Source organism: Clytia hemisphaerica, unplaced genomic scaffold (assembly GCF_902728285.1).
Source record: "Clytia hemisphaerica strain Z4C2 unplaced genomic scaffold, Clytia hemisphaerica genome assembly, whole genome shotgun sequence".
Lineage (NCBI taxonomy): Eukaryota > Metazoa > Cnidaria > Hydrozoa > Leptothecata > Clytiidae > Clytia > Clytia hemisphaerica.
Window position 1 is genome coordinate 131,641 of NW_027103890.1, and position 262,125 is coordinate 393,765.

At 35.6% G+C, this 262,125-nt stretch overlaps 16 protein-coding genes and 1 long non-coding RNA gene across 24 annotated transcripts; 9 read left to right on the plus strand and 8 right to left on the minus strand.

Moving 5' to 3' along the window:
- The first annotated feature begins 8,802 nt into the window (after positions 1-8,802).
- Positions 8,803-184,858, plus strand: LOC136808574 (all trans-polyprenyl-diphosphate synthase PDSS1-like). Of its 2 annotated transcripts, XM_067065104.1 has the most exons (11): positions 8,803-8,816; positions 167,438-167,466; positions 178,226-178,356; positions 179,110-179,173; positions 180,042-180,172; positions 180,410-180,663; positions 181,710-181,819; positions 182,276-182,356; positions 182,721-182,834; positions 183,049-183,129; positions 183,868-184,858. In XM_067065104.1, exons 3-11 carry the CDS (start codon positions 178,229-178,231, stop codon positions 184,006-184,008), a joined length of 1,104 nt encoding a protein of 367 aa, XP_066921205.1. In that variant the 5' UTR covers positions 8,803-8,816; positions 167,438-167,466; positions 178,226-178,228; the 3' UTR covers positions 184,009-184,858. The 2 variants fall into 2 exon arrangements, with proteins under 2 accessions (XP_066921205.1, XP_066921204.1); XM_067065103.1 differs by lacking the exon at positions 8,803-8,816 and having other exon boundaries at positions 167,411-167,466.
- On the plus strand, positions 27,668-29,251 carry LOC136808560 (uncharacterized). 2 transcript variants are annotated; one of them, XR_010846904.1, is made up of 4 exons: positions 27,668-28,114; positions 28,216-28,281; positions 28,464-28,565; positions 29,152-29,251. It is a non-coding gene; the product is annotated as an uncharacterized lncRNA (long non-coding RNA). The 2 variants fall into 2 exon arrangements; XR_010846903.1 differs by lacking the exon at positions 27,668-28,114 and having other exon boundaries at positions 28,123-28,281.
- On the minus strand, positions 54,569-60,626 carry LOC136808561 (heterogeneous nuclear ribonucleoprotein A1-like). Of its 4 annotated transcripts, none has more exons than XM_067065087.1 (6): positions 59,867-60,626; positions 59,390-59,482; positions 58,647-58,694; positions 57,003-57,236; positions 56,348-56,798; positions 54,569-55,864 (listed from the first exon to the last, which is right to left on the minus strand). In XM_067065087.1, exons 1-5 carry the CDS (start codon positions 60,510-60,512, stop codon positions 56,350-56,352), a joined length of 1,470 nt encoding a protein of 489 aa, XP_066921188.1. In that variant the 5' UTR covers positions 60,513-60,626; the 3' UTR covers positions 54,569-55,864; positions 56,348-56,349. The 4 variants fall into 4 exon arrangements, with proteins under 4 accessions (XP_066921188.1, XP_066921189.1, XP_066921191.1 ...); XM_067065088.1 differs by having other exon boundaries at positions 59,876-60,625; XM_067065090.1 differs by lacking the exons at positions 57,003-57,236; positions 58,647-58,694 and having other exon boundaries at positions 59,876-60,622.
- Positions 70,299-79,721, plus strand: LOC136808563 (serine/threonine-protein kinase pakA-like). Its single transcript, XM_067065091.1, has 7 exons — positions 70,299-70,451; positions 71,344-71,433; positions 75,250-75,327; positions 76,829-76,960; positions 77,516-77,605; positions 78,200-78,283; positions 78,833-79,721. The coding sequence occupies exons 1-7, from the start codon at positions 70,350-70,352 to the stop codon at positions 79,586-79,588; spliced, it is 1,332 nt and encodes a 443-aa protein (XP_066921192.1). The 5' UTR covers positions 70,299-70,349; the 3' UTR covers positions 79,589-79,721.
- Positions 96,281-97,283, plus strand: LOC136808564 (protein hook homolog). Its single transcript, XM_067065092.1, has one exon. The coding sequence runs from the start codon at positions 96,341-96,343 to the stop codon at positions 97,139-97,141; it is 801 nt and encodes a 266-aa protein (XP_066921193.1). The 5' UTR covers positions 96,281-96,340; the 3' UTR covers positions 97,142-97,283.
- LOC136808566 (transcription factor VBP-like) lies at positions 123,251-134,160 on the plus strand. Its single transcript, XM_067065093.1, has 2 exons — positions 123,251-123,494; positions 132,899-134,160. Exons 1-2 carry the CDS (start codon positions 123,374-123,376, stop codon positions 134,065-134,067), a joined length of 1,290 nt encoding a protein of 429 aa, XP_066921194.1. The 5' UTR covers positions 123,251-123,373; the 3' UTR covers positions 134,068-134,160.
- LOC136808567 (vesicular inhibitory amino acid transporter-like) lies at positions 138,206-139,824 on the minus strand. The gene has a single exon (XM_067065094.1). It carries the CDS (start codon positions 139,813-139,815, stop codon positions 138,304-138,306), a length of 1,512 nt encoding a protein of 503 aa, XP_066921195.1. The 5' UTR covers positions 139,816-139,824; the 3' UTR covers positions 138,206-138,303.
- LOC136808644 (arf-GAP with GTPase, ANK repeat and PH domain-containing protein 1-like) lies at positions 144,373-158,704 on the minus strand. The gene is made up of 18 exons (XM_067065192.1): positions 158,494-158,704; positions 157,908-157,972; positions 157,335-157,505; positions 156,670-156,817; positions 155,798-155,956; positions 155,155-155,339; positions 154,818-154,925; positions 154,254-154,355; positions 153,599-153,689; positions 151,221-151,697; positions 150,650-150,723; positions 149,533-149,625; positions 148,404-148,497; positions 147,845-147,962; positions 147,291-147,395; positions 146,565-146,643; positions 146,042-146,224; positions 144,373-145,620 (listed from the first exon to the last, which is right to left on the minus strand). The coding sequence occupies exons 1-18, from the start codon at positions 158,666-158,668 to the stop codon at positions 145,492-145,494; spliced, it is 2,556 nt and encodes an 851-aa protein (XP_066921293.1). The 5' UTR covers positions 158,669-158,704; the 3' UTR covers positions 144,373-145,491.
- LOC136808570 (potassium voltage-gated channel subfamily KQT member 2-like) lies at positions 183,980-199,022 on the plus strand. 2 transcript variants are annotated; one of them, XM_067065099.1, is made up of 2 exons: positions 183,980-184,055; positions 196,509-199,022. In XM_067065099.1, exon 2 carries the CDS (start codon positions 196,542-196,544, stop codon positions 198,453-198,455), a length of 1,914 nt encoding a protein of 637 aa, XP_066921200.1. In that variant the 5' UTR covers positions 183,980-184,055; positions 196,509-196,541; the 3' UTR covers positions 198,456-199,022. The 2 variants fall into 2 exon arrangements, with proteins under 2 accessions (XP_066921200.1, XP_066921199.1); XM_067065098.1 differs by lacking the exon at positions 183,980-184,055 and adding an exon at positions 192,655-192,906.
- A 3,492-nt stretch (positions 199,023-202,514) lies between these two features.
- Positions 202,515-205,111, plus strand: LOC136808571 (potassium voltage-gated channel subfamily KQT member 2-like). Its single transcript, XM_067065100.1, has one exon. The coding sequence runs from the start codon at positions 202,609-202,611 to the stop codon at positions 204,430-204,432; it is 1,824 nt and encodes a 607-aa protein (XP_066921201.1). The 5' UTR covers positions 202,515-202,608; the 3' UTR covers positions 204,433-205,111.
- A 1,357-nt stretch (positions 205,112-206,468) lies between these two features.
- LOC136808664 (uncharacterized) lies at positions 206,469-207,510 on the minus strand. Its single transcript, XM_067065212.1, has 2 exons — positions 207,412-207,510; positions 206,469-207,153 (listed from the first exon to the last, which is right to left on the minus strand). The coding sequence occupies exons 1-2, from the start codon at positions 207,443-207,445 to the stop codon at positions 206,666-206,668; spliced, it is 522 nt and encodes a 173-aa protein (XP_066921313.1). The 5' UTR covers positions 207,446-207,510; the 3' UTR covers positions 206,469-206,665.
- Positions 207,511-212,785: 5,275 nt separating this feature from the next.
- On the plus strand, positions 212,786-215,742 carry LOC136808572 (potassium voltage-gated channel subfamily KQT member 4-like). The gene has a single exon (XM_067065101.1). It carries the CDS (start codon positions 212,868-212,870, stop codon positions 214,635-214,637), a length of 1,770 nt encoding a protein of 589 aa, XP_066921202.1. The 5' UTR covers positions 212,786-212,867; the 3' UTR covers positions 214,638-215,742.
- Positions 215,743-219,375: 3,633 nt separating this feature from the next.
- On the minus strand, positions 219,376-221,208 carry LOC136808568 (uncharacterized). Its single transcript, XM_067065095.1, has 2 exons — positions 221,098-221,208; positions 219,376-220,898 (listed from the first exon to the last, which is right to left on the minus strand). The coding sequence occupies exons 1-2, from the start codon at positions 221,120-221,122 to the stop codon at positions 219,376-219,378; spliced, it is 1,548 nt and encodes a 515-aa protein (XP_066921196.1). The 5' UTR covers positions 221,123-221,208.
- Positions 221,209-227,684: 6,476 nt separating this feature from the next.
- On the minus strand, positions 227,685-229,969 carry LOC136808573 (PHD finger protein 24-like). The gene is made up of 2 exons (XM_067065102.1): positions 229,167-229,969; positions 227,685-228,525 (listed from the first exon to the last, which is right to left on the minus strand). Exons 1-2 carry the CDS (start codon positions 229,741-229,743, stop codon positions 227,819-227,821), a joined length of 1,284 nt encoding a protein of 427 aa, XP_066921203.1. The 5' UTR covers positions 229,744-229,969; the 3' UTR covers positions 227,685-227,818.
- Positions 229,970-233,374: 3,405 nt separating this feature from the next.
- LOC136808569 (glutamic acid-rich protein-like) lies at positions 233,375-238,281 on the plus strand. Its single transcript, XM_067065097.1, has 4 exons — positions 233,375-233,503; positions 233,894-236,266; positions 237,274-237,350; positions 237,779-238,281. The coding sequence occupies exons 1-4, from the start codon at positions 233,479-233,481 to the stop codon at positions 237,974-237,976; spliced, it is 2,673 nt and encodes an 890-aa protein (XP_066921198.1). The 5' UTR covers positions 233,375-233,478; the 3' UTR covers positions 237,977-238,281.
- Positions 238,282-241,997: 3,716 nt separating this feature from the next.
- Positions 241,998-253,908, minus strand: LOC136808576 (coiled-coil domain-containing protein 12-like). Of its 2 annotated transcripts, none has more exons than XM_067065105.1 (7): positions 253,818-253,908; positions 253,499-253,515; positions 252,937-253,031; positions 252,091-252,152; positions 251,255-251,289; positions 248,519-248,595; positions 241,998-242,209 (listed from the first exon to the last, which is right to left on the minus strand). In XM_067065105.1, exons 1-7 carry the CDS (start codon positions 253,836-253,838, stop codon positions 242,148-242,150), a joined length of 369 nt encoding a protein of 122 aa, XP_066921206.1. In that variant the 5' UTR covers positions 253,839-253,908; the 3' UTR covers positions 241,998-242,147. The 2 variants fall into 2 exon arrangements, with proteins under 2 accessions (XP_066921206.1, XP_066921207.1); XM_067065106.1 differs by having other exon boundaries at positions 253,495-253,515.
- A 1,443-nt stretch (positions 253,909-255,351) lies between these two features.
- Positions 255,352-257,902, minus strand: LOC136808577 (tetraspanin-31-like). Its single transcript, XM_067065107.1, has 5 exons — positions 257,795-257,902; positions 257,146-257,313; positions 256,566-256,769; positions 256,274-256,387; positions 255,352-255,937 (listed from the first exon to the last, which is right to left on the minus strand). The coding sequence occupies exons 1-5, from the start codon at positions 257,864-257,866 to the stop codon at positions 255,863-255,865; spliced, it is 633 nt and encodes a 210-aa protein (XP_066921208.1). The 5' UTR covers positions 257,867-257,902; the 3' UTR covers positions 255,352-255,862.
- Between the last annotated feature and the right edge of the window lie 4,223 nt (positions 257,903-262,125).

Sequence of the window (262,125 nt, forward strand, 5' to 3'; positions counted from 1 at the left end):
AATGCTACCGAGACACCATTTAAGCGGAACTAAAAGACTGAAAAATGTCCGCAAAATTATGAGATGTTTGCCCAACTTCCTTATACGTGAAGCTATGGATGCCATCCTTGGTCGCTTTAGGCTCCCTGCGGTGGCAAAAATCCGTCGAAAAAACACGTCAAAATAATGGTTTCAATAACGTCATCGACAAACACCGTTAGAATGTTAGAATGGTTATCTGCATCACCAGTCGAAATTTTGCGTGAATCGCATTAACACAAATGAAATCATCGCCGTTTTTCGTTAACGACGGTATTGAAGCCGTCTGTTTTAACGTGTTCGTGAACGATCGTGTTTTTGGACGAATTGCCGATATCTCGAATTAGGATTATTTTGAGTTTTTGGCACAGCACTTCTTGGAATCCTCTCGTCAAAACGCTTCTTCTCAGCTGTACATGACTTTCTAAAAACGATGGAAACTGGCGGGCATCGCACCTGATAAGGTTTTGGACATTCCTTAACTAACCTCAGAAAATCTCAGCAGCAACCAGAAGGAGTTAGCTTTTGATACCCTAGTGACCTTCTGTGATCTGAGTGAAAAACATTTTTAAAAATAATAAAATCTGAGGGTAAAAACCCACAAATTTTTTTTTCCCAATTATAAAATCAACAAAACATTTTTTGAAAAATCTGTATCACTCAGATCAGACTTTTCTATGAGGGGAAGCTGTGTTGATAATTTCAAGTCAATCGGACCATCCAATCCCGAGATATTTCCGCCACAAGATCAAAAACCCCCGGTTTTTCTATTTTGCGTAAACTAGCTTTAATAAAACTATTTATTGCTGTTGTTTGATTCTAAGATAAACATCCTAAAGTACCGGCCCTGACTATAAGAAACAAAGCCGACATTACGGTACTGACTATATTATAGACTAGATCCTAACATCTCCCTTAATACAATGAGTAATACCATCAATAGTTTAAACGTTCACATCATGTTTCAAACTGTTTTGGCTTAGGAACCTCGCGCCTACTTCTAGTTGTGTATTTCATCTCATCACTGTCTTTTACGCTTTCCTGTTTAAAATCACTCATCTCCATATTGTTCCGTCTAGGTACTGTTCCGTCTGACCCACCGTCAGAGTCTGTTAAATCTTATGGAATAGGGTCTGATTCAGAGCCTTCTAAAAGCTCATTTTCCTTGGGATTGGGGTTTGAGGGGCCCTGGTGGGGAGCTAGGGGCAAGGGGACCCTTTCTCTAGGTAAGTGACTAGGTGTTGGCCTGATGATTGTATACCTTTCTCAGTTGATTTATTTTCTCAATATTTTGCTGTTAACGTTTACGATCATGACGTGTATGATCTTGGGGCCACTTAATCTAGGACCGTTCCTTTTGCTGACATTGTTTTATTTTAGCGTCTTGTATTGCCACTTTACTACCTGTAACAAAAAGTTCTAGTTTTGTAATTTATAATTTCATATCGTATGGTAACTTTTCTGGGGTAATCTTTCTTTGTTAAGATTTCTCTGAGGCATCTCAGGTCTGGGCTCATGAATTTTGGGTAAGTTGTCTGTCAATTGTCGAGCCATAAGAAGTTGTTTTGGTGATAGTCTACACTGTAAGGGTCAGTTTCTAATTCTAAGGATAAGTAGCCCCATTAGAATGTTTTGGTTGGATACTAACCAAGTCAGATGTTGCGGAAGATAAGGCGTAAACCTCGGCCACAATGAATAGTAATCACCAACAATTAAATAGTTCTCTCCTCCAAAATAGAATATACCGCTACCCACTTGTTGTCATGCTCTATCCGGAATGCCTTGATGCAATGATGGACTCTTCGGCTTTGATGACAGTAATCTTGCACAAGTTCTACATTGTTTCACGATTGATTCAACGTCCCTAACCGTGCCGGGCCAAAAAACACTCTGTTTTGATCGTCGTTTTTGCTCGCACCTTTCTATCCCGTTGTGTCCAGCGTGTATTCTAGTCAGAATTTCCAGTTCCAGAAATTGCATTTTTTTCGGTATAACTATTCTATCTCTTAACATCAACAAATTGTTCAATATTGTCAAATTAGTTCTATGCTCTCAGTATGGTGAATACTGGTTGCGATTTATTAGCCAGTCATTATGAATGTGATATTGAACTTCTTCTAATAGTTTTTCTGCTTTAGTTTCTTTGGAAATTTTAGTAAGCATTTCGTTGGAGGCTGGTAAGGTAGTCATAACGTTTCACGTGAATTTTAATTTCTTGTTCATAAATAATATCACTTTCTGATAGTTTTGAGCATGGTGTTCGCGAGAACGCATCTGCATCTATAAAGGTTTTTGCCTAGTACGTATGATGCTGTAAAATTAAATTTTAACATTCTCATTCTTTGAATCCGGGGTGATAGTTCAGAAATAAGTTTAGTGTTAAAAATAGGAATGAGGGGCTTATGATCGCTTTCTAAATTGAAATGTTGTAGTCCTTGTAGGACGTTAGAATGTTATCTATTTCGTAGGATATCTATTTCGACTTTGCCAAGGCCTTCGATACAGTTCCACACCGCAGATTACTCATCATTATCAAGAAACTCGACGCATACGGTATCAAAGGATACACGTTAGACTGGATCAAATCCTTTCTGTCGGATCGTTATCAGTATGTCAAGGTAAATGGTAAACTATCCAAGGAAGGTAAAGTACTCAGCGGTGTCCCACAGGGAAGTGTTCTTGGTCTATTACTTTTTGTGTTATATATCAACGATCTACCTGAGGTTACAAGCTCTGATATGTACCTCTTTGCAGACGACACTAAGCTTGTTGAGGAAATAATTAGTGCTGAATATGGAAAGATGGTCAAAGGACTGGCTACTCGGATTCCACCCAGATAAATGCCACGTGCTAACACTGGGAAAATTTTGGAACATCAAACATGCCCATCAATACAACATAGACGAGTTAATCCTGGAGCACGTGGATCAAGAAAAAGATCACGGAGTGATTATCGTCGGGGAACTGAATTTTGAAGAACACATCTTTGGTAAAATCAAGAAAACTAACTCAATCGTTGGTCTGATCAGCAGAAGTTTTGACTTTCTTTCACCAGAAATACTCCGCACTCTTTTTATAGCGTTTGTCTGACCTCATCTTGAGTACGCTGAAGCCGTTTGGTCTCCACGACTCATCAAACACATCGATGCCATCGAGAGTGTTCAGCGAAGGGCCACGAGACTGGTTAGCGGGTACAAGAACAAATCTTACGAATACCGTCTCCGTAAGATTAACCTTCCGACACTGAAAATCAGACGTAAAATTGGCGATATGGTTGAAGTATATAAACATCTTCACGTTTATGATAAATCATCGGCCTGTCAAAAGTTCCAAAACGTCGGCACGACTACGAACTACAAAGAAACTTTGCAAATGATGGTGTCAGAGGGTATCAAACAAATTCGTTGTTCTACAGAAGTATTGACATATGGAATGGTCTTGGAGCTGATGTTGTAGCTGCAACATCTGTCGCCAACTTCAAAGAAAAATTGCTCACAGAATGGGAAAAAGATCTTTCATAGATGTCGATAGACCTGGGAAATTATTACTGTAAATAAATAAATTGTAAATATAAGTTTATTCTCGTCATTCCCCACGTAGCAACTAATATCTCTAACTCTATGGGACAGTAGTTTTTCTTACTTCTGGATAGGACTCTTGAAGCACAATCAACAGGCTTCCAATCGTCTTTATGTTTCTGGTGTAGTATTACACTTATTCCGTTGAGTAGATTCCCATATGTCCTTATTTCATTATCTTTAGTCGGATCATATAGAGCCAGGGTTTTCGGGGACGATAACACTTTTTTAACCTCGTTAAAAGTTTTTGTGTGATTTTCCGTCCATAGAAAGTCATTCTTCACACTAAGCAATCCTCGAAGTGGTTCAGCTGATTTAGACAATTTTGGACAAAAACGAGATAGTTGTTGTGCCATTCCTAGGAAGCGTCTAAGCTCTGTAACATTTTGTGGGTTGGGGAAAAGGCTTATTGATTTTACACGTTCGTTTAGTGGCTTTTCTCCTTCTGATAATATAGCAAATTCCAAAAACTCTACTCTGACCTTGCTAAATTCACATTTGTCAGCATTTAAAGTAACTCTGTTGTCCTTCATTCGTCCTAAAAGTTTTTTCAATCTACTATTATGATCATGATTTCTTCTTCTATTGGATGACACCAGTCTGTTGGTTGTTCTACTTTTTCGATAACTCCCATCTGCAGCATGCGATCAATCTCCATTCGCAATGGTTCCAGTAACGGACTTTGAACTTTTCTCGGTGCAGATAATGTGGAATGGTGTGGCTGAGTCGTCGACATCAATGTGAAATAGCCCTCCTTTCACTTGCCCTAGACCCCCAAAATCTCTTTATAATATTTTACAAAGTCATTTTCACTGTTTATAATTTTATTTTTGTTCTACTTTTGGTCTTCCACCAAGTTGATTCCTGATATGATTGTAACAAGCTCCATAGCTTCAATTCCTGGTTGTCCCAGTAGTGGAGTGGGTACTTGGTCACAGACATATATCACTTAAAACATTGACTTTTTCCCAATTCAGGCTCGTAACGAAACACCCGTGTCATTTAAATCTATGCTTATCAGGTCCAACTAACTTTCGATCAAGTTTACTCAAATTTTTCAGCTGGATTCCAAATAAAGAAAAATGTTTTTTTTTCCAATAACTGAAACTCTGCGGCAGTGTCGATCTTCATTTTGATTTTGATCAAAGTAACTCTATTTACTTTGATTTTAGAATTTGTCTTCTCTATCTTCATTGCAACTTGATATTTGTTCTGATTGCTGTTCGTTGATCTTGTCACTTCCCCCAAGAAAAAAGCTCCTATCTCGCTTTCCTCCCCTTGAATATAAAGTCTGTATTATTACTATCCCTATTCCAGGTTTTATTTGATGGCCCTTTACACACTGAACTTTTAGAGAAATGATTAGAACCTTCACATCGAAAACATTTCTTTTCCCTCGCTAGGCGATGCACTCAGTGGAAGGGTGTGGTTCTAAGGTGTTTGGGTGCGAAGCGTATCAGTGGAAGGGTGTGGTTCTAACGCGTTTTGGGTGCGAGGCGTATCAGTGAAGGGTCTAGGTTCTAACGCGTTTTGGGTGCGAAGCGTATCAGTGGAAGGGTGTGGTTCTAAGGTGTTTTGGGTGCGAAGCGTATCAGTGGAAGGGTGTGGTTCTAAGGTGTTTTGGGTGCGAAGCGTATCAGTGAAGGGTCTAGGTTCTAACGCGTTTTGGGTGCGAAGCGTATCAGTGGAAGGGTGTGGTTCTAAGGTGTTTTGGGTGCGAAGCGTATCAGTGAAGGTCTAGGTTCTAACGCGTTTTGGGGGCGCGAAGCGTATCAGTGGAAGGGTGTGGTTCTAAGGTGTTTTGGGTGCGAAGCGTATCAGTGGAAGGGTGTGGTTCTAACGCGTTTTGGGTGCGAGGCGTATCAGTGAAGGGTGTGGTTCTAAGGTGTTTTGGGTGCGAAGCGTATCAGTGGAAGGGTGTGGTTCTAAGGTGTTTTGGGTGCGAAGCGTATCAGTGGAAGGGTGTGGTTCTAAGGTGTTTTGGGTGCGAAGCGTATCAGTGGAAGGGTGTGGTTCTAACGCGTTTTGGGTGCGAGGCGTATCAGTGAAGGGTCTAGGTTCTAACGCGTTTTGGGTGCGAAGCGTATCAGTGGAAGGGTCTAGGTTCTATAACGCGTTTTGGGTGCGAAGCGTATTTGTGGAAGGGTGTGGTTCTAAGGTGTTTTGGGTGCGAAGCGTATCAGTGAAGGGTCTAGGTTCTAACGCGTTTTGGGTGAGAAGCGTATCAGTGAAAGGGTGTGGTTCTAAGATGTTTTGGGTGCGAAGCGTATCAGTGAATGGTCTAGGTTCTAACGCGTTTTGGGTGCGAAGCGTATCAGTGGAAGGGTGTGGTTCTAAGGTGTTTTGGTGCGAAGCGTATCATGAAGGGTCTAGGTTCTAACGCGTTTTGGCGCGAAGCGTATCAGTGGAAGGGTGTGGTTCTAAGGTGTTTTGGGTGCGAAAGCGTATCAGTGGAAGGGTGTGGTTCTAAGGTGTTTTTGGGTGCGAAGCGTATCAGTGAATGGTCTAGGTTCTAACGCGTTTTGGGTGCGAAGCGTATCAGTGAAGGGTCTAGGTTTAACGCGTTTTGGGTGCGAAGCGTATCAGTGAAGGGTGTGGTTCTAAGATGTTTTGGGTGCGAAGTGTATAAGTGAAGGGTCTAGGTTCTAACGCGTTTTGGGCGCGAAGCGTATCAGTGGAAGGGTGTGGTTCTAAGGTGTTTTGGGTGCGCGTATCAGTGAATGGTCTAGGTTCTAACGCTTTTGGGTGCGAAGCGTATCAGTGAAGGGTCTAGGTTCTAACGCGTTTTGGGTGCGAAGCGTATCAGTGGAAAGGGTGTGTTCTAAGATGTTTTGGGTGCGAAGCGTATCAGTGAAGGGTCTAGGTTCTAACGCGTTTTGGGCGCGAAGCGTATCAGTGGAAGGGTGTGGTTCTAAGGTGTTTTGGGTGCGAAGCGTATCAGTGGAAGGGTGTGGTTCTAACGCGTTTTGGGTGCGAGGCGTATCAGTGAAGGGTCTAGGTTCTAACGCGTTTTGGGTGCGAAGCGTATCAGTGGAAGGGTCTAGGTTCTATCACCCTCGACCCCATGGCTTATCTAACCCCCTTACGCTATTGATGATTCTGATGGACGCGTTGACGGGGGATATAAGCCCTGGTACACATAGAAAACGAAAGTGATTTCAGGGGTGTACGCGAATCGGATGTTGATTAGCAAAGTCCCATAATGACGGATAGGAAAAAAAATCTTGTCCGAACTACGGATGGTTTATATCATTTTTCAACAAAAACAAATACAAACTAGCCACAACCAGACTGTCAAAATGTTTGAGCCAAGCTGTTTCTCCAAAGCAAAACAGAATATGCAAGAGGATCACTTGTCACTTTCTTGATTTCTTTCTCATTGAATATGAAGAATGTTCTTCTGATCAAGCAAAATGCCTTTGGAATTTCATACTGCTAACGAACACTATAGAGGGAACTAAACAAATTTGATGCTGATTTTCTACTGTCTGCTGCTGAATGAATAAAAAGACATAAGGACAGAAGAACTATGTAAAAGGTCCTATGTCTACGTATAAATATATCTCTGGTACTGATGTCAGCTAGCACTCAATGGCTGAATGTCAATTGTGTTCATCGATCTGGTTGGATGAATTGGAAGTTGCCTTCTTTAGAAGTGGGAGTTTTAATGACATATCCATAAAATGAAATGGACTTATATGGATTGAATAATAAAGTATTATAAGATTATAATCTGTGTATACCTACAACTGAACTTGGCTTTACTTTTTATGTCCTTGTATAACTTTGTGTGCGTAACCTGATGCCTTACCCAAGTGGCAGTACAAATATGGATTGACGTGAAATGTATATAATGAGATATGGATTTGAATAGCGATAAATGATAATGACTGAATGATATTTGGGGAACGTCTTTTGACGCCTGAGTGAAACTACCTGATACCAATGACTGACAGTGTTGAACGTTAAATGGGAATGGTGACTACTAATTTTTATCATTTTGGCACTTGAGAATATTTTTCAACATTTTTTCAAAATACACCTGAATGATAATTATATAAACAGATATAAACACAATGCCATTATGTACATTTTGGACTGATAATAAACTTGCCAAAATTGGAAATAAATATATAATTTTTATTTTGTACAAACTTTGAATATTTCAACCTTTTGGCAATAAACAAAAAGGCAATAATCATGTTACTCAGTACAATTTTAAACTTTTATGTTTGTCAAATGTTTTGAATATTTCTAAAGATCGAACAAATTTTTCAAACAAATTCAGAAGATTGAATCAAAAATGAATTTTCAGATTAGTTCAAGCTATATTTTGATCCAAATGATTTGGAAATTTATGACAAATAACCTTTTTGTTTTGGAAAGTACAAACTTCTTGACTTTCTTCCAAGATTTCTACATTATTCTGTTTTTTTTTAAGGAAAATAAGTTTCTTCCATAGAAAATAGAAATTTGTTGACTTTTTCTTGTATTTTTAAAGGAAAATATCTCTGTGTTTTTCATCTTTGTATTAAGGATAACTGTTTATGTTTTGAAAGAAAATGATTTTTCTGCATTTTTCAAGAAAAATGTCTCTGTATTCTTATAGGAAACTCAATTTTTGTATTTTGCAAGGAAACTTACGTCTGACTAGCAGTTTGCTTTGAATTGTGGTAAAATTTGAAAAATTGAAAGACATTTTTTTTTTACTTTTAATAAAAAGTACCTACCTAAAACTACCTGATACCAATGACTGACAGTGTTGAACGTTTAAATGGGAATGGTGACTACTAATTTTTATCATTTTGGCACTTGAGAATATTTTTCAACATTTTTTCAAAATACACCTGAATGATAATTATATAAACAGATATAAACACAATGCCATTATGTACATTTTGGACTGATAATAAACTTGCCAAAATTGGAAATAAATATATAATTTTTATTTTGTACAAACTTTGAATATTTCAACCTTTTGGCAATAAACAAAAAGGCAATAATCATGTTACTCAGTACAATTTAAACTTTTATGTTTGTCAATGTTTTGAATATTTCTAAAGATCGAACAAATTTTCAAACAATTCAGAGATTGAATCAAAAATGAATTTTCAGATTAGTTCAAGCTCTTTTATTTTGATCCAAATGATTTGGAATTTATGACAATAACCTTTTTGTTTTGGAAAGTACAAACTTCTTGACTTTCTTCCAAGATTTCTACATTATTCTGTTTTTTTTTAAGGAAAATAAGTTTCTTCCATAGAAAATAGAAATTTGTTGACTTTTTCTTGTATTTTTAAAGGAAAATATCTCTGTGTTTTTCATCTTTGTATTAAGGATAACTGTTTATGTTTTGAAAGAAAATGATTTTTTCTGCATTTTTCAAGAAAAATCTCTGTATTCTTATAGGAAACTCAATTTTTGTATTTTGCAAGGAAACTTACGTCTGACTAGCAGTTTGCTTTGAATTGTGGTAAAATTTGAAAAATTGAAAGACATTTTTTTTTTACTTTTAATAAAAAGTGATCCTCTCTTAGCAAATTTTCTTACCAAACTTTTTTTCTTTCAAAGAAATAGAAATCATTTACTACACTTCCCCCCTTTTCTATTTTCAGACTGCTCAAGAAACTAATTTCTTATTTCTAAATTTCTAAAGTAAAAACTTGCTAATTTCCTACAAGGTTGGTCACCCAGAAAGTTTTACAAGAATGTGATGAGATTTGTTAAAAATCAATCAAAGTTTGCTGCCCCTTTTCCATGGTTTTCCTTAATTTCCAGTCTCCTAGGAAATTTTTTTTTCCTTTTTTCAGGATCTTGCTTGTTTCGTCCAAAAATCCTGCAACAAAAAAAAAGAATATAATATTGCCAAACAACAGCATAAAAATTTTACCTGAGGACAGGATAATTTTTTGGAATGAACAGGTTGATATCGCAGATTTGGGTTCCACTTGAAAAGCTTTATTAGGTCTTTTAAAAATCAAACCTATTAAATTATTATTATTAGTTTGTTGAAAGATAAAGATTGACATGGAAAGCTTCAAATAATAAAAGGGACACTTTACAGGGTGGCCAGCGATTTTAGTCATTGAAAATCAAGTATATTCAAGTACTTTTTGGAGCATTTTCGATAATTTTCAAGTATATCTTTGCTATTTTCAAGTATATGAAGGTGCAAAATTCAAGTACATTCAAGTATATTTTGAACTTTACGTATGGTGCTTCGTTAGAATAGGGATATCCGGATCCTCAATTTGCCAGAAATTTTATGGGCTTCCCTTTCTTAAAAATATTATGACAAAATTGTGTGCACAAAATAATGTCACTGATGCCAGAATTATTTTGACATTTTCTCAAATTAAACAACAGATCAAAATGTGCTCTAGAAACTAGTGGATTTATGACACCATGGCGTACTACAGCGGTTGTCTAATTTCTAGAATTTTATTACTAACAGCTTACGCAGCAAGGTTGTCAAATCAGAAGATTTGGTTGCGAGCGAAGTGGGTAGAATTTCTTTTGCAATTCTAAGTAGTAGGAAGAAATTTTCCGATATTTCCAGAATGTTTTCTAGAGACTATCAGAAATATTTTCTTCAAATATCAGACTTCAAGACTTTTAAGACATTTCCAGTTCGAGCAGACGAAGAAACTGTGTAATTAAGAGTTTAGTCAATTCAGTCAAATCAAAAACTTTGCTGAAAAATTGACATTTTCCCAATTTTCAACTTCTTATTTCTAGAATCATTTCCCTATGGCTCACTGCTCCCAGAAGGTTTATTTTCTAGCAAGAGTTTTTAACATAGAAAATTGGCGAGCACTTTTCATGTAGCACTTTTCATGTCACTACCTTTCAAACTTTTCAAAAATACCACCATCAATTTTAGATAGGTCAAGTGTCCTGATATTAGTGGGTTTCATGATTACTTGGAGGACCCACCATGGTTGGGTCCGACAAAGAAAATTTTGAAAAATAGGGATTCAAAGATTGGCTAAAACCATCAATTTCAAGGGACTCTAGAAAGAAATTTCCTGACTTTTCCCTGACTTTTGAAGAATTTTACAAAAATTCCCTGGCTTTTCCATGTTTTCCCTGACTTTTTCTAAAAATAGCCCTTTTTCCAGGTTTTCCAGGTTTTCCCTGACCGCTTTAGCATTAGCCTGCACAATTCATTTACCATGGGCTCCATTTTTCAGCAGTAGCTTGATTTGCAAATATCAGATATCCATTTGGCAGAAAAAGAGTGGAAATGTGCACATTGGATATATTCTTTCAATACATGCTCCAAAGGCTAGATTTTTGAAATTCTCAATGAGGGTTATATTGCAGTAAATAACTTGAGCTGAAGAATATCTAAGATTCTACTTTTACTTTTTGTATGCTCCAAAGGCTAGATTTTTGAAATTCTCAATGAGGGTTATCTTGCAGTAAATAACTTGAGCTGAAGAATATCTAAGATTCTGCTTTTACTTTTTTTCATTTTTTGTATGCCCATTAAGGTTCATCTTTTTTTAAAAAGCCATATCAAATAGGTTAAGTGAATAAGACCAACCAAGAATGTCTAACCTTACAAATAGGGTACAATACATTGTTATCAGGAGGACCCACCATGGTTGGGTCCGAATAGAAAATTTTGGAAAATTTATAATTCAAAACAGCCTGTAAGAGCCCTGGAAATAGAAGATTTGATTGAAAAAAGAAATTCAAGTATTTTCAAGTATTCCAATTTATCATTTTCAAGTATATACTGGAAAAATGGGCATTTTTTCAAAAACCCCAGTATAATCAAGTACCAATATTTTTTCCAGTATATTCAAGTATTTTCAAGTATTTCCAGTATCGCTGGCCACCCTGTTATATAAAATAAATAAAACTTTCATTCTCTAGTAAGATAATTCTTGTTAGCTGTTAGCCTTAAATGAACTACAATTTTGAAAAATTACCTTGTGCAAGGATTATTAAAACGGATTAAAATACAATTACAAACAACAATCAATATTATTATGTTGTATAAAAATTCCTTTAACACCTCTTTTACACTCAATTTTCATATTTTGGATAATTTCATAATTTTGTAAAGAGATCCTGTGAAAAGTCAATTTAAAATTTCTGTGCACTGTTACGCATACATTAAAGGAAGAAATTTTGGCCGAAAAGTTCCCGCCAAATTTAAATTTTCTCAAATCGATTTTTCACTATTTAGACGTCATAAAAGGGGGATTTCAAACATGTTCACCTTAATTTTAATCCTTGAAACCCATCATGGCCAAATTAAATTCCGCCAAAAATTCTTCTTTAATGTAATTTCAATATTACAATTTTTTCTATTCTCTGTAAAAGATTACCTGTTACCATTACGGTAGTATTATTTTTTTTGTTCAGTATTCTTGAATAGAAAAAATCTAATCTTGACAAAATCAATTCCAGCAGAAAATCTTACTATTTCACGAAATTATAATTTCCATCATGCAAAATTTTTGACTTTGATACAAGATTCTTGCAGAATCCCTCCAGTAGCGTAGACAAGAGGGGCGCGCAAAATTTGTGTAGAAGAGCAGACTTTCATGGCATAGTAATCTATTCATAACATAAAAATATAATTACTGTGTCATAAAAATCTGCTCTCCTACACAAATTTTGTGCCCCTCCTGTCTGCGGTACTGCCCTCTAGAAAATCTGGAAATAACCCAAAAACTTGAATGTGTTATTTTTGGAGAATAATTATACTTTTGGGCAAAATTAGTATTTTTAATATAATTGATGTAATTAGCATGCAAGATCTGAAGATAAACTTACCGTCAATGGCTCTAACTTGGGACAGTCTGATAAAAATGGGACAGCAATTTGGCCATCATTTTACAGAACCTCCAAGTCATTTAATTAACATAGTCGCAAATCTCATAGAAAACAAACTTTGTTGTCAAGAGAGATTTAGCAGTAAGTGAAAATACAGACCAGAAAGTCAACCATCCCATTATATGACCACTTGTCCCAAGTTAGAGCCGTTGACGGTACACAGGAAAAAATTCAGAAAAATTCCTTGTGACTTTTTGTTGAATTCACATTGAATCTAGGTGAAAAGTTGCAACCTTTCTACAATTCACAGCTTTTTTGAGTGAATTATTGAATGATTACAGCTTTTCACCATGAATTCACTATAAAATGTCATGGTGATTTTCTCGTAAATCTTATCATTTGATGTCCACAATATAATATATAAACAATGGCCATATTATTGCAAAAATCCTTTCAGTGTCTTTGGCTGCCAAATGTATAAATACTACGATCCATGTACAACTGTTTGCAGGACAAAAATGTCATTCTAAAATTTTAAACATGTACGTTAACACCAAATTATTGAGCAATGTTAATTTAGCAACCAGAAATACCAGGGCTAAAAAAACACAGTAATCTCTCAGAGTTTTTTATAACTCAATTCAACGAAAATGAAGTTCATTCCATAAATTGGTTGATGCTACGTTAAATCTCATCTGATAAATTCATTCTTCAGTTCGCCAGTGTTGCACATCTTTCACAGCGGCAAAAAAGCAGCTGCCATGATGTATGTGATTTGATAAATACCCTTTTAGGTTTACTCGGTTGACATTACTGCATGGGCTGTCTGGTGGGGCTGGTTATATAAGACATAGTAGTCAATCAGCTACTCTTCAAATTGCCATTGGAAAATAATAAGCATGAGATTTGTTTTATTCTAACAACTTCTCTAAAAATAAAGAACAAAAAGCTCATAATTAACAGCAACTAAATTCAGGGCTGAAATTAGGACCTGCTGTCTGAGTCTAAACATGACTAAAGTCAGTCAAAGGGAAATATAGGCAAAAGTCAAATCAGATAACCAAAACAACACACCATCCACATCCAGAAAAACATTAACATTTATGATGATTTTGACTGAATTAGATAATTTTGAGCCATTAAAACTAAAACTAACACAGACAGTTTAATTGATATATAGTGTAAATTTTTATTGAAAGAAAAACAGTCAAAGTCCAGGCCAGTTATTAGTCCAACACTCCAACACTTGCTTCCCATCCATCAAAAACGAGAAACCAACTTTTCAAGATATTGGTTTTCATTGCCGTGGTCGTACAGGGTAAAGCTATTCACAGTATTTTGATGAAAATTATCCTAGTAAGTGCGTTCGCAGCTCGATTTTCTGTCTTCCCGAAATCTTTCTCTCACTCACTCAGCCAGAGTCCAAAGGTCGAAAAATATCAAGATTCTTGATATTTTCTCTTCTAAAGTACCAGGGCCCTAAACGATTCCTCCAATTATACGGTACTGGCCTCTTTAAGTCGCAGAATCGTTTATCGGCCCTGGCTCGCGAGGGTGAGGTTCTATAACGCGTTTTGGGTGCGAAGCGTATTTGTGGAAGGGTGTGGTTCTAAGGTGTTTTGGGTGCGAAGCGTATCAGTGAAGGGTCTAGGTTCTAACGCGTTTTGGGTGCGAAGCGTATCAGTGAAAGGGTGTGGTTCTAAGATGTTTTGGGTGCGAAGCGTATCAGTGAATGGTCTAGGTTCTAACGCGTTTTGGGTGCGAAGCGTATCAGTGGAAGGGTGTGGTTCTAAGGTGTTTTGGGTGCGAAGCGTATCAGTGAAGGGTCTAGGTTCTAACGCGTTTTGGGCGCGAAGCGTATCAGTGGAAGGGTGTGGTTCTAAGGTGTTTTGGGTGCGAAGCGTATCAGTGGAAGGGTGTGGTTCTAAGGTGTTTTAGGTGCGAAGCGTATCAGTGAATGGTCTAGGTTCTAACGCATTTTGGGTGCGAAGCGTATCAGTGAAGGGTCTAGGTTCTAACGCGTTTTGGGTGCGAAGCGTATCAGTGGAAGGGTGTGGTTCTAAGATGTTTTGGGTGCGAAGTGTATAAGTGAAGGGTCTAGGTTCTAACGCGTTTTGGGCGCGAAGCGTATCAGTGGAAGGGTGTGGTTCTAAGGTGTTTTGGGTGCGAAGCGTATCAGTGAAGGGTCTAGGTTCTAACGCGTTTTGGGTGCGAAGCGTATCAGTGGAAGGGTGTGGTTCTAAGGTGTTTTGGGTGCGAAGCGTATCAGTGGAAGGGTGTGGTTTAAGGTGTTTGGGTGCGAAGCGTATCAGTGGAAGGGTGTGGTTCTAAGGTGTTTTGGGTGCGAAGCGTATCAGTGAATGGGTGTGGTTCTAGCGCATTTTGGGTGCGAAGCGTATCAGTGGAAGGGTGTGGTTCTAAGGTGTTTTGGGTGCGAAGCATATCAGTGAAGGGTCTAGGTTCTAACGCGTTTTGGGCGCGAAGCGTATCAGTGGAAGGGTGTGGTTCTAAGGTGTTTTGGGTGCGAAGCGTATCAGTGGAAGGGTGTGGTTCTAAGGTGTTTTGGGTGCGAAGCGTATAAGTGAAGGGTCTAGGTTCTAACGCGTTTTGGGCGCGAAGCGTATCAGTGGAAGGGTGTGGTTCTAAGGTGTTTTGGGTGCGAAGCGTATCAGTGAAGGGTCTAGGTTCTAACGCGTTTTGGGTGCGAAGCGTATCAGTGGAAGGGTGTGGTTCTAAGGTGTTTTGGGTGCGAAGCGTATCAGTGGAAGGGTGTGGTTCTAAGGTGTTTTGGGTGCGAAGCGTATCAGTGAAAGGGTGTGGTTCTAGCGCATTTTGGGTGCGAAGCGTATCAGTGGAAGGGTGTGGTTCTAAGGTGTTTTGGGTGCGAAGCGTATCAGTGAAGGGTCTAGGTTCTAACGCGTTTTGGGCGCGAAGCGTATCAGTGGAAGGGTGTGGTTCTAAGGTGTTTTGGGTGCGAAGCGTATCAGTGGAAGGGTGTGGTTCTAAGGTGTTTTGGGTGCGAAGCGTATCAGTGAATGGTCTAGGTTCTAACGCGTTTTGGGTGCGAAGCGTATCAGTGAAGGGTCTAGGTTCTAACGCGTTTTGGGTGCGAAGCGTATCAGTGGAAGGGTGTGGTTCTAAGATGTTTTGGGTGCGAAGCGTATCAGTGAAGGGTCTAGGTTCTAACGCGTTTTGGGCGCGAAGCGTATCAGTGGAAGGGTGTGGTTCTAAGGTGTTTTGGGTGCGAAGCGTATCAGTGGAAGGGTGTGGTTCTAACGCGTTTTGGGTGCGAGGCGTATCAGTGAAGGGTCTAGGTTCTAACGCGTTTTGGGTGCGAAGCGTATCAGTGGAAGGGTCTAGGTTCTATAACGCGTTTTGGGTGCGAAGCGTATCAGTGGAAGGGTGTGGTTCTAAGGTGTTTTGGGTGCGAAGCGTATCAGTGAAGGGTCTAGGTTCTAACGCGTTTTGGGTGCGAAGCGTATCAGTGAAAGGGTGTGGTTCTAAGATGTTTTGGGTGCGAAGCGTATCAGTGAATGGTCTAGGTTCTAACGTGTTTTGGGTGCGAAGCGTATCAGTGGAAGGGTGTGGTTCTAAGGTGTTTTGGGTGCGAAGCGCATCAGTGAAGGGTCTAGGTTCTAACGCGTTTTGGGTGCGAAGCGTATTAGTGAAACTGGGTGGAGAATTAGGCGGGGTCTACTTTGGGTCAGTAAATTTACCTTTGGGCGCCAAGCGTATCAGTCACTCTCACTGATAGGCTTGGTGCCCATGGGCCCTGTAATGTCAACCTGATCCAGAAATTCAGAAAAGCTGTTACGGCACTTAAAGATGATATTGACTTATAATGTATTTTTTTAGATGATTTGTTTTTACATTTTAATTTCTTTTGTGTTCTTTTGTATTTTAGACAACTTTTCTATATGTATACAATTAGTTACGAATGTTTTTTTATTTGGAAAAAAAGAGAATAAAATGACGAAGTCGATGATGAAGACTAAAAACCTAGTCCTACTCTCTCTTTCTCTCTCTCTCTCTTTGTTATATAAAGGATCCTTTTATGAATTATCTCAGAGTCATCAAGAAGGAATCGAATAAGAGGAAAATGCTGATTTTGCAGATTTTTAACTGGAAAATATTCTTAATAGAAAATTATTAAATAAGGGTTAGTGACTGAGATTTCAAGAAAACCAGATGGTAATTAGGCACAAAATAACATAAAAACATGATTGATTTTGCTCTGTTTCCCTGCTATTTAAGAAAATAAGACCTATAGTTACTTTTTGGGGAAAATAATAGGAATAGAATAAGATAAATTTTCAAAAAAAGAAGAAATCAATGTTTTCAGCATTCTATGCAAAATAGAAAATAAAGATCTGAAAAGAATTTTTTTTCATAGCAGAAGGCGCGGATTTGGAAACCTAACCGATGGTTTAATATATTTTTAGTATTTTTCCCCTTTTAATTTTAATTTTCAATTTATTGCGTATGCAAAAGTTATTTCTTCTTGGTAATTTTCCCAGTGTTATATTACTATTATATTATACACAAAATTTGATTAAAATCTATTTTTGTACAACGTGGATTAAAAACGAAACCGACGAACAAGTCTATTCAATTTTTGTAAAAAAATTATTGAAAAAATGAAATATATAGTAAAAAAAATAAAAACTCAATCATTTTCACATTTTCCTTTTTTTGTTTCACTACCCACACATAACTTTCAAATTATTAATTCTTAAGAACTTGGAAGAAAAACAAATATTTTGTTCAGCTGAAGCACGAGATTGAAAAAAATAAAACTTTATCCAGGTCATCAAATTCTGTTCATGGTGGATTGACCCACGATTTCGGTGTACGGGGGGGGGGGGTCGCAAACACCAAAATACCAATAACTTGGATCACGATCAACACCGCGGCAGTAAAAATTTGTCACCGCAGGGTACGTTTGACGTTTGACACCGAAAAACCGGCACTTTTCTCTTTAAATACCAAATACCAATAGTAAAAAAAGGCTAACACCGCCACACCGTCGAACCCGTACATCCCGTATACAACCCCTATATAACCCAATGCAACTTCCTGTTTGTTTTTTATCTAGAAAAGGAGGTGGACCTTGTGTATGGATGCGAGCACAATACACACCATATCACAGACCCACTGGGACTCCAATCCACTGGAAAAATTTGCCAAAACCAATCCTCACTGCAAAACATTATGCTATTTTTTCCCTCACCACTGAATCTTCTGATTTGAATACAAAATAATTGGAATTCCCAGCCATAAAAATATGGGAAATCAATTCCCATCTACTTTCAAGACATCATGTAATGGTACCTGTCTTTCCACTTTTATATACAATTCAAGTAATACTACTCTCGGGCACCTAATAAACGGAGGGGGGGTGGGTATGGAATAAGCTGGGTGGATCGAAAAATTCTCAAAACTTAATAAAGGTGGGGGGGGGGTACAAATTTTTTGTAAGAAGGCCGATACAGCAAAATTAGGATATAAAGAGTGAGATTTCAAAAACATTTTCCCAAAAATTGATAAGCGGAGGATGGAATAAGAATATCCTAGATGGATAATTTTTGGAGACATCAATTAACAGGGGGCGCTTATTAGGTACCCGAGAGTACCGTTATGACGGGTGATGATACATAACACTAATCAAGTATGATACCTAGATAAAATTTTGATATTGAACCTCAGTGTTCATATAAAACAATTCTAAAAAGAAAATTGTACACTTTGTATACTTTTTTTTCAAAATTTTTGAAGCCTTCGGATGTTCTTAACTTTATGAATTTTAAGACTAAAAATGTTCTTAAAATATTCTTATTTCCACCACCATTTGAGCATTTTTGTCGATTTTCCGAAGAAATTGGGTGTTTTAGAGTGCACAAAGACTTAAAATATTCTCAACTTATTCTTAAAGAAAGAAGTGTATGCTATCGAAAAAGCAAAGCATTACTCTTGTCTCCCGAATAGACGTCCCCCCCGCTAATTGTCAATCGAAAAAAAATCCACCCCCCGCCCTTATTAAGACTCCCCCTGTAATTAAATTCGAGTAATTCAATATTTTATTACAGTGTAGAAAGACCTTTAACTTGTGAAAATTTTCCTCTCCGTTAGTATTTGTTCTAATTTTACGTGTTTGTTTGTTAAGAGTTAATTTAATTTACAGTAATATATTTCTCAGGTCTATCGACCTCTATGAAATAATCATGCTTAACATTTTACAATTTTACAGTTGTAGGCGCATGGGCCTCTTAACCAGTCGTCTTTACAATATTTCATTTTCAGTAACAGGTTTGTTATAGATCTTCTTAAAGTAGAGTTTTGTCCGAGGACTTCCTCTAACCTTATATATCCAGTTGCCATCCTTTTGTAATTCTGTTTTCTCCTTTGCCTTCCTATGCCACTCTTTGATGGTTTCGCGTTCTTTCTTCGAAAAATCGTCGGATACTCTAAATTCGTCTTTCTCTAATTTGTGGACTGATGCCAGAATATGACGTTTCTCTTCTTCGTTCTTTAGCACGACTTTCAAGGGTCGCCATCTTTTTGTTTTGAACATTTCGTCCTTCCGAGCTCCTATTCTTTCTGCGCTGACGATGTTTACCTTTAATCCCATTTGGTTTTGTACAACTTCTTCAACATAACCCTTATCACCTACACGTTGTTCTTCTAGGTCTTCATCTTTGTTCTCTCCGAGGTTGTGAACAATGATATTGTTCTTTGTTAAGTTTAACCATCGTTCTTCTTCTTTCTCTTCTTTGATGAAATTCTTGATCTTTACCTCTTGTTTCTTTAGCTCATCTTTAGTAATGCTAGCGTATGTCTGTTGTTGCTTTGATTCTATATCGTGGTCTTTTTTCTTTAGCTCATCTTTAGCGATGCTAGCGTATGTCTGCTGTTGTTTGGATCCTTTAACGACATCATCTTTGTTTACAAGATCGTCGATCTTCTTCTCCAGTCTATCCAGTCTAGCGAAAACACATTGCTCATCTTGATCTTTCTCTTTACCTCCAGTATTTGTTGCCTTGTTATTGGTCGTTCTTTGTTTACTTGTTTTGAACTTCTCTAATAATATTGGCGTGACTGTGATGCATTTCGCACATTCGAATCTCCTTGCTTTGTACTGAAGGCAAATCTGTACTTGGTAGGCTGGAAGCTCCGAACAGGCATAATGAACAAATCTTTGACACTTCCTACACTGCAAGAGTTGCTTTTTTGTTGTTGAAATTGATATCAGTTAAAAAAATTACTTCTTCAAATTACCCCCCCCCCTCTTATTCCATCCCCCCGCTTATTAGAATTTAGAACATTTTCCTACCCCCATGCTTATTCGGACCCCCCGTCTATTCGGGAGACAAGAGTAATGAATCGGAAAAGGAAGCTAAAACACTTCCACCTCTTCAAACACGTATCAACCTCCCTGAAAGTAAGTGAAATGCAGAGAATCCGTTCACAATATTGTTAACACATAGTTATTTAAATGTACCCACGTTACAGGGTATAAATTTTTTTACCGGTTGAAAGATCGGGTAGGGTGACAGTGTTGATACATATTTCCTTCTTTTTTTTAATAATTTTTAAATATGAAGACGCCTACTACCTTTTTCCCTCTTTTTGTTTGATATTATATTTTGAACTACACACTTTTTTCATATAAGAACATTAACAGCTTGAAAGCTTTTGGTGTTCTTAACTTTTTGAGTTTCAAACCTAAAAATGTTCTTAACATGTTCTTATTTTCAACATTTTGTGAGTATTTTTTATTCATTTTCCTAAGAAATCGGGTGTTTTAGAGTGCACAAATCCTCAAAATGTTCTTAACTTGTTCTTAATATTGTGGCCATCGAAGTCCAAATCTTCTATCTTATATTATTTGTTCTTGTATAAACGACTGTGTCGAGTTTAAATAAGATGAGGAATAGAGGAAAATGAGAGCTCAACTAGGTGATAAAAATTGATTTCAATCTTTCGTCTTCATCATAGTGTTTTTCAAAACGATTGACGTCACTTAGATTAAGTGTGAAACAGCGTAAAAACTTTTTTTAGCTATTATCTGTTTTTATCGAGGAAACAAGTTCTTCTAAATTGCGTATTAATGAGGCTTGTCCTGTTTAAATATTAACATATAAAGCTTTAATCATAATTATAGCCCTCAAAATATATTTCTTAAAAGCTATTTTTGAACTTTTGACGTCAATCCATATATCGTGGTACAGGCCAACATCCCGAAATTGCATCATTGATGACATGCTCTTAACTTTTAAATTTGAGCAAACTCCTTTTCACACTTAGTCCCACTGAGATGAGGAAATAAGAAAATCGTTCTTTTCCTAGCTGTCTTTTTTTAGCGAATGGGTGAGGATAACGAAAAAAAAGTTTTGTCAATCTTAATAGAACGAAAAACCAACCACGCAAAAAGCATTCAAGATTTATTGGCGTTTTGACGTGTTTCAGAATTCGAAATTTTGATTTAGCCTGAGATTTTGGTGGTCTATAAAATTTGACTTTTCTGAACCCTTCGCCTCTATTGGTCTAAAGATTTTCACAAATTAATTTGAATGATTTGAATGCTAAATAGACCGACTCTAGCTCCTACACACCACTGTGTCAATAAACCGGCAGTACTCCCATAGTATAAGAAAGCCGCGGCTGGAATATGTACCACATTGTCTTCTCAGTTTATTGCTGTTCCATCTCTGTCTCCGAGCTTTATAAGAACACCAAGATGCTCAGTTTATTATTGGTAGATAGCTTTTGAAATTTTTCTCTTATTTTCCTTCACAAAGAGTTTTTTTATTGCTAGATATCTTTGAATCTGTACCCAATAGAACACTTGAATTAATTTGGACATATTTTAGGGGTATTTTGTGGAAAAAATAGTTTTTTGCCAAAATTGAAATTATAAGAACTATATTCAAGATGACAACTTTCTTGTCAGTTTGAATGATAAATTTTGAAGGTGCTTGCTTGAAACTTTCACAGTATTATCTAGATGTACTTTTTCATTGATTTCTAAAAAGATTTCAATGAAATATTGCTAAGGCATTCGAGGCACTTTGTTTATTTTTGAGTTCTTTCAGCCCAGCCATTTTGTGCTTGTTTAAATTTCTTATAGTTGATCTTTCCTTTACAATGAATTTATAATGCAAGTGTATTATCAGGTATATCATTAATGTCTAAATCACACTGAGAAGTAAGTATTAACGACAAACCAATAAAATTTACCATTAAAGGCTGCGTTTAGACCAGCCTGGCATTTTTAATTACTTGTAGTATTCTTTTGAATTCTATTGTTCCGCGCAATTGTTCGGTTTGTCAAATGCCTAATGATGCCAGCGTGTTGGCATTTCGTTGGCATTTCAAATGCCATTTTGAGCAAAGGAATCCCCTTTTCTGGCATTTCAAATCAAACAAAGGAACCAAAACAAAGAGAAAAAATGACATTTTTGATTTTTTAAAGTATTTGCACGTTTTTTATTCAGTTCTTGAATTCAGTTCAAATTTGCAAGATTTGCCATAGGCTAGCCCTACGGCAAAATGTTTCAGTCTTAATGACTGCAGTTTTTGAGAAATTCCATGCTTTTCATTTGTTTGATCTGTCAAAGTTGAACTTGAGGGAATCACCTTTTCAGTAATGACTCTAAAAAGACGATTCCTTAAATGCCATGACGGAAAATACAATGGAAAAACTATTAAAATCGAATCCCTCGTGAGCAAATGCCAAATTACAAATGTCAGTTGGTCTAAACGCAGCCAAAGATGCTACATTACTGATCTCTTGATCAAAAAATAGTCATCAAATATGACAGAGATAGAACAACAGAAGTTCAGATGTTATCATTCCAGCCGCGGCTTTCTTATACTATGGTACTTCTACCCACTGAAGAATTTTATCATCGGTGGTAGAATCACATCCCCCTTCTCACAGACCCACTGGGAACCCTTCCCACTGGAAAAATTGGCTATAATATCGTCCCCAGTGGAAAATCCTCCTCCAATTTTTGTCTCCACTGATAATTGGTCCAGCGTGCAGCAGAATGGACCTTTAAAAAGCAACTGATCGAAAAGATTTTGTCTTTGTCGGGGCCTGTGCGCGCAATAAATTAACAAGTCCAGGCTAAACCAACCGCCGATCTAGAATTTTTGCCCCGCCTACACGCACGATGTTTGACCTATGTTTTGGATTGAATTGGTAGTAGAGTCAAATTTCCCAGTTAGATTAAAGGGTTGTTTTAGGTAGGGTCAGGTAGGGTTAGGGCTAGGGTTGGGGATGGGAGTTAACCCCTGGTTAGGGTTTTAGCCCCCCGGGTAGAATTTGGAGTAAATACCATGTTTATAACCAACTTTGGACTCCTTAATGCAGTTGTGACTCGATGGCCGAGTGGTTAAGGCGCTGGCGTTCTAATCATAGGTGCTTTGTTTATAGTGGGTTCGAATCCCATCAGCGGCAAAAGTTTCGAAATTGCGGGAAATGCATCAAAAACTTTCAAAACTTAACAATACAAAGAAAGTGTCAAAGAATAGAAGCTCAGAGTGGAGGATGGGAAGGAAATTTTTTTGCGTTACTTAAGGAACCCGGTACGAACGACATTCGGTTATTGCCACGTCAGCTGGACCTTCACGCCGCTCCGGCTTCTTGTAATCAAATAAACCAATCCTCGCTGCAAAACTTTATTCTATTTTTCCCATCCCCACTGAATTTCCTGACTTGAAAACAAAACAGTGGAAATCCCCGGCCGTAAAAAATATGGGAGTATCAATCCCGATTGAGTTTCAGTCCGTTATTTTTACCCCCACTGGCTTCAAATATCCTACCGGGTCTGTGAGAAAGGGTGTAATTACCGTAAAATTTCAGTCCCACCGTGAAATTGACTTTCATTTCATCCCCCTTTGAAAATTAACGGAAAGAAATTACACTCCTAAACTGGGGTTTTTCAGCCTGAAACAAAAAAACTTCTATCAATTATGGATTTCTTTCGAGTAATTTTCATCCCCACTGGGAAAAAGTTGCACCGGGGCTGTGAGACAGAGGTGTCCCTACGTACGTAATTTTAGCTCTACCTTTGTGCTAGTTCCATGTGCCTTACGGTGGGGGACAAGGTCAAATATCAAAAGCCGTCTCCCAGATTGATGTATTTCACAGACTAACTATTATAGTAGTTCGTTGTATTATATAACTTCAGATTTGAATTTCAATTTGTGCCAGAGAGAAGGAAGAAGCCTGCTTTCAAATTTCTTCTTTCTTCTCGCATACCCGGTAGGATTTTTTCCGCTATTGAGTATAAAAATAACGGACTTAAACTCGATGGGTATAGATATTCCCATGTATTTTTTACGACTAGGGATTTGAATTCAATTGTTTTCGAGTCAGAAAATTCAGTGGAGATGGAAAAGATTTTATTTGATTTATCTACAACGGAGACGAAGATTGGAGTATAATTTCCCACTGGGACGATACCTTGGCAAATTTTTCCATTGCCTCATTTAGCAATTGTTCTTATAAGAAAACATCTAACATGGGGGGAAATGGGTGTGTCTTTTATATAAAATGAAATACGACGGGTGATAAAGAAGTTACACCAAAAATAGAAAATAGAGAGTTTAAAGTGAGATTTAAAAAAATAAAGGAGAAATTAAATCTTTATCTGACCCAACAAAGTTTGATAAGATCTTAAAAACTGAGGGGAGGGTGTAAAATTTGTTGGAGAAAAGAGTATTATGGGAGATAAATGATCTCCATTCGTCTAAAAGTTTTTTAATTCTAGGGTGGGGCCATGAATAATCAGAGAACTGAGATTAATCCGGGGGGGGACACTCAAGGTAAATCACCTACAGTACGTGTGGTCCTTTTACCAAGCTTCCCAAAATGCAAAAGGTTCAAAATGAGCAAAGATGAGAAAAAGTGCAGTCTAAGGGTGTAAAATTTGGAAAACTTATCCATATTTTGCCTCAAATTTTTCCAAAATTTTCAAGAAGAAAGAAAACTGATTAGAAAAAATTAAGTCTGTAGAGGAAGTCTGTAGAGAGATATTTCAAACCCTATCACCAATATGATACAAGAGAGAATATATTAAAAATCAAATATGGTAAAACTTTCATGACTAGAAGAAGTAATTTAAAGCAAAAACTCAGTAAAACGTAGTTTTCGCTAGGAATGACCCGCAGAGCAGACTTTCTCGATCATGAATTCTGCAATGATTTTGTCGCCTGAAGTCGTTATAGCGTTAAATCTAACTAAAGTACTTTAAATTTTCAAATTTCGGAATAAGACATTGATTAGATTTTTTTGTTTCCCCGATTAAACCCGCGAAGGGACTTGGAATACGTCTTACATGGCTTTCTTCTTACCCAGCACGCGAAAGTTCTGATGGGCTAGAGGGAAAACGAAATTATTTTTCTCCGCGCGTTGATAGAAAATACAGTAACTATATTAAAAGGAAAGCTTCAATTCAAAGATTTTCAAAACAAAAACATGCAACAAATGCGCTATATTCTGCGTCCTTTTCTTCTCGATCGGGAAAAACAACAACAAGATTTTTCTGGCGAGTATCTCCGCTTCGTGGAGCAACAAAAGCCCCTCCGAGGCAATCAGTCGACCAAGAGTTCCTTATATTCACAGGGAATGAGATTTTTCGAAGAATTTAGTTAGGTCATCCTATTCTGTTGTAAAAGTTTATCTTGAGTACTTACGAATGAGAAACCCTTCATGCGTTCCATATGTATGAATTATATGCAATTTGATTTCGATTTTGATTTTTTTTTAATTTTTCAGCTACGGGATTCTAGCGTAACAGACCCTTTGGGCCCCTCCCACTGGAAATGATTTAGTTTCAAGATAATGCATCCTTTCACTGGAAATTTTGGCCAAAGATATCATGCTAGTGGAAAATTATACTAGTGGGGTCGTTATGGATGGTTATGCCTCAGGGAAAATTCCCCTAAAATCCCACTGGTGGAACATCCCTTTTTTGGGACATTTCTTTTTTTCGAAGGCAAAACCCTAAGGGCGAAATTTTTTGAAAATTTCAAACTCATTTTCAGACATTATCAAGTATACCATTCGAAAGCTCTCGAAAAACTATATATAAGACTTTTAAACGGGTATAGCCGATGTCATTAACTAACTCAAGATAATTAACGCAGAAGATGCTATTTATGGTCAATTTTGACCAAAGTGTGGCGAAAAGTGGAATTGCACATGAAATATCTCGAGTTAGGTAAGGAAATCAGCTATAACCGTTTAAAAGTCTTCTATATAGTTTTTCGAGAGCTTTCGAACTGGAAATAAGTTTGAAATCTAAAAAAAATTTCGCCCTTATGATTTTGCCTGGGGAAAATAGAAATGTCCCAAAAAAGGGATGTTCCACCAGTGGGATTTCAGGGGAATTTTTCCTGAGGTATGAGCATCCTATAGAGAAGGTCTGGAGAAAGTTTCAGCTAGATCTTATTTTTTTCCTACAAACAGCCTGTATTTTTGTAACACGACCACACTATACCCAATTTTGTCCCCGTTGAAATTAATCAGATTAAAAAAATCCTCAGTGCAAATATTGTGCTGTTATTTTCTATGAAAATTGAATTGAAAACAATGAAATATTGAAATCCCCAGCCGTAAAATAAGATGGCAATATCCCTATCGAGTTTCTTTCCGTTATTTTTACCTATACTGGCTGAAGAACTCCTACTGGCACTGGTCAAAAAAACTTATCAAGACCTTACAAGATATCGTAAGATTCTACAAGTTCTTACAAGGTGGCAAGATCTTACGAGATCTTACTAAGATCTTATAAGAAATGCGCAAGATCTTACAAGATTTTGAAGGAAGTTAAGTTCTTACGAGATCTTATGTAATTTCTTGCAAAGATCTTGTAAGATCTTAAGGTTTGCAAGAAATGAAAATCTTGTAAGAACTTACAAGTCACTCCTAAATTTCAAAAAGAAAAATTTACAAATTTTCACCTCAATGAAGTATATAAAGCTTTAACTTACAAGTTCTTACAAAAACTTACACGATTCTTGAATTCTCGTACTTGTAAGAACTTACAAGACCTAACCTTGCAATTACTTATAAGTTATAGCTTATTAAATCTTGCAGGAACTTGTAAGATTTTAAGATCCACAAGAAACGAAAAATTTTTATATTTCAAGTTATACCAATATTTCAATTAAGTATACCAAAGCTTTAAAGTTCTTACAATTTCTTACAAAAACTTACAAGATTTTTTAATTCAAGAATCTTGTAAGATTTTAAGCAGTTTGATCTATTTTCATGCCAAACATTTTCGCCAATATAAAGTTTCCTGCAGTTTTGTGACCTAATTCTCGATAGCGTCGACCTTTTAAGGCATCTTTTACAGCTATTTGAGCTTTAATAAAGCAATTTTTTAGGTCTGCCACGCCAAAGTTACAAGGAACTACCCCTCTGGCGCAGGGTGAACTTTTGGTCTTGGATTTTCTTCCTCGCAGACCCGTAAGAAGTCTTTTTAAATTTCAAATCGAGGTTGTGCCAATCATGGTTTGAGAAGCCTTATACTTCAACACAAGCTTGAAAGAGGTGGAGCGGTAGTACAAGCAGAGGACGCAAATTCCCATATTAGACCCGTATTTCATGGAAGAAAATGTTTGGAAAAACAATAACGCGAGCGAAGCGAGCGCGAAATTTTCGAAATTTTTCGCCTTTTGTGACTGAAAAACAGCCTTAATACGCTATTGTTAGTCAAGTCTGCCTTGTTTGGTCGTACATAATTTTTTTGAAAATCTTTGATTTTATTTAACACTGACCGTTTGTTGGCAAAAATCTGGTACGGTGATCGATGTAACTGCCGTACCCGGTGCGGCGTTCCAAGAGTTTAGCCAAAGAGGAAACTTTTAAAATTTAGAATATCTAGATTTGAAAACGCATCATGTGCATTATCTATGAGAATTATTTTTCAATTGCTTGATGCTGCATGTATACAACATGTTTTAAAACTACCTGAACTATCTACTTTTGCAAATTATTGAAGGGGTAAAAATCCTCTAAGTCTCTAAGTTTAACGCGGTATCATTTTTTGTATTGTATTGTAGTAACAATATAAGTGACTACGTAGAGACGACCATTACTAAACGCTGACGGAGAAAATCTTCTCTAGACTCTTTTGTTTTGGCTAACGATGCTCTCGTTGGATGCAGTATTTGCATCACAAAAATTGTCATTAAAAATGAAAAATACGCCCTCACAAAAATAACAAAAATATTAGTTTGGATATCTTTGAGAATTTTAATGTCATAAATTCGATTATTTTGAATGACTTTTACCATGACAATAAGTTAATACAGGGATATGTTATAGCGGAGCTGGATAGCGCACATTTTAAAAAGCCTTGGTCGTGTTCACACGACAGACCTTCCTTAATAAAAATGTAGTTAGGAGAATCTTTTGTTGACTACAATACAGAACGTGTATTTAACAAAGAGTCGAACGCGTAGTATTGTAATTTTTAATCGATCTTCCTTAATTAAGAGTCGTAAGCTCTATTGTCTTAAGGGTAGGGTAGAGGCTTCCCTAAGTATTACTTCACCCATTTATATCAACAAATGAGTCTAGTTAGTGCTATTTCTATCTATCCTAAACTAAGGGTCGATCAGACAACACTCATTTAAGGATTTTTTTGTATCTTTTTGTTTCTTTAATTTGCATTTGCGATTTGTTATGTCATTCACCCAGATCAGGGGTATATTTTCTACTTTTTTTTTACTTTTTTGTAAACGTTGTTTTCCTTTGCTTTTCATTTGTTGTCAAAATGTTTGACTCTTTTGTCTTTCTACACTACAGGTCGTGATGCTGTATCATAACATAAACTCCACGAAACCATTTCTCGTCAATTAAATCAAGGGTAAGGTAAGGGAATTATCTGCTTGCTATATATGTAGGTATTTCAAGTTTTTTTTTGAGCAATGAAATGTTTTTGGCAAAGCTTTCTTCTCAATTTTTGACTATTCTGAGATATGATTAAAATGAGTATCCTTGTTTGTGAATGAATGATGGAGCAATATAAATCAGATTTGTTTATTTTTATACAGGTTAAATGACTTTATCAAGCACTGAAACTGTACAACTCTCTGCACCATAAGAAAAAATCCAGATAGCCTACACTATATGATCTTACAGACAAAACGAGAAAGGTATTTATCACAGAATTCAATTAAATGTTTTCAACTATTCCTAGTCCATTTGCTTTACAAGGCAACCTTTTCTCTCCAAACCAGAGATCAAATGTATATAAAGTGATTTTACTAAGCTGTTGTTTTATAGCCAATGTTTTGTTAATTTCCCGGAGGGGGAGGGGGCACTTGGTCAAAATTGGGTATGGGGACGTTCTGTTGGGCAGGGTCCCTTTTTTTATACTCTGAAGATATCTAACAGGGTGCAAAATTTTCTAATTTTCAAGATGAGTTTCTGATAGGGTCGATTATTTTGATTATTTTGGACAATTTTCAGGGTGGAAATGAGAAAATTTAAAAAAATTTGGGCATACTTTTATTATTTTTTGCCACTCCAGGGTGAAAATGGGAGATCTTTTAATTTTTTGTTCTGACAGGGTTCCAATTTTGCCAAAAGTTCACATCTGACAGGATCAACTTTTCAAACTCCAGTGGTACTTCCTCGTCGGCCGTCAAGGTCAGAGCCCTTGGGTTAATTTCGTGATAAGATTCATATTTACTTTTGATAGTTTGACCATATTATTATCGATTTTCAATTTTTCTTCAGGGAACACCATGAACTGACACGATTTTTGAAGAAAGCTGATTGACTTATGATCCTCAAATCGAGTTATTAGGCAAGTGACGGTTACTGATTTCTTTGATGTTTTGAGTGTTTGTTTGCTAAAAGTTGCTTGAAATAGGATACTGATCTTGGAATTTTATTAAAGAAAGTTTGACCAAAGTTTAACTTATTTGACTAATACTCTTAAGTTTTTGCCCTCATTTTGCCCTCATATATTGTATACATAGCATTTGTATTTTTTCTGTATTTTTTTTACCTTGTAATTTAGATTATTTAAATATTAAATTTACTTTATCTTATTTAATATGAATTTTTAGTTCTTCTAAAGATGAAATAGATCAGTAACATGAAATGTAAACTAAAAAGGAACCTTTGTGTCTTCCTTCCTTTTTAGTTCTATTTTGATACATCGAAACTTAACATTTGCAATTCGGAAATCTTTTAAACTTGATGTTTCATCCTTGTGTAAAGATAATAATTATGAACATATTCCTTTGGGAATTGTTTTAAACTTGACATTACATTCCATGGAAAGTTAGTAAATGTAATATTTCCCTTGTTGAAAACTTCTAAACTTGAAATTTCATCATATGTAAATCATTAGTAAATATGATAATTCCATGTGTCAGGAAATGTCTGAATAGGAATTCTCCATCTTTACATTTCGTAGGAAATGTGGTCTTTCAAAACGTATGAAATATATAGAAAATGTTAAATTTCCTATATATTTCCTACATTAGAAATCTATGATTTCGCCAAGTGATTTATAGAAGCACAAGGTCAGTGATGAAAAGTGGTATCCATCTAACGCACATCGGTATTTCTAAGTTCATTTACGTTATTTGGATGTCATAGACGTTAGATGGACGTTGTTTTGGCGTTAAGTACTGATTGGGTATTATTCTCCTATGCTATCAAATGACCAAAGTACCAATAAATTACGATTCCAGGCCATCTAGACACAGAAACTTTTTTACAACTCCAATTTCAATGTCATGTTAGAACTTATATCGCGTATTTTCACGAAAATTTAAGAAATCGGAGCATCTTCCAACTAGGGATTGCCTTTATATATATTTTTTAACTTAGCTTTTCCATTTTATGGTCTATACAAAGTGATATCGCAGTAACGGATTGGAATATTTCTGAAAGAATTTTAATTATATTTAGTATGAATTCAAAACGGTATTTTTATTGTTTAGAAAAAACGTTCACAAAGAATTAAAGCTTTTTACATTTATTTTAAACGCAATGACAAGACCACCCATCCAGCAAGCCGGAGAAGTCTATTCTGTGAACAGTCTTACCTTGAAGTCCACGGTGGACATCAGAGCAGATCAAGAATGAGATGTAACACTGATGGGGCAGATGGTTCGGTCCAGAGGCGAATATGCTAAAGATGAAAAGGGTGTTTGGCACCACTTAACAAAGAGTTCATCCTCAGCTCCACTGATGATCACATCGATTTGAAAAATAAACAGACACAACTCATGGGAAACGGATTATGACGAGGAATACAAATGCACAGCTGCCTACACCGAGACTATGTCTTTGGGACATGCCGAACGTTCTATGAACCAAAAAAAATTATTGTATGGGAGGAACCAAAGCAAAACACCACAGATATTGACAGTTTTGGGGTCCACGAGGTGAAGAGGTCGGGTGACTACATTCTCGTTGAAGACCCTTTTGATCGCAGGAGCCGTATAAAGAGAGTATGATGAGGGCCGATTAATACAACTCGACAACGGAATCGTACCAAACGTTACGGAAGGCTTATACGAGAAGTTACGTTGGGGACTCAAGTATTTTAGCAAGAAGATCTGTGATAACACCCTGGCCCCGATGCTTGAAGCTCACCTTTCTTCAACAATTATGAACAAAAAGAACGTCATGACCTCATGATGAGGGAGTGGGCACCTATCTGCTTCATACAGAACGAGATGACCAGGGTACACCAATGGATGATTTCAACTTTTCCTACTTCTTCTGGGAAGTGGATTAATCAAGAAGCAGGAGTCACCATTTCACCTGCTGGTGATGCGCTGAAAGTCGGAAGATGTATGAGAGTATCTAATTACCACATCTTCCTTAACCGAACATACAATAGCACTTGTTATTTCGATTTCCCCGTCATTACAGTACGCGAGAAAGGAATCAGTTTCTTGAGACTGGTGGACTGTCAAATTGTTTCCGTCAACGCTTGCATAAACTGCACCAAAAGGCCTCAACGCACATTTATCAAGAAGTCAGAGGGAGTCTTCTACCAAGTCGACCACGAAGGGGATGTCACACTAATCAAGCTGAAGACCGACACTACAAAGGAGCCGCATAAGTTGAAGCTAAGAAAACTGAGAGGTTTCGACGAAAAGATATTGAAAAAGATTCCCGACCATCTCGAACCTTATACCATGCTCCAAATGTTCTCCTACGTTCATGACGCCATCAAAAAAGTAAAAAATATCCAAGCTAATGTTGGAGAGGGAAGTTTCCTCCTCAGAGTAAGAAGGGCCTTAGGTGCCCTGATAAAAGAGAACACAGAAAGCACGTCATCCATCATTAGCAGCATCGGCAGTGGGATAAAAGACGTACTAAATGGAGTTGGAGACTGCGATGCAGTTGAGAAGAGCACTACAGGAATTAGAAGGATGTTCGGAGGAGTGGAGTGGGTGACATCATAAAATGGGCAATGATAATGTTATTGGTTGCTCTAGTTGCCTACATGAACAGAGCTGCGTTGATGAAAGCCATGAAAAGGTGCTACTACAACAAGAAAGAATCAATCTCCGACCCGAACGAATCACACAAAAATTCACAGGGTGCTGATAATGAGAACCGACCGCTCGCACCAACAGAACTAGTAACGCTTCATGAGGCTTCAAAGCTTTATGAAGTTCCACGCCCAGCTACCCCAACGAGAACACCAAGACCGAGAGAAACAAGAATGCACTTCACAGATGGAAGACCGACGACGTGTAGCTCACGTCGCTCCAGTAGGATTTCCATCGTTCGACATCGCTCTGGAAAGTTTATTGCTGATGACGCTACTTGTGACGTTGAAATCTTTGTCGATAAAAGACTGTTAAAATATAGTGAAAAAATCGATACAGGAACCTCGATCACGATCATGAAAGATACTCTTCTGGAAGGCTTGGACATCACCCCATCCTTAGAGCCGACAGCCAAGGATTTGAGGAGCCTCACGGACGAAAAAATTGAATGTATTGGCAGCGTTACCGTTCCCGTGTCGATAGGGGTTGACACGTGAACGCAAAAAGTCTACGTAGCGAAAGGCATCTTCCACAATTTTCTGTTAGGAACGGACTTCCTTCACCGCGTTGAAGCCATTCTGGATTTCGAACGGCAGAAAATCAACGTTAGATCCGCGATAATGGTAATGGCCTATGAAATGCCACGTGCTATTCCCATCCGTTGTAGGCCATTTGTCTACAACAAAAATGTGAAGCGATGCGTAGTTGCTATCATTAGCGTCTTGATTGCGCTAATGATTTTAGGTTACTATCTCCTAGTCATGATGTTTTCAACTCCCGTACAGGAAACCCGCAAAAACATCAAATACAGTGCAGACAACTCGAACTTTACAACCAACCCACACCCCAAGGTCGAAACAGCCTTTCGTACCCTCGAAAGCTGGGACGGAATCACAACTACGACAAAAACCTCAACTCGGCCGTCGGGGTACACTACAGATGCTCAGATGGAGGAATATTCAAACCACCCATACCTAGGTAGTTTTTGTTTGGAATTGAAAATCCGAATGGAAAAAGTACTATCTAATTGGTCCGAAAGCATCTACGTGATGGAAATGGCAATTCCAGAGCAGCTGAATGAAATTCTCCCCTTGGGGAAACTGAAAGTCTTGTGGTCGGACAAGCGGTTTGTGGACGCAACGACGCGACAACCGATAACGATGAAGTGCGGAACGCGAGTATGGAAGCCCGACGAAAAGAACTTAAATGACTAACGAAACACTTAAATTTTTTATTTTAAATGTATTTTTTTGGTAACTGGTTAACTGACGTATTAATAAAGACAATCAACGGTAAAATTTAAGCTATAATTGTTACATTCCGGTGGAAAATGCCATTTGGGGCCAAATATTTGGGGACCCCGGCTGTTGTCATGGTGAAAAAACTGTAGAACAATCTAAATTATTTAAGAGCTATCGAGCTATGAAGAGAATATTTCGATTTTGAAATCAGTTGCGCTTAAAATAAAGTCTTGGCCGGCAGTGTGGCTCGACCAAGCAGAAGAAATAGTTGATAAAGATGGCATGCCGGATTTAAACCCAGGGATGGAAAAGACTGCGGAGTTGGGGATCTCCGCAGAGCGAAATAAAACCCAACTCACAACAAACCGTGGTGAGCGGCGCCTCCGGACGCGGATTTCTTATGAACTTTTTGTATATATTTATTTGAATTTTATTGTTGGTATCGTGTTTTAATATAGATTACTTATATTGAACTAAATTCGTGTCCACTCTGTTGAACTATGACCCAGGAACTACAACGGGTACCAACCTGTTTCCTTGCCTTCTAGCGGTAAGTCAGGCCGATATCCGGGAAAAAGTTTTAAATATAAATTTTGTTGTCATTAGCTCAGGTATGATAAGCTTCGAGCAACACGACAGCATTACATATTTTATATTTGTGTGGTTAGTAAATGCACCAATAAAGTGATATGAATCTTACAATTAGAGTTGCTCATTAAACATCACTACACACAACAACAATAAATAATACAGGCAACACAGACAGGTATGATCTTCATTTTTATAAGTAGAATTATTTGTTGATATTTGATTAAGTTGTGTTGTAAGACAGATTATCATTTACTTACTATTTCACAGAAGAATTTATAGCAGGGGGTGTCAATCTATAAGTGGTAGAAGTTAATGCGAGGGAAAACGGCAAAACTGTTGTTGAAGTTTATATCAAAATCTTACTGTAAAATAAATTTGTATCAAGTTTGGTTGAATACTGTACAATGGATTTGAGTTTTGATTGATTAGATATATAACTCAAAAGACAAACTTTTTTATACAGTGCCAGACTCCCACTCAAAACAATTGATTCATTTTCAATCGATGACACATCGATAACAAATTAATTGACTGGATATCGATTGGTTCTGGTACCGTAACTTGGTCTAACGTCGACATCCCCAGGGCCCACGCCACCGGGGGGCCATGCCCCCCCCCCCCACTTTTTTGCAAAGTAAAGCAACTCCTCAGACTCTATATTTATTGGCCCCCCACTTTCAAATTCATGGCGTGGGCCCTGATCCCTCTTCTAATTCCGACACCCTTCTTTACAGATAGGAATAATAGGAAGGTTGGGTATGGTGGCCCATGAGAGCCAAGTTAAATTGTTTTGACATTTTTATAAAAAAAATTCAAAATAATTTACTTTCCACATTCACTTTTGCAATAGCTTTTAATTTAAGTTTTGAACTAAATTTTCATTTCAAATTTAAAACGGGTTTGTTTTCAAAAACGATTTCCAACTCAGCCCATCGAGGCCATGTCATTTTAAAATCAATTTTAATTTTTTTTAAATGAATTGATCTGACAGCCCATTGAGGCCATTCATAGAAATGAGTAAATTTCAACAGATAAAGTTTCTTTTGATAATGGAACGAACCAGTTGTTTGTTTAAGGGGGGGGGTCACATTGGGTTTTCCTCGGAGACAAAAAATTTGAAGCATATGGCGGCAACATGAAAGGGGTTGGAAGTAAATAAAACTTCCCTCCTATTACACTCTTTTTTTTATAAAAAACAGTAAATTTTTGCTGAGGCTCGGCTGTTCTTAATTTTTTGGCACTTTGAGCCTTGAATTGTTCTTATTTTGTTCTTATTTTTTCTAAGGTAAAAAACAAGTTTTGGCTATTTACTTTACTATTTAGAGGATTTTAGAAACCAGTGATTCTTTTTGCTATAACTCTCTAACTTCTGCCTCTCTACTGTTCTTAAATTGTTCTTATTTTTTGGCATTTTTGAGCCTCATTGTTCTTATAAAATTGTTCTTATATAAAAAAAAGTGTATTTCCTCTCTTCTCAACATTTTTCCTTTCATGCTCGCATGCTGCATATTAAGAAAAAATTCGACTCTTTATTTACACATCAAAACAAAGGCTCTTTCATGTTGCCCATTGTTTGATGAATAATTTTGTCTGCAAAAAGAAGTAAAATTTTCAAGACAATACAACCCACCAGCCAAACAATGAACAATAGAAAGGAAAAGCACTGTGACGGACAAAAAATCTCTCATTTATGGTACTTTAGAACACTGGAGTAAAGGATACCATTTTATACTCTCCTACACATTTGTAAAAAATGTTTGGGTCTAAGCACTAAGTTGTTTTGGCCTTGATGGGCCGTGAACTGTAAACAAACCAATAAGTAACCATAGTAACTTCAATCTTTTAAGCCTGTAGGGGTCTGGAGACAAAGCTGTCTTTGGCACTGATGGGCTACGTGAGAAAAGTGATTTTAAAAATAAAAAACAAAATGCTTTTTAAAATGATATCGAAAAGTAAATGAGAATTAAAACAAAATTTAAATCATTTGTGTGGCCCCCGTGTGGCCTTGCTGGGTCGTATTTTAAGTTGTTTTTAAAGTCATTTTGAAAACGAAATTACTTTTAAATTGATTTTGAAATGAAAGTTAATTTAAATTGTAAAATGAAAGTTATTTTCATTTATAAAAAAAATATTTTTTTGAGTTTTTCAATAAAAAATTACTTGGCACTTATGGGCCACCATAGTTGGGATCACCTTGGGGATCACTTATAGACAAAAGGTATTTTCTTCTCTGATTGCTAAGCAAAGAAAAATAGTTTCCATCAGCGATTCTGACCTTCCAATTATTCCTATCATTAAAGAAGGATGTTGAAATTAGAAGAGGGATGTTCAGAAGCAGCCAACGAGCCCATTTCCCCGAAATATCTGTTTCCCTTTTCCAGGAGAGAGCTTTTTTTGAGAAATGGGGAAACAGATCCGATTTTCTAGGAGAGACCTTTTCCTTAAAACTATCTGTTTCTCCGCTCCAGCTGATGACGTCATCAGAGAGAAACATATCAATATTTCTTGGAGATGACATAATAAATTGGATTGGGAAACAGATATCTGTTTCCAAAAAAGATGATATTGCATTGGAAACAGATTGAACTTTATGGAGGAAACAGATATCAATAACAAAAAGAAAGGGAAACAGATGAAAATTTCCAGGAGAGGGGAACAGATATCCTATTTGGGAAAACAGATCAAAATTTTAATTCTGAAAATTGTGGAAACAGATCAAATTTTCTAGGAAAGATACTTTGAGATTAAAAATTTAGGTTTTGCGGAGAAACAGATCTTCATTTCTAGGAATAAGATTTTTGAAATATTCGGCCAACAGATCAAATTTTCCAGGAAAGCTATGTCTGGGAAACAGATATTTAAAAAAAGGTCCTCGTTGGATGCTTTCGGATGTTGACATTAGACCAACGTACAGTAATTGATAGGTATTCGATGATGTTATGCTATCATTCAAATCCAATCAATGATCAATACTCAAAATTTTCTAATGGGCTTCATTACCTATATATCGAATATTGGAACAAATTAATTGGTTATTGATCAAAAAAAGAAATGGAAATCAATCAAATTTGATTGACCTTCTCCGATTTCCTACTATTCAATCAATAAATTCTCAAAAAATATATAACTCCACCTCTCAATGATATAGATGCAAGGCAAGTAACAGCAGTAATAAAGTAGCAGTAGCTTTAAGGTAAAACATTTTTGCAGATAAAAAATTGGCCTTAAAAATTTTAATTTAAATTTCCATAAAATTTAAAATATTTATGTAATTTTCCAAATTTGTGCTCAAAAGTATGTAGATACTTTGCCTAAAATTCTCAGCACCAAGTCATGCTAAAGTAGAAAGTTTTCTACCGTTGGAATTGGACAGATATATTAGAGGTCAACAATCTATATGAGTAAAAGTTTGTGAAATATTGTTTTCTGATTTATCTACAAGGTGTAAACATTTTAATATTTTTGTAAATAGTCAAAGATATATATTGATATGTAACTTGGCCACACTGGGACAGTTCCCATTTGGGTAACAATAAAGCTCTAGCCCCTTTCTATTTTGCATTCTTTTAATGGTGAAGGTGGGGGAGCACTTAGGTATAAATAGGTACCAGGTATGTGCTGATGTTAAGGTTCTGTTTTTGACCTTCCAAGTCTCTGAATTATTTAAGGTTATTAGAAGGTTAGAAAATTTTTTGAAAATGTGCTCTAAGAGCCACTTTTCCGCCTTGTCTCTGTAAGGGTAACTTTATTTTCTGTTAGAGCCGGTTTTTCTCAGGTCCAATTGACATTCTTCAACCCTAGTACTCTCGGGTTCCTAATAGCCACCCCCCCCCCGCTAATTAATTTTTCCAACCAGGACATTCTTATTCCAAACCCCCCGCTTATTAATTTTCGGATCAATTTTTGTGAAATGTTTTACTTTAACTTTTGAAACCTGACTGGTTGGATGAGTATTCAGTGAAGAAATTTTTTGAAAAGAGCTTTCCAACTTAAAATAATACCCATTTTTGCAGACTTTTGCCTTTTTCTTTGATTTTCTCAAAACGCGTTTCCGGGGGTTTGCATTCACCTTGTCAGAAATATCTTAGGATTGAGAGTAGCTACAGACTTGAAATTTTCAGGGAAGTTTCCTTACATGATTGTGTATTGAATGAATGGATTAAAAAGTTTTAAAATGGTTTCCTGATTTTTAATCTCAAAAAAGCGTTTTTTTCAGTTTCTTACCCCCTGGAAAAAAATTTCAATTTTTTTTTTCACTCATTCCAGACCTTTTCTAAATATTAGTCATTTAAAAAAAAAACTAACTTCATAGGTCAAGCCGACTATTCAGAAAACCTGACACAAGCAAAATAAAGTATTTTACCCCCTGGCTGATTTTACCCCCGTCTTTGGTTATTTTTAGAATTTTTTTTTATTTTTAGAAATGTTAATAGTTGATATACATTTCCTGAAAATTTCATTACGAAATGTAAAGAAGTTCTTGAGTTATTGCAAAAAATGTGATTTTTTGACTTTTGAAATCTGGCGGTAGACTACCACCTTAAAAAGAAAAAAGAGAATTTGTGAGACTTTTATTTTGTGCCACGACAGGTAAATATACGAGAAAAATTGAAAAAACAAAACTCGTTTGATCACCTTATGGAAACCGATAAGAGTTATAAAAGTTACATATATACAAACTGTCTGAATGATAACAAAAGCGATACGTAAAAAATGCTTATAGATTAAAAAAAGCTTACCAGCAAAGATTTGTTGTGCTTTCCTTAGTATCTGCTAAACGATGTACTTCTGCAATCCCGTCTGCAATGAACTCTCCGATACCCCAGATCTTATATATAGAGATATTTATGAACAATGAACCCTTTGTATGGAGTTTAAGGGGGTACAAAAGAGTGGGTGTGTATATATGTCGACGCTGCTTATCAAACTGGAATTTGTAATTGTAGGTTTTTTGTTTCGAATGGTCACGGTTACTTTCGATAAGATAATGAAAATATTGTAAAATGGATTAAAAGATTTAAGCACTTGTTTAATCTTGACAGTTGAAAATCATCCATGGAATGAAATATCATAATCGAACTCCAATTTAATTTCAAAGTCGATTAATTCTTTTTTCTCTAGTGTCGGTAAAAGAGTATAAGCGACTTTACACTGAAGCTTTCTACTGGCAAATCGATTAGCAAAAAGAAAGGCATTCATCATTTACGATGAAAGAACGTTATGAAAAGAGTACTTTGTATTTCATCAAAATCTTTTGGCTGCCCCACGTTCTAGGCTAAAACAAAATGTAAAAATAAACTTCGAAACTTAATCAATTTCCAAGATCTAATCGATGTTTCATCATAAAGTCTTTTAGACCAGACAGATTTGAGGTGAAAAGTTTCCCAGCTAGCTATACATTGCTAATACCCTATATTTTAGGAATGGAAAGGTAAATGGGTTCTAGTGGTGGTAATCGATCACCGCAAGCGACCTTCAAATAGGGGTGTTTTTTCTCAAAATTAAATTTTATAAGGGATTTTGCTTAGTATATGTAATCACATGATAACGAGTGCAATTTTCGAATTGTACCAGTTATTTTGTGATTACGAGCTAATTGCACAATGGCTTTCACTATTTTTTCCCAGTTAGGAAAGAAATTACACAGAGATTTTTATATTTTTCTCTTCTCTTTCTCTTCGAAATTTATTTTGTGAGCAAGAAAATCAATAAACAACAATAAAGGGCTACTTAGACTACACAATATATTGACGGACAATATTCGACAATATGGTTTGCGGACCGTATTGTACGAAGTAAACAACTGGTACTCTATTATACAAAGGAATTTTCTTTCTGTAAACAATCCCCCTTTATTGTTGGAATATTGCAAATCGAGCTGACAATATATTGCACACACCTTATTTCAATATATTGTCGACATTCAGCAATATATCATCAATATATTGCCTGACAATATATTGTGTAGTGTATGTAGCCCTTTATTGTTGTTTATTGATTTTCTTGCTCACAAAATAAATTTCGAATGCAATTAAAACATTCGATGCAAAATAAAATGTAAGAAAGAATAATAAAATAATTTTGTAAACATTGGCGTGGCATTGGAGAGTGTGATTAACGATTAATTGCCCTCTACAGGATGCAATTCGCGATTAATTGCTCTCTTTGAGGGAGTGCCAAACAAGAAAAAATAACCCATCGTGCGATTACAAGTAACAGCACGATGTACGCTAGGCTAAATCACCGATGCAGAGTAAATTGCATTTGCTACGGTAAATGGATCTAGGGATATTAAAAAGAATCTCCAAGAAAAATTGACAACTGTCCGATACGGGTCTAAACTTGAACTAAAAAATGTTTCAAAAGAAAAACACGTGTTATAAAAAATAAGTACACGTGACCTATTACTACAACGTGACGTAGCTTTAAAATAAAATGTTATATAATACAGATATTTCAGTCTAGATCTAGACTATTAATTCCACATAAAAACGGCATACCGGATAAGTGGGATGGGGGAACCTGGAACCTAAAGTGGGAACCTAAATGAACACCTGAAAAGTGGGATGGGGGGACCTAAGTGGGAACCTAAATGAACACCGGAAAAGTGGGATGGGGGAACCTAAGTGGGAACCTAAATGAACACCGGAAAAGTGGGATGGGGGAACCTAAGTGGGAACCTAAATGAACACCTGAAAAGTGGGATGGGGGAACCTAAGTGGGAACCTAAATGAACACCTGAAAAGTTGGATGGGGGAACCTAAGTGGGAACCTAAATGAACACCTGAAAAGTGGGATGGGGGAACCTAAGTGGGAACCTAAATGAACACCGGAAAAGTGGGATGGGGGAACCTAAAGTGGGAACCTAATTTTTTATCTTTTTTATTTATTTTTTTTATTTTTTTTTTTATAGCAATATATTTCGCACGTCTATTGACCTCCTATGGAACAGAACTTTTGATTTTACATTTTATAAAGTTTTTTCTCCCTTTCTTTTATCAAACGCTCTTTGGAGACTTGTAAGGATGGTGCTTCAACAATATCTTCTTCTAGATCATTCCAAGGTTTCACACTTCTGTAAAAAAGAGAGTTGCTTTGGTAGCCTCTCATACCGTCATTAGCAAAGCTCCTTTGAAGCTCGTAATCATGCTGACGTCGTGGTCGTGTTCGAGGAGTAAATTTCTCTGATCTTATAGACTCGTCATAAATGTGGAGGTTCTTGAAAACTTCCACCATATCACCAACTTGCCGCCTGGTCTTTAGGCTAGGTAGATTGATGAGTCGTAGCCGATCTTCGTATGAGTAGTTTCTATAGCAACTAACTAGCCTTGTAGCTCTTCGTTGGCGCCCTCGATTGCATTGATATGTTTGATTAGCCTTGGAGACCATACTACATGTGCATATTCCAAATGGGGTCTGACAAATGCAATGAAAAGCGTTCGAAACATATCTGGTGAGAGAAATTCGAAGCTCCTGCTAATCAAGCCAACGATAGAGTTAGCTTTCTTAATTTTACTGAATATATGGGCTTCAAAGGTCAGGTCACTATCGATTATCACTCCTAGATCTTTTTCTTGGTCAACATGTTCTAGAACAGATCCTGATAGGGATGGACATATTTGATGTTCCAAAATTTACCCAGTGTTAAAACATGACACTTGTTCGGATGAAATTCTAAAAGCCGGACTGGCTTTGACCAAATTTTAAACCCTTAGAGTGCACTTATTCTCATTTTTACTAATTTCCACCCTTACAGTGTACTTTGGGAAGCTTGGAAAAAAGGGCCGCACGTACGGTAGGTCGTTTACCTTGAGTGCCCCCCCCCCCCGTGGATCTATGCTTATGTGTATTGAAACGTGGCAAGCCGTGCAATATGTTCTATTTTACTATCAAACATTTTTAATTAATGAAGTGTATTCACACGCTGTACTGTTTGGTTGGTACAGAAAGAAAAACGAGCTAGAATCCGTTAAATGCTAAGCGACCCCAGCCCTGACTCGAAAATTGGAGCTGCTAATAAAAAACAATGTGTATTGCATCAAGAGTGAACAAAAACTAGATCGTAAATAATGTTTTACTAGATTCTGTATTCAAGCAAATTAGATCCGTGCAAAAGAAAGAAGAGGCTCTAAGTTATCCATCGAGCTATGAACGAACTTCTAATTCCTTCTAGATTTGAAGATATTACGGTTTAAAGTTTAAAGTCAATTAAGTCAATTTACTAAAAAGAACCTTTCAAAAAGATGCACTATAAAACTGCTGATAAATAAACATACTTTTTTGAGCTAATTGAATAAATAAATTCCCTTTGTTTTATTTTCAACATTATTGTTTGCGAACCGTAATGTAAAAAGTAAATAACTGGTGTTCTTATTATGATAAAAGGTTTTTTCTTTCCTTGCATATAATATCTTTCTTATCTTTATGTATTTGTTTTTAAAGAAAAATAATAATAATAACAAATTAGGTTCCCACTTTAGGTTCCCGGGTTCCCCCATCCCACTTTTCAGGTAAAAAATATGTGCACATGTTTTCAAAATTTTCAAAATTTGAAAAGTAAACACAAATCGCCATTTTCAATAGACCTATTTATTTAAACATAAACGAATTCTTCTTAAACTACGATAAGACTTGCTATCGAGCAAGTCTTATTTTTCGCTTATGTATTTGTTTTTAAAGAAAAATATTTCAATTCTATCAATAATTAAACAACTTAGGTTCCCACTTAGGTTCCCCCATCCCACTTTTCCGGTGTTCATTTAGGTTCCCACTTAGGTCCCCCCATCCCACTTTTCCGGTGTTCATTTAGGTTCCCACTTAGGTTCCCCCATCCCACTTTTCCGGTGTTCATTTAGGTTCCCACTTTAGGTTCCCAGGTTCCCCCATCCCACTTATCCGGTATGCCCATAAAAACCACTACAGAACATTATACAAAGAAGCGAAAAAAAAATAGAATTCTTGGGAGACAAAAAGGAATCAATAGTCTAGTGACATTCCTGAATTTCTCATTTATTATGGATAAAACATTTTTTTCTTTCTTTTATCTAAAATAAACTTTTGTACAGAACATAATGAAGAAGAAAAATTTGATATGAAAATCATGAATTAAAAGTTTTTGAACAAGCCGCAAAGAAAACTTTCTAAAAATCCGTAGCGCAGAATTCTGCGCTATTTGCCTGAGTTTTTCCAACCTCAAAATCGTCAAAAAGTGAGCAATGTTTCCAGACCATTAAACTAATTCCGTACGGCTTTTTTATTTTATTTTCTATTTTCTAATGGGGTTTTAATGCTCTGGAAATCGAGACTAGGGATATCTCCAATAATCTTATTCCTTGCTGTCATTTGTTTTCGTCCAGCATTTTATGATTTTTAGTTCCAAAATATTGTTACCATGATTACAAGAAGTCAAAAAGATTCAAGTAAACCTACCTTAAGGGAAGAAATTTTCGCGGAACAAATTTTTGCAGAATTTAATTTTGCGGTTTTTTGGCAAAAAAAATCACCCCTACAATTGGTCTTTTTAGGGCAAAATAGGGCTTTTCGTAGACATAAAATGTCCTCAACCACGAAATTAAATTCCATGAAACTTGCGAATTTTCAACCTTGAGCCGCGAAATTAAATTCCGCCAAAGATTTCTTCCCTTAAGGTAATTCAAATACATATATTCACCATGTTGCCTCGAAGAGAAATTGATCTGTTGTCGTTGAAAATTTCTGATGTTCAAAATAAAAAAAAAATTAAATTAAAAAACAAATATGATTGTAAAGTTATTAGCCATTATATGCTGCCTACAAATAGAACTCCCAAGAAGCTTTTCTCAGTTTGTGATTCGAGTAGATGTCAATTGAAGGAGAAATTTGCTATGATCGATAATTTTACCAGTTCTTGTACTATGATAGATTACGACTGTGTTGTTCCACCGGGCACTAACTAAGATCACTTGTAACAGCCCTAATGTTAAATATTTCTTCACTTGCGCAACTTGTCGTCTTCAATACGTTGGTGAGACCTGCACAACAGTTAAATGCTCGTTTCATTGGACATAGAGCTGGAATAAAAAATCCTTCAAAATTTGATAAATCATTTTAAGTCTGTTACGTTGCTCTCACTTAACTTAACTACCTGTAACTACTTTAATCGGATTAACTTTCGCGAGAAAAAGTTTCGCGAGGTTAAAAATTCGCGAAATATTGCGTATAACTTTCGCGAATACACCTATTTCCTATTAGCAGATTCATGCTAAAGTCACGAAAAAACGTCGAGTAAACAAACTTTTGATTGGCGGAGGCATGCAAAGATTACCTCATACTCTGGAAATTTTGAAAAATATGCTTGTATATGCAATATTTCAGCCAATCAGAGACTTGCTCGACGTTTTTCGTGACTTTTTTACATGAATCCGCTAATAGGAAATACGTGTATTGGAGCTATCCTAAAATTTTGCGAGATAAACTTTAGCGAATGAAGAAATTGATTAAAAAACAAACCACCAAACCACAGAACCCAGCCAACTCCCAAGGGTCTAGTTCTCACCAGGGCCATGCAATTGTGAGGATTTGACCATTTGGAAGTGGCTCAATAGCTCCAGAGGTCGAGAAATTAGGAATTGGAAATGGAATTGGAAAAGTTGCAAAATTTAGCGAGATAAACTTTCGCGAATGAGCAATTTTAGATTTTTCGCGATACAAACTTTCGCAAAAAAGAGCAAAATTCGCGAAACTCGCGAAACTTAATCCGATCAAAGTATTCGATGTATGATCTTGCCCAACACCAATTTTCATCTCTCCAGGCATCTCTAGTCCCAGTTACCCAGTTGGCATCTACACAACTTTACAATTTTACATACTATTTTGACCAGTGATAATGTCTCGATTTCCTCTACTAATTCAATATTAGTTTCATGTCATTCTAACGTTGCCAAAGAAGAGACTAGTTTATGACCTAGTATTTAATTTAATTAAATATTTCCCGTTTTTCAAAAGGGAAATATTCGTTAAAAAGGGTTTTCTTCAGGTGGATGTTCAGATGTCAAAATGCCTTCCGTCCGCCCTGATGGTTGATGATGGCAACAAATATCATGACTCACAACTTACAACACAGTCACAGACACGGATGGGTTTTTTCATTGGCATAAATTTGGCACTGTCCTAAATTACACTTGCTTGTTGGTGAGAAAGTTATTACAGTACTGTAATAGTGCCAAAGAACAAAGATATACTAATTTACAGTTCTTATACAGAATATAACAGATTCTTTCATTGTTAATTTGTGTTGCTGGAATGCTGGGAGAGTGACAAGAAGATGATACTGGAATTTATAAAATGTGCTCAAGTTCAGTTCCTGTATAAATTGTGAAAGAGACTGAAGCATTCTTTTCCCCAAAATTGACAGATTCTTTCAGTTTATAAGTTTGGACAGAAGAGAGCTGTGACAAGGAATTTACTGACTGAAATTCATTAAAGAAGGCTCCCAGCAGTGATGACCCAAAACTATATGCGATCACACTTAACTTTCCGGTTCACAATAATCACGCATCACGTAAAACTAGCTAATAGCCAAGGCTATGATGCGCCCGTTGCAATGTTTTTCTGGGAAACTGACGTCGGTTAGTGATAACCAAGGAAACAAAAAGCAGGAGGCCCAAATAATTACAGTTTCTGTAAACCATTTCAATGACATGTTAAATGAGTCAGAAAGTTGCAATAAAATTTGCTTTTTTAAGTTTTATTTATAAGAACTGAAAGGAAAATGTGTAAAAACAAAACAATATATTTTTTTCTTAAAAATCACACAAGAAGTTTTCTTTGCCACTCCTTTATGGTCCTTGTACAGGAAAAAATAAATTTAGCAGCTTCCAAGTGTAAAACACCTAAAATCAATATACAACAACAGAACAACAAAAATCAATATTTTTTTTAAACATAATTCACTCAAAGTCATCTAGAAGAAATTTAGTTCAGTAAAACATAAATAAAATATAAAAAAAAAGATAAAATCGATTATCGATTGCAATCAATGAGTAATCTATAAAATATTGATTGCATTGATACATAGTTTATTGAAACAATTGTGAGTATATATTAATTATCTATCGATTGCGTTAATGTGTCAATTAGTTATTAAGTCAGTAAAAATCAATGGGTAATCGACGTAATGTACTTAAATTGATACTGATCGACTGCAATCGATATTTAATCATAATTGATTATTTATCAATCATAATCAATAATCGCACCATCTGGATTTTTGTCCATAATTTGTTGAAAAATACTTTGGTCTTACTTAAATCAAATTCCAGTAACACTTTATCATAATAAATGATCTAAAAGTTCATCAAACCACCCATTGTCTTCAATAGCAAATCGCAGTGGTGAAAAACTCAAACCCATGCATCAATCGCAATCGCAATTAATAACCACAAGAACTGGATTTTGTCCATAATTTGTTGAAAAATACTTTGGTCTTACTTAATCAAATTCCAGTAACACTTTATCATAATAAATGATCCAAAAGTTCATCAAATCATCCATCGTCTCCAATATCAAATCGCAGTTTGGTGAAAAACTCCAAGGCGACAATCAAAAATATGTTCCGTTCGCGCCAGCCGACTGACCAACTTGGCAGACAAAGTCAGACGAGTCAGAAAATTGTCGGAATTTTTCATCAAGCGAACGAATAAATATTAATAACTATATATACTTTGAAACCATTTTCCAAAAAAACCGACTAAATTTACTACCGACCGACCGACTCAATTTTAAGAAGATTTTTGACGCGAACGGAACATATTTTCGATTGCCGCCCAACCCATGCATCAATCAATCGCAATCACAATAATTAATAATGGATTTTTGTCCATAATTTGTTGAAAAATACTTTGGTCTTACTTAATCAAATCCCAGTAACACTTTATGATAATAAATGATCTAAAAGTTCATCAAATCATCTATCGCATCATCGTCTTAAATATCAAATCGCAGCAGCGGTGAAAAAACTCCAATGCATCAATTGCAAATCGATAATCGCACCGTCTGGATTTTTGTCCATAATTTGTTGAAAGATACTTTCATCTTACTTAATGAAATTCCAGTATACGATCTATTCATACGTTCATCACATTATCGTCTTCAATCAAATTGCAGTAAAAGCCGCCATATTTGGTGAAAATTACTTCTCTCTTCTTCTTCATTACATTTACATAGGAAATGTATACGTTAGGATACTTCATCCAATAATCCATCCATAACTTTCTCCAAGCCCAACAGGAAAATATGTTTTTTATTGCAATCAACCATCGCATCATCATGGAATGTCATGGAATCATAACAACAAACCAAAACAAAGCAAAAAATAAGTCTCACTTTTGGTAAAAAATAGTTCATAAAAATCAACGAAAACTAGAGCAAATAAAGTCTTTACACGATGCAAAAAAGATGTCCCTGATGCAAGAATTAATTTGCCAAGTTAGAGCTAATTCAAAAAATGAAACTTGCAATGCCAGCATGCAAATGATCAAAAAACTATCGCTTCGGTAGCCATCTTGAATAACCTTTTAATGAATCCGATCGGAAGAAAGATAGGAAATCGGGGAAATACTACGAAAAGTAGTTTAAATCGAGCAAGGCTCTTGTCTTTGTTAACATTAACATGCGTAAAAAAAACACAAAATAAAAAATGAATGATCGAGAACAAACATGAATAATCGAGCCGGAAAACTGAATCGTGAGATTTTCCCTAGGTACTCCTCATTAAGGCGCCCTTGACGGGCGCAATGACGAACTCATGTACAAAACTCACGAAATTGACCAAAACCGAGCGTTAGACTTGAAGAAGGAGAAGGACAGGGGGGGGGCAAGCAGTTAGTACAGAACACTATGTGTACTAACTGATTTTTGGAAAAATCTGTACCCCACCACCACCCCCTGTCACTTAGTACACCGTGTACTAACTGTCTTTGACCTTGCTCAATATATATACCACCCCCCAAAATAAGGATCCGTCTCTCTACGGTGCATTCCACCTTCCAGGTGAATTTCACCAAGGACAAGTGTCCTTACATACAAGTGTCCTTGATTTCACACCCAGGGAGGTTTTATGAGGTGTATTTTTACGTTTTTACCTGTCTTTACCAGGTTTTTACCACTAACTACTTTCAAACAAATAAAAATATAACAAATTATGGAGTAGGTCAACCGCAGTGGGGGCTGGTGGGGGGGGGGGGAATTGATGAAAATAACGAGACAAAAACACACAAAAAGAGTCATTTTCCCAGTTTTTCCTTTTTTGTAAAAAGTATAATCATATCTCTCGATGAAACTGAGGAAAAAAGTAGTTTTAACCAGTTTGTAACCTAGTTAAAGTGACAATAATGACTTTCCAGAAACATTTTTTAGACAGAAAACACAGCATGTTTGTTCAGCAACTTATCCACCATCTTTAGATAATTTTCTATCTTTACCGATTATGGATCGGATGATCGGATTACCAAAACAAAACAAAAAACGTTCGAAAGTTCGAAATTTTCAAATTTGAATGTTTTATTTTGAATATTTCTAAGAGTTCTAAGAGTTCCTAGAATTGTAATGTCATGTGTCAAGCTGTTAAAAGGTATTCCTGACTGTCCTAGAAAGAAGATACATAAAAAAGATAGAACCATAAACCTCTCATAAACTAATAACAGTAAAAATCTGAGAAATCTAGTTTAAAATTCTCGTTTTGAAAACAGTTAATACACCTTTTTTCTTCCAAAATTCTGTATACACCACCCCTTTTGGCAGTTAGTACACTGGTGTACTAACTGCATTTTGAAAATTTGAAAAATGGACCCACCACGGTACTAAGTGTCATGGGTGTCGTGTACTAACTGCTTGCCCCCCCCCCCCCTGAGAAGGAGAAAAATTACCGTTTTAACAAATATTTCCTTCTGGAAAGGAAATATTTAAAAAAATCGAAAATCCTCAACCCCCAAGAATGCAGGGGGTCGCCACTGTGAACTCCATTCCCTAAAAAAAGTCTTCTTTTACTTTAATGGGATTAATTTTCGTGGTCCTGCTCATCCGCCAAATTTTAAGATTCCTCGGAGACTTAATTTCGCGGATGGGGTACACGTCTTCTTTTTTTTTAAGAAACTAGTTTTACCAAGCAGCCTCAATGTTTCTTAAGAAATTGGCCTTTTGAGCCTTAAATGTTTCTTACATGTTTCTAAACTTTTTGACATAATTAGCCTTGATTGGAAGGTTCTTATAAAAAACCGAATTAAAAAATGTTATTTTCTCATTCTCAGCCTCAGCATGTTTCTTAGTTTTTAGGCATTTTGAGCCTCATGTTTCTTAAAAGTGTGTTTCTTAAAAAAAAAAGACGTGTAATATTTTCACTGATTTGTGCCACTTTTACTGCCAAACTATGCATGTTAGTTGTGAAATACATATTTTTTAAAAAGAAAAATGAGGCTCAGAATACCTAAAAACAAGAAACATGCTGAGGCTGAGAAAATAACATTTTTTAATTCGGTTGTTTAAGAACGTTTCAATCAAAACAAATGTTCGTTTTTTTCTTTGCATGAAAATAGGTAGACTATGCTTTAGTCTAATAGTGTGGTCGTGTTACAAAAGTACAGGCTGTTTGCAGAAAAAAAATAATATATAGCTGAAACTTTCTCCAGACCTTCTCTATAGGATGCTTATGCCTCAGGAAAAAATCCCCTAAAATCCCACTGGTGAAACATCCCTTTTTTGGGCAATTTCTTTTTTCCCCAGGCAAAACCCTAAGGTCAAAAATTTAAAACTCTTTTTGAGACAACATCATGTATACCATTCGAAAACTCTCAAAAAATTATATAGAAGACTTTTAGACGGGTATAGCCGATTTCATTACCCTAACTCGAGATAATTCACGCAGAAGGTGCAATTTTTGGTCAATTTTAGACCAAAATGTGGCGAAAAGTGGAACTTGCGCATGAAACATCTCGAGTTAGGTAATGAAATCGGCCATACCCGTTTAAAAGTCTTCTGTATAGTTTTTTGAGAGCTTTCGAATGGTATACCTTATATTATCTGAAAATGAGTTTGAAATTTTCAAAACATTTCGCCCTTAGGGTTTTGCCTGGGGAAAAAAGAAATTGCCCAAATAGGAAATGTTCCACCAGCGGGATTCTAGGGGATTTTTTTCCTGAGGCATAAGCATCCTATAGAGAAGGTCTGGAGAAAGTTTCAGCTATATACTAGTCATAGCTTTCACTAAATGCCCCCACTGAAAGGTCATGTCATGCACTTATAAAGCTTTTAATGCTTTAAAGATTTATAAAGCTTTTAATGCTTAATAGATTTATAAAGCTTTTAATGCTTTAAAGATTGAAACATAAAAAATAATCAGGAATAATTAATTGATTTGATTATTGATTGATTTAATTATTGATTGATTGATTGATTGATTGATTGATTGATTGATTCTCTATTGCTACTTTGCCTAATAAACAATAGGCAAGAGGATACTGCTGATAAAATTTATCAAAAAGTTCTGCGTCATCTTAAATAGGGCGAAATAGAAACCAATCCTAGCTTAGGCCAGGACTCCACTTGCCTACGCTGTGATTGCACTTCTCAAGCAAAATCTTTTATGTTGTTGGTCAAAAGAAAAATAAAGGAATGCCATTGTGGTCCATTCAGACGTACAGTCGAGAAAAGTTGAAATGCGCCTAGTTTTTTTCAAAGTGCATAGTACTTTTACATGATGCAATCTTTTCTCCAAGCTGAAAGGTGATGATCGCAGCGCAGACAATAGACCTTTTTTCAAAGAGGCCACCCTGTTGAATAATTATGTAGTCCAGCAGAAAAACAATGATAAAACCATGCATAATTATTACAATATGCATGATACAGTAATTATGCATGGCTATATCATTGTTTTTATGGCTGGAGTACATAATTATTCAACAGGACATCCTCTTTGAAAAAAGGTCTATTACGTAGGCTATCACAACTGAAAAAGTTGAAAATGCGCCTATACAAACTTTTATCAGGTTTTCCAATTAGATTTACCACACTGAACAAACAGTGAAAACACTCTAAGTTAGTGAGGTAAATCTATCAAAGTTTGTTTTCATATACACACATACATTCTACTTTTTTGTACTTTGCCGGTATCTTGTCTTACCAAGTTAAGAAAGACATTCCTGAGTTACGACCATATAATGTTCTTTAAAGCTCAAGAAGATCTATAAACAATGAAGGTAGTTATTAATAAAATAACAGACAAAGATAAATTACAGATTGAACAAAAATATCAACAAATGTACATTTGAAAACTTGAGCAAACTTCTTCAAGGATTCCAGAAAAAGAATTGAAATCATTGCTGAAATGAACTTCTGACTAAATTACAGTATTTATTCAGTTTCAAAGACAAGAAACAAAATTAGCCATACAAAACACTTTTTCCAGTCAAAGACGAAAGAATCATAATAACCAGTGATCATCATAACCAGTCTGCCATTTTGTTTGTTTTGATTTGCAAATGTAATATTGTAACTCGTGTTATGGTGTAATTATATACTTTTTCTATAATTTGCATTTATAACACTCGCTTCAGCTTTTCAATGCTAAAATCAAAACTAATGAAATGTAATATATAATAATGGTAATAGTATATAACGTAATATGAAAATGTGTATAATATTTACCGCTGTATAATTTACCGCCATATTTTTGCGGAACATTTAATTGGCCGGAAATCAAATTACAAACAAAAACGCAAAGATTCGAGATTCCAGTCCAATATCTATGCGTGAAGCTATGAGTGCCTCCTCGTCGCTGCGCTCCTGCGGGGGCAATTATTTTTTTCCTGTAAATTATGCTAAACGACCCCACTATAAGACGAGTTTCATCTAAGAGGAACAAACGTGAAGACGGGAATTTTTTACGGGGATGGCTGTTGTCTTAAGGGCTCTGACCATAGTGAATTTTTCATAATTGCTGTGTTTAAAATGTGTTTTCTGACTGATGTAACCAACAAAACTATGGCATGTTATACATTTTCTGTTCAGACAAACTATTCTTGAATCTGAAAATTCAAAAATTGCACTGAAAAAAATTGACAAAGAAGAAAATGAAGACATTTGCGAGGAAGAGTATTTCGACTTTGAAGAGCTTAGTTTCGGCGAAGAAAAAACAATTTTAAAAAATTTTCGCAGTAGATGGTGTATCTTTTACCGAACAATAAAAATTTTTGCGGAAAATTATTGTAAATGCTTCTTTGTCTCGAAATCTTCAAAATAGTAGTTTTTCATCAATTTTTCATCTGGATTTTGCTTAAAAAAACAGTCATAACTTTTGACATATCGGTTTAGAAAAATTTTCCGCAATTTAAAATAGTTCAATTCTTTGCGGACAGTGTAAAGAAATTTTGAAACAAAAAAATTAATTACCCATTAAAACTAAGCACTTTTTGTAAAAGGGGGTGATGCAACATATTATTAACATCTTTTTAAAGTTCATAACGTCATTTTTGCAATTAAATTCTTAATTACTCTTAAGGGATTCGATTAAAAAGCAATTTATAAAGGCAATTCTTTGTTAAAAGTGTTAAGGAACCTGAAATATAACTTTTTTATTCAATTTTGGACTATGGTCAGAGCCCTTAATAAGGATTATAGCCTGGGGTCTATAAACCCGAGCCAAATTGAAATATCCGATTAAATTTGAGAGATGGTCAAAAATCGACTTTCTCGCCCGAACTCCAATCCAAATTTCGAAAAGCGAGGAAATAAGCTTAATTCTCAATAGATTTCAACCATGATTGTAGTACATAGTACCAACAGAGGGGATAAATCACTCGAAAAATTATCGTACACCTCTACAAAAAGTTTCTTGAATGGGCAGATGGGAGGAGCAAAATTTGTGGGCGGTTGGCTTTTTTGAACAGATTTGGGCGCCCGAAGGCGGTGGGCGTTTTTGTCGGGAAAAAGTCAAAACTAAAGTTTGAAAAAAGTCAAATGAAAATTCAAAAACTATCGTCCACCTTTTTTCAAGTGGTTTACCCCTCGGTACCAACTCTTTTTGGAGACCTCTTAATATTAAAAGCCAGTTACCAAGGTTTTTTAAGCATTAATTAACATTTTCAGCCCGGCGGACGAGTATAGTCGTCGAGCATACGTTCCGGCGGACGAGTATATACGTTTTTTTGACATAGTGATCTTCTAAGCTATATTTCTCCAATTGGCTTCTTTGCTAGCCGTAGAAGTAAAGAGAAACGGAAAGTAGAGGTTCTAAGGTTTCTTTTGATATATGGTGATGTAATGTTTTGATCACGTGGTGAGGCAGCAGATTTCGGAGAAAAGGTAGAGAAAAACACTGAATCAAGATGGCGACCAAGAAATGGGTTTTTCAAACTTACTGCTAAAGTTCTTGGATTTTTTGACTGGTTTAGGCCACTTTTCTTCATGGAAACATTGTTTTTATAATGGCAAAACATCCAGTAAGTATGTCTTATATTTTGTGTTTTGTTTTTAGCATAAAAATTTCATTTATTTGTCATTTTGACCACTTTTCTCGACAAACCATCGGTGTCGACCCAAACTTACAGTACTTTTTACTTTTTATTCAGGTTGGAGCATGGAAAGTGGACAAATTCAATGCAAAAGTGTTTTCTACACCTTATCTATTTCAAAGGAGCACCAAAGAATTTGAAAAGCCTGGATTTATGTTGAATTGCACTACTTCTTCCGCTCCACCAGCAACGGTCGATCGATCCCCGAAATTCTTGGCTCATAACGATGTCCTGATTACAGCTTATATGGATCAAATTGATGGCAGGAACCACATAACAGCCACATGGAATTATTATGATGACATTTAGCATTCCTTATGGGCAAAAGAGACTAGATTTGATAGCAATGAGTTTGCTTCAAAAGGCTTACGGTTTTTGGAAACTTTGCAACTGTCGCCCATTATGCCATCTAGTTTCACGGTAGCCGATACCCTTCAAAAGCTTCAGGAGCTAAGAATACTGGCTGAAAGTGTTGTTTAGATAGTTGGGGAATACTTTTACACCATTTTTGATGTTGTAGCTGCTTCTGGAAACACATTATCATCAAAATACTTCAAAATTGTATATATTAGATTTTTTTAGCCGAAAATCGTGATTTTTGGCAAAAGTGACCGGTAATTGGGAGGCTGGTGTGACACATACAGATTTTTCTGGATGCTGATTTTTGGTATATTACTTCAAAATGATGTATAGATTGATAAATAGCCAAAGACAGATTTTTTAATTAACTTCCCCCCCACTTTTTTTTGCTCTAGAAGTGAAAAATGCAAAAAAAGTGACATTACCGCAAAACGTGAAAAAAAAATGTGGTTTACGTGATGCTACCATTTTTGTTGGGATATTTTATTTGGATTGGTACTTGGTCTAAAAGTTGTAGAATTTAAGTAGCTTTTCAGGGATACCTTACTTTTTTTCTAAAGATTCCTAGTTCTTGAGTTATGATCAAATAACTGAACATGTCTATTTTCTGAAAAAATGTTGCGCGCTGACAGCGTGAAAATTTAAAAAGTTGCGCGCTGGAAAGGTTAAGGTTATTAAAGGTTTTGGCCCCAGTCCGGATTTTAAATATTTCGCGAGACTCTGAAAATACCCAAAATTTACAAAAACCGTGAACATTTATCCAAGCAGATCCAAGCGAAATTTAACGTAATTATTTGTACTTGTTGGCGGCACTTTCTTGTTTGAAACGATTCTGGAGTACAGGTAGGATAATGTTGAGAAGATAAGGGATCAAAAGAAATTTCAGACAAAAGAATATATTTTCAATTTGTTTCCATGGTAACTCTTTTGATTATTGATAAGTTTAAAAACTGGTCGAGTATAAAAAAGAAAAACCTGAAGAGAGAGCAGTGTGTGCACAAAACAAAATGCATGTAAGTAAAATCTTAGTATATAAAAAGTGCAAAATTAATTAAGGTAAATAGTAATTCGTAGGTAAAAAATATTTTTTATTACAAACACAATGAAAGGGACAAAGCTGGGACTACATAAACACAAATACTGCTAACTGCTCTGACTTCAAGATTTCTCTCAAATCTACTTCGACTAAAAAGTAAAATATCTTTTCATTATCTAAATGACTTGCACTAGCCTCTTCAACATACGACTGGTCTTGTTCCCAACATTTGTCAAAAGTCCACAGGGTTGAAAGAGTAACTTGAGAAACCTCCTGTAAAAAAAGTTTGAAATGTTACTTGAACCCCTTTCAGTTGTTTTCAAAATTTTAAACTCGTGCCACTGAAGATACTTTGTTGAGGCTTACTATTAGAGAAAACACAAAATGGGCTCTTCCTGAAAAAATTGTACATGGGGGGGGGGGGGAGTGGAGGATATGACAATTTTTAGTGATTTTTTACCCCCGAACAGGGTGACTTTTGGCCCCCGGACAAGCATCTGCTGACCCCCCGGACAAGGCAAATTTTGATGATTTTTTACTACCCCCCCCCCGGACAAAATATCCTCCACCCCCCCATGTATAATTTTTTCTGGAAGAGCCCAATATGAACTTCAAAATAGAAAACATAATACTACATATATTACAAAATACATCACAAACATAAAGGTGTAAGATAATATAAAAAATGATTACTAGTAATTACTGGCTGGATACACGACATCTATTCGTTGTGTGATTGTATGAACTTTCGGTTGTTGAACGATTGGACATGCTGTGTTGATGAAACTCACTACTGCCATCTTCTGAGTAATACTGATCGGGAGGGAAAGCTGTTTTAAACTCTCAATTCAAAAGTCTGAATATGCTTACCAGATGATCTTTAAAACCAGGATAAATCAGAATCGTTCAGACTAATAACTGTAGTTTAGCGATTATTCATGATAGACTCAAGAGTACCAAACAATATCTTGTCTTTGGGAATAATTTGTTAACAAGTCTTATTTTCATATGTTATTATTACTTTTTCTTACTTCCCACCACCAAAGTCTTCAGGAAAACTGTACGTGCTTGTGATTCAAATGTCTCCTTGAATGCTATTTTATAGTTTTTTAATAAGTCTTTCATTCTGACAAATTTTTAGCCTGACGACGATTTCTGAAATAGAAATTATGAAATGATACATTTGAGTCTAGCTCAATACCCTATTAGTCTGAAAAGAAAATTCAGGTCAAAATCTCAGACCCCTTTCTTCAGTCTATACATTTGCCCTGCCTCCCAATTATTTCTAGATAATTCAACTTGTATTAAATTTACTTTTATTTGTTAAAAAATCTTATCGGAATCTATGAAACCACTCAAGAAACCTTAGATACAGATAGCTGTGAATTTTGAAACTCGTAAAAGCTTTTATGTTATAATAAAGACTTATAACTGAATTTAGATACAGGTAACATTTTAGTAACATTAAGCTTAAGAAATGTTCTCCAACAATCTCTACTGGCATGACTCAAAAAATCTTGCCCTTAACTTGTTACCCCATATGTCTTGCTAGTTTCTCAAGCAACTCACAATGATTTTGCGATATGCATATCAAACAGCAATCTCCCTGCTTTCTACTCCATTAAACACTTCACTTACCTTTAGTATGGTCGATATCTTTTATTGTCACCATCTTCTTTTGCTGGACCATAGTTAGCATTTGGTGCGTTATTCTGGTTGTAATACATATCGTATGTTGAGGAAGCTGGATATGATGTAGAATAGCTTCCATTTTGAGCAGGTGGTTTGGCAGCACCTTGTCGGTTTTCTTCGGGTTTAATAAGTGCATTGAGAGCATTTGGATCAACGCCACCTCTACCTTGAAGTAATTGGGCAATTTGATTGGCAAGTTGATTTGTGTTTCCACCTGGCCCAGCTACAACAGGTTGTTGAACTTGAGGTTGTGGCATTGGTGGTGCAGCTTGGGCAGGAGCAGATTGTTGGTTAATGAGAGCTTGTAATAATGCTGGATTAGCTGCAGGTGCATTTTGTGCATAAGGGGAAGGATTCAATTGATTCAGAAGAGATGCAGCAGTTGGTGGTTGAATAGCTGAATAGAATAATGAAATTTTATAATTGACAGTTGATAAATTAGTATACAGATGGGTCTTTAAAAAAGAAACACCTCTTAAATAATACCACCGTTTCGAAGCAAATGAAATACAACTGTTGATCATAAATAGAACACTTCATATATCAGAAGCAAGTCTACTACGTAGAAATTTAAAAGATTTTGTTCAAAGCTTTGAAGAACCTGGTGGCATGGCACTGTAATCCTTTGACTCCAAATGCTTATCCTTCTGTTTATAATCATCACTACGACTGCTTTCATGTTTAGATCGACGCCAACTGTATCTACTTGATCTCCTGTACTCTCTTCCATCATCCCATTTTCTTGCATAATACTTTTCCTCGTATGCACGATCTTCTACTGGAGCGTAGCTACTATTACTGATGGGTTGACTACTGGTAACAATAGACTGACAAGCTGAAATAAGATAATCAAGAAATAGCTGAGGGATCGCAAGCAAACCCCATTAACCTTTGTCAAAAGGCAAATGTTGGCCAATGTTTACATTAAAATTAAGTGCTACTTCAATTGGATAGGAAGACTTATTTCCACAAGCCAAAAATGCTAAATTTTCTAGATTTACTTCTGTAAATTTGCTAATCAGCCAAAGATCAGTTAAACAGCCTTGTCTTCATAGCCTTCACAAATGACAAATTTACAGGAGTATTTAAAGTTAAAAACCCAATAAAAAATTCAACATGGATTAAATTCGAAGTTATATTTGTGTGAAAAAGGCAAAAAAAATGTGAAGCATTAAATTAAATCTAGAAAAGAAGTTAAAGGTCTATCAACACTCTTTAAATGGTTGAATAGAATGTCCTATTCTTGAAAAAAAAGCCTGACAGTCTGAAGAGACAAACAAGTGATACTTTTATGGACCTACCTGGTTATGCATTTAACACATATATAATTGATATCAACGTGAGCATGAACGTTAAACAATCATTCAGAACACAAATAGCGACGATTTATTAAAATTAGTCGTTTGTTTCTTATTAAAAAAACGTTTAGAAACCAAAATTTAAAATCTTGAAATATTCTTTCATATTTTCAAAAAAACAATATTTCACAAAGTCCAAAAAACCCTTTTTTTAGCCGTTTTTTGGCCCAAATTTGCTCAAAAACATTTTTTTTCGAAAATTGGGCTCAGTCACATTCGAGAGTTTATAGTTGTGCATCTTTGTGCAAAAAGAAAAGCTAATACCTAAGTAATTGATAATGTGCTTATAAAAAAATATTGAACTTGGCCAGTTTTTCTATAAAAACACGCCAAGCAACCCAAATTTCATGTCTAAACACACATATTCTTCAAAAGTAAGCCCTCATGAGCAAAAAAAACTTCTATCTCATAAAGAAATTGAGTAATTTGACTAAGAACATTGATGTGTGCTTATTAATAGTGATTCTTATAGATAAACATGCGTTTTTTAAGCCAAATAAATTTTTTTGCAAAAATCTGCTTGAGCCATCTTTTACCTATGATGGTACCCTACTATCATGCAGAAAATCAAATAAATTTAGTGATCCAATTTTTCACAAAGTCCAAAAAACCTGTTTTTTAGCCGCTTTTTGGCCCAAATTTGCCCCAAAATTTTTTTTTCGATAATCGGGCTCTGTCTCATTTTGGCCACCACCGTTTTGTACCTTTGTACCAAAAATCAAATGATTCCTATGATTCAATCTCGAGAAAAGCTGGTAACGAACGGACGGACGGACAGAGGTGAATTTATAGGACCTTCACCCCACCAGGGTAGGTCCACAAATCATCTCTAAACGATTTTCCTGGGAATGTAGCTATATCACTGAGGTATTAAGCTGATACTAAACCAATTAAATCTGCATTCACTGATGCACCTTCTACTTGACCAATGTATCCTGTGAGAATTAAAAATAAGGGTCACGATAAGAAACATTACTCAGTCTCAAACTTGGCAGGCTTTTAATACTAAGTTATTAAAAATAAAATTTCTTTACATTACAGTAAAATAGCGAAAATAGCACAGAATCGTGAAAATATTATCTCACAATAAGAGTCAATCATGAAATTGATTCCCTGGAAATCTTAAAATTTCACAGATGAGCTCAACTACGAAAATTTTTGTTCCCATTGAAGTATTTGAGTTTCTTATTCACTTTTCTGAATTCTGATCTTCAAGGTAGTCTGTTAATGAGGAATCAATTCAAGCTACTGCTTACTGCCTATTTACCTGAAAGGATGGCTGATTTTAACTTAATTGTTGAAGTGGTCAACACTGGAACCTTAGGTTGAGTGAACAAAGAAAACTAACTGAGGTGTAACTTGGTCTAATGTTGAAATCCTTCTTCTAATTCCGACACCCTTTTTATCAGCTGAAATCGTTAGAAAGGCTGAAACTGTTTTTCCTTGTTAATGGTCAGAGATTGATGTTTGTTTTTCAATCAGTGATTCAAGCTTTCATATTATTCCCCGTTTCTAAAGAAGGGTGTCGGGATTAGACGAGGGATGTTGATATTAGACTAACTTACGATAAGAAAGATATATATTCAGAAAATGCATGAGTTTATTTGCTACTTAAATAAGTAATACATACCCGAGTTCATGACACTTTGTTGACCCATTAAATAAGCCTGCTGAATGAGTTGGTTTAATTCATTTGATCCTAAGCCTCCTAGACCACCAGAACCTATAATTGAACAAAGTAGATTAGTTAAGCTCACACATTGAAGATGGTCTAGGACGCACTTTGATAATATTGGTTCAAGACTCAGTTGGTGGTGCTACATGGCATCATCCAGAAAATTTTATTTAGAATTAACTGAAATTATTTCTAATCATCCACCAGGTGAAAACTCAGAAAAATTGTTTTTTGAGACCTAGGTCCTAGGAACCGACTGTCTTGGAAACTAAAAAAGAATAATAATTTGAACTAGAAAGTGGGTCTCTGACTGATGCATGAAAATAATTTTATCAGAACAACTGGAGTATACTAACAAAGTATCTTATACCTTATCTTCATTATACAGTAAAAAGTTAAAAAGGTACGAGTTACTGAACTAAAATACACCACCTGACTTACTAGGTCCATGTCTATCATCACGATCTCGACCGCCACCATATCGATTACCACCCCGGAAGTCGTCATCATCATGTTTGATGTTGGATCGGGTTTGAGCTCTCTTAACTTCACAAAGTTTCTTGCAAATTTCATGTGTTCTTCTCTGGATGCATTTATCTGCTGAGTCTTCATCATCAAAAGTAACAAAAGCAAAACCACGAAGTCGGTTTGTTTCTCTGTCTCTCAATAGTTCAGTTTCAACAACTCTACCAAATCTTTCAAAGTACTTTTTCAAATCGTCATCAGTAATAACATTTGGTAAACCTCCAACAAAAATTTTTCGATACAGTCCTCCAGTTCTTGAGGAACCTGCAGTTCCTCCAGGTACTTTGGGTAGAGCCCTTTTCACCTCAATGTGATGATCATCGAGGGTAAAAACTTTGCCATCTTTTCTGATAGTAATAATTTCGTCGACAGAAGAAGAGCTATCAAATAAAACGAAGCCGAACCCACGAGATTGTTTGTCAGCATCTCTCATTATAGTACAATCGATAATACCTCCATATTTAATGAAAAATGCTCGTAAAGAATCTTCGTCAGTGAGGTTTTTATTCAAACCTCCAACAAAGAGTTTTCTTTCTTGTTCTTCTGATTCCATCGTGTTGAATGATTTAAACTATAAGAAAACGGTGTTGAAAGTTCGTTCAGCACTGCCTGCCTGCTGCTCAAGATCGATTTAGGTGGATTCTTTGTTCCACGAGCAGACGAGCGCGTGTTCTTGCTTCGAAATAGCACTAGTCAGGAGATTAAGGAGGTGACATTATCTGCTGTCACAAAATGATGGAGAATAAAATATTATAGCGGAGAGTGAAAATTTATAATGGAGAATATCTAAAAGGAACGAACAACCGAAAAAGGCCCACAATGCAACGGACGTAATTAAAGCGACGCGAAAATAAACAAAATTTTGCTGTGCTTTTTTTCTGAAAAATAATTGGTTTTTCATTTTTGTGGTATTCAGGTATTGTGTGGTATTTCTTGTTAATCATTATCATGTAGGCTGCTTTTGTTTGACAACTATGCAAACTGTCCAAATCGATTTTCCCCTAGTGTTTGCGATGTGACTTTACACTAGCTAGGACATCCACTCCTCTGAGCTCCTCTGCTGCATGCCATCAGGATAGGTTAACCATCAGGATAGTGCAGGCTAGCTCTAATTATCTAAAGCTCTAAGTAAGTCTGCAACCGCAGTCGGAGGCGACCTGAAGGCTCCTCTTTCGATAGCTATCTACCCAAAGGTAGGGGAGGGTGCCACTCTTTCTCCCTGGATTGCTCCACTTAGATTACCCTTGATCCTTCTCTTAATTGCTGAGCATCAAGCAGAGAGGCGTCAAGTACCATTTTGGAAATCTGTGGTATGACCCGGCTGGGGGTTGAAACCACAACCTTGCGAACCATAGCCGGATGCTCTACCCTGCACTACGGTCGCTCAATGCTAAAGCTCTAAAACAGCATGTAATAACATGAAAACCAGAATATGATTCTTCAATGGGAATCAAAACTATTAAGCAGTGCACTTACAAACATCAATTTGTCAGATCTAACAAAATTAATAACCGCACTGTCATCATTAACAATAAAACAAACGATTTTCTGTCAAGAACCTTGTAAACATTCCAACAACAGTGTAGCTGGAACCTCAATATTCCAGGATTAGAAAAAGCTATACCTGTTATCTTTTTTCTTTAAAGAATCAACAAGCCATCAACATCGATAAATTACACACATTTCCTCAGAAACTTTTAAAATTATCTGCCATTATGACTTTCTTGAAAGCTGTTCCTAAATTAACCAATCGTTTTATGTATTGGAATTCCTATGGGAATTCTTTTCCGAGATTTGTAAAATAGCTAAGTTAGCAAAAAAACTTTTCCCGGGGGTTTTAGGAAAAAACAGAACTGCTATCATTTGTTTTTTATTTAACCATATATTTAAATTTGCGCTCAAAAATACTTAAATAAATAAGTTAACAATATTCAATACACTATTTGTATCTCTCAGAAAATAAACACTTACAGAACGACATAGTTTATCATTTGGAATACCCCCGTATTTGGACCATTCTATCGTGGGTGCAAAATAGGGCGGAAACAAGTAGCACCCTCAGTGTAAAATTACCGCCTCGTCTTTATTCGCCCGCGCGAGAATAAGAGCTAATCATTTTTTTCTCGAGCGCTCAAGGGGAAATGAAAGTGATCAATATTCTTTGAAGGAAAAACGTCAGAAACAAACCCAAAGACCAAAAGATGCATTTTGTTGTTGACAATCGATCCTGAGAAGCAGAAAAATTTCTGCTATGCGTTTTTTTCGGAACGTTAAAAAACTCGAGGCAAAAATCGCTAAAAAGCTGATAAAATCATAATCCTCAAAAATCGAAGTTCCAACCTCACTGAACAACTTCCATCGAAATGATCTATCACAGCTCAGTCTACCATTTTTAGCGGAGTCTGAGGATTGAGCCGAGAACGTTTGCAGAACGCCCGCAAGCTCCCGCGCAGGTGAAAAACTTCAATTTGTCAATCATATTCTCAAGCGAAGAGTACGCGGAGCCATTCTCTAGCTTTACGATAGTGTAACGGATCATCAATGGATAGTATTCAATTATCATTATCCCTTGTTTTTCATTCAGACCCTAGAACTTTTGCAAAAAAAGGAAAAATAGAAAAGTTGTATTTTTTACTGCTCTATTCACATACTGAATTTGAAAGATCTCCTATGTGACGTTTTTTTGCAAACTTCAAAAAACTGACTTTTGTCCCGCTTTTGCTGGACTGTATCTTAAGTGCTTGCGTGCAGCATAGCCAGACGATCTCAATCGAACGGGATCGACGATCGAACCAGTCGAACCAAATCAAACGCAATCGACCGATTGAAATTCGATTGTCGAACGCAATCAAATCTCAATCGAATATTACCGCAATTTTTAGATTTGGTTGATATTCGATTGCGTTCGATTGATGTTCGATTGCGTTTGATTGCGTCCGATCGTCGATTCATTGACCCCCGGATTGTTCGTCGCATAATTTCCATGGGATCATCCCCCCCCCCAGGAAGATGGGGGGGGAATCAGATTTTGGTGCCAGGGGGGAAGTGAAAATTTCAAGCTTGATGGGGGGAGAAAGGCGAATAGGGGGTATATTCAGTCCTCTACCTAGTGGGGGGAGTAATAGGATAAATACAGACCTTCCTGGTGTGTTTGGGCATTCAGGCTTATGAGCCTGTCTTTCTTGGGATTTTGAGAGTCTTTTTTTTGCTATAGTAGCTTGCGAATTGAGGCGAGTCTGGATCATCACTTCGCAACCCTTATACAATACGGCTAGGGGGATTTCCCAATTAGGGGGGGGGCACGAATTTTAAAGACAGGTGGGGGGGAAAGGCCAGATGGGGGATTTTAGCTCATATTAGGGGGGACCAAAAAGCTGGAGGACGCCATGATTTCTACGGGAAATCGAAAGTAATTTCATTTGGCTTGTGATGTTTGAGAGCTTGAATGTTGGGAAGCTGCAAGAATAAAGCCAGAAGATCTCAATCGAACGGAATCGACGATCGAACCAGTCGAACAACAATCGAACCAATCAAATATTAGCCAGAATTTTGACGTTCGATTGAGATTCGATTGCGTTCGACAATCCAATTTCAATCGGTCGATTGCGTGCGATTTGGTTTGACTGGTTCGATCGTCGATTCCATTCGATTGAGATCGTCTGGGCATAGGGTACAAAGTCCAAATATGCATTTCCCGTAATTTTTGTATGAAGAGTTAGGTCTATACTGGCTAGATTGCTCTTAAAAAAACAGCATTAGGAATCAAAACTAAAAAGTGCACTCACAAACATCAATTTGTCAGATGTTACAAAATTAATAACAGCACTGTCATCATTTGACAATCAAATAAAAGGATTTTCTGTCAATTAAGAACGTAACCTTGTAATCATTCCAACAAACTCAACTTCCATTGAAGCCACAGCTAAGTTCAACCATTTTGTGCGATTTGAGGCAATTGAGCTTAGTTAAAAAAGCTACCCTGTTGAACGCCCGCAAGCTCCTGCACAGATGAACTCGTTTTCTCATGCGAAGAGTATGATGCGAAGCAATTCTAGCTCTATGATAGTTGCTGCCGATCATCAGTGGATAGTATTCGATTATCATTATATCAGTCAAGGATTATAGGTGTTTTGGAAAAAGCGACAGCCTACTGTAAGTTGGTCTAATATCGACATCCCTAGTCTAATTCCAACACCCTTCTTTAGAGACAAGAATAATATGAAAGTTTGAATCACTGATCGAAAAAGGTTTATTCCTCCCCGAAAGTTAGTCACACTAGGGTCCCGCCAAAATGTGTGTCAAAAATTAATGCTGTGAAAGCGCTATCGTTTACTAGACTCGCAAGCAAAAAAAATACGCTGCAAAACTTCCAAAGTGATTCATGACAAAATAACCCGTCGCAAAAAAAAGTATCAATATAAAATTTACTTGCATAATTGGCATTATATTAAATTGTTAACCGGTTACTTTTTCGAAGCGGGCTACATGACTTTTTGCGCAATGCAATTGGTTCTTTTTGCATGACGACGGGCCTACATTGTCCAGAGTTGCCCGTCGTTAGGAAAATTCATTGTGACGTCACTTTTTTAAAGGAAAATGAACAATGCGTTGACATCATTTCTCTCATTTTTTATTTCTGACGTCAGAAATTATAACAATTTTTTATCTCTTTTCGCTTGTTTTTTTCGCTTTATTTCGCTATTTTTCCTTGATAAAGCGCTAAAAATCAATCGAAGCTGAAGGAAACGGTTAACAAATACAATAATGACCGGTTTTTTCGGGCTGTACTGAAAATATTGCCCTCGGTCAACGCAACAACCTCGCAAGCTCGGTCGTTACTTGACCTCGGGCAATATTTCTCAGTACAGCCCTCACTAACCGGTCATTATTGTATTAGTATAATCTTGTAGATGAAAGATTAAATTTGCTTCTCTTGAAAACTAAAGATAATTAAATTTGCTCATCTCTTTGAAAAATTACTTTAAAAAACCATAACATTAGACATAAACTGAAGCTGAAAAATCACCAGCGAAGATAAAAGAATAATACTTATTCGGCTGACTATAAATTATTCTCCTGGGAATAGAACCGCCAAATGATCAAATCACTGGATAGGACCCCCTGATTTACAGCTGCTTTTACTGACATGTTGGGCTTAATCTTGTATATCAAAACGGGGGTTTTAATATTTTCTTGCACAGGAAAGAATGTGTGACATCATAATTATTGCTTTTAGTTTGCGTGTTTTGAAAGTTGATGTGTGTACTCTATCTTCGTGGAATTTTTTAATGTCTTTAAGAACAAATTTCTATCAGTCTTTTGTTGTTCTGTAAATATTTCTTTTTGGATTAAGAAATTCCATCTTTTATTGTTCTAATGATTATAATATTTTTTTATAAGATGCTTTGTTGTCTTCTTAATCTTTGTGTAAACTTGCATATGTTTTGCATCTTTTCCAACTGAATCCAACCACGGCTTTTTCGTTTCTGTTTTTTTGCATACAATTCAAGATGGCAGATGGAAAGGCAAAAAGGTTTATTAGCTCAGATAGAATAAAAACATACCTGCTCAACACAACCAAACCTTCTGTCTTGGGTTTACTCTTTCCTTCCCAACAACTTTCGTTTTTGCTTATATAGGTTTTAAAACCCATAACTAAATGAACCTCTTATATTTTTATCTGAATAAATCTTCTTGAAAACCTTCTGTCAGGTTTCACTCTATACGTTTTTTATCCACATGGTGAACCGGTTTCCCGATTTCCTGATGATTAAAAATTGGAACTTTCCTGTGGACGCGAAAATATTTTTCATGAAAATTTAAGTTATTCTAACGCTAATATAATCTAGATGCAAACAAATATTAAATTTGACTCTTTTGCTCTTATTTCAAAATGTCACGATAAAAAGAACTATTCAACTATTTTTTTTAATGGGCATTGAATCGATATTGACATATTTAATGATGTCATAATCAATGCTGTGCATATTTTGTCAACATCCTTTTCATTGGATGAATACCAGTAAAATATTCAAGATAAATAAACATAAATTTATCGCCCTCGAGCACAGCTTAGATACGCGCACCTCTCTTATTCATTATCTAAGAATTGAAGCGGGCATAGATTACCACGCAGGCTGATCGCAGACAAAGGTTTTTTGAAGATATTTTCAGTTATAATTCAAGGTAGAACAAACTAAAGATAGAAAGGGGGTATTTTTTAGTGCTCTATACAATGATTGGTATTTTTTTGAATTCTATGTTTAGATTTTTCTACCCAGCCTCGTTGTTATGAACGTGCGTTCTGTTACTAGGACCTTTGCTTGAAATTGGAAGTGAAACCAAAATATTATAGCACACAGAGGGTTTATTTGAGGCCGGCGACCAGCGATTTTTGCCGACCTCAAAGCCCAATATGAGCTCAAAGTCGCCAGCCATAAAGTCTTTTCTAGATATCCTTGATGTATGATTTTGTTTCTGAAAATTTATTTTTTGTGATCATATCTTCTTGTTAAATGAAAGACTTCATTTATATCATTCTCTTGTGTTTCTGAGTGGTTCTTCAAGTAAAATCACAGGCTTCTTATATTTAAAAGAATCATGATTATAACAAGTTGATCTATCAAGCAAGAAGTTCAGTTAACATTGCAATTCTTTCAATTAAAAAAGCAGCAAAATGAGAGAAGCAATTTTACACAACACATGAAACACATGCAAATGTTCTTGTGTCCATCATTGAAATTTACAACTTTATTAAGCTTCAAGTTACATGATGAAAATAATAGCCCTATTCATCACAAACACACGCTCCATGCTAAAAGGCCACACCCTCATACGACTCCCTATTTTTCATTTCAATCGTTGTGATGGCAAGTATGGTGGTCACATTAAATTCAATAGGAAACCGGGTTCTTTTCATTAATTTCGGTTCACGATAAAAAGGTCAACTAAAAACTGTTGTTAAAAAAATGTTGTTTTAATTTGGATATCTTTGTTGAAAGCATGCTAGATAGTTTTTTAGTGATGACTACATCGGTAAATTTTTTTTTTCAAACATATCACTTCACATTTCTCATATACTGTAATCAACAATTTGTGGCGTAATGGGGAGAGTACAATTTACTGATTGATTGATAACTTTGGTATGTATTTGTGTATGTTTGATTTTTCGTTTTAAACACCAGCGTACAGCCATGTTGAGATAACAAGATGCAAACTTTTTGCAAACTCTAAAAAACTAGTTTTTGTCCCACTTTTGCACATTGCGATATGGATTTTGTACTTTTGCATCTAGTATTGCATTTCCTGAGGTAGGCAGTAACAAAACAAGGATTTTTGAGAAAAAATAATTCAAACAAGGTTTTGTTTAGATTGAAAGGTCTGATGATGCTGATGTAGTAAAAACAAGTGCGACATGATTAGAAAAAAGTTTTGAAAAAATGAAAATACATTGAATAAAAGAACATTCCTGAAACAAAAGGACTTTTACTGGTACTCTTTCGAATGATTTTATGTTTATAATAAATAGAATGTTTTCTACCTTATAAAACATCTGATTATAAATTTGCTTGAAATCATACCAGCAAATGTTTTTCCAACTCCAGCTTTTTTCATTTAGCTTTGTTTTGCAAAAAGAAATGATCTAAATACGTTTCTTTCAATATTTGAAAATGTGTACTTGCAGCAGCTCGCAGGCAAAAACCTGTTTGTTTAAAAAAACTCCCAAAAACCTTATACACATGGTGGAGCGTGCATTTTTCAAAGCCATTTCTGAGAAGTTGAAAGAAATTTGTTTTTTTTGTTGTATATAAATAATGCCTAATGGTAGAATGTCTGGCGCTTCAACTTGAAATTGCTGATTTTGGTTTTAGTGATGGCAAAATGGTTTTTAACACTTTCTAGTGGTAGCCCACTTTACATGGAGCTTCTAAGTGTTTTAGTAGCATTACAAACTTTTCGAAAACCTTTCTGCGATATTGAAGAATTTTTTTAGATTAGAATTTTAGGTTTATTGGTTTCTCACTAGAATAGCTTTTGCTCTACCCAAGCCCTCATGAAAAAAGCCTTCCATGCAGTTTCATGAATTTCATGCTTGAAAGATGCAATGAATTGTTCCAAAGATGACCAACTTTTTGTATATCATTGATGACATAGCCAGTAAAAGTTCTGGATATGTGTACTGACACCAGATTGATGATGAACTTTCTGACTATGTTCCCAGTGACCATGTTATAGCCAGTAAAAGTTCTGGATATGTGTACTGACACCAGATTGATGATGAACTTTCTGACTATGTTCCCAGTGACCATGTTGATGACAGCTTTTACCTTCACACTGAATTAGCATGTTTAGGACTGGTATACTGCACTGATGTTCTCATTCAGATGTGGCTTTCAAGAGCCATGCAATCAGACAAATATTTTTTCGAAATTCACACATCCACACATTTTTTCTCGAGTTTCACGCAAAGCAGATTTTTCAGAAAATTGGAAAAAATTTTGGGAAAAAATTGAAAATTAGGAAATTTGCATTGACGCATTGACACTTTTTTTTTATTTTCACCCACTCAAGCAACTGAAAAAGCCCATTCATGCATTCACGCAAACCACTGGGGGCCTCAAGTTTCTGTGAGAGAGTTTATATTTTGTAGTTTATTAGAAATGAATTTATCAATATTCGTGAAAAAATCATCAACCAATCCCTTTATTTCCTTATTACCAATTTAGAGAAACTGTGAGATTGACTTGATATGTGCGATGAATCAAGTTTGCCTTGCTTTAGATGTATCATTTTTACTTTTGCATTGTGATTTACAATTTTAGATGTTAATGATCTAACTGTTAAAGGGTGTTTATAAGGAAAATATATTTTCTTAGGAAAGAATTATCAATGAATAAAATCATTCTTTGAAGTAACATCTCAACAAAAAGAGAAAATGACATCAATTCTTTGAACAAGTAGTTTTTAACATACTTAGCAAAAAATATCATATTTCAAAACTGTATTAGGAAATGTCCACAGGGTGGGTTATTAACTAATCCTGCTAATTTTGAAGAATTCAATTAAGATTCAATTTGCCAGAATATGAAAGCTGATTTTTTACTTCTTCTCTATTCCAACTCCTGCCCTCTGTTTCCTCTGTGAATGATGCACCTGAGAGTAACATCTTTATGATTATGGTGTATGTTATTATGCTACTTCGTTTTCTTTGTCCAATTTAAAAAGATTATAACCTATAACAAGAATTTAAGTGGTTTATAGTTTTCTTCAGTCCTGTTTTCTGTATCTTTGTTTTGTGGTATAGTGCTACACCACTATTCGACATATTTAAATGAGAGAGCTTCTTTCACTTTCATTTTGCAAAACACAGCTATCCAAACTCAACTCAAATCACCTGCTGTTTTTTCTAAAATATCAATTGCTTTTTTTTCCCTTTTTGCTGTTATTGGTTGCTGTACATATCAGCTCTAACTAGTCTTTGTAAGTTTTCTTATTAGACTTTTTTTATCCCTATCAGTTCCCTTATAATTTCTCGTTTTTAACAAGTCACTAAATGTTTAGAATGAAAATTGTTTTTATTCTCTTTGATATATAAGTGATAACCTCTACCTTTGCAAATAACAACTTTTGTTTACATTTTAAACTCTTCCTTTCTAACCAATTCCCTTTATTGATCTAGAGATCTAGCTATATCATTTTTTATCATTGGTTTTTTATATTTTCCTAGAGATATCATCATGTCAAACTTTGGTTAAAGTTACTTTGCACAAGGAAACATTTTTATTGTCGTATATAATATTGCATTCCTTTCACATGAAAAGTGTCTGTTATTAAATATTAAAGGAAGTTCTAAATCTGTACAATAATTACTTCTATTACTTTTTAATCTCTTCTTGGTTTTCAATAAGAGGTTTGCATAACCAAGCCCATTTATTTTGTAGAAGCAGCATTCTCTAACAAACTAGACATAATCTTTAATACTCTAACACTGTTGCAATAGCAGTGTTTTGTTGATGTGCTCTGTTCTGGAATTTGTTTTGGGTAGAATTTTAAAATGACAGTTAAATGCACTACAGGGAACTATTTTATTTTCACCTCATTATCATAATACACAGGGGTTAATTGATTTTGTTTTTAAACAAGAGTGATATCGTTTGCTTACTCGTCAATTTTAATTCACAAGCTTTTTCACATTGGATTGACACAGATGCGGGGCAAGATTGGTCAGAAAGAGGAAAAAATAAACATTTTTTGCTTATATCAGCATAATATAATAATAGGCAGACACTGTCCTGATATGAAATATGTGACTGATATGAAACGGGAACACTTATGTAAAAACAAAACCTTTAATTGAAATGTACTTTTTAGATGATATTTCAAAAGCAATATGAATGAAAGTTTTTTTGGAAAGTATTCAGTATTTTGTGTTTTTGGCTCAGTGGTGGGTTGTGTTGTTGTACCTTTGATTGCACAAGTTGTCCAGCAACAGGTAAGGACAAACTAATCAAATTTATGTTCTACGGTCAGATTGCTGGAAAGATATGTCAGAGTGCAAAAAATTAATTGCTCGCATTTTTTAAGGCTCTAAAATTAACCCTTTTCATTTATTGAGTCATTTATTTTAATCAAAAGAACTTGAAATTCATAAGTTTATACTTTAAATAAGGCTGTGGAAAACATCTAGAGCTTTTTTACGCAATACAACTTCTTCTCTAATGACCAACAGTGTGTAGCATTTTCAACAGTGGAAATTCAATGTTATTAACTTCCACTCAGTAAAAACTTGTAAAGACGTGTAGAACAGCAAATTTAATTTGTTTTGCCTAATAAGATATTTTTATTTGAAATTCCTCTGTAGAATCTATAGCATAGAAACCTGATAAATAAAGCCTGCTCACTCACTATCCTAACTTTGATATTTAACCCCAGGTAACAAAAAATGTCTGAGTTTAGTTATCACTATTTTTGTTGGAACTGATTCCAGTCCAGACAACTTGGAAGCTCTAAAATTATAACAGAAAAGTATAACTTCCTTTTTATTACCAGATAGAACATTTTACCGTATTACTTGGAATAAATACCCCCTTCTTTGAAGCGCTCCCTTCCTCGAATAAACACCCCTCCCTTACGGAATATCTTTCAATAAAGGCGCCCCTCAAATAAGCACCCCATTCGAATAAACGCCTCCCCTCTAGGTTTATTTGAAACATTAATAAACGCCCCTCATAAAATTTCATAAGAGCCCGGGGCGTTTATTCGAAGAAAATATGGTACTTTAAGCTCGTCACTTTATCTTTGATTTCAATGTACAAAGCTAGATTAAATTTCACCCTTCATAAACAAATTTGTTAATGATACTATTCCTTGTCATTTCTCAACAGTCAATGGAGTGTATGATTTTGTCAGCCATCTTTTTGACGCTCACCGCAACCCGCTTGAAGAAAGGAAATAATGAAAATCCTCACTCCAAGGTATCATCTCTGTTAAATATTTCTGAATTAGAATGAAATGCCTGTTCTCAAGCATTTCATGTGTTGATGATAACTCATCGATTTCACCTTTGTAAGTTTTTACTTGGCTCTTGTAACTTGTTTGTTTATCATCGAGCACTATTCAGTTTGATTTCATGGCAATGAAATGATGATGATTCGAATGAAGCTTTCATCGTTTTGATTCAGCAACCTGCTGTATTGATATTTAACAGATCAGAAGGTTATTAAAGGGTTAAAATGATTTGAAAATCTTATAAACTTTTTTTTTGAACTCGAAATTTTTACCAGTTGATTGATAGCGATAATGCAAATTTATTTAAAATGTTATTGTTTTGAGCTAGTCAACTAATTTTTTTTGGCATTTTACAGACCAGAATCTATTAGATTGTTTAGTTTAATGCTTAAGAGCCACATTCTCTAAGAACCAGGTGGTTTTGGACAATTTTGTTAGTATGAAATTTTGTTTGCCTTCATTTTTGGATATTTGGTAGACAATAGTGAAAAACTCAGAATCCCAAAATTTTGGGTCCCAAAAATCCATAATGGCGGCTTGAGGGCAAGTTGAAATTTTTGACTTTTTTTGCCAAGTGTAAAAGTCTGACTTTGAGAGGAAATATTTCAAGTTGCAACTAAGGTCACATGGGTTTCTTTTGATTTTCTGAAAGTACTCACAGTAAAGTGTCAAAAAGTCCAAAAAAACCCATGTGACCTTAATCGCATTTTTCATAATGGCGGCCTAGATATGGAAAAAAACTCACTTTTTAACAAATTTAAGCCTCGATTATTCAGCCTTGGAGCATTCTAGGAATTTTATTTTTGGCAAAAAGTGTTCACTAACTAACAAAGATCAAATGTTGAAAATTTGAAGTATTTCACTCAACCTGGCTGGGCTATACAGGCTCTACAAGAAGGTGCAAATCTCAAAAAGTGCGATTTTTGCCTCGATTATTCAAGAGTTGCGACTAATGTTGGGAAAAACGGTTAATTGTTCCTGGTAGAGAAAGTTGCCTAGTTTCAGGAACAAAAATAATACCCACGTGATCTATAAGCAGATTTGAGAAAAATTAAGCCAAAAATTTTTTTAAGTGTGATTTTTCTAGGCTGGCGAGACAAAAACAAGGCCCTAGTTACACCAGCAAACGTTTTAAGATTTTGAAAATCATTGAAAAGTATTATTTTCCACCCCAGGAATGAAAAAAATCCAAATTTCTTATCACTGTGTAAGCCTGGAATTGTCAGTAGCCTCTGTAAATCCCTTCTAAAGTAACTGGATTTTCGGGAATTATGGGGGGTCTGTTGTTGATATAGCAAATTTTCAGGGACTTTAATCAAATATTTGAACAAAAAGAATAGCTGGAAATGATTTTCTGAGGAACCTCACCAATATCTCTCAAGATTTCTCTTAAATGTAACAAGTCTTACAAACCAGTATCTGTTTCCTGGGTAACTGAAGGTTGTTTTAAACTTGAGATTTTGTAGATTTTTGGCTACATGAGGTTTTCTTAGTATTTGTAGATGGCAAAATGGAAATTTTGGGGTTCAGTAAATATCTGATCTTCAATTATCTGTCAGTATACCATGCAAACTTTAGAAAAAAATCAACAACATGGGTCAGACTCACTTCTAATCAGCTCACAGGACTCATCCAAATTGGACTTAACTCTATGAAATAAAGAGCCCTATAAAGACTGAGTCCTAGCAATCTAAGCCAATATTCAGATCCTACTATGAGAAGATTGTTTCAGGTTTTAGGTCTGGATCTTCGATATTTCAATACTTTTCCAGGCTATTATTGAGAAGTTTAGGAAAGACTTCAGGTGTTCAATTCTTACATTGATTTTGATTCAGGGTCTTATCATATTCAACTCATCGATTTGCAGCATTTATTTTAATGATCTTAAGTGTGTTTTGAAATGAAAATATTTGTAAAACAGAGAATAGTAGATAGGTACTTCTCAAACTTTTAAATCATAGTCTGGAATAGTATTGAAATATCAAAGATCCAGACCTAAAACCTATAACAATCTTCTCATAGTAGGATCTTAATATTGGCTTAGATTTCTAAGACTTAGTTTTTATAGGGCTCTTTGTTTCATAGAGTTAAGTTCAATTTGGATGAGTCCTGTGAGCTGATTAGAAGTGATTCCGACCCATGTTGTTGATTTTTTTCTAAAGTTTCCATGGTATACTGACATATTATTGAAAATCAGATATTTACTGAACCCCAAAATTTCCATTTTGCCATCTACAAATACTAAGAAAACCTCATGTAGCCAAAAATCTACAAAATCTCAAGTTTAAAACAACCTTCAGTTACCCAGGAAACAGATACTGGTTTGTAAGACTTGTTACATTTAAGAGAAATCTTGAGAGATATTGGTGAGGTTCCTCAGAAAATCATTTCTAGCTATTCCTTTTGTTCAAATATTTGATTAAAGTCCCTGAAAATTTGCTATATCAACAACAGACTCCCATAATTCCCAAAGATCCAGTCACTTTAGAAGGGATTTACAGAGGCTACTGACAATTCCAGGCTTACACAATGATTAGAAATTTGGATTTTTTTCATTCCTGGGGTGGAAAATAATACTTTTCAATGATTTTCAAAACCTTAAAACGTTTTCTGGTGTAACCAGGGCCTTATTTTTGTCTGGCCAGCCTAGAAAAATCACACTTAAAAAAGTTTTTGGCTTAATTTTTCTCAAATCTGCTTATAGATCACATGGGTATTATTTTTGTTCCTGAAACTAGGCAACTTTCTCTACCAGGAACAATTAACCGTTTTTCCCAACATTAGTTGCAACTCTTGAATAATCGAGGCAAATATCGCACTTTTTGAGATTTGCACCTTCTTGTAGAGCCTGTATAGCCCAGCCAGGTTGAGTGAAATACTTCAAATTTTCAACATTTGATCTTTGTTAGTTGGTGAACACTTTTTGCCAAAAATAAAATACCTAGAATGCTCCAAGGCTGAATAATTGAGGCTTAAATTTGTTAAAAAGTGAGTTTTTTCCATATCTAGGCCGCCATTATGAAAAATGCGATTAAGGTCACATGGGTTTTTTTGGATTTTTTGACACTTTACTGTGAGCACTTTCAGGAAATCAAAAGAAACCCACGTGACCTTAGTTGCAACTTGAAATATTTCCTCTCAAAGTCAGACTTTTACACTTGGCAAAAAAAGTCCAAAATTTCAACTTGCCCTCAAGCCGCCATTATGGATTTTTGGGACCTAAAATTTTGGGATTCTGAGTTTTTCACTATTGTCTACCAAATATCCAAAAATGAAGGCAAACAAAATTTCATACTAACACCACCCACCTGGTTCTTAGAGAATGTGGCTCTTAATAACAAAGACACCCTCCCTTAAAATTATATTTCATGATTGGAAAGAAATGAACTTGTTTTTTAGTCAGCATTTAGTCAGAATTTTTATTCTATTGTTATCGTTTTTTCCTATTTTCTTATTACATCAGTCTTCAGTTAGTTCCATTCAGAATGTGGCTTGTTTTTTTGTGTTGCAAGGGCCTTCTCTCTTCCTCGCAACCCTAGAAACATCGTTTTGATTATTATCTTTGTCCATGAAACTCGGCAAATCTCTCAAACAGGAAAAATTAACAATAGTCGAAATTAGTAGAAATTTTTCCTCTCTAGTCAGACTTTGACATTTGACAAAAAAGGCCAAAAATCTCAACTGGCCCTCATACTGTAATTGTGGGTTTTTGGGACCCAAAACTTTGGGTTTCTGAGTTTTTCACTATTGTGTATAATAAATTTGACTTTGTTTCTTTTAAGCTACTTTTGTCAAAAGAGTATGAGCGGAAAAGATATGCATCACAAGTAAATGCTACAAATAAAAAATACAAAACAAATGTAAGTTCAAATATATTTTTCTGTGATGAGTGTGTGTTTAATCGATTACAGGTATTTTTATAAGAACATCCAAAATTTTTGAAGCCTTCGGATGTTCTTAACTTTTTGAGTAGTAAGTCTAAAGTTCTTAACATGTTCTTAATTTCACCATTTTGTAAACATTTTTGGCCATTTTCCTAAGAAATATTATTCCAGGGATTTTTTAGGGCCTACAAAGCCTTTAAATGTTCTTAACTTGTTTTTAATATTTTGGCCATCGAAGCCTTATGTTCTTGTTGCTAACTGTACCCGTTGTTATGTAAATTTTTATGGAATTCTTTTGTCGTCGTAACGAAGAGTTTTAGTTTTTCCAGTCGAAAAAAAAACTACTTCAACATAAATATGGTCCCTCCCTCCGCTAGAAACTAACGTCATATCGCCCGAGGTATAGACTAAGTGAAAAATATCAGAAAAAAAGGTCTTGGAGAAGGAAGCTACAATTATTAGGTAAAAGCCTAAAATGAAGCACCACCAAACCTTCCAGTTTCGTTAAGAAATTCAACAACAGAACAAAGAAAAAGTTTATTTAGAATTGAAGTCAAACTTTCATCCCAATATGATAAAAGTCGACAGAAAAAAAGAAGGGAAAAACAATGCCTAGGGTCTGAAGTTTGTCAACAAAGATTGTCTCGCATGGAAATATAGAACAGTGCAGGAAAAAGTGCTGAGTATTTTCAACTGAGTTTGTCCTACAATCCCTGAAAGGATGCAAAGTGTCGCCAAAGCCATGTCTAAACTTATGCTCGTTGAGGTGGCTGAAACCAACCCGAAGTCGATTCAGAAAGATCACTCCTTTAATGTCAGGAACATCAAAAACATGAGATTTATAGTTTGCTTCTTTTTAAAGTTTTGATGGAAAGTAGATTTCGTATATTTAGAGGATAAATAGGATTTCTTGTACTAAGGCCAACCGGTGCTGTAAGTCAGGTACTTTCGTATAATACGAAGGAGCTGATTTGTTACTTCTATTTCTATATATTTATTTGCATAAATTCATTAGAATTACTTTCGCAAATATTTAGCAAAAATTTAAGAATCAAAATTTATTTTCATAGCAAAAATTGTTATGAAAATTAAAAAGGTTAAGCCTATAGATATATAATACATTGTTAAAATAAGCTGAGTAAGGGGAAAAATAAGCTTATGATCAAGACTTAGCATGATATTCTGGAATATACATAACAGATGAAATGCCCAGGCAGGGCAAGCAGAGATGCTTGGATAATAGTATGAAATGAGAGAAAAAAGTTCAAAAATTCCATAGAAGGCTATTCTGCCTGGCTTTATCCCCCTCTTGTGTAATGCAGAATTGGGAGTGGGAACTTGGAATTTTAACATTGACTTGAAGTGGTAAAATTTTCCGAAATTTTGTGAAGAGTTAAAACTTTTCTCCGTATTACTACTGGTTTTACGCTGCTTACTGCTCAGATGAGTTGCTCATATTCTGCATATTTCATTTCAGTCCAATCAGAATCACCATCACAATCAGAATCACCATGGTAACGCGACGAACCACCAGCCACAAAAACAACATCAACAACAAACAGACCAAGAATATCATCAGAAATATGAACACCTTAAGATTGTCGAAATGGTATGTATACCATGAGCCAGCTATCGGTGAAATAAAAAAGTGTCATCTGAGGTTTAACCAAAAATCAAAATAAGACATAAAACATTTTCAAAACAATAATTCGAGAACGCTTTATTTTCCCCACTGTGTCTTTGCTTTGAAATTGGCTATAAGCAATAGGATCGAACAAAAAAAATTGGAAAACTGTAAAAATGAGGGCTCTCAATTCTTCCCCAAACCTATTTGTATTTTACGGAAAAGGTAAAAATTAGAGTTTAATCTCGCTTTGAAAATTGTTCATGATGTTGGAAAACCTAGGATAGAGTTTCTGCGTTTTTTTTGTGTTGTCTTCGTTTTCCAGCCCTACTTCTACTTTTAGGTTCCAAATAAACGGGTGGTTCGAATAAACGGGAGGGGGTTGGAAAATTTTCGAGATTTTAATAAACGGGGGGGGGGGGGGGGGGGGGGTGTCTAATTGAGAATTTTTGAATTTCAAAGTGTAGATTTCTTGAAAATACCAATACAAGAATTTAGAATTGGATGAGTTTTAGTCAAGTTCTCCCTCTTCTTTTGCAGGAGAAAAAGAATGAAGAAAAACGTTTGAAGAAACAAAAGAAACGCGAGGAAAGATTAAAACGAAAAGAAGAAGAGTTGAAAAAACAGAAGGTAATTTACCGACATTAATCCGTTTTACCGTCATCTCCCTTCATTCACACGGATGAATTATTTTCAAAAGTTCTATAGACTCTAACAAAAGATACTTTTTAACCAGTTTTTGGTTTTTCCCTACTAGTCTAACTATCTAATATTAGCATCCCCTCTATCTACTTCCCCTAATAGGACTAATAGGAATGTTGGAATCGCCGAATAAAACCATTTTCGACCAAGGCTCTTAGAGGCGAATCTGCAAACTATCCCAAGCAAGAAAAAGTGTAGTCTTTGAAATTTTTTCGCATTCCACAGGATGACGGATCAAATCTAGCACTTTCTTTTTTCTTTATTTTCGTGTTTTTTTCCAGAGTTTGTATGAAAACGACGCGTAACTTATGTAGGGGCTTCAAAACCTATATATTGACAGAGTGCTCGTACATTGTTGTTGCAACTTTTCAATCTGTACATAGGAAATCCGTGCAGTTGAGATCATTCACTGAGATTTTCATCCCAATTTCATAACCCTTTTGTATAGTTTTGAACATTTGAACAGACTTACCAGAGGTGGTTGGAACATTGCTTAATATTCATTACGAATTTCGTTTTTAGGACATAGAAGAAAAACGACGTCGATATCAAACAAAAGAATACAATACATCAAACCATCATACTGCAACTAATCGTTTTGAAAAGGTAGCTCAATCTTTCTTCTCTTCTTTTTCTTCCGATATCCTTGATTGTGATGGAAACTGGATTCTCTGTTCTTTAAAACTAAAAACTGTTGTGCTTCTGGAATGAGAGAGACAGAAATATGATTTTTACTCGAGCGGTAGCAAAAAAAACCTTCTTTGTTGCCGTGGAGAGGGAAGAAAAGTTTTAAAAATTGATCTAAAGTCAAGATCTACCTCGAAATCTCATTTTTTGTTCTCAGGTACCATTTTTTTGAACAAATTTCTTGTTGGGCTAGATAAATTTGATTTAAATTTTTGCTTCTCATCAAAGTTATCAGCAGAGAGGTTATTAGGTTTTGAAGTATAAAACGCGGAAAATTCCGATAGAATCCCCGTCTTATCATGCGGTCGCAAACTAATGAGGAATCACGGGTGGTAGGGCCTTTGTCGTGATACATAAAATAGTTTGTCGGGTGTGTTATTCGATTCTACAGCTGTTATGCCTTAGGTATAGATTGTAGTTATTAAGTATGGTTGTCATTTTATCTGTAAACTTTTTACTTGTTTTCAGTACTGTTGTAATATGGATCAACGGTCCAATTCTCACTCAGTATCCAATAAATCGCAACTGCGTAGGAAAAGTCGGACTTTATCACAAGAGACTGATCACCAACCCTCCTCACACATTTATTCAACCTCTTCATCAACCTATACAACACGGCATAATATCCCACGATTTAATAATACAAGTAAACGAAATCATCAAAGTATGCATCAACCACGGTCGACATCGGAAGCTCTGTCGATCAGCTGTTCATCCAATAGCCTATCTACAAGTTGTAGTTCGCTATCAAGCATCAGCTCAAGTGGTTCTTGTTCCCCGCCTCCGCCCACTTCGCCCAAATCTGTAAATAACGCCCCGGCTTGGAATAAACCATGTCGGTTCTCGGACACTGATTCTACGAAAAGTCTTTCCCCTCGTAAACCGGATTTCACTGGGAACGACGTACAACCTGAGTTGAATCGATCTTGGTCTATGAGTGGAGGGAATCTAATTGAGGAATGTACGGGAGGCTTTAAGGGAAATACGGCCGCGAAAATGTTACCGAATAAATCGCATGTTTTGAAATCGTATAATAACGGTCGTGCGGCCGCTCGTAACAAGATCTCGACTTGCACTTTCGATAGTTCTTCGCTGTTCTGTTCAAGTCAGGAGCAAGGGAAACCGACGACCGCCTCACCAGATGAAATGTCCAAAGGAAGCGAATATTCCTTGTTTGGATCACATCAATTTGGAAACAGTTTTCTTAAATCATCCATCATTTGAGTATTGATTCCTGAAATGGTGAAGAAAGTATGAAAAACTAAAAGATTTATTTTATTATGTCATGGTACTCTAGTTTTATTTTTGCAAAACGTATATTATTATATTAAAAGGAAAATAAAGACTGTCACACACATGTAGTCTCTCTCTCTACTGTACGTATAAAGAATTGGAAATTGGAAAACTCTAGGTCTTTAGACACCACCCTAAGCAGATCTTTTGGGCTAGCCTTGGCAATTGACGCCATCAGAGGGGATCGATGACAACATTACAAAAAATTGGATTGATGACATTAACTCTACGTCACCTCTCCTCTCACTAAAATTTAATGATAGAATCCCAACTTTTCCATCGTGTAGCAGATACACTGTCGTCCCAACCACTCCATTATTACAAAGCAATTAAAGTTTATTAAGTGGGGTAAAAATAAACAAAAAACCTAACTTCAACTAGTTGCTGAGTATGATGTGCCGTTTTCTCAACTTCAGTTGAGCTATAATCTGAGAATGTATGTCCATGTATGTCTGTATGTCCGTCCGAAAACTTTAGGGCAGGCTGGACACTTCAAAAAAGGTCGGATTTGGCTGAAATTTGGCACACTTGTTCCTTGGGTGAATATCTGGGGGTGTTTTTTTCATTTTTTGAAAATTTTGATTTTTGGGGCCTGGGGACGAGTTTTTCGCCAAAACGAGGCTAAAACTTTGGGGCAGCCTGGACACTTCAAAAAAGGTCGGATTTGGCTGAAATTTGGCACACTTGTTCCTTGGGTGAATATCTGGGGGGTTGTTTTTTCATTTTTGAAAAATTTTGATTTTTGGGGCCTGGGGACGAGTTTTTCGCCAAAACGAGGCTAAAACTTTGGGGCAGCCTGGACACTTCAAAAAAGGTCGGATTTGACTGAAATTTGGCACACTTGTTCCTTGGGTGAATATCTGGGGGTGTTTTTTCCATTTTTTGAAAATTCTGATTTTTGGGGCCTGGGGACAAGTTTTTCACCAAAACGAGGCTGGCAGCCTGGACACTTCAAAAAAGGTCGGATTTGGCTGAAATTTGGCACACTTGTTCCTTGGGTGAATATCTGGGGGTGTTTTTTTCATTTTTTGAAAATTTTGATTTTTGGGGCCTGGGGACGAGTTTCAGCCAAAACGGACAAAGTATATTTGCTACCTAATACTAAATATTTGAAATGTTACAATTGGGCCTTCTAATAACGGGAAAATCTGAAGTTGAGCCCAGTGCGGTGCGCACGTTCGATTATATTTTAAAGTTACTTATTTGCAGTTATAACTAAATGATCATTTACGGCTGTTAAAATCATTCTTTTCGCTCCTTATTTTTCGCTTGATAAAAGTCATATTTTTCGCTTGTTAAAATTTATATTTTTCGGCTCTTAAAAATCTTCTTTTTTGTTGCTTCTTCTCTTTTTTTTATGAGAAATGTTTTTTGAGATCTCCATTTCTTGTTTGGAGCTGTTCCAAAAGTGTGGGCGGTTCTCGAGCTCTATCACCGACGTACGCCACCAGTTGGGTTCCCACCATTTTGGGTTCCTCCCTCTACGGTCACTAAAGGTTTCAAATTAGCTACTCATTTTCAATTCAGATTTCAATCCTACTTTGAGTCATTGCCTATAGTTTACCAATGCTTTTGATCTCCCACGCACTTAGAAAAATATGCAACTTTGGTCCAAATTTCATGTTTATACCATTAGCCAAACTGGAGTTATTCAAAAAACAAGTTTTGCTGACGTCAGCATTTTTTGGTTTTTGCAGTTTTTCGCAAAAATGGCAAAACCTAAATTTAAATAACACCGATTTTCATGATCTACATCGTAATGCGCTTCTTTAAAGGTATAATTTATTATGCTAGGAGGAGTGATGATGGGTCCGAAGAATTAACGAAAATTTGGACACGCATTAATTTACCCGAGCGGAGATGATTTACAAAATCTTGATTCAGCCATCTGTCTGATTGGTATCTTACAGACCAGAATGTAAACGTGGCTCAATTTGGCTTTTCGATTTGATTAAAATCTGTTTCTGAAGGCAAACTTCCCAAGCAAGTATTTAACGTCCTTGAAATTAACACGAGATAAAAGTTTTTTTTCTATGACACCCCGACTCGTTTTAATTGACAGGGTTATTATTAACAACACGAAAATTTTTCATTCATGTCAGTTTGGCCGGTTGCGTGGTTGGTTATCTATAGCTTTTTCAACATAACCCCCTATTGTCTACCAAACAATTTCAAGCTAACGGAGTTTTGCAATCCCTAGATACAGTAACCTAGGGCTGACCCAGGCAAAAAGGGCGATTTTGGACTGGTCTGCAGAATACACAATACCATTAGGTGGCAAAAAATTGATCTTGTGCCCAAAAAATATATATCACGTGGAGCTACCCCACAAAATTTGAGCAAAAAAAATCAAAATTTGAAAAAAAGTTAGAGTTTGTGATCCAATCTTTTGCGTTCGAAAAACAGATAATGCAGGGATATTAACTTGCGCTATCAGTAAGCATCAAAAAGCTGATAAAAATACGCAGAGAATGAGGTTGATTCTAGCTAATTCCCAGCTTATTTCAGGCTATTCCAGCCTATTCCATTGAGTTTCAAGCCTGAAGGGCTAGAGGCGAAACTTTAACCCTTCTCAGGTAAGAGAAATTGAAGCCATTTATTTCCCATCGAAAGTGCGCATAGAACGCGTCAAAATCATGACGACGGATTGTATCTAGCGGTTCCTCTGTTTACTACATTTAGGTTACTACATCAAGGTTATTCCGAAAAAGACAATAGACCTTTTCATAAATTATATCACCAACATTGCTTGCCTCGTTTTGAAATCATTGCCATGGTGATTAACTTCCAATGGACCTTATTACAACTACTTTCTATCCATAGAAAAATCATTTAGAGACAAAATCACCATGGTAATTGTTTGAATACGAGGCAAGTGATGTTCGTGAAGGGTTTTATGAAAAGGTCTAGTCTGTTTTAACCACAAGGAAATCATTTTAAAACAAACGGCACGCCATGTAGCTGAGATCTTTCTGTGTTAAGATTTTCTTTGATATTTCTAATATTTCTTATCATACGGAATTTCGATTACGATTATTGAGATATTCCAATTTAAAAATGTTTGACATCTAAAAATACTTTTGTCAGGTTGATAGTTTTTTTGAAAAGTGTCCGGGAAAGGTTTATAATATCAAACCTTGCGTTTGAATAACGTAAGTGACGTAACAAAGAATTCCGGCCGACGCACATGTTTCATTTCTGCTAACGTAATATTTGCTCAATCTCTCGTGGAGCATAAAAATCCAGCCGGCAAAATTTCTAAAGTTTCATCACAACTCACGCACGATGAGTATTTTTGGCGCTAAAATTAAAACAAACAAAACCCTTGAGAAGCATTCAAAGGAAGCAATCGTGACTAACTCACCTTAAGTTTTTCCCATATATTTTTTTTTGTTTTAAAAATTTTTTATCTTCATGGTTTTGGTGGCAATCATGTATAACATAGAGTCGGAAGAACTGGAGGATGAAAACCTTCCATTGATCCACTCAGGTGAGAAAAAGTTGAGCTTTAAAAATTGCGCCGCGACCAGGATGACAGACTGAATCTAGTGTTTTCGTTGTTTTCAAGTGATACATTTTTTCGAAATGTGACGTGTTTATGAAAAAGGGGGTAATAATAGACCGCAAAACATTTTGTGTTGCATCACCGTTTCATATATTGTCTGAAATGAGAAAATCAATAGAATCCTTAACAACAAGAATTGGAAAAATTGAGACGACAGTAAAGGAGCATGATGGCAAAATAAATGAAATCGAACGCTCGATCGAGTTCACCCAAAACCTTTTGGACGACAAGACTGCTGAAATGGATCGTCAAATCGACCAAAAGCTGCGGTTAGAAGTCCGGAACCTTAACAACTGTATATATACATCGAACAAACAATTAGACTTCTACAAAGAAAAGCTGCGTGTTCTAGAAGACCGAAATCGACGAAATAATCTAAGAGTGGATGGCATTAAAGAAAACGCGAACGAATCTTGGGAAGAAAGCGAAGCAAAAATTGAGGATTTTTTAAAAACAACGATGAAGATTGAACAAGATATTTTAATAGAAAGGGCACATAGGATGGGTAAGAAGGATCGAGAAAGGCCAAGGACAATAATTTTCAAATTGCAATCATGGAAGGACAAGGAAATCATTCTCAAAAACTCTAACAAATTAAAAAATACAGGATTCTTCATTAACGAGGACTACTCGGACGAAACAATGGCGATAAGGAAAAACCTATTCAAGGACATGAAAAAAGAAAGAGACAATGGTAAGTTTGCTAGAGTTATCTATGACAAACTTATCGTGAGGGACTTTAGACCAGCCCGTTAGGAAAAATCTTTTCATTTTTAATGATTTATCTGAAACTATGCCACTAAATATTCAAAATGGGTGATTCATCTTTTTGCCTTCTAAATGAAAACCATACATTAACTCTTAGTGATTCTAATGATCCTGATGTAAACATTTCTGAAAATTTTAGCCTCGAAACTTCTTTTTTATCAGCAGACGAAACAAAACAAAAGCTTCATCATATAAATCAGGACTTTTCATTACTTAATATGAACATCAGAAGCCTTTCGAAAAATTTCGAAAACTTTAAAATTCTTATTAAACAGCTTGATTATAACTTCAAAATTATCTGCGTAACCGAAACCTGGTGCAAAAAAGACGAAGCGGAAAGCGAAGAAAATCAATGTAAGAAAAGCTTCTCTAATTATTCTCTTCCGGGGTACAAAGTTTTACACCAAGCAAGACCACATAAGAAGGGAGGAGGCCTGTGTATCTTTGTACACGAGTCTCTAAATTTTAAACGTAAAGAAAATCTTTGTGTGAATGATAATGATTGTGAAATCTTAACAATAGAAATATTAAACAAAATTTCTCGAAATATTTTAATCTCATGCGTATACAGACAACCTTCTGGCAATTTAAAAAATTTTAAAAAGCATTTAAAAAAACACTTAAACAACAATAGTTTAAACAATAATAGTATTTACTTAGCGGGTGACTTCAATCTAAACCTTCTTCATTATGAAAGTAATAAACATGTTAAAAACTTTGTAAATACTCTTCTTCAACATAACGTTTTACCGACAATCAACAAACCGACACGAATTACAAGAACAACTACAACTTTGATTGATAACATCATGGATTTATCATAGAACTCTGGATACACAACGAGCTGGTTTTTCATCGATTTCTCATGTTCTAGCCTTGTCCGCAGTAATTACATTATTGTTCACCCTCCTCCATTCACTATAAATTTTTCGTAAATTTTTTTATTGCATTTTTCATCAAAACACAGCTATACAATTCCCAAATGAGACTTAAAGATCTCTCAAGAGAGTCAAATGCATCAAATTGATTGCTAATGATATGTCGTTATGACGTTTCAAGCTGTGAAAAAAATGCGACAAACATGCTATGTATAAGAAATTGAATGTTGACACCAGAAAATTTCAAACTTCCACCTCGCCAAAACCACCATGCCACCGCGTGCCTCCAAAAGATTTTAATATCACTATGAAGCCAAAATACTCCAGTCTAACATATGTCAATCCTAGCTCTTCCCAGGAAAAAATTGGAAAGATATTGCCAACCTTATTTTCAGCGTCATTTTAGGCTTTTTACTCAATTTTTCTTGTTTTATGGAGTTTTTTTCACATTTAATTTCATAAATGTATTCGCTAAGCTTTCTTGCTTTCATTTTCAAAGTTGCATCCGGTAAATATACAAAAACAAGAAGTTACAGGACTTTTTAGAAATGGGATTATTAATCATTTTTCAAAATCAGGGACCTTCGAGCCGCCATGACAGTTGTCCTTTGCGGACAAAGCTAGATCCTCGATTGTTTTCTAAAACAATGGAAAGATAATAGTTCGCTCTCCACCGTTTTATTTGATGTTTATCCAGAGTTCTATGATAAATCCATGATAACATCATAACAAACGATTACTACAACAATTTTACGGGCGTGATAAAATGTAATGTTTCAGACCACTTTCCAAATTTTCTCATAAGTGAAAAAAAGATTGAAACCTTTGAGACTGAAACTACAACCTTTAAACGATTCATTGACCAAAAGTCAATAAAAAACTTTCGTGAAGCCTTATCAACTATGAATTGGGAACTTGTAACAGAAACACATCATGCAGAACATTCATTTCATGCTTTTAACGAAATTTTCACAAGAACATACAAAAAGACTTTTCCAAAACAAAGAATCGAAATAAAACCAAAGACGATTAAATTTCCGTGGATGACAACAGGATTATTGAAATCTTCAAAACGCAAGCAAAAATTTTATGACAAATTCTTGAAAAATAGGACCCTAAAAAATGAAAACGTCTACAAGGCGTATCAAAAACTCTTCGAGAAAATCAAGAAAAAAGCCAAAAAGAACTATTTCTCAAAACGTATCAATAAATTTCAAGGAAATTCCAAACAAACATGGAATGTAATTAAAGATATTATCGGCAAATCAAAACTTTTAATAAATTTCCCCAAGAACTTACTTACAAGAACATCAACTATGATAAAAAAGAAGACATAGCTGATATTTTTAACGACTTCTTCTCTACCATAGGAAAAAATTTAGCATCAAAAATACCACAAACAAATCAAAATGTTTTGTCATATATTGAAAACTACCAAAGCTCTATGAATACAGAACCTTTAACTCTCGACGAACTTGATAAAGCATTCAAATCTCTACAAGCTAACAAAAGTCCAGGAATTGATGAGATTGACGTCAATGTTGTCTTCAAAATATATGACATTATCAAACCTTTTCTTCATCATATTTTCAACCTCTCCTTAAAACAAGGCATATTTCCGAATGAATTAAAAATTGCTAAAGTTACACCCGTTTTTAAAACAGGAGACAAAAATGACCCAGGGAATTATAGGCCAATCTCAGCTTTACCATGCTTTTCAAAACTCCTCGAGAAAATCATGTACAACAGGCTCTATGACTATCTTCAACAGCATAAAATTCTATATCAAAAACAATTTGGCTTCCAACAAAAACACTCGACTGAACACGCTCTACTCGAATTAATCAGTGAAATTTCAAATTCTTTCGAAAAGAATAAATTCACCATTGGTATTTTCATTGACCTTTCAAAAGCATTTGACACTGTTAACCATGACATACTAATCTCAAAAATGGAACGATACGGAATAACAGGTACTAACTTAGACTGGTTTAAAAACTATTTGACTGGACGTAGATAATGTGTGGCATATGACAACTCGACAACGACCACTAGAAAAATTGACTGTGGGGTTCCCCAAGGCTCAATCCTGGGACCGCTACTATTCCTGATTTACATAAACGATCTACATAACACATCGAAACTACTTGATTTTATACTATTTGCTGACGATACTAATCTTTTCTATTCAAACAAAGACCTAAAAACACTTTTTAAAGTAGTTAACAATGAACTTAACCTTATAAATAACTGGTTTGTCGCTAACAAATTATCACTGAATGTTAAAAAAACGAAGTACATACTTTTCTGTAAACGCAGTAAAGTTGACGACCTACCTTTAAGACTCCCTTCCTTACGAATTAACGATACAGAAATTAAACGAGTTTACGATACAAGCTTCCTTGGAGTAATAATTGACGAATCCTTAAATTGGAATAAACACATTAAAACCATTGAAAATAAGATCTCTAAAAACATCGGAGTTCTTTTTAAAGCTAAGCAAGTCCTTGAACTAAACTCGCTCAAAAAACTTTACTTTGCATTTATTCATAGTTATTTAAATTATTGTAACATAATATGGGGTAGTACTTTTAAATCGAACTTAAAAAAACTCTTTAGTAAACAAAAACATGCACTACGCATCATGTTTGGTGTAAATAAATTTAGTCCGGTTAATCATCACTTTAAAGACTTAGGCGCGCTTAATATCTATCAAATAAACATCTACCAGACAATTGCATTTATGCAAAGCGTTAAAACTAAAACCTGTCCTGACTTATTTTTTAACCAATTTCCTCAAATAAATCATATATACCAAACAAGATACTCAAAAAATGCTTTTAAAATACAGGGTGCACGATTAGATGTCAAAAGGTTTGCTATTAGATATAGGGGTCCTTTTATGTGGAACAATGTTCTTAGTAGTGATCTCAAAGAAACTTGTGGAGAAAAATCAAAACTATGTTTCCAAAAGGCTGTAAAGAAATATATTTTTAACACAGATGTTGAGAAATATTACTAAATGACAATTTATCACATAGGTGTAAATAAATTATATAATCCTTTTTTTCTTCTTTATTCTTTTATTTCTCTTTTTCTATTATATGAAACATGTAGCAGATGTAAATAAACACTTTCGCAATCAAGGGGATAGGTGAAAAGGTAGCAATGCCTTCTTCTATCTCCTGCGAATGTTTTTTAGCGTAAACATTTTTTTATCTCACAAACAATAGCTATAAAACTTTTAACGTGTAATTTTATGATAGCTTAGTGATTAAACGCAAATAATTAAACGGAAAAAAAAAAAAAAAAAAAAAAAAAAAATTTTCACTTCTATCCAATATTTCTTACTTTGAACCAAAAGTAATTTAGTGATTCAGAGTGCCTGGCTAAATCGATCGATCCAGCCAGGGTGCAGTATGCAGTGCTGATGAGTCCCAATGCAATAAAAACGAAATGCATATGCTACTCTGCCACCCAAATCTCCTGAGTGAAAGAAAATCGGGTGGACATTCTCATTTATTTACATATATCATATAAGGCACGCCAATTTGTGCTCGTTAAAAAGATACTCAAGAGTGGAATATTATTAAAGTTGGAAAATCAAATGATTACAGTCGCGTTTTTTTTCACTTGAACATCATTATGAAATAGAACTAGCCATAATTGACCCATAATTTTCATTAAAGTGCCACCGCAGAAGAACGATCAAATAAATTGTTGAATTTGGAAACAAATGTTACTGATAGCCGTTACTTCTGTTAGAATGGCATCTCATCTGAAGCAAAATTTAGTCTACAAATATTAGCAATTTGTGTCCATCTCAAAGATATCTTCTTATAGAGATAAGGTAAAGTTATTTATCTGTTTTTTTTTGTCATCTCTTTTATTACCAAAATAATGATATATTATGGTTTGTTTATATCATACTAAACGCTACTGTACTAAACCGCCATTTTACTGTAATAGTCAAACAACAAGTTTTTGAAATGATAAAGATTTCTAATTTGGGTTGCTCAGAGCGGTTAATAACTACTTGTGGTTTAAATAGGGAATTTCCCAACAAGAAATGAATTTTCCTTAATTCGACTCCCTGAGGTAATAAAAAGAGACATATAGAGCTTTGAAAATGGGTAATCAGATCAAAAAAATCCGGAAAAGTGTTTTTAATGATGATAAAACAATAGAAATACAGTCAAGCTAAGAATGTTACTGGTACACCAATTAACCGGAACTAAAATACTGAAAAACGTGCGCAAAATTATGAGATGTTTGCCCAACTTCCTTATGCGTGAAGCTATGAATGCCATCCTCGGAAGCTTTAGGATTCCTGCGGTGGCAAAAAGTTGGAAAAATCTTGAAAATGAAGATGGAAAAAAGTCTTTAAGAATTGTGTTTTATGATCATCACTATTTTCATGGCAAAAATCTTCAAAAAAATGTTTCGATTGTTTTGTTTGATAATTTATATTTCACTTTCGAACAACAGGTATTTAATTCGAATTCTGTCAATTTATTTTTAGTTACTTTTCAAAGGAATAATCAAAGCTCCACAAAACAGGGAAAGAAGTGTTTTTGGAAATTTCGAGACCTTTAAAATGCATTTTAAGGGTGTGTTTTTGATAGAGTGCACTGTGACGGTCTTCTTTTAGCGTGTGTCTAGCTAAAAGAAGACCGTTATAGTGCACTCTATAAGGGCGTGCTTTGTAGGACTACTTACTACTACTATGTATTTTGTTACAGTTTTGACTCGCACCTATTGATTTGTTTTGCATAATATTTTGTCGACATCTCAGGCTCATTTCCGGATGGCTTCAGAGCGAGTGCCCCCGGGTTACTAATGAACATCTGTTTCTCATCTGCTGTTTTGATAGAAAATTGTCTTCCCTAGAAAACTTGTAACGGCCCGTAACTGTAAACTTACCTAACTCGCCCTATATAACTTAATCGCTTTTTAAGTACCCTGAGTATCAGAGGTTGAGAATATTTCAACCTCTGAAGACCAATAATAGAAATTTTGTCGCGCATGTGTCAATCTAATCACTGTAGAAAAAACCAAAGATGAAGAGCAAATATTACCACATTAATGTCTTGCAGACTGTATCAGTATGCAGTTTACTATTTACGAATTCCGAACCCCCAACTGTAATTGAAATGAGTTTCTTTCAAAAAAAAATCTTAATTATGCAAATGTCACTTTAAATGAATCAAAATAACAGACAGACTTTATGTTATGATTCTCTATCACTGACTCTTTTTAAAAAGCATTTATCGTCTACTTTGAACTCCAGCCAAGATCTTGGATATGGTCGTCATGGTTACTTTTCTCTGCGTTGATTGCGCGCTGAATAGAATCTGGGTTGGTCGGCACAGGTCGATATATGATTTCCACCTGTGCTGTTCACGGTATGAAGACAGTCGAATTTAGATCATACGATCTGTTCCCATCCAATGCTATGCTGTCATTTTTTGTCCGGTTTTGTTATATCATAATACTCGTAATATTGTATAACGTTCAATCTTAAATCTCTCAGAAAGACACAAATTACATCGTTTTGATTCTGTATTGAATAATTTAGCGAATGTTTTGTTAAGATATGGTTTTCAGCTGTTTGATACGCGATATTACAGCAAGATGATAAGGCTGTGTTGTTGCGGTATCTTTTTAGGTTGAAGTTGGATTTGCGTTTAGTGTATCGCATTTTTAATGTACTTTCACTCAGAGTCAGAGTCAGAGCGTTTGATGTATTTCATCTCTCCATAATTTGTCTAGTCTAGAGACAGTTTTTTCGTAAACGATACTTTTTACTAGGCAGTTCTGTTGCATGACATAGCTGTCCCCTCGGCTGTCCCTGTGTACAGTTACAGGTCTGGTTCTTGTTTGCGTTTTCGTTTGCGGATACAGAATCATTTGTTGAGTATATCTAATTATCGTACAATCGATGACCATCGATTTCACATCGGGCACGTTACTGGACATACTGATGATCTTGAATTTGTGATTTCTGGAAAAGTACTTTTTGACAAGATTCAAGAATTTTCGACCGAGATAGCAAATATTTTAGCAATAAGAAAAGTGAAACCTTAAGATTTGCGTCGCATTTAGAATGACCGTGAATCTAGCCCTTTCTTTGTTTTTAAGCGGCATTATCTCGATGATTTAAACAACACGCAGATTACAAAACTGCATAGGTCTGATAATCTGCAACCTGTTTCCCGGTTCGGTTTTTTCATTGCAATGTATTATACAGAATTTTGGCGATTTGATAGTTTGATTCACATCGACGTGAAAACAAAAATCTGGTCTGCAAACCTACCAAAACCTTTAAATTGAATCAAAATATAAAAATGAACAAAACTGTAAAACAAACAACAACCATCAACACTTCGATTTCTTCAAAGGATTAAAACTAAATATGTATCTGAAGTTCAACACAGTATCGAAGAGTGAAATGTAAAAATAACTTTGGCACTGAGAGAGGTTAGATATATATTGTTTTCAATATGTTAAAAGTGTAATTCTAACCGCACGCTCCGCTTCTTTTTTTAGTGTTGAGCAAGGCTCTTAAATAACTTTAACAGATTGGAAAATAAAGAAAAATTACGTAATCACATGTTATTACTCTATCACAGAACGTGACGCACTCAGCTATAATATTATTACATAACGAATGCATGTTGAATCGACAGTAATATAACGTAACATCGGTTTTGGGCACGGACAAACAGCAAAATATACCATATGAGCCATGATCACAAGGAATACACCCGGGGGGGGGGGTACTTAGGCAAAAATAGGTGCTGGGTATGTGCGGACGGTAAGGGTCGGGTTTTTCACCTTTCAAAGTCTCTCTAAGGGTTAGAAAAATCACGAAATTTCAAAGTAGTCTCTCTAAGGGTGGGAAAAATCACGATTTTTAGAAAAAAAATTTGATTTTGAGAGAAAAAATTACAAAAAAGTCTCACTAAGGGTAGGAAATTTTTGAAAATCAGAGAAAATTTTTCGAAAAAGTCTCTCTAAGGGTCACTTTTTCACTAAAATTTGGTCTCTCTAAGGGTCGGTTTTCGGAGTTCCCGTCCGCATATACCCCTCATTCACCAACCCTAGTACCCCCCCCCCGGGGGAATACACTAACTTTGCCACCATTTACACTTTTTATAATAAGCAACCCAAATTTTTTGCTCAGGACTGGAGTTGCTAAGGATTTTCCGGGTTCCCGGGGGGGGGGCACTCATATGATCTGGCCTACGTCATGTGTCGCGCTTAAGGGTGGAGTTTTTCAGCATCCCAAAATGCACTATAAGGGTGTGTTTCTGTGAGATTGCACTGCAAGGGTAGAACTTTAAAACAAATTCAAAATAATTGTTAAAAAGATAGGTTTTTACTTCTCGTTTCTTTGAAAAAGTTTCTATTGTCTGATAATTACAGCTGACAATAATAATTTTCTCAGTTTTTCTTTGAAACAGAAAATTTCCCAAGCTTCTTCTTTCACGCAGATTTACAGCTGAGAAATATTGTGCACTTTAAGGGTTGGATAAATCAAGAGAAAATTCACTGAAAGGGTACTTTTTCAGCCATATTAAACTGCACTGTAAGGGTACGATTTTGAAAAGCAGATTTTGCGCGGCACATACCGTCGTTTCGAAATCGAGTATTTTTCTAACGAGCACAAAACTCTTATCTAATTCGAATTCTATCAAAAGTTTTTTGTCTCCACTGCAAACAATATTAGACTTCAAATCATTCTTTCAAAATGACTTGATTTCTCAGATATGAACGACGAAGCGACCAAGAAAACTGACAAAGACAGTGAAAAGAAGCAGCAAAAGAACCCAGCCACAAAACAGCAACTTGGTTCAAACGAGTCTGGTGCTGGTTCATCGGACACTGGTGAGTTTGTTTAAATACCATTGCAATAATTAACAACTTCAGTGATTGTATTCCTTGTCTCCAGGTACTGTCGCTTGAACTCGAAGGGTAAAATATCTTCTCTTTAGTTAATAGCTGTGTTATAATAGACAAATCATCTAAATGACATTATCCTTAAAAAATTATGCTAGAGTAACTAGTTTTCTCCCAAATGACTATTTTAAAAAGCTCTATAAACTGTACATAGTTCTGCGCCGCAAAGTTGCAATAAATATTCCGCAACGTTTTGTTTTTCGCAATCCTCCGACAGGGCCCCTTTACTGTTCTATGCAACACTTTCATTGAGGCATGTGATTTGAAATTGTGAGCACTTACCGATTTTCTCGAAAATTATGAGCAAAAACAGGCAAGTTCTCACTTTTTTGAAGCCAATCATCGCATCATAGTATAAGAAAGCCGCCGTAATGCAACAATGCAAAATTCCACTGCATTATTCTGCAATGTCCCAAATCCTCCACATGAGTGCCCTGCTTTTCTATGCAACGCTTTCAATTGAAGCTTCTGATTTAAAGTTATGAACACCGGCCAAAAACACACAATCAAAAATAAAACAGGTTCATTGTTTTGAATAACCAAAATGTTTTGACATTAGAAAAGTAAAAAGATTTCGCATTATAAAGATCTATTTGATGGTAAATTTGTTTAAAAATTGAAGCTAAAGCCTTAGAAAGTGGTTTAGTTGCACAGACTGGAGTAGTTATAATAAAACAAATTTTATGGGATTTTTATGCCTTTTGGACAACCAAAAAGTGTGAGGAAGATACTAGTTCTCTTCAAAAGGATGAATTTGAAATTCATATTCTTTATTGTACTTAGCTGTTTCTGAATAAGATCATCTTGAGTACCATGATATTTTCTGTATGTTATTGGTATTATCTAATATTCCCAGTTCTTTCAGGAGTACTAGTGTCGTTTGCAAATAAAAGGGATATTACTTAACTATTGATATCAGAACAAAGATTGATTGTAAGTAAGAAGAAATGAGTCTTTTTTTATCAAGGTGACAATCGTCATTATAACAGACGTCAACAGTGAGCTTGTTGCTTATGAACCCAGTGTTTATAAACAGTTCTTAAAACACATTCTTGTTAATTTCGCTTAGCGAAAGTATTACGATAGCCTTTCTGCGGTGTCCTCGGAAAAAAAATTAGAAAACGAAAGTGCTTGATACGGTGGACGAACTTACTAAACTTAATTTACACGCTCGTATAACCACGGACGATTTTCGCGGGTTTTCTTTGGATTACGTCATATATCTTTGTGCCTTAGCTCCACAGTTTTGATTTATTTTATAAGAATCAAATCAATAACTCTTGATAGACGGTAATATACCTTTCGATAATTAGTTCTTACAGAGTAAACAAGGGATGGCACACAATATGAGCTTACTTATTTTTCTTATAAGCATATACTTTATAAGAATCAAATCAATAACTCTTGATAGACGGTGATATACCTTTCGGTAATTAGTTCTTACAAAGCAAACAAGGGATGGCGCATAATATGACCTTATTTATTTTTCTTATAAGCATTTACTTTACAAGAATGAAATCAATAACTCTTTATAGACGGTAATTACCTTTCGGTAATTAGTTCTTACAAAGTAAACAAGGGATGGCGCACAATATGAGCATATTTATTTTTCTTATAAGCATATACTTTATAATAATCAAATCAATAACTCTTGATAGACGGTGATATACCTTTCGGTAATTAGTTCTTACATAGTAAATAAGGGATGGCGCACAATATGAGCATATTTATTTTTCTTATAAGCAATTACTTTATAAGCATCAAATCAATAGCGAGATTATGTATCTGGAATTCTCTACGGCTACGGTTAAAGCGGCGAGGGAAATGGCGAGTAAGGCAAGTAATGGCGGGTGAAAGCAAGTTCGATATTTGACGTACGGCATTATGTCGACTTTGCTTATACGGTGTTTTGGTGTTTTTCCCGTACAGAGCAAAGTAGATAACGACATGTCGCCTTTGTTGACGACCCGCACAGGCAGCCCCGCAACCGTAGCCGTAGAATATCTCCGATACATAATCTCGCTAATAACTCTTGATAGACGGTAATATACCTTTCGGTAATTAGTTCTTACAAAGTAAAGAAGGGATGGCGCACAATATGAGCATATTTATTTTTCTTATAAGCATATACTTTATAAGAATCAAATCAATAAGTCTTGATAGACGGTGATATACCTTTCGGTAATTAGTTCTTACAAAGTAAACAAGGGATGGCGCACAATATGACCTTATTTATTTTTCTTATAAGCATTTACTTTATAAGAATGAAATCAATAACTCTTTATAGACGGTAATTACCTTTCGGTAATTAGTTCTTACAAAGTAAACAAGGGATGGCGCACAATATGAGCATATTTATTTTTCTTATAAGCATATACTTTATAAGAATCAAATCAATAACTCTTGACGACTCTTGATAGACAGTGATATACCTTTCGGTAATTAGTTCTTACAAAGTAAATAAGGGATGGCGCACAATATGAGCATATTTATTTTTCTTATAAGCAATTACTTTATAAGCATCAAATCAATAGCGAGATTATGTATCTGGAATTCTCTACGGCTACGGTTAAAGCGGCGAGGGAAATGGCGAGTAAGGCAAGTAATGGCGGGTGAAAGCAAGTTCGATATTTGACGTACGGAATTATGTCGACTTTGCTTATACGGTGTTTTGGTGTTTTTCCCGTACAGAGCAAAGTAGACAACGACATGTCGCCTTTGTTGACGACCCGCACAGGCAGCCCCGCAACCGTAGCCGTAGAATATCTCCGATACATAATCTCGCTAATAACTCTTGATAGACGGTAATATACCTTTCGGTAATTAGCTCTTACAAAATAAACAAGAGATGGCGCACAATATGAGCATATTCATTTTTCTTATATAAGCACTTGCTTTATAAGAATCAAATAAATAACTTTTGATAGACGGTGATATTACCTTTCGGTAATTAGTTCTTAAAAATTAAACAACAGTTGTTCTAAAATTGGTCTCTTTTTTAGCGATTTTAAGCCTCGTTGTTCTTGTAAAATTGTTTCATCAAGGCTCGATGTAAAGTAGATTTCAAATTGGCTTCAATCTCTACTTCTTGTTTTTCCTATGTAGTTTAAATTCTAGGCGAAATTTTCGACTTTAAGTCGTCTTGTTTTTCTTGTTTTTTCAGAGAAGACGAGTTCGTCGTTCTTCAAAACCAACACAGTCAGTGGAAATTTGAATCGTTTGAAGGAGCTACCTTCCTTTCATTCTGGATACGCGAGTCTGGACGAATTTTTATACGCTGCCTCGTCAGATGATAATAGCTATCGACCCACTAGTAGTAGCAGTAGTGGGATTACAAGTCAAGCGAAACCGACGCAAAATAAAACAGCTCAGAAAAGACAATCAAGAGGAGAACGAACCAAGTCGTCTAACATGCAAATGATATGCTCCTCGTCTCAAAATAACAATGGTGCCTCGCAGGCTAAACAATCAAGTAAAAACAAACGCCAAGCACAGGCGGCCATTGATGAGATGAACCGGCAATATAACCACAATTTGTGTTTGGATCGTTTTATTAATGATATTGAACAACAGCAAAACGAAAAGAAAAGTGAAAAAGAAGTTGAACGAGACCTCAATACCAGTCCGTCCGATTCTAGTTTATCCAGCTCCTCTTCGAACATGCCACAATCGAACGAAGATACTGATAGTGGCAGTCGAAACAGCGAATCCATACAGTCGAGTGAAAATGCTAAGAACAAAAAATACAGTAACACCAATAGTAGTAACTCAAGCAACAATGGCAGTGGAAAAGAGGATAAAATTGTAAATACGGATAAAGAATTTCCTAAATCGAGTGGTTCAGAACAAAATGGAGAGCATTCTAAAACGTTCTCTTCAATGGAAATCAGCGGTATCGGTATGGTAATGACGGGTGAAACGTGTGAATTGATGGACACTTCCGAAGGGAATCAAGGGGAGAAAATTAAGAACTACATGGGCAATAAGTTAGGGCGTAAACGTAAACGTGGTTACATTTATATTCCGAAGCCGGTAATCGAGAAGCCACCAAAACAAGTTGTACCCGATCAGGAAAAAGATCAGTCGTACTGGGATAAACGACAGCGGAATAATGAAGCGGCTAGGCGTTCACGCGAGATGAGACGTGTAAAAGAGAAAGAAAGCCACGATAAGCTAGACCGCTTGAAGAAGGAGAACGAAGCGCTACGTGTTGCCATCACACTCATGAATCAGAGGAATAAGAAATTGGAATTATTTGTTAACGAACTAGAAAAGACGGACGGACCGCCTACTGTACAAGTAACCTGTTGAAATTTCTTTACTGATTGTTTATTGTCCCAGCTTTTTTCGCTAAAGGATGAGCAGAAGCCTATGCAGGGAGATGCTTTGAAATTGCCTGTCTTACACTTGCGAAAAAATTTATCAACTTCTTTCTATTAACTGTTTGATTCTTATAAAATATATGCTCGAAAAAAAGAAATTTTTCCCCAATACACCAAAATACGCTTTAGCAATCACTGACTTAAATATCCACGAAGGCTAAGGAATCTTACTAAGTATTCGAAGCCTTTTAAAGAAACAGATCATTAGAAGACTTTAAGCTATAAGAAATCATTCCATCTTATACTTTTTGGACCTACCTCCGGGTACCCCGGTGGAGGTACTATAAATTAACCCATGTCCGTCCGTTCGTTCGTTCGTCCGTCCATCTGTTACCAGCTTTTCTCAGGATTGGCTCATTAGTTTTTCTGTTTTTTTACACAATGATGCAAAATGGCAATGCCCAGAACGTGACGGAGTCCGATTTTTGAGAACAAATTTATTTGGGAAATATTATATTTAGGAATTAGGAATTTTTATGTATCACCTGACACTTCAAATTTTCCTAATCAGCTAAGAATTCCCAATTTGCACTTTTCTGCTTAATTTTTCTGTGGGGGCGTACGGTATTTTGGAATTGCGAAAATGGATCCTTTTTTCTTCGGAATTTCATTAACGGAAATCCATGAATTTTTGCTTCGGAATTTCGGTATTATAAAGTTTTTATATCTCCCTTTTTCGGAATTCATACGAAAAATCAAACTTGATGAAAAATTAGTCAAAATGAGGAAAAATTCCCCCAAAAAAAATCGGTATCGGAATTGCAAGTATTTTTTTACGGAATCTCGGAAACTTTAGCCAAATTATTCAGTATTTCGGAAATCGCAAACCCCGTACGCCCCCTTTTCTCTTTCTGTGCTTCTTAAAAAGTGTGTCTACACAGAGTACCTCAAAGTACACAAGTAATCATCAGGTTGCAAACAGTTGAATGGCAGAGATCCTTATTTTTGTCTTTCCCTATTGGTTATCAATCAATACGTCATTGGTTAGAAAAAGTTATCGATCGTATCAAGTGGGAGAATCTCACATTACGTAATGTTTTCGCCACTAACATATTATGGAGTCAAAATGGTCACGCGTCTATGTATTACAACCATTGATGTAATCAAGGATCACAACATGTGTCGACGCAAGCAAACAAGCACAGGTGAATAACACACTGTCGAGCACAACTGGTTTATTAACTATCAACACTTATAGCTACCTGTAAAAAAAAGAAAAAGATATGACCTACACTTTTTTTAGCGATGAGAGATCGTCTGTTGTTGGTGTGTGGTGGGAAATTAGTCCATTTACTTTTCACAAGTATGTGCAGTCAAGCAGCCATTAAAAGGTTCTCACGATAAATGTTTACAAAACCTTGATGTTCACATTAAAACAAAATGTATGTTTATATCTTATCGGGGTAAAAAATGTCGGGGGAAAGTGACGAAGATTTTGATGGGGTGACGAAATTTTCCCCCGACCAAAACTTTAACCCGATATTTTATCCCCGACCAAAACTTTAACCCGATTTTTTGCGCGCGCAGCGCGTATCTCGTTTGGTAAAATGTGCGCGCGATATAGTAAATTGGTCCGTATATGGCTAAACTTTTTTGAAAATTCAGTGTTTCGAGTATGACTACATGAAACCAAAATCTCGTGTTTCCTCAGATAGCTCCGTTTCGGCACTAAATCCTCATATTGCAGCAAAAGAACTCCTATGATTGGTTTGTTTTCCCCGTTTTCCCGCGCGTTTATTTATTTGGACCGGTTGCTATTGCCTACCAGCAAAAAACTTTCTCTTCTTGCGTCTTGCCTTGCCAGCACATCAACTTGCTGTGGATTGGATTGGAATGACATTGATTTGGATCCTCAATTTTCTTCTGCTGGTTCAACAACAAAGAGAGTTATCTACACCTTCTACATGATGACTAAACTGCTGTTGTTGCCAAACTATAGCCTACTAACTAGGAGGGAGGTACCACCTTCGTACAACAACTGTGACTGTTGGTCGCCTTTCTCAATTTTTCTTTGGCATTTGGTTTTTGACAAGAAATGGTTAATTATGAAGTCTGTTTTGTTTCCCTGTTGGTTGGTTGAAAAAAAAACAGCAGGATGGATACAATATTTGTCAACTTTCAGAACAAACTAACTGCAATTTGCCTGTATAATTATACTTAAATTGTGGTGACAAGGCAAGTGACTGAATATTTGTTAATATTTGTGGATAAACCTGAAAAAGAAACACTGACTGTCAGCATCAAAGAAGAATCGTTTTGGTGGTTTGTTTCCAAGTTATCCAAGTAAGTAATTAATTGTATAAAATTTGAACCGGGAGCAAAATTGATGATTTAATTTTACTTGGTATGGCACTCATCTGGGAAGTGAAACCTCTTTTTGTGAGGGAAATTCTATATAGCAGCTAATTTCCAAATTTTGAAGTGCCGACAACCCGAACGTACATCACGCTCACGGGACATGACCAACAAAGAACGTTAACTTCTGAAAAAGTTAGCTAATCCCATTGAAAAATGTGGGATATTTTTGTCGTGAATTATGGACTTTCCTTTGTATGTGTTCAAAACGTGGAATACTTTTGCCATGAATTTGGAGATTTTCTTCAACGTGCAATTAAAACGTGGAAAACTTTTGTCTAAATTATTAACTTTTTTACTTCGCATGCGTTTAAAATGGGGAAAACTTTTTTCGTGAACTATGAACTTTTCCTTTGTATGCGTTTAAATTGGGAAAAACTTTTGTCGTGAACTATGAAATTTTCCTTTGCATGCTTTTAAAACGGGGATTAACTTTTGTCATCGTGAACTATGAAATTTTCCTTTGCATGCGTTTTAAATTGGAAAAACTTCAGTCGTGAACTATTAACTTTTTATTTGCATGCGTTTAAAATGGGGAAAACTTTGGTCGTGAACTATTAACTTTTCCTTCGTATGTGTTTAAAATTGGGAAAACTTTTACCGTGAACTATGAAATTTTCCTTTAAATGCGTTTAAAACGGGGAAAACTTTTGTCTTGAACTATTAACTTTTTCTTTGCATGCGTTTAAAATGGGGAAAACTTTGGTTGTGAACTATTTTAACTTTTCCTTTGCATGCATGAGTTTAAAATGGGGAAAACTTTTACCATGAACTATTAATTTTTTCTTTGCATGCGTTTAAAATGGGGAAAACTTTGGTTGTGAACTATTAACTTTTCCTTCGCATGCGTTTAAAATGGGGAAAACTTTTACCGTGAACTATTAACTTTTCCTTTAGATGCGTTTAAAATGTGGAAAACCTTTGTCGTGAACTATGAACTTTTCCTTTGCATGCGTTTAAAATGTGAAAAACTTTTGTCGTGAACTATGAAATTTTCATTTGCATGCGTTTAAAATGGGGAAAACTTTTGTTGTGAACTATGAACTTCTCCTTAACATGCCTTTAATACTTGGAAAACTTTTGTTGTGAATTATGAACTTTCCTTTGCATGCGTTTAAAATATTCTCAACTTCAGTTGAGCTAGAATCTGACAATGTATGTGTGTGTGTATGTGTGTGTGTGTGTGTGTATGTATGTATGTCTGTCCGAAAACTTTGGGGCAGACTGGAGACTTCAAAAATGATCGGATTTGGTTGAAATTTGGCACACTTGTTCCTTGGGTGAATATCTGGGGGTGTTTTTTTCATTTTTTGAAAATTTTCATTTTTAAGGGCGTGGTCGCGAGTTTTCGCCAAAACGAGGCTAAAACTTTGGGGCAGGCTGGAGACTTTAAAAATCATCGGATTTGGTTGAAATTTGGCACACTTGTTCCTTGGGTGAATATCTGGGGGTGTTTTTTTCATTTTTTGAAATTTTCATTTTAAGGGCGTGGTCGCGAGTTTTCGCCAAAACGAGGCTAAAACTTTGGGGCAGGCTGGAGACTTTAAAAATCATCAGATTTGGTTGAAATTTGGCACACTTGTTCCTTGGGTGAATATATGGGGGTGTTTTTTTCATTTTTTGAAAATTTTCATTTTTAAGGGCGTGGTCACGAGTTTTCGCCAAAACGAGGCTAAAATTTTGGGGCATGATGGAGACATCAAAAATGGTTGGATTTGGTTGAAATTTGGTACACTTGTTCCTTGGGTGAATATCTGGGGGTGTTTTTTTCATTTTTTGAAAATTTTCATTTTTAAGGGCGTGGTCGCGAGTTTTCGCCAAAACGAGGCTAAAACTTTGGGGCAGGCTGGAGACTTTAAAAATGATCGGATTTGGTTGAAATTTGGCACACTTGTTCCTTGGGTGAATATCTGGGCGTGGTCACGAGTTTTCGCCAAAACGAGGCTAAAATTTTGGGGCATGATGGAGACATCAAAAATGGTTGGATTTGGTTGAAATTTGGTACACTTGTTCCTTGGGTGAATATATGGGGGTGATTTTTTCATTTTTTGAAAATTTTCCTTTTTAAGGGCGTGGTTAAATCAGGATTGTTGTGATATGATGTCTGAATTCAAAGAAAGGGATTTATGTAAAAATTTGTAGGTTTAAAAGATGAAATATGTAGAAACTTGATATTACCATTTCCTGCTCCACAATTTACTTTAAACCAGTTTCGGTGACTTTCCTTAGCAATTTTTTTTCTTTTCTTAACGTCTAGTCTTAACATTAGTTTTTCAAATTTTATGATGATAATTTGAAATTTAACGGGAACTATTAATGACTAGTTTTTGCACTCAAAACAATTCTAGAACCCTCTATTTTTTATCAGACTTAGCCTATTAAGTTTACAATTGGGCCTACGAATGATTGAAAAACACTGAAGTTGAGCCCAGTGCGGTTAGCACGTTCGACAGTGGTTTAATACTTTTGTCAGGAATATTCCTTTTTTGCATTCTTTTGGAAAAATGAAATTGTTTCTCTGGCTCAAAAGTTTTTTTCTTTTTGGCATTAAGTGAGACCAAATTAATTTGTTGTTCTACAGGCCTGACCGACCCTAATTTTTCAAAATAGAAAAAATAATAATATTGAATTTGCGACTGAACAAGTTGAAAATTAATGTATTTGTAAATTCATCCCAAACTTAGATCAATTCAGAATATCACAATGGAAATGACACAAATATCATTCATCAATAAAGAGGACAATGTCAGGTGCCTCAAAATGTCAATCTTGACCTTCTGACCCTAGATTTTCAGAGATTTGATTTTATTATATGCTGAATTGCTGACCAGGACTGACCCATATTCTTCGGAAGGCCTTGTAGAACAATAGATAAAATTTGTCGTGCCTTATTTAAAAAAAAACTATATTTTGGAAATAGACCTTTTGCTATTTACGATTCATCTTGAATAATTAAAAACTCTAACATTAAAGCAGTAACTCACTTCCTTTTTTTTTGTATTTTTACACATGATAGTTTGCAAAAAAAATTCATCTCAGAAATTTTGACATTTTCCTTGGTTTATTGTAAAAAATTTTCTATTTTGTAAAGTAAAGGTGTAATGTAAGGTGAAGCATGACGCTACAGATCAAATCTGTGTTTTGACTGGACTCACCAACCTTAATGATTATAAAGGTACAGTCTGTTTATTGTGACTGTAACTCTTTTTAAATTCAAGATCCCCCGAGAGTGTTTAGGGTTTTCATCTTACTCTGTCTTACTTTGATATACGGCGTTTGTTTGTCATTAAATTTTTGTTTGCAACTTACAAATCGAGGAGGCTCTGGATCACTTCGCAACTTATAAACATGACATTTACGGCTTGTTTTTGTCACTCTCGCCTCTCGCATGTCTTTGCTATGCAAACAGAGTGGAGGGACGGAAGAGTTCTGAAACGCGCGCAACCCCTTTTATATTGATTTATCCCCGACCAAAACTTTAACCCGATTTTTTTATCTCCAACCAAAACTTTTACCCGATCTTTTTTCCCCGCCCAAAACTTTTACCCGGTTCGTTAATCCCGACCAAGTTTTCCCCCCGATTTCTTTTATTAAATATTTCCTTTCCAGAAGGAAATATTTGTTAAAACGGTAATTTTTCTTCTCCTTCTTCTCCAAGTCTAACGCTCGGTTTTGGTCAATTTCGTGAGTTTGTACATGAGTCTCTTTTTAAATCAAGCTCCGGCGGTAAAAACAGTAGGTTATTCTTTTTTCGAGGCGGAAGACGTCATTTTTTCGAGAAACGTCTGTGGAAAATATCCGTACGGAGCTCTATTCTCCTTGTCGATCGGGCAACGTCGGCCGTTTGAGCGTATTGTTGATCGGACCATACTGCTTTGTTTCTAACTGTCAAAACAAAGATGGCAGAAAATAGACAACAACTTTTGCATTTGCTCTTTCGCTTCTTTTCTTTGCTTTGGTTTTTATGCTTTGATGAGTTGAATTGGATCATGATTTTTGTACGATTGTCACAAGGAATGGTCGACTTGGAATGAGCTGTCTGTCCATGTTATACCTGAAAAATTACATTACTTGCAATATGAAAAAAGTTTGCACACAACGAATGCAATGGCAATGCCGACAATACAATGCAACAATGGGAAAATGGTTGATGAACTGATTTTAGCTAAAAATTTAAACATGGAGCAAAATTGACTGGTTAATGATTGAATTTCCCTTGGTTTTTTTATCTACAACAATGAATTAACTGCTGGGGTTATAGTGACAGTTAGTGAAAACTCGTTGCGGTTATAAATTTCAAATTTTAAAGCTGATAACCGGATCCGGAACACCACGGCCCCAATATCAAGATTGTTATGTTATACTTCTTAAAAGGTTTATTGCATTGAATATGGATGTAAATAATTTGGAAATCACCTCACATGTACAATTAAAATTTTTCTTGAACTTGGAGATTTTCTTCCCGCGTGCATTTTAAAACGTGGAAAACCATAGTTGTGAATTTAGAGATCTTTTGCAACGTGTGTTTTAAACGTGGAAACTTTTGTCGTGGATTTGGAGATTTTCTTACCGTCAACTGCTCCAACTTGGGACTATCTGACAAAAAATGGGACGGCAATTTGGCCACCATTTCAACGAACCTCTAAAGTCATTTGATTTGAGTTAATGAACGACGTATTAAAAAAATGGCAAAACGATGGAGCGTTTGACGTCACTCGCACTGCAAGTTACACACGCGTTATTTGTTAATCCAATCGGGCGTTCTCTAATTCTCCAATCGGCGCTATCAGTGACAGTGAAAGCTCGTGACTTGTTATGAAAGGAAGTATGATTGATAAACTTGGTGGAGTTATAAAAACAAATTTGTTGTCAAAGAGATTTACCAAGTTAATGAAAATACAGACCAGATATCCCATCTGCAAAAATTTCGACCAATCGTCCAAAGTTAAAGCAGTTGACGGTATGTACATTTAAAACGTGGAAACTTTTGTGATAAATTTGCATTGGAGATTTTCTTACATGTGCATTCAAAACGTGGAAAACTTTTGTCGTGAACTTGACATTTTCTTCAACATGCTTTTAAAAAATGAAGAAAACTCAAGTGTGATTTCCTGGCATGACAATTTATTTTCATTTCTGACATTTTTTGGAAATTTTGATTGTTTCCAAGTATGTGACATTTTTTGCTCTTGCAGCATGCTTTTGGAAATCATAAAATGGCTTCTGTTAGGGGAATTTTTTCTATCGACATTCTTTCAGATTATGAAATGTTTCCCAGTATATAAAAATGAGATTTTTTTTTTGCATTCTGTCGGAAAATATGAAATTGTTTCCCTATTTTGAAAGATTTTTACTTTTTAGCACGTACATTATTTCAAAAAACTCATTTTTTACAATATTTTATATATGAAAGTATAATGCAAAACATTTCATCTCATTTTGAAAATATATAAAATTTTCTTTGGTTTTCTTACTGTGAAATATTCTCCTTTTTGTCATTCTTTCATTTTAAATATTTGCCTTTTTGGCTATATAATATTTCTGGAAATCAGCGCTTAAAATAATAATAATATAATCAGGTCTTTTGATGTGTTCAACAACACTCTACTTGGCGGTGCGACGCCGGGTGACCGCTAGTATAATACTAAAATCCATTTAAAGTCCACCCAATGAAAATTAAAGTTCCAGCCAATTTGATTACTGCATTGTTGTTCTCAGCTTGGATATATTCCGTGATCCGTAGCTTTGAACCTACAGTCATCTTATGAATAATCCTGTAAATACTGGCAATAACATAAATGGAATTTTGAAATTCTTAGGGACTTGCGTTGCTTGATGTTATCTGAGATAAAGTACTTTGAAATCTTTTGAGGACATCAATAATTATTTTATCATTTGTAAAGGAAATATTTATCCGCATCTTTGCGGCTCTTGTTTCGATAGAAAAAAGGATTTCTATCCTAGTTTTCCATTGTAAACGTTTCCAGGGATGTTTCTTAACAGAACAAATAAAATGACTGTCTTTTCAAACGAGTTTTTTTGCCTAATAAACACAACAAGCTAAGTTAAAACTACAATGGTTTGATAAAAAATTCTTATGTTCTAGATTTTGGCGGGAACATTTAAAAAAATTTATCGGGGAAAAGTGACGAATTTGAAATTTTGGTCGGGAGAAAGTGACGAAAATGCTTCTAGGCGACGAAATTTTTCCCTGACAAAAAAAAGCCCCGACTAAATAAAACTCCAACATTTTTTTCCCCAATAAGGTATCTTTGTGATTGAGTCCGTAGTACGCCTGCAGTGAAACACTAACGCCATAATTTTCGTCCCAAAAGAATTCTGTAATTGCTAAACAGGCATTGTATTGAATGGTTTCTGCACTTCACATGGGTTTCAGCTAACAGCTTATTTAATAACAGATGTTACCACCCCTTAAATTCTGTTTTTAATGAAATTTGGCATACAGGTCTCTTGTCATAAGGCAGTTTTTTACATAATTTTCGTTAGCGTTGCCAGCAGCTATCTTAGGAGAAGGAAAATCTCTGATTTCAAAACCAAACAACTTCTGTCTGGTGTCAACATATCGACTCTTTGGCTTTGTTCAAATTGCAGCTCTTTTGGTACACTACTTTGAGCCAGAGCACTCCAAGGCAACGACAGATCCGGCCAATCATTGTTGCATATCATCGGCTCCAAGAAAACATGATAATGTCTCAAAACAGCACCAGGGTTAAAGCTCTGAACTATCTCGTTCTATACTCATGTCTGATCGTGTCCCTGGGTCGTGTCCAAAGGACTCGTAATGAAGTTGATATCCAAAACCCTTTTGTCAGAAAGAGAAAAGGACTCTTAATAGTAGGGGGAAATTTGTTCGTTTTTTTGAGGTCGCTACTTGAGTACCTAACTCGAGATATTGAGCTTCCGAAAGCGCAAAAACTGGACAAAATAGCTGTTTCTGGCTGAAAAACACTGAAAAACACTGTTTTTAAGGATTAATATCTCGAGTTAGGTAAAGAAATCACCTATACTCGCAATATATCACTAATCTTAATTTTTTGAGAGCTTTCCAAATATATATAACAGGTCTCCGTTTTCTCAAGCTGAAATTTTCATTAATTTTTCACCCTATGATTTTTGCCCGAGACCGTCGTATTTGTCCGAAAATCACACCAAAGTGTCCAAAACAAAATTGGCACCCAAGTTATTTTGATTCCCCTACCCCTTAGCTTTCCAAAAATGTATAACAAGTGCTTTGACTAAAAAAATCGAGCGATTTTACAAATTTCCCCCTACTATAAAACAAACCTCTGACGTGTTTATTGGTCAGTGTAGGAGGTTTTCAGCTTCGACTACTGTTTCATTTAGAAGAGATATATCGTCTACAAAGGCAAGATCTGTTGTTATCTGTCTGTATGATTTCGTCTACTTCTGCGTTTTTCAATAGTGAATCCATCGTCAGAAGTAATGGCTGTCCTCAGAGCATAATCGAGCACAATAATAAAGAGGTAGGGTGCTGATGGAGTACCTTGAAGCATACCAGTGTTTCTGAAAGTTCCCTCTTTTGTCCTAATTCTGCTGTATTAGCCTCCTTTTCAAAAGTTTTCCACCAAGGACATTTTTATTCCAACCCCCGGCGCCATTTAGGGTTGCATTGCAGAAGTGTAGAAGAACAGTAATGAGAGAATCAAGAAGTAAACCATCAAGTCCAGCAGCTTTTCTGTTTTTCATCTGTTTAAGTGCCTTGTTGACTTTACTTCGTCAAGAGTAAAATAATCAATATTGATTTCCTCGCTCAATTAGCCTCCGTCTCGAAACGCGGTCAGCGAATTTTGCGGATAATTTCACAGCGAAATTGCATCCAGTGAAATGTGAGTAATGTATCATGATTCAAGTCGACTGACATAATTATACACATAATACATGTTACAAGTACTGCGCACGGATTCTCAAGCTCGGTTATAATAAAACTATTACATGTTAGTAGCAGATCCGACTGACCAATGTTATGTAGTAGGTTGAAACATGAGTTTCTGCTGGAAAGATGCAGTTTGTTTTCAAGCTAAATCTTCAAAATAAAACAAACTGTGTGGGTTTCTTTACTTCCAAACAACCTACCAATAGTTTTGGAACACTCCATAATAAAGGAAGATGGCTCATCTTGTGGATTGGCTTTCTGATACCCCATATAAACACGATGTGACATGGAAGTGAAAAGACATGATTTGTTGGATTTTGTTTTGTTTGATTTGTAGACTCATATATCCCATGGCAAATGAGATAGCAAATGATTTTTCATGTATTGCTTGGCTCTACATTAGTCCAGGCAATATGGGGCATGTACCCCCACCTTGGTGGTGAAAAAGGTTTGACACTGTTCTTGAGTTCCAACATACCTATATTTTGAGATTTAGGATGGTTTCTGAGCTAACTAGGTGGCAACCTTGCCGGGTAGGGGGTAGAAGGGGGGTAGGTAGAAGAAATTTCGATCAAACCTAACGGCAGGGTCGTAACCTAACTCCTGGGGTAGGTCACTAATTTGGTTAATTTCTTCAAAACTACTAACGATATAGTAATGAAATTTTATACATAGGTAGCAAAGATATCAAATAATATTCCTGAAAATTTTCAGGCCATTTCCATAAAAAATGTGTATTTTACAGACCAGAATGTGAAATTTTCTTCCAAAAATCACCTTTTTTGTCCAAAATGGAGCAAAAAAGTTTTTTTTCAGAATTTTTCATCTTCGTGAACCGTACCAAAAGTGCTTTTTCATCAAATGTAGTGCTCCAGGAGCGATTTGGGAAAGTTTCTTGCATTAAGGAAAATTAGTTGATATTTTACAGACCATTCAATTTCACTGTTATTTTATTATATTTTCAAAAATAATTATATCTCCTCAGGGCCCTCAGGCTTGCATTTGTCATGTTAACTAAACCATTAGTTTCAGCCTTCAGGTATTTCATATGATAGTGTAAAATATAACTGAAAGCATCTCTACAAGCTTTCAGGATGTCTCAACAACTATTGTCTATTTTACAGACCATAATGTGCGAAAAATCCTCCAAATTAGATGTTTTCGTTTTATAAAATAGCCATCTGATAAAAGTTGGTAGAATTACTCAAATAATAGCCACTCTAATGAGGGAACTACTGAGTTTGCTTTGAAGGGCCCAACTTAATGTGTAATTTACAGACCAGAACGTTTACAAACCTTTATATGATCATTAGATTTGTCTTTTACAAATTCCGATCTGTTTATATTTTTAGAATTATAAATAATGAACTGCATAATACACTATGAAAACCGAAATAATTACTCAACAATTAAGAAACTCTCGCAGAGGAACATTGAAAGAATATTGGAGGCAAAGGAGAAAAGAACGAAGCTTGGAGGTGATTTTGAGCATAAAGATCAAATTAGACAAATTCCAGACGAGATTGATGAAAATTTACATGGAATCCATCTTAACCCTTGCTATAAAAGGTAAATCCTTCGTTCAGATCTTTATTTAATAGTCCTTACATTTGTATATAATGTATAATAATTTAACGTACAATTCGATATTGAATTGAATTCACAATCATTTTTTATCGTTAGATTTACCGTTGTCCTTGGTGACCGAAGATTCTCCGAAACAACTGATAATGTAGCTGAGCCAGTGGAAAGAAAAAGACGTCGACTGTCTAGCCCTGATACATCAGTGTCACCTGCTGATCTTTTTGGAAAGGAATGCCAATTATGCGGTAAAGAACGGGTTCAAGTAAAAGGAAGTAGAATTAAACCACACAAAATTCTAACAAGAGTGGCAGAGGCAGCCATCAAGAACGCAGCAAAGTCGAAAGATCCTGTGCACTATTTCGACATTGTAAATGTTGACCTTGTTACCAAGGACTACAAAGTGCACAACTCGTGTTATAAAAGATTTGTTAAACCCACAACCGTTGCGACAAAATCAAACAAATCGTCGACTTCATCAGCCAGTTCAACATCAAATGGCAACGAGGAAAAAATAGGACAGTAGGATGTCCCTCATATGAAACTTCCAACTTCGCTGAAGTAAAGGAGTTCGTTTCCGATGTAATCTTGGGTGATCAACGTGCTGTATCAATTGCTTCCTTACACGAAATTTATGGATTAGGGATAGGTAAATATTTGCGTACTTTTCTAGAAAGTTCTAGAAAAGATATTAAAATTTTGAAATCGAATCTTTATTTTCAAATTTCACGAGATTTTCTGGTATCTTTGACTCTATTTATTGCTCACACCGTTAAGAATATTTTCAATACTCAGAACTCCTTGTGTAAAGTTCGATTGACATTGTCAATTGTCTTTTTTTTTTAAGGTGACTCCCGCTATCGAAGCAAGTTGAAGCAACGTCTTAAAGCAGAATTTTCCGATAAAATATGCTTCCTATCATCTGAAGATAATAAGCCTGAAATAGTGGTCGCTACAGAATCGCTGACGTCGATAAGTCGCCTTTACCACGACCCTGAGCGAATCGTTTCGAAAGCAGGAGAGATAATCCAAGAAGCTATTCAACAAAAATTTAAAGATACACCAGAGCTTACATGGCCCCCTGATCCTGACGTTATCAATAGCCAGACATTCAAACCACCGAATATTCTATTAAAACTCATCAAAACTATATTGACCACGTCCAAAAATAGAGCTTCCAGATCAATGTCAATCGATCGGCTGACTCATTCCATTGCAGAGGATATTGTATTTTGTTGCATGAAAGGGAAAGTGTTCCAAACTAAACACTTGCTTCTTGGGCTCGGCCTGCACAATTTAACCGGATCGCGTATGGTGATTGATCTTCTTAATCGACTTGGGCATTCCATAAGCTACAATAGTGTTTGCGACATAGAAACTGCACAAGCTGAAGCGGCTCAAGAGGCAGCAAAATCAACCTCTGTGTTATTATTATTATTACAACGAATACAAAGTTCAGGCACGCCGTGGGCCTCTAGAACTGGTCTTTGTTTATTTACAATAAATATCGTAGTTCATGGTTTGCCCATGCTTTGTTTAAATTATTCTTGAACGATTTTATCGATGATGCATCTGCCACGTATTTTGGAAGCGCGTTCCATGTTGAGATAGTTCTATAAAAGAAGGACTTGCTTTGTGCACCACGTACTCCATCGTCCGGGAAATTCATCTGAAGCTCGTGTATATGCTTTCTACATGGTCGCGTCCTTTTGATAAACTTTTTTGGTGTTGTTTTACTATCATAGATGTGGATATGCTTATACACCTGGACCATGTCACAGAAAAGTCTTCGAAACTCAAGGGATGGTAGCGCCAAGCGTCTTAGTCTTTCTGCATATGGTAACCGTGAGATTGGTTTTACTAGTTTTGTCGCACGTCTTTGGACACTTTCGATCAGGTTGATAGATCGACGTAATCTTGGTTGCCATACTGATTGAGCATACTCTAAATGTGGTCGTACAAAGGTGGTATAAAGTGTCTGGAATACGTGAGGACTAGGGTCTTGAAATCCTCTTTTGAGCAATCCCAACATAGAATTAGCTTTGTTTACTTGCTTAGCGATATGTTCTTCAAATGAAAGATCTGAGTCTATCAAAACACCGAGATCTTTTTCTGTGAAGACATGTTCAAGTTGCTCTCCATTTAGTTGATACGGGTGTGCATGCTTTATGTTCTCGAATTTACCTATCGTTAAAACGTGGCATTTGTCGGGGTGGAATTTCAACAGCCACTCATGGGACCATCTTTCAAGTGCTTCAATGTCATGTTGTACGATTAAGGAGTCAAGAATGGAATTGATTTCCTTTATAATCTTCGTGTCGTCTGCAAACAAGAAAATGCTTGATAGAACATGTTCTGGTAGGTCATTAATATAAATAACAAAAAGCAGAGGACCGAGCACGCTTCCTTGAGGAATGCCACTTATCACTGGATCTAAAGATGATTTTGCACCATTAACACTCACTAATTGCTTGCGGTTCGATAGAAAAGATTTGATCCAGTTCAGAATTAATTCGTTTATCCCGTAGCGTTCTAGTTTCATCATAAGTCTTCGATGGGGTACCGTGTCAAATGCCTTGGCAAAGTCGAAGTATATGCAGTCGACCACTTCACTTTTTGCAGTTGATTCGCAACACATATCTATAAAGGAGATAAGCTGTGTGACTGTTGACCTTTTGTTGATGAAACCGTATTGCTTGTTCGATAGAAGCTCCTCGCTGATAAGGTGTTCCATGATATGTTTTCGTATCATTGTTTCCATCAACTTACAGACTACTGAAGTTAGACTTACGGGGCGATAGTTAATAGCAAGGTTGTGTGCTCCTTTGTTTTTATAGATTGGTGTCACATATGCTAGTTTCCAGTCACTAGGTAAGTTTCCTTCCTCGAGAGTTTTATTCATTATGATTGATAGTGGTTCTGCAATATGGTCACGAAGTTCAATAAGCATTGAGGCATGAATCTCATCTGGACCAATTGATTTATTCACATTGAGCTTCCTGATTTGTTCTGTTATCATTTCCTTCGTAATGTTTAGTGGTTGAAGTATTTTATCTGTTCTGTTGTCAAAATCAGGTAGATCACCTTCCGGTTCTTTAGTAAAGACACTGCAAAATTGTTTCTGCAGGATGTTGGCCTTTTCTTGGTCCTCGTGCTTTAGGGATGTCTTGTCATCGGGCGTTTCAAGAAGAGGGGAAACTCCACTTTTTGATTTAAGTTTGCCTCTGACATGTGACCAGAACGCTTTTGGGTTTCTCTTTGAGTTTTCACCGATGGCTAGATCGTATTCTCTTTTTGCAAGTGTCATCTTTCGATTGACACGGTTCCTCGCGATTACATATCGGATTCTTGCTTGACGTCTGTTTGTGGGTGATGATTTTGATTTTAACCAGATCCTGTGAAGTCGCCTCTTTTCTTTGATGTCATTACGTAGTTCAGCATTAATTGGAATTTTCCCTTTCTTTTTCCAGTGAGGCGCTCCTAACTCTTTCCTTGGGACAAATTGATCTCTGAGTTGAAGAAGTTTTGTTTTGAATTTTGACCAGAGCTCCTCGATCGACCCATGTGAGGTATCTATGAATTCTCTCGTCCAGTTGATTCTTTGCAGATGACTTTTCATCGACTTAAAGTCTGCCAAGTGGTAGGTGTATCTTTCGGTTGGTGCTTTAAGTTCCATATAACATTTAAAGCTAAAAGAGAGAACGCTATGATCACTTTTTCCTAAAGGGCTTAGGAAATTTAGATCTTGAACCTGATCTCTTTCATCTGTTAAGATGAGGTCAATCAGTGAAGGCTCGTCAGTACCTCGACATCTGGTAGGTTCATTCGTATGTTGGAAAAGGAATGAATCACGTAATGCTTCCAGGAATTGCTCTTCTTTACTTTCCTCTACATGTGGGCTTGTCCAGTTCTTCCAATTTATAGTTGGAAGATTGAAGTCGCCAATGATGCAACGATGCGTGTATCTCTTATCTTCTGTTATAATTCGTAAGAGCTGGTTAAGATTGGCATTATTTTCTCCAGAGTTTGATTGATTCGTTGGACTGCGGTAGACGCATGCAAAGCAAAGCATATCTTTTCCAGCCAGACGTACTTCAACGATGCACGCCTCCTCCAGTGCTACAGGACATTCAATGTCAACTGTAAGGTGGTCTACACTGGTATGTCCTAGGATGACGATACCACGTCCTGTATTGTTCTCAGTATTGGTGTGGTTTACGACTGTGTATCCATCAATTAGATATTCGTGAATTTTCCATCTTTCACCGTTCTTTGGTTTGACTTCACAGATTGCAATAAAATGTGGATATTCTTTTGTTATGAGTTCTTCTAGTTGTAGTTTTTTCATTGTTGTCAGCTGGTCGGCATTTGTATACATAATTTTTATTTCCGAAATTGTGTTTGATTGGTTCTCGTTTTTGTTTTTTGATACTTGTTTATGCGTTTCTCTTGTTTTTATGTTGTTATGTTGTTGCCATACCAACCAAGCTCCATCACAGCTTTGTTTGCCCATTATTGGATTGACAATTTCGATATAAAAACGGACAAAGAAATAGGAGAACGTTCCATACACACGACCCATATGATGGCTTTTCAAAACATCAAACCATCAGACAATGTCAGAAAGACACCAGCCTTATCTGTTCCAAAGCCCAAGAGTCGTAAGATATTCGTTGATGATTTAAATGTTGGAAGCATCACTATCGAAAGGAAAAAAGATCCATTAATCAATTTTCAACAGCAACCTGACTTATGTGACAGCTCATCTTTCGACCAAAAGTACCTCCTTTGGCTCGTATTGCGATATCAGTGTAACACTAATCAGCAGATAGCAGCATTCAAGGGCATATGATACCTCTAACTTTGAACACCTCCAGAATGTTGAAAAAAGCATTTTACGAGATAAGTTTTGATTATAATTTCCATGGAAATTTTTAATCGACATATTTGACTTGGCATCAGTTTTGTTTGGTTGATGTTTGGTGTCGTGATCATTAAAAGCAATGAAATGCCACACAGTCACTCTACACATGATGCCTCCAGCCATGATTGGTATCAGAATGTTGGAAAAAAAACATTTTACAGGAAATTGATGATAGAAATTATATTGACTTATTTTTACAATTTTGGCGGTGTGGGTTTTGTTGGTTGGTAATGTTTACACTGTGGGATGGTTTTTAAAAAACTGTTACATTGATTGTTGTTTGTTGGAATTGATTACCAAAAAAAAGAGAACCATTTTTTGATAAATAGGTACTTTATTTTTTTCATGAATTGAAAAAACCGTGTGGATGGTTGACATCTTTCTCTAGTCTTGTAGTGCCCAATGCAGTGTCTGTTTTCAAATTTTAAAAGCTCTATACCTACTGAATTGAAGCTCTGACTAGTTCTGTTTTTAAAACTTTGAGCCATATTTTTTCTTTGTTGCTATTAAAGAAAGAATTTTAAATTGTCGTAATGTAAATTTTAGTTTATCTACAGCTGTAGTATTTTTTCAGTAATCCTTTCTTGTAAATATAGTAACATTTAACCAGACTCATTGCCCTCATTATATTCAAATTTGTATTTTTTAGGACTGATAAGTACATATTTTTAAACACCAAAACAAAGCAAACAACATGCCAGTTCTTTCTGGACAAATATATATGTAAACTTTATTGTGTGCTTTGATTTCTATTTTATTCAACCTTCTCAACTGCTGATCTTTCAACTATCCTTTACGAGTATAGAATGGGCTTTCATAGTAGCATTTTCTCTAAGTATTTTGTGCAAAGTAGACTTCTTGACTGTCCTTGTCCCTTTTGTTAAAGTTGTTCTGATGGAGGACATTGCTATTTTTGGTAGCCTTCACATATCAATAAGGAGCTTTGGTGTAAATGTTTTTTCTGATGAAATCATACTAATCTGGAACTATTAGGCCTTTATGAACTTTTTAGAACAATAATCTTGCTTCAATCTTGAGAAACACTGGAAAAATAGGATAGCATTCCCTGCCATAATATCACAGATTTCCTCTGCTTTCTGCCTGAAAACGCTGTCGTATAGCCGAAAACGAAAGTGAAACTGTGAAAATGTCCGCAAATTCGGACCCAGTCCTCTTCCGAGACGGTGGCTAATCACAGATATCTAAGCCCGAAGGGCTAGATATGCAACTTTAAGCTTTCTCCAGCAAAAAAAAGTGAAGCTAAAATTTGACTTTTTAAATTTCGTGCCGATGGATAGGATCTAGCATTTTGATTGTTTTCGGAGCGCGAGATCAAAAAAATTAGGCGGCAAACGCTATTTCACACCTCTCAAACCGGTGAAATTGCATATTTTTGTCACGTGACTCTGGTAGGAAATCCTTCCAAAGATGAGCTTCACTTTTTGAACAAAGCTGCAAATCTAGCCCTTCGGGCTTTACAGATATCTGTGAGGCTAATTGGAACACTGGATCGATTTCAACATTGGCCTCACCATTTACGTTTTCAGGAATATTATTTAGAAGGGTTTCAAAATGATCTTTCCACGACCTTTTTTGGGTCGTCACTTTTGATAGAGACAGATGCTGCTTTTTTCTTCCCGCTTAACTCCTCGACGAGTTTCCAAACATTTCTTAAACCATCAGAAGGTTCTGATTTGTTTGCCTGGTTGAGTATAGGAGTTATCCTTCTTCCTTCTTCTCTGACATCTGAAGTTTTTCAGATCGGTCTGGTTCCTCTGAAGGTCGGTAATATTGGACTGTAAGACCTGTCTGTGTGCGTTTGTTATGATGGGTTCACTGTCCTTGGTCTTTTTCTTGACTGGTAGGTGGTTCATACAAATAGCCATACCAATTTGTGAGAAGTGTTTATAATATTTTGTGGTATATTCAGTCCATTAAAAAAAAACACCAATCACTCCTGATTTTGACTACAAGTTGTTCTTATAGAATCAAAACCTAAAATAAAGGGTGTGGTGGTAAGCCTACACTAAAGAGAGGTCCACCACACCCAAGAAGAACAACACCAGAGGAGAAAGATGACATCTTGACGAAAGAAGAAGGAGCTGCGCATTCCAGGAGACGATGAGTTCTGCATTCCCTTCGGGTTTCCCCTGATCGTTGGTTTGTGCTTCTAAACTCCGATGTTTTCCACGTTTCGCAACCGTAGAGAACATAATGGCAAAACGTAATCGAAAGAAAAATATCAGGAAAGTACAAATTATATCACAAAATGTTAGAGGAATTAAGTCTGACGCTAGACTTCAAGAACTGTTTAATGTTATTTCGAAAAGGAACGCTCTCGCAGTTTGCCTCCAGGAAACTTGGCGAAACGGTAGTGAACTTTTTGAACATGAACAATACAAATTGATATCATCTGGTCTAGATAAATCATTACAGAGTGGAAAAAGAGGCTCTCAAGGTGTAGCAATTGCATTAAATCAAGATGGTGTAATTGCATGGAATGCCGCTGGTTGTGAATCACATACCGATTTAGGAGCTCGTATAATCGCAGTAAGACTTTTGTTAAAAGATCATCAGAAAAGAGACGTTGGTGTATTTATCATTTCCGCTTACGCGCCAGTCGGTATCGCTCATGAAAATATATGGAATGACTTCTTCGATCGTCTTAATCTGTGTATCTCGCGAAAAAACAAGAGCGACATACTTATTATCGGAGCCGACACCAACTCCAGCATGGGTCGATCAGTCGAAATCGATAATTGCCCACTTGGAAAATTCGGTATTCAACACATTAATGACTCAGGAAGACGTTTACTTTCGTATTTATCTATGAATAACCTTAACGTTGCAACAACAAAATTTCAGAAAAATGACTACATCACTTGGATACATCCTAGGAGCAAGAAAGGCCATCAAATCGACCATTTCATCACGAATATTGAAATGGCTCACAGAGTCACCGACGCAGGAACTACGTCCCCTTTAATTGACAGTGATCATCGAGCTATTTTTCTTAAACTTCGCGTTATGAAAAGACTGCAAAAGAAAATTGAACCCCGTCAGAAAATGATGATTCTAGATCATTCAAAACTTCTAGAAAACAACGTTCGTGAAAGTTTTTGTCAATCTGTATCCCATAAACTTAACAATCTTGACACACCATCTTACTCAGACCTCGCCAATGCTGTTAACAAAGCCAGTCTTGAACTGCTTCCGAAGAAAACAAAACCAAAACCAGGTTGGTTCCAAGCAAACGAAAAGAAACTGTCATCTCTAATCGAAGCTAGAAATCAAGCCTTAGAAAACTGCTTTAAGAAGAGACGTACACGGTCAAGTTCGAAACGACTTCAAGCAGCACGTCAAGCTTTGAAGTTGGCTGTTAAATCTTCAAAAAACGAATGGATTGATTCTCATTGTAACACTCTAAATAAACATTTGGGGACGAAAAGTGCATGGGACGCTCTTAAACATTTGAAAAAAGGTTTAACCATAACAAAACCTACTGCTACGCGAAAAATGAAAAAATCCGACGGAGCACTCTGTACCAATGCAAAGGAAAATGCTACTGTTTTTCGTGATCATTTTGAGAAGTTGTATGATAAAAACCCACATTTCGACCCAACAGTACTTGATACTCTTGAACAATCACCCGTTCATACCGGTTATGACCTGATTCCTAGTGAAGAAGAGATTGTTCGTGCTACTTCAAAACTTAAAAACAGTGCACCAGGTGAATCCGGTATCTCCTCGTACGAATGGAAGAGCTTACTGACAAATAATGATACCTTGATTATCTTGCGAAATATTATTTACCATATATGGGACACTGAAACCATACCAGATGAATGGAATATAGGTCGTCTAACGATACTACCTAAAAAAGGCGATCTAAGTTTACCTAAAAATTATCGCGGCATTATGCTCTTGGAGGTCTCGTATAAAATTATCGCTATAATCCTTCAAGAACGCTTACGACCAATCCAAGAATCGCTCGACCACGAGTCACAATGTGGCTTTCGTCCAGATCGAGGTTGCATTGACGCAATTTTTACCGTTAAACTTGCTCTTAAAAAACGTCGCGAACATGGACTTGAGTCATGGGTTTTCTTTTTGGACTTGGTAAAAGCCTTTGATCGGGTTCCCAGAGAACTACTGTGGCTCATTCTTGAACGTTTCGGTGTCCCATTAAAACTCGTCAATTTATTGAAAGCTCTCCACAAAGCCTTCAAAGTGAAATTCACGGTAGACGAAGTAACCGAAACAATGAACTGTTCAATTGGTGTCAAGCAAGGTGACATTCTTGGTCCCCTTCTATTCACGTTTTCATTGCAGCAGTTATGATAACCTGGCGTAAAACAACCGAAGTCCAAGCATGCATTTTCAAAACGAAAGAAGATGCTGTCATGACTGGTCGCAGCTACAGAGCATATGGAGAAGATCTACCACTCCAAGACTCTGAGTATGCCGATGACACTGCTCTCTTATTTAACAGTCGAAAAGAAGCAGAGTCCGGCATTGAGGAGAGTATGTCGCATCTCGCTCGTTTTGGGATGGAAGTACATTCTGGTCCATTGGAGCCACGAGAAGACTCCAAATCAGTTGTTCTCTTCTGTCCAAAGCCACCGAGTAAATATGAAAATCCGGAAACATATGATAACCTTGACCTGTCTGATATCATCATTGGCCAGCGTTACATTCCTATCGTTGATAAGTTCGTTTATTTAGGGAGTATGATTAGCAACGACTGCTCCGACAAAGGTGACGTTCAAATGAGGATCCAGAAAGCAAGCATCGCATTTGGTTCTCTTAAGAAATGTATTTTCTCAAATTCAAGTGTCAATTTTGATGTCAAAGGAAAAGTTTACTCTACCTATGTTATTCCTATTCTATTGTATGGTGTCGAATGTTGGAGCTTAACCGAGAGTTTGTTAACGAGTTTACGAAATTTTCATCATCGTTGCGTTCGAATCATGTGTCACGTCAATCGATACCAGTCATGGGTAAAGAGAATAAGTAACGTTGAGCTTTTGAATAAAGTTTGTTTGAATTCGATTGATAGCTATCTCTGTCAACGTCAAATGGCATGGGCTGGCCACGTAATTCGAATGCCCTGGTTTCGTTTACCAAGAAAAATGATTTCTTGCTGGGTCCGCTCGAAGCGCCCTAAAGGGGCCCCTCGCTATACGTTTGGTCGATCTTTGTTCAAAACTTTCAAAAAATGTAACGTTGATAAGTCATGTTGGCATGTTCTTGCTTCTGATAGATTTCAATGGAGAAATCTCATTAATAATTTGAATATATAGCTAGACTTTTATTTCTTCTAGTATTTTCTTATATATGACAATTTTCTGATAATTTTTTTAGGATGTGTTTGCGCTGTGATTCTCTTGACTATTTTCAGGAGGCCTATTCCCTTTAGGGAAGGCCTATGCTCTTCTTCTTCAGTCCATTTGGTTTGAATTTCATTTTCAACAACTGTGGCAATGGCAGGATTTGGCGAGTCTATTTACAGGTTTCTTCTTGGTAGAGCGAAGGCTCAATTTACATTTGCTAACGACAATGCGATTATCGGATCCAACGGGATCGGATGATGAGTGGGCTTGGCAGTCGTGGATGCTATTTCTCTAGCGCTTTCGGCATAAAATATAGTCAATTTATGATAACTGGTTGGAAGGTGATTTCCATATCCAGAGGGTAGCTTTCCTCTTTTGAAAGCAAGTATTAGATGTGAGAAGATTGTATTCGTTCAAGAAGTCCTGTAGATGCGAACCGTTCCTTTTGTTTTCTGAATGGTACGAAGAAGCTCCTTTGAGATTGGCATTGAAATCAACGCAAACAGATACGAAGGACGAGTGACGAGGAATAGATGTTAGATGGTTCGTGAATTGGCAAAAATTTGTGCGTATGAATACCTGAATTAAGGGTTGACGGGGGGGGGTCATAAAGTACAAGACTTTATTGTACAGTTTCTAATTTGTTACTACACAATAGATTTGATAACCTGAAAATTCATTCGAGTTCATTAACTGAAAATTCATTATTTTCGAAAAAAAAACATGAATATAATATCGGTATCGGTATTTAGCTTCCTTCACCGACGGTATTACGGTATTTGACCCAAAATTTTGTCAGTATGACGGTATTTAAGACCCCTGAACCCCCCTTACCCCCTTACTAGATAAAAAGTTAACAACTGGTACAGGAAAGCCCCCCCCCCCTTATAGTCCGGGAGCGAAACCCAAAAAATGGCATTTTGCTTAACCCAAGATTCTACAGGATAAACTATACATTTTTGGAATCCTCAACTATCTTAGTTTTGGAAATGGTCGGTCCCCAAAGCTAACTCCTGGTCAATTTTTCATACTGGGCCCGAGTTTAGGGGGTACTTTTTACCCTTTGTAAGGATTTGTTAAGGAAAATGCCATTCCATGGATGATATAATTTGCTGTATCTAGTCAATCAGTTGACCAATTGCTTTGAAACTTTGCAAAAAGTTTCAAGGTAGGCTGATGATTATTTTCGGCAAAAAATTTTTGTGAAAAATTATTTTTATAGGTTTGCCTGGGGAAAAAAAGGGAAAATTTGGGTATTTTAACTAAATTTTGACCCTTTTTAAGTCTGGGACCTACCCAAACAACTTTTAATGAGTTACAAACTAGGTGTTATGATAGACCTTGATGCAATACATCAGAAAAATTTAAAACAGACAGTATTTAGTATTATTTCAGGGCTGCAGGGGGTAAAATTGCCCATTTTTATGGGTTTTTACCTTATTTGAGCAATTTTCACCACTAATCTTGGTTAAAACGTCATCAAAAATAGTTTTAACTTGATTTTCGTGTAATATATCCTGAAAGATTACAATGCTGACTTAAAACTAACAAAACCAGGGTGCAAATGGACAAACCAGGGGGTAAAAATGCCCATTTTAGGCGATTTTTATCGTTTTTGGACCTATTTCACCCATAAAGCGGTTTTATGGTGTACCAATTTTATTTCTGACCACTGAAACAAGGATAATTTTGTAGTAGGAGCAATGGGAAAGTTATTTGTGGTTTTCATTATCTGTAATCAGGGTCACTGTGGGCAAATCAGGGGGTAAATACACCACTTCTTGGTAGTTGTTGCCTGAATTTGGATCTTTTTATTGTATGGTAGCCTCAAATTTATGAAACTTTGAGATTGAAACCAGTTATATACCCTTCAGTCATTTCTTAGTACTTTTGTTGACAACTACACAAAATAATGACGGATTTAAAACTTAAGTTATGCCCAAATGATAACATTTATTTGACGTTATTTTGTAAGTTTTTGCTTTGAGATTCCACTATATTGCTATTCAGAGCTTCCCAAAATGGTCCCAGCTACTTGTAGAATTATTATCTTGAGACTAGCTACTAATAAAAGGTCAGTAAAACGGCAAAAATGATCAGTCAAATTATGAGTATGTAGTACATTAAGAGTATGCAGAGGACCGTTAGTTTTGTTTTCACAAAACGATTAGAAAATCTTTCATCAAAGCAGGCCTTAACAATGACACAGCACTTTTATTTCTACCCAAGTTAACAATATTTTACAAATTATTAGGCTCCAAATAACTATTCTACTTAAAAACCAGTACAGGGACCATTTTGGGAAGCTCTGAATAGCAATATAGTGGAATCTCAAAGCAAAAACTTACAAAATTACGTCAAATAAATGTTATCATTTGGGCATAACTTAAGTTTTAAATCCGTCATTATTTTGTGTAGTTGTCAACAAAAGTACTAAGAAATGACTGAAGGGTATATAACTGGTTTCAATCTCAAAGTTTCATAAATTTGAGGCTACCATACAATAAAAAGATCCAAATTCAGGCAACAACTACCAAGAAGTGGTGTATTTACCCCCTGATTTGCCCACAGTGACCCTGATTAGAGATAATGAAAACCACAAATAACTTTCCCATTGCTCCTACTACAAAATTATCCTTGTTTCAGTGGTCAGAAATAAAATTGGTACACCATAAAACCGCTTTATGGGTGAAATAGGTCCAAAAACGATAAAAATCGCCTAAATTGGGCATTTCTACGCCCTGGTTTGTCCATTTTCACCCTGGTTTTGTTAGTTTTAAGTCAGCATTGGAATCTTTCAGGATATATTACACAAAAATCAAGTTAAAACTATTTTTGATAACGTTTTAACCAAGATTAGTGGTGAAAATTGCTCAAATAAGGTAAAAACCCATAAAAATGGGCAATTTTACCCCCTGCAGCCCTGAAATAATACTAAATACTGTCTGTTTGAAATTTTTCTGATGTGTTGCATCAAGGTCTATCATAACACCTAGTTTGTAACTCATTAAAAGTTGTTTTGGTAGGTCCAAGACTTAAAAAGGGTCAAAATTTAGTTAAAATACCCAAATTTTCCCTTTTTTTCCCCAGGCAAACCTATGAAAATAATTTTTCACAAAACTTTTTTGCCGAAAATAATCATCAGCCTACCTTGAAACTTTTTGCAAAGTTTCAAAGCAATTGGTCAACTGATTGACTAGATACAGCAAATTATATCATCCCTGGAATGGCATTTTCCTTAACAAATCCTTACAAAGGGTAAAAAGTACCCCCTAAACTCGGGCCCAGTATGAAAAATTGACCAGGAGTTAGCTTTGGGGACCGACCATTTCCAAAACTAGGATAGTTGAGGATTCCAAAAATGTATAGTTTATCCTGTAGAATCTTGGGTTAAGCAAAAGTGCTTATTTAAGGAGATATAGGATTTGGCTCCCGGACTATTAGTTTTGAGCCGCCCCTAAAACTGTAAAAGCCTAGTATGCTAAGTATGAAAATGAATAGGGTTAAGTTTGATTCAGTTTGCCCCGCATTTATAAATTTTGAAAAAACGCACGGGTCAAGTATTCTGGATGGGAAATAAATCCAGGAGTTTCGGATCTAAGTCCTGAAGGGACTTAGAAATCAATGGAAATAACTAACTTATAAACTCTAAAGCCCCTTTGAGGCTGAGAGGGCGCACAAAGGGCGGAAAGTGGAGGTGGCTCATCGAATTCGGGCGGCTTTGATATATATTTTTTTCAATATGTTAAAAGTGTAATTCTAACCGTGCGCTGCACTTCTTTTACTACTAAACAAGGCTCTTAAAGTCATTTTAACAGATTGGAAAATAAAGAATAATTACGTAATCACATGTTCTTATTATATAATGTGAACGTGACGCACTCTGATGTAATATTGTTACATGACGATTGCATGTTGAATCGACGTAACATCTTGGGCAGGAACACGGGCAAACAGCAAAGGTAAAATAGTACCATACAATGATCACAAGGAATACAGTAACTTTGCCACCATTTATTAAATCATTCTTTCAAAATGACTTGATACTCAGATATGAAGGGTGAAGCAACCAAGAAAACTGACAAAGACAGTGAAAAGAAGCAGCAACAAAGGAACCCAGCCACAAATCAGCAACTTGGTTCAAACGAGTCTGGTGCTGGTTCATCGGACACTGGTGAGTTTGTTTTAATACCATTTTATTGCATTTGCAATAATTAACAACTTCATTGGTTATATTTCTTGTCTCCAGGCTGTAGTTTAGTTGCTTGAATTTGGAACACAAGAGGTAATAGTCATTTAGGAAAATGCGACATTGGTATAGAATAAATTTACTCCAGCATACATTTAACTTCATTCAGCTCAGCCAGTACAAGCAGGATGAATTACCGTGAAGTTGGGTGACTTGCATCAGCGGAGGGAAACTTGCATAGCCCTCAAATGAATGACTTGGCTGGTTATTAAAATACAAAGTTAAATCAAAACAAAATGGTAGAGTAGAAGCTGCAAGCGGAGCCGCATATATTTCATTTATTTTAAAATTTTGCTGCTTTAATTGGTCAGCCATTTGATAGCTATGTAAGTTTTCCTCCACTGATCCAGACGGTGTCAATCGAAAACAACATCAAACAAAAATCGCAATCGAACCAATTGAACCTAATCGAATGCGATCGAATAATTGCGATTCGATTGTCGAACCTGATCGAATCTCAATCGAACGGCAGATTCCTGGGTAATATTCGATTGTGTTCGATTGCGTTCGAGTAAGGTTAGATTGGTTCGATTTGATAGTTGACTATATGTTCGATTGGTTCGATTGATTGTTAATTACATTTGATTAATCTTCGATTTCGTTCGATTACGATTATGTTACGATTAAATTGGATCACTCTGTTAGAGCTTTTTAGCGTGGGCAGCCAAGCGCTTAAGTACCATACTAAAGCGAATAAAATCTAATACAATTAAATCAATCGAACGTAATCGAATACATTCGAACGTAATCGAAGCAATCGAACAGTAAATCCTGGGTAATATTCGATTGCGATTCAATTGCGTTTGACAATCGAATTATAATTATTCGATTGCGTTCTTAATTGAGTTCGATTGATTCGGCGTTCGATTCGTTCGATTGACACCGTCTGGACTGATGCAAGTTACCAGACTTCACGGTATCTTGTCCCTAGGAAAATGATCTTGATTGCACAGATTCGGTGATTGAACAATCAAGTGATCGATTAAAAGATTCAAATTTGATTGTTGAATGCTATTGAATCTGAATTGTACGTCAAAAATAATATATGACGCCATTTTATGTGTATAGCGGGGCCAACCTGAAAAATATTTTCGTTTCCGGTCCACCGGCCGGGTGAAAATTTCTTTCGTCGTCAGTCAGGCAGAAATTTCCTAAATCTGACAGGCCAACCTAAATCCAACACCCCGAATAACTGTTATTAAAAAAAATTCTATGTTTACAAAAATTCCCTTTCCAAGTTGAACAATAAACTACTATTGCAAGAACCTGCAAGAACTCTCGAAACAAAACATCTAACAAGATGACTATATAATGTCAAGATGTCAATTAACCCTTTCCGGACGCATGATTTCACGGCTATATGACGCAAACAAAAATTTGATTTTTGATTGGCTTCACTAAAATTGCAATAGAAATTGATTTATAAAAGAAATCACGATAAGTAATCCCTCCTTTTTTTCACATGTAATAGGGGTTTTGAAATACCAAAAAAAAAATTTGAAATATGGCTGACACAATAAAAAGAAACACCATAACTCTAAATTTGAGTCAAAGGCTGAACCTGTGTGGAAACACGTGGGAGAGGCCAGTATTTTTCAGTGAAAAATAAAAATTAAAAGGAAAAATTAAAGAAGAAAAAATCAGAAACTGGTGGATATCAACAACAACCAATCCTGCCTTGGCTTGTTTGTATGTAAAGTCCGAAGACCACCTCATCAAATAAACTCTGACGCTTCAACCAGGCTGCACTCATCCCACAGTGCAGCCATTCAGCTAAGTGACTAATTTTTCTTCTTTCTTCTGATTGCACAAGAATCCCTGCCCCGCACACGTTATTCCCACAAGCTTCAAAAGGATTGTCAACTCTTAAACTGTAGGATCAGCTGCACATGACAGAGTTTGGAATTCCATGTGCAGCTGAGCAGGTAACAATCCTTACACTTTCACCTCCATACGTCAACCCTATTCGTAACTATGTCTGACAATGTTGAACGGCAAAACAAGGTTGAAGCTGCGGAGAATCTGATTGCTGAATTGTGCATTTCTGCTCCAAATGATGAAGTTAAGTCTTGCCTTAGATGTTATGAATATGGCAAATCCCTCGATCAACTTACTAAAGACATTGGCAAATCCAACAAACCTGTTCTGGAATCAACTTTAGCCTACCTGAAAGTCGAAAATCAAGAACAATATGTAAAACCAGCAAATGTCAATGCACTAATTTGCAGACTACAAAATCTCCTTCCCGACGAATGCTCATTATGTAATGAGACATATTGCTTCAAAATCGAAGACACTCCATTGTTAGCATGTGTCTTTTGTGGCCAAGAAGTCCATCGTAAATGCTACCTTCAACTCCTTGGCGCAACAACAATGGAATTTGACACTGCTTCCTTCAAAAAGACTTTCAACCCTTTCAATCTCCCTGGACTTTACTACGTCTGTCAACCTGTGAACTAACCAAAATCCCACAAGATGATTGTGGAAAAAAGAAAAGGTTCATAAAGAATAAAGATTCTACACCACCTACCCAGCCAGAATTAAGCAGCCCTCCAGAAACCCAAAGAAAAAACCAATTCACCAACTTACCCTACCAACCAATACCAGATCTTCCCAATCGACAAATAGAAAGAATCTATCCAGATCTTGAGAATATTGAACAAATCAATCTCCTTGATGAGGACTTAACAGAAATACCTGCACCAGACTTTCCCAAAGAAACCCGCAAAAAGACATCTGCACCAGACCATCCCAAGGACGATCAAATTGAACAAACTGCACCAAATTCACCCAAAGGCAATGACAACCAAACATCGCTTCAAAAGGAGAAGACCTGTCGTTTCTACGTTAAAGGGAATTGCAAGCATGGCTTGAGAGGGAAAAACTGTTCCTTTAACCACCCAAGGATGTGCAAGAAGCTACTTTCACATGGAACTCGAGCCCCCAGAGGATGCAATAAAGGAAAACAATGTCAAGACTTCCATCCTAAAATGTGCTCAACTTCAATTACCAAAGGCTGCTGTTACCAAAAAGACTGTAATCTCAGGCATGTAAGAGGGACAAAAAAAGAGAAGCCCAAACCTGAGGCAACAAACAAGGACCCAACTTTTTTAGAATCAGTCCACCTTCTGAAAGAAGAGATAATGAAGGTAATGGACACAAAGTTCTCTTACATAATGAGCCAGATATCAACAAATCAACAATCCCCTGTGACAAGGTACCAACCTATGGCTCCACAGCAACAACAACCAACACCAATTCTACCAGGATTTTTACCAGCCCCACCCCCCATCAACAAAACAATGAAACAAATGGAAATTCCACCCCTCATGCAAATGTACATACCACCTCCAAAGAACCTTCAACAACCACCCCGCTTCCATCCACTGAAGAATCTCCAAGACTTCTAAATGACTCAAATGCAACAATGAATTACTTCTCCTTCCTCAACATACAAGGTCTCTCTCCAAAAACAGTTGAATCTAAAACACCATATTTGAAGGATATCCTGACACCTTCCAATCAAATCTTCATTGGCCTATCAGAAACCTGGCTGAAAGATCATCTTGATGCAGAACTAGCCATTGATGGGTATACAATTTTCAGGTCAGACAGAAAAAGACAGAAAAAATCCAAAAGAGGACGCGACAGTGGAGGCACTGCTTTCTATGTGAGAGACGATATAGCTAATACTTTTGAAAAAGTGGTGGAATTCTCCAACGGAGTTGTTGAAATCCTTGCTCTGCATTCAAAATCTGAAAATCTTGTCATCGCAACTGTTTACCGCCAACCAGATAATTCAGCGAATGGATACCCTTCAAGACTGAATGAATTTCAAGACGGGATATCTAAGTTGAAATCAAAGATTCTGGACATTGGCAGTCCCACACCAGATGTAATTATTGGTGGAGATTTCAATTTACCCCACATAGCATGGCCCTTGTGTATCCCGAAACAAGCATCGTATCCAGAAGAACCTAAAATGATAGAGTTTCTGGATCAATTCCTTCAAGATCTACATATGAACCAATACATTACCAAACCAACCCATAAGGATGGGAACACCTTGGATCTTGTACTTACCAATAATGACAGTTTGATTCTCTCCCACAATATTCTTACGACTCTAAATAGCATTTCCCATCACTCGTTAATTGAAATGGCTACCTTATATCAACCAAATGCTACTACCGAGCCATCCCACAGTCAACCTAAGCTTTCACTCTTCGACTCCTTGAACTTCTTTAGTGACACTGTTCGCTGGTCAGATCTCGATGCCAGTTTAGAAAATTAAAATAAAAAAACTCCAAATGACATATTAGAAAGCTTCTACAAAATCACCTTTCAAATTGCACAAAATCATGTTCCACCAAGAAGAGTAAAGCAAAAAAGATATGACCCTTCTCAAAGACTTAGAACTAACTTGACGCGAAGAAGACGCAGGATAAACAAGCTCTTAATTCATACCACTTCGCCTTCAAGACGTAATAAACTCACAAAAGAGCTAATTTCAATTGAAGTAAGACTTCAAAAAGCTTATAATCATTCATCTCAATTTGCGGAAGATAGAGCACTAAAAGCAATCAAGAAAAACCCAAAATACTTCTACTCATATGCAAAACAATTTGCAAAAGTCAAAAACAAAATTGGACCGTTAATTGATGGAGAAAACCTTATCAGTGATCCAAAAAAGATGGCAGATATTCTCTCCAAACAATACAGCTCAGTCTTCAGCACACCCAAACATCCTCCCCCTTCAACAACTGACCAACCAGTGCAGATGGGAGATATCCCACTAACAAGAAAGGACTTTGAAGATATGATAGATGAACTTGATAATACTTCTGCTGCTGGACCAGATGGCTTCCCTGCAATTTTTCTAAAACACTGCAGAAAATCACTATCAAGACCTCTTCTCATCCTTTGGAGAAAATGCCTCGATACTGGAAAGACCCCTGAAACTCTAAAGAAATCTCTCATTGTACCTATCCACAAAGGAGGAAATCGAACTCAACCCGAAAGATATCGCCCAGTCGCTCTCACCTCACACCTAATAAAGATTTTCGAAAAGATTCTTCGAAAGCATATGACACACTTTATTGAAGAGAACGATTTATTCAATGCAAATCAACATGGATTTCGCTCTGGCAGATCATGCCTCAGTCAACTTTTGTCACACTACGATGAGATTTTATCTCTACTCGAGCAAGGCAAGAATGCAGATGTTGTCTACCTTGATTTTTCCAAAGCATTCGACAAAGTGGACTTAAACCTCGCTCTTACCAAAGTTCAAAATCTTGGTATTGGTGGAAAAGTCTTGAAATGGTTACAATCGTTTTTAACCAATCGCTATCAAACCGTACTAGTGGATGGGACTCCATCTAACCCAACACCTGTCATATCAGGCGTCCCACAAGGGAGTGTTTTGGGACCATTGATTTTCCTCATCTTAATGGGGGACATTGATGAAAAAGTTCAACACTCTTCGACAAGAAGCTTTGCAGATGACACAAGACTCATCAAAGGCATAGAAATCGTTGAGGATACACAAAAACTTCAAGGAGACCTAAATTCAGTCTATGTATGGTCAGATGATAATAACATGGAGTTTAATGCTGTCAAGTTTGAGCTGCTGAGATATGGCCCAAACACTGAAGTTAAAGCTGAAACACACTACACAAGCAGTAGCAACATTGAAATCAAAGAATATGAATATGTCAAAGACCTTGGAGTACTGATGTCCAATGATTGTAAATTCAAACACCACATCAACAATGTTGTTATCAATGCTCGTAAAACCTCATCCTGGATCCTGAGAACTTTCAGAACAAGAGCAGCTACACCAATGCTCACTCTCTGGAAATCTCTTGTTCTTCCAAAACTCGAATATTGTTCTCAACTCTGGAACCCATGGCTAAAATGTGATATACAAAGTCTTGAAATGGTCCAGTGGAGCTTCATTCGAAAAATCATTCACCCCGAAAAATCATACTGGTCAAGATTGAAGGCATTCAAGCTTTATTCGCTAGAAAGAAGACGTGAAAGATACATGATCATCTACACGTGGAAGATCCTTGAAAACCTTGTGCCTAATATCAACCAGTCAGACGGGTTACGACCTGTTTTCCAACCCAGACTTGGAAGATTGTGCTTTGTTAAAGCCCGAATCACAGGAACATCAGTTGCCCTACAGTCAATCCGACATAATTTCTTATCAACCCGTGGGCCAATCTTGTTCAACTCCCTCCCTAAAGAATTGAGGAATTTAAGTGGATGCCCTGTGCTAGAATTCAAAAAGAAGCTAGACAAGTTCCTTGTTTTTGTTCCGGATGAACCTTCTGTTCTAGGTGCAACAACAAATGCTGCATCCAACTCAATCAAACATCAAATCAATAATCGGCAGGCGGACATTGGATTGTTCACCTAGATGGAAGACCATCGAAAGCACTTCCAAGTATTCCAAGTATTCCAAGTATACACCTTGTCACGTGACCGAAAAATCTGCATATTTTTTTTCGGAACAGCGAAATTATTGACTTTGAATAAAGAAATAGAGTAAAAGGTATTTGCTTTACGCCTTGAACTTTGAATATGATTTAGAGAATGGAATTACTGACCGGGTAAAAAAAATTTCATGTCATAAGCGTTCCAAGAATATGGGTAAAGTGATTTTTTGTCCAAATTTTTGAGCAATTTTTCCCTTACAGATTTAGCGTAAATCTACAATTTAGAGTAAATTTACAACAAACATTGAAAATTTATAATTCTAGTTGTAAACAAGATATCGAAAAGCAGTTTTTTGCAGGTTACGGGAAATTTATCTCAAAATCATTATTCAAAACCATGTTATTGTATTTTGACGCGAAAACGGTTAAAATCTTTTACAAAGCTATGGGCCACCTGGTGGCCCGTGCGTCCGGAAAGGGTTAATATGTGATCAAAAAGTATGAGTTGTAAAAATAATTACCTCTATTCTGAATCAGCTGCTCCTGTTTAAAACATTAAAAATTATGTTTTGTACAAGAAGCAATTATTGTTATTTGGTTCAATTGGTTCAGTGTATCAAATCTCTCAGTTTAGTTGACACTTCCCGACACTTTGGTATCATCGTTGCGTCACAGCAAAAGGTTTGTTTTTATTTTAATTTGTATCTTTAAAAGACCCTATCGGATTTAGGCAGGGCTGTCGGATTTAGGACCACTCACGGTATCTATTTACATTTAAGTTTATGTTATTCAAAAAAGAAAACTTTTGTTTGAAAGACTTTCGTGGTTGATTTTTCTTTACAAGATTTATATTAGCGGTGTCAAATTACTGCAGTTTTAACGTAGAAAAAATACCATCATTTTAACTTCTACGAATGCCTTATAAATTTGAGTTTTGGGAATCGAAGTTTAGCAAAAAAAATTCCGATTTTTTCATCACCCGGTGGACTGGAAACAAAAATATCTTTCCGGTTTGCCCGTGGCCAACTACCTCAAAGCCAGGGTTAGTTATGGAACTCAACTTTGATTTAAACTTCATGACGCGACAAGGCAGAATCAGACCTGCCAACTTGAAATGTTCATTTTGCGAGGAGATTAAAAATTTCCAAGTGAAATCCGAAATCTTAGCCCGATTTTTCAAAATCAGAAAACAGGGAAATTTTTTTTACCGAAAATTGAGGAAACTTTTTTCTGAAAATCAGAAAATCTGGGAAATATTTTTTCGGAAATCGGAAAATCAGGGAGACTTTTTTGCTAAAAATCGGGAAATCTGAGAAACAGATGCGTGAAATCAAGTTTTTCAAAATTTACGTGAGACAATGAAATACGCGAGTTTCACACTCAATGCGTCTGTATTTACTCTTGGGTACTTAATAACCGGGGGGTGTTGGAATAAGCAGGCAGGGTTGGAAAAAATCTCAAAAGTGAAAAGGCTGTTTTTAATTTTACGAATGTTTTAATAATTTCAGGAGGGGCAGCGTCGGATAACAGGTTGCTAAAAGGGCATGAAAAAGGCCTGTCAATTGAACACAATTGAATCGTAATCAAATATTACTCAGGATTTGCCCTTGGATTGCTTGAATTATATACGTTCAATTGTATTTTGCTTATGTTTGATTATGTTTGTGTTTGTGTTACTTATGCGCTCACTCTTATCTGATTTTCCAAGCTCTAGAAGAGTAGGTTAATTTAATTTCAATCAATCTCGTCAAAGATTATCAAAATCAAAGTAATAGAATGCAATTGAACACAATCGAATATTACCTAGGAATTGGCTTTTCGATTCCATTGACTGTACCGTCTAGTTTTTCTGATTTTCAGATTTTTTTCTGAAAATTCCACAATCCTAATCTTTCAGAGATGTTAACAATTTTCCATATCTTAAGAGAGCTTGAGTGTTCTGGAAGAAAATTTCTACATAAGTTACAAGATAAGAAAATGTAAGCCAAATGCAATTGAATGCCTTCAATCTCAATCTCAATCAAATATTAATTGAATCTAGTAATGTGGTAATATATAATTATTATAATAATATTCAATCGCATAGGACAACAACAAATTTCAATCAGTCAATTGCGTTTGATTTGGTTTAACTAGTTTGATCCTCGATTCCATTGAGACTAAGTAGTCTGGCCCTAGGTAACAGCTGTGTTATAAAAGACAAATCATCTATACAGTCTTGTGACATTATCTTAAATAATTATGTTGGAGTAATTGGTTTTCTCCTAAATGAATAAAGTGAACAGCTCTAAATTGTACATGCAGCTCTGGCTGTAGCGCTGCAATAAATAAATATTCTGCAATGTTTCGGTTTTTTTTCGTTGGCCACAACGAATATCAATTTAACTTTCAAGTTTTAACCATTACCCCCCCCCCTTGCTAGAATGTCAAGCGTGGAAACCAAAAAATTACCTCAATTTTCTTGATTCTACCTTGGCGGATGGCCAAAATAGTTCTTCAGAGGGAATTTAATTTGGGAGATGGCTGGGAAAATTAAATTTGAAGGGAATTTAATTTGGCGGTTGCAGGAAATTTTTGGCCAAAATCGTTATCAAATAAGCAAAAAAACCTGTTTTAAGGCGTTAATTAGAATAAATTTGGCAGGAATTTGATTTGGCGGATGGAAGAAAAACTAAATTTTGGCGGGAACTTAATTTAGCAGATTTTGGCTAAATCCGCCAAATTTTCTTTCCGCCAAAATTTCAGAAGCAGAAAAAACCCACCCCCTTTAAATCAATTTGACATTCATTATAATAACAGACAACGAGAAGGAGTTTGTTGCTTATGAACCCAGTGTTTATAAACAGTTCTTAAAACACATTCTTGTTTTTCTTGTTTTTTCAGAGAAGACGAGTTCGTCGTTCTTCAAAACCAACACAGTCAGTGGAAATTTGAATCGTTTGAAGGAGCTACCTTCCTTTCATTCTGGATACGCGAGTCTGGACGAATTTTTATACGCTGCCTCGTCAGATAATAATGGCAATCGACCCACCAGTAGTAGTAGTGGTGGGATTACAAGTCAAGTGAAACTGACGCAAAACAAAACAGCTCAGAAAAGACAATCAAGAGGAGAACGAACCAAGTCGTCCAACATGCAAATGATATCCTCCTCGTCTCAAAATAACAATGGAGCTACTACCATTTCTAAAGCAGCCTCACAGGCTAAACAATCAAATAAAAACAAACGCCATGCACAGGCGGCCATTGATGAGATGAACCGGCAATATGACCACAATTTGTGTTTGGATCGTTTTATTAATGATATTGAACAACAGCAAAACGAAAAGAAAAGTGAAAAAGAAGTTAAGCGAGACCTCAATACCAGTCCGTCCAATTCTAGTTTATCCAGCTCCTCTTCGAACATGCCACAATCGAACGAAGATACTGATAGTGGCAGTCGAAACAGCGAATCCATACAGTCGAGTGAAAATGCTAAGAACGAAAAAGACAGTAACACCAATAGTAGTAACTCAAGCAACAATGGTAGTGGAAAAGAGGATAAAACTGTAAATACGGATAAAGAATTTCCTAAATCGAGTGGTTCAGAACAAAACGGAGAGCATTCTAAAACGTTCTCTTCAATGGAAAGCAGCGGTATTGGTTCGGTAATGACGGGTGAAACGTGTGAATCGATGGACACTTCTGAAGGGAATCAAGAGGAGAAAATTAAGAACTACAAGGGCGGTAAATTAGGGCGTAAGCGTAAACGTGGTTACATTTATAATCCGAAGCCGGTAATCGAGAAACCGCCAAAACAATTTGTACCAGATCAGGAGAAAGATCAGTCGTACTGGGATAAGCGACAGCGGAATAACGAAGCGGCTAGGCGTTCACGCGAGATGAGACGTGTAAAAGAGAAAGAAACCCACGATAAGCTAGACCGCTTGAAGAAGGAGAACGAAGCGCTACGTGTTGCCATCACACTCTTGATTCAGAGAAATAGGAACTTGGAATTTATCATTAACGAACTAGAAAAGACGGATGGTCCGCCTGCTGTACCAGTCACCTGTTGAAATTTCCTGTGAATGTTTGTTCTGTGGAGGTGTTTTTTTTATTCGACAACAAACGATTTTATTCTGCCATCGAAAGGCAAAACTTTGTTATTCCCGGGGAAACTTTCTTTTTGTCGTATTCCATTTGAAATCGACTCGAATCTTTTTTTTTTAAGATTAAATGTTAAGAAAAAAAGTCAATCCGGTCAGAAAACAGTGGTAGCGTTCCAAGAAAAGCTCTGCTGGAAAGTTTTCAGGGGTATAAAAAAGTCACGCACTTGAAAGATACTTTTGTAAATTTTTACTTTCTCGATTTGTCCTCACATCTTCAGTGTTAAATTTGTACATTTTACTTTTCTTATTTTTATGTAAATTCAAGCGTATAGTTTCATTTATTTGTTTCTTGGTTTATACCCTGAAAGGTTATCTTTCAGATCAGAACATACACATACATTCCCGCCTATCTTTTTTAACGAAAGCCGCGAATCTAGAGTTAAGAGAAAAAATGACATTATTTTCTATTTTGTCCCTCGTTTTGTCTCTACCTTAAATTTTTCGAGCTCATTTCTCTGTAACTCGGTACTACCTATCCACATTAAATCACACTCCTACTTGAGCTTCCTTACAAGGAAGGATTAAGGTTTGAAGAAATTTAAAAGGAATTTATTTATTTTAGAAAGCAATCATTTTTCGATTAGGGAAAAGGATTAAAAACCACGATGTACAGTAATTTCACGTTGTTTATTTTGCTATCGTGAATAAATTTCATATTATAAAAATAATTATAAAATAACAAAATTATATTTTGTCCAAGCCTTTTCATTTCAATCAAGAATGAAAAAATAACTTTTATTGATTTCGAAATTTGCTCGTGTTATCTCTAAACTATTTCATCATTCATTCCTATTTTCCACTCCTACTTATCTTACTCAAAAGGTTCAGAACACATTGAAACACACGTATTTGTTTTATTTGAGCTTTTGGTTTTTGGCTGCCGTGAAAAGTGTACAGTATTAAACATATCCTACTGATGTACCTGAAGTGGATAAATTTTGGCGGGGATAAATTAAATCCTCGCCAAAATTTCCAAATTCGGCAATTCGCCAAGTTTAACAAAAAGAGAATTATGTGAAAAATCACAACTTTTTAGTATATTTTTGAGTAATTTTCACCCATTTCAGTGTGACAAAATTTCCAATTCGCCAAATTAAATCCCCGCCAAATTTTACGAAATTGATCTATCACCAAATTAAATCCCCACCAAAAATCGTATCTTGGCCAATCGCCAAAATTTATCCACTTAGGTATTTCTACCTAGGTGTTAACCTGTTAACCTGCAACATTGTGAAACGTACTGCTCTTTGTCGTGGTCACAATGTTGTCGGATAAGTGCTAAAAAGTGGCCTTGAAAGATAGATGGATCCCAATTCCTCAACGAATAAACCTTCAGTCTCTTCTTGAACTACGGAAGTATGAGCACCGAGTATGTTTTGCAACGAATAACATTAAAGCCTTCTTACTCTAATCTGATAATTCTCGCGATTTTAGTGAGAGCATGAACATATAAACGACTGGACGTCTATCTTTTATTGTCTTTGAAGCGAGCTTCGTTGCCGCCTGTATTTCAAAGTTGGTATAAAAAACTGACAATATTCCGTCACAATTTGATTTTTATGAATTACTTAGGTAAAAGGATTGATAGAGCTTGAACATTCTCGTAATTCACAAAAGAATCATTCTCAAATTTATTCATCAATTTGCCATCGTTTTATTAAAGATTTTCAACGCTGAAGTGCAGAATTTCGACTGCGTGTATACTTTTGAATCACTCTTGTCTCTCCAATAATTTTTTAATGACTAGAAAAAAAAAATAGCTTGCTAAAGTTGAGAGCCTGTGTCACAAGAATATTAAATTTTGATATTGTGACACTCACTAAAATTATTCGACACTTTAAATTTTGACAAGCTGAAGATGATTTTGCCTCTGTTATCTTTGTTATGATATAGATAAAAGACAAGACTAGAACAACAGAGACTTTCGTGGAAGTTTTGACGTTGCTAGCAAGGTATTCCCATATACCTCTATTACCCTTAATTATTGTTTCATTTATGTCTTAACTAGCATTGCTTTTTACAAAAAAGACAAAGGAGATGGATGTCCAGTTGTTTATAAATTGTGAGTTGAAATAAAATCCATGCGAAATCTTTGAGATCAGATTTTCGGGTTAAAGAACTCTGTAAACGGTGGGCGTCTTCAGGGCTATTTTTAACTTATTTTTGTTTGATTCGCGATTAAATCCAAAATGAAACGTGAATAAATACTAACGTTGATTCGCAAAAATAAATCAAGAAAATTTTACGATAAAAATTAAATGTTGCAAAAATTGACCTGATTAAAGAATTATAATTAAGTTACAATCGGGGTAGAAATATATTGGGAATTTTGGTTAATCTCGTTTCCAGCAATTTAAAGTTCGGGCGAAAAAGTCGATAAATTTATTCGAGTATTTCAATTCGGAAGGTGTTTATAAACTTCCAGGCTATATTCTGGGGAGTTTCTAAACGTCGACCAGTAATGACGACCACGACCGGTAATCACGACCAGCGACCATTGAGTTTCAAGCCCGAAGGGCTAGAGGTCAATCTCTTTGGTAGGATTTGAAGCCAACAAATCCTACCAAAGTTGCGCGGTCTTGAGCGACCCGCCTGGTTTTTACACAAATGACAGATTGAAACTAGAATTTACCGCTTAATTTCAATTTTTCTTGCTTGAGAAAGGTTAGAGATTGACCTCTAGCCCTTCGGGCTTGAAACTCAATGCCAGCGACCAGATAAATTTGGGTTATCAAGTTTATCTGCTCTCTCCACCGAAGAAAATGTTTAAATCAAGTGCTCAGAATACTAACTCTAGCGTTAACACTCAGCAGATTTAAGATTCTACCCGTCCAACCTAATTTAGAGCGCTTCCAAATCGATTGTGGCTATAAGATTTCGTGGGACTTTCCCTTTTTTCTCAAATATTGTGACTTTGATTATAGTTCAGAAATGATAGAAATGTAGATAGTGTATTAATTATCAAATCTTTCTGTTAAAAACCCTCTTATCATTTTTAATAATTTCGTACTATGTATAATAATTTCTGATAATAATTATATAATATCAATTATGTATATTTTTAACGCAGTTATAACAATCGGTACACTCTTTATCATAAGAACAGCTGAACTAGGATTGGCAGAATTTTAAGCAATTTAAGTCAAAAGCCAAAATTACCTCAATCTTGGGCTCATAAGGCGAAAGCTCGAGGTCGAAAAAATGAGAAGATGCCAAGCCTCTACGAAAATCGACTGGTTCTTATAAAAAAGAGTGTTATTTTGAAAGTTTTAATTTTCAAATAAATTTTTATAAATAAGATTTTCAGTTTTCTCACAGAATTCAAGGGACTAGCTATCTTGCTGGGTATCCACAATTAAATTTTCTGGAAATACGGAATTACCGCAGCCATACAAAGTTTCAAATAATTTAATAACAGTAAAGTCTACTTACAATCATGGTCGAAACATATTGAGATTTTAGTGTATTTTAACGTTTTTCAGAATTTAAAGTTCGGGCGAGAATTGCTATTTTACCACTTTCTTTCATTGAATATTTCCATTTTGGAGGGATTCGGTGGCTTCTAGGCTATATTCCAAGCCTTATTGGAGCAAATTTGAGCTTTTAAATCCTAAAGGTCCTAAAATCCATGGTTCCGAGTATTAAGTTTCATGTTAAAACTCAGAGTTAAAACTCTACTTTCCAACTGTAGTTTGACGTGCTTGTCCATGATTGTAGACTGCAATAAAAACTGCGTGCTGAATGCTCCATATGGTTATACACTACACGTACGCATCCTCTTTGGATGTTGTTAGTAATAGGGAAGTTAAGTATCAAAGATAAATCTATGCGACGAACGGACCTTTTCTCTGCAAGATTGTAAGGGTAGCAAAGTAGATGTTTTATCTTCTTTGTTCAACAACGAAGATTTTCACGGTTTTTCGTTCTTGAGCTGTTTTAGCCTGGATTCTAGAAAATGCAGGTCCACATGTTTACTGCAGGTTGCGGGTTAAAACCCGTCCGTTCGTCGCGTTGATTTATCTTTGATACTCAACCTCCCTAATGTACGTAAAACAGAAACGAAACCGACCTGAATTTACAGGGTAGGAAATAGCCCTCATCAACTTTCCTAACTTAAAAAATTGGAAATGAAAACAAAAAAATTCAAAAATTGACGCCTACAATTAGAGCTTTTATAGAAGAATAGAGTCCTAGCAAGCCAGCAACTGCACCAAAAACCATAATGCCAAAACTAACAACCACTTTATGAGTTCGTATTTCGTGAGTCCGTAACATAACGTAATAAGCAGCCGGTAGAATCAACGTGATCATGCTCCCTCGGACACTTCCAATCAAACTGACCACCAAACCAAAATGTGGAATCAAAATCGCGATTAACAAAGCTAAAGTCATGAAAACTAATCTTGTTAAAACCAGCCATGATTTTCTACCAAGAAGCGGAAAGTGGCGACGAAAAGAACTATCAATTAATTCGAACGCCACAAAACTTTGCATCGGTACCGTGAAATAAGTGAAAAAAATGATGGCGATTTGTAGAACAACTGGTAAGGGTTTGAATGACGTCACGTTACTAATGATTTCTTGTTTTGTGGTGTCAGTGTATGTCAAATAGCCAAACAAAGCAAATGCGACTTTTACAATATTGTTGAAGAGAAATGTGACGTGTGATGCAGCCTTATAGTGTGACGGGTTTTTAAGGCTCCCTTCTAACGAGGGTAAATTCATGTGGACGGAGTATGAGTTTATGATAATGCCAAGAGCAATACCAAAACCTTCCAAATCGAAAGTCCATGAAATATCTGCAAAATTCCAAATGTCGTAATTCAAACAAAATATCACAAGCATTGATAATAACGCGCATAAATAAAGTTTCAATCCAATAAAACTTACCCAAGCTAGATAAGAAACTTTAGTGATGAACAGGAGAGGGATGGTAGCTAGCGTCCAAGCTATCGTTAAATATCGCTTATCATAGCCTGTTATCCCGACTTCAGTTAAGATGTTTTTGGTCAGATCTGTCAGCAAGATGACAACAATGACATTCCTCAGCAAACTCATATACACCAACACCTTCATTATAAATGCGCCAAATTTGCCCATACAAATTTTAGACATTTGTACAAAAGAAATATGAACTCGTTTCAATTCTCCAGGTTTTGATAACGATTTTTGATATTGACAATCACCAATTATTGCTGACGTTGCACTTGAAGCTAAACCAACCAAAACAATAGCAAGTAGAGCCCAGACTCCAGCAATTTTGACGCAGAAAGGGAAACCAAGAACACTGGTACCCAGAATCATGCTTTGAAGGTTTACTCCCATGAGGAATGCGTTCGATTTTCGATCATTCGAAGGGACGTGTTTCAATGAAAAGACAGTATTTTGATTGTTAATTTCATTCGATTGGAAAATCCCATGAGACATGAACGCCCAGTCAGTAAGGAATGAAGTCGAACGACCTTCCGTCCTATGCGCAGTGAAATCAACATACGAATCAAAGTTTTCGATACTGTCGGCCCCGCGGAGCCCGACAGGACTTGTATTTGGGTCCTCAAAATTAATGAAGAAATTATTGTTTTCAGTTTTCTCTTCTGATGGCATATCTCCACTGTTAATGGATTGTTCAAGCTCCATTTTTCGCACCAAATTCATTTGCTTTGTTTCTCTATCAAAAGAAAAATAATGATTATCAAGAAAAGTTCAATGAAGGGTTATTTATAACAAAAAGTCACCTCATCTGTATTTTCTAAAGGTCTCAAAAATCATCAAAATCCCTTATCATATAGAAACAACCCCAGAAAGCCTTAATTAAAGCCGAATATAAAATCCCTGTCTCATAGCCCCGGTGGAACTTCTTCCCACAGTGGGGATGAAAATTTCTATGGAAACCCTAATTAGGATTCTATTGTTCTCAGCCAAAAAACTCTTGGGGATGGACTTTGGAGTGCTATTTTTTTCATTGAATTCCAAATAGGGATGGGGCTGAAATTGTAGAGTAATTTGTCCAGCGGGAACAAAATTTTACCCAAACTTTCCAGCGAAAAGGGAGTTCCACCAGGTCTGGGTCACAGATTCAACCCAAAAACCCGGGCTCGAAACATTTATAAAAGTCGCAACAAACGCAGGTGACGTCTAGTATAGGTTACCTGTCGTCATGCGAAAAGTACCAATTACATTGCGCAAAAAGCAGCAGTCAGTTCAATGCAAAATCTCGTATTACCATATTTGGAAGAAACCATTGCGTAATGTTATATAAATGTACTACATCACATATAATGCGCATGCGTAAACTTTAACCACAAGCGATTATTACACGCGATGATATACCAAGAAATGAAGACGAAGGGGTGGACACTCTTAACGGTCGGGGATGTGGAGGTCCCTTATAAGAAACATTTTTTATAGGAATATCGACTTTTTATAAGAAACATTTCTTATAAATATCGATGTTTTATAAGAAACATTTTTTATAAGAATATCGATCATTCCAGTTAGGGTTAGGGTTGGAGACCCAAACAATAGCATAATTATACTAATTATGCTATTAATGATGTAACCTTTACTATACGAGATTTTTCATTGACCGCCCTCGCAGTGTAGCCCACTTCAAAAAAGTAGCCGGTTAAGACCCGAACGCCGAAATAACTAAAATAAGTAAGAAACCTCCAAAGTCTCAAGTCCTAAACAATTTCCGAAGGTCAGAAAATAAAATGGCCGAGCCTCAAAAAATAACTCCTTTTAAAAAAAAATGTAACGAAATAAGCCACTGAAAAAATATTTTACCCAACAATAGAATGTTTACAATTTCCAAACAAGATCTACACTCACACAATGAAATCTGAATGTGCTCGAGTAAAATTCCGATTGAAACCGATATTGAACAAATTTGGATTCTATATATCACATTTCAACTAAAAATTCTTTATAAAAATCATCACTGAAAGCCAGAAAGTAAGCATGGGTAATCTTACGAGGTTTCGTCAACATTGCCAAAATTCAGACAACGCTAAAGCTTTCATATACACTCACTGCGTTCAAGTAACACACAAATTTGAACTCATTCATCAGGAAATTCAAGAGTCTGAATTGAAAACTTTTGCATTAATATGAGCGATGTGCAACTCCTCTGTGAATATGCAATATCGAAAAATGATACCTGTTTTTATTATTTCAAAAAGTGACAAGTGTTTTACGACATCGATTCATGATAAAGTCTTTTATTTGTCATGCCAAATGATGATTGCTAAACTTTCTTCAACAATGAATTATTTTTTACAGTTTTTCAACAGCCTATAAGGAGGAGTGTAAAATCAATGTAGAATACGCCCATTGAGTTTAAAGCCCGAAGGGCTAGAGTTCAATCTCTAACCTTTCTCAGGCAAGAAAAAGTGAAGCCTTAAAAAATGCGCCGCATTTTTGACAACAGATTGAATCTAGCAATTCCTTTGTTTACGATTGATATTTTTTTCGAAAGTTAGAGGTAAATTTAAGTTTCAATCTGTCATTTGTGTAAAAACCAGGGGAGCCGCTCAAGGCCGCGCAACTTTGGTAGGATTTGTTGCCTTCAAATCCTACCAAGGAGATTAACTTCTAGCCCTTCGGGCTTATACTTCATTGAATACGCCCGTAAGACTAAACAGAATCTCTGATTTAAAACCCACACGAGTCGCACACGAGCACCTACAAATGCTAGATTGAGAGTGACGTTTACTTCCATATTTCGAAAAATGGACTACCTCAAAACACGGATTCCTGTAAAGCCCGAATGGCTAGATAGAGTGCTTTAGGTTTTTCCGAGCAAAAAAAGAGAATATCGCAAAAAATATTGTTGCAATTGTTTTTGAAAATCCGCGAAGCTTCTGATTAGCCAAGCGCCGGAATTCTATTATAATGTCGCGTGACCTAGGTTGGATTGCCTTCCGAGATACGGCAGAGCACGCCATCTAGTCCTTCGCCTTCGGGCTTAATAAATATGTGCCCCTAAAAATAAAAGAGCCGATTGATTTCTAGTCTGGAGATCCATACTCTCTATTCAAACTTACACACCACGTAAGTAAAAATCCCAACAGAAGCTGTTGTTTCTATATTATTATTCGTTTTAACTAAATGTTATACTTCGAAACCACACGAACAGAGAAGATGGGTCTCCCAGCTGATTGATCTCAGACCGTCCACACAATAGTCAATAGATCAAATACTTTTGAACCCTCTTTCACAGTGGTCTTCTCGACTCGTACCAACACACAAAAACACATTTAGGTTCATTCATATCTTTTTTTGGCAAATCCTTGAAATTGATACCAATTGTTCATTACACGCCAGATTACACTAAGATTTAATTTTAGCCTGGAAAATGTGCATTGTTTTCGCAGCATCTTGTTTTAGCAGAAAGAGCAAGGTATGCTTTACAAAACTTTCAAAGTCTCGAACACCCTTTTATTATGAGAACAATGAGGCTCAAAAAATCCCAAAAAATAAAAAAAATGAAATAAATGCTGAGACTTGTAAGGCTAAATTTTAATTAATTTGTTAAAAATAGATTATCACGCCAATCACACCCTGAAATACCATAGTTTCGCCCTGAAAATAAAAACAGGATGATAAGAACAATTTATAGCTTAAAGACACGCCCTTTCCCCTTCTCACAGACCCACTGGAAGCCCTTCCCACTGGAAAAATTAGCCAGAATATCGTCCCAGTGGAATATCATACTTCAATTTTGTCCCCCACTGAAAATGATCAAATAAACTAATCCTCACTGTAAAATTTTATGCTTTTTCCAATCCCCACCGAATTTTCTAACTTAAAATCACGTACATAATTTCAGCCAAATTTTGAAATTTGATTGCTATGGAGAATTCCTTCCAACCACACGTTTTAGACAGGCATTTCAAATCGAAAGGTGAAATTATGTATTCGAATCCTTACTACATTCTTAAAGTGAAAGAATTTGTTTATCTAAAAGATATACTAAATTGACGTAATGTTTATTTATCTGAATTGAAAATACTAGTTCTAAACAGGAAATAGTTTTAATCCACTTATCTACGAGAAACAGTGGATCTAGCAAATCAAAGTCGACACTATTACAAAAGTATTCAATTGTGCTACAAGACAATGTATTTCAGTCTAGTCATGTATACCGAGATTTTTATTTAACATGGCAATGATACATCCCTGTCTCAGTGGCCAGGTGAGAAAATTAAACCAGTTGGGATAACATGAAGGAATTAAATATCAAAGGGGATGGAAAATGTCTTGCGTGTAGAGGGTTGGGATTTCAAATTATATTAATTGTAACTTATTTTATTTTGTGAATTCGAACATTTTGTCTATTTGGTGAATTCGACCCTAAACGGTAAAATATAGTTATCACCAAGTAAGATATGGTTAAGTCTGTCTCGATATCATTTGCAGATAAAAAGGGCTACAACTTTTGATAAAATTTGAAATAGATCATTGTTTTGTGTTCGTTGAAAAGATAATAAGGAGTGGAATATAATAGAATAAAAAAGTTCCAAAAAAAATTAGAAAATGACGATGAAAATGAAGAAAACAAATCAAGACATAAATAAATACATTTATAAACAATCTTCTTTGTATGATATCTTTTGTATTTTTGATTTTGGTGTCATTTTAATAAAATTACACTAAAAATTAAAATTGAAATATATTACAATATAATACTAAGTACTAATGATAATAATAATAGTCTTCTTTCCATCATTATATTAAAACAATGAAAGGATATAATATTTACTAAATTGAACTTTGTACATTTAATATACAAAAGCCTCCGCTTTTTGTCGAATCAAGCCCGACAATCTTAAATTCAAGAATATAGAGAGAGAGGGGGAGATTGATGCATTTATCAAGAAAATTGTAGATACAAACTCTTTTTTTGATGTACAATTTCGCTCATTCTGTATACAGGGCGTCCCGAAAAAAAAGCGTGGAGATTTTGCTTTATAAAAATCCTTGGTTTCGGCAGAGCTAATAATTAAATTACCTATAAATAACAGAAAAATCATAACAAAATGAAAAATGAATCCAAAAAATAGATTGGTGTTTTTTTTACGGTACATACAGACAGACCCTAAAACCATAGCTAAAACCTCAAAATATCAAAGTCATAATATCAATCTAGGTAGTTTGTATCTCCAAAACTTTTCAGCAAGTACTTTTCATAACAATTTTCTTATATTGTTACTAATTTAAGTCATTTTCGGATAAAATCTAAGCTTTATTAATTTCCTTTTGCCAATGATAATGTAATAAATTAGTTCGGCCTAATTACAAATATCGACTTGTAAAAGAAATTCCGTGGCCATCCGATATTTGAAGTTTAGCCAAAGCAAACTTTTCTTTCCCAACTTTTTGTGATAAAGTTATGATGTCGGAAGGGAAAAGTGTAAAGAAGCTCGTAAAAGCAACATTTTCCAGGTGACGACAACCAGAGAGTATCATGATGACAACCTCAAGTCTGTTCCAAAAAAGACTGATAGCCTGCATATTTTGAAGCATTGCTAATTGGAGTAACACCTCGTTGAAAGGATAACTCGAAGCGCAGGATTTTGAGACGAGGAATTACTTGTATCAAAATGTGCAAAATGACAATTTTTTTTGGAACAGAATTTAAAATGCATGAAACAGTGTTTCTCATCATGCTACAATCACGTGTTCAAGCTCAGTTGTTGATACTTGAACAACAAAACCACCAGGAGAGTCAATCAAAAATATAACAGAGCGAAAAAAAAGATCTACAGTTTTTCGTTTTCGTTCGTTCACATGTGGTGGTGATATATGGGGAACTAGTCTTCCCATTGCTCTGTTAGAGCAGCGGTGATATCTTAGTACACTCAACATGGGCCAGACAGGTTTGATGGGAGTAACAACGTGAGAGTCATTTTGAAGAGACAGGATTTTTTAAGTTCAAGGAATCCTGTATTCAGGTGCGTTTTAGGCACGCGTTGAATAGTACAACGGCCTTCACCAAAACACTGATCGAGATCAGATATCTTTAGTTGTTTAGTAAGCAACCAAATAGCACATCCAGGTTTATATCCCATCTGTTGAATGAAAGGTGACCGGCTGATTTATCAAATCGACCTGGTTATTCAAACCCAACTTTGATTTGCCCACATGATTATTTCGATAGAAAAATGATGTAATCTGTCTCTCTACACATCATCTCGCAAGTGACATCACAAAACGTGTGATCCAAGAAAGATTGTTATAAAAACCTATCAATCGCCACATTGTTGTTGGTCAGTACCAACAGCCTGTGATAACTTTCCTTCAATCCAATCTCTCAAACCAACAAGCACATCAACACGGTGTATCTTCAGGACCAGCATATTGGCTGAGCAAATCAATGACCAGTTTGTCTTTAGATTTGTACGCATAATGAATAGGCTTGAAATGTTCACTGTCCAGTAGCCGCGCATCTGCTCGATACTGAAATGAAAACAAAAAACACAAACATAAAAGTTATTTCTCAAATGCTCTTAACCAAAAGAACAGCTGATTTTGAATGAAATATTCAACAAATAAAAATTGCTCCGATACGGTGGCGATTGATAGGTCAAATTGCAACCAAAATTTAAACCTAAGCGACATGTAAGCCAAGTTAAATTGAAACATTGGCAGTTCCTATGTGTTCTCGGCTTTTGCTATTACTGTTGATTGAGTGCAAAACGTGCAATTAATTATCCATACTGATCGTTACAAGGCGCCATTTCTTCAAAAAACGGACATACAGCACCACGGACAGCAACATGCTAATAAAAGGCGCGATGCCTGGACGAAAAGTTTTTCTAACGAAAGTAACGTTGGACTGAATCAAGACAATCCAAAGTCACGGCACCGATAGACTTACCCAAAGCAGGAGCTGTGTGATAGGAGCGTTTCCTTTCAAACATGATAAATGCAAAGGAGATATTTGGATTTTACCACCCTCTCCGCCCCAGGGCGTCAACTGGTTAACATCCTTCCCCGTGGAGGAGATTAACAAACGATAACAACCAGCCACATCTTCATTTTCCACTAGATTGAACAACTCCTACAAATCCGAGGTAGAAAATTTCGAGTAGAGAAGGCCAAGTCTAATCAGAAGGCACTGAAGTTAGGCGGTGGATTATTACTTAATTTTTCACACATTTCTATTGACCTCCCCCCCCTAAGTTTTTTTGAGATCACCTCTTAGCAGTAATATGCAACGTGTGGTGGGAGACGAACTTTTTCAGGAACAACCCATCAAAGAAAAAGCACCTTTGCGTGGAAGAATGGAAATTATAACCTTTGATATTAGTTTTGCGTTGGGGGGGGGGAGGACGGGTTTAGAAATGTCTTAAATATGATCGAATTAACAGAGCCCGTATGGGGTTAAACTACACTTTTACCTGTGAAGTATTATTTGGAACTGAATCTAAAAATTCCTTCTTTTCATATTTTGAAGCAATCCATAAATCTCTCTCTTCCCTACAAAAAAAAAAAAACAAGTGAGAGAAGGAATGATTTCGTTAGGGGGTTGATTTTAAACCATTCCATGAAAAGCTACGCAATCACTTAGTAAGTTAGGCACAGGAACTGATATTTTCTGTTATTTTTGCTTAATTTGGTAAAAATCGCCGGTCTAGAATCAAAAACTCAAAAGATATATACTTTATTGGATTATTTGGGTGGATCTTTAGAAGGGAGCACTCTCAAATAGGAGAATGATAATTGTTTTAGTGGACATGTTTAAGAATTGCGGAGCGATCGAGGCAGGTTACTCCAAATAAACAGGGGGGGATTCGAAAATTTTCCAGATTTTAATAAACGGGGGGGGACCTAATTGCCAGGGGGTTGGAAATTGTACTTCTGAAAACCCAAAATAAGGTAAATATAGGCTAAAATCAGGCTATTTAGAGCAACATAAGGGACCTTCTCTTTGACGGCTGAAAATATTCTTAAAATTTAATCAACGGGGGGGGGGTCCTAATAAGGTCCAGGGGGGGGGTTGAAAATTTTTCTAAAATTAACAAGCGGGGGCGGGGGGGGGGAGGGCATTTATTTGGCACCTAAGAGTACTCAATTCAGTAGTCAAACTTTCTACCTGCTTCAAGGTCAGTCAGTTAATAACTCACCTCGATGCAGTGGGAGTGATTTTTTGTCGACTGTTGAGGTTTGCTTCCCATATTTGATTGGCTACTTTATTACCAAGACTTTTCATTGTTCTGATAGTTTCAGGCCTGTAAAAGTAATAAAATGAGAGGGTGATACTAATTCCGTTGTTCATTAAAGTATGACCGTTGCAAGACAGATCTCAAACGGAACTCTGCTTTTAATGCTGGGCAAGTAAAATTGATCATAGGATCCAGACCTCTATCGATATAGAGTCGATATATAATAACATTTCGAAAATTCAACCATAATCTAGGTCTGATCATCGAATTAGGCAATTGTGAGTTTAGGCGGCTGACTTTCTGCCCCAACTATTCTAAAAGTGGGCACAGATTTGGCAGTTGGGCACAAAGTTGGCAGTTAAAATCTCTGTTCGAAAAATATTGAAAGAAGTCACTGCATTGACGTCGAAATAAAACCAAAACTCTGCTAACTATAATTGACGATTGGAATAGAAAGGGCAGAAAGTCGGCTGTGTTAACAAGCAAGGTCTGTTATCTACTAGCAACCAACTTACGGCCAATCATCGAGCATGACAGAGCGAACACGTGATAGATGTGAGCCAAGGTTTCGATGGACACCACAGCATTCGATGCAAATCAAAATACCGAGATTCAATGAAGCCCATTCCGCATCTAGGAACAAAATAAAACTGCTCAAATTTCACATTTTAACTCTTGCTTAAAGCGTGAGAAACATGGGTTTGAGTGACGTCAAATGTTTGAAGGCGTTGCATTGTGATTTTCATAAAGTAACGGAGTTTTGACGCCAATCTTTCACGGATGACTCAGTCTTCTCACGCTTTAAAGGGTTTATACAATGTATTAGGAGATGATAATAGAATGATCATTACATGCTTCTAAACAACAAACAATTTTATTAGAACACAAGGCCTTATTTTGTTCACTGTTACAGTACATTGAACATTTCCCTAAAACCCTTAGTAAGTGTCCCTTTTTTCCACTACATTACTAGTCTTTTATTTGGCAAAACAGCTTTCAGAGGTATTGACTATTCACACCCCTGTCCGTTACAGGGTCGGTGGTCTTCAAAAATAACGGTTCTTAAAAATGTACCTTTTGAGCCGCAGTCAGCGCATTGGTCGTTCCCAGGTATTGATTTCAGTAAATCCGATATACAAGGAGAATTAGGTATAACTTCATTTTCGTTCTGAAACCGAAAAATAAAATTGTGATGATTACGAGAAATACCACGTAGAAGCCCAAAAGTCTTGTCATTTGATGAAGGATTGGCAAGTTTACAGGCTTCTTTAGTCTACACAATAGCCAGCACCAGGCTTTTAGGCCTTACTCTTGGTCTAGAGGCACTGCTATAGGCGGCCACTAGTAACCCCCACCCAAAAGATGCTTATCAATAGAGATTTCAAATAAAAGAACGTTGAAAACACAGCTGGTTGGCTCAGGTCTCGAAACTCTCTATTGTTTCATTTAAACCTCAGTGCGCATGCGATTTATCCGGAGAATTTCAATATTCAAAACAAGAGCAGTGCTCATATCCCGAAGAGTAAAGAAAGGAAGGAAGATATGACGTAGCCTAAGAAGGCCTCTTTTAATTCAAATATTCTCTTACACAGATGTAAAAACATCTAATCTCCAACACTTAAAATGACCCAATAAGATTTCACCAAAATCTCACTCATTTAAACAATGAAACAATTAAACTCAAGAGTATCGGCAAAATAGGAGACCCTGGACAGCAAAATAGGAGAACAAATTCATACTTGTACGAAAAGAGATTCCTGGGTTCGCGTTATAGCCTGTACCATACCTCGCGGCTTTTTTCTACTCAGTACGTTTTCTGTGAGTTGCTTGCTATTTGCGCCTAGATTTTCACGTTCACGAAATTTCATTTCATTTTCACGTACAGCCTAGCCTATACTAGACGCCACCCGCGTGTATTTTTACGCAATTAACGTCTATTCCACTTTGCCACTTTTTCGAATGTTTTGAGCCCGGGTTTTCGGGCTCCAATTATTCAATTTTTTGACGTCACTTTTAGCTTTCGAAGCTCCTGCAGTAGCAAAATAATCGAATTTGCGTCAAAGCACTTGAAAGGCTTCTATTTTTCGAAAATCGTCAAAGTGGAACTCACTAAGAAACGAGATGAAAAATCCTGGTTTTTAGTGAGGTGCTCGTCACGCAAAGCCGCATTGACATAAAAACACAAAGATTTCATTATACTCACTTTGCTATTCGATGTGAGATCTGTCTTCGATTTTTGTAATTCGAAAGCTTTTAAGATTTGTGTTTCTATGGCTGATACCCATGCATCACGATCCTGAAAAATAAGATTTTAACAAAAAAGAAGTTCAGCAAAAGAACCAACTTGAATTACATTAGTAAGACTCTAGAAAAATATTTATTTTTTATCTTTGGAAAGACAAGCAATCATTTGATGTAATGTCCCGTTGTTGTTTGTTTTGATGATTCGTCTAAAGAAGTGCAATACTTTCGCAACCTCGAAATATGATTTAGACCTTGGTACTTTTTGAGCAAAAAACTTTCAGGTCAAGGAAACCAGTCAGGATTATTAATAACAAATAGCCCCTGAAGTGAATGGGACCTCCTGAATATCCCAGAATGTTTAAAGGCCCAGAAATTTAAGGCTTGAAAAAGTGAATTATAAATATATATTGGTGATTTTCATTAGCTTGTTATAATTTCCGTTCGTCGCGTTGGTTAACCTCAGCTCAGGGGATATTATAGAGTTTATGTATATCTGTTTTTCGGCGAAGGGACAGTTAGCTTTTGATTTATATAGATCCTGATCAACAGAGGACGACGGTAAATCAGCACTTTTCCCATCCTCAGTTTTGCTGGTCAGAACTGCAGATTTCCAAATCGCTTCGGCTTTTCCGCCGTCCTCAAAAGTGCAAATACATAAAACTCGATGTCAACTCAACTTCAAAAGTAAGGTTTACCTCCATAGTAGGGCATTCAAAGTCACACGTTCGACCGTCATAAGTAAAGGTTTACCTCCCTAGTAGGGCATTCAAAGTCACACGTTCGACCGTCATAAGTAAAGGTTTACCTCCATAGTAGGGCATTCAAAGTCCACGTTCGACCGTCATAAGTAAAGGTTACCTCCATAGTAGGGCATTCAAAGTCACACGTTCGACCGTCATAAGTAAAGGTTTACCTCCATAGTAGGGCATTCAAAGTCACACGTTCGACCGTCATAAGTAAAGGTTTACCTCCATAGTAGGGCATTCAAAGTCACACGTTCGACCGTCATAAGTAAGGTTTACCTCCATAGTAGGGCATTCAAAGTCACACGTTCGACCGTCATAAGTAAGGTTTACCTCCATAGTAGGGCATTCAAAGTCACACGTTCGACCGTCATAATATACCAACGTGAACTGATTATCGCTATCCTCTAAAACAAAACAAACAAAAAAGAAAGTCAGTGGTCAAACAAATGACTGGATACTATTGTATATTTGATCAATTTTTTGATCCATGACGAAAATGTCAAGCAAATTTGTAGTCCACGCAAGTCTATCAAGGTTGCCACAACACAATATCAAATTTAAGGAAGATTGATGAGATTTCAAGAGCGAGGGAGCGCTGCCCTTCGACTTCAAAATGAAGGTAAGTTTTCTATAACTCAATGATGCAAAGGAAATCCAAGTCTGTACAGGATCTAGAGCCTGCTTATGAGGGTTTGTTATCTAAAGGGCAAGGAGAATTGTTCGATTCATAAAGGGGACTTTGATTCATAAAGAGCTCGAGTCAACAAGATTTGCATAGGGTTAGCTTGAGCTAACTTGAATGTTATAAGGGTTTGTTAACTGAAGTAAAGAGGTAAGGAAACATGTGAGACTTAAAAGAGGAGAATTCGAATTTGAACAGTTAGTTATTGAGAGTGCATACCTGTATCTGTTGCTCGTCCATCTAACCCTGACTCTTTTGAAGCCGCAAAGCTTTTTTGTCTTCGATGTGTTTTCTTTTTAATGACGGGCGTGGCAGGTGAAAACAAAAGCCCGTCCACGTCCGAATGTACTTCGCCGCCCGTATCCGGATGATAATCGAGTTCGCATGACTTATTCCGGTGTTTGTATTTCTTTTTGATCGGATACGTATCTTGACTTAACGTTGCCCGATTGTTAGACGTACCATGATCTTTACCGTCGCTAGAAGTTCGTCCGATCGGGATATCGTGATGAATGGTAGGTGAACCGTTGCTCATATTCACCAAACCCCCGTCTGTGGTGTCGTTTGCTATGTTGTTTGATATAACGAAACACTCGGACGATTGGTTCGTTTCAGGGGGTACTGGAGTTTTTGAAGGGCTGGGTATTAGTAGATTATTGGTAGATAAACTTCTTCGATGACCTTTATGTGGAGTTGCTATGGATCGAAAAGATCTTGGCTAAAATATCATTGTAAGCAACTCACTGTCCTCAGTAAAGCAACCCTCCTTTCCCTAGATTTACCGGGTAGTCCAAAAAAAGTGTCCATAAAATTCATTTTTTGACGTAGCGTGTTCTAATGTCTCTAATGACTTGAAATTTGGTACAGGCAATCTTTAGCATAACTCTGAGCACCCCTCAAAATTTCATATTCAGAAAACAATTTTTCGAAAAGTTAAAAGATTCTAAAAATTGGAGGTCAAAAGTGGGTTGTTCAAAAATTGACGTCAATTATTTTCAGAGAGCATTTTGCTTCATAATATTTCAATACGATTGAAATAAATTCATTTATGAATTCATAAATTCGCATTTTTTCTCAAAACTTTCCACAATAACATTAAGCATAATGTTCGTTTAATAAAGTCAAAAATTAATTGTAAAACAATTTGATACATCCACCATTATTTTCATTCACAGTACGAACTCGCGGTAGGAATTGTTTCAAAGCTTTTCGGATGATTTCATGATTGGAACCGATTTTTTTCCATACTGATTTGATCTTTCTTTTCAATTGTTCTTCGTTTTCGAACGGGTTGGTTAAACGGCCCCTGTACACCTCCGCCTTGACTGCATCCCAGAAATAATAATCCAGTGGATTGCAGTCAGGTGACGAAGGTGGCCAGTCAGTCTTTTTTACGAAACGTTTTCGTAATCTTTCTTCCATGAATCCTTGCACCAAGTTACTACCGTGTGAAGGGGCACCATCTTGTAAGAAGATCCAGTTTTCATGAGGAAATAATTTCGCAACGAACGGTATGAGTTTTTTTTCAAGGTGTTCTTTGTATGTGACAGCGTTGACTTTCATACCACTTTCGTTAACAAAAAACGGTTGGGTGGCTCCATTCCATGTCAGACATGCTGAAACCATTACCTTTTTGGACTGCCGATTTGTTTGATGAAACAGATTTTCTTCTGGGACATCTTTTTTATCACCTTTGAAATTTCAAATGTTCCAGTTTCCTTTATTTTGTTGACTAGGCGCTGAACAGACCTAAGAACCCACTTCTTGGTTGGATGTTCTTTCCAGATCTTATAGGCTGTCCAGCCCTTTTCTTCAAAGTCGTTTTTGATTACTGCCTTGTCTTCACTGGAGAAAACCATGTTTCCACGAAGCGTTCAGTCTTGGTTTGATGGGACCAGCTTTTTCTGAAGTTCGTTACTTTGGGTATTGCAATGTAATGACTTCAAAAATTACTTTGAGGTCGTTGCATTGCAAAAGCGGAGAAAAAGATCGCCGCGGACAAAAAGAAAACAGGAGACGAAAACTAGTTTGATATGTTTTGACGTCAACTTTTGAACAAGGCGATTTCGACACATTTAATTAAAATGTTTGTAACTTTTCGAAAAATTGTTTTCTGAGAATGAAATTTTGAGAAGTGCTCAGAGTTATGCTAAAGATTGCCTGTACCAAATTTCAAGTCAATAGACCCACAAAAACAAGCTACGTCAAAAAATGAATTTTATGGACACTTTTTTTGGACTACCCGGTACAACGAACATTTCTTGATAAAAAGCAGCGAGTTTGGATAAAGCATAAGCCTTTCAATGGTTATATCATGGACAGTCTTGAAATAATTGGCAATAATAACCTTTGAAAAACTTTCTGAAAAGAGCGCAAATTTTTTTAAAAAGAAATTCCAATGGGAATAAGTTGCCATTGTATTTTTTTGAAAAAAGACGAGTTTTTTTTAATCAAGAAACTGTCGGGGCTATTCCAGAGGTATCTTTAAAATGGGAACAAATTCAGAGGAGGTCGTTAAAACAAAAGCGATAATGTACAATGGTAAAGGTCTATGAACTTCCAAAAAAAAAATCAAGGAGGCAGGATGTAAAGCATACATTGACTTGGTTTGGATCCTCGTTTGCCGGGTGTTTTGACAGTTGTGTGAATCAATTTGAATGCTTTCACGTGTTCATCCTCCATGTAATTCTAAAAGAAAGAAAAATAGAACCTTTTTTGGTTTGCACAGTAGAGGTTTTGATTAAAGCCATTTGATTATTTTGCTATTTATTCAGCTTGAAAATCTTTTATTCATCGAACCTAGCGTTACTGGAGACGAGCAGACTACGTATTGAATAACGTCGAAACAACGTTGTGTACCAACTAACACAGTAAAGTTGGGAGGAGAAGAGAAATTCACAAGAGCCTCCAGAGTCGAACTCTTACTACTAAGATAGCCACATGTTCCAGAACTTTCAGAAGGTTATTCGATTAAATTGACGGTTCCACTTTCATCGAACTTCTTGGGAAAATAAATACACTGTTTGATGTATATAACTGTATATTTTCCCGCGTCATAACATGCGAATATCTATTTCTCTCGGTGCCGTGAAAACGTTTTGTTTTGATTCAAAGATGGTAGACCAAGCTACGGGATTTCATTCTTAAAAACTGAAGGAAAGCTGAACACATGTTTTGAAAATTACTGTTTCGTCTTCTTGTTTCCTTCCCTGGATAGTTCACTGTTACAATATGAATCAATGGAAATCTAACCTTCATCGAAGGATAATATTGAAACGTCTGGTCATCAGTGATCACCACAAATTTCTTTTTCCATTCTTTCAGTGAACCAGAACTTCGTTTGTACAGATTACCCTAGTGAACAATAAAGGTGATATAACAACAATACTGTCGAGTATTGTTTGTAGATATTACAATGCCGTTTAATGTGTAACAAGGGAATAATATATATTTTTAATTCTACACCGGAACTACCTTTACAGATTCTTATGGAATGACCTCTTACTAGGTATAAATGTCGACTAAAGTACAGTTTAATTTACCTACACTGTCAAGAGTTCATACTGGTATCAAAAAACATGGCATACTCGATACAGTACGATAAGTAATCAATATCTAGAAACGGAAACACGGTTGAGTTTGTCTAATTCGATTAATAGAGGACAGAAAATCTTCTCCGAGAATTAGAGAGCGTTTCGAATTACAGAGAGCGTTTCGAATTACAGAGAGCGTTTCGAATTACAGTAGTTCGAATTACAGAGGTTCAAAAATCAATACTAACAATCATAATTCGCCATCTCAAGAGTAGAGATATACCTGTTTGATGGGAATACTCCTTCCACTTCCAATATCATCATACGTCACATCTTTCTCTTTCTCTTTCTCTTTTTCCTTTTCTTTCAGTTTTTCTTTCTTCTCTGCATTCTGAGAAAAAGTAGAAGTGTAACATTTGTACTTGTAACATTTTTTTACCAACTCCTAGATTTTCTGGTTTGCACTTATTTTGTCAATTGACTACTAATAAAAAAGATTTTCCTGAACATTTTTCAAAAGAAGAAGCGGAGGAGGCATTATGTTCACTAGGCGGGATACAAAAAACCCTACAATATCGGACTCAAAGGAACTCTTCAAATTTTTTTGCTTGTTTCTTTACCAGCGAGAATAGAGTGTTTCTGCGTTTATTTTTCTTGAAGGAACTATGTGAGCCGTTGAAAGAGGATCCCAGCCCACGTTCACTGTCAAGTGTGTTGAGTGAAGTGAATGATGCGGACATCAATTGATCGTGTGATGTTCCACCTCCTGGTGTCAAGTTCTGAAGGATGGAAATTTTTTCAGCTCCTGCGTGCAATGTAAAGAAAATCAAAATATATTTGAGATTCGATATACAGAGCCTATTTACACCGACTTCATAGTTTAGAACCCCAGAATTTATAATTTTTTATTTATAAAAATCTAACAATTTCTCAAAGAAACTTCAAATGGGGGTCTCGCTATAAAGGGATTTCCGCATGCCCAAAATCGCCAATTTGACCCGCTGGAAGGCCCTGTCCGGGTCAATCTCGGCCTAACGTTTTTCGAAAGATGAAGAATGGTTACTTAAAGTCCCTAAAGCTGGATTATAACGTTAAAACCCTATGACTTTCTGGCTAAAAGTCACCGACTTTGGAAAATCGTAACACTAAAAGATTTGAAAACTTTGCTCAGGTCAAAGAAATCAAACCATGCAAAGAACTTATTTTGCAAATTTTGCCGATTAACTTTGACCTTAAAATTATGATATTGAAAACGAAGCTCACCAGTTTGAAAAACTTCATTGACATTCTCCCCAGTTTCCAGGGAGACTTCAAAATATGGACATTTCCTATGATCTGAGATGAATTTTTTGACCCTGGTTTCTGCAACACCCGGGTGGTTTCCACCCCCGTCACTCAGATTGTCATTGATGATGCTATCGTCTGTAAAATGAAGAAGAATAGGTTACGAGTTTATTAGATACTCGATACTGTTAGTCGATAATTTCTGGAATTTGATGTACTTTTCATCAAGTGATTTTTTCATATGACTTTCAAATCGAGGCATATAAACCGTAACTTTCCCAACTATACATGGATCATCCTCGACTGATTGACCCCGTATTACAAACTTAGAATTCTACACACAAGTTGTTAGAAGAATTGGATAGTCAATCAAGCTGAGGTTGACAGTAATGGATGATTTTTAATTAAATCAAAGATAAACAGTACCGTTTCATTTTGTTGAATAAATAACACTGACATGAAATTAATTTGTTAATAATCGTCTAGACAGAGGTTTCCTGATTTCCCTTTTTTACAAGTTTATCTAATCATTGTGCAAAAAGGTAAACTTCCATTGGGCAACGTTTTACCTCAATTTTCAGAATAAGTTGACCTCCCCAGAGGCATTTTATTTTCCAGATTCCCTATGAACACCGCAAACTATTTCTGGAATAGCAAAATAGGAGCTTGAAAAATCCCATCTACCTTGTTGGTTATACTGCGAGATATAATTCCGTTGTCAAAAAATTTCATGCCCACTAAAATGTCTGAGTTGTTAAATCTAAACTAGGAAAAAAAGATTGAAGCATAAAATGTAAGTATAGATAAGCTCCATAGAGCTCATCTTTAATAAAACATTATAAAATTGTTACCTTTAATGCCAACCAGAATGCATGGCAGTAGATTAGTGTTCTCGTTTCGATAAGTGATCATTTTGGCGTAGTAACTTGAAATGACATTGAAACTATGTTCATCTGATAAACTGAATACCAATACAACTGCATCCGCCCACAACGAAAACTAAAAGAAAGCAAAATCATAAAAACTTAACAAATAGGAGGAAATTAAAAGGAAAGAACTAACAGTACTTAGGTTTTCACTTGGGTAAAAACGGGATGTTAGCGGGTATCTGCAGCCCTTGAAGGGCGATTTTTTGGAGCTTCAGACGTTCAAGAAGGGTTTTCAAAAATCAAGACATTTCAGAGTAAGCCTCTCTGAGAAGGTAAAGAAATAACGAATTGGAGTGACATTCTAAATTTTTAGGGGGAAAAGTTGATGAAAAAAACGTCTTAGAATCAGGGAGACCTAAGATCCATTTCCATACACAAGCCTGGAATATATAGAAATACAATACACCATTATAATATGGAATATTGCTCTTTATGTTAACGTTCAGTAAAGAGCATCTTGAATCCAATAATAATATGTCAAAATTTAAATTTTTGGAGTTTACCTTGAGAACATACTGAAATTTTGATGAGTTTAGTAAACTTTCTTTGTAACAAAAGTTAGTGTACACGAAACTTAATAAGCTTACAAAATAGTCTGGTGGTCCTGTTTCATCTCGTATCAACAATAAATTGGATTGGCCCCTTATTGTGACAGTCTTTTTGTGTTTTCCTGGCATGACATCCTCTTTAGGGTTTGTCCCAGTGATATATCTTTGTATGAGTGATGACTTTCCAGACAGTGAACCACCTATGACACCCTGAAAAGTAAATCAGTGAAATACCTGAGGCTTTCAATAAACAACAGTATATTTTCTTTGAGGGTTACCCAAAAACTCTTTTCCGAGTGGATTAGAATAGTCAATGGAATTCCGACTTACTTGATGGGAATATTTTGGCAATGTTTGACCTCGTGGTCAGTTATAAAACCATCTATGATGATATCCTAATGTCGACATGACGTTACAGGTGACATCCTTTTGTTATGTTTAAAAATAGTATGAGGAAAATCTAGTGTATTGATTGCACTTATAAACTTAATGAGCAAAATCATACTTATAATCTATTAATTAAAACAATCAACAAAACAGTCTGTGTGAGTGTAATGACAGCATTAATGAATTTCAAGATAATTCACTTTACATCTATACACTGTCACTTACTAATCTGAGAGTATTATATTGGCAACATCTTGGTGTGGTGAAGTCTACATCATTTGAAAAATCGTCTGAAAAAAAAGAAGATATTAACGTTTCAAAAAGATAAACTCAAATAGGCAGGTATGAATCACTATTTGAGTGAGCATTAACACCCTCTCTCTAGGATCTCCTCTGAAGTGAAAACAAAGAACAGATGGATTATCTGCATAATTATAATAATTGACACAGCATCAATTACATATCCAAAAAGTTGACATAACTTTGACCATAGAAAGACATTACCATGTTATCTTATGTTATGCTTAATTATGGTGTCATGAAGGTTTACATAGGGATCTTATATTGAAGGTGTCAGACGACTTTCATGCCTTTCAATGCAGCCCCTTTTACATTGTGCTGAAACAACCCTTTTAGGAGAAGGACTGCAAAATGTGCCATTTTTGGCTTACAGCGGACACTGACCCGCCTTTTTAAAATAGAGCCTTGGTGTAGTAGACGCAATTGTTAATAAGTTATTTTGAAATACCCCTTCTCAATAGGGGTCTGATACCATTGATTGAGTGAAGATATTAAGTCAGTAAACTCCTACCTTCTACTTTGTTTATGATATCTCGGAATTGTCTTCTCAGCGAAATGTTTTGAATTTGATCCAGCAACTCATGTAATGATAAAATGTCTTCGTAAAAATTGTTGAATCTTTCTTCTTCTCGAGATGCGAAATCAAGATCTGTAACATGACTGTTGATGAGGGATGTTGCCGGCATTTTTTATAATTTTTTAAGATTTTACCATTACTAAAAAACAAAATACTGAACAGCTCGAACACAACACATAAATAGGGAAGGGGACAAAACAATTCTCCTCACTGCTTCTTTACACTATATCCCAAACCCTAAAAATGTACTTTACTATAGAATGATATGATAACTAAAATGAAATAAGTTAGCTCTGGCTCATCAATGACTAATTAAAAGGCACTCTCATTGTGATTGTATTGATAAATCCTGCAACCTTTTGATAAAAAAGTTTATGAGAAACCGTTATTTTCCTTCAGACAGGTTTCTCCATGCAAAGGCAAATGTCACATACAGCAATATAACTAAATTGTGCAAAAGATTTTCAACAGCCTCCCCTGTCAAAACGTCTTATAGTTTACTTGACAAGGTCAATAAATCTTATTTTGATAGAGACAAGTGCATATTAGAGAGGGAACAAAAATAATATTGAGTTATGATCTAATGGCACTTGCTAACCTCAAAATGTTCATAAGCACTTTAAACGAAAACCAAAACCACATGTGAATAATGATATATCATATTTTACTATAAATGTTATACTAGACATATCACTGTGTGAAAAATGAATTCAATAAAAGCTAACACAATACTAACATAGTATCAAATCTTTTTTTATATTTACAAAACTCTGAGTCTGATATCTGATATCTCATTTTCAAAAAGATACAAAAAACAGTTATGTTTTGAAAAAATGTCAGAGTTGAAAACTGTTATAGGATATTACTAAACAGTAGCTTATGTAATTCCTTAAAATAGAGAAAAAAGACAACGTAATCAACTCATAAACTGATAACTATCTTGTGTATAAATATAAAACATTCCAGATTATAAGGAAAATCTAAAATTCCTTAGGGTGAGTGTTATTATAAAATTATGAGAAGAGATTAATTTTTGTTTAACTTTATACATATAAATTATGAGAAAATGTTACCGTTAGATTTAGCTTGGCAATCTATATAACATCTAAACTGATATGAAATTACTATTCTATGTTAAAGGAATCCCTGAGAAGTTGTTGAATAATTTATTTTACTCACAGGAAGCTACAAAATAAATGAGAAAAATAATCAAAACAAAATACAAGAAGAAGAAGCTTTTCTTCTCAGAAAGGAAAAGACTATAATTTCAAAAAACAAAAGGAAGAAATATTTCGCTTACAAAATCATAAGAACTTTTTTTAAATGCCAAAAATAATGATTTCCTTACACCTTCACTAGAATCAAACCTAGAAAAATGTCTCAGGATACATATTGTTGATTTAAAGAAATTGTATAAATGGCCTTTTGAAATGGGATTTGGAACCTTTATCCATCATATTTGGACTGAGCTGAAATTCAGCATGGAAGACCCCGAGAATATATAATACCCCAAGTTTAAAAAATTATTCTATCATTAACTTTCAAATATTTAAAAAAATGTCTGATGATACTAGTTAAAAGGTTTTTGAAGATGACTACCAAAAGTAAAAATTTGAAAAAAGATACTAGGGAAGCATAGTAGAAGAAGCCAATGAATGGATGACCGTTCCATTTAGTCTAAACAATAGACAGCTCCAGGCTTTTAGGCCTTACTCTTGGTCTATAGGCACTGCTATAGGCTACCACTAGTAACCCCCACCGGAAATTGCTTATTATAGGTTTAAACATAGTAGACAACTTTCACAAAAAATGTTTATCAATAGAGATTTCAAATAAAAGAATGTTTAAAGCACAGCTGATTGGCTTAGGTTTCGAAACTCTCTATTGTTTCATTAAAACCTCAGTCCGCATGAGATTTATCCAGAGAATTTCAATATTCAAAACAAGAGTAGTGCTCATATCCCGAAGAGTAGGAGTTTTACGCTCAAAATGAAGGAAGATATGACGTAGAGCCTACTTTCCATTGAATGAATGACCGTTCCATTTAGTTTGATCTGAAGATATCTGTGCTCCAACTGTTTAAGTCTCTCCAGATAGTTGGTAAAGGTTACACTGTAAAATGGTCAAAAATAAGATGACTAACTGATCTAAATTACAATAGATGTTTAATTTTAAAAGCCAGTTAGGGAGGATACTGTGTAAATTATTTTTCATTCACTGATTGATGCTTTAAAAAGCTAATCTAACCATCACAATGGACAGGAGGGGCGTTTATTTGAAACAACTATAAGTAAGGAAGCATATTATGAAGGGGAACTTATATATACAATAATCATTGTATATAAATGTATGTATGTATTTGAGCTGATTTTGACCTGTTTTTTCATCCCTAAATTGGCATAATACTAAAATAAATGAGAAGACAGAAAAAGGTTCCTATTCACATTACTAAAATGACCTTGTTTATAAATTATTTAATAAACACCCCCTTCCTTTTAACACCTCCCTTGAATAAACGCCCTTCCTAAAATCCAAAAGAATACTGCACTCACTCACTCACTAGAATTAGAATAGAATGGTCAAAATGATAACCTATCTCAGTGATCAAAATAGCGATCAGTTATTGGTTAAAACTGACCAGAAATAAAAAATCACTGACCCAAGAATTTTCAGATTTAAAAAAATAACCAATAAATATTTTAGTGATCTATATTAATCATATACTGTTTGGTTAATGTTGGTCCAGCTATCTTTTGGAACAATCATCTTCAATCATAAAGTAAAAACATTTCTTATTGTTATTATTATAATTCTTTATTCACTTTTTTTTCTTTAGTTCTGTGACAATTTTCAGTTTCTTCTAGGTTCCCCATTGTAATCAATTTTTTTTAGGAGGGTTATCCTGCTGAAAATATATTCAAATTCAAATTCAAAATTCGAATGTAGGTCGTATTTGTAAGAAAGTAATTTAAACATTTTCAAGGCATTATTCATAGAAAAAATGTTAGATTCGTACCTTTTTTTGCAAAAAAGTCAACAGACCTTTTCGCCTTTCCATCCGCCATCTTGAATTGTATGCAAAAATACAGGAACAAAAAAGCCGTGGTTGGATTTAGTTGGAAAATATGCAAAACATATGCAAGTTTACAAGAAGATTAAAAAGACAACAAGTGATACTTTTATGGACCTACCTGGTTATCAAACTAATCAATGAACATTGAAACAATGAAACGAATAAGACATAACTGGCTAAAATACAAAAAAATAAAGAGAATGAAAGCGTATCTATTGAGAGAAACTATCAACTATTGAAAAAGATTTTTGAAAAAGAAATAAAAAAGCTATTAAACTCTTTTCTTTATAAAAACAATCCACTATCAGAAAAATGCACAGCTTAATAAATAAGGTTTCCAGAAAACTCAAACCATCGCGCTCTACCGTGACACTTTCTTCTTTTAGAAAAAATAATAATAAAAATAATAATAATTTGGCTAAGAACATTGATCTATGCTTAAATAAATAGCGATTCTTATAGATAATGATTCGTTTTTCAGCAAAAAATGATAAGGCAATTACTTTTTTATTTTCTGGTTTACGGACATTTTGAGGGATTTAAAGGCAAAAGAATAAAATGCAAGATGTTGTTATAGATAGAGTCTATGGATAAAAAACACTAAAAATAAACTGAAACATAAAAATGTACACATAAAGATTGATATGTGTATATGTAAGTCTGACATAGGTTCCCATTTAGGGTTAACAGTTAGGGTTCCCACTTTAGGGTTCCCACTTAGGTTCCCCCATCCCACTTTTCTGGTATGACTATTTTTATATCTACTCTTGACTATCTTAACAATCACATAAAGGACTTTAAATAAAATCGATTACAAAAGAAAGAAAAACAAGTGATACTTTTATGGACCTACCTGGTTATGCATTTAACACATAAATATAATTGTTATCTACGTGACCATGAAAGTTAAACAATCATTCAGAACAAAAATAGTGACGATTTATTAAAATTAGTCGTTTGTTTCTTATATAAAAACGTTTAGAAACCAAAATTTCATGCTCTTGAAATATTCTTTCATATCAAGACTTCGTGAGCATAAAAAGACATCTATCTCATCAAAAAATTGAGTAATTCGGCTAAGAACATTGATGTATGCTTATTAATAGTGATTCTTATAGATAAAGATGCGTTTTTTGAGCTGAAAAGTTTTTTTACAAAAATCTGCTTGACCCATCTTTTACCTACTTTCATGCAAAAAATCAGAAAAAATCAATGATCCACTTTTTCAAGAAGTCCAAAAAACCCGCTTTTTAGCCGTTTTTTGGCCCAAATTTGCCCAAAAACATTTTTTTTCGAAAATCGGACTCAGTCACATTCGAGGGTTTATAGTTATGCATCTTTGTGCAAAAAATCATAAAGAATGAAAGAGCCAATCTCGAGAAAAGCTAATACCTAAGTAATTGATAATGTGCTTATGTAAAAATATTGAATTTGGCCAGTTTTCCTATGAAAACACGACAAGCAACCAAAATTTCATGTCTAAACACACATATTCTTCAAAAGTAAGCCCTCATGAGCAAAAAAAAACTTCTATCTCATAAAGAAATTGAGTAATTTGACTAAGAACATTGATGTATGCTTATTAATAGTGATTCTTATAGATAAACATGCGTTTTTTAAGCCAAATAAATTTTTTTGCAAAAATCTGCTTGAGCCATCTTTTACTTTCATGCAAAAAATCAAAAAAATTTAATGATCCAATTTTTCACAAAGTCCAAAAAACCTGTTTTTAGCCGTTTTTTGGCCCAAATTTGCCCAAAAAATATTTTTTTCGAAAATCGGGCTCCGTCACATTTTGGCCACTACTGTTTTGCACCTTTGTACCAAAAATCAAATGATTCCTATGATTCAATCTCGAGAAAAGCTGGTAAAGAATGGACAGACGGACAGACGAACGGACAGAGGTGAATTTATAGGACCTTCACCCCACCGGGGTAGGTCCAAAATGAAGAAAATCCACTGTCTGTATACACAAAGAGTTATTATAATTTCGTTTGTTTTTTGTGGATAGGGAAATTCCATGGGGAAGCTCCCTGACATTAAGGGAAGGATCAAAGTATCTTTACATTGGCAGATATTGGTAAATGATCTGTGTTAGATCATCTTAACACCCTCTCTCTTTCTCTTCTTTTCTTTTGTTTTCCTGTTTAAGTCAAGTTTTTTTATTTATTTCTTCTTTTTTGAAGGTCGGAGGAGAAAAAGTAAATAAAAGTTTTTGAAATCTCTATTTTATTTTATTTTTATTTTGCCAAAAATATCGTTGGCGGATCTGTAAACCAATAGATAAAAAAGTATTTGCCTAAGTGTTTCTAGAAAACTCAAACCATCGCGCTCTAAGGTTGCATTTTCATCTTAAAAAAAACTAATGAAAATAATACTAATATGACTAATATAAGAACATTGAATAGTGATTCTTATAGATAAACATGTGTTTTTTGAGCCAACAAAATTATTTTGCAAAAATCTGCTTGAGCCATCTTTTACGTATGATGGTACCCTACTTTCATGCAAAAAATCAAAGAAATTTATGATCCAATTTTTCACAAAGTTGGACTTTTCCCATTTTTTGGCCTAAATTTGCCCAAATAATTTTTTTTTTGAAAATCGGGCTCCGTCACATTTTGGCCACCACCATTTTGCACCTTTGTACCAAAAATCAAAAGATTCCTATGATTCAATCCTGAGAAAGTTGGTAACGGACGGACGGACAAACGAACACAGGTTAATTTATAGGACCTCCACCCCACCGGGGTAGGTCCAACAATAAAGCAATAAAGATTAAAAAGACAACAAAGCATCTTATAAAGAAATATTATAATCATTAGAGCAATAAAAGATGGTATTTCTTAATCCAAAAAGAAATATTTAGAGAACAACAAAAGCCTTTTAGAAATTTGTTCTTAAAGACATAAGCATACTCTGTTTTCATGCCATTAAAAAATTCCACAAAGACGGAGTTCACACATCAAACTTTCAAAACATGCAAACTAAAAGCAGTAATTATGACGTCACAATTTTTTTCCCGTACAAGAAAATATTAAATCAGGTAAATCAGATCAATGTTTTAATTTGATCATTTGGCGGTTCTATTCCCAGGAGAAAAATTTACCTTCAGCGGAATAAGGATTATTTTTGTACCTTCGCTGGTGATTTTTCAGCTTGAGTTTATGTCTAATGTTATGGTTTTTTGAAGAGCTTGTTCTAAGAGATGAGCGAATATCATTATTTTTAGTTTTCAAGAGAAGCAAATTTAATCTTTCTTCTACAAGATTACACTTTAATATAATGCCAATTATGCATTTAAGTTTTATATTAATACTCATAGTGTCCTTCAGGGTCTCTCCCCCCCCCATGCCTAGAATGAAAATTTTCCATCCCCCCCCTCATTTTTCCCCACCCTGCCTCCAAAAATTCTTCTGCCTCCCCCCTCAAGCATAAAATTAAAAAGCTGTAATTTGATGAACTTAACGCTTATTGTTTTCCCTAAGGTAGTTCTAATTCAAGAATATATGGAAAGGATGGTTGTTTTTAAACCATAATATTAATAAAACTAAGCATTATGCTATATCATCTCATAAAACCAGATGTTTTTCATTTTTGAATTGATTTTGGTGAGTTCCCCCCCATACCTAGAATGAAAATTTTCCATTCCCCCTCCCTTGTTCCCCCCCCTGGCTTCAAAAAAAAATTCTTTCCCCCCTATACGTCCTTTTGACCTCAAAACCCATTCCCCCACTGAATCCAGGGGGGAGGACACTATGATACTCTCTTTTTGCATATGTTTTGCATACTTTCTAAGGGAATTTCACCACGGCAATTCAGCCACCATAATTTTTGCATACAATTCAATATGGGGATGGAAAGGCAAAAAGGCCTATTTCTCTGCTAAACAATGTTCTAGCTTATCTTTTCTTTCATTCAAAAGATTCAATATTAAAAATAATTGATGTCATCAAAATGAGACAGTTTTAAGCCAATTATGAGGGGCAAATTTTCAAAATTTTCTGCTCCTCAGTCCAAACCATAGTCGGCCTTCGGGTGAAACTAAACACAAGTGATTCAAGAAAATCAAAGACTTACTAAAATAACAACAAAATCACAACGCAAAAAGCTTTTTTCGACCACTGTATCTCATTTTGTAAGTGTTTATTTTCTGAGAGATACTATATTGAATATTATTAACTTACCGTAAACATGTTTTTTCCGGTGCCAAAAAGTGATCCATCAGCCACACCGAAAATCTTTTGTTGGTGTTAAATTTTATCACTTTTCTCTGTGGGACACGGGACATAAACAGGACACACGTGTGATTCAATTATAATTCAATTACAAAAATAATGCACAGCAGACGGTGTTGAGATTGTCTGGAGTTAAAGAAATATCCTCATCCCGAGGCTCGAAATAACGATTTCAAGCAGGTCGGACAAAATGTCCGATCAGGGTTGCTTTAGCTTGAAAATTAAGATTCTTGGGTCGGACATGAAACCATTTGGGTCAGACAATGTCCGATGTCCGACCGTTATTTTGAGCCCTGTCATCCGACACTGTGTGTTTGCGTGTACGGTGTTTGTAAAGTCTGGTGCGTCGGCAAGGTCGTCTTTCTAGCTAGGTTGGCAAACGATATCATACTCCAGGATGCATCGTCTCCCCCCTATTTTCTACTTTCCTATCTTATATCCTGATTTTCTATCTTTCTCAAGTGTTTCTAACTGTTTTCTAAGTATTTTTCTGAAATTTGCCCGTACCGGTGAAACAGGTCACCGACACCCCGGCTCGAACTACCAAATGCAACCTTGGTTTACAAACCCAATGCCTAAACGCTTGCGCCACCGAGACACGACAGAAAGCTGTCATTCACAAATATTTATAGCGTGTAACTTACAGACCTTAATTAAGAAAGCTCCAACCCTACCGGTGCCCCTACAAGGTCAAGGATCCCTACGCTCTACGGGATCCAAAGTTAAGTCACAGGGTGCAAATGCCCCTAAGAAGGCCTTCGGCCTTATATTGTGACTCTTGAGCTCCAACCCTAACCCTAACTGATAATAACCGAACCCCCGTCTACGTTCGCGGATTGAAAAATTTCACTTGCATCCAGGAGTATGATATCGATTTTGCCAACCTTCTAGCTAGAGCTATTTTTTAGGAAACTTTTACCTGGCCACGCCACGGCCTCAATAAAACCCCTCTTAATTTAAAAATAGTCAAGACGGGACCAAAGCAAAACTAAAAACAAGTCATGAAGTCAGTTGTACTAACTTCTTGCTGGTTTCCAGTTGAGTTCATTTCCTTTCCTTGTTTGTTGTCAGTAGATTCTCCATTTTCAGTACAAGTGTTATGTTTCGGTGGTTTCGGTGGAAGATCGACATTTGATTGTATTCGAGTTGTATGAAAAATACTAGAAAAATTTACTATAGCAAAAATCCGAAGAGAGTGTTCTTTTCGCGAGGTCGCGAGGCAAATGTCAAAAATCAACTCGCCATAAATGAAATCGAAAGTAGATTTTCCGTGCACGTGGTTAGTCTTACCGTAAGATTTTAGAAAAATGTTACTAAAGCAGTTAGTTTTAGGACACGCGACCACGAATCCTTAGAACACCTCTAAGCAGAATTTATTTCTTTTTAAATACCAAGCGCATCGTCTACTATCATAAACTCAAGAGCGCGTTACCCGCGCAATGCGTGATCTTACAACAAGTATGAACTCAGGTATCACACGAGGAAGCTTGTGTAACTTTTAAAAATTTCAATCTGCAAAAATCAGCGTCCCAAGCAGTCATCTATCTTCCAAGATTTCTACTGATTGCTGATTGCATGATATGTTAAGGAATTAAGGTATGTACTTCATTCATTCAAAATTAAAAAGTTTGGACTTTTATTGACCAAATTCAATTTTTGGTTGTTTGGGTTGGATACTGTTGGATACCAGTCAGTATAGTCCAGGAGCGCATTTGTTAGACACAATACCAGACAGGACCCTGCCGACGCACCGGACTTAACGAACAGCAGACACGTGAAAGTCCGGTGTAAAATGAGAATTTTTTTACCACCGGACGATCTCTACACCGGACTTAAGGAAGTCGGATGTCCGGTGTTGGAGAAGCAGTTACATCAAAATGCCTCGAAAATGTCAATATGAAAATTGCGTAATCAGAGAACGTATGTCTCGCTCATTATAAAAAGGCCGAGACAAACTTTCAATAATTGGATTGTAACATCGAGTTAAGTCTCTTTTGTTAAGTCACCAGGGGGTAAATAAAACAGACCTTGATACATTTATCGTTCGTTTCAACTTGACCATTCGTTTAAAACTCAGCCTCCTAAATATTTGGGGTAGGTAAAATATGTACAAAGAAATTCATACTTTTCCAACCCGGCGAATCTTTAAAAAAGAAGCGAACAATAAAATATAATTACCCTTTCCAAATAAACCTCTTCGATGGCGAGCGTAGTCTACTCTGATGTAATTGTAAAATTTATGTGATGGGAGTTTGACATAGTATGTAATGTTGTTTGGGGAATTATGAAGTTCTCTGGAATTTCGATTGCATTTATTCAGGTTGATTTTTTATGACTTCTAATGGTACTTTTTCTAACGAGTTTGATTACTCTGTTCTCACACTTATGTCTTTTTTTTTTGCGTCCTTTTCCGTGATTACTTTTATTTATATTTTTAAAGACAAGTAAGAAGGCATATTGATGTAACTGAGAAGGATGGCGGGAGAAGGATATCTTTTTCCACCGGACAATCAAAACAGATTAGATTAGATTAGATGATTTTCTTTTTTAAAAACTCGGTAGAGCTATGTACATTAAAAAACCACCAGAAATGGTGTAAGTAAAATACTAAAAATAGCACAAGTTAAAATAGCTAAATACGAGAGGAAAAGGCCATAAGGATAGCTACCTAAAGCTAGAAAATATATGGAAAAACCTATACAAACATCAATTTCAAAATATTCAACAGTAAAAATGGTTGCTGTTGTAACCTAGAAAATGTCAAAAATGAGATGAAAGTTTGATTACATTTTTGAGGAAATAAGTCATAAAATATGATAAAGCTAAAATACTAAAAAGAAAGAAAAAAAAACCTAAAAAAATAATTAATTAGTTAGTTATGGAAGGGTGTTTCCACTTAGCTAAATCGGACTAAGAAATTTTTTCATTGTAAAAGTTTATTGAAACAAGGATTAGGGAAAAATGGCATGGGGGTACTCTGCACGAGAGGTAGGAGAGAAAGAGTGGTCAAGGGTGAGAGATAAGAAACGCATGAAGGACAAAAGTGAGAATTTAAAAGTGATCAGAGTGATTGATTTAGAGTTTTGTTTAGTTTAGAGCAGTTGCCACTTGTCATTATATTTGTTGGGTTTGTTTGAGTGCAATCCAGATACCAGTCTAAAATAGAGTTTATAATAAATCAAATAATTTTTTGGATTTGATGTGTTGTTTCAAAGAGTTAGGAGAGATAGATTCAGAGTTAAAAGGATTGATTTTAGGTGTGATGGAATTCCAACTTCTAGCCATGGAGTTTTTAAGATTATTAGAGCCATAAGTCACTGACTTGGAGAGGGTTAGGGCAAGTTTAGTAGATCTTGTACCATGTACATGATTTTGACCAAGTTTAAGAATAAAACCATTGAAATACTTAGGTGCTTTGTTTTGAATTACCTGAAGAGCAAAAATACAGTGTCTTAAAAAATTAGAGGTTCAACAGGGAGAATTTTTTGATTGAATAAAGAGAGGTGCTGTGTGATCTCTTTGGGTTTTGAAATGCATGTATCTAAGGGCCTTGTTTTGTAATGAGGATATTCTTTTGATATAATCACGTTTGATGAAGCCAAGTGTATGCATGCAAATAGTTAGATGAGATTCAAAGAGTGCATAATATAAATTCAGAAGAGTTTGTAGCTAAGAAAATATCTCATTTACTCAAGATACCCTGCTTTTGATAATTTTTTACATAATTCATTCATTTGGTCATCCAAAAGGGTGTTCATCAATATAATCCCAAGATACTTAACTTTTCTTGATAATTTTAATTTCTGCCCGCTTAATCTGAAATTAAGACTTTTGTTTATTTGTTTTCCCTTTCTTCGAAAGATAATAATCTCAGTTTTCTTCGTGTTGAGGCTGATTTCATTTGCTCTGAGCCATTTAGAGACTTCAGCAAGGTCTTGATTGACCATACAGTTAAGTTTTTTTAATGATTTATTTCGGCAAAGAAGCCCTGTGTCAGCAAAATGAAAAGTTTTTGATTTCGTGATTGCCTTGTTCAGATCATTAATATAAATAAGAAAAAGTAATGGGCCAAGGATAGTCTACACAATAGACAGATCCAGGCTTTTAGGCCTTACTCTTGGTCTATAGGCACTGCTATAGGCGGCCACTAGTGACCCCCACCGGGAATTGCTTATTAATAGGTTTAAACATAATAGACAACATTCACAAAAGATGTTTATCAATAGAGATTTTAAATAAAAGAATGTTTAAAACACAGCTGATTGGCTTAGGTTTCGAAACTCTCTATTGTTTCATTAAAACCTCAGTGCGCATGCGATTTATCTGGAGAAGTTCAATATTCAAAACAAGAGCAGTGCTCATAGCCCGAAGAGTAGAAGTTTTACGCTCGAAACGAAGGAAGATATGACGTAGCCTAGGCCAAGGATGGATCCTTGGGGAACTCCATGTTTAATGATTTTGTAAGCAGAAAGAGTGCCTCTCACATTGGTACATTGTTCACGATTTGAAAGATAGGATTTGAAAAGCAAAATTGAGCGATCTCTGACCCCATAATGATCAAGTTTTTTAATAAGTATGTCATGTCCTACTGTATCAAAAGCTTTTTGGAGATCAATAAAGATACCTACTGAGAATTCATTGTCATCTAGAGCTGATCTAATTTCCTCTGTGAGGGCTATGATGGCATGTGAAGTGTTATGGTTTTTGCGAAATCCAAATTGATTTTTAAAGAGAATGTCTTGAGATTCGAAAAAAGTGTAGACTTGCTCATGGAGAATTTTTTCAAAGATCTTACTGATATTAGAAAGTAGTGATATTGGTCTATAGTTTTCGACATTAAGCTTTGAATCTTTCTTGTGGACTGGGGTCACTGTGGCTTTTTTTAAACATTCAGGGAAGATACCAAGATTGATGCACTCATTGATTCTTTCAGAAAGGACGAATCCAATATTTGGAGCGATAAGTTTGAGAATTTGGGTTTGGATGCTGTTTGGACCGACTGATTTACTGTCAGATAATTGATTAAAATTATTTTAACAATGTCATCAACTGATGGGGGAGCAAACTCAAAGGAAGTTGGATTTGGGTTTGTGAGATAATCATCAAAATTTTTGTCAGTTGGGATGATTTTAGACTTGGTTTTTTCAGCAATGTCAGCATAGAAGTTGTTAAAGATATCTGCTAATTTACTGTCACCTTTGTGTTGTTTATTATCGTGGATGAGAACTTTTGGTAAACCTTGTTTTGATTTGCTGCCAATTATATCTCTGATGCCCTGCCAAGTTTTTTGAATGTTAGATTTGAAACGTGAGAAATAGTTTTTATGGTGATTTGCTTCAAGGATTCGGATGTATTTTGTTAGTTGGTTTTTGTAAGTTTTGAATTGAGCAAATCGTATGTGTTTGAGCTCCTGATCTTTAGTGTTCATATATTTTCTGGCAAGATTTTTTCTGGTAATGATTGATTTAAGAACACCTTGAGTGATCCAGGGTTTATGAGATTTTTTGAAGTAAATTTTTTTGTTTTCAGTTGGTGTGTTTTTATCAATCAGAATATTCACAGTTTTTATAAAATTTTCAAATTTTTCATCAGCTGATTGATTATTATACAAGTGATCCCAGTTTACATTTTTCAAGTCATTGAGGAACGTTTGTAAGTTGAATTTTTTGTAGTTTTTAAAGGTAATTCGTTTTTGTTTAGATGTTGATGGTTGGCTCTCGCTTTTGATGTCATTCACAATAGCATATTGAGGGAGGTGATCTGAAATCGAGCAAATTAGGTTACCAGATGTGATGTTATCTTGAATATTATTTGTTAAGATATTATCAATTAATGTTTTAGAGTGAGATGTTATTCTTGTTGGCCTGGTGATGAGAGGTCTAATGCAAGAGGAGAGATTGTTATTGAGAAATGTATCAGAATCCGCATGGTTTGATGTTTTAGTAAATCGATGTTGAAATCACCAAGAATGAAAACGTTTTTTTTTTTCTTTTCGTATTTTGTCAAGGAACTCCTCATAGAGGATATTAAATTCAGTCAAATTCATATCAGGATGCTTATAGATGCACATGGCAACAATGTTAGGTTTGTTTTTGTTCAGGATTTCTACACATGTAGATTCAATAAGTCCTTTCTTGTTTATCAAAAGATCATTTCGTGGAATGTGGTTGAGATCTTCAGAGACATAAAGCCTTGTACCTCCTTTGGAACGTGAAGAAAAAGTATCTTCAGGATTATGGTAACCCTCAAGATTGGTGTTTTTGTTATTATTAGTGTTGTTAAGGCCAGTTTCAGATATGCCAATTACATCAAATTTGATATTACAGTTTTTGAGTAAGATATCAAGCTCAGAATGATGAAGTTTCAGAGAATTTATATTAAGATGCAGGACACTGAAATTAGTACTTTTATTTGAGTGATATTTTTTGTTGAGATCAGAGATGGAGCTATAGGGACACTCAGAAGGATCGGTATCAATGTCATCTTCAACAAATTCCTCACTGAGGCGTTCTTTAATGTCTCTGAAGAACTCCACATTAGGGTTACTGTTTGGATTAAAGTTTTCAATAAAAAGTGATCTCATACCTTGGTTCAGCAGCTCGATAGAGCAGGAAATGGACACAGACACAGGACATGGACATGGACACATGGACACAGTCCAGTGCGTCCAGTGTTGCTTAATTTTTTGTTTCTTAAATGTCCGGCGTCCAAAAATTTCCTGTATGCAGCACCGGAGATAGAAAAATCTTTAATAAATTCTAAAAGTGAAGATGAAAATAAAGAAGAAAAAAAGGAAGATCTTGTAGAAAAGTGCTATAACTTTCATCTTCACTGGAGAGATTCTTTGATCTTCGGAGATCATCACTGTGAAGAAATTTCATTAAAATATTTATTTGATATAAAGTTATGATAAAAAGTTAATAAGTGATTGACCCCAAAAAACAGCAAAAAACAGCAAAAAACAGCAGAAAACAGCGTTTTTAGACGTCAATCAGCTTATAACTTTGTTTGATATCTTTTGACTGAATGATTATTTTTGAGAATTTTTTTCACAGTGATGATCAAGGATTCACTTCAGTGAAAATGATAGTTATAACACTTTTCTACAAGATCTTCATTTTTTTCTTCTTCATTTTCATCTTCATTTTTAGAATTTTTTTATTTCAAATTGTTTCACTCACTAATATTTTTCCAATGATACCAAATTTATAAAGATTGAAGAATTCCTTCAAAAGTTATACCGGGTGCGCCACAAAAAAGTTTCTCTCTTTATAAAACTAATTTTCTCGAAATATAACATTTTTAAAAGAACCATTTTTATTTCATCAGAAAGAAGAAAGATATACTTAAATTTTGAGGGGTATCATTTATTAAATTTGATTCAGTAGATCCAGGTTGATCAAAAGTTATGCTCAATGAAATCAAAAAGTTAGTTTTTGAAAGTGCTCAAAAACATTAAAAATGGACCTACCAAATTAAACAGAATCATAATTACATGATGCATCAGTATTTTCGTTTCAGTAATCAAAAATGATAATTAGCTGTCTAAATGACCTTTTGTTATATAAAGGAAGGTTGAATTATAACAAATGGAAGAAAATTTGTCGAAAAAGGCAAAGAAATCTGGCAAAAATTCATAAAATACATCAGATATGGGTTTTGAGGTACACCCAGCCCTACATCGACTTTATCCAGTCTAGAACCAAAGGTCTGAGGAAAATTTCGGTAAAAGTAAATTAAAATGATTCTAATGAAGATTTTAAACCCTTTCGACCCTTCAGTTTCAAAATTTAAGTGTTTAGTTACGGAAAAATGCTCTTATAATCATGTAAAGGCTATGGCGATTGCCAATTTTAAAATGGAAATTTGATAGCTCGATTTTCAACGTTTTCAAGCACTTTCTGAAAATAACTTTTTCATTCAATTGAGCATAACTTTTGATCTGGTGAATCTGGGTGAATCTAATTTAATAAATGACCCATCAAAATTTAAGTTTATCTTTCTTCTTTCTAATGAAATAGGAATGGTTCGTTTAAAACTTCTAGATTTCGAGAAAATTAGTTTTAAAGAGAGAAACTTTTTTGTGGCGCACCCGGTAGGTAAAAGAAAAAGAGTGCACACTTATCGTGAATAGACTTTAAAAAGGTATATGCATTCAAATAATAAAGGTTTAAAATTTTTCTCTGGGCTAGTTAGTAAAATATCTCAAATAGGCTCTGTGATGGAGTGCAAGGCTGAAAGCCACATGAATATGGTTCATCCTATAAAAGGAAGTTCATTCTATGGTGGCCTATCTTGAAGTGAAGGTGGTTGAACAAAATGTTTTTGGCATATTGGGCCATTCCAGAATTTGTCTGTAACAGGGGGGCGGACAACACAGGATTTCCAAGGTCAAAAGTTTTCACCAAAATTTGAAATTTCCAAGGTGAGAGAAGAAAATGTATGAATTTCCAAGGCAATTGAATTAAAAAAGGCAAAAAAGAGTGGAATTTCTGATGCATTTTGCAAAAGTACATGGATTTTCATCGGAATTTCTGACCACCACTGCTGGAAAAGAGAAATTGCACGTCGTCTGACGGGGGTAACAAAAATTTTCTGGGATGGCCCATTGATGTAACTGACTCTTGATATGAACAACTCGGAAATTTTAACTCATTTTGCGTAACTCGACATTCATTTTAAACCAAACGATACTAATCGAATGTTCCGAACGTTTGATTGTCATCGATAATATTTAAATATAATCAAACGTCATCGAATGATGACTTATCGATTACACTGAAATTCTGAAATAATCGAAGACTCACCAGCCTCAGAATATCTGCATCTTCTTCGATTACCGTTCGATGAATGTTTGATGACCCTTCGATTACTTCCATAACCGTTCGATTTTATCAATTTTAAAAAGATTCATTAGATTACTTCGATTACTAATCGATGACATTCGATGACATTCAATTACTTCGATTATTTTTTCTGATAGATTCAAAAATCATATCCAGTTCTGCATCCCAAGTAATGCCTTTATCTGGTACTCACATCGAGTTTAAAACAATGAAGTATAAGCCCGAAGGGCTACAATCGAATCTCCTTGGTAGGATTTGAAGCCAGTAATTCCAACCAAAGTTAAGCGGCCTTGAGCGGCTCGCCTGGTTTTTGCACAAATGACAGATTGAAACTAAAATTTGCCGCTAAATTTCGAAAAAAAATATCAATCGTAAACAAAGGAATTGCTAGATTCAATCTGTCGTCAAAAATCATAGCATCAGCCCCCCCTTACTTTTGGGGGGGGCTAAGAAATATTTTGGCCTTTAAAGAGTCTAGGGGCTAAAATTACCAAAATATGTGGGGGGAACTAGATTGTTGGCGGGGGGGCTAGATGATCTGACTGAGACTCTGGGGGCTGTTCAGCTAATTTCAAAAGATCTCTTATCTTACTATTAAATCAAATATAAAAAGCAAAAGATTTGTAAACATAAATATTAATACAAGTAAAATTGAGTTTTCATTTATCAGTACTGTACTCGCATATATTTTTTATTGACTTCTCTACAGGGGCGGGAGAACAATGTTTTTGTTTTTTCCCCAAGTGTTAGGGGACATAGCACAAGGCAATTGTTTGGGGGGAGCTAAATTATTGGGGGGACCTTACTTTGTTGGGGGGAGCTAGAAACCTGGCTGAAGCTATGAAAATACGGCGCATTTTTTAAGGCTTCACTTTTTCTTGCCTGAGAAAGGTTAGAGATTCTACTCTAGCCCCAGCTAGCCCTTCGGGCTTTAAACTTAATGGTTTATTTAAAGCCCCGAAGAGGCTAGAGATTAATCTTCAACCTTTCTCAATCAAAGAAAGAAAATATGAAGCCTTAAGATTTGCGCTGCATTTAGAATGATGGATTAAATCTAGCACTTTCTTTTTTTTTCATTCACGCGGCATATTTTTCAATCTATCGTTTGTGTGAAAACCATACGCATGTCACACGTCTAGGATGAGAAATATGTAAGTATGGAGTCTCGTGACTAGCCTTTCTCGGGCTTGCCAGTCAATTGGCACTTGATGTAGAAAGTTTCTTCCGACACGTTAAAACTCTTAAGATCAGAAAATTCCAGCGCTACGGCCGAGTGCCTGACGACTATTGCAGTACTGGGAAATTGACTCACTACTTTAGAAAGAGGGATAGAGGGCAAGGTTTTTTAAAAAGTGGCTGAATCAGTTTTTCTTGAAAATTTTTTTTGGCCATAAAATTTGATTATTCTTATTTGTGGAAATTCCCCTTTGTCATTTTTAGGGAAAATGTGCATTTCTCGCCACTTTCCTTTTTATTTTTCTGATTTTTTTTTGACAATGATTTAAAATGGTAATGTTTAAAATCTGATGGAGCGAGATTTCGCAAAATTAATTTGTTGGGCAATTTTGGGCCAAACAGGCCAAAAAGTGCGCAAAAATGGGGTTATTTGGACTTTCTGTGAAATCACTTTGTAAGATTTTTCTAGTTTTTTACACAGTTATTCAAAATGGTAATCCTTAGAATGTTTGACTTAATTTTTGCCTGGGACCTAAACCCAGGCTGACGCTTTGTTCAAATCCTGTGTTTTATAGCGATCTGATTGGATGAAATACCATTTGAACTGGAACAGAAATTAATCCAAAAAATAATCGCAGCAAGAAAATATACCTTTTTGCTTTAGATGAAAGGTGGTAAATCTTGGTTGGATTTAAAGTTTTCTCTTATCTTTTCTAATTGACTTCAATTAGTAGAAGCTTCTTAATGTTTGGGTAAAGGTGAGTCTATAAAAGTTATTTATTTTTCGTTAGAAGAAATTGTTTAAAAAAAGCATTTTTTGTTCTCAAGGTTTGTTTTTTCCACAAATTTTTCAATCTTAAAAATAGAAGAACAAGTAATTCATTAATGATTATGATTTCTTCACTAATGGTTATTATTTCTTCACAGAACTTAGTAAAACTATTTAAGAGTCTGAACTTTTTAACAAAATTTCAAAAAGTTTGTTAGCTCTGGAGATATCTTGAAAAGTTTAGACATTAGTAGTTTGCATTTCCGAACCAAATGGCCGTGCTTGATGGTGCTGTTAGTTTCTTCTTCTTTATTTTTGTTTTGAGGAGGGCAAGTTGGGGAAAGTTGAAATTGGTATCAAGATTTAGCTCATGAAAGCTGTCATTCATATTTACAAACTTTAAAGAACCACAACTTGCAATCAATCAATTGTTTGTTCCAAACTAAACACCAGTGATGGAACCATAGTATAAGAAAGCCGCAGCTGGAATAAGTACCGCATTGTCTTTTCAGCTAATTGATGTTCCATCTCTGTCTCCGAGCTTTATAAGAACATCAAGATGATCAGTTTGTTATTGGTAGATAGTTTTTGATTTTGTTCTCTTATTTTCCTTCACAAAAAGTTTTTTGTTGCTAGATATCTTTGAATCTGTACCCAATAGAACACTTGAACTAATTTTGGACATATTTTAGGGGTATTTTGTGGAAACAATAGTTTTTCGCTAAAATTGAAATTATAAGAACTATATTCAAGATGACAACTTTCCTGTCAGTTTAAATGATAAATTTTGAAGGTGCTGGCTTGAAATTTTCACAGTATTATCTTGATTTACTTTTTCATTGATTTCTAAAAAGATTTCACTGAAATATTCCGAAGGCATTTCGAAGCACCTCGTTAATTTTTGAGTTCTTTCAGCCCAGCCATTTTGTGCGTGTTTAAATTTCTTAGTGTTGATTTTTCTTTGCAATGACTTTATAATGCAAGTATATTATCAAGAGTATATCATTAATGTTTAAAACGTACTGAGAAGTAAGTATTAACGACAAACCAATAAAATTTACCATTAAAGATGCTACATTACTGATTTCTTGATCAACAAATAATCATCAAATACGACAGAGATAGAACAACAGAAATTCAGATGTTATCATTCCAGCCGCGGCTTTCTTATACTATGATGGAACACAGTGACATAAAAATTTAAACGCATTGAACTGATCTACTATTAGGCTATGGTGTGGAGTCATTACATAATGTTTTTCCGGCTTGTTATAATTATTAGTTGAAATGGTATTGTGTTTAGCAACTGAGATTACCAGGTTGTCTAAAAATCACGTCTTTCATTTTTAGTGATTACTAGACTACTTTCAAGCCCTCTCTATTTTCGGGTCATCTTCAGGCCAAAATAGGAAAACATTCTTTGGGTATTTAAATTTGAATTTCAGTTTAAGCACAAGGCGAATAACTAAGTTACTGACCGGCATTACTTGTGATTGATTCAATTATTATTCCGATTTTGAGTTTAATTTTTAGATCCATTGAATTATCACTTGTTCTTTTTTAGAAAATGTATAAAATATCTTTGGGATGCGGATGTAGGAGATTGAGATTCAAAAGAATTGTAAATATTCTCTATCAACATGAACGAACTCTTTCTTCAAGCAATGGATCCAAAAAAGTTGACAAGAAATCGATGTAAACTTTTTTCTTTTATTTCTTTATAGTTTAATATCTACACAGCTCCTTAAAAGGGCTTAAAATCAGTACTTCATAGCCTTTTATGAAATTTGAGGCTGGAATTGTACCTTATGGTCCTCAGAATCAGTCAAAATTAAGCCAAATAAAAAGAAGGAGTGTCTTAGGCATGAATCCAATATGTGGGTAGGTTAGATGTTATATCAATCAAATCATGGCTCCGAGCATGAAGAGTATATAATATAGAAAATCTGAAAAACTCTGAAAATTCATACTGATTGATATGATAATTAAACATCGTAGTCGCGGGACAAGCTTTGAGATCCATGCTATGATTTCTTCTTTATCTACCGATGGCGAAATTAATAGCATGTTTTGGGCTATGTTTGAAAACACAGCCAATCAAATCTTGTTTTACTTCCATTGGTCGCACTTCTCTTAGAAAAACGCAATTTTCTAAAGATTTTTATCTTAGTGAGTACAGCGCTAAATTCGATATTTTCAACTGTTATTTTTTTGATGCAGAAAGCTGCCTCACAGATTGAACCCCCGTCCTGTAAACACTAGATTTTTAAAATACAGGGCAAGTCTCAGCTCAAAGTGAATTCGATTGCACTTTCTCTAATACAAAAGAGGTCGAAGAAGTAGAGATGCATGTTATGCGCACTAAAGAGTTCTATTAAAGATAAGTAGCCAAACTGGAATGAAAAATACGGTTCATTTTCAACTTATGTAGGATTTTTATCATTATAGGGCGGCAAGTCCAGCTGAACTGACAAAGAATGGTATAACCTCTCTTCACCAAGATATATGCAATGTAAAGCTTTTTCTTCCGTTTTGAATTCATTTACTCACCAGGGAAAAAAATCTGTATATTAATAGCCATGGTTTTTCGTTTTTGGAATGTTATTTTAAAAGATGATTTTGAGCTAAAAGAGCCTGGTTTAGACTTCGTTCAGCGTTTGCATGAGATTAAAGATCTACATTAAGCAATTTTGATTTCTGACTTAGCTTGCCTGGCCTATGTATAAAAGATTAACTATCCTTTTCATCGGGGAATATGTTGGCAAAATATCTTTGCTTTTTTATATCCATATTGGAAATCGTCAGTATTACTGTGGACTACAAGAAATGGTTCGTTGAGCTGTGGACTACCTTTACAGTGCTGCAAATAAGCGCCGGTTATTGGTCAATGTCCGACTGAAACGGCCATTTGACCGACTGAAAACCTTTTGTCTCGACCATGATGTCCGAATGAAAAGATGAATAAAACCGTTAACTTGATTTGAGAGCAAATCTTCTGTACATCCCTGCCTCTTAAACTCTATTCTCTATTATTTTACAAATGCCTCTTCGTAACTTTTAAGAGTGTTTCTTAAGTTCTCTTTTATCGAATCGCTTTCTCTGTTACTTTTAGAAGTGTTTCTAAGATCACGTTTATCAAATCGCTTTCTTCGTTACTTTTAAGAGTGCTAGTTGAAAAATTATGACGACTGGATGACCGAGAGGATTTTGAGTTTGGCCGACTAGATTTGATTTCGGTCGGACACAATGTTCGAGTGACCAAAAATATTTATTTGCAGCCCTGCTTTACTAGTGATATAAAGCACTTTCACCTTGACTCTGAGCTTGTCTTTTGAAAATGATTTTGTTATAAAGGTATTAGATTTTCCTTTTCAACACAGGAATTGGAAACGCAAGTACCTGTATTAAAAGGAGCAGCACAATATTATTTTGATGGAAAAGGAAAATTATTTCGACCGATGGCAGTAATGTTGGCTGGTCATGCATGTAACATACACCTGAAACAAAATGGGTAAGCTCACTGTTGTTTGAAATATTTTTGATTCTCTCAGCCGCTTATTTTCAAAGGTTGATTGGCATTTGTAATGTAAATTTTATACATGATTGAAAACTTTGTCAATTTACGTGACATTTTGTTATTTTCGCTGACTTATTCTTCCCCTGTAAGGTACTCTACCAAATTATATTCTTATTTTAACTAAACATTTTGGAGTTTAACATCAAATAATAACATCCTTCTCTTTTTCAGGGAATTGACAGTCGGTCAAAAGCGTGTTGCAATGATCGCTGAGATGATCCACACAGCAAGCCTTTTGCACGATGACGTCATTGATGAAGCTACTGAGAGACGAAACAAGCCTAGTGTAAACCATGCCTTTTCACAAAAAGAAGCCATCTTGGCTGGCGACTTCATACTTTCCAGGTCTTCCATCCTGTTGGCGCAACTTGGGAATACAAAAGCTGTTGAGCTGTTCTCTTACATTATCAATGACCTTGTGAAAGGTAATAACTTGTGGCCCATTCATTGAAACCTTATTATTATTGTAATCGTCAGCCGTGCAAAATTACTCAAATCTGATTGGTTTAGAGGAGTGCAATTAATCGTTAATTGCACTATTACCACTTTTTGCACTCTTCGGCGGGGGGACACTTTTGTCCCCTTATTCTTTTCTCTCCAGAGACTTTTTTTTATTATATAATAAAAACAAAGACATTTTTTTTCTTCAATATAAAAAAAGAACAAAGAAATTTTACGTTACAATAGCTTCTTTTAATTGAAAAGAAAGAAAAATTACACTGCAATGTTTTCTTTTTAAACAAAAGAAAAAAAGGAGGTTTTCGAATGTTTACAAAAATATAAAAGTTAGAAAAAGATTCTTTTTCAAAACTATGATTTACTAATGATTATTTACTGACGATTACCTCGGAATCGTATGTTTTGTCGTGCAATTAACGATTAATCACTCGTAACAAAGGAGAAAATACCGTAATTTGCACTTGTCCTTCGGACTCGTGCAAATTACTATTTTCTCCTTTGTTACTCGTGATTAATCGTTAATTGCACTCCAAACCATACGATTACTAGTACAAATACACATTCATGAAAAGGTAAACCCTCCTTAAGAAAGGGGGGCTCACAATAATGAGGTGATGAGTTTTGAAACTTCTTATTATATTAGTGAAATACACATTCATGAAAAGGTAAACCCTCCTTAAGAAAGGGGGCTCACAATAATGAGGTGATGAGTTTTGAAACTTCTTATTATATTAGTGAAATACACATTCATGAAAAGGTAAACCCTCCTTAAATGAAGGGGTTCACAATATGAGGTGATGAGTTTTGAAACTTCTTATTATATATAGTATATATATATTATATATATTAGTGAAACATACAGAAATGATGTTTTTTCGTTTTTACCAAAATACAATAACAAAATAATTTTTCTTCTTTGGTATGTAATAAACACTAAAAGTCTTGAAAAATTTATGTTTTGAAGACATACATTACTACATTTAGTACATTGCTAGTGCTTTTTACATTACAGGCGAACTGATGCAACTGTTTACAAAAGACAATTTAAATGAACGTTTCAATCACTATTTACTCAAGACATATCGTAAAACTGCTTCCCTCATTGCCTATAGTTGCCAATCAGTAAGTACCCTCATTTTGATCAATTTGACAATACCTGAACTTCCTGCTAACAAAAGTAAGTAAAGTAAGTCTGCAACTGAAGGCTCCTCTTTCGATAGCTATCTACCCGAAAGTAGTGGAGGGCGCCACTCTTTCTCCCTTTATTGCTCCACTTAACCTTGATCCTTCTCTTAATTGCTGAGCATCAAGCAGAGAGGCATCAAGTACCATTTTCGGAATTTTTGGTATGACCCGGCTGGGGGTTGAACCCACAACCTTGCGAACAGTAGTCGGATGCTCTACCACTGCACTACGGTCGCTTTCTTACAAATACTAGGTTATTGTGTGTAAATGGCTTTGTTGAAGTCTCACTCACTCCTCCTTCGTTGGCATTTGTTAGAGACCTTGGTAAGAGCAAATTTCATTGCGATGTTTTCTTTTCTTAAAATGTTGTCATTTAATTTGTCCATCTCATAGATTGCTTTGTTGGGCGGCAGTGATGACCAAATACAAGATGCTATGTATAATTATGGTAGGAACATTGGCATCGCCTTTCAGGTAAGCCCTATTTGTAAAAAATCAAGATTTTTGTCTAACTATCTTAACTCCGGAAACTGGGGTGATAGAGCAGCATATGATTTTCCTCCTTGTTGGTAGCACCGTGTACTTCACCCTGACTAGCCAGCATCTCTAACCACAGAATTGTTTGTTGTTCAAACTGAGACGAAAAGAGGACAGGATGGAAATGCCCTACGGAAAAGGCACTAAGCATGGCACATCTATTAATATTATTCACTTGAATTCACTTCCTAAAAAACTTAGTCTGTCGCTGTTATCTGTCTGTCTATCGCTCAGAAATCTTTAGCTAGATAGTTTGAGTAAGTGAAAAATAAAGCTTCAATAAAAAACCTCCCTATTTTAGCTTGTAGATGACGCATTAGATTTCGTTTCAACATCAGACGTTCTTGGTAAACCAGCCGGAGCCGATCTTTCTCTTGGGTTGGCAACTGCACCTATACTATTCGCTGCTGAAAAGGTATTATTAATGAGTATTCCACGTACCATAATTGATCGTCTGTTGCGTGATGAAAAAAGTAAAACAGATTTGTCGCTATTTATAACAATATTTTGCGATAACCACGCAGTAACAAAAATACCTCATTCACTCTTAAGAGGTAGATTCTAACAACACACATCTACATTTTTCCACATATTTTGTATAACAAAGTTTTCTTTATCATTCTCCATAGTATCCAGACCTGCATGGATTAATTGGACGAAGGTTCAAACATGAAGGTGATGTGCAACAAGCTTTTGAAATGGTCCATGAGGTATGATAAACATTTTCTCAAGATGATCTACAATGTTCTTTGTAATATTTGAGACTGCACAAAATACCATACTTCATGGTATTAACACCTCTGAAAAAATTTGGGCCTGAAAATAAATTTGATCATCTCTTAGCTTTATAGAAAGAGTAGAGGAGTTTAAAAATTAGAAATCCAAATATCTCAAAATATTATCATTCTTATCGGATCGCGTACCCTCTCTCAAGAAAGTCTCAGGATGCACTCTTCTCCCAAATGAACCAAATTGTTGTCATTGGGGCTAAGAAATGGTCCCTTACTATACAGGGAACTTTTCGTCGTATACCCACTTAACAGGTTCCTATTAATTAGTTATATGCGTACGTCTTATTTTGTTATTGTCACACAGTTAACTATTTTCTCGATTATCAAATGGAATAAGCTGTCCAGGTCGACAGTTCCAATCTTTGATCCAAGATTAACCTTAACCCCTAATCTTCTTATTTATCAAAAAAAATTCATCAAATATTTTGAGGTGGAAAAGGTCATGCGAGGGGATTTTCCTGGATTTGATGAACTTCTATGACCTTCTTAATTTATTATGTCCGTAGGTTCTTGACGAATTGACACGCCTTATAATTGCCGAACCTTTTGTGTTTTGGTGTGTTACAAACTTTTTTGAGCAAATCTGTTCGGCTTAATTATGGTATTGATTGATTGAGAAATCAAATTTCAAATTTCAATAACAATTGTTTTTTTCAGAGTGATGGTGTTTCAGAAACATTCATGTTGGCGCGGAAATACGTTGACCAAGCGACGAAAGACATTGCTTTTTTGAAAGACTCTGAATATAAAGAAGCGTTGAGGGTTCTTGGTGAAATGGTGATTACTAGAGATAGGTAGCATAGAAAGTATTTTAAAAGCCTTCAAATGCGCACTACACAGCACAGGTATTATTTGTGAGAATGTGATATATTTTCTGTTTGGTTTGTGCTTTGTTTCTGCATGCTTAAGTTTGTGTAGATTTTTCTTGCTATTCCTCCCTTATCGTTCATTTATCTTTGTTTGCATTGCGATATTCCATGCACGGTATTGTTCGCACGCATGTGAAACACATCAAGATCGGAATGCTCGTGTATCCCACACCTTACTTACTTAGTGTCATGCCCAGGTTTTCTAGGAAGTATTGTCAGTTTTTATTTTGCACGCACGTTTAAAAGTTGAAGTAACCAGAATCGAACGGTAGAATATCCTTTTGTTATTTGGTGTCTGGCAATGAATGGAGATGACTACAGATGCTTTGGGTGAAGCGCATCAAGAGATGAATAATGGACTCGAGAAATAATTGAAATAATAACCATTCGTTAATTATTGGTGTATTTCCACAATCCAAATTATTACAGTCTTGGATAACCAAATATCCTTCAAGTTCAAATTAATATTCAATATGGGGTTACCAGATTTCAAGCGGATGCAATATGTCGCTCTACCTAATGGAAAGAACTATTAACAGAATAAGTTTGACAAACAATCGGAGATCTCATCACTGGTGCAGTTGAATATTACATAGAAACAACGAATGAATGAACAATTATCCAAGTCTATACCCTTGAACCCTGTTGAAGAATTGTTCAAAATATTTATCGTCACACGCGTATGGTTATGTGATGTAGTTTGGTTAGCTTGATTTGAATCGTTTTGTACACTCTGTTTCATGAATTTTAAAAAATAATTTTATTTTATTTTTCAAGAATTTTTTCGAATATAATTTAGTTTTTATCACAGCCATAGTTTGTATAAAAAATACTCAAAAAGTGACTCGAATACAAGCCTTGCCCTTTTCCTTAATTGTTGTTGAACCTGGAAACTTCCATTATGGCTGAAATTTACCATTCGTACTTCAGTGAATACCTGGGATAACAAATTAAAACTGGTGTTTAATTTTTATCGAAACAAAGCTTGTGAAGTAATTGAAGTAATTTTGTGATTACATTCTTTGCATTCTTTGTCCTTTGTCTTTGGGAGTGTAATTTCAATATTTGGAGTATGGGCACGAGTTTCCATGGAAATTTGGCTATTATGGAAAGTTGGAAAAGGTTAAATGTAAAATTGGAGAAATACTGAATTTGAGCTCAGTGTGGTTTGGTTTTTCTAGCGGTGCGATGATTTGATAAGTGAATTCCTTGAAAAATGATAATTTTAAAATCGTCAGAAAATATGACATGATAGATCTAATTATTGACTTTGAGTTCTTTTTCGTTGACTTACTTAACAAGTAGATTGATAAAGTGAATTTCAAAATCTCAAAAACTTTGTCTTAATTTGAGGTCCGAGGTTGAGGGTGTGCGAAAAGTAGATCCCTTGTCACGCAAATAGGATTTCCACCATAAGGAATTAAAAATTGAGTTGACTTTGAGAGGATTTTAATTGTTTTCCCCAAAAGGACCATGTTCTTCATAACCGCAATTGAAAAATTTGAAAAATGATGACATTCCGGCTTCTGTACCAATTTCTATTTTCTTGTACTTAGAAGTTCCCTTTACAAAGATTTTTTTCTCGATTTGTCGAGTTATGTTGAAGATAACTTCTCCAAAGGGATGTCCAAGACTGGTATTTCAATTCAAATTCTGGTGAGTTTTCTTTATTAAATTAAAGGAAGAAATTTTGGCGGGAATTTAATTTTGCGGATGGCCGAGAAAATTTAATTTGACGGGAATTTAATTTGGGGGTTGCAGGATATTTAGGGTAAAAAACAATAGCAAAATCGTTGAAAACCCAATTTCGGAGCCTAAAATAAGACGAAATTTGGCTGTACGTTATATAAATTAAATTTGGCGAGAATTTAATTTGGCGGACAGCGGAAAATAGAAAATTATGCAGCTTTTGGCCAAATCCGCCAAAATTTCTTCCTTTAAGCTTTTTTCACATGTACGTAAAATTTTACTTACGACCTTGAAGGGTGGGGAATTTCCCTAAGCTTAAGTAGTGTTTTAAGGCCTTCTGTAGAGTTTGCTTACGTTCAAAAAGTTTTGAACGGAAGGAAAAGTCACGTAAGACCCTCTTAATCAACAAAAACTCTACATAATGTCGGGGAAATTCCCAAAAGACAGCCTTACGAACGATTTTCCGTAAAGCTTTTTTCACATGGACGTAAAATTTTACTTTAGACCTTACTACCCTAATCTCTTTGTGTGTCTTTGCTTAATCTATGCAATGAGATTTAGCTAATCTCCTAAAGAAGGATTCGAAGTTAGTTACTTTCTACCTAAAACGATGGTACCTAAACTAGGTTTCATACAAACGCTGGATTGAAAGTAGCAATCATACAAACGCTGGATTGAAAGTAGCAATCATACAAACGCTGGATTGAAAGTAGCATTCATCTCTAGAATAAATCCATGGAATGAAATAAAACAAAGCCTAATCTTGAGGCGTCACTTTCTCTTGCTTGGGAAAGGTTGAAGATTGGCTTCTTAGCCTTCGGAAATCTTTAGTAAACCTTTTTACTTCCTACAAATTGATTATTGAATAAACTCCATATGATTTGCATGTTCATTAGGTACTAAAAAACATTCATTGTGTGCTGTAAGAGAAATTTCCATTAAAATTTCGTTCTCTTTTTTGTGCTGATGGCCCTAAAGCCCCCTATTGGTCGGAAAACATCTTTTTCCCCAATTATCAAATCGTAAAGTTTCATGGGCCTTTTATCTCGAAGCTAAAAATATTTCTTGTTCTATTTTTTGAATCTGTTGATGCTACCAGCTTCGTTTAAACATATTTGAAATTCGAATGGTTTCTTTGATTAATTTTAAAGAATTCTCATCAAACTTTGGTTTGTGAGTAAAATGGTAGCTGAAAAGTATGTTTTCTGTTGAACAGCATTTTAATTTGTTAAATTCGAACGACGGTTATAGTTTTGGTGATTTTCATTTTTCCAAGGCTTTAGAGGGCATTTTGTAAAATCGCTCGACTGTTTTGTTAGAAGCACTTGTTATACATTTTTGGAAAGCTAAGGGGTAGGGGAATCAAAATTACTATGTTTCCAATTTTTTTTCGGACACTTTGGTGTGATTTTCGGACAAATATGACGGTCTCAGGCAAAATCATAGGGTTAAAAATTAATGAAAATTTTAGCTCGAGAAAACGGAGACCTGTTGTATACTTTTGGAAAGCTCTCAAAAAATTAAGATTAGAGATATATTGCAAGTATAGGTGATTTCAGTACCTAACTCGAGATATTGAGCTTCCGAAAGCGCAAAAACTGGACAAAATAGCTGTTTCTGGCTGATAAACACGGTTTTCAAGGGTTAATATCTCGAGTTAGGTACAGAAATCACCTATACTTGCAATATATCTCTAATCTTAATTTTTTGAGAGCTTTCCAAAAATATACAACAGGTCTCCATTTTCTCGAGCTAGAATTTTCATTAATTTTTAACCCTATGATTTTTGCCTGAGACCGTCATATTTGTCCGAAAATCACACCAAAGTGTCCGAAAAAAAATTGGAAACGTAGTAATTTCGATTCCCCTACCCCTAAGCTTTCCAAAAATGTATAACAAGTGCTTCTAACAAAACAGTCAAGCGATTCCAAAAAATCGAACAAAATTCCCCCTACTAATTCCAGTGAAGAGAGATATGCTATTTTTCATGAGTATGCTGTGTCTCTCATAAATTCTTAACTATTAGGACAAGAGATCTTTCTTTTTATTACTGTAATGGAAGAAATTTAGCCGAAAAGGAAATTTGGCGGGTTTGGTCAAAATCCGCCAAATTAAGTTCCCACCAAATTTAAGTTATTGTATTTATTCCCCAGATGTGTGCTATTTCAGGCCGTGTTTTTTCTTAACTAATGAATGGCGTTTTTTTGCCAAAAATATCTCATCCGCCAAATTAAATTCCCTGTAAACACTTTTTCGACCATCTGGGAATTTAATTTTCCGCCAAAATTCCTTTCCTTAAGGTACATCTTGGGTGTTTCATTGTGGTATCATCGAACATCTTTGCTGAATCGATTTGAAAAACATGTGTACGTAAGTTTTAAAACTAGTCACGCCATCCATACTCATAAGGCGAATGGTACTGGTTTTAAAAATCTGCAAACCTTTGTTTAATTAAGAGGGGATTGTTAAAGCTAACTAAATAAGCTAAGCTTAAAGCTAAGGCTTTGATGACATTGAGGAAGTCACGCGTATATTTAATGTGACGGGCGCCCCTCCTATACGTAACAGGTTATCTTGTGACAGTATCTTTAGTCCTCTCTGAAACTTAGCCAAAAGGGCTTCTGACAACTAGTGATCAAATGCCATGATGGCTTGGCCATGATCATGTTAGATTCAAAACACTAGTCTGCATATGAAGATCTTACATCTTTTTAGTAGTTCATAGTATATTTTTTACTCAATAGAATTAAATAATGAGCCATGATTGTTTTTCAATGTTGATCGTGATTGGTAAAAGCAAAGAGGTAAAAGTACTGGGAACACGTACGGATCGATCAGGAATTCGTTCGAACAACGGAGGCTTGCTTGTCAAGGGCTTTTTACCGAAAGGGACCAGAAAACCTTGTTCACTGCAATGTCTTCCTCTGAGCCAACAGCTGATTGGTTGAAAGTGACGTATTGACCTGTCTTTTTCTGTCAAGATATCTCACATATGTTTACTTTAATCGTAGAAATTTTAGCGAGACCAATTTTAGCGTTTTAGCGAGTTTTCCCTATTTTCGCTAAATAAATCTCGATAAAACACGCCGAATCGACAGATCGCTAAAATTTATCCGCGCGAAATTTCTGGTTATACTGCCTTGATACATTTTTATCAAAAGGAAGGGTTTCAGTGCAAAGAAATGCTACAAAACGAATTCGGTCAATTATGTAATATGAGTATTCGCTAAAATTTATCCACGCGAAATTTTTTGAAATCGTGATTCGCTAAAATAAATCCAAAAAAAAATAAAGATTTTCCTGGCTCGCTAATATACGCTAAAATTAGTCTCGCTAAAATTTCTACAATTAAAGTAACCAAAGCAGTTGTGAAATTTTTATTTTTAATATCTTTTTTACTCTTTTTTACTAATTACATTAGTTTTTTCCGTTGACAACCATTTTATAATTTGGATAGCTGGTTCACCATCAATCACAAAACAACTCACCAAATATGTATAATATTGAGATCTGGGTATGAGATTGATGTACTGTGCGTTTATTTTCTTCCATACAGCACCTGACCCCGAGAATGTAGTAAACCCCGAGAATGTAGGTTTCTCATTTTTTAGCATGGTAGCCCTAACGATAGTTCAACTTCATAAAAGCTTGTTTCAGAGCATACTGTTACATATTACTGATTATATCTAGATATAGAATTCTAACTTGAATTGATTTTTTCAGGCGAAAATCTGAATCGAAGTTGATTGGATACTACTCAAATTGAGACATTTTTAAAATAAATCCTCTCTAAATCGAAATCTATTGGAATTAAGTTATGATGATAGGGTATTTTCTTATTCCTAATGAACTAAGGAAATGTGGGAAATAGTCCATTTCAATATTTAATGTTCTAAGTTAGATATTTTAACGAAAATGTTTGACCTACTTTTTGGGGTTAGTTGACATACAATTAGAATTTCTACCCCCATTGGGAATTTAATAAAAAATTTTTGACCCGATGTGGGAAAAGTTCCACCGGGGCTGTGAGACAGGGGTGTTGTTTATGGCTGGCCGCATGTAGCAAAATTCAATACTTTTTTATTTTTATTCAATATCCATATTTATATTCAATTTTCGATATTCATGTTCAATTTTCTATATTTATATTCAATTTTCAATATTCATATTCAATTATTTCATATTTTCATTCAATAACTATTGTCAATAAAAAAGTATTTGCCAATAAAAAAAATATTTGCCAATAAAACAAATATTGCCAATAAAAAAAGATATTGCCAATAAAAACAGTATTGCCAATAAAAAAATATTGCCAATAAAAAAGTATTGCCAATAAAAAAAAAGTATTGCCAATGAAAAAAATATTGCCAATAAAAAAGTATTGGCCGTAAAAAATTATTGCGAAGAAATTTTCTCATTCAATAAGTTTTCAGTAAAGGTTGAATGAAGGTCTCCACAATAGATATATGACGTGATCACTTAAGGAATTCGTGATTGTTTACTTGGAACCTCAGCCATACAACAATGATTGAAAAGCACACAGCGCGCTAGATAAAGCGTAATAAAATGGGCTCTTCCAGAAAAAATCCGTTCATGGGGGGTGGAGGATGAATTGTCCAGGGGTATTGAAAAAATACCAAAAAATTGCAATGTCCAGGGGGTAAATTCCAATGTCCAGGGGTAATTTTTTGGTGTCCACGGGGTTGATTTGATGTTTGTCCAGGGGTATAACCCGTGTCCATGGGGTTAAAAATCAAAATGTCCAGGGGTAATTCATGAAAAAAATAATATATCCTCCACCCCCCATGAACGGATTTTTTCTGGAAAAGCCCAATGCGCCAAAGCGAATTTTCTACCTCATTTCATTGCTCGGTCCGCATGGTTTTCACACAACCGACGGATTGAAGGTAAAATCGACTATTAATTTGAAATATGTGCTACTGGAAAAGAATGAAACCGCCAGATTCAATCCGTCGTCATTTGGTGCACACATTGAGGTTGATTTCACTACCTCATAACCCTGGGGCACTTCATCATTTTATCATCACTGTAATGGTGCTGGCTGTCTGAACAGCATTACCTACTGCACTGGGGGAGACAGATACTTACCCCTGGAGGGTCAAAAAAAGTACCCAATCTAAACTGTTAAATTGCATTACAGAAGGTTATCAAGCAAGTTTACCAACAGCCCGACAGCCAACCAGCCAACCTCCTTCAGTCCTTTTCTCAAGTTTTGCTTTGCAAGAAACTCACATGTTTATTTTTCGTGCGAAAGAATCACGAATTATATCACGTGACCGGTGTAAAAAATGTTGAAATGTTGTCACGTGATTTTTTTGAAGAGACAAAATACATTCAACGTTTGCTAAAAACTTATTGAATGAGAAAAAAATTATTGGCAATAATTTTTTTATTGGCAATATTTTTTTATTGACAATATTTTTTTTATTGGCAATATCTTTTTTATTGGCAATAATTTTTTTTATTGGCAATATTTTTTTATTGGCAATATTTTTTTTATTGGCAATAATTATTGAATGGAAATATAGAAAATTGAACATGAATATAGAAAATTGAATATAAATATGGATATTGAATAAAAATAAAAAAGTATTGAATTTTGCTACATGCGGCCAGCCATAGTTGTTACATTATTCACATATTTTAACACAGAATCTTCAACCTACAAAATAAAAACAACTTTCTTGTCTCTTCTTTTCGTCCTTTATTTTACTTTTCATCATTTGTAGCAAGATAAAATTAATATCTTTGTTAATTTTTTGTCAGAGTATATTTCTAAAATATGAATTTCACTTAGAGAACAAAAATTCCCGATGAATACTGAAATTTTGCTCTCAGCAACCGAATCTTTTCACCTACATTCTGGGGGTTAAAAAGCGAAAAAATCTAATTTTCAGAATAACAAAAGCTCTTTAGAATATTGTTTTGGCATAAAATATTTCTAAAATTTCGTGTTGTAATTAATTCAATCGAAAAAATATCAACATTTTACTATTACTAGATTTAAAGCCATAAAACCAAACCTACATTCTGGGGGTTATAACGAAAATGGGAGTCAACTTCAAGGACCCAAAAAATTAGCCTATCTATCAAAAGTAATGAAACTAACCCCAGGGAAAGGATTTTGGGAGTTCAAAATTTGGTTTAAAACATTCAATATTTTTTTAAATGCAAATCTACATCTCTCAGGTCTGATACAAATTTCACCTACATTCTCAGGGTCAGGTGCCGTGATTACGCTGAAGGAGGATTTGCGTTTTTGATAAGAATTTTTTATTTGTGGTAAGACTATTTTATCCTTCATATTGACGCTGGACACATTGCAGCAGGAGCTTTTAAAGATAGAAATAAGTTTGTGTATGAAATGTTTTTGGGTTGTGCCATGATTGGGAATATTTTAGATGTTTGATTGTTGATTATATACTACTGGAGCCTCAAAGAGTTTCTCTCGATAAACAAGAAAAATGTTTTTAGAACACCGCTCACCATAAGACTCGTTATCAATTGAATCAATTGAAAGTACACGCTGCTTTCTGATTTTAAATGGGTATTTTCAAAACATGGGTATCAGTGTTGCCTTTTGCGTGGTCCTCGTTCCGTGTGCTGCCTGCGTAACACTAACAGCAAATTGTCAGAGATTTCATTTGTCCCTGGATTTGAAACAATTGAATTGCTTTTCATCTTTGTATGTTAATGTTAGATTTTTCACTGACATATTGGTTTGAGCTCGCGTTAGAGAAAATCTCACCTCGTGTCTGCCAACACCAGGGTATTCTCTTGCGTCCATCAGTAACCAGTAACGTAGTAAAAAAGCTTGAGAAATGCACGGGTTTTGTGCTATCCGTTCCGTCCCCTCGCTCTGCGCTCGCTCGTCTACTTTTTTAGCGTTTACTGCGAAGCACTGCAACGACTTCTTTTCGAATCTTTTTATGATTCGAATGTTCGAAATGATAAAAATAGAAAAATAATTCACAAAAACAATCTCAAAAATTAAAATGGAGAAGACAACAAGGAAGAAAAAGTCAAAGAGTCTTCGCGAAAATATCTCTTCAAAATTGCTGTCTTGGTTTAAAGAATATCGCGGAAGACTTTATCGTTATATTATTTTCAATTTCTGGTAATACCTTATTCTCATTTTTCTCTTCATTTTTCTTTGAGTTATGAGTCTGATGCAAGTGGAAGGTCTGCGTCTGATTCGGTGGCGAAGAAAAGGGAAAGAGAGCATGGTTAAAGCACTTCGCTTCGGAATTATCTGGGAGCCTGACCATCTTTTTACATTTAGTCTCAAAAGAGAGATATACATAATGTAAGGAAATCTTATCAAGGTTTGCAGTGGGTTTGTTTATTAACGAGCGTTGCCAGGAGCAAATAAAAAGAAAAACGTGGTAACTTTGAAACAAAATCTTATCTATTTTATTTTCTAAATCTTGATTATGTCCTCTACCTGGAAGAAAACTTTGAAATAATTCATTTCCACAAAGTTTCAGACTGTTACTGGTAAAAAAACCTTGAGAAATATCAAGCACATGGTCTATGATTCATAAATCTTCACTTCAGCTCAAGTAGGTGTACCCTAGATTATACACCCACATTGGCTTTTAGTAACTTTTAGTGACGTGGCGAGTTTAACTGGTTTAACATCCCAAAAAATGATCAAGCAAGGTAACAGGAAGACAGGAGATTTTTGTTTTTCAGCACAGTTGGCCCTCTTATAAAATCTGAATGAGTATTCAATTAGATCAAGAAAACAACTATTCTTGGTTGGAGATTTTCACATTGGTTTTTGAAGGATGGGATTTAAAGAATTTATGGGCAGATTTTGTGGTCGGCTTCACAAAGTATGAAAGATAAGATTCAAAATTCAAAAAAAAAAATGAATTCAGTTTTATAAAGTTTGCCAGAAAATCCTGTTACGTTTTGTAATTTTCTATTCTTTTACACTCGATTTTCATGGGAAACACTTTGGTGGATACGAACTAATGAGGGGTCATTTTGAAGATTAGGGGATTCGTAGATCATTGAACGAACGAACGATCGACTTAAAATGTCGATAGATGCCTGTAGCTGCCTCATAGCTCAATAAAGTTATAAAATGGTAGAACATCCAAAATTACACTGCATTAGTTGAGTAGCAGATAAGTCTCGTGATCCAATTTCAATTTTGAGCTCCAAAATATTCTCAAGTGATTCTTTTAAAATTTTTAAGAGAGGAGCAAGGATTCTTTTAATAAACGAACGAACATAGTGGAACCTCTATTTAAGGGGTCGAACTTTTGGAGAAATACTTTGTATTGGGGTTTAGTTTTAAGGGGGATTCATAGTGTGCCGAGGGGTCCCAACCCCCCATTTATACACCCCTATAACCCGCATAACTGACAGTCGTGGTTTACCAACTGTTTTAACGCGCAAAAAAAACACAATTACCAAATTCTTTAACCAAAATGAGATTATAGTCTTCTCAAAAGCGTATGCTTGTGTACAGGGGGAGGGGAGAGGAAAATGTACGTACGCAGAGAAATTTTTTTCATAGCCCTTTTTGCTGTCTTTTTGTCGACTTTTACGCTTCTTATACGCATCAAGGAAAAGAAAAGGTTTCTTAATAAACATTGAGTTTCATGTATGAAATAAAGGTCCACACCAAACGATTTGAATTCGAAATTTTCTTCAACTAAGGGGGGGGGGGGTGAATGAAAAAGTACGTACTTACCATATACCAATGGGGGTATAGCCATTTGCGTACGCTTATGTACAGGGGGGAGGGGGTATTCGATTTTCGACATTTTAGTGCGTACGTACTATGTGGACGGCCCCTTCGAAAATTATTCAAATTTTACAAGTTCGAGCCTTGCGATACTTAAAAACTCTTATTAAAATACTGTAAAGGATACAGTATGTGTTAATTTGGGGGAGGTCTCCCTTTTGACCATGACATCAGAAAACTTTTTCGAATCACTACATAAATCAAAGCCTCCTGCTTACCATATACCATACAGTTATTAAGTTTTGTCAATCAAAAAGAATGACATTTTAAAATCCCGTTTGATTTAGATTAAGATCTGACTTGAATGGATAAATAATACTGGGAAATGCATTAAAAAACTTTTCCAATGAAACCTTACAACATAGCTGTTTTGATAAACGAATTGTACAGCAGTCAAGTTAAAGATGAACTTTTATTTCAACCGAAATAAAATCGGATTTCTTTTATTTTCTTCATATTATAAGAGGACAATGCAAAATGGTATGCCCAAAATGTGAGGGAACCCGATTTGCCGGAAAAACCGGTTTTTTTACAAAAAAAATGCCGTTTTTGCAGATTTTCATTGGATTTTTTCCTTATTATTTCGTTGTTTTTTTCCTTATATTTCGTTGTTCTTTAACTCAAAAACATAATTGATAACAATGCCCACCATCAAGCATGATTCAATTGTTAATAAAACTGATTTTTGAAGCCGGAATTTTATAAAAATCGCCGGAACAGCTGAGAATCGCCGGAAAAACGGTTTTTCTTGAATCTCTCGAAGTTGTACTTTGTATTTTATTCATGAGATTTTGCACACTGTTGCGAAACGGCAATACTTAAATTGTGACGGAGTCTGACTTTGTTGAAGAATAAAAAAATTTATGGCCGGAAAAACCATTTTTTTGGCATTTTCTCGATATTTCATCATTCGTACTTTTGCACAAAGATGTAAATTAGCAATACCTACCTAAAACATAACCGAGTCTGATTTTCGAGGAAAATTTTTTTCCGGCCGAAGTGACAGAAATATACCACAAATCGCCGTTTTTGGATTTTTTCGTTTTATATCTTGTTTTTTTTTCAAACAAAAACATTCGCAAAAGGTGTGAAGTTGATGTTTTCCCGTAGCCCGTTGCAACAAAAATTTTTGTTTGTAAAATTATTATGTAGTTATAGTTTGTAACAAACTAATTGAAACAATGGATCATTGCAACTCAAAATATCAAACATTTCTTTTATAAATATTTGTTTGGATTTTGCCTACCCTTGCCTGAAAAGTAAGTCTCAAGATTGCGAATAAACTATTTCTCGTATTTTTGTCGAAATTTGATGACCATTTGTTTTGTTTTTTCAGTCCCTATACGTTTTTTTATTTTACTTCCTTTTCTATTTCCATTCTATATTTTATCATTAGGTAGGTCCAATCTGGTCAAATACACGTTTTTTATAAGAACATCCAAAATTTTTGAAGCCTTCGGATGTACTTATCTTTTTGAGTTTTTAGCCTTAAAATGTTCTTAACATGTTCTTATTTTGACCATTTTGTGAATATTTTTGTCCATTTCCTAAGAAATAAGGTGTTTTTGAGTCCACAAAGCCTTGAAATGTTCTTAAATTGTTCTTAACGTTTTGGCCAGCGAAGCCTTATGTAGTTTCCTCTTATAAAAAAAGTGTAGGTCCAATATGCATTGTGCTTGTTGGAAGTTATAGCGATAAACGGAGGCCGTTCGGAAATGTGAATTCAAAAATACCTGCCAAATTTGACAGTTTTTCTAAGGAATTAAAAATTCAAAATTTGAATCGACGAAAAAGACACTTTTGATAACATTGATATAACAGATCTTCGTCTCCCTCGCATTTTCGAACTCAAAGATACGACCAGATCTGTACTCTGAAATATTGAAAAAGTTGGTTTAGAATGTTATTAGACGGGCTTTTTTTTAATGCCTATTCTCCAATTTTTCTCGTTTAAACAGATTACAAGAAGACTTCAAAATTTCAAAGCCAAGATGTTTGGAGCGTCAATGGATATCTCTGCTGTCCCAAAACTGAAAACCAACTTATTTGCTGAACAACAACGGGCGTTAATGGACGCTGAACCCGTCGACAATTCGTGTAAAGGACGTTATTTACACGTACGCCGTAAAGTCTACGTCTTTCTGGAGCGTCCGAACTCTAATATAGCAATATCGTACCATCTTATGAATCTAGTTCTCATTTTGGGAAGTATTGTTACCAGCATATTGTCCACTATTGACACGTACGAAGATAGTACTACACTGAAAAACTTGATCTTATATTACGAACTAGCCCTATTATCATGGTTCTCTGTAGAATATATCGCACGTCTCTGGTCTTGCAGCTACCTTGGCAAATACAAAGGTTTATGTGGTAGAATTCGCTTCATGAAAACTCTTTACATGGCTATTGATTTGTTTGTTATCATATCAACACTTGTTACTGCTATTCTTAGTGTTCAGACTGCATACTTCACCATACTGCGTATTACGAGGTTTCTACAGATTTTTCGTATTTTACGTTTGGATCGGCAAAGAGGTGATCTACGCACTATGGGCCGTGTAGTTTACAAACACGGCAAGGAACTAGTCACGTGTTATTTTGTTGGCTTTATCATCTTGTTTGGTGGGACCTACTTGATCTATATCATCGAGAAAGTGGGCGCAGAGACCAGTACGATCGACAATATGGCTAATGGATTATATTGGGCTATGATAACTGTTACGTCTGTAGGCTACGGCGATATTAGCCCGGAAACGTGGGCTGGAAAGCTAATGACTGGCGTTTTTGCGTTGGTAGGGTGCGCTTTCTTCGCTTTACCGGCCGGTATTCTTGGCTCTGGCTTTGCTCTACAAGTCGCTAAACAAAAGAAGCAATTACGATTCATTAAAGTTCGTAACCCGGCTGCTGTGGTTATTCAAACATGTTGGAGATATTATTCCGTCAAATCTAAACAAGAACATCTAGAAGGTACTTGGTTTTTCTTCTTCCCGAGAGTTCCTAAGGACGAGGAGGCTAATTTGACTTATTTCAAGCTTTTACCTGGCATGCAGGATGTTTTAGACGGGAAATATGCGCCACGATCGACCAAATCTAACCTCGATTCGAAAACAAATAGCCCTAACAAAGGAAAAGAGAAGAAAGGTGGAGTCTTCAATATGGGGAAATTCAAACAAAATTTGAATGTTCCCAGACCTGATGGAAATGTTCAGAAAAAAGGAGATCGTGATGTAAGTCGCCGTGGACAACGGTTTCAAAAACTTCGTAGGAGCGTACGAAATAGTCGAAAGAAAAGTAATTATCAGCCAGGTGATGACATACCTCTTTGCAATCTCATCAATAATCAATATAAAGAAGCCATACGTTTTGTTTTGAAAGTCAAGCTGTTCAACTACATTAAGCATTTCAAAAACGTTCGATACCCATTTGTCAACGTTCAAGACATCATGGAAAAGAATACGTTGGCTCACACCGAAACAATGTCACATTTAAAACATATTGAGGATGAAATGACACAAGTTAAACTTGAAATGAGAGCCCTCCGTTCTTTACTTTTTAAAATTCACAAATTTCCACCACCTCAAGTGAACTTCCATAAACAGCCAGACTCTGATTCAGAAACTGACACGTTCTATGATCTTTCAGCCATCTCCGAAGCTGACGAGGTTAATAACAATGACATACAAATAGTAATTACCACAAATAATGATACCTCTAATGACCCTGGTAACGTTAACGGTAGCGTTGTCATCCCTAGCAACGCCAGCGGTAGTGACGCAAATGACCATATCGGTAATGGTGTTGTTGTTACGACAAATAATGAAGTCTTCGATCCAGAATCAGACGATGTGGATCCAACAGATACTGGTCTTGGATGTGATACGAACAGTAATGTTGATACTTGATCAACCAATACATTTGAGGCTTCCCTATCGAATCATTGAAAGAGAAGAGCTAGTGCTCAAAAGATTGCATATTGGAGACCCTTTGGAATCCTCGCAAACTGGCGTCCCCATTCCCCTAGAGAACGAGTTCCTATTTAATGAGCTGAGTTGATTTTGAATGACTTTTTGGCACCATTATCACCAGACGTGAACCTCCCTTTAAATATAAGATGGCAAAATAAATTTGTCTCTGTAAGGGCTGATTAGGAGAGGAGATAAAAATTGTAATCATTACTCGTAATTTGAAAACACCAGGATTTTGATAACGTAAAGATCTCCAGCGTGATTTTGTCTTTATTTTGAATTACGTCCTAATCGATCCAATTCAATTCGCATGGGTAGAATTTTCTTAATTCTTAATCGAAATTTAACGGGGTTGTTGACAATTTTGCGCTTGGAGATTGACGTCACAGAATCGTGTCTACAATTAAAAATTCCGGTTAAGTCGTAAATTAACTTCACACGGTATTAACTTATCTACTTGACTGGAACGGAAGCGTGTTCAGTTTTAGGGTCAACTGAAAGTTTGTGGCAAAAAAATTGCTATTCTGTACTTTTTTCGAAATTTGAAATTGCTCCTGAGTGAAAAAAGATATAATTAAAAGTAATATCTCGTTGGAAAGATACTTTTAAGCGAATCGATGTAAGATTTGGAGAATGTTTTGAAAATTTGAAAATGAAGATGAAAACGAAAGTATCAAATCGAAAATAAATCTTTATTTTTAAATTTTTTAGAAGATTTAAAGCTTCAATGCGATAGAAATGATCTTTTCAATGAGGTATCACTCTTAAAGTCTATTTCAAATTAGCTGGCAGTGTTTTTTTCAAACCTCAATAACCATTCGAAATATATATGATCTTATCTGATCATCCTTTCAAAACTGAATCGAGGTTTTACTGTTCCGGAGGTTTTCAAGTTAAGAAGGATACCGGGTTTACTTTTAGTTAGTATTTATCAAATTATATTCCAGACTTTATACATTTTTGTTAGTACATTTTTATATGATAGTGGTTAGAAATATTCAAAAAATACTCCAAAATCAAATACACTTTTACACCCCTGTCCCACTGAGCAAGCAACAATTTACCCAAAAAGGAACGGAGATTTTTTCATATGGACTTTTTCCTTGCAAAACCTATAGTCCAGTTCCTCTTCTCTATTGTACACCAATGTCTAATGAATAAATAAACAAACTGCCGGACAGTGATGTGACTGTATAATTTTGGATTCATGAATTCTCCCAAACTCTCCAGGCCTTTTCGTTCTAATTCTAAAGAATATGCATTCATTCATGTATTTTGTCATTGCGTCACTTTTACAGCTGATGATTGGTTGACAAGGGGAAAACGAACAAAAATTATTTGCAAAGTCATTGTAGTAGTAGTGCGTGAATTATTTCTTATCGTCTTCTGAAAGATTTTTTTCGCAAATTTCGTTCCTAAATCATTTTAAATCTCTTTCCTATTTCTATTTTCCAGATACTTTATTAAATTAATAAATTACATCTTAAAGTGATATTCGACCAAACTTCACTCAGTCTTTGGAAATTGGATGGATGATTGATCTTGAGATGACTGTCAAAATTCAACAAAGGTAAAATATTTGAGTTTTATTAATCCAATCCGTATGTATTGTTGGGGGATCCTGTCAAGTTGGAAGATGATTTTATGTGTGTACACGCTTTTTTTTATAAGAATGGTGTAAATCCATTTCATCATGGATATTCTTAACTTTTTCGGGAAAATCATCTTAAAATATTCCTACAGCATTCTTAGGTTAGGATCCTAATTCAGACTAGATTTAACATTTAGTACATACGTCTCAAGCATAAAATGGCATTTTTGTGAAAGGAGTGAGCCTTACTTGGGGGTATAATTGGCAATTTATAATTGAAAATGCTCTAAAAATGACATTCTTAGCATGAACAGCAAAATTCCATGATGGTGATATACTTAGCATTATTCTTAATTTTTTGGCCATTCTCATCATAGACATTCTTATAAAGTGTATTCTTATAAAAAAAAGCGTGTTGCTTTCACATGAGTTGTCGAGAAGGCCTTAACGACATACATCATTAAATGATTCTCCAGTGAACCCGAAATTTGCGCTTTTATGAAATCTTTTGTTGATTCGTGCATTGACCGAAATAGTTCTCAAAATTGATGGAAATCCAATTTAGTGGGTCACGTATTGTAATTCAAGAAAGAAAGACAAAAAGGCATGAACTTGCGCAAATCATTTTATCATGCATCAATATTTTTTTACATTTTCCATTTATCTAGACGACATCATTTCTCATGTAAAGATACTGCTTTGGCAGTTTCCCATCTAGGGAAAAAAGATGTCTTTCAAGAAGAACATGAAACTTTAAAGACCTCACAGATATTCAAGAGCCCGGGGGGGGGGGCAGCTGGGCAAAAGGACCGAGGTGGTTCAAGGTTCAAGAGGTGTTCAAGCCCGAAGTGCTAGAGGCGAAACTTTAACCCTTCTCAGACAAGAGAAATTGAAGTAACTTATTTCCCATCCAAAACGCACATAGAACGAGGCGTAATCATAACGATGGATTGTATCTATCGGTTCCTTGTTTTGGAGGACTACATTTTTTGAAATCTAGCGATAGATTTTATTTTCAATCTGGTGTTTGTGTAAAAAACTACGCGCGGGCGTTCTGGATGGGAAATAAGTGGTTTCATTTCCCATTCAGGAGTCTCATCTCTAGTCCTTCGGGCTTGAAACTCAATGGACTCGCCCTTTCCTTATCTACAGTTATTGTGATTTTCTTGGCTCTTTCTCCATTAGATGTGAAAGAATTTCTCTCCTTTCTATCTTCAATAAAGGATGTGATAGCATATACGATCTTTACTTTAGATTTTCTTTTCTTTAAAGCACGGTAAATGGGGGAGCGGTTTTCTTCTTGTATGGGACATTTTTTGAAAAACATTTTTAAGGAGTTTTAATGTGATGGAAACGATGGAATTGAGTTGAAACTATATTAATATAGTTTTAAATCAACCTGTTTGTAACTGGCATCCTTTTGGCCATACATTATTTTCCAGGCATGAAATTGTATCCACTTTTGAACCAATACTATGCGGCTGCCTCCCCGAAAGATGTCACGGATCCTAATAAGGGTTTGCTCTCTATCAAGATCCCTCTTGTGAACAGTTGTGTGACTCACTCTTATGCCATTCATTATTTAGTAAGGTATTAGCCATTCATTTTTAGAGAATCATTTTCAGGCATAAACTATATGTATTATTAAGTACTTTTTAGTATGTGTAAAACCTAAGATTTGTAGAGAAACAATCTTTTTTATCTTCTTGACGCTATTTTATGATGTATGTATATAGCTGTACCAGGCTAATCATCGAATATTAAACATCGTTAATTCTATTTTATTCTATTTGTTATTGACATTAAAGTTGATGGATTACCTTTGTCGGTTATTGCGACACAAATCTTCAAATCTCACCAAAAAGTCGAACGATAAGTCCTTTTCTTTAGACGCATATCATCATTTATCACGGAGCTTTTCAACCGTTTCATTCTGTGCTGAAATGTTCAGTATTCACTCATTCACTTTGTACTAAATATGCAAGGTTGTCGGTTGGTTTCGGGTTACTTGGGGTATTTGATTTTGGGCTGGGCGTATTGGATCATAGCGACACTCGAAGTAGATTCTCTTCGTACTAAATTTTCCTTGTTCTCCGTCCGTCCGTCTGTCTATCTTCATCGTATGGTTTGGGCATCAATTTTTTAACAGATCTTCTTCGAGTGCTTATTAAGACCCTAAGCTTGTCAGATTTTTGAATGGAGAGAATTACAAGAAAGCTGGCGTAACTTTGATACTTCTGATAGGAGCTCATTGGATTTCCTGCAAAAGGACAACCCACAACACGTAAATTTACAAGCTTTAAGGCCATTGACATGGTAATATAACAATGATATGTCCCAAAAGTAATTTTACTGTATTTCTATCGCATAAACCTTTCCGTTTTCATCTGTTCCTTTTTAGTGAAAAAAACATCAACAAAATTAGACATTTTAGAGTAGACTTTTAGGCTTTAGAAGAAAAAATTCTGGGGGTTGTATAAAAACAACCATAAAGAAAAAATGGCACATAACAAAAAGAAAAGTCTAACCGGCAGTACGGATACAGAGCTTGCAAGTCTGATGGAGGCAACGTCAATGGATGCGAAATCACGTTACAAAGATCTTCGTAAGATTGTCTACTACTTTCTGGAGCGACCGGAAACCAAAATAGCCATCTGTTACCATTTACTGAACCTTCTACTTATCGTTGGAAGTATAGTGACGAGTATTTTATCCACTATCCAATCGTACGAAGATAATGAAATTCTAAAAGATTTGATTTTGTATTATGAATTGTCACTGCTATCGTGGTTTATTGTTGAGTATTTGGCGCGCCTTTGGTCATGCAGCTTTCTTGGCAAATATAAAGGTTATGCCGGCAAATTTCGCTTCATGAGGACATTATATATGATGATTGATCTCTTTGTTATTGTGTCCACGCTAACGACGGCCTTACTGAGTATCAAAACTGCTTACTTTACTATCCTACGTATTACGAGGTTCTTACAGATATTTCGTATTTTACGTTTGGATCGGCAAAGAGGTGATCTACGCACTATGGGTCGTGTTGTGTACAAGCATAGAAAGGAACTAGTTACGTGTTACTTTGTTGGCTTTATCATCTTGTTTGGTGGAACTTATTTGATATATATCATCGAGAAATCAGGTGCAGAGGCTAGTACGATTGACAATATGGCTAATGGATTATATTGGGCTATGATTACTGTTACATCCGTAGGTTACGGCGATATTAGCCCGGAAACCTGGGCTGGAAAGCTATTGACCGGCGTTTTTGCGTTGGTAGGGTGCGCTTTCTTCGCTTTACCGGCCGGTATTCTTGGCTCAGGTTTCGCTCTACAAGTCGCTAAACAAAAGAAACAACGTCGCTTCCTCAAAGTACGTAACCCGGCTGCCGTTGTTCTACAAACTTTTTGGCGAAACTACGCCGTACGTCCACGTAACTATCAACTACAAGGCACTTGGTTTTTCTTCTTCCCGCAAATCTTGGGGAAAAATAACACCCCTGAGTATTACAAGATCTTACCCGGTGTTCAAGAGATCATGAAGTCGAGTGTTTACCCGAACAGGATGGTGGTTGAAACTGATGAGGAGGGTAAAAAGAAAGGATTCTCTTTCAAGAAGATGAAGAGAAGCATGACCAAACCTTTCAGTAATGGGACAACGAGTCAAGAAGAGCGAGAAGAAGACCGACGTTTACATCGATTGAAATTACGTACGAGTAGCAAAGCGGAGAAACGTAAGAAGAGCTCTAACGTTATGCCGATGTCTAGCTTGCTTAATAAGCAATATAAAGAAGCCATTCGTTTTGTGGTCAAAGTGAAATTATTCCAATCCATTAAAATCTTCAAAAATGTTCGATATCCGTTCGTCAATGTTCAAGACATCATGGAGAAGAATGCGCTTTGCCATACGGAGACTTTATCTTATTTGAAACACATCCAAGAAAGTTTGCACGAGTTTCGAGACGAAATCCAGGAAATTCGTACGTTGATCGATAACGTTCCTCCGGAACTTGGTAACCATAGCAGCAGAAAAACGAGCACCTCAAGTCTCCGAAAGAGATCCAATACCGATATTTTTCACATTCAAGCGCAATTTGTCACTTTCAGTGATAATTCAACAACGACAGCCTCAACCAAAGAAGAAGCACCATTTCCAACACTTGAAGATGTTAAGAATGAAATTGACGATGAAGACGATGGTGACGAGGAGAACCATATTGAACCAAACGGGGACATTGTGAACACAATTAAAGCAGTCGAAGACCGTGACTCCCCTGGTATTGATAACAAAGCTAATTATTTTGACAGTGATATTTTATAGTCGTTTTTTTCCTGCGATTGAAATATTTCTTTGGACACTCCGTGCCAAGGTTTTTAATACTGTAGGGGAAAACTATCGCGAGAAGAAACTTTCGTGAATCGGCAAATTTGTGAAAAGAGAATTTTTTCCATATATTATCGCTGGAATTAAATTTTGTAGATTCAGCTTTGTCTGAAAAGTCTGAAACAAACTTTTCGTTAAAGCAAATGAAAATTAAGAAAACATTTTTCGTGAAATTATTGCCCAAATTTCTTCTCCCGAAAAGGTATCAACCCTAAAAGTTACTTCAAAAGTCAATCAGTGTGAATCACTCTAACGGCAATCGCTATTCCAACAGTCATCATCTTCAAAGGACGGCGTTAATACCGCATAAAAAACAGGACAGGTCGATCGTTCCAAGCAAAACAACCTAATTCCAACCTTTCAAGTGATGCTCCTTAAATGTTGTACTTGCTACCCCAGGACACTGAAAGAGTCGATTGCACTTTAATTATTTTGTGTGTACCAAGCGTATTTATTCTATGTTACTCTGTGTGTCCGAAAAAAAGCTGAACAAAATCTTTATTTTAAAAAGAATCCATTAACTTACTGATTAATCAATAGATACAAAAAAGTGTCCTTAAGCTTCTTTCCGGACGCACTTTGCAGATTGTTTTTTACATTTTAACCCCATATCATAACAAGTATATTTTTTTCAGAAATTATAACATCAAACTTATTTGATTTTGTCTTTCATTCAGTTTCTTGAGTGCACTCCATGGTGTTATCACGTTTTTTAGAAGAACCAGTGAATTTTGGCTCAGCCTGACCTGTTCTTAATTTTCAGTCTTAAATATGTTCTTAAAATGTTCTTATTGTAATAATGAGTTTAGAACATTTCATTCATTTTGAGCCTTTATAAATAAAAATTTGGCGGGAGAAATTATAATGAAACCCCTGTATGTAACGGTCAAATTTCAGCCTCGTTTTCTTATACGATTGTTCTTATAAAAAAACTTATATTTGTGTAGAAAAGAGAATTCGTTTGGTTCACTCGTACCCGTGCTTTCCAACCCTAATTACTCTTAACCTGGGTACTCTCGGGTACCTAATAGCCGGGGGGGGGGGGTTGGAAAAATTCTTAAAACTTAATAAGCGGGGAGGGGTTGGAATAAAAATGTCCTGGGTGGAAAAATTTTGAAAAGGAGGCTAATACAGCAGAATTAGGACAAAAGAGGGAACTTTCAAAAAGATTTTCCCAAAAATTAATAAGCGGGGGGGGGGTTGGAATGAGAATGTCCTGGGTGGAAAATTTTCGGAAAATTAATTAGCGGGGGAGGACGGCTATTAGGTATCCGAGAGTACCAAGTCCTCCGTAAAACCTTGCTTTGGATTGAACTTTCGACCTAATCTGAATGCCATGTCACTCTTATGTACAAGTCGCTATTAAAATAACAGTGTGCATTTCCATAAAAAACAAATGTATGGGGAAGGAGTTATCCTTTGTTTATTTAAAAAATTTAAGATCTGAAAAACTGACCGAAAATCGTCCCAAATTTTGATAGATCTTTTACTCTACTTGGAAAGGCCATATTATTTTGATTTGAGCTCCTCACAATGAAATTTAAACAATAGAATTTAAAATCCCCACACATGAAATTGGAGCCATCTAGGAATAAATCATATTCTTCCAAAGGAATTACTTTTTTAATCAATCGGGGACATTGTGAACACAATTAAAGCAGTCGAAGACCGTGACTCCCCTGGTATTGATAACAAAGCTAATTATTTTGACAGTGATATTTTATAGTCGTTTGAAATGAAATTTAAACAATAGAATTTAAAATCCCCACACATGAAATTGGAGCCATCTAGGAATAAATCATATTCTTCCAAAGGAATTACTTTTTTTAATCAATCGGTATTTTTCGATACCCAAACTAGGTATCGGTTGTGAGATAGCTCGAGTAAAGTAAGTTATCCGGAAATTGTTGGCACGGGACATAAAGAATAGCCCCAACTACAAAGAAAACGTGTATCTTTTTATAAGAGAGAGAAAGAGAGAGTGTTTATTCCATTAAATAATTCAATGTACAAATTGTCAGAAAAATTATTTCAAGATGAAAAAGTGCAAGAAAAAAATTATGATAAGAGAGTCTGAAAAAAGTTTTAAAAATAATTTTCGGTTTTGATTATTGCTTAAAACCGCTGTGTTCTTGCGGTCCTCCGAGTTAAGTTGGATGTTAGTCACCATTTAGTGTTTTGGTGGGGATTCTGGTTCGGTCTTATATTTTCCTTGGTACAAACAGGCGTTCCATTTCTCGTTGAACAAAAGTCCTGATGGGCAAGCGATACATCCGACAGTTTGTCCGTGGAAGCAAGCGACGTATTGTCGTGGTTCATGGTCGTCTTTGATGTTTCCACTAAAGTGTGGTCCACGGGCTGGGCATTTGTCTGGGCAAGCGAAGGTGGTTGCTGGTTCCCATGGTTGTGTGGTGACGCATTCGTCTTTTCGGTTGTACAAACATTGGTTGCATCCTTCGCTGAATTCCAAGGACAATGGGAAGCATGGTTGGCAGGAAGCTAATCCGTTGGAGCATTGGAGGAAGTAGTTGGCTCTGTATCGGCCATAGTAGATGTATTCGAAGTTTCCGTCAGATTTTCCTTTGCAGAGGGAGTCTGGGCATGGGACAGCAGGTGGTGTGGTACCAGTTTGGGTTCCAACTTCGAGGGAGTAGGCAGCTAGAATAAAAATGAGAACATTTGCATATTGGAGTCTGTCTTAAAAGTATGTGGACACTATTTTCATAATTTTCCAGCATACGTTACGCTAAATTAAAAATTTATACACGTTTACTTAAACCTTACTGATTTCAAATGTGTGCTTAGATTTTTCGCAATATTTTTGGATAAAATGTTGCAGCACTGTCAAGAAGTCCTATTTAGGCTTTTGGCTTTATACATAGTTTTTCGACTGAATAATGAAGAAAGATTTCTTACCTGCTACGAGAGTGATGAAAATGATGGCCTTCATTTTTTTGTTGTCTTCTTTTTGAAGCTTTGTTAAATGGTCTTCAAAATGCAAGATGATTTCCAACGAAATGTGCAACTCTTTTTATACTGTGAAGATGCGGTGCATCCTGGGAACAATTTTCCTTCAATCCCATTAGTCGGATGAGATATTATATAAGTTTCCGTGAAAATCTAAAAATATTTGCCCATTATTTTTGATTTCTTTTGACAAGCAGTGTTCCTGTATCACGCCAAGAAGCCCTGACGATCACGTGTCAAGAAAGTACAGCACGGGGGAGAGTGTTGCACTTTGACTTGCTTGCTTGTAACCTTATTTTGTGTCTCCATCGTAGAGTTGAAAATTTTGCTTAGTGGACTTGAAATTCTCATCAAAGTTTTAAACATGTATCCGGATATTATAAATATGATATAACATGAAATTATAATAAGCTAATCAGGTAATTAGTTGTTATGTTTGACAGGAAATGATTTCTCAATTTAATGATTTTGTGGGTTTAACTTAACAATTTTTAACTGTCGATTGGGTTTTCGGTTGTACATAGAGTTGACCCTTCTTCTGCTTCAGCTTCTTGATAAATGTATTTTCAATGCTGATATGATGCTGTGTCCAGTCTTATTGGATGAGGATGTCCCGCTGTTCAGGGTATTTCTAGTATCTCTTGGAGTCCCATCTAGGGTCCCTTTTTCAGCTATCATAGTCCCACACGGGGTCGAATTTAAGACTCAAATCCCATTCAGGGTCCCTTTTAAAGCTATCATGGGGTCGACTTTGAGACCCCGCAGACTTAAAGTCTCTAGTAGGGTTCCTTTTCGAGAGCCCAGGTTATTTTTCGAACCTTAGTGGCTGACCCCCGTTGGTCGGCAAAGGTAGTGCCGTCCCCTGGTGTTATCCGTTCTATCAAGAAGCCTAAAGTGGCCTCCAGACAGAACTAAAGGCCGGTCTCCACTTGCGCGCGCTGCCATCGCACCTTTTGGCTTTAATCATTTTTGCTTGGAAAAAAGATTACGTCATAAAAATTAGCGCGCGCTTAAAATAAAAATTTCAACTTTTTTCAACCGTTACGTCATATCGCACCAATGGAGTTGCTTTATTTTTCTTTTGACCAATAGCTTGGAAGCTTTGCTCGAAAAAAGTGCGACCGAAGCGCGCGCAAGTGGAGACCGGCCTTAACACGAAATGAAAAAGACTATCCTTATAAAAAACACGTTTATATCGAGGCCACGTTGGCGTTTAGGTCTTCATCCTCGCATGTCCAGTTAGGCGGTGTTCTGTTGTTGTTGTTAGAGTTTCTTCGAAGCTTACCGACTTTGAGATATCAGTGTTCAGCATACGACAGTGCTCAGCAATTCTCGTACATCTTCTAAAAAAAGTTAAAACAAGTAGACAAGTCTCCTGAGTCAGTGGATGGAGAGAGTTGTATCAATGGGAGTTTGACGTTTTTGAAAGTATCTGAGCGTCAAATCATTTGCGCCCGAGGGCGGTGTGCGTTTTTGGGAAAAAAGCCAAGGATCGCAAACCTTTTTACAAACCATACCCTCGATCCAAAATAGGTACAATTCTCTCTTACCTTCGTGTGAATTAAGAGATCAAAGTATGGATTATGAGAAATCTTTCATTCCAGCTCTGAATTTTGGATATTTCAGAAAGAGATAGAAAGCTACGGGACAACTACAATCAGCGCCGAAATATATTGACAATTTTGGGTATTTTCACGTTCTTTAGAATTCAAACTCGGACGAGAATTGCAATTTCAGTACTTCCACTTTGTTCCATCGGATTTTTCGATCTGGGTGGAGTTAAATGGCTTCCAGGCTATATTCTCAGCCTTATTTGAACATTGTTGAGCTTTTAGATCCTGAGATCTTAAGTCTAATGTCAAAACTCTAGTTTTTATTCGTACTTTAAGGTACTTAAAAATCACTTGCGATTTAAAGTTTTGGGATTCCCCTTTTTGTGCCAAATACTATGGCAGTGATTGTACCGATTTTTTGTTTGTACAGTAGTTTTGACTATTGTTTATTAGGCAAAGTAGCAATAGAGAAATGTTGAAATATAGCAGCCAATGAAAAAAAAAACAAGCTATTTCTGATTGGTTACCTTGTGGATTTATTCACTGCGTATGTCCATATATTTTGCCTACAATCTAAGATGTCTGCTACATTATTAGAAAAGGTCTATTTAGTGAATAATAATCATGACATATATCATTATAAGAAAGAAACTAGGAGAAAAAACAAACAAGCAGGAGATGTGAAAATCAGTAAGATAATGATACCATAACTTTTTAAATATATTTTTGAGAGGCTTTTCCAGCTTTTCCTTAAATTTTATTAAGTTATCAAGCTGTATGAATTCTTCAAGTACATATGTATTTTTTTATAATGGAATATATTTTTTTTTCAAGCAAACGCCTCAATCAATAAATCAATCAATCAATCAATCAATCAATCAATCAATCAATCAATAATTAAATCAATCAATTATTCCTGATTATTTTTAAAATTTTAAATTTTAAATTTAAAAATTTTTTAATGTTTAATCTTTAAAGCATTAAAGCTTTATAAGTGCATGACATGATCTTTATGTGGGGGCATTTAGTGAAAGCTATGACTAGTTTAATTTTTAGTGAGATTGTCAGCTATCGGAAACAGTGAAATGAATTTCCGAAGCATCGTCAACACGACCATCTTCCATCACGTACCAAAAGTGAAACGTTTATGACGTCAATTAATCAGAATAAGTCCAAGATGATGAATAAAACACATGCACTGTAATTTTAAATAAGGTTAGTACTTTCATAATTCAATATTTTATTGTCTTAACACACTCTAGATTCCCTAATCTTTTCATGTATACATTCATCAACATATCTTAGTAAGTTGACAAGCTTTATTTTGTTAAAAATGAAATGGAATGATGCATAGGTGCGGTGATTTGAGATCTTGGGCTAGTGGGGCTTTCTCAATAGAGATTTTGATACAATTAATGGAAATCTTTGAAGTGGGTTTCAGTCTACCTTATCAGCCCTTTTTACGCCGGCCCTTATTGACGTTATTTTTTGGCTCTTGGCGTAATAAGGGCCGACGTAAAAAGGGCCGATAAGGTAGTTCTTTTTAATACTGACGGTAAAATTTTAGTGTCAAGATATTTGGCTATTTGGGTTAGGGGTGCTTCCGTATAAAAAAATTACGTCATAATTATCGTGAATAGCCAGAAACAGACTGGTGCGCTATCCTGAGAGTGAAGAAAAACCTTGTTCTCGACCTCTCAATTCTTTTGGTAAAATTTATTGTTGCTGAAAGTTGAGTTGCTTGCCCATTTCTAACACCGAATTAGTCTCTGTAATCTGCTACAAGTGAGAGAGCTATAGCTTTGTTACGTGCTGCTTACACGTTACTAATTACGTAATGAAAAGAGGGTCTTAACGAAGTCATTTGTGTTTCCGGGATGATCGAAGATGAGAAGAGACCGCCTCACGCCACCTCTATGTAGCATAAAGGTCACTCTCAGGTCAGCAGATTCAAAAGACGTACATAACGCGTCCATAGCGTTCTCAAACAATTGTTCCGTGGGTGTAATTGTCAGTCCATCAAACCATTGGGTTTTAAGTTCAAACCTCTTGTTATCCGCAAAAGTAACTTTTTAAAGTTCAAATTTTAATGTTTTAAATGCGATTAGTGAAGAAATTAATTTTTAGATGTTGTTTTTGTGTTGTTCAATTTTTTGATCGTTTAGAAAACCCTTCAAGTACCACAGATTTTTATTCAAAAATTCCAAAGCGGGGTCTTGCCAGGAAAGGAGCAAAAAACAAAAAGGATATTTCTTTCAGAATTTCATACTGTTCATAGTCTTCCAATGATGGCTACGTGAGGGAACGTTCCCTCACATAGCCTTTTCAATAAATTCAAAAATCCCAATGCTTTTACCAAGATTCGTAGTTCAATAAGGTTATTGAAAACTTTAATTTCATCGCTTGACCCTTTCAGTCTTTTCACTTTTTGAAAAATAAAATTCAGAATTTCCAATTTTCTTTTTTGGGACTGAATGGGTTAATCATTGAAAGTTTTAATTTTTATATTTCTTCTGGTTTAAAACAAGTGACTTAAATATGTGGCTAAGCACGTTCGGTACGCTCTATAAGCTAAGTCACATGTAAAAGGGCTGCTCAAATATTAAACACCGCCTCCGAAACATGTTTTTTTTATAAGAATGGTGAATTTTGAGTCAAGTTTCACGAATTCTTATAATGCTCTTTTTAACGGTTGTCGTATTCATGCTTTCTCCTGTAGCATATTCGAAGGCTAATGCTTTCTGGTCCTTTGTCACTTAGTCATCTTTCTAGGCAATTGCTCTTAACTTTGAGTAGCTTTTCAGTTCTTATAAAACTGTTCTTATAAACTTTATAAACTTGAGGGGTCTTTCGTTAGGACATTTAGTGTGAAATAAATTTAAGATCTGATCAGTGGCTCTTATAGAGGCTTAGAACATCAAGTTTAAGAAAGAAAAAATTTTGCAAATACAAGTTAGTGTGCATAAGTTACTTTTTTATTGCAAATAGCCGAAATTGAGCTCATGAGCGCGTTTGGGTCATTCGATGCTATGATCAGTATTCAAGACTTTCTTGAGTTGGGATGTCAAAAATAGAGCTCGAACTTCGATTTCAATTTGTACGCATAATCTGTTTCTTGGTATTTTAGGTCGCGTGTATGCAGTTATATATGCGAAAACTATTAAAATGTCAAAATTATTTTTTCTCAAATTTGAAGGTTTTTTTTTTGTTGAAATATTTGGAATATTCTTTGAGTCAAAGTTTGACATGAATCTTAAAAACATGAGCGTAGTGTGTTGAAGTGTTGTGTGCGTAAAAAAGTTCTTTTGGATGGTCCCATCTATTTTACATGTTTCGTATAAACTTTTATGCTTTGCTAACCGTATGATAAGAATCTTACTTTTCATCATTTTTGCGTTTAGCGAATTCTTTTTATTTGAGGTTAAAAAGTTGGTAAATTTTTACAAAATATTTCGTAAAATGCGACGATCTTTTTTTGCTTTCCATTATATTACAATAAATAAGAAATCCGCGTTGAGGTGGATATATATTTTGCTGTAGATGAAATTTTCAGTTAGCAATATATACTCTGAATTTTCGAGGCGCTAATTTGCAAAGTATCTTCTTTTCTTATGGTCTTCTATCCTGGAAATTTTCGTAGTGACACAGGATTTGCATTTATCTCTCTCTCTAGTTTGATCTACAAGAATTACGAATTACAAAAATATTCAAAATACCTTCGGTCCATATGTCTTATAGTCAATTACAGAAAGCTTTGACGATATATGAACATTTTACAATTTATTTTATAGCAAATTATAAAGATATGTGAAAAATAGTTCATAGAAGGGAAGGAAATCAAGTGAGAGAATAATGGAACTAACTCCACTCTCAACGCCGTTACCAGGAAAACGAAGACCTTCAGCTGCTGTCTATGGTCTTGATAACAAACTTGTCGATAAATCGAGCGAAGAAGTCGAGCCAACTTCACGGCAACGAAAATATGAATCATGGCGCAAAAAAGTTTATTATTTCTTAGAACGGCCTGAAAACAAAGTGGCCATCATTTACCATTTAGTAAACTTGATACTTATCGTTGGAAGTATAATCACGAGTATTCTATCCACTATTCAAACATATGAAAACAATGATACTTTAATAGACTTGATATTTTATTACGAAATCTCTTTACTCTCCTGGTTCACTGTTGAATATTTACTGCGAGTGTGGTCGTGTAGCTTCCTTGGCAAATACAAAGGCATTCTGGGAAAGCTACGTTTCATGAAATCTCTCTATATGATGATCGATGCATTTGTTATAATCTCCACTCTCACCACAGCTATCCTCAGTGTCAAAACAGCTTATTTCACCATTCTGCGAATCACCAGATTCCTCCAAATCTTCCGCATCCTGAGACTCGATCGCCAGCGTGGTGATATTCGAACCATGGGCAAAGTTGTGTACAAGCATAGAAAGGAACTAGTCACGTGTTACTTTGTTGGCTTTATCATCTTGTTTGGTGGAACTTATTTGATCTATATCATCGAGAAAGTGGGCGCAGAGGCTAGTACGATTGACAATATGGCTAATGGTTTATATTGGGCTATGATTACTGTTACGTCCGTAGGTTACGGCGATATTAGCCCGGAAACGTGGGCCGGAAAGATTATTACAGGTGTTTTTGCGTTGGTAGGTTGTGCTTTCTTCGCTTTACCGGCCGGTATTCTTGGCTCAGGCTTTGCTCTACAAGTCGCTAAACAAAAGAAGCAAAAACGTTACATCAAGGTTCGTAACCCAGCTGCCGTTGTCCTCCAAACTTTTTGGAGAAATTACTCCGTCATGCCAAAGAAGTATCAGCTCCAAGCAACGTGGCATTACTTTTTCCCACAGATCTTGGGTCGCACGAATCGACCTGAGTATTATGAACATTTGCCAGGCGTTCAGAATATCTTCAAAACAGATGTCTTTGCTGGCTTTCACTTTGATGAGATCGAAACGGAAACCACTAAGGATAAAGTCAAGAGCTTCTTCAAACGATCTAAGAAACGCCAGGGTCGACCTATTAATGGATCTGTCGGCTCCACACTGGAAAGTATCAAGAACAACAACGATCTCGCGCATCATAGACGAACTTCCCTTAACAACCGTATACGCAAAATCAGTCACATGTCCCGTAAAAAGAGCAGTCAACCTGAAATGGCTTTATCCAGCCTCTTGAATAAGCAATATAAAGAAGCAATTCGTTTTGTTTTGAAAGTCAAATTATTCAACTCCATCAAGCATTTCAAAAATGTTCGATATCCGTTCGTCAATGTTCAAGACATCATGGAGAAGAACGCGCTTTGCCATACGGAGACTTTATCTTATTTGAAACATATTCAAGAAAGTTTACAGGAATTTCGGCAGGAGATTAAAGAGATTCGCCTGGTGATTGCGACGCAGAAGAACCTAAGCTTACCTGAAGAAAATGACGAGGACGAAGGAGAAGGAGATGTTCTGTATTCAGGTTTTTTGGCGCCCGATTTCCACAAACCAAGACGTATATCGACTGCATCAAACCCTACATCACCAGATGAGTCCAGCGCTGATGAACAGGTGTTGAGTGGTGATGAAACTTTGAAAGTGGTTACTGTCAACGATTGATTGATACCAGCGTTGCTGTTGGTGGTTCTGTTGCTCTCAACTGGGTATGGACATCTGATGGTGAATCTCAACCTCGCCATGGCGTCAGAGAATTCTACCTGGCACCACCAGTAAGCCTTGAAAAATTGATAAATACACTGGGTTGTGCAAATCAATCGTCTTTGTGAATTGGTTAATATCTCCTTTTTGGATATCTCTGATTGTGGATATGAGACAGAGGTGTTTCCTTATGGATAACGACACTTATTTTGGAATTGAACGATAAACAAAACAGAGTTATTTATATATACAGTTGAAGTTTCATGGAGAGTTTTGCAAAGGAATGGAAATGACCTCCGAGTAACTGAATTATAAAGTTATTGTTCAAAAAGACAATTCGATTTATCAGCCTGGGACAGTATAAGCTCCGAATGCCAAAATGTTTGAAAAATACTAAAAGAATGGAAAGAGGATAATGAAAATTGACGTATAATATTTTGTTTCGATAATTTGAATTTTCTACCGTATCCTATACAACTATATCCCATTTATCATAGAGTGGTTTTTATATATATTTTGTAGTAAAAGTTTTTCTTTCATGATATAAATTATTGTTATAATTATACAACGGTCAAACTTGGATGTTTTTTTTGGTCAAGGTTTATCTCTGCTTGCAACCTCGTCCCCAGGGTGATATATTTTTACATTTAGATGTAAGTGATATCAAAAAATATCCTGCATTAAAGAACTTAATATACTGGGAAGAAGATGTTTTTCATTTTTTTTTTAGTAAAAATCAGTTTTCATATTTAGGCTTTGAAAAGGATATATTTTTGTATTGCATCTTAATTTACAGAAACTTTGCATCCTTCCTTAACCCCTTCATTCCCAAAGCTTTTTTGCCTTCGTATTTTTTTGGAATATACGATTTTTGAATCTTATATCTTAGGAAAGGCCAGTAACATTTTATGCTCTTTTCAACAGTAGCAACAACATTTTATCTTTGTTTAATAATCATATCACATATACTATACTATAGCTATTTTATAATTTGTACATAATATTTACCACACTATTTTTTGATAAATTTTCATAGTTTCTAATAAGTTCCAACATCTTGTTATTACTCCCTGCTTTGAGAGCTACTCACTGTCACATTGGGTTTGGGTAGGGGATATATGATCTGGAAAGACACTTGTCAAGAATGCAAATGTTCTTGGGCTATTTTTAATCACTAGCTAAAAACACAAATGTTATGAAAATGCGTATGTTTTCAAATGGTTTTCAAACATTATAAACACTGCTTCCCAGTGTGCTATCTCTTTCTAGCGCTAACTGTAAAACTTTTGGAATACTATTTTTTGTTCTTTTTCTTTATACTAAAGTCTATTCGCTTTAAGTGCCATGGTCATTTTTTAAAGAAAATAGCTAGTTCAAACTTTAAAGTTTTATATCTCCGGATCTAGAAGGAGTAAGAAGCTTGTTCATAGCTCGTTGGATAGCTTAGAGTCTCCTCTTTCTTTTAGGCACCTTCGGTGCCGCCCGACTTAGGAAGGGCGGAAGACTCACTTTTGATTTTTTTTTGTTTGACCATGAAGCCCAGCCAATTTCTAAGAGTTGGACCAAAAGTGACGATTTCTAACTCAAACTGGGCATTACAGGAGGGCTTCGGCCCCCTAACATAGCCCATGACCAATATACCCGTCATTGACACTTAAAGGGTTAAGTGTGCACTGATTTTTGTTGTTGTTGCTATTTTTCAACCAAAGCTTCAATTCTAACATATTTCAAAAGATTATTAAGAGCATTATAGTTGAAAAAATAAACTTTTTATCCTTTCAAACTAGGAACGTCGTAAAAAGGTAGCTCGTTGGAGTGAAATAAATGTTTTTACCATTTTAACACTTCAATGGGCCATCTAAACCATCACATGAAAACCGCCCTTAGTTTAGGTCGGTTGACCTATACCTATCTTAGATTAATATTCATAACAATTTCTTTAGCTAGTTTCGATTACCTTTCCGCCTTACAAAAGTGAACATCTGCTTGTTACTATAATCCGCCCGCGCTCACTAAAAAGGGACTGAGAACAAGTCCAAGAGATCAGCGGCTGCTTCTCAAAATGAGTGACGCAACTCGGGATAGGAGTTCGTGATATACATTATATGACCTTCCAGGTGCATGAGCTATGTCCAAAAAAAAGTTGAATATGTTTTGATTGCGTCACAAAAAGTTCTGCTTGACACAAAACTTAAAAGGGGAGTACTTAACTTGTCACTTTGAAAGCTTTTGTATTGTTTTGGAAATGTATGGTTAAAAAGTGAACTTCTGGTTTCGGTCATCATAAGATTGAAATGTTATATACACGTTTTTTTTATATAAGAACAAACTATATAAGAACATGAGACTTCGAGGCCCAAAAATCTAAGAACATTCTAGGAACATACTAAGGCAGAAGACTTAAAAACATGCAATTTCTTAAGAAGTTACATCAAAATGCTCAAAAAATGCTGAAAATAAGAACATTTTAAGAACATTTTTAGGCATCAAATCCAAAAAGCTAAGAACATCCGAAGGCTTCGAAAATATTTGACGTTCTTATAAAAAAAAACGTGTAATTACGTAATTGTCAAAGTTTTGAGAGAAAATGATATCACGTAGCTCTTATACTTTCGTTGGACTGTCAAAATGAACGTACGATCTGTTTAATCAATTATGCCTGGGAGCTCCAAAACAATTCAATGGATGAAGTAGCGAGTTCATGTATTTGCACTTCTGAGGACGATAGAGTGACTGGAAACGATTTGGAACAACCCGCATTTCTGACCTGCAAAATCGACGACGGTAAAAGTGCTGCTTTACCGTCGTTCTCAGTCAGTCAGGATCAAGCGAAATCAAAACCTTATCGATACCGTTGCAGAAAATACACAAGCATAAACTCGCTAGTAATGTGGGTAATGAGGAGCCATGGCCTTTAGGTTTGTTTACCTTTGTGGACTGATCATGATCTGCTCAGGAATTAGATGGTCGTGTCCTTAACCCAGGTGCAATTGCTTCGTGTTCTTTTGATTTCAAATGCGCGCACGCGTCCCAACTAAGAAAAAATGCTAATCTGAAGCCTTTTATTCAAGCGGGGGCTAAACACAGGGCGGTATGGGTCCTTCTAGGCCCCGACCTACCGGTAGAGGACCACAAAAATTGATGCCAGTTGCATATAATGGGTTCGCTGAAATATAATGACTCTATAATGAAATATAATGGTGTGGATGATGGAATGATGAAATGTATAATGAGGAAATTTCGTTCCAATGGTTTAACTATAGTATTTGTTGGCTCAGCGCTTTTAAACAAAGAACGAGTGTCCTCCCTTGCACGCTTCACGTACAAAACCTTCAATGCTTGCCATCTCTTTTCAGCGACTGGGGATGAAAGGAAGAAGCTAATTGAGCCTAAATGCCAATAGGGATGGAAAATCAAGGAAATTTGAAATCCTATCATTTACAGTTCAAAAATCCATAGTAGTGTTTTTCCAGTTGTGATTTTAAATGTGCTTTTTCAATAGAGATGAAATTTCAGGTGGGGAGGGTTTCTTGGTCGACTCTTTTAGTGGTCAGAGTCCTATGGCGTCTCTGACACGGGATATACTTTAGGCGTACAAACTTTCGCAAGCAGAAACTTTCGCGAGGACGAAAAATCGCGAAATTCACGACATTTACTTTCGCGAATTTAACGGAAAAATATTTTTCGCGAGCATAAACTTTCGCGAATCAAGACGTAAAATTGAGAATTTTCACATGAAAAAATGGCTTAGAGACACAAATACTTCTTGGGTTGGCCTGAAACATTTGTCCTTTGATTTATTAGTCTTTTAGCAGGCTAAAAAGTGCCATGAAAGTTACATTTTATTCAAAGTTTGAAGTTTTACAGATTTTCTATTTTGTCAAGAATTTTTCGCGAGCATAAACTTTCGCGAATGGCCCTTCCTAGAATTTTTAAAGACATTTACTTTCGCGAAAAGGGCCAAAATTCGCGAAAATCGCGAAAGTTTCTGCTCGCGAAAGTTTCTACGCCTAAAGTACTATCATCAAGCACAAAGTAAGCTTTATTAGGCTTTCTCACATCCCTGGTTGATAATTTCAAATTACGAAATTGTTTTGTTATGATTGTGTTTAATATTTTCGTTTTTAAAGATTTTAAACTAAAAAATAGACTCAAAATAATTTCAAAAAATGAGAAATCATCATCACACATTGTATTTACAATTTTGTATTCAATTCAATGCATTTGGTATTTTAAAATATCTTCTATATCGTCATAATATAATTCGAGTTTTTGAATTTTCGTTTTTCGGTTGAGGATAAATAGTCCCTTTATATGACTGGCTGTCAGGGTCAGTGTTTGTTTGTCATTGAAAGAGTTTTCAGTTTTCATTTCTGTGTCATTTTCACCATTTCAATTGTGTGTTATCTCTGCGAGAACTGAATCTGCACTGTCATAATTGGTGCCTTTCTTTCTTTAGTTAAAAAGAGAGTTCTATATTCTTCGTCGCGCCAGATGTCTAAGAGTCGAATCTTGATTCTAATAATATCGTAAGATCGTTCTAGGTTTTATGGAGTCTAAGAACATGACGTGAACTCTGACATCAAATAGGAACATTTCTAGAAAGTCACGTTTGGGTTCAAAACGCAAAAAATATCCGCGAAACGACATGTATAATCCAACCAGGTCGCAAACGTATCTCTGATTCCATCCTCTTACGTCAATAAATCTTTCCAAATACGCCCAAAACTGCGAAAGTTGCACCGCAGAGTCCTAACAGTGTGACAATCACTATCAAAAACCAATGAAAAGCCAATTGAAATTTGTTCATTTTACGTCCATGAATGCGTATATAAAAATAAATCGGAAGAATCAACACAGCCAATGTTCCCCGAATGTTCCCGATAAATCCAGTCACCATTTCAAAGTTCGGAATACTAACTGCAAGAGCGGTTATAAAAACAGTCACTGCAAGGCGAGACAAGAACAACCACACTTTTTCAGTCCAGTGGTTTTTCTTGAACATTTTCAGTTTGGGGAAGATATATAAATCGAACATTTCCAACACAACGAATAAAGAGACAGGATACTGGGTGATCATGTAGATTGCAATAAGTACGTTCACTACTAAAGCCATACGTCCGAAAACAATACAATTCGCCAACACTGATCCCTCCGTATTGATGCCGAAGAGAGCGACGGCGAAAACAGATAACGCAATCTTCAAGACAGTGTTGATGACAAAAGCAAGAATATTGACTTTGGTGAACGATTCTGGTTTCCTCATACTGGCTTCAATCGCCGGCATTGAAAGATGAGCATTATAAGAGTTGACGATAATACCATATCCAATAAAAACATAAGAGATTTTAAAGTCTTTAGGGATTAAATTCCCCCAGGTCCAGCTATCATAATGGTAGATTAAAAGCCCGAAGATGCCAGCGAATCCGATAGTATAGAAGACGAGTGAGAAGAAACCAAGCCACGCTAAGACGGACATCCTTCGTATGAAGAATAACGGGAATACCAGAGCCATCCACATCGCCATCCAGATGCGATCATCGATTTGGAAGTAACCTGTTGACAAATCTTTAGATATTTGTGCGCAGAAGATCAGGGTGTAAACATCAGTCAATATACTGCTACCGACGATGATTTTCATAATTGTGTCCCCATGCCATTTAATAGCTTTCTTTCCTAAATCAATGTAGTTCTCGTAGACGCGTTTACGGGTACCATCTTTGGAGTATTGGTATTGACATCTGTTGATGAGTACAGAAGTATAACATGTCAGGATCCCGCCCAACAGTAAACCACCCAACATTGGGATTCCGCAGTTCGCCACGACCAATGGGATTGCAAAGACTGATAAACCTGTAACTAAGCTTAGTTGGGTGAAAAAGGCGACGATTGTCGGCGTCAGACGGTCCAGTGACGGAATATCAGCCAATGAGATCGTGGTAGACCCTACGATGGCCCTTTCTTTCATACGGGCCACCGCTAACGATGTACTTCCAAAGCCAAAATAATTACTTGTGGTATACTTTGACACTGATGCATACAAACTGGTTGACATTGTGTGTTTACGCATGCGCGGTCCGCCTCCTGCTGTCTGAATGGAGGATGCGTAGAGTGGCGTTTTCTCGTCGTGATCATCCGCGTCGTCAGCGAGATCCAGTGATGTGTGAAAGGATGTAGCGTCTGAGTCGAAAGAACGGTTCATGTAGTCCGACTTCACTGACCCTGGGGTAAAAAAGAGAGATTTTTACAACAAGGTATTACATTTACTTATGTCTTTTTTCCTTCAAGAGCAAAGAGTCAAAAAAAAATGTTTTAGCGCCAAGAAAGCGAGTTCCAGAATTTCAGGTTGATTTATTTAGTATTTTTCAAAAAATGAAATTGCGAAAACGCGAAATTTAATTCATCGTGAAAACGGACTTACCATAATTTGTGTGGTGGCTGGTCATGGTGGTGTGGTTTTTAGCAAATATGTTCGATTTTTTAAAACTCCGTGTTGAAGAAAAGTATGTTTCACGTCCACATATCCAATATGAGGTGAACTAAATGATTTTCATTTGATTTGTTTTACTGTGTTTCCTTACCTTTTATAGGGGTAATTGGTAATTCCTGATTGACCTCGATTGTACCTCTTGCGACAGTCGTTGTTTATTTTAGGGTTATCAAGAATTGTTCGTTGTTCGTCGGGTTTCGCTCATTTCTTAATCTCCATTCTTGTTGTAACAATTTTAGACTCTGCGGCGAAGGTTTATTTCCTCACTTCTTTGAAGGTTTGTTGTTATAAGGAGCACTCCTTCTCGGTGTTTTGAGGGACATTGGAATTTCACTGCCATTTTTAACAATGGGCCAAAATTCTGTTTAAAAAAAATTACGTAATGTAAACAGACCACTGACACAGTTTTGTATAAGAAATTTTGTCAAAGATAAAACTACAGGAAAGTTAGTTATTTTGACCTTTTTAACTTTCTTTGACAGTTAACGATGTTTACAGAATATTCTGAATCCAAAAAAACGTTTAATTTTTTTATAATTTCAGGGTTCTAGGTTTTGCTCCATTCATTGAGTGTTGTAATGTTCCTCCATACTATCAAAATAAAACGAAAATTAATTCTTGTAAGAAAATGACAGGACGTAAAATAATACCTCGATCTTTGACTGTTTTGTTGGTTAAGGGATTGCAATATCTCATTGAAACAAATTTTGAAACTTGCTTTAAAAGCTTGCTTATCCAGTTTGCTGACTTTCTTTTATGCCTTATTCCGTTACAGCTCTTGCACAAGATATGATTTTTTTTTTTAACTGACAGGTTCATAATTTTAGAATACAAATTAAGATAATTTTGGCTCTCCATTTCATTTTTTTGGGCTCCAAAAGGTCATCGAAACTCGAATTTTTCGAAATTCATATCCATACTCAACGAGGATTAAAACAACTTTGTATCCGTGATAAAGTGAAGAGTTATTTGCCCAAGAAGTGATACACCCCCTTCACACAGACCCACTGAGACCCCTTCCCACTGGAAGAATTGGCCTTAATAACGTCCCCGGTGGAAAATTATTCTCCATTTTTTGTCCCTACTGAAAATAATCAAATAAATCAATCCTCGCTGAAAAATATTCAATATTTTTCCCATCCACACTGAATTTCCTGACTTGAAAACCAAAAAATTGAAATATGGGAATATCAATCCCCATCAAGTTTAAGTCTGTTGTTATGCGCAGATATGTAATTTTTGCGCAGATATGTAATTTCTGCGCATATATGTAATTATTTTGCGCAGATATGTAATTTCTGCGCAAATATGTAATTATTTTGCGCAAGTATGTAATTTCGAGCTGCGCAGATATGTAATTAAATTTCTGCGCAGATATGTAAAACACGACCTTTTGGACTTTTTTGAAAAACTGACTCGATTTTAACATTAATTTTTCAAAGTATTTAATCGCATTGTTCTTGGACTATGACAGACATTTAGCGATTGTTGTTTTTCTTATAAGCATCATCTTTATAAGAAACAGGTCAATATCTTTTTATCAAAGTGATATTGGCTTTCGGTGATTGGTTCTATCGAAGCAACTAGGGGACAGTGATAAATGACTTATAAGCATCAACTTTATAAGAACACAATTCATAACTCTTAAACCAATAGATATTAGCTTTTGGCGTTTGGTTCTTTCAAAGCAAATATAGGATTGTGCTTAAGCTAGAAAAATTTATTTTTCTTATAAGCATCAAATTTATAAGAACACAATTCATAACTCTTAAACCAATGATTATTAGCTTTTGGCGTTTGGTTCTTTGAAAGCAAATATAGGATTGTGCTTAAGCTAGAAAAATTTATTTTTCTTATAAGCATCAAATTTATAAGAACACAATTCATAACTCTTAAACCAATGATTATTAGCTTTTGGCGTTTGGTTCTTTCAAAGCATATATAGGATTGTGTTTAAGCTAGAAAAATTTATTTTTCTTATAAGTATCAACTTTATAAGAACACAATTCATAACTCTTAAACCAATGATTATTAGCTTTCAGCGATTGGTTCTATAAGCAACGAGGGGACTGTGTTAAATCAGGAAATTTTTGTTTTTCTTATAAGCATCAACTTTATAAGAACACAATTCATAATTCTCCAAACAATAGATATTAGCTTTCGGCGATTGTTCAAAGCAAACATACGATTGTGCCTAAAAGAGAAACATTAATTTTTCTTATAAGCATCAACTTGATAAGAACACAATTCATAACAAACCAATGATTATTAGCTTTCGGTGATCGGTCTTTCAAAGCAAATATGGGATTGTGCCCAAAAAAGAAACATTTATTTTTCTTATAAGCATCAACTTGATAAGAACACAATTCACAACAAACCAATGATTATTAGCTTTCGGTGATCGGTTCTTTCAAAGCAAACATAGGATTGTGCCCAAAAGAGAAACATTTTTTTCTTATAAGCAACATTTTATAAGAACACAATTCATAACTTTTAAACAATATTTGCTAGCTATTGTTTGATAAATCAAATCTCTGAAACTTAGAAAAAAATCCTTGTTCTTATAAAATTCTTATAAACTAATGTTAGATTTAGGAAAATTCCCTATTTCTTTCGATAGAGCCGTTGCAGAATGCTGATTCCACTTAGAAAAAAATAATTTCTCTCCTTTTAGATGGCTTAAAGTTGAATATTTTGCCTTGGTTTAATTTATAGGGGGGGAATAAAAAAGGCATGTAATTTTTTTAAATATCTTTAACAATCAGTGTCAAAATATTGCTGAAATATATAACATTCTTCAGAATTTAAGTTCGAGCGAGAATCACACCTTCAATAATCCCACTCTATTTCATTGGATAATTCAATAAAATATAATGACTTTGCTCGTAGAACCATGAAAAGGAAAAGGGAGTTTTTTTATCATAAATTAGTCCATGTTTCGGTAGAGACAATCAATAGAATTTTACTTTATCTCACTGTAATGTAAAGAAATGCAATCCATATCTACAAAATCAATAAAGTTTACATAGATCCGAGATCTCGAGTCGAGGTTTTATCGAAGATCTCATTATGTTGTACTTTTTTATTAGGTTGTACCGATAAGATAAATAGAAAATCCGAATCTTTTGCTTACCTTGCTTGATGGGTTCGCATCTTTTAAAAGAATTTGGATACTCTTTTTTTTTAGGTTTCAGCCTAAAGATATTCTTAACATTTTCTCCTTTGTTAACTTTGTAATAACTACCGTATTTTTTCAAATAAACGCCCTGGGCGTCTTTTTAATTTTAAGACTTTCAGGAGGGGTGTTTATTCGAGGGTATATACCATTCTACCAAGAGTTATTTGACTCTCATAAAGTAGTTGCTTATAGGAAGAATTACTATGCTCATAATATTATACGCCTTTCCTTGTTTACTTTGTAAGAACTAAATACTGAAAGGTATATGACCATCTATGAAAAGCTATCGATTTGATTCTTATAAAATAGGTGCTTATAAGAAAAATAAATATGCTCATCTTATGCGCCGTTCCTTGTTTACTTTGTAAGAACTAATTACCGCAGGGTATATGACCGTCTATCAAGAGCTATCGATTTGATTCTTATAAAGTAGTTGCTTACAAGAAATGATAATGCTCATATTATGCGCCATCCCTTATTTACTTTGTAAGAACTAATTACCGAAGGGTAAATGACCGTCTATCAAGAGTTATTGCTTTGATTCTTATAAAGTAGTTGCTTATAAGAAAAATAAATATACACATATTATGCGCCATCCCTTATTTACTTTGTAAGAACTAATTACCGAAAGGTATATGGTCGTCTATCAAGAGTTATTGCTTTGATTCTTATAAAGTAGTTGCTTACAAGAAAAGTAAATATGCACATATTATGCGCCATCCCTTATTTACTTTGTAAAAACTAACAACCGAAGGGTATATCACAGTCTATCAAGAGTTATTGATTTGATTCTTATAAAGTACATGCTTATAAGAAAAATGAATATGCTTATATTATGTGTCGTTCCTTGTTTATTTTGTAAAAACTAATTACCGAAAGGTATATGGCCGTCTATCAAGAGTTATTGCTTTGATTCTTATAAAGATGATGCTTACAAGAAAAATAGTCATATCCATTTTAGGCGCTATTCCATGTTTGCTTTGAAAGAACCAATCACCGAAAGTTAAAACTTAGTGGTTGAAAAGTTATAGATCATTTTCTTATAAAGATGATGCTTAAAAAAAAATAATTATTTTCATTTAAGGCCCTATTCTATTCCATTCAAAAGTTATGGATATTTTTCTTATAAAGTTGATGCTTAAAAGAAAAATAATTATTTTCATCTAAGGCCCTATTCTATTCCATTCATAAGTTATGGATATTTTTCTTATAAAGTTGATGCTTAAAAGATATTACTTCTTGTATTTGATAGAATATTAGCTAAAATACCTAAGTCTTAAAAAGGTAAAAGTAATGGTAAAATCTATCAAGGGGGTACCATTGATTTTAAAGATCGTGTTTTACATATCTGCGCAGAAATTTAATTACGTATCTGCGCAGCTCGAAATTACATAGTTGCGCAAAATAATTACATATTTGCGCAGAAATTACATATCTGCGCAAAATAATTACATATATGCGCAGAAATTACATATCTGCGCATAACATCTGTTATTTTTATCCCCACTGGCTGAAAAAATTCTGCCGGGTCTGTGAGAAGGGGCAGTGTTAATGCCAAAGGGGACGAGATAGCCTATCACTGGACATATCATTATCAATCGTTCGGAATAGGTGTATAAGGGAGGTATTCAGGGTGTTTTTCTCACCGGGAATCATTTTTCAACCAATATCAACCTTTCGGTCAAAATAATATTTCCGCACCTGTCTCCAGGCACCCCCTTGGTGGGGGTGTCTCCATCTCATCTGTTGTTCATTTTAATTTCACATTTTAACATTAAGATCTTCTGCTACAGCAGTCTTCATTGCATAAAATCTGCAATTCTAGTCTATTCTCACCCCAAAGACATTCTACCAGATTTTTTTTTCTTTCACAGCTCTATTCAATTGCACAGTCTTGGGGCTCTCAAGTCAACCAAGTAAATATGCAAATATTGTGCACACTCCACCTCCAGAGCACAGAAGGTTCCTTTCTTATTTTAATTTTCAATTTTTCACACAGACTCAACATATTCTCACTTTTAACTCTCTTGGCCTTGGGATTTTTCCAAAAGCTGATTAACATAAAATATTTTTACATACTCCACAAAATACTTCATTAACAAAATATCCTCATTGATGTAACTCTGAAACATATTATATTCAACAAACTTCGAAACCTTAAAAATTCTAAAACTTTACATGATTTCGAACACTTTGAGGGGTCCATCAATTTCATCCACTGATATTTTACAAATTACATAGCTGTTTTAGGATAACGATCGCAAATGTCCCGAAATATCACACCAACTTTATCCTACCGGGAATAATCCTGGTTGGATACTGGATGATGTGATATTTTATAAAAGATAACAGCAAATAAAGTCTCAACGAGACGAAATAATTTAAAAGTTAGAAATAAGAATCAAATACCTTATCGGGGAAAACTTTGTCGGGGAAAAGTGACGAAATTTTGGATAAGTGACGAATATTTTCCCCGACGAAAATTTTCCCCGGCCTTAATGCGTTTACCAACTACCAGCAAGTGACGAATTTTTCCCCGACGAAAATTTTCCCCGATAAGGTACACAAAGTAAGTTTGACGCCCTAAAAACATGAACTGTACCAAAAAATCAACCATAGAGACAATCCGTATCTTTTGTGGGGCAAAACCGTATACAATTGGTTCGAGTAGATAGGGATTTGGGACTTTTGGGAATTGGGAATTTGGGAATAATTTTTTGCACTTTTGCCCGCAAAGAGTTGTAAAGGCGAGTTTGCAATTGTAAGCAACCATATATTTTTTGTCAATCTGCTAATTGCACATAACATATGAAACTGACTCCTCATATCCCGTCATGTTTTTCTTTCAAGTTTATTGATTCGGAACACTCAGGCAGGAGCTAAGCTATTGAGACCAGAACCGCCATCACTCGTGTATTTTATTGTCACTTTATGGAGCTTACCCAAACTTTCCAAAGAAATTGGAGCTAAGCAAAAACAAAGCTAAGTAAAAACACCCTCTTTCGTATATTTTGTTTTCACCAGGGTATGTGGGTTTAGGATTGGGCTCTTCCAGAAAAAAATTTGTATATGGAGGTGGAGGATATAACAATTTTCAGTGATTTACCCCCCGGACAAAGTGACTTTTGGCCCCCCCCGGAAAACGGGTTTTACCCCCCGGACAAGCATCAGTTGACCCCCCGGACAACCCAAATTACCCCCGGACAACCTAAATTTTGATGGTTTTTCGCAACCCCCTGGACAGTGTATCCTCCACCCGGGATGTACGAACATTTTCTGGAAGAGCCCATTACCATGTTTTGATTAGAAGGGAGATCTTGAAAAGAAAGAAGTATCGAAGTAGAGGAAGGAATTATCAAATCATTAAGGAAATAGTTCCAGTATAAAGTTGAGCGGCTGAACAAAATCAGGCGTTGTCGCATTGAATGTGTGGATAAAAGAGAGTTTGTTTTTTGTTGGTGATTCGAGAAGCGCTCAGACGGTAAACCCTTTTCTCTCCAAATAATTCGTCCATTTCATCGCTTCGTCACAAAGCTTCAAAAAATCGTCATGAGCATGTGACACCCCATCTGTTGCGTACAAAATCGATGGCATGGGTGGAATCAGTGGTTTCTGTTCGCCTGTGTTTGCCCGCGCGGACAAAATATGTAGCGCGCAATGTTTCAGGTAATCGGACCAGTGAATGAGCACTTCTTTTTTCGCCTCCTCCTCGGTATGAAGTTTCTGTTTTTCCGGTGAGTGCTTTGCAAGGCTTTCGCGAATAACTTGTAACAAGTGATTTTCCTTAAGACCTCCGTACCATTCAAAATCAATATAATTTTTGCCGCATTCTTTAACTTTACTACGGTACCAATTCACGTATGCTTCTTTGGCTTTAGTCTGAGGTATGCTACCTACATTTTCTACATCGTATTCAACGAAATACTCTTTAAAACCTATCACTTCTTTCGGGGTCAATAAATTCAAAATATCCATGGACGAACGCCGACTCAAATACCGGATGGCCATGGGATGAAGAAATTCCCAGTAATCAATACTGCCAGTGTGATCACGGTCAATTTTGGAGAACAATTCCATTTCTTGTTTCTCGCGAAAAGAAGGCATTTCAGTTCCAACCAGCTTTTGATATTCTTCTTTTTGAAGGTTGAGAAATTCTTTGCGATCTATGACGCCGTCGTCACCTTGAGAAAGAAAAATTGTCTAGAGTAGAACATTCCATCAAGATCAAAGGTATGTATTAGATTTGTTGGTTTTTAAGAAAGTTTGTTAATTTTTTTTGGAAGCTTTAGCTGGTTATTGTTAGAATCTATTTTAGGGGTTCTGTGATTCTTTCCTTAAAAGATTTGATGTCGAAAATGCGTTTGATTGTTGTTTAAATGTTTGTTAGACTTTTGATATGCTTCGACCTTTTGTTTGTACGGAATTGGGCTCTTCCAGAAAATGTCCGCACATGGCGGGGGGTCAAAAGTCACTTTGTCCGGGGGTAAATCACTGAAAATCCTCCACCCCATATTTTTTCTGGAAAAGCCCAATTCTTCTTTGATTCTTCTGTGGTAAAATTGATCATTTAAAAAGAACAACAATTTTCTTAAGAGCAAACTATACTGTATAAAAACACAAGGCTTTGATGGCCAAAATGTTAAAGAGCATTTTAAGGCTTGGTAGTCACTAAAACACCCGATTTCTTAGGAAGATGGGCTAAAATACTCACAAAATGTTGAGAACATGTTAAAAACATTTTTAAAAGCTTAAAACACAAAAAGTTACAAACATCCGAAGCCTCCTCAAAAATTTTGGATGTTCTTTTAAAAAGAAGGCGTACCTGACACGCTGTTGAAGAGCTCGATGATTTCTTCCTGCTCCTCGCCAGACAAAAGGGAAAACAAGCCTTCACAGTCAGGACACGACCATCCCAAAATATTTGCCGATTCTGCCAGCGTCATCGCCGACAATTCGTCGCTACAAAACCCGCGTGATACGAGGCAACCTTCGTGAAAAACTCGGTCGCAAATTCGACAGAAATGTCGTTCATCTTTCGTAACCTCGGTATTTTTATGACAAAACTCGCATTTTGGTTCATGAGTTCGCTCTTTGTAGTAAACCCAATCGTATTGGATGAAATCAGGGGGTTTGGTGTGTTTACATTCACTGTCTGAGCAGTGTTGATCACCGTCTAAAATCTCTTGAAAATTCTTCAATGCGACCGTTCTAGATCGTTCTCTTGCGTGAACGCCCTCATCCGCCTCTAAGGCACCACCCACCGCCACATCCGTCTCACTCTGGTAAATTTGTTTGAATAATCTCCAAGCTAGGCTTGTATCCGTGAACGTCAACTGGTGCTCGCCCAAAAGTATCTTTTCTTCGCTGAGCTCAGACAAAGGATCTTTTGTAGCAGACATTTCATTCAAGTCGAAGATATTTTTCAGCCTCTGTTTTTGAGAGTTTGATTTCAAACGAAAAATCCATGAAAATTCAGTATCAACGTCGCTTCACAGCTAGAATACCCAATTAGTGAAGTAAGTCACTGTCTCAAAAGAAAAAAACTAACTTTCATATCTTTCATCCGGTGTTTTTTCTTCACAGTGAGAGTGTTTGAAAACGATGTTTTCGACGTATTTCCGTGTAAGATTTTTATAACAGAAGAAAAATATCCAAAAAGAAATAAGATTTCATGAAAAGGTAAAAACAGTCGGCACAACTTCGAATAAAATATATACCCTGATATCAAATTTGACTTGTTCTTTACTTTTTTAATAAATCACAAAAAAATCTCCGATATCTCACATACAGATGGGAAAAGTTCATTATGAAAGTGTCACTATGTCGAACTTCTTGTTTTCAAACATTTTTGAATTGAAATTGAGATGAAGCTTTTTTGAAGGGAATGTCTAATAAAGAAATCATAAACATTTTATTGCTTTTTATAAAATTCTTTTACATTCATTCTTTTTTTGAGTTCACACACCCCACATACTTTCTCAATTCTATAAATTCATAACTAACCAAACTCCGTCTTACTAACGTAGCTACTGTATCTACCAGCAAGGCTTACAGCGCCGGTGAATTTGAGAACAAGAAAGCCTGTTTATCCTCTAAATATACGAACTAAGCTTTTTCGAAATTTTTTGAAACCGTTGAATCTTTCCATCCAAAATATATTGACGAGGTCTTTGCCCTTCTTTGAAATCATTTGTACCTTGCATATACCCTAAAATGCTGGTTGTTGACATGTGCATGTTAGACGAAATTTTTCATTATATTTATTATGAGAATATCCCGACCTTCTCAGCCTCAGTAAATCCGAAAGAAACTTTCAAAGAAACTTTTCATTATCAGGCAAATGATTTGCATCACCAAAATCCAGCATAAAGTTTGGATGGATTTAAGAAACAACAAGCAACATGCTGAATGGACCTACCTGGTGATGAGAATTAGATAAAAATAGGACAAATAGCAAGAGAGTAAATGTTTGGGGACACGAGAAGCTTTTTTTCACGTTGGTGCAATGCAACATGCTTCATCCCACCAACCTGAAACGCTTTCTCGTGTCTCCATTTTTCTTTTAATAACATTTGTGCTTCTTTCACTTTTGTCCCTGGGACAAAATCAGCGTGGCTTTTTGGTATTTCCCTCACTTTTTGTCCCATGAAACAACAAAAAGAAACCATGTGACACACGTTTTTTTTCTTGTGTTGGTGGGATGAAGCATGTTGCATTGCATCAACGCAAAAAAAAAACTCTCGTGTCCCTAAGCCTTAAAAAAGTGTAGTGAGCAGCTTGAATAGATTACCCTGAGTATCACAGCTCGAATTAATATCGACCTGATAGTAGAGGGCATTTTGTAAAATCGCTCGACTGTTTTGTTAGAAGCACTTGTTATACATTTTTGGAAAGCTAAGGGGTAGGGGAATCGAAATTACTATGTTTCCAATTTTTTTTCGGACACTTTGGTGTGATTTTCGGACAAATATGACGGTTTCAGGCAAAAATCATAGGGTTAAAAATTTATGAAAATTTTAGCTCGAGAAAACGGAGACCTGTTGTATATTTTTGGAAAGCTCTCAAAAAATTAGGATTAGAGATATATTGCAAGTATAGGTGATTTGAGTACCTAACTCGAGATATTGAGCTTCAAAAAGCGCAAAAACTGGACAAAATAGCTGTTTTTGGCTGAAAAACACGGTTTTCAAGGGTTAATATCTCGAGTTAGGTACAGAAATCACCTATACTTGCAATATATCTCTAATCTTAATTTTTTGAGAGCTTTTAAAAATATACAACATGTCTCCGTTTTCTCGAGCTAAAATTTTCATTAATTTTTAACCCTATGATTTTTGCCTGAGACCGTCATATTTGTCCGAAAATCACACCAAAGTGTCCGAAAAAAATTGGAAACATAGTAATTTCGATTCCCCTACCCCTTAGCTTTCCAAAAATGTATAACAAGTGCTTCTAACAAAACAGTCAAGCGATTCCAAAAAATCGAACAAAATTCCCCCTACTATGAGAGGTATAAGTTAAAATTGTATGACTTATAGTCGATACTGACAATTTTGACTTTTGAATATCTTTGTTTTTACCTTCGATTGCTTTCTCCACTTTCAAGAATCAATTTCGTCAAATTACATTGTATACAGTGTGTCCTAGAACCAAATTATGCGACCTCAGACTCACTCGTTGACGAAGCACGGTCACACCTCAAAAAATATTTATGTCATTTTTCGCTGACAAAAGAAAAATTCTACTTTTTTTTGTCGAGCTAAAATGCGAAATGCAATTCTTTGAATTTGACCCAAAATAGAATTCTAAAATTCTAAAATTCAAAGAAGGGGCGTTACAAGACTGCTTCACCCTTCTTAACATCCCATGTCGGATATATCCTTTATTGGTTTTGAAAGGGCTACTAAAAAGTGAGTGTGATTAATTACGTGCGTCCCGTGCCCTCGTGGGTCCCGAAAAAATCTCGTGGGCCCCCAAAAAAATCACGTGGGTCCTGAAAAAATTCTCGTGCGTCCCGAAAAAAATCGCGTGCGTCCCGAAAAAAATTGCGTGCGTCTGAAAAAAATCTCATGGGTCTGGAAGAAAAGTCGTGGATGCAAAAAAAAATTCTCGTGGGTAGTTCGTGGCGGTTCGTGAGTCCCAAATAAATGAAAAAAAAAACTAGAAGTCTGTCTCAATGCCACATGGAAGGAAGATTAAGTTACAGGTCAGTTAGTTTTTAAATCACGCTTAAATCACGTGCCTTCGAATTTCACTGGTACCTACACGCACACCCAAGTGCCTCCTATAAATAATGTCCTCCATTACTCAAATCTGAGTGTGATTAATTACGTGCGTCCCGTGCTCTCGTACCCTCGTGGGTCGTGCCCTCTGGTCTTGTGTGTCCCGTGCCCTCGTGGGTCAGAAAAAAATTCGATACAATCGGGAAATTATGGGCAATATTGTGGGCAATTTCGGATTATGTTCCCTTTTTTCGGACACCGTGTGATATCCAAATAAAATAAAAATAGATTCATTTTGTCTTGTAGGGCTTAATTTCCAGAGAAAACGAAGTGGTTACACCTTAGAGTAAGATTTGATCCCATATTCTGGAAAAATCCACTATAAGTACAAGACAAAATGAATATATTTTTTAACACTCATCCTCTTTCTGTACTGTAATCCGAACAAAAACAACAGTACCTGGAAAGCAGTACTGAAATATTTCCTGTAATTCGAATCTCACGCATGTGCCTTAAAATCGAATTTGAGAGAGTCAACTGTCAGTGGAACTTTTTTTTAATTAATAATTAAATTAATTAATAATAAAGCGTGTTGCTCTTGGGAAAATGCCATCAGTTTTTAATTTTTATTTCGAAGTTTTGAATTTTTTGATTTTTTTTAAATTAAACAGAAAGTGATGAAGAACGTTCGAATATTATTACCAACAAAATAATAACATTTTCCTCATTTTTGAAACTTTTGTTTTGCAAACTATGGTTGTATGTACTCAAGATGAGCAAATTTAAAAGAAATCAAAATAAGATTTGAAAACAATGTTTAGAAAAATGCGAAGTTGGAAATCTGATGAAAATGGCGTTTGATTTTATGAACTTTAATTAATGTTAATTATATGAGTTGATTTTTGATTGAAAATGTATAAAATCTTTTGTTTATTGGGTGAGTCTTTGTAAAATTGTTCTTATAAAGAAATGAAATGGGATGCTAATGAATAATGGTTCGGGCTGCCAGGAAGGAAATTACGGGGAGACATTTTTCTGAAGTAGCTCTAAAGATTTTATCGACTTATGTATCGTTTATCTCAATCAAGTGATTTCCCTTAGCCATTGTTTTTAAGACCTAATGCTAGGCCTCGATAGGATACACATTGTTTTATAAGAACAAACTATATAAGAACATAAGGCTTCGATGACATGTTAAGACATATTGTTAAGAATATTTTTAAGCTTAAAACTCTAAAGGTTAAGAACATCCGAAGGCTTCAAAATTTTTAGAAGTTCTTGAAACGTGTATTGAGTTTAAGTTCGTGTATTTTTCTTTCTTTTTCAGGATTGTTCATCCTAGCCTTGCTCCCTCCCACACTTCACGCAGCGTCTTTAACGGACGAAAATGCCGTCAGCCGAAGTTACGTAACCAAGCATTCCCCATCATGGCGTTATTTCAAACTCGCTAACGACGTCAACAAACGTGAAAAGTTAAAAAAAGCTTTACGTGATGCTTTGAAATCCGTCGTAACGGATGAACGTAAAAGCGAAGTTACGACACCGGACGTAGAACGTGGCTCCGTAAGCCGCATCACGCATGCTGCCATGCTTTTAAAAGAATTCAAGGAGATTCACCAACTGTCAGAAACTGTTAAACGCACGCTAACCGATTATAATTCAGCAAAAAGTAATTTATCACAGACAATAAATGATGACAGGATTGGTCTCTTGAAGCGATTCCTGGTTGGACGCACCAAGAGAACATTTGTACCTCACGCCAACGATCCTCTTAAGGATGTGAGTCCACCACAAGTTCGAGACATGGTGCTTGATAAACCACATTTTTTGAAACATACAGATAAAATATCGGTCATTGCCACACCTCTTGAGCAGAAAGGGAAGGTTGGTTTAGAGTTTATTTCCGTTGACCCAAAAACTTCAACCGTGGACCGCGCAAGGAAAGCTTTCAAAGCAGCAGATATACTTCTTAATTTCGTTGGTAGTCAACAGAAAATAAAAGGAGGTCACGTGGACGGGCTAATCGAGACATTACGTAAAGATATTGATGGTTTGTATGGGAAAGAGAGAACAAATTCGGATGACGAATTGAAAAAGAAGTCATTGCTTGCCAGCAGATCCAATAATTTGTTTATTGATAAATCTAACGGTCCGACAAAATCAGCGTCCAATCAACGACAAGTGACTGGAACTAAGAAACGTGTGATTGGTTCAAACGAAAGCGAGGCTATTCAAAATGGTACCACAAGTAGTGAGACGGGTGAGAAACTTGTCAAGAAAAGTGAATCGGTTATTGAACTTGAAAAAGAAAAAGAGGACGAAGTGAAGATAAAATCGGATTTGAAAGTCGGAAAGAAAGATGAAGAGATATCGAGTAATGCTGCAGAGCTATTACAGAATCAACTCAAACAACAACAGACCTTAAAAACACTAAAAGAAGCCAAATTAGCTCGACGTAAATACGAACTGGCTAGACATGAGTTGGCAGAGAAAGTTAAACAGTTGTATAAAATGGCCAACGATTATGAGAAGGAAGAAACAGCCAACCAAGTGTTAGAAGTGAAAAATGATCATATTCCAAAAGCTCAAAATATTGAACGAAAAACAGATGATATTACGCATGCGCCAAATACGAAGCGAGATGACGCGCATCCGGGACTGGCCCTTTCCGGCGTCACTAACCGTGCGGTCAAGAGGATCTCAACATCTACTGAGTCAGATAATGGGGAACATAAAGGCTTTACTATGGGAGCTATCGATAAGAAGCAACATCTGATTGATTTAGATAAAGCTGTTGAGAAACCTTCCAGTTCTGTCGAAGCTAAAGCATTTAAAGCTGTTCCTACTAAACGAAAATCTACTGACGATAGTCTACCAACAAACTTGAAGCTTGATGAGCTTAAAGATGAAGTAGGGAAGACCATGAAAAGTCAAGAGGAATCTTTAAAAGTCATTGCACAGGCTATTAAAGAGGATATGAAGGATATTGCTGACGTTAACAAAAAGAAGAAGATGGTAGCTGAAGCTATGGGTGGAGCAAAAAAAGATAAACAGTCGACTGATAAATTGGATGAGTATCTGACCAAAGCATTGACAGATATCATGGGAACAGATTCTGTCCCTGGGAACGAGGCAGGGAAGGAAGCGGAAGAAAAACAAAAAGAGAAATCGGCCAACATGAAAAACACTAAAGAGGAAAATATGAAAATAGTTGCTGAAGCAATGAAGTCTTCAAATAATGATTTACCCTTACCGTTACTCTCCACTAAAGGCGATAAAATTGTTCCAATGAAAAATTCAAATTCCGAAACGGGGAAATCTTCACAACGGGATACAAATGATGTCCTACAGCACGTTTCCGATCGGAATAAGGGAACCTTGGACATGGCCGATCCTGCAAATAAAGCGCTTTTAGAAAAAGCGAGTCATTTAGAGGAGCAAGTAGCTGCACAGCAAGATCAATTATACAATTCAAAAGGTGGAGATAATGGTCCGGCGCCGGCAAAACCGAACGTTGAGTTTACACCCAGTGAACCAAAATCGAATGCAGATACGGTGAAAACGGAGGCGACGGCGGTTGCTGGCGGTGGTGGCGGGGAAAAGAAAGACGCTTATGGTTCGATTAAAGAAACGATTGATAATCCAGCGGAGAAGGAGCGAGCGACGAATGAAAATGACGAAGAGGAAGATAGAGACGATGGTGAGTGAACGATTTGTGTGAAAAAAAATTAGACTTCCCATTGCCCGAGTCTCAGTCTACAGCCCAAATGAATGAGTTTTATCGTCCCTTGTGAACCAATCTTGTTAAAAATGTACCCTCTCTTTTTTTTGTAGTAGACTTTCCATTGCTAGAGCTCCAGTCTACATCCCAAATATCTTGTTAAGTTTTATCGAAGAGCAAGTCTATATCATTCGAATTTTCCATCACTTGAACAAATTTTAATTTCCCGGGTGTGGAAAACTGTGGAGACTGTGAATGTGTTCTGTTTGGGTCAGAGAGACCAGGAACCCTCTTACGGAATTCAGTGCATTTCTTGAGATTCTTCACGTACGACCCCTTTTATGTTGAATTTTCCAAATCGATTTTTTGTCATCTCACCATGGTCCAGTGGGCCAAAAAAAACCTCAGACACCAAGATTTTGAGCCCACTGTTTTGACATGGATAATAAAAAATCGAACAGTTGAAATTGACAACTGTCATACCTTATCGGGGAAAAAAATGTCGGGGGAAAGTGACGAAAATTTGAGGGGGTGACGAAATTTTCCCCCGACGAATTTCTTCCCCGATATTTTATCACCCGATTTTTCAAACCCCAACCAAAATTAAAATTAAAATTTTTCACACCTTTATTAACCGAAATTAGTGCTTTAAACGTCGAATTACAAGATCTTTTTTCGAGCTAGTGAAGGAAACGATTTCATTTGGACAATTTATTCGGTTTGAAGTGACTAAATTGTAAATTTCGTCGGGGAAAAGTGACGAATTTGAAATTTTGGTCGGGGGAAAGTGACGAAAATGCCTCTAGGTGACAAAATTTTTCCCCGACGAAAAGAAACCCCGACTAAGTAAAACTCCGATATTTTTTCTCCGATAAGGTATACTACCGGTTCACTTAATCGCGCCATCCAGTTTATCAAAAAGCTTAAAGTGGACCCTGGGTTAATGAAAGGCCCAGGAAATGTATTTTTTCTCCTCCATTATGCAGATGACGACGACCGAGAAGATGACGATGATGACGAAAGAAATTACCATCATCCACGACATCACTATGACGATGACGAGGTTTGTCGAGTTTTCTAACGTCAATTATTTACGTGACTTGTAAAAATCACGCCCTTATTGTTCACTTGTTCGACTCTGAATGACATATGCTTAAAATTTGGTTCTTGATATGCCAAATATTTGAAAAATCTGTGTCAAATGTTTAGTCAATAGGAAAATGCTAAGAATCATTCAGCCTCAGGTAGACCTGTTAGGGTCTTCGAGGAATCAATGTCAGTATTTCTCTTTCTCATATGTACTATGATTCACTCTAAAGGCCATGGCTCCGTAAGAGAATCTGCCCAGGTTGGCGCATTGCTTTGATTTTTTTCATCCACATTTGGGATGAATATTAAGTGATCTTTCGAGCGCAGTGGTTGGTTAAAGCAAAACAATCGAACATTGCACCAAAATCAAAACATAAACAAAACATAAATTCTTCTTTTCAGGACGATCGTGATGATGATGAAGAAGACGACCGTTACGATAAACGACATCACGTGCGTCATCATCGGTCTCGTTTCCATGATGAGGTTGCTAAAAAACGATCATTCAACGATCGACCCAATGAAGCGCCAAATAAACCAAAAGATGAACTAGAAGACGTGAAAGTGGAAAGACATTTTGATGATTTGGAAGATAATTGACAGAAATGGTGATGAGTTGAATATGTTAGTCGGTTCATAATCCGTAGCATAGCGACATGCTCACGTCACCTAACTAGCTGAAACGTCCGTTTATCTTTCATAATGTCCAAAGCAAGATGAACGTTTGAATATGTAACACTGTTTCCGACGACGTTGGCAAATCAAAGGAAGGTTTAACAAGAAGAATTAAGACTCATTCCGAACTTAGCATAACGAGCGATGTTTGGAGCATGATTTTCTTTAATGAAAGTTAGCACTTAATGTAATCTTAATGTAGAGATAAAGAAGAATTTACATCCAATGGATGGCGATAGTGTCGATATTGCTCTTTTGAAAGTGATTCTTCAGGTTACGAAGTGAAGAACCTCTGACGATAAGTGCTTCGTGGGGGCCCCCACTAGTAGAGGGCATTTTGTAAAATCGCTCGACTGTTTTGTTAGAAGCACTTGTTATACATTTTTGGAAAGCTAAGGGGTAGGGGAATCGAAATTACTATGTTTCCAATTTTTTTTCGGACACTTTGGTGTGATTTTCGGACAAATATGACGGTTTCAGGCAAAAATCATAGGGTTAAAAATTTATGAAAATTTTAGCTCGAGAAAACGGAGACCTGTTGTATATTTTTGGAAAGCTCTCAAAAAATTAGGATTAGAGATATATTGCAAGTATAGGTGATTTGAGTACCTAACTCGAGATATTGAGCTTCAAAAAGCGCAAAAACTGGACAAAATAGCTGTTTTTGGCTGAAAAACACGGTTTTCAAGGGTTAATATCTCGAGTTAGGTACAGAAATCACCTATACTTGCAATATATCTCTAATCTTAATTTTTTGAGAGCTTTTAAAAATATACAACATGTCTCCGTTTTCTCGAGCTAAAATTTTCATTAATTTTTAACCCTATGATTTTTGCCTGAGACCGTCATATTTGTCCGAAAATCACACCAAAGTGTCCGAAAAAAATTGGAAACATAGTAATTTCGATTCCCCTACCCCTTAGCTTTCCAAAAATGTATAACAAGTGCTTCTAACAAAACAGTCAAGCGATTCCAAAAAATCGAACAAAATTCCCCCTACTACACTTCGTGTAGAGCAATAATTGCGTATAAAAAGCTCATGATACGACTTGTACAACCCCAGTTTGGTCTATACATCCATCTTCAGCTCCTTACTTACTATAATTATCTGGTTTGACGCATCAGAAATGAATATTGATTAATCTTCTGAAAAATGTCAGCTTTTTTTCTTCATTACCGTGAGTCGTTGAATATATTCTTGATATTCACCATGTCGACTCAAATAATACACAGTATTGTTTCCTTACCCGTTTCTATATCGCTGTTCCCTAATTAGTGTGGTCGTGTTACAAAAATACAGGCTGTTTGTAGGAAAAAAATAAGATCTAGCTGAAACTTTCTCCAGACCTTCTCTATAGAATGCTTTTACCTCAGGAAAAAATCCCCTAAAATCCCACTGGTGGAACATCCCTTTTTTGGGACATTTCTATTTTCCCCAGGCAAAATCCTAAGGGCAAAATTTTTTGAAAATTTCAAACTCATTTTCAGACATTATCAAGTATACCATTCGAAAGCTCTCGAAAAACTATATAGAAGACTTTTAAACGGTTATAGCCGATTTCCTTACCTAAGTCGAGATATTTTATGCGCAAGTTCCACGACATTTTGGTCTAAAATTGACTATATATAGCATCTTCTGCGTGAATTATCTTGAGTTAGGTAATGAAATCCGCTATACCCGTTTAAAAGTCTTCTATATAGTTTTTCGAGAGCTTTCGAATGGTATACTTGATAATGTCTGAAAATGAGTTTAAAATTTTCAAAAATTTTAGGGGATTTTTTCCTGAAGCATAACCATCCTATAGAGAAGGTCTAGAGAAAGTTTCAGCTGGATCTTATTTTTTTCCGCTTAAATTATGCTAGACGACCCCACTAAATGTCTTCTTAACTTGGCTTAAGGGGTCTGACCGTAGTGAATTTTTAATATTTGCCACGTACAAAATATAAATTTTTACTTGATGTAGCACACAAAACTGTGGCATGTTATACATTTTCTGCTAGGACAATTATCCTTGAGTCTGAAAATTTAAGAATCATAATGAAAAAATTTGATGAAAAAGAAAATGAGGATTTTTGCGAAAAGAGTATTTCAACTTTGAAGAGCTTATTTTCGGCAAAGAAAAAACATTTTGAAAGTTTTTTTTCAGTAGATGGTGTATCAAACTAAAAACAGATTTTCGGAAAATTTTTCTAAAAGCTTATTTGTCTCAAAATCTTAAAAATAGTGCTTTGTAACCAATTTTTCATAGGAAAACAGCCATAACTTTTAATGCATTAATTTAGAAAATTTTTCCGAAAAATTTAAAACAGTTCAATCTTTTGCGAACAGTTTGAAAAAAGTTTGAAACAAAAAGGTTAATTACCATTAAAACTCAGCACTTTTTATAAAAGAAGGTAATGCAACAGATTCTTAACGTCTTTTTAAATTTCATAGCGTCATCTTTGCAAATAAATTCTTAATTACTCTTAAGGGATCTGATTAAAAAGCAATTTATAAAGGCAATTCTTTGTTAAAAGTTTTAAAGAACCTAAAACATTTTTTTAATGTTCAATTACTAAAATCAATTTTTCGACTATATGGCCAGAGCCCTGAATTCGCCGATTGCCAAAGAAAGTCCAGACGTCTTCCTTAATCCTGGCCTGCTTCATTGCCATATGGCCTACCGAAAATTTTCGCTTTTGGAAAAATAAAGAGACTAAAGTAAACAAACAAAATAAACAAGTTTTGAGTCTGCATTTTATACACCTGATGTAGATTTCGCGAGCTTTTGGTGGTTAATAATTTGATTGTCTCACTAAAGAGAGAACCATACCACGACAAAAGCTCCCGCCCTCGTCAGATAGTGCTGATTTCACGCAATTGGGGTCCAGAGTTCGAATCCGGTCCGGGTCAAAACCATCGACTTCTAAGCCCGAAGGACTAGACTCGAGATTCCTGGATGGGAAATGAAGGAACTTATTTCCCATCCAAAACGCGTGAGCCGCGTAGTTTTCACACAAACGCCGAATTGAAAGTAAAACCCAACCTCGTTCCCTGCGTATTATCAGCTTTTTTATACTTACTGATAGCGCTAGATAATACCCTGGCATTGGCTGGTTTTCGAACGCGTAAGATTACGTAATTCAAAAACAAAACGTCAGATTTCATTTGTTCCTGGGTTTGAAACCATTGCATTGCAGTGCAACTTTGTAACGTCAGATTTTTTATGACGTATTGTTTTGAGAAGTTCCCCCTCTGAGAGGGGGAACTCGGATCAGCCAACACCAGGGTATTCTCTGGCGTCCATCAGTAGTATAAATAAAGCCTGGGATACACGGGCACGAGGTTGAGCAAAACCTATCACCAGATTTCGAAAAATATTCCACTTTCAAAAACAAAGAAAGAGCTAGATTCAATCCGTCATTCTAAATGCGATGCAAATCTTAAGGATTCACTTTTTCTTGCTTGAGAAAGCTTAAAGATTCATCTCGTCGTGAAATTCCTTGGTAAAATGGATGAAAATAAGGAGCTATTTTATCCATTTTATCTGAAATCATGTAATTTTGGATCAAAATAGGGAGCTCTTTTATATAAAATCATGTCTTTTTTCGTGAAAATAGGGTTCCTTTCAAAGACTAGATCGTTTATTTTTTAATGAACTTAGGCAGCTTGAAAATAGGATCTCTTTCAGAGACAAGAACATGTAATTTCGGATGCTATAGTCTAAGACAAATCACTAACTAAGAAATAAGGCCAAAGTTGAAGAAAATTCGCAGACGGGCTTTTTGCCGAATAGAGTTTAGCCGGGAGAGTTTGCCATAATTGGGAATTTCGTCGGTTGATGAAGGGAGCTTTTCTAATAAGGTAACTTTCAAAATGAAAATATAAAACCTTTCAGACAATTTGTTGACAAACTGCTAGGGGTTCTACTACTATTACATAACGATGAGGTTACGATGACAAACATTTCGATTTTGACAGATAAAAATTGATATATTTGTTCTTAAGAATAGAAATAGAAAATTCAAATACATCATATTGGTTATAAAATAAGTATAATATGAGGGGTTAAATAATAAAAAACTTTCACCACGATTTGTCCGTTGTCATGGAAATTCAGTTATCCCCCACCGTATTGACTGCATCCGCTAAATTTTCTTCGCCTTTTAAACGATCGCCTGAAAAATTAAAGTTAAATGCTAACATTTGGGTCTAGGTTAGACTAAAGTACCTTGGAGAAGAGACTGGTAATTGGAATTTGATTAGAAGAACTTTTTCTTCTTCATTTCCCAAATATTTTTGATTTCTTTCCGTTTAATGTTTCACTCTTGGATATCTTTTCAACAAGGGCAAAACCGATAATTGATTCTATTTGAAACAGAAATTATAGCCTTCTTTTCTCCATGACAGATAATTTTGAGACAGACTTTAAAATTGTTTTTACCCAAAACGTTTAACTGCCATAAATATAAAAAGAAACGGGAAATGCCGACGGGACTGGAACAAGTGATTCAGTTGTAGATAAAAAGTTTTCCTGATATGCATGATGAGAGAATGAGAGACGAACCTTCCGATGAACGTAACAGGCTCTATCCAGGACAACATTCACTATCCTAGGATAGGAAAATCACTGCGTTTACCTGACTCTGCCAACTCGTGTTCGACATACAGAGCTGATGGTGTATAGTTATTATACTTGAACGACTCGGGAGGACAGTGCATCCTCCCGTATGATCGAACCTGACAAGTATAGCAACCACACCAAAGAGTCAGGTATATCTCCCCACACTCTTTTATTAGAGCATGGTACTCATTTCCCCTCACATGGCATGGGTTAGCCCGGGCGAAGATACATTCATTTACCAAGTGAATCATAGCACCGAGTGGGAATCGAACCCCGACCTCCTGCACGGAAGTCAAGACTGATAACCACTACACTTATGTACTGCGCCTCAGATATACATGATATACATGAATAAATGAAAGGTGGCGAAAATTTGGCACACAGGTGCCTTAAAGCCATGCAGACAAAATTTTTAAAATTTTTTTTTCATCTGTTTCATCTGGAAATCGAGTCGATTTAAAAATTTCGTCAATTTAAAACTAAGAATGGTTCAAAAATGCCCGAAATACCACATTTTCCTGGTGAAGTCATCTTTATTAGAAGATAAAAAGATAAAAAATTCAACCAAAACTTTTATAAATAAAGAGTTACAAACATATAATCTTTTTAATTCGATTTCCCTTCGAATTAAAGACTAGAGAAAGATTCAAATTACAGAGATTATTGTATACCACTTTGCAGTTGAGGGGACTAAGATTTTAGTTCGAATTACAGATAGATTTGAATTATGAAGGTTCGAATTAGAGAGAGTTGACTGTAGGATGTTTAGCCCATCTAAATCCTTAAAAGTTAATGTTAACCCTTTAAGTGCCAATGTCGTATATATCAGACATGGGCTATGTAGGAGGGCGCCCAGTTTGAGTTATAAATCGTCATTTTTGGTCTAACTCGTAGGAATTGGATTGGGCTTCATGTTCAAGCAAAAAAAAATCAAAAGTGAGTCTTTTCAGCGAGATTTTAAGCTAAAAAGTCAAAAAAAAAGCAAAAATTTGACAAAAATCCACTTTTTTAAGATTTTGACCGTTTTTTGACCATTTTTGGTCAACGAGTGATCCAAGAACCTTCAAATTTGGCCAAATTTAGTTCCAATAAGGTAGCGATTTTCTTTAAAAAACTTAGAAAAAAATGACCGTGGCACTTAAAGGGTTAAGTAATGTTATTTTGCTTGACACCTGGTCGATCACTTTTACATGGCGATCTCGTTTTTTCATAAAAAAATCCAAAATTTTCGAAGATATTCTTAACCTTTTGAGTGTTAAGCCTAGAAATGTTCTTAACATGTTCTTACGTTCATAATTTTCGGAGAATTTTGTGCAATTTCTTAAGAAGTTGAGTGTTTTAGATTCCTCAGACCCTTAAAATGTTCTTAACTTGTTCGTAATATTTTGACTATATAGTTTATTTTGTTCTTATATAGTTTGTTCTTATGAAAAACGTGCATTTGAGATGGATACAAGTTCATGAGAAGGAAACATATGTACTAGTATTTTTCATCACGAGTTTTACAATAATTGGAATTAGAGATGGAATTTCTGTTTTGCAATTGGAGCGAGAGGGAATTCTAGTCCTCCTGTGGTTTCTATCCATTTGATCTAACAGCATGAATGGAGAACAGGGAATTTTCAAACTCCAGTGACAATGTAATCAAAAGATTAGTTTTTTTGTAAGAACGTCTAAAGTTGTTGAGCCTTTAAGTGTTCTTAACTTCTTGGATTTGAAGTCTGAAAATGTTCTTAAAATATTCTTATTTTTTAGTATTTTGCTGTAATTTTCTAAGATATTGCATTTTTAAGAGTCCGCAAAGCCTTAAAATAAACTTTGATCGTTTTTTGGCCTTTTGTATTAGATAGATATATAAAAATTGAAAAATCTGCGCAGTCTGCATATTGTAGAAAAGGCAATCAGACAAAAAATTATTTTTTAACACATATGCAGTAAATACGAGTAAATATTTGATGTTTTGATTCGAAAAAAGCTTTTTCTAGAAAGAAGCGAGATTTTTTTGCTGAGTTGATATAACAAGAGATTTTTGTACCATATTTTTTGTAGTATGAATATATGAGATGTTGAGATCAGCTGCTTCAACTTATTTGTAAATGACGCTGGTAGCGTTTGTTAATTATTCATAATTCTATTTTTAAACAACCAATCAAAATTTGATTACGTAAGAACCAACCAATCAGATTAACCAAATCGAAGACAATTGATTTGATTAAACAACAATACGTTATAATTTATGCGGCATTCCATCAAAGGAAATTATAATTTATGCAAGAGAGTAACAAAAGGAACAAGATAATTTATGCGTGAAAAAATTGTAAACAAACCTGATGATATATAGGAGGCTGGTGTAGCTTTTTTTCGCAGATAACATTTGGAATCAAAGAGAGAGAAGTAACACACATAATTTTTTTGCAGAAGACAAACTCAAGATGAAAGTGAAGCAAAGTTTATTCACAGCAAACGCTGCCACGGAACTCTACTTCGACGAATATGAGCATTACAATTTCGACCGTAAATACGTCGAACCGTCAACACGTAAAGGTCGCTCGAAGAAGGAATCAGCAAAGAACACCAACAGAGCGAGCCCAGCTGGCCACGAACGTAAAGTTGCCACTAAACTTCAAAACGCAGAGAAAAACAACCAAAAATGAAGGCTTGATGTTACGCGTTGATGGATCTCCACCCCTGACCGACCGACCCTCCTGTCCGACAAAGAATACGACAAAACGAAACGATCTTAACCAGAATGACGGCACAGTTATATTAACGGGTAGTTAAAAATTAACCATATCAAAAAAACTTCTTGGATTGACATGCATGATGAGGTGTTTTAAAGACGAGAAGGATACAAAAACAAAAAAAACAAATGAAATGAAAACAAAACATTTAAAATGAAAAATCGTACAGTCTTGATGGTTTTGTGCTTTATGAATCTTTATGTTCTTGTAGAAAGCAATTTTTGTGCTGACATTGCACTTTTTTCCTTGCACTAACGTATTTTTGTAACGGTTATGTTTTTTTTTGAAATTGTTTTTTCATATAATATATACGTCTTGTAGCAGGAAAAACATTTTTATTATTTTCTCTAACTAGAAAATATCTTGTGAAAAAAAGTTATGAAAATAAAAAGTGATAAAAATAAATCAATCAATTTTTCGCTGATTCTGTCTGTCGTTTACTTAAAAAACAAAAACTCGTTCTACTTTTTAAATGACGAATATTTGAAGCAGGTATCTTTTGCTAAACCCAAAAAATTGTAGACTAGTTCGATTGACTTTTTCGAATAAAAAAATCAAAAGAAGCTAAAAACTCTGTGTTTCGACATGTTTCGAACACACCCCTTTTCTACGAGAATATTTCAATTGAATTCATTCATAAGATAATAATTTTGTTTATATCAAGTGCATTTGATTCCTCACAGAGATTCTTTGAAAAATCAAAACAAAAAGCTCCTCGACCAAACCCTTGGGAATTAGAAGAAAAACAAGGCAAATGTTTTTTATTAGAAAAATGGCTCTGAAAAAATACCAAAAAAAAATTAAACTTCAAGTAGAAGAAAAAAAGAATCCCAAAATTAAATACTTTTCAAAGTAACAAAAAGAGCATGATCAGAGAGGATTTATACGGAGGCTAAAATGCAAAATAACAAGAACAGCCGAGCCTCAAACAAAATTCAAAAGTTCTTGAAAACTAATGTGTAGTGTACATGCAAGCGACAAGTTAATCGGTATTTTTAATCATCTCTAATTAGTTTCGTGTTGTTTAATTACCACTGATCAAATAAATAAAAAGGTCTTTTTTGTTCTGATTGCTGTTACTAGTCGATACCAAAATGCTAAATATTTGTTTATCAATGACGATGAAAAAATTGCGCAGATACGCATTGCCAGGTTTAGCCTTGGATCTTTGTTCCTGAAAAATGTCTTTAAACATACTGTAGAACTATGTAGAAAGGCCTGAACTGTAGGAGAAATTTGAAAATTACACTACATTTTTTAAAGTAAATTTCTGTTCTTATTAGTTTGCGTTTTAAGCGTAAAATTGTTCTTATCCTGTTCTTATCATATTCTCATTTCTTGGCTTATCGAGCCTCATTGTTCTTATAAAAAAGAGTGTAATACAAAGAGTAAGAAATTTAAATTCTGAAAGTTACCCTTCTCCATTTTGGAGAGATTTATTTTTTATTTTTTTTAAAAGATGAGAAACTAAAGTTATGATTTTAATGGCTATGAAATCATTGAAAGTATCAAGTTCTTAAAAAATAGGGTTTATGTAAAGTGGTACCACCACAGTAAAATCGAATAAAAAACATAGGAAACAAGCTCTCGCCACGAATTTCTTATCATGTTACAAAACAATTTGTAGAAAAGTGCGTCAACATCTCATTCAGACAAGATAGTACTCGCCAAAACAACAACAAACAGCAGAATCTATAAGAGTCGATGGATAGCACTTCTCATTGAGGGGGGGTTCTTGGGGGTGGCAGGGCTCAAGCCATTTTTAAAAACCTGAAAGTTGCTGAATTATTTTTCGAGATTTTAAATTATCGCGGGAAATCCGAATTCTGGCCAAAACTCTGAGAAAAAATGAAGGGAACTTGTTGAAAAAGAAGCTGATTCGTGAACTTTAATGGGTGTGAAATTGAAAACTGCCCCAAATATCAGTTAATACACAACAAATATCAGTTAATACACAACAAATATCAGTTAATACACAACAAATATCAGTTAATACACAACAAATATCAGTTAATACACACAACAATACAAATACACAACAGTTAATAACAACAAATATCACAAACAAACAAATATCAGTTACAAAACAACAAATACAACAACAAATATCAGTTAATACACAACAAATATCAGTTAATACACAACAAATATCAGTTAATACACAACAACTAAAAATGGATAAGAGACTTAGCTGTCACCAAAATGTGGGTCTCAATGGTCTTAAAAAATCAATTACAATCAAATTACAGCTAAGGAAAGACAACTAAGTCAGAATTGTACCACAATTGAGGAGAGAGAATTTAATGGACACTTTTTCTTTCTAGAGTACCACTAATGACCTTTGACTGACGTCGGTGATTACTAGCTTTAATGAGATACAATATTTTAAATCTACTGACAGCTGAGTTTACATCATAAAAAGATGTTGATACTGATCAAAGTTCTTATATATGAAGTTGTGTAGTATATATGAAAACACGACAAAATATAAACACAGTCTGGTGTTTACGTGTCAAAGTTTTAACCATCGATTGACGTCATGCTTTCCATAAGTGATTTCTTACGAAAAGGGAAGGCTGAGGGTTCATTTCCCTACAAAGCTCACTTGAAAATAAACTGATGTTTGTTACTGTCAATTTCACTGAAATAGATCCGTTCTTGGAAAAGAACAAAATATTATCAATCGATGAAACTGGTGAGATGCAAACCTTACGTTATCAAAATGTTAGAAAAAGGCATAAAATGCAGCCCTGAGATTGAGGATCATTGCAGTATGTACCCTGATTTTCAGAAAAATTTGTCTTGTCCCGGTACTTTTTATTGAGCCAAAAAGGGAGGCTTCGATGGCCAATTATTAAAAGTTAAAAATATTTTGAGGTTTTGCAGACTCTAAAACATCCAATTTCTTAGGAGAATGGACAAAAATACTCAGAAAGTGGTGAAAATAACAACATGTTAAGAACATCAGAAGGTTTCAAAATTTTTGGAAACTCTTTTAAATAACCGCACAGTTTGCACAGACATCACCTCTGAAGTAAAAACGCCAACCGATTCTTAACGTGAAGTGAAAATTTCAAAGTTTGAAGGGGTTAGATTATGCCAAGAAGAGATAAATCACTTACGAATAAGTTCGATGATAGCTTTTTGCGTTCTTTTCTCCAACTTGTCAAGCTTTTTCGCCACATCTCTTTTCAAATCCCTTGAAAGAGAAGAATCGAGAAAATATTAAGATGTCAAACATCATAAAATAACAATTCTGCTTTGACACTTTTCAATCGGTCCCTCACAGCGCAATATCAATATCACGCACTTACAATGACTTCTTTCCTAATTTTAGGATAAATTTTCAAGGTAGTGAAAGCTGTGAGAGTTGTCGCAAAAGATCCAAAAATAATGACCGTGTTTTTCGAGTGAATTTACGATGTTGAAAAGCTACATTTGTTCAATAAGCGGATCATTTCCTCGGGTTCACAGTGAATCTTTTTTATGTCTCAGTGCCCCGGCGGTGAAACTATTTCTCCAGTGGGAATGATAATTTGTAAAATAGGTGAAAATTTTGCACCGTGAATTATACCAAATAGTCAAATTTAATTCGCTTTGCCATAAATCAATTTTAGATAATGAAATAACTATTGATCAATATTTTGAAGGAGAGAGCTGGTGTAAGTCTAATATGGGAAGTTCTTAAACATCGTGCATTTCACACTAAGGGAAAAGATTTCATATCATAACCAGTCAATGTATTTTGGCACCCCTCCTGTAGTACCTCCCCTAAAGACATGAAATTTTTTGAGACCTCCCTTAGGAAAAATTGTTGGCACCCCCCCCCCCTAGAATCCTCCATCCCCCCTTGGTGGATACTTTCTGACCACTCCCTTATGGAGGGTCAGGTTTTAAAGAAGTCCTTATCGCATACATACTAATTCATAATGAAATCAATCAATGTCATTAAACGAACGTGATTAGACAATTTGTAAAATCTTTTTTAATTAAGTTCTCACGTCAATAGATCATAGAACGCCAATCAATTACAAATATCGAATTTGGAATGACCAGTAAAACGGATCTTGTTAATGCTTTGTTAATGGTTCGTTAATACATGGGCTGCAAATTTATATCAGGCAGTCAAAACATGTGATTACTCGAAAAAGTTCACGTGATTTTATTCCCATGTCTTTTACAACTTACAGCTGATATGATAACTTAATTAGTGTCAATAAATTCGAACCAATCAGAAATAAGAAGCAATTAAAAATTTCGAGTAAAAGCGTGATTTGTCTTCAGATTTTAATTTTGCAACTTGTGTATCGCTGTAAGCTGCATGTTTGAGTTTACTCGGATTCTCTGCGTTCAAATTCTGCAGAGTAAATTCAAGTTTGTATAATCTTGCTTTTCAAATATAAGTAGATAAGTCAGCAAAACCAAACAAGGAAACTCCTCCTAATGGGCTGTTCCATTAAGAAAACAATACAAGGGGGGTAGACGAACCTAATCAAGTCAAAAAAATTATTGATAATGTATGGATACCCCCTAAAAATTCTAGAATAACTTTTTTACTTCCTTGGAAGAATGGAAAAATACCGCCTAGGATTACCCTCTGGAAATGTTCGTCCACCCCCTGTATGGATAAAGTGAAAACTTGCGCCAAATCTTGATTTTGAAATGTTTTTGTATGATTGACAAATAGGGAAAAAGAAAGTGGAAAATAATCCTCTTCAAAATTGTAAAAACAGTCATTTTTAGCATTTTTTGCCCAATCCAAAATTCACAAAAGTGCTCGGAATTTTTCATTCCTTCAAAAGCTGGAAAACATATTCAAAAATGTTTTGCAAAGACAAGAACCTAGTTCTATACCTAGTTTATCGTTCTGAATCAGATGAGCTCAAGAGAATCAGTACCAAAAAGCGAAAAAACAAGACCTACTTAAGAATCAGAAGCGTGAGAACAAATAAAGAACATGTTATTTTTAGCATACATTTTTTGAACAAACTATATAAGAACATAAGGATTCAATGGCAAAAAAAATTAAGAACAAGTTAAAATAACATTAAAGAGGCTTGCAGACTCTAAACATCCAATGTTTTGGGAAATTGCACGAAAAACAAAATACTCATGAAATGGTGAAAATAAGACATGTATATTTTAAGAACATTTTAAGGCTTGTTAAGAATACTGGTGGTCTTCAAATATTTTGGACGTTCTTATAAAAGAAACGTGTATTATTTTGAGCTTTTCGGTCTACTCTCTTGTGGGTCTTAAAGTCATTAGATAGCCAAACCAGCTACGAATGATGTTACCGCCGTTTTTTCATCGTCAGAGATTTTTATCAATTTATGGGGAGCCGCTTGACGCACAATCAAATAACCGAAGATATAATAGCCCAATTAAATCGTAATTAGCAAAGACGATGTTACCAACATGTCATTTGGCTAGTCTAGAAACCTGCCAACTCTATCATAAGGCAGTTAAAAATTGACATTGCAATTTTTTTAATATAAGAACAAAGTTTATCAGACGTGGTGGAGTTTTTATAAGATTGGTCATTTGAAGTAATAAAAATGACGCGTTCTTTAGAAAAAGTAACAAAATTGTTTTATTACTGGTTAACGACCAACCAAATCAAATGAGAGCTTGTAAAAACTCCATCTCGTCCCAAGTTTATAAGAACATAAGGCTTTATAGCAGAAAATTTCTAGTAACGTCTGCAGACCCTTAAACGTGCAATTTCTTATTAAATAAGAACACTTTAAGAACATTTTTAAGGCTTCAATCCCACAAATTTAAGAGCGTCCGATTGATTCACAATTTATTGACGTTCTAACAGAAAACGTGTATTCCACTCTAAATACATTTCTTACCAGTCTGGTTTGCGCGGTGCCAAGGTAGCAATATTCTAAAGAAAAATAATACTATACAGTAAATGAACTTCCAAACTTGAACCTCGCGTTCGAAGAACACCAGACTGACGATTCCGAATAAAAAGTGAAAGAGGGCATAGCATAGACAAGAGGCAACATAATTCATACCCTTCTCTTCATTCCTTCATATAATATCGAATGTACAATCGATTAGAATGAAATTTGTTCGATCGAAAATACTAATATGAAAACATATGAAAACAAAGAAACATCCTCAGAGACTGACACACTGACTATTAAGAAAAGAAAAACAACAATTCAAAATTCGATGGTTAACACAAGGAAGAAAGAAGAGTATCAATCAGGGGGATTACTAAGCCAAAAAAAGAGGTCGGGTATGTGCGGACGGGTATGTGCGGGTGGTAACAACAACAGAGAGTCGAAGTTGTCTCTCAACAGTCCAGACTTTCCCCTTTGTGAATCGTTTTAAGGGTATAAAGACCATGAAAAGTCAATAATCTCTTAAAAAAGGTTTGAATTTTTTTTTCGAAAGTGATCTTTCTCAGGGTCTCTTTTTGCAAAAATTTAGTCTCTGCAAGGAAAAACTGTGGAGGTTTGGTCCTCAGATTCATGATATGTACCATTGCAATGTCTTCTGGCATTACATCACGGACCCAATAACTGATTGGTTGTAAGTGACATAAAATCAGTCAATACATCACTTCCAACCAATCAGCTGTTGGGTCCGTGGAAGACATTGCAATGGTGCATATCATGAGAACCCGACATTCTGCAAACCCTAGCCCCCTCCCCCTGAGGAATCAATTATAACTTACAACTTCTTCAATGTCCTTGACATCTTTGGCTTTCTCCAAATGTTCTGATAATCCTTCAGCAGCTATAATGAATGAAAGAAGAACAATCGAATGGGAGGGTCTAATACAAAAATATTAGTTACACCGGACCAAGTCAATCCCTACTATTTACTAAAAAGACTAGTGTATATGTATAAAAATTGCGAAGCGATTTTTAGGCAGGTCACTTAATTTGCAAGTTGCAAGTAAAATATTTTTAGGGTCACATTCAGTTCAAAAATTGCGAAAAAGTACCAGGTGGTTGTCATCCGAATTTTATTAAAAATTCCCACTACTCAGCAACCCCCTTCACCTAATTCCTTGAACATGTGATACTTTAACCTTGTAGTTTAAACTAAACCGTTTTTTGTACAGAACAGAAATATTCTTTAAATCCTACTTAATTAAGATTCTTCCGAAGGGAAACAAAGAACAAATTCACATACAAACAATGTGTCCAAATTGCATCCAAGCCTTTTCAACTTCTAGAACTCTACACTTTATTTCACTGTTCATGGCTAAAAGTTCAATCTAAGAATTAGTGTTCTACAAAATCAATAGTTATACTATGACTTTTCAAAAAAGACCAATCTCTCAAACAGAATTAAGGTGCATGATTTTCAATCTTCTAAGACACTTATTTTGAGATTGAACCTTCAGTCATGTGAACGACAATTTATGTACACTTTTTATTCTTGAATCCTAATTTCATCTGCACTTTTTACTCATCCCCTTTTCTAAATTACAATCAACTGGAACGGTAAATCCAATTGTCACTGTATTTTAACTAAGGCAGCATGTTACCCTTTTTTGACAAAAAGTTTTTACCATCAATCGGTTTAACTTTCTCAACTTTCTTCTCTTTTAGTTGTTCATCTTTCGGTGCATAATTTCGAAACTTCAAGATTTTCTTTGGCGGCTCCCTTCAAAAAGAAGAAAAGAAAACATTAGAAAGCCTAGCAGAGCCAAAATTAGATTCCTGTAGGACTAGGAGATGCAATTGTGCAATAAAGAGACATATGGATCATGACTTGGGTTTTATATAAGCCATTTTTTTAAATATTTGAAATTAAAAAGTTTAAAATTAAAAAAAAAACAGAAAAAAACAGAACACTTGTATTTTTATAAGCTTGAGAATGGTAATACCACCGAAATATATTGCTTCACTGTTTTTAAATTCCAGACTTTGAAAAATGGCTTCAAATTATAACATAAGATTATAACATAAGATTTTGCTTTACTGAAAGCCTTTTGTTGTATTCTGTTGTATCTTTTAAAAGTGAAAAGCCAAAATGTTTCAATAGATTGTAGCTTTTCACTTTTGAATTCACCGAACAAGAAATCCTGTGTAGGACTTTCACATATATGGACGTTAAATAAAGTCACTTACTGGTCATCTTCGTCACCCTGAAAATAAAGAAAAAAACAATCATGTCTTTTTGGCCAAAGCAAAGTTTTTTATCTTATCTCTTCTGTTAAACAACAAATTTTGTAGAATTTTGTTGACTTTGGAGAAGGGAAAAGCAATCTTCAATCAAAAGCCTCTTTTGTATTTCGCTTAGATGAAGTATATTGAATGGTTGGTCTTTTGGTAAGCTTCAGAACTCCAAGTATGGACCATATATAAATCTCTTAACAATCAATGTCGTGAATGAAAATAAATTCCATTCCATTGGAAATTTGGGGGAAATTAAACAATAAAATCTTACCGCTCCCATTTTCATAATCATTATAAAATATTTCGTTTACTATTTTGCCACCTCATTTGTTGTTGTTTTTTTAATTATTTTTACTACACCTGTAAACAAAATAAATAAACATGAGAAATATGATTACTATAACAATTCAAGTCTTTATGGGAAGAAAAGAATAACAATGTCGTTCATGACATTTGGTACCTTAAGGGAACTTATTTTGGCGGGAACTAATTTTGGCGGATTGGCAAATTCAGACGAAATTCGCCAAAATAAGTTCCCGCCAAAATTAAATTTTTTGTTTCCTTGCCTAAATAATCCCTGAAATTCATCAAAATTGCTCAAAATAAGGAAAAATAGACCATATTTACGCTGTCATTCGCCAAAATTAGTTTCCGTCAAAATTAAAAATTTCCTTGACTAGCCAAAATTAGTTCCCGCCAAAATAAGTTCCCTTAAGGTATTTATTATGGGCGGCCGTAGCATGAAGGTAATGGGTTCCCCCTTCAGTCGAGTCATACCAAAGATTCCCGAAATGGTACTTGAAGCCTCTCTGCTTGATACTCAACAACTTAAGAAACGGATCAAGGGTGAGTTGAGATATCTAGGGAAAGTAGTGGCACCCACCCTTACCTTTGGGTAGACAGCTAAAGAAAGCTGAAGTTGTTGTAGTTTCAATAGTTCTGATAGCACCATTTGCAAGTAGACAAGCACAATGACTTCTTTTGTTGTATGAATAGAGAAGGAGCAAAACCTAATGAAGATTTCTTTTCAACGAGAGCACTGAGACTCTTCCCCAGTAAAAGCAAAATTAAATTATCAAAATCTTTTGCTCAAAGTGGCTGTTTGATATTAAACATTTGGATACGATCCAAAAGGCTGGATGGGTTCAACATGGTTTGACCTTTACACAGGGTCTCACCAATAACTTTTTTTTAAGAAAATGATATATGCGTCTCTATTTAGTGCTTAGCAACTGAAAGTCAGCTTACTTGTTGTAGAAGTTTATTCTAAACATTGAAATGATTTGGAATCATTTCTTGCTCTTAATATCAATATAAGAGAATGAAATTATTAAATTTTCAATTTATAAATACTTGTAAACTAAATTTTACTAATACACCTAGTATTATAAATGCATTTTTACAAAATCTATGATATATAATATTTTTGACTTTTTTTTCTCAATAAAAACATGTAAATGGTAAAAAGTATCCGATCAAATTCCTATTTTATTTATTTAACTTGATCAAGGTTCGAGAACGAGAGATCAGATCCCTTTCGGTGTTATTTTTTATAATAAAAGACCTGGTAAGAATTCACAATAGAACCAGGATTGGCACAAATACGAAAACCTTTACAACGCAAGAATGTTCCAACCTCATTACATTACATAAATCATATACAGTGTGTCCCAAAAAAAGCGGACAAATTTTTATATAATGTGAAATACTCATAATTTATGCCAAATTGAACTGTTGAATTGACTTGTATACTTTAATATTTTAATCTCAAAACCTTTTTAATCATCTTAGGAAATTGAATATCTATTGATTGAACAGAGAATTGGAATCTTATTTCAATAATTCTAAGGCCAATTAAGATGATGAGTTTTGAGGATTTACTTTATATAAAAATTCTCCACTTTTTTTGGGACACACTGTATGTATTTTTATAAAAGAAATCCTTTTTTTTTCAGATTACTAGAACATGGTCTAAGATAGATAGTGTGCCTGGAAATATACAGAACAGACTTTGTCCGTTTTTTTGAGACACAACAAAATGACGATAAAACAAGTAATGCCATCTAGAGTGAAAAGTCCATCAGTACCATATAACACAAATGAATCCAAGGCACAAAGCAAATCTGTCTAATATTGTGTGCAGTCCTTTGTCAACATGCCAATGAAAGCATAATTCAATTTGCCAAACACCAGTTCTTCTGTGGAACGGCCTAATTGGTTTCTTGTCTTGTATTTCATAACCGCATCTATCAGCTCCTGACAAAGCATTCAGCATTGCCAGGTTAACCCTAACCAGGAGAACTTTGCACCAATCCATCACAGGTAATCATTAGCGTTGGCTCTTGGATTTTTAATGTGCCTGTATTTGGCTGTCAAGTAAATACTCAAACACTAAAAAATAGTAAGAAAGGAAAAATGAAACAAAGACAACATTGAGATGATTCTTGCAAACTCTAAATCAATGAATGTAACTGTATTATTATTATTATTATTATTATTATTCTTGTTTGGATATACAGTGGAGTCTCCATAACTCGTACTTGTACAGGGAAGACAAATTTGTTTGAGTTAAGGAAATTTCAAGTTATGGAGTAAGGTTAATAAGCCATTGTTAACTGAAGGGATAAGAAAACTTGTTTGAGTTAAGGAGTTTTAGAGGTTCAAGTTAACGAGACCAAAATGTTATTTTCAATCATTGTCAAGAAAAAAAAAGATGAGACTGCATACCATCAGAATAGAAACAAACAGTGATACTCCTCCAACACTTCGTCTGAAATGTAAGAACCAATCAGCTGCCAGGTAATCTTGACATGAGGGACAGCCTGTTTTGAAACAATCAAGCTAAAAAGGGATTTAAAGAAACTCAATTTAAATTTAAAGATCAGAGAAAATTAGATCATATTGTCACAAAAATATCTACAAAATTCATGAATTTTAGTCAAATGACATCTAACAGGCTTGATGGTAAAATAATGAAATGAAATACCACTTTTACGCAAATTGAAACTAAAAATCATACTTTAGAACAGCTTGGGTTATCAATGCTTGTCGAATTTAAGAAACCACAACATTCGCCCCACTTCTGAATGTCACTTCTAGTGTCTGGCGAGATGCTATCCCAACCTTTCGACAACACTTGACTTTGTTGAGATTTGCTCAAAGAAAGAGCAGCCAGTGAAAAAGCAAAGGTTATGACACAAACTATAGCCAAAACAATCATATACTATAATAACATCAAAGACTGTTAGTTAAAGAAATAAAATTCTAAATGATTATGTCAAAAAATCTTATCCAACAGTAGCCTGATAACTTATTGAAGATTTGAACAGTCTAAAGGAGAAACAAATCGAATATAAGTTTTATAAATATATAAGAGAAGATGAACAGGTGTATTATAAAGTATATTATGATCTTTAATAAACATCTCAAGACATTAAATATTGATCAGATTTCCACTTTTAATTAAGCATCAAGGAATCAGCCTGGTCTCTTCAAATGTTATAGAATCTTGCAAAATTTTGAGAAACTGAATCTTTTTTAACTTTTAACGCTGAGTGTGCGATGGAAAAATTTTAAACATTGATCATGGAAAAGGATACAAAGAACAGAATGACTTGGTTTTGTCTTCGAGAACCATAACAACCAACCAGTGCGATCAAACCAATGAAAGCTCCCATTGCAATGATCCCTCCATTGATTGGCCAGCTTTTGACGATTTCATGACTTTTGATGTAAACAGGCAAAGTAGCGATAGTTATCCCCAAAACCTAAAAATTCATTCACCATTGAATAATATTTTATCCATAATTCTTGCATAGCTTGTGGTATTTCTAATGTACTGCTACTTTTCAAGCCTTTTCTCAATTGGTTATTTCTACCTTATAAGAAGTCTAAAATTTTAACCATTCTTTTTCTTTGTATACTTTGAAAAACTTTTTCAAAATGTCCCATTGTTTTTCATTTTTCATTCTGGAAGATCACATCATCAATTTTAATAAAACCCTTGCAAAGCGTTTTCAAGCCACAAAAACCCCAACCCACAATGGCTGATATAGGCTTATTCCAACATCAATAAATTGCATAGCAAGACTTTTACAAAGTTGACCCTGGCAACTTAGAAAGACCCCTGATTGGCTGAGCATGTCAGAAATTTTCCATATTTTGCATTGATATCTTGCTTCATGACATTGCCAGCAATGTTGATAGTCATTTCAGATTGAAAAAAAGATAAAAATAAATTGTACTTACCAAAAGTAAAAAGTTAAAAAAGGTTAGAAATCGATTCAGGCACTTATATCTATAGCAATTTCCTTTACACATTATTTTATTTATCTGAAAGAAAAGTCAATATTCAATAATCATACTGTTGCAATCAATTTTTAGCATTACAGCATTACATAAAATATGTTTTGGACTTTAAAAGGTCTCCCTTCTATATCATAAAAAAGGAGTTTCAGAAGAGATCAATAAAACTATCATTGATATCATGTTCAAATATCTAAATCATTCTATGCAAAGGAAAGAATAAAATTGACAATGTTTACATTCCTCTAACCTTCCAAAGTACTAAATTGCGCATTTTTACCTATCGACTTTACGATGGAACACAGTGGAAATAGCGAGACTCATAAACGGTGTATAGATGTTTTGGCGATCGCGACGGTCTTTTAAATAACTAATTACTCCACAAACATTACTTTCCCTCACCCAATAAAAACATGATAAATTATCTTGTCTCTAGGTAACTGATGGAGTAATCAGCTATTCAAAAGAATGTCGCATTCGCCAAAACAACTATTGCATTTTTGCAAGCGAATTTGTGAGCAAAGCAGTTTTGCTATATTGTGTGCACATACCTTTAACTTCTATCCAAAGTAAAAAATTGCTACCTTATCGGGAAAACTTGGTCGGGGGAAAATTTTCGTCGGGGAAAATTTTTGTCAGGGAAAAATTCGTCACTTGCTGGTAGTTGGTAAATGCATTAAGGCCGGGGAAAATTTTTGTTGGGGAAAATATTCGTCACTTGTCCAAAATTTCGTCACATTTCCCCGACGAAGTTTTCCCTGATAAGGTATATAAATCACATCTTCAAACCGATGATTTTGTCAAAATGACCTTGAATGATTTGGTTTGAAGCCACAAAAATTTTCTCGGTTTGGTAGCTAGGACTGCGAAAAATTGCGTTTTAAAATGGTACCCTAGCAGTGAACAGCAAAAAAATTACCGGAAGCCAAAACACGGACCTAGAATCTGAAGTTGATCAAGTGTTACCGCGCGGGCACGCATCTTAAACAGTGGTTCTTTGGTTTTAAATGTTTTTTTTTCAGATATGGGTTGTAATGTTTTTCTGAACGGGTATGAAAAATGCTTTCCAACGGTATGTAGCATGACATACTTTGGAGAAAAGAATTTTCATTTTAGTCTGGAAACCTATTCTGGTCTGTAAAATACACAAACAGGTGTCAATTTTTTGGGTCTGAGATTTAAATCCATTTTTGACCCCTAAACTACCATTGTGCAAAGTTTCATGCTTTTACGCCTTTGTGCACAATATTTGCACAACTAGACCGTACTACAAATTTGGAGGGAGAATTCTTTGTAAATATTATTATATAAGATATATCTTTTTTTGAAAAAAAGAAGACATTGCATTGTTTTATTTTTGTTTTTGAAGAAAATAGCTTGGAAAAGGTTGAAATGAGTCAAAAAAGGTGGTAGGACCCATTTTAAAGGGGCCTCTGGAAATGGAGGAACAAAAACTTATGAGTAAAGAATAAGTTTTTCTGAAAGGAGAAACCCCAAATGAAAAGAAAATCCATTTCGGCAGAAATAAAAACTTTTTTTTGGGACATTCCCATGCTAAAGAAGCAAAAAAGTTAAAAAAACTACAAGAAAATGAAAGAACTAGAATTAGCGATTGTGATTTTTGAATTCCTCACCCTTTTTCTGATAAACATACAAAGTTTCAGCCTCTAAATACATTTTCCTCCATTTCCAGACACATTTGTTTTTCGATAGTTGCAAATTTTTTTTCTCCACCGTCGGCAAACAATTTTCAAAATGTTGCAAAACGTTCGGCATTTTACCAATTTAAGGGCCAAATTGAAAAGTCCCGTTCCTGTCACGGAAGGAAATCAGAGCCTTTTTTGGTCTTTTTTTGAAAAATGGTAAAATGAATGAAAATAGTATTAGTCCTGAATTAAAGCCTTCATAGTACTACTACTTCCAAAGCAAAATAAATTTCATAAAAGTTTTTCCTCGTTGAATAATTGAACTTTGAAGGTTCTGTCACGGAAGGAACGCAGCGAAGACATAAAAAAAGACAAAAGTATGCTGATTCAGATTCCTGTGAATTTAAAGAGAATTTTAAAACCAAAATACCACAAGAAGAAACTTATGTCTATCTGCTTGTCATTGAAAAAAGAACTGAGTAAAAAAAATTAATTTCAATGGCTACAGGCCTTTGCAACTGAGAAAGGTCAGTGTCACGGAAGGACACCGTCACGGAAGGAAAAAATTCCTATTTTTCAAAATCAGCAATAGCGTAAGAAATGTTGACTGAAACTAGTGAAGTGACACATCATATCATGAATCATAGCCATTTTTACTATTCAGCTCATTTCAAAACCTTGGAACTGTATTTTTATTGTTCAATTATAATGGTGATAATAATTAGGAAATTTTACAGGAAAGATTATATTTTTTAAGCAAAAAAACGTAAAAACGCGACCTTGCAAGCCAGTGAGCTACTTCCAAAGGCTCTAATTAGCATATTTCCATGGTGCTGAAGCGATTTAGAGGATTTAGAACCAGCTAGGAACAGTAGTTTTGCCAGAAAACCGGTTTTTAGGCCTCAAGAGCCGCCTGGGCTTTACGCTGTAAGCTTACAGCGCTGTACTGGAGCCTTAGATTTAAGCTTATTCTGAGCTCCATACAGGGCTGAGCTGCATCCCAATGGTCATAAACCTTGAAGGACACTCCCCTGCAATGGACTAGACCCATTGAAGTCCAGCGAAGGGGGCAGAACCGACAAATTTTCACTAAAATAGCTTAAAAACGCTTAAAAAGCTCTATTTAAGCGTTTTTAAGGCTTTTTTAAGCAAAAAACGTAAAAACGGAACCTTGAAAGCAAGTGAGCTACTTCCAAAGGCTCTAATTAGCATACTTCCATGGTGCTGAAGCGATTTTGAGCGTTTAGAACCCGCTGGGAACAGTAGTTTTGCCAGAAAACAGGTTTTTAGGCCTCCAGAGCCGCCTGGGCCTACACTGTAAGCTTACAGCGCTGTACTGGAGCCTTAGTTAAGCTTATTCTGAGCTCCATACAGGGTTGAGCTGGTTCCCAATGGTTCTAAACCTTGTAGGACACTCTCCTGCAATAAATTAGACCCATTGAAGTCCAAGATTTCTAAAAATAACAAGATATTTTTATTCCGTCACGGAAGGACAAGGTGAAAGTGTCACGGAAGGACAATAATTTCAGACCTTGTAAGTGAATATGAAGGAGGTTGCTTTGGAATGTAATTTCATTTTTTGTTAGGGGGTACCAATAGTTAGAACTTGCAATAATATCAAGAATAGTGGACTTGCACAAAACTGGTGAAAAAACTTTTTGTCTTGAAATTGTCACGGAAGGAATTCGATATTTGAAAAAAAGTTTTTGCTTGCAGTACTTTTTTGTTGTTCGACTTATTTCAAAATGAATAAACCTATTAAACTAACTAGGGTATGTACTTGTTTTAAAACAACATTTCATTTTTGATTAATCATTTTATTATTCAAAAGAAGGCCCATTATATTTTAACACTTGTCCTTCCGTGACAAACCTCACTAGTTGTGTCTCGATAAAATCACCTGCTTACAGAGTCTAAAAGTGCGACTCGGTTGATTTAAAAGTTGAAATTGGAAAATTTAAGGGTTATTTAAATAAAAAATCACAGTTACTTATTTTGTTTGTAAGATTTTTGATTTTGTGTTTTGGTTGACGACTTTTCAATTTGGCCCTTAATTTGCCGTCTAGCCCGTGTCCATTGGTTTGACGTCAACGAAAGTTCCATGACTTCTGGAGTCGCTACCTTGGGCCCCGCAGGGTTGCGCCTAGTAACGGCTCGAATTTCAGTCAGGTTTAAAAAGGGGTACTTTTACCCATATTATAATAGCATTACCCCTGTCTTTTGCCAGTTCGGTATAATATGTTATGAATTGCGTGGTTTTGCTGTGCGACGATGGCTCAACGGTTAAGGCGTTGGTTTCTGGCCGAATCTGAAGGTCTTTCTTTGATGGTGGTTCGAACCCCCGCATGGTGCGATTAGGGTATGATAACTTAGTCAGAATTGAAAACTAAGTCTCAGAAACTCAGACAGTCAGAAAAAAGAAAGACAGGATCAGAGATAAGAAAATAAAATAAAAACATGAAGGTAACTTGGGCGATCCGATATAACTTCTTCCTTTAAAAGTATTCCAAGTATTGTATTGTTGCATGTTTGGATGCATGTTCAAGTCAAGTTTTCGAAGGCAAAACCTCAAAACATGTAAAGATATCATAACATATAAAAATACAAGAAAAAATAAAAGACGATATC

Bases quoted from the DNA above. Each gene is read 5' to 3' on its own strand.
- LOC136808561 (XM_067065087.1), bottom strand. From the start codon at position 60,512: ATGGAATCAGAAGAACAAGAAAGAAAACTCTTTGTTGGAGGTTTGAAT. The intron at 59,483-59,866 runs GTGGTGTATTTT...GTTCAATTATAG, and splicing joins ACATGGACCTAGTAAGTCAG to GTTCTGGTGGTCTAGGAGGC. The intron at 58,695-59,389 runs GTATGTATTACT...TAATTCTCACAG, and splicing joins ACAAAGTGTCATGAACTCGG to GATACATTGGTCAAGTAGAA.
- LOC136808563 (XM_067065091.1), top strand. From the start codon at position 70,350: ATGAATGAAAGTTTTTTTGGAAAGTATTCAGTATTTTGTGTTTTTGGC. The intron at 75,328-76,828 runs GTAAGTTCAAAT...ATTTCATTTCAG, and splicing joins ATAAAAAATACAAAACAAAT to TCCAATCAGAATCACCATCA. The intron at 76,961-77,515 runs GTATGTATACCA...CTTCTTTTGCAG, and splicing joins ACCTTAAGATTGTCGAAATG to GAGAAAAAGAATGAAGAAAA.
- LOC136808564 (XM_067065092.1), top strand. From the start codon at position 96,341: ATGAACCGGCAATATAACCACAATTTGTGTTTGGATCGTTTTATTAAT.
- LOC136808566 (XM_067065093.1), top strand. From the start codon at position 123,374: ATGAAGGGTGAAGCAACCAAGAAAACTGACAAAGACAGTGAAAAGAAG. The intron at 123,495-132,898 runs GTGAGTTTGTTT...TTGTTTTTTCAG, and splicing joins TGCTGGTTCATCGGACACTG to AGAAGACGAGTTCGTCGTTC.
- LOC136808567 (XM_067065094.1), bottom strand. From the start codon at position 139,815: ATGAATTTGGTGCGAAAAATGGAGCTTGAACAATCCATTAACAGTGGA.
- LOC136808644 (XM_067065192.1), bottom strand. From the start codon at position 158,668: ATGCCGGCAACATCCCTCATCAACAGTCATGTTACAGATCTTGATTTC. The intron at 147,963-148,403 runs GTACATTTTTAA...TTTTGTTCCTAG, and splicing joins CGCTGACTGCGGCTCAAAAG to ATGCGGAATGGGCTTCATTG. The intron at 146,644-147,290 runs GTGAGTTATTAA...TTTTTTTTGTAG, and splicing joins ATCACTCCCACTGCATCGAG to GGAAGAGAGAGATTTATGGA.
- LOC136808574 (XM_067065104.1), top strand. From the start codon at position 178,229: ATGTATAAAATATCTTTGGGATGCGGATGTAGGAGATTGAGATTCAAA. The intron at 178,357-179,109 runs GTAAACTTTTTT...TTATCATTATAG, and splicing joins AAAGTTGACAAGAAATCGAT to GGCGGCAAGTCCAGCTGAAC. The intron at 181,820-182,275 runs GTAAGTACCCTC...TCCATCTCATAG, and splicing joins TTGCCTATAGTTGCCAATCA to ATTGCTTTGTTGGGCGGCAG.
- LOC136808570 (XM_067065099.1), top strand. From the start codon at position 196,542: ATGTTTGGAGCGTCAATGGATATCTCTGCTGTCCCAAAACTGAAAACC.
- LOC136808571 (XM_067065100.1), top strand. From the start codon at position 202,609: ATGGCACATAACAAAAAGAAAAGTCTAACCGGCAGTACGGATACAGAG.
- LOC136808664 (XM_067065212.1), bottom strand. From the start codon at position 207,445: ATGAAGGCCATCATTTTCATCACTCTCGTAGCAG. The intron at 207,154-207,411 runs GTAAGAAATCTT...TTTTTATTCTAG, and splicing joins TTTCATCACTCTCGTAGCAG to CTGCCTACTCCCTCGAAGTT.
- LOC136808572 (XM_067065101.1), top strand. From the start codon at position 212,868: ATGGAACTAACTCCACTCTCAACGCCGTTACCAGGAAAACGAAGACCT.
- LOC136808568 (XM_067065095.1), bottom strand. From the start codon at position 221,122: ATGACCAGCCACCACACAAATTATG. The intron at 220,899-221,097 runs GTAAGTCCGTTT...TTTTTACCCCAG, and splicing joins CAGCCACCACACAAATTATG to GGTCAGTGAAGTCGGACTAC.
- LOC136808573 (XM_067065102.1), bottom strand. From the start codon at position 229,743: ATGTCTGCTACAAAAGATCCTTTGTCTGAGCTCAGCGAAGAAAAGATA. The intron at 228,526-229,166 runs GTACGCCTTCTT...TTCTTTCTCAAG, and splicing joins GCTCTTCAACAGCGTGTCAG to GTGACGACGGCGTCATAGAT.
- LOC136808569 (XM_067065097.1), top strand. From the start codon at position 233,479: ATGTATAAAATCTTTTGTTTATTGG. The intron at 236,267-237,273 runs GTGAGTGAACGA...TCCATTATGCAG, and splicing joins AGAGGAAGATAGAGACGATG to ATGACGACGACCGAGAAGAT. The intron at 237,351-237,778 runs GTTTGTCGAGTT...TCTTCTTTTCAG, and splicing joins ATCACTATGACGATGACGAG to GACGATCGTGATGATGATGA.
- LOC136808576 (XM_067065105.1), bottom strand. From the start codon at position 253,838: ATGATTATGAAAATGGGAGCG. The intron at 252,153-252,936 runs GTAAAAACTTTT...CATTCATTATAG, and splicing joins GAAAGTTAAACCGATTGATG to CTGCTGAAGGATTATCAGAA. The intron at 248,596-251,254 runs GTAAGAAATGTA...TTCTCTTTCAAG, and splicing joins GCACCGCGCAAACCAGACTG to GGATTTGAAAAGAGATGTGG.
- LOC136808577 (XM_067065107.1), bottom strand. From the start codon at position 257,866: ATGTGTAAAGGAAATTGCTATAGATATAAGTGCCTGAATCGATTTCTA. The intron at 256,388-256,565 runs GTATGATTTTTA...ATCCCTTTTTAG, and splicing joins ATAACCCAAGCTGTTCTAAA to CTTGATTGTTTCAAAACAGG. The intron at 255,938-256,273 runs GTATGCAGTCTC...ACTATTTTTTAG, and splicing joins TGTTTGTTTCTATTCTGATG to TGTTTGAGTATTTACTTGAC.